The 249,597-nt window shown below is 47.1% G+C and overlaps 2 protein-coding genes across 4 annotated transcripts; one reads left to right on the top strand and one right to left on the bottom strand.

The window, feature by feature from the left end:
• Positions 1 to 56,296: 56,296 nt before the first annotated feature.
• On the top strand, positions 56,297 to 186,149 carry Adarb1 (adenosine deaminase RNA specific B1). Of its 2 annotated transcripts, none has more exons than XM_038343519.2 (11): positions 56,297 to 56,442; positions 118,077 to 118,251; positions 144,559 to 144,633; positions 148,053 to 148,987; positions 153,759 to 153,873; positions 156,591 to 156,759; positions 157,366 to 157,514; positions 158,670 to 158,838; positions 172,328 to 172,509; positions 182,778 to 182,956; positions 183,836 to 186,149. In XM_038343519.2, exons 3-11 carry the CDS (start codon positions 144,606 to 144,608, stop codon positions 184,013 to 184,015), a joined length of 2,106 nt encoding a protein of 701 aa, XP_038199447.1. In that variant the 5' UTR covers positions 56,297 to 56,442; positions 118,077 to 118,251; positions 144,559 to 144,605; the 3' UTR covers positions 184,016 to 186,149. The 2 variants fall into 2 exon arrangements, with proteins under 2 accessions (XP_038199447.1, XP_038199448.1); XM_038343520.1 differs by having other exon boundaries at positions 157,366 to 157,544.
• Positions 186,150 to 205,538: 19,389 nt separating this feature from the next.
• Positions 205,539 to 214,455, bottom strand: Pofut2 (protein O-fucosyltransferase 2). Of its 2 annotated transcripts, none has more exons than XM_038344094.1 (9): positions 214,308 to 214,455; positions 213,542 to 213,792; positions 211,776 to 211,920; positions 210,973 to 211,083; positions 210,341 to 210,407; positions 209,365 to 209,490; positions 208,294 to 208,474; positions 208,074 to 208,197; positions 205,539 to 206,545 (listed from the first exon to the last, which is right to left on the bottom strand). In XM_038344094.1, exons 1-9 carry the CDS (start codon positions 214,436 to 214,438, stop codon positions 206,392 to 206,394), a joined length of 1,290 nt encoding a protein of 429 aa, XP_038200022.1. In that variant the 5' UTR covers positions 214,439 to 214,455; the 3' UTR covers positions 205,539 to 206,391. The 2 variants fall into 2 exon arrangements, 1 of the variants encoding a protein (XP_038200022.1); XR_005286999.1 differs by having other exon boundaries at positions 206,409 to 206,545; positions 208,074 to 208,192.
• Positions 214,456 to 249,597: the final 35,142 nt, after the last annotated feature.

Here is a 249,597-nt window from a genome sequence, read left to right as displayed (position 1 = left end):
CCTACATCCTGTACATTCCAGCTCACCTTGTGGTCAGGAGATCCAAGGAAGGGATAGCTTGTGGGGACCACAGCCCCAAGCCTCATCAGAAGCTGTCCCCACCCACTGTCCTTGAACTATGTGACCACAAGCCCCAGTCTCTGGTCTGATTAGCCCTAGTGGGGAAGCTGGCCCCTGGCAAGATGTGTTTTAGGTCTGCTCAGTTCACAGTCTGGCTGGGCAAAGGGGCAGGAAGTGTCCAGCAGGAACAGTGACTGTCACTGGGAAATCCTAGGGGGCATGGGGAAAATGCCTGTCTATCTGTGGAACTATTTCCCCTCATGGCTCACACTGAAGGGCAGACATCCAAAGGCAAGCTGCACTTGGCCAGGCCAAGGGTCACATGGCAGACATACCAGCTCCAAGGCAGCACAAGCAATATCCAAAGGACCAGGGGATGCATAGGGAGCTGGTCTAACCCTTCTGAGCCTTGAAACCTGGTGCTGTTGGGCTTTTGGCCCTGGGATGAGGGTACCTTAGCAGTTCCAGAGCAGACTCCCCCATGAGGTACCTGCTAGTCTGGAGGAACAAGTGGCTCATCATGGGGACTCAATGATAGCCTCCTAGACACAAGGGGTGCAATTTGTCAAAGCTGATCCAGGCCTGACATCTGCCCAGGTAGGGAGTCTCTGTCTTCTTGTGTTGTCTCCATTCTCAGGTTCGCAGAGACTGCCAGGCAGCTCCGAGGCTTCCATATACCTACTGTGGAAAAAAGAGGAAGACAGGTTGAGCTCTCCTGTTTGGGGGTTCTGGAGCTCAGGACTGGCCTGGGGGGTCCTGACCAGGGCACAACTAGCTAGGATTGCTGGATTGGGGTAAGCTGAGCTGGAGGAGAGGCAGGAGCACTAAGGGCCAATTCAAGCCACCCCACCATGGGCTCCCTGAGACACCAGTGTCTCTTCCATCTGCCAAGTTCAGGCTGCAGAGGCCATGAGGCCCCCTGAGTTGGGCATAGAGAAGATGGTTCCATTCGTCCCAGCCTCCAACAAGGACTCTGCTGCTCACGCCCTGCTTCTCAGCCAGAGACCACTGCGCTTACTCTGTCTCCAGGGCTCCCAGAGGTGAGGATGCCATCTTAGGGCTGCAGGAGGAGGCATTTGTAGGAGGGGCCCTGGAAGCCCCAATCCCTTGGGTTGATCATCACTTCTGGTCAGTATTGGTCACTGTGGGCCCTGGTGTGGCTCCAGGGCCCAAAAGTCCACCTCTGTAGTGCAGAGACATGAAAATCAGCATCCAGTCTAGGCCCATCGCTCAGTTCTCTGGCCCAGGGATACCAGCCCCAGTTGTCCTCACCAGGCTGTAGTGGCAGCAAAGAACCCAGTGAGCAGTACCTTCAGGGCTCCTGCTGGGATGTCCCAGACTGGTCGGACCTGCCCACGGTGAGGATCCCAGGCATAGTCTCACCAGGGATGACTGTCCAGATTGAGCCATTAATTCAGGGACTAAGGATGGTGTGACTAGCAGCTGGGTGATTTGGGTTGGGAGCCCTCTGCACGCAGCCCTGAGGCCTGCAGCTCAGCTCTGAGAAAGGGCAGTGTCTACCCAGGCCTGTCGCCTGAGTGTAGTGAGGAGCAGCGAGCAGGCCTGCTTTTTGTCCTGCCCGGCTCCTGGCCGCCTGGCTAGCTTATGCCCCAAAACAACAACACACAAACCGTATTCATTTAAACACTGTTTGGCCCATTAGCTTCAGCCTCTTACTGGCTAACTCTCATATTTTGATTAACCCATATTTAGTAATGTGTGTAGCACCACGAGGGGTGGCTTACCGGGAAGATTCTAGCCTATGTCCATCTTGGGTTGGAGCTTCATTACATCTGGCTCACTTCCCTTCTTCCCAGCATTCTGTTCTGTCTACTCCACCCACCTATCAGGCCAAGCAGTTTTCTTTATTAATTAACCAATGAAATCAACAGATTGATAGAAGATCCTCCTCCATCACCTGAGGAGTCAGGTAGGAGTGGGTATGCAAAGGGGCTGTCTGGGCCTAGGCCTCTCAGCAATGTTCAGATGCCTTCCCCCACCCCAATTCTCAACCTGACTCCAGGCCTCTTCCAACGCCAGGTGTTCCCATGCATTGCTGAGGTATTTCCCTGTGAGGGCCTGTGACTACAGGGACACTATCTAGCTTCCTTATCCTCCTGAAGTCCTCTAAGGCTACCTCATCCAGGAGCCTTTCCTGCTGCCTGGTGATATGCTGCACATCCTTTTCTGGCTATGTGGGTCCCTTGTGCTCCCCCTCAAGAGTGTCCCTGGACCCCTGAGGACAGAGACACCTTTCAAGACCAGTGTCTCTACCTCCATGTCCTGCATTTCTGTGGGACAAGGGCTCTCTGTGGCGAAATGTCTTTTTATAGTAAACTTGGCTCAAAGCCCTTAGGCTGTGACCATCTGGGCATGAGGTATAGGCAGATCACCTGGGAGGCATATGCTGGCAGTGGACAGTGGACAGACGGATGGAACAGAGTCACCAGGATGTCCAAGAAGGTATCGTGTCTGTCTAATCCGTCTGAGTCACTGTTCATTGCTATGGCTCCTGCTAATGGTGTCACTGTGTCTAGAGCTGGCTAAGGGAAAACAGCCAGCCTGTATTCTTCATGGAGTCCAAGCCAGGACACTGCTGGCTGTTCACATGAAGGTCGTGAGTACTGAGGTTTCTTGAGCCAGGGCCAGGCTTGCTTGACTGTCTTGCCACTTTTCCCTTCAGACATTCCTGCCTCATCAGCATGTTGGACCTTAACCCAAAGTGAAGTCTCGAGGCTTTCTGGAATCCTCAGGGCAATAACCTGTCAAATGGTAGCCACCTAAATGGAAGTGTGTATATATTCATGTGTGCGTATGTGCATGTGTGTGTATGTGCATGTGTGCATAAGTGCATGTGTGCGTGTGTGTGTGTGTGTGTGTGTGTGTGTGTGTGTGCAGTACACCGTCCTCAGGACAGAGCCTTGTGGTGTGTTGCAGCACGTGTGGTGCCTGTCCACGGGAATCATATGTGTGTTCTTAGGGCAAATCCGCACATTCTCCCAGGTACCGTGCAGGCGTTTTCTCTTAAACCGTCCTCCATCAGAAGTGCGATGGAACCTGTTCTTCCTAATTGCAGAGCGTTTTATCACACAGCGATGTGGACTTTCACTGAATTCTGCTCTGGGGCCTGTTGAGAAAATCATGTGTTCTGTTATTATTTTTCCTGTTGGCAGGGTGAGTGGGTTATTAATTTTCCCCTTGCTGTGGGGCTTTGTGCTTCCAGATCCTCCAGCTGAGCATGGGGAATTCCCTTCCACCTGCATCTTTTGCTGGCACTCCACTGGATCTTCCCCACTCATGTGTGACCTGACCTGCATCTTCTTGTTCCTGTTGGACATTTCTGGGGTGCAGAGACTCCTCTGGGGTTTGTGCTTGGTCGTGGCTGAGCAGAGAGGCTATATATATGAACTCATTCCTTCTTGCCAACAGAAAAAGCATTGGCTTTGTACTATAATCCAGCCTCAGACTGGGAGTCCCCTAAGGCTGGACCCTACCTTTGCCAGGTGCCACCAGGTCCTGAGAGGAGCCGTGAAGAACTGTCTTTTCACCCCAGAAACTGCAAACCATGTCCAACTGATCACATCCTGTTCATACCCAGTCCCACTCTGAACCACCTGCTTCACCACCGGACCCTGGGTTCTACAGAGCCCAGCTCCTTATTCATGCATAAGCCACACTAGCCTAATAGAACCACACCAGCCAGACCCGCACATCTTATGCTGGGCCACCATGCTGGATCAACCATACCAAGCCACCATTCTGGTCCTGACTTAACAGAAGTCTGATGAACTGTTTCTCAGTCATGTTACTTTATTGTGCTTTCAAAAATTATTCTTTATGTTAGTGTTTTTCTTGCTTCTATGTAATATTTTTAAATGTTTTGTTTGAGTTCTTTCAGCTCCTGTTCTCTTCCTCACATCCCTTTCCCTTCTCCAGATGAGCCACAACTGCTTCTTGTGGGGCCAGCTATTCTAAGCTCCTGCAGTCTTGCTATGGCCCATCTGCTGGAAAGGTGAGCCAGAGCAAGCCCATCCTCCCTTAAGTTGGTTTGTCAGGGCATTTTATTATAACAACAGGAATAGAAACACATGAGCACCACGCTGTTTTTATTACTATGGAGCTGTTGTACAGTTTAAGATCCGCTATTGCAATACCTTCAGCATTGCTTTCTGCTAAGGTTTGCTAAGCCTATGTAGAGCCTCTTCTGCTTCCATATGAAACGTACGGTTGTTTTTCTAGTGCTGGGATGCTCGTCATTGAGATTCTCAGAGGGAGTGTGTTGAGTGTGTCTCCACTTCATTTATTTCTGCCTAGAAATCGTTATTGTTTTTTTACTGTCCACAGCTTTTGGCTTCGAACTGGTCTTGTTTTCCTAGGGCCTTGAAATACATCATTGGGTTATTTATTTGAGATCATTCTGGTTAAAAAAAAAAAACTTTTTAAAGTCACTCATAGCTGCACACTTCCTCTTAGAACCTCCACACTGCATCCCAGATGCTCTGGGAAATTGGGCTTTTGTTTTCATTTGGTCCTAAGAACTTTTAACTTTTCCCGTTTTCTTCAATGATCCATTGTTTGCTCACTGGTGTCTTGTTCAGTCTCCCTGTGTTTGTGTTGTTTCTGTTGCTTTTCTTGCTGTTGAGTTCTATTTTTGTTGCACTGTGAGCTGATAAAACACAAGTGATTGTTTAAATTCACTTGTGTTTGGTAAGAATCAATCTGTGACCTGGAATGTGGTTGACTTTGGTTTTATGGTTGGCTGACAAGAATGTGTATTGTTTCTGTTGGGTAGGGCCTTCTGTGGACATCTGCTAAGTCCATTTCTTGTATTGTAGTTTAACTCCCAGAGTCCTTTGCTGATTTTCAGTTTGGATTAGCTATGTAAAAGACCAGTCTGATCTTTTAAGTCCACTAGTATGTGTTTTTATGATATAGGGAGCTCCATCGTTATTGCATATATATTTATAATTGTTATATCTTAGATAAATTGCTTTCTTTGTTAATATGTGGTGGCCTTTATCTCATCTTAATAATTTTGGTTTGAAATCTGCTTTATCAGCTATCAGGATGGACTCATCTCAGATGACTCTGACTCTAGCATGTATCAAGCTGACCTAAAACCAGCACATCTACATGGGTGTCCCTTCCCTTGGCTATGTGCCCAGAAGTGGTGTGTCAGGAGGCCTGTGCATGTGTGAGTGCAGGTGCTCGTGGGCTCCAGGAGAGAGCATCAGATCCCTGGAGCTGGAGTTACAGGCAGTTGCCAGTTGCTCAGTGTGGGTGCTGGGAACCGAATGCGTCCTCTGCAAGAGCAGTATGTGCTCTTACCCACTGAGCCGTCTCTCCAGCTTCTGTAGATAGCCTTTATTAGGTTGAAGAGTCCCGTTTCTAGTCTTCCTGCAGAGCTCTTATCGTGAAAGGATGCTGGGCCAACTTTCTGTTGTCTCCAAGAAACAAAAAAACATCCACTGGGTGGGAGTCAAAGATGGAGAACAGTCTACCATGTGAGCAGACACTGGAGGCAAGCTGGCTTGGTGATAGGCTGTGATATGTGGAACTGTGAGCCAAAGGAAAACCTTTCCTCAAGCTGCTTTTGGTCATGGTTTATCATGGCAGCAGAGAGACAGCTAAGTCACAATAGCCACAATAGTCAAGAAAATGAGGAATACAGATTGGACATGCTCAGTCACTAAAGTGCTTGTCACACAAGGACCTGAGTTTGATCCCCTATAAAATTGGTGTGCAGGGGGAGGAAGGATCTTAAGAGCCAGAGGGATCAAGGACACCACAAGAAAACCCACAGAATCAACCAACCTGGGCTCACGGGGGCTCGTGGAGACTGAACCGCCGACCAGGGCGCCTGTGTGGACTGACCTAGGAGCTCTGGATATATGTGACAGTTGTATGGCTTGGTCTTCTTGTGGGACTCCTAACAGTGGGAGCAGGGGAGCAGGGGCTGTCTCTGACTCTTTTGCCAGCTTTTTGGGACCCTATTCCTCATGCTTGGTTGCCTCATCCAGCCTTAATATGAGGGGGAGTGCCTGGTCTTACTGCTGCTTGATATGCCCTGTTTGGTTGCTGTCCATGGGGGCTTGCCCTTTTCTGAAAAGAAACAGAGGAGAATTGGTTTGGGGACAGGAATTGGGAAGAGACAAGGGAGGGGAAATTGTGGTTCAGATGTAATATATGAGAGAAGAATAAATTAAAACAAAACAAAACCCTGGGTGTGCATTTGTTATCTCCATGCTGGGGAGGCAGAGATGAGCAGATCTCTGGGATTCACTGGCCACATGACCTAGCTTAGTGGTGAGCCTCAGGTCTCAGTGAAAGACACTATCTCATAAGATAAGATACATAGTTCCTGAGGAACAAACCTGAGGCCAGCAATAGCTGTAGGGTGGTCACTGGTGCCAGCTGTTAGCAGAGTGCACGGGGGCGGGGGTATGACAGTCACATCAAGTGTGAGTACAACGATTTGAGCTGTCGTCATAACGGAGTACCGTGTAGTAGCATGCACCCAGTATAATGTGCCAGTTTTAGCTGTCTGAGTACCCCACACTCACTGACCAAGTCTCCCTGAAGACTCTGCTGGCCCTCCCACCTTTCTCCTGAAGTTCTCTGCTTTCTCTGAGCCGTGTGACATTTTGGTGTTTTTGCCGTAACCATGAGTGCTTCTCTCAAGGCGGCATGGGGATGCTAGCTTGGGAAACCAGCTTCAAGTTGTTTGTGGATCTGCGTCTGTCAGCACCTGTCAGTCACTGGCCCTGTGAGCTCAGCTCCCACACACAGATGGCTGCTTGCTTCTCACCTCTTTCTAGGCTGAGTTCCTGGGAGGGTGACAGTTCTGTGGAACACTGCCATTGCTGTCCCCAGAGCAGCTTCTCCTGGCCTAGAGATTTCCTATGCATCCCAGAACCTAAGGGCCTGAGGGACTGAGTTGGTTCATTGAGACCTATGGAGGAAAGTCACTACTGCCGGTGCTCAGGGAGGCTGGCACTGGGGCTGTGCCGGGGAGATTCACGAGTGCCTGCCTCTTGCTCTAGCTCCAAGAGGGGACCAGAGCCATCAAGCATTCAGAGGCCAGGGCACCCATGGGCCCTACTGTAACCCTGGACATACAGATACCCTAAGTGTGATGGACCTAACTTGGGTTTTTCCATACTCAGCCAATGCCAGGGAGAAGCAGAGCTTGAAGGACCTGGACATTGTTAGGGTGACCTGTTGTTGAGGGGATTCTGTCTTCTGAATGCCAACTGAACAGGTTATCCCTGGAGCCCCAGGGGACAGGGCAGGAAGCTGGCAGGGGCTGGGAGCACAGGGAAAGCTGTTTAGATAGACTCAAACAAGTACCGCCATAGATCACAGCGGCTGTAAAACAAACTTAGCCTTGTGTTAATATTTTGGTTTTGTTTCCACTATACACACCTAGAAAAATGTGTGCGTCATCTTGGCTCACGAGGGCACTGTGCCTCAGGGTCCTGTGCCAGCGCTGACTGTGCCTCCAGCTGAACGGAATGAAATCGCAGTGGGCTGTGCACATGACAGCAGGACACACCGAGAAGTCGCTGCATGCACAAGGCCAGCACCCTTGCTGGTGGCCGGGCTGACCTCATGCTCTTCATCTTTCCCTGGTACCACTGCCGGATACCCATGTTGCCTGCTTTGAAAAATGGGGAAACGGAGGCACAAAACGTCACTCTTTCTACCTGCCCAGAGCCATGATGTCGCATGTGCATAGTTGGCATGGAGCTGGCTACCCTCCTTCTGCCCCTGTACAGCACTGCCCACCCTGTCCCAGCTGGAGGCCAAGGCTCTTGTCACAAGTTCCCCCTCAGGGAGTAGCTCTGTCATGAAGATCCAGGTGTTTTTCTCTATCCCTCCTTCCTAAGGGCCAAGGGAGTGGTCCAGGGAAAGGACACGGTGTTTCCTTGGCCCCAATCTTGAGGGTCACAGTCTCTGGCCAAGGATCATGTCTCTGAGTAGCTGATCAAGAAGGTTGAGGCTTCCTTCCTTGGTCTACTGGAACAAGACCTTAGGACCCCAGCAATGGCCAAAGCTGGGTGTAGCTGACCTGCAAGCTAGCTCTTCGTCCTACTGGCATCTGCCTCCATGTTAACACTTAAGCGAGGTCCCCGTTTGGCCAAATGTGTCTGTGACCAATGGCAGGCACAAGCAATTGCCACTCCCAAGATGAGGTTGTAAAACTCCGGGCTGGAGTCTAGGGCAGCACTGGGGGTAGATGGTGGGGTGAGGCCTTCCTGCCAGCCTTGGGAGGGAGCCATCCTGCATGCAGTCTTCCAGCCCATTGGGCCTTCAGTTGTTACCATCCGGGTGTCTGACAAGCCAGGCTCTGATGGGGAGTAGGGGAACCCACTCTAGAAAAGGTTCTGTGGTCTCCTCCCTGGCTCACCCTACTGGGAGCATGCTGGTAGACCCCAGAGGAGGGCAATAGCTCAGAAGAAACACAAAAGGGTTCTTAGGATTTCCTGCAGAAAAGTGGATTTCCTTGTGAACTTCAGCCTGGCTGCAGAGAGGTGGGGAAACCACTGTGCACAGCATTCTTGAGTTTGATTTTTCCTTCTGCTTTGCCCATGACCAGCTGACTCAAACAAGATTCTTGTGGTTCCTGGTCTATGTCCCCCGAGGCTTGCAGCCCCTGGCAGATAAGGGATGGGGAACAGGAGTTGACAGGATCCAGTCCTGCTCTGTGGAAGTGTGTCCCCATGGAGAGGCCGAGTGAAGGGTCCAAACGCTGCCCTGTGGATGCAAGTCCTCATTTTGAGGCTGAGTAAGAGTCCTGGGCGAGGTTCTGCAGAAGGTGAGGTTGGCTTTAGATGGTGCCCCCAGCTTCGTGTCCCTGAGGGCCATCCTGACTGGACAGCTGCCGTGATGGAAGGTGGGAGCAATGCTGGCCCAGACCTCAGCTGACCTGAGCTACCCTGAACCCACAACCCCTGTTGTGGGCCTCCTGATCTTTTGCCATGTCACACACTCCAGGGAGCCATGAATTTGTGGAGACCCTAATATGACCAAAGGGTGGGGACAGAAAGAGCCCCTTTGAGGTTTAGCATGCTCAGAGGACACTTAGGACCAATGTCCCCTCCTTCTACTTCCTCCTTCACCTGCTTGCCTCTTTCACTGGACAAGGATATCCATGGAGACATGGAGAAGATCCCTCAGCGGCTCTGGGTTGAGATAGAAAAACAAACAAACAAACAAACAAACAAACAAAACTCTGGGAGGAGCCCCTTGCTGCACGCACTGACCCCATTCCAGCAGCACCGGACATGAAGCAGGAGTGTGGTATGTCGAACCTGCAGCCTCTGGCCACTAAACAGGGTTTCCTGCAGTCTCTGCTAGCCTGTGAGATCCGACATCCAGGGCCAGTTGGCTCTGCAGATCTAGCCTTTGCGGTCCAGGAGGGGTGAGGGGGTGTCGTTGCACGCCTGACTCTGTCGCCTCTAGGAGAAACATCTGTTATTTTTAGTCTGCATTGTCAGCTTTGTTGCTGCACGGAGGGTGAGGTGCTGCTGCAGTTCCATTTTTAACACACCTTGGAGGAGGCTGCGAGCGGCCCTGGTGCCTCTTGCATTCCTGAATATGCATCGCTCCTTTCCAATACAATGTAAGAACCCCGGCTGGCCTTGGGGGCCCTGGGGCCATAGGTATCTGGATTTGCCTTCCCTAAGGCTGCTGAGCTCCCATTCCACAGGGCAGGTAGAATGGACTAGGAGTGCCCTGGAGTGTGAGTTACAGTGAGCCAAACCACTGTGGAAAAGATGCTCCCGTGATGCTATCCCTGCCAGCAGGTAGGGCGGGTTGGAGGCTGTCACGAGATTCAGTGGGGCCCAAGAGCTCCTGGGAGGCAGAAGGGGCACTAGGTTTAGAATCACTGAAGCACTACTACTGCTGGGTAGAACAGGATGCCAGGCTGGGTCCAGGCCCAGCCAGGAGCATGCATCAACCTGTGAAGCCTCATCCCCATCCAGGAGCACTCGTGTTCAATGTTCAGGGACTAATGGGGTGGGATCATTCAGACCAGTAAAGGATGCTTACATAAAGCCCCAGAAAGATCAAGCTGAGGTGGTTTAGATGGCCACAGAATGCTCCATCTGGGCCTTCCTTGTTGCCGCCTCCGCCCATGTGTCCTTCATTCACCCTGTGTAGAGCAAGCTCAGATTCTGTCACCACACGTCCCAGAGGAGGGTTGCATATAGGTCTTGCTTGAGTCAGAACTTCCTCCACCCATTCCAGAGAAGTCTCAGAGCTGTAGTGTGTGACTTCAGCCTGCACCATAGAACCTAGGAGCTCAGCTCCGCGGGCCACACAGCTGAGTCTTTGTCAGTTGGGCCCCTCCCCAACCATGCTCCTTGTGGGTACTCAGGGGCCTCCGCCTACCCTGAATTTGCAGAGGAGGGGCTGAGCCCAGTGAGGCCCTGAAAGTGGGCAGATGAGCCCCAATGCCTGTGGAAGCAGAATCTGGCCAGGTAGCAGGGAGGCTGTGGGTGGGGGTGTCCCCATGCTGAAGGGCATCAGGAGAGAAGTGCAGTGTATGTCACTAGGCAGTCACAGCCCTTTCCTTTGAAGTCCCCAGGCCTGTGAGACCCAGCATCACCCTGCTCAGTTAGCCTATGGTTACCTTGTTGTACTCCTGGTGGATGCTTAGTGGGAACTGACTCCATGTTTGCACATAGGAAAACTTGCCTTGGACTAGTCTGGACTGCTTACCCTGATCATTAATTCTGGGGAAAAACAGAAAAAGAAAAACAACCTAAAGCAAGTTCTGAAGGCAGTATAGAAACCTACCCAAAGCTGTTAGCTCACATCAGTCCACAGCATCATTCAGAACCAGCCCCAGAGGCCCGTGGCCCCATCACCAATGACTGTTTGCTAAAGGAGCTCCCATCTCCCACCTGGATGCCAAGAGGTTGGCTGGGAACATGTGAGGACTGGCACAGAGCAGAATGACCTCACTGCCTAGCCTCCAAAGTCAACTGTGTGCTACAGAGCCGAGCAATCCACCCAGGAGAAAGAGAGACTTTCCGTCTACATGCAAGGTCTCCTTATATAGCATCTGTTCCTTTTGTCTTGGTATGTAGCCCAGGCTGGTCTTGCTCTCATGATCCTCCTGCACCAGCATCCCATGTGCTGGGACTGGAGCCTTTCTGAGTGGAAGAAGCCAGACTTCCCAGGCTACATAAACATAATTCTATTGATGTAATGCAATGGAAAATACATCAGTCCACAGATAGAAGGTGGACATGAATCGATTCTGTTGGTTTCTGCTGTATCTCAGCTTAAGCTTTTGTGTGAACTGAAATCCCGTGTCACACAGTTTTTCTGTGACTCCAACGTGGGTCCCAGACATAGTGGAACTGGTCTGTCAGTGGCCGGGATAGAGAGGCCACCCCTTCAGGTCATTCCATCTTACTATCAACCACAACCCGGCTGGTCCACTGCCTGAGCATTCTAAAAAGCTGAGGACGACGTGAGACTCTGGGGCCCCATCCCCATGCCCAGTCTTCATCTCCTGGATGGATGGTGGCCCTGGGTGTTTCATGTAGAGAGGTGAGAGGCCAGGGAGTAGTCTCACTGTGGGGAGAAACTCCTGAGGAAATACAGGCCCTGTCATCTGGTGGAGAGCAAGGTGGAGGAGAGGCTTAGCATTGGTGACTTAGCTGAGCCCCACCTGGATGGTGCTGCCCCATGTGGCCTCTGCATAGATGAGAATAGGCATGGCAGCAGGAGCCAGGGCGTGGGAGATGGCAAGCTCCAAGATCACCCTATTTAATAGCCGCATGGGAAGCCCATTTGCCAGGAAAAGCTGGTTCTGGGCTAGCCTAGGATAGCATTCTGGGTCCCCTGGATTCTAACAGTGCTGTCCCAGGCCACTTCAAGGGTCTGACTAGACACCAATGGGCAGTGTATTGACCCATCTCCTGAGTGTGGGGTTCCAGAGATGATGGGTAGCCTATAGGGTGTCTCCACAGCCATATGCCCAGACTTTCAGTAGTCAGTGACAGCAGGTACCAAGTAAGGGTCAGGCCAGCTACTGCTCTATACAAAACTTTGGTCTTTGGTCCCAAGCATGGCAGGACAGCCACCATGTGTGCTGAGGGGACACAGCTCGCTGAGGCTGCAGGCCCCCATTACAGCTGTTGAATCAGCCCCATCATGCAGGAGAAGGGCTGGGTGACTGGGTGCTTCTCTAGTCCCCAGCTCTCCCCACATCCTTCTCGAGTCTGATGTCTGCTCATTAAATCCCTGCAGGCCGCCCCAGAGGGTGAATCCATCTCACTACACCATAAACACTGTCCAGAATCGATGGCAGCTGGGGTAGATGGGGCCTTGGAGGGCTCAGGAGCTGCTGGGAGCCAGCCAGAGTCTGTGTTGTCCTGGCAAGATGCCGGGCCACTTGGCTCAAGTGTATCCCTGGGATGTGCCGGGCCAGATGTCTCTGGCTGTGGTGGACAGCACCGTGTTTGGGGCCCCTTCCTCCTGGGGTGCATGGCCAACTGCTTCTAACACTGGCACCACCGCCCTCCCCTGGGCTATGGAACGCAGAGGTGTGGACGGCCGGTGTGGGTGTGTCCCGTTGTTTAGTTTCCATTCTTTTAATTTTGTCTGCTACAGAGTTTGAAGAGGAACCGTTCATGTCTGTGGACTCTGGCTGTTATAGGCAGAGCAGCGATATGGACAGCTGATGTCACACTGTGTGGTGTGGCCATCTGTGTAATTCCAGAATTCTCATCACTTCAAATGGAAGCTCCAGGACCCCCTAGCTGCCCCTGGAACATTCCCTTTCTTCCTTCTCCCATCCTGAGCAACCACAAGGCCAGTCAGCCTCTCGGTGCCATGACGATACCTGGCACAGGCAGCCCGAGGGAGAGGACTTGCTCTGCCTGCTGCTTCAGAGGGTGCAGCGCATCATGGTGGGGAGGGCGAGGCAGAGCAGAGCGGCTCATACCGTGGAGACCAGCAGACAGAGACAGAGAATGTCGGCCTCCCACACTTTTCTTCTGTTTGTCTTTTGTCTGATCCATGCCCACCCCAGCCAGCATGGGACAGTGCCACTCACAAAGGTCACTTGTCCTTCAGGTGGCTCTCTTTGGAGATGCCCTCACAGCACACCAAACAATTGAGACTTAGCGCTGCACCCACTAACCCACTTTCTGTCTCTGGATTTGCTTCTTCTAGATGATGCATATGTCCACTCTTGTGACAAAATACTGGGGACAGTCTACGCACTAAGAGAAAATGTTTACTTGGGCTCATGGTTTCAAATGTCGCCATTCCTGTAGCTTGGCCGTGTTGCTTTGGGCCTATGGTTCAGCACATCACCGTAAAAGCTGCCTGGCAGTGGGAAGTCTCGCTTAATTCATGGCGGATGGGAAGCAAAGAGAGAGGTCAGAGCGGCCAGGGTACCAAAATCCTCAGTGACATCTTCCCAGTGACTTCACTTCCTCCCAGGAGCCCACGCCCACCGCCTCCTGATAGCAATGACACTGTCAATCAAACCTTTAATATGGGGCCTTTCCAGGGATGCTTTTGCTTTTTTGAGGTAGCTTCACTCTGTAGCCCAGGCTAGCCTTGAACTTGGACTGATTCAACCTTAGCTTTTCGTTTGAAAAATACTTGTGTGTTGGATGGGGGTATGCATGTGTGGAGATCAGTAAACAACTTTAAAGAGTAAATGCTCAGCCTCCACCTTGAACCAGGGTCCCTCTTGTTTCTGCTGTGCTCTCCAGGCTAGGAGCCCAAAACTTGGGGTGATTCTGCCATCTCAGCTTCCCGCCTTGCTCTGGGAGTGCTGGATGGCAGATATGAACTACCACATTCAGCTTGCTGCGGGACTTGGAGGTGGGTGGAGCGCAGGCTATTAGGCTTGGCATAGCGAGTGCCTTTGCCAACCATGTCACCGGGCCCTCTCCCAGGCCCCTGCCTCAGCCTTCTGAGTGCTGGGATTGCCGACATGAGCCTCACCCCCAGCCCTGGAGCATGTTTCAAATCCATATCACCGCTGGAAAGGACCAGCGGGTCTCTGCCATCAAACAGCTCTTTGCAATCGCAGCGTCCCTGGTTCAGCCAGGCCTGCAGCCCACCCCACTCCAGCTCCTCCCACCAGGACTTCTGGAAGCCAGCAGCTGTCCTGGTGCCGTGGCCAGCTGCAGAGATACCACTGGTGGCACCTGGGACATATGTTGATGGCACTGGAGGGCACGTGAGGGCAGACAGTACCAATAACAAAGAAAGGGGATGGAGAAAGGAGAGAGAGGGGAGTCACTCAGTGGAGGGTGAGGAACAGAAGGGGGATGATTTCTTGCCCCATAGCACAGATCTCCCCAAGATTCGGATCATGTGAATGTCTCAACCTCACTGAAGGCACCTCAGGCCTGTTCAATGTGTCACAGCCCAGTCTGCCATGACCAAGTAAGGCTGACCTGGATTAGGAGACCCTGCCAAGCTGAGAGGGGATCCCATGGTAATGATTGAGAGGAAGAGCCAGGGGAAGTCACGTGGTAGAGGAGCTTCTCCACGGGGCACCTATGGAAATGAGCTGGGGTGATGTCAAAGGGTGGGACAGGTTTGTGGTTATTGTCCCGTGACTGCATACTGTATGAAGCTGGTCTGGGTGGGTGTCCCCAGCATGGCTCTGTCTAAAACAGCACCAAGGGGACTCTTGATCCCAAAGCTCCCTTTTCCTCTGTCATTCCCAGTTACATTCCAATGGTCACTAGGTCAGCTATGCAGGGACCCCCCCGCCTAAACCCCAGGAAGGCCCAGGCCTGGTACTCTGCAGGGATAGCCCCTTTCCCAGGTGCCCTGTTCAGGAGGAAACTGAGTGGCCTGGTGTAGGGGGCTGGCAGCCCTGGTGCCAGCACATGCTCTCTGTTAAATTAAATAGTCCTTCCCATTTGCTTGCTGGGCATTAGGCTGGAGGAAATCAGACTTAAATGCAAGTGCCAAGCCTGTCCGGGAGTGAATTATTCATCAGGAAACATCTCAGGAGATCCATATGGCTTTGGAGCTTTGATTTTTCCCATGAATCACTAGATGCCAGCAGGTGACCTGGTAGCTTTCAGCTACAGCATGCCAGCCAGGTTTGGGGATGACTGTATCCCTTAGGTGGTAGACCCTAGGTGAGTGGGACAGATGTCACATTTCACTGTGGGGCTATCTTCTCTCTTTCCCCCATATGCCCTCCTTCCATTTTCCCTTCCTCTTCTTTCCCCCTCTTGCTGTCTGTCACCCTCTCAGTGGAGAGTGAATCCAGAGTCCCACATCTGCTAGGCAAGAACTTCTATTGAGCCACATCCCCAGCCTAGTGGAGCTATCCTATCAGAGGGGACATAGGGCCCTGCTAGACACCTTGGCAGCTGAGGGGGACCTGAGTGTGAATCTAGAATCACTTGGGAGCTAAGCCTCTGGGCATATCTGTGGGGGAATGTCATTATTACGATAATTGATGTGTGAAAACCAACCTTAACTGTGTATGTGGTGGGGAGAGGGAAGGGGAGGAGGAGGACAGGACACATTTTTTGGTAGGAGAGCCTGGAACAGACAGAGAATGTGAGCTGGGCAGTAGCATGTGTTTTTTCATTACTGTCTGTTGCTCATTATGGATGTGTGGTAGTTTGTACATAATTGGCCTCCATAAGCTCATAGGGAGTAGCACTATTAGGAGGTGTGGCTTTGTTGGAGTATGTGTGGCCTTCTTGGAGGAAGTGTGTCACTGTGGGGGTGGACTTTAAGGTTCCTATGCTCAAGCTACCACCTAGTGGCTCAGTCTACTTCCCATTGCCTACAAGGTGTAGTACTCTCAGTTCTAGCACCAAGTCTGCCTGCACACCCCCATGTCCCACCATGATGATAATGGACTAAACCTCTTAAACTGTAAGCTCCATGAAATGTTTTTCTTTGTAAGAGTTGCTGCCGTTACAGTGTCTCTTCACAGCAATAGAAACCCTAAGACAGGGTATCACATGACCAGTTGATGACCAGTAACCTGGAATTTTGAGTTAAACCCTACTCCCCTTAAACTGCCTTTGCCAGCTTGGGAAACTGTAATATTAAAAAGAGCACAGCAGAAGCCTGGATCAGGAGGTTTCAGCGTTGGTCAAGGACTCGATCAGGAACTGAGCAAGGGGTCATTTCTGCGATATGTGGGCCAAGAATCTGGCTTCATTCTGCCTGTGTCTGGAGAACCCAAGTGCAGTTGAATTTAAAAATAATGGATTGATTTCTTTAGCAGAGGAAATTTCAGGATAGCAGAACATTCCGGCTGGTGCCAAGGAAGCAGCTGTGATTGTTCAAGATCAGCACGATCACAGAGACTTCTCCTGTGCTGTGCTGGCACCATAGGGAACCTCACCCAACACAGGCTCCATCCTATTTAGCTCCAAATTTATTTAAAGGGAAAAAACTAAGCTGAAAGATTCCCTGTCCCTCAAAAGAAACAGCCAGGAAAATGTTTCCTTAGGGTCAGCATACACAAATTGATAGAACTTGGGGGAGGGGGCAGGGCAACCTCCATCTCGAGATGGTGACAGAGTCTGCAGCATCATCTATGCTGTATTGGTTTTGAAGGCATGGAAGATGAAATATTAAGGTCATGGGAAGCAGCTTAGACCAGTGTGTATCAGGGTTGGAGTCTTGCAAAGAGGCCCAGAGAGGCCGTTGCATGAATCTGTAAAGGTAAAGCCTAGGTTGCAATGGGGCCCTAGGATTTTGAAAATGCCAGGATCATGGGACATGCACTAAGGAGAGCTACAAGAACAGGATAGAGCTGGCCCGAAGAACCAGTGTGTGCTGAGTACGGCAGAGCTGGAGGGGTGAGGGTTGGGTCTGTCTACACCTTTTATATCCCAGGAGTCCAGCTGATTCTATTAAAATGCACAGATACCAGACAGGGAGCTGCAGAATTTGACGTTTGCTCTGCTGTAGTTTTGTCTTGTTTAGTCTATTTGTTCTCCTATTCTCTCTCTTTCTCTTTGGGATTTTACTATGTGGTCCTGGCTGGCCTTGAACTTGCTCTGTAGAGCAGGCTAGCCTTGAACTCAGAGGTCCACCTGCCTCTCCTCTCCAGTGATGAAATTAGAGGGTTTAATTGTTCTTGCTGTGTTTCCATTCTTCCCTTTGGGAATGGTACTGTTTACTCTGTGCTATATAGTGAGAGCAGGGGACTTGATTTTATTTTTGTAGGAACTCACAGGAGAATTTGGATATTTAGAGTATTAAAACTGTTAAGACTCTGGGGACCATTGAAGTTGGACTGAACACATTATAACTTATGAGCTTATAAGGAGTAGAAGGTTAGTTATAGCTTAAAAGTAATGTGTTTGCATGTTGTCTTAGGGTTTCTGTTGTTGTGAAGAGACACTATGGCCATGGCAACTTTTTTTTGTTTGTTTCACTGTTTAGCTCTGGCTGTCCTGGAACTTGCTTTGTAGACCAGACTGGCCTTGAACTCACAGAGATCCACCTGCCTCTACCTCCTGAGTGCTGGGATTAAATGCATGCGCCACTATCACCCAGCTGCCGTAACTCTTATAAAGAAAAGCATTTAATTGGGGTGACAGCTTACAGTTTCAGAGCTTTAATACGTTGTCATTATGGTGGGGAGCATGGTGGGTGGGAGTATGGTGGCATACAGGCAGATGTGGGGCTGGAGAATTCTACATTTTGATCTAAAGGCCACAGGAAGTGAACTGAGACACTGGGTGGTATCTTGAGCATGTATGAGACCTCAAAGCACGCCTCCATAGTGACATGCTTCCTCCAATGAGACCACACCTACTCCAACAAAGACACACCTCCCAACAGTGCCACTCACTTTGGGGACTATTTTCTTCCAAACTACCACAGGTGTCAAGTTGACAAGAGGGGAGTTTTGATGGTTAGTTTCAGTTGCCAACAGGTAAGAACCAAGAGGTCATATCAGAAAGGCTGGGATGAAGAGAGCCATGCTGTGAGTGAGGTCACAGAGACCAGTGTGGTAGAGGAGAGAAAAATCAAAGAATCCAAGAACAGTGATTCCTAGTACTTGGGGGAAGTGAAAGCAGCCTGAGCGTGCGTGGCTGCCTCTCTGAGGTAGCGTATCATGCGGTAAGCCTGTGGAGAGCCTCCTGTCTCCAGGCCCAAGGCCAGGGGCTCAGCACCTTTCTAATCAAGGCTGTGTAAGTCCTAGGAGCGTTTCAGAGGAAACAAGAGAACCAAAGAGTAAAACTACTCAAGTGGGTGGCATGCTCATCTCTCCGAGCAAGGCATTCTCAGGCTGGACATGGGGTCTCTGGGCTCCCTGGTATCCTATTTTACAGTCAACCCCAATACTTGGATGCTGATTCATAGTCCCAGGAGTTTCATCTGCCAGTCATAACCTCTGTATTCCAGCCTGAAGAGAGGACATATCATCTCCATAGTGGTCAGGTAGACTAGAGTGCCAGCCTGCTTTCAGATGGCTATGAGACTAGAACAGAAATGGTGAGTGAGCCATCAGTTGCTGAGACGTGGGCTGAGACATCCCAGGCTGGTGTCTGTGGTTGGAGGGCCTCTCTCCTCACCAGGAGCCGGACCATGCTACTACTCTCCAGCCTCATACTCCAGTGTCTTTGGAGGGGCGTGAAGGGGAAACATCACTGGTTCTCCCTGGATTTCAGAGCCCTGGGACAGTCTTGGGGGGCTCTGGCTAGATCACTGACCACTGTGTAACTGGATTTATCCCGATGGGACTGAGATGATGGAGCAGCGCTTGCTTCATGGTCCTCGTTCTGTCAGGCAGATTTTCAGCAAGCGCGCAGGATGCAGTGCGTGTGTTTTATGTCCTTTTTTCAACTTAGCTATTTTTAGCTTGAGGACTCAGGGAAGCCTGACCCCATAGCTCAAAGCCTGGGCATAAAAATCAGCCAGCCCCTGCATGACTGGATGACTACTTTATCTAGCAGATAGAACCTTCCAGAGCATGCATGATTTGTAAGGAGGGACAGCACCAGCTCACAGGGCTCAGCTCTCTGTGGCATGAGGGTGGCTTTGTCTTGAGAGTAGCCAGCCATGCTGCTGGACATTGAGAACCCAGGCCCTGTGCTGCAAGGAGCAGGGGTACAGATTGCCAAAGCGTTCATTTCCACAGAGGAATCCTCTACTCAACTGGGCAGAGCTGCGAAGAGGCCTGGCAGGCATCTCTTTGAGCTTACTGGAGAAGATGGGCGAGCCTGAGGCTTGGAATGGCTTGGATGGTGTCGTCTGTAGGTTGGGAGGATGGATATCAACATCCCTAGAAACTCCTCAGTTACAGTATGGGAACCAGAGATTGAGTATGTCCACTTTTCCCCTATTAAGAGAGCAGGGTCCTTCTAGAAGGGACCACAGGTACTGGCACCCTCTTTAGCTAGGCTCAGCGGGAAAGTTAATTGGGGTGTTCAGAGAAGAGCCAAAGCCCTGAGCCCCCTACCCCCCAAAGCCAGACATATAAACTCTTGAATAGGTGGAGTATGGGCCACAGTCTGATTAGAAAGAGAGCTGATGTGATACCCTGCTTCCGACACACACACCGAGTGCTGCTCCTGCAACACTGCTGAGTGTGGGAAGTGTCTACTCACGCTGACACGGACCTCAGTGTTCAAAGAGGTTACAAGATTCCAGGGTAGGATGTCTCAGGATTACAGGGTTGGTGGACCACACATAGATGTTTTGAGCTCCTTTGGTTACCGTCTCAAAGATGGTCCATGGGGGCATAAAAATGAGAAGCCTGACCAGGTGGTAGTGGTGCACGCCTTTAATCCCAGCACTCAGGAGACAGAGGCAGGCAGATCTCTGAGTTCGAGGCCAGCCTGGTCTACAGAGCAAGCTCCAGGACAGCCAGGGCTACACAGAGAAACCCTGTCTTGAAAAACAAAACAAAACAAAAGATGAGGAGCCTATTAGAGAAGAGGACCCATTCTAGAAACATGCATGAGTTTTCCACTAAGAAACATATCCCATAGAGCTGTGCACAGCTCAGTTGGTAAAGTGCATGCCACTCAAGCCTAAGGACCTGAGTTCAGATCCCCAGCACCCATGTACAAAGTCAGGCACCTCGGTCCATGCCTGTAATCCCAGCCCTGGGGAGGTGAGAGGAGACGGGTCCTTGGACATTGCTAGCCTGCAAGTCTAGTTCATCAGTGAGCTTTGGGCTCAGTGACATCCTGTCCAAGCCTAAGGTGGGCAGCAATGGAGGGTGACACAGGTGCAGACCTCTGGCCTTCACATGAGCTTCTACATGTGTGTGTGTGTCCTCCATAAGAAAAAGGAGTCATGCCACCCCCCCTCACCTGTGCCAAGCAAAGCTCATGAGAGCCTGTAGCTCTGGCCCTAGCTCTGAGGCTTCACCCTGGCCTTCTTATACACCCGGGAGCACCTCCTTTCTGTGGCTGTCCCACAGCAGGGCCCATCTCACTTGTTGACACTGGATGCTCCAAGCTCAGGGTGAACACTCCTGGGGCAGTTGGAGGTGCACATGAGTATCCTGTGACTGTGACAGATGTGTTCCACAGGCCCCAAGGCCAGCTGCCCTCAGCAGTGGCAATCCCAGTTCCTGTCTGACCTGGCCTTCCTTCTGTCCTTTACTTCCTTAGGGAACCTGTCCCTGGATTTACGGTATCCTGGTCCCGAGACTCTGACCTCAATTTCAACTGTGAACAACTAATGACTTGACAATAAACTCCAGGGTGGGAATGTGGGACCATCTCTTGGGGACATCAGGCCATGTCCTGCAGAGGGAGCTCAGGAGGGGTGTGTGTATCTGTGTGTGTGTGTGTGTGTGCATGTGTGCACACGTGTGCATGCATACATACATGGAGGGTGGTGGCCAGATGACGGGTGCTTCTATGATCCTTGGAGGCCTGGCTGGGTCCTCTTCAGAGTACATCTCCAATCATGCTCCTCTTTGAAAGAGCCTGGTCTGGCTCCTCCCCTCCAGGGAGCTTTGTGTGGGGCTAATGAAGCACTTGACAGTTCAAGAGCTGGAACTAATACGACAAAGGGTGCTGAGGACAAAAGACAAAGGGGTCTTTAGTGATGTCGTCCCCATAATGGCCCTTGCTGGGTCTCAACCTTGGGTCAGCTTCCCAGAGACGAACCCCACATCTCCCAGACCTGAGCAAATTGTGGGCTTTGCTCGGCCCCCAGTCTTTGCACGTAGCCCTGCGTTAGCTCACCACAAGACCCTGTTTGGACAGCCATAGGCTGGCGAGCTCAGTTCACTCTCTGGCCTGCGATCCCCTGGCCCCACCAGCCTTTCTCCCTTGGCATTGCCAACTTGGCAAGGCTGCTCTGTGGTCTTGTCTTCCCTCCAAACTGGGCACTGTCAGACCCTGAGGACTCCATTGAAAACAGCTCTACTGAACCCAAAGCCATCTAAACAGATGATGTCATGATCAGGACACAAATGTCACAGTCTAGTAGTTCCTAGGAAGGCTGAATGCAGGCGCTCCTTCACAGTTGCAGAACGTGTTCCATATCACATGAGTCTCTTCCGCGCCCGTGTTCCTTTCCTTGTCCTTCCATGGCTATCTTCTGAGAGTTGACCTGTGGTCTGCTTGCAGGTCACTGAGTCGGGTCAAATTGTGGTCCTATCATGATACCATCTGAGGTAATCCCTGACACTGGTTCTCCTAACCTGTGGTGAGGAGGCTTGTGTAAAGATGGAGAAGCCCTGGGTTAAGACAACTGCTGCCACCAGAGACCAGATGGACAGCCTCAGCAGGCACCAGCCAACCCCACAGGGACCCCAAGCAGGGCCAGCAGTGGACAGGAAGCTGCCTCTCATGCAGCCCTGGTACATAGCCTCTTGACAGAAGCTTCCCAGACTTCAAGAAATTTGGTTACAAGTGGTGCTCCTGCCTCCTAAAACCCTGAAAGCATAGAGTGGTCACCTCAGAGGTCAGAGAGCAGATGTCAGGGCTTCTGTTAAACCTGAAGAAACAAAGAGAGACTATTCCTAGTCTGCAGGGCCCCTGGAACCAGCCCACCTCAGCCAATGGGGGTGGGGCATCCACCCTAGCAGTCCTCCAATAAGGTTAGAGCAACTTTGAGGGGGACATTTGTCTCCCTCCTGCCCATCCAACCTGCCTTTGTTAAGTGTGACTGCCTTGAAAAGTAGGCCGCTCTGGGTTGGTCGGGGAGGGCTTGGACCCCACGCCATGGAGCTGCTGGGCAGACTGGCTGCCTGGCTGGAGGCATTTGATTTTCTGACTCAGAAGTGTATTTATAGCAGACAGCCGCTCCAAGGACGTACTCTCCTCTGTGGCGGGAGCTCTGCGGGAGCATCAGACTGTCCTTTCCCTGCTGTGCTGAGAAGATGTCTGTCCAAGGGGACAGACGGAGGGCTTGAAATGGGGCCGCTTGGGCCACAGTAGACAGCCCAGGCTCAGTGACTGTCTGCGTTGTCCCATGTCTCTGAACATCTGCCCGCCGTTCTCTGCCTGCGAGCCAGCCCTTCCCCACATGGGCCCCGTCCAGCCTGGGAGCAGTGAGTGTCTGAAGACCCTGTTGCCCTGTGTAGACAAGGCCGGTCCCTCCCTGTGTGTTCCCCATTAGTCAGATGGGGAAAGATGTCCGGGACAGTATTGATGTCGCTTACTCTGCATTTGTTCCCCTGCTCCTCCTGATGGGTGATGGATGGAAATGGGCAAGGTCACCGAAGTGCTCGTCTGGGTTCAGTTCCTCAGCTTTGGGGTAACCTCACGCAGCGTCCTTCCTCTGTGCCCCCCCCCTAATTGTTCCCCTGTGGCTACATAGGCAGAGGAGGCAGCTGGATGAAGGTGGGCCCCTAGGTGACAGACATGGGCAGGACAAGGCAGTAGACCCAGTGTCTTGGAGCCTGAGTGCTGGGGCAAGAAGCTCATTCCTTCCAGCTCCAGATTCCAACCAGCTGTGTTCAGGAAAAACACCTTACCCCTTCCATTGATCCCCCGCCCCCAACCCAAGAGGGCATGCCTAAACTCCCAATTCTGTTCTCACACCTTGCCCTAGCTCGGGACCAGGGCACATCACTGTGGACTGAGCCACATCTCAGGATCTGGGTTGGCTTCTTAGGGTCTCGGGTCTTTGACTTTGCCAGAGGAACGGAAGCCACTGTTCTGTTTTCAGGGAGGTTTGCGAGTTCTTTCACCCAGACAGGTCGGACTTCTCAAGGCATGGGGTGTACTGGATGCCTTGGGACAAGCCCAAGCCAGTGCTGCCTGTGTCTGGGGAGTGCCACTGTTCTGTGGAGATGCTAGGACGCGGACAAAGCAGACTGCAAGAGCTTTGCAGCCACAGCCTTTCCCACGTAGCTGTCTGACAGCCCCTTCACACAGGGACTTGCAGCCCCAGAGTTCTTGGCCACGACCTTCGTGTCTTAGGAAATGTCGGGTTTTGTGGTTATTTTTAGCTTCAGGAATGTGACGTTTGATAGTATTTGGGTTTTTAAGAGGGGCCAACTTTAAGATAGAGTTGTGTCCCTTGACCCTATGCCAGCCCCGGAGCAGTCATGACCAAAAGCAAGAGTGGCAGTCCCCCCACTGGAAAATGCAAGCAGTCCCCATCCAGTCTTGCAAAAGAAGCTGTGTGGGATCCCCACGTCCCTGGCCAGGAGAAGCCGGGTTCTGCTGAGTCCAAACAAGCGTGCTCTGGGCTGTTTCTGTGAGTTGCACACTGGAGGGTCCTGTCTCCCCACCCTGGGGAGCTGCTGCAGAATGCCTACAGTCTGGCGACTTCCAGTGGTGCCCTGGGAGGCAGCATAAAGACAGGCAGCCAGGGACATCTTTAGATGTTTAAGGAAGAGAAAATAGAATCTGTAACCGTGTGGCAGAAAGGACTTCTTCGGGGGTTTGCAGGCCAGCTGGCACATCTGAGAGCTTCCCCTGGGCGCTGAAAGTCCAGTTGCCTTATAGCTCCCCCTTTGAGGACCCTCATCCCTTTACTCTGGCATCTTTTATTTGTGGCACCTGGGTGCTGCACCCTAACCCTTACACTGCCCATCTGTCTACCACACTGGTTGACAGCTTGCCCCAGGCTTTCCGTTTTATAAGCTCAGCATTTCGTGACCTGGCACCCATTACAGAAACAGGTTCCCAAGAGCTGAACCAAGAATAAGTTAGTAATGAACTAAAAAAAATTAAATGGCTAGTGATCAAATAATGCAACCAATAAATGGTCAAATGAAGTGAACAAACCATGCTTAAGAGAAGAAATATCAAGAGCTAATAAATACACTGAAAGGCATTTCATCCTTGGCCACCAGGGAAGCACAAATCAAAACCACTCAACAAGCCACCCTCACCCATCAAAATGGCTGCCGTTCAGAAGCGTAAGGACATTATTACAGGTTAGAGGTGAGAGAAAAAGAGCCCTGCACACTGCTTCGGTACACGTAAAAGATGCAGCCACTACAGAAATCTGCAGGGAAGTTTTCCAAAAACAGAACTACCATGGAGGAATGACCAGGAAAATACATGTTCACACAGTGGGGTATTAGTCAGTCATAAAGAATGAAGCCCTAGCGCCTGCAGGGAAATGGATGGACCCAGAAGTCATCGTGCTAAGTGAAATAAGCCAGTCCCATGAAGGCAAACCTCTCACCTCTTCTGCCCCACATGGAACCTAGGCTGAAAATAAAAATATGGAAGTGGAAGGGGCTATTCAAGAAGAAGGGGGCCACTGGGAGAAAGAAGGGAGCCACTGGGAGAAGGGGCCACCAGGATAAGGGAGCCACCCGGAGAAGGGGCCACGGGGAGAAGGGGTCAAGAGAGGGGCGAGATTGTGCAGAGTGGGTGACATGTATGTGTGCAGATGTCACAACAAAACCCATTATTTTCTATAATTAATATATCTAATAAAATGTCCCCAAATTAACTAATATAGTCCCTGCTGCTATGGCTTGAATAACACATTATCACTGTGTTAAGACGTGGAGCATCCCCAACAGGTAGACACATCTACAGTACAACCTAAGGCTCAGGAAACATTGCGGAAGAGGGGGAAGAAAGATTTAGGAGCCAGAGGATCAGAGTTTGCTGTGAGATTGCGTTTTCTAGTAGTCTTGGAAGTTACACCCATAAAGTCTCACCAATATGACTGTCTAAACATGAGCTGAACAAGGACAACAACATGCCAAAGGAGACGGGGGAAAGACCATGTGTCCTCAACCCTATACAAAAGCTACAGGCAACCAAGGAATGGTGAGAGAAGAAATTGTCTTCCTGGTGAAGAGCACACCAATTGCTTATCTCATACCAAACAGTCAGCCCTGAAAACATACATATGAGGAACATTAGTCAGACTGAGCAGGTGCTAGTTAGGAATATATCTGTATGTATATATACATGTATGCAAGCAATCACAATTAATGAAAAAGAAGCCACGACTTTGAAAGAAAACAAGGAGGAATATGTGAGAGGGTTTAGAGGGAGGAAAGACGGGGGAAATGATGTAATTATATGGTAATATCAGCAAATAAATAATAAAAAGATGTGGATCAAGCATTGCACACCCGAGCTGTAAATGCATAGACATGTGAGGTGAGCATGGGGAAGGCTCCCCTGAGGTGAGCATGGGGAAGGCTCCCCTGAGGTGACAGAATTCACTCGCTAAGGATGCATAGCCTATCTCAGGAGGCTTTACAGAGTCTAATAAAACATAAAAGGATCCTCCTCCAGGTCTGAAGCCTGACGTGAGAAGTCTCTAGGTCGCTGGTTCTCAACCTATGGGTTGAGACCCCCACAGGGTTCCCGTGTCAGACATTTACATTATTATTCATAACAGTAGCAAAACCACAGTGATGAAGTACCAATAAAAATAGTTTTATGCTTGGGAGGGGTCACTGTATTAAAGGGTCACAGCGTTAGGAAGGGTGAGAACCACTGCTCTAGATAAGTCTCTGGCTCAGGGATTGGGAGGGGAAGGGAGAGTTTTAGTATGTGCTAAAACTCTGTGAAAGGAGCCTGGGCATGGCTTCTCCTCCTCATTTGGTTGCAAATCCATTTTCTGTGCTGATTGGAAAAGCTGGAGGTTAGATAACACTTCGGCCTGTGAGCAAAACAAAACCTCTGGGAGAGGTGTGGGCTCGGTGCAGACTCAGCAAGATCACACCAAGTGTGAACTGAGCTCTGCCCCTGACATTCATTCAGCAGGGGTGGGTCTCAGACATGTCAGTCAATGTGTCTGTGGTCTGTCTCAACCTGTGGACAGAACCTCACGTCAGAAGTGATTGCACTGAGTGTCTAGGTCTTGACCTCACTCCGACTGCAAACGCCAGCAGCCTGCGCACTATGGAGGCTGCATTTCATCTCCTCCTGGCCACAGCTCTTGGCACACTATGTTTGGGCCTCCAGTACTACCCACAGCCCAGACCTGAAGCCAGCCGGCCTGTGGTCTGTTCTGCTTGAGAAGGAAGAGAATGTAAACAGCTTGATCCTTAAAATGCAATAGTAATGCCACAGCTCAGGGGCTCTTGGAGGACAGGGGATCGGACAGCAGGAGAGGGAGAAGAGGTGGGTGAGAGAAGAGCAGGAGAGGGGAGGGTAAGTCACCCTCACTCAGGGCCCTGGGGGTGGGCAGGATGAGAGAGCAGAGCCATCTGGATTTAGGGAGACTAGGGTCTGGAGTTCAGGGGGGCTCGGGGAGGCTAGGAGATAGGAAGGCAAAACCATCCTCACGGAGGACTCTGGGACTGGGTCCCTGTGTGCCTGACTGGCCAGGGCACAACCCCTTTCTTGTTCCCCCCGCCCCCTGCAAAGGGTTCAGAAGCAGCAAAGGGGAAGCTGATGTGTAGACTTTACTGTCTGGAAACGGAGGCAGTGACTTGTCTGATGGCAAACAAGGACTCTAGAGCAGGGACAAGGGGAAAGCCACCGGAAATGAGTTCACGGAGCGACTGGGGGCAGGTGCATAAAAGAGCATCTAGACGGTGTCACTAACCGCCAGGATCCCAGCATTGTGGCCAATGGAGAGCCAGGCACACGGCAGAGCAGAAAGCCCAGGAGGGGATGCGGGGCACACAGGGTATGGTGGGCCTTTAGAGACCCCTCACACCTGATACAAGTGGGAGCATCTGGGAAGCTGCACAGAACAGGACACGGAACCATCGTGCCGTCGCACACAGCAGCAAGCCACGGCGACATCACGCGCAGCAGAGTGATTCTAGCTGCTCAAATACTTCATGGCTAAAAATGGAATCTCAAAAGCATTTTCTAAAACCCAGAGCATTCTTTGAAACTTCAGAATGTAACAAGGCCTTTGATTGATGCCATAAACCCCAGAAGCTCTTGAGTGGCTAATAAATTTGACCATGGTGGAAGGCAGGGTACCAATTTCTGCCCAGTCTGCTATGGTCATTAGTCAGTAGGTAGACTGGGCTATGCCCTCATCTCACGGGCCAAGTCCTATGGTATGCAGAACTTCAAATCAAGGAGAGAGAGAGAGAGAAGGAGGGAGGGAGGGAGGGAGTGAGGAAGGGAGGGAGGGAGGGAGAGAGAGAGGGAAGGAGGGAGGGAGGGGGAGAGAGAGAAAAAGAGAGAGAGAGAGAGAGGGAGAGGGAGAGAGAGAGAGAGAGAGAGAGAGAGAGAGAGAGAGAGAGAGAGAGAGAGAGAGAGAGAATTGAGCCAAGATGTCTCAGGGACATGCCTGTTGTGCAGCATGCAGATCTGTGGTTGAACTTAAGGAAAGTAGGCACGGCAATGTGTGCCTATAGCCCCAGTGATGGTGAAGGCAGGGACACGAGAATCCCTCAGGCTGACTGACCATCCAGCCTCAACGACAAGCCCTGGGTCAGTGAGAGAACCCGTCTAAACCTGAGGAAGCTACGGATGTCAACACCTGGCCTCCTCCTCCCTCACGCCACAAAGAGTACATTGCTGCATAGCACACACGAACTGAGCCTGATGATACAGGCCTATTATGGGAGGTCGAGGCAGGAGCATCATAGGTTCAAGGCCTGCCTGGGCTATAGATTGAGTTCAATGCCTTCCCACTCAACTTAGTGAGACCTTGTCTCCAAAATGAAAATGGAAAGAGGCCTGGAGAAGTAGTTCAGTGGTGGAGCCTTGGGTTCGGTCACCAGTCACCAGAGAGGCTGGGGAGTGGAGATGGGAGGAGAACCAACCACTGAGACCTAGGAAGAGGTAAGCTCAGGCCTCTCTGACTGATTTTTGTGGGTTCTCACTTCCCAGGCCAGCCCTTCTGACATCAAGATACCTAGGGCAGAGCCTAGCTTTCATGGTGAGAAAAGGCACTCTTCGGGTCTGAGAGATTTCTATCTTGCTCTTATCCCAGCTGTCTGGGTCACTGGCCAGGGACAGTTCCAGCATGGTCACTGGTTAGTCGTGGCAGCCTGTGGACCTGGCAGCATCTGGACCATCCGGGGCCACTGTCTCCAGGAGTCTTAGTTTATGTAATGGGGATAAAGCTGCCTCTGCAGCTAAACACAGATGGGAAGTAGCAGATGGCATGGAGCAGGACACCACTGGCCTGGCAGCATAGGGCAGGTGGGCACTGGCTCTGGGGGTACCTGAGCCTCGAGGGCTCAGAGCTGTCAGGATGCTAGGGGAGATTAGGTGTAGCCAGAGCTTCTGCAGAGTCCCCTGACCTTGGCTTCCGTGTGTGCTCTCTTGACCCAGGCAGCACGGAGCCCCTGTTTTGTGAGATGCGTGTGGCGGTTGGGTGGAGACTGGGTTTGGGCTCTGCAGATGTTTGTTTCCTGCCTGGAGAAGGATTCGCATTTTGCAGTTTAACTTAGTTACTCTTGTGTTTGAATTCATGTGCGGCGACAAATTCCCTGCTTGCCACCTTAACAGCATCCCTCGGGCTTTGCTACTGTGCCCACAAATCAAAGCCAGCTTAGGCTTAAAGTCGGAGGTTTTCTTTGTTTTGTTTTGTTTCTCATTTGTCTGCTCTTCTGGACCATTTTGGGAAGAAAACGGAAAAATAACAAAATCAGAAGTGATGGGGCAATCTCTGGTCACACTTAGTTAGGAATCTCAGAAATGTTGGGAGCTCCGTGCCTGACCTACCCGGTGACAAGGCCACCTTCCTTCTGGAAACACTGTGGCTTTCGGGTGAGAAACTACTGTTTGCTCATACCCCTTCCCCAAATACACACTTTAAGGAAAAGTAAGCTGAGAACAGCGCAGGCTCTGGGCTTCCAGGATTCTGAACTCAGTTAGCTGCTGCTGCCTGGTTCCCACAGCCCCAAGAGTCCTCACACCACCACGTCACCCAGAAATAGCACAGGGTGCTACCACAGCTGAGGTGGGCGTCTGCTGTGGGGCCCTGACACGGAGCAGGGTGGCGTGTGTGACGAAGGGCAGGCTGTTCTGTAGGCGGGGCTTGCATCACTGAGTGACATGTGGGAAGGCGTGAGTCTTGCTTGCTGCATGACTCTTTGGAGAAGTTGTAAAGACACATCTGCTCACCCAGACAGAGAGGACCAAAGACAGGGCTCCATTTGAGTCCAGCTTGGGAAGCCAGTGGATTTATTGGGGTTATTTACAGGAGCAGGGAGACTCAGGCTAGTTCCACTAGGGGTATGGTCCCACCCCAGTCCATTGTCTACTCATATGGTGACTGAAATGGGGGGGGGGGGGGGGGATGGGCCCTGTGACGATCTGCTGAAGGATGTGAGCCCCAGGGGTGAGCCTCCCTCTTCCTTCCACAAGGGAATATGAATACAAGCCATCTCATGGGGTCACACGCCCGTGATCCTAGCTGCTCTGCTCCGAGAAAGCGATGGTCATAGCCACATGGAGGAGACAGTCACACTACTCTGCTTAAACTCTTAGATCCCAAGGACTGGCACTGCGGGGGCTGCTGCCCAGGAAGTGGACCTGCAATGGGAGCTTCCCATATAGCCCATACTTACTTACAATGCTGCCATGTTCAGGCAGAAATCTGGAATATCGACGGTGGAGCCAGGGCCCTGGGGCCAGCAGAAGTGCTGAGGTGAAGCGGTCAGGAGAGTGGGAAACAGCATGGCAGCTTCATTCTGTCCCAGTGAGGCAGACTGCCCAAAAAGGTGGGCTGTGGGTCACCATCAGATGCCCCCTTAAGCTCCAGAGACTACCCAACACACTGGGAGTGTATGCCGTGACTTTCTCAGGGGCAGAGGTCAAGCTCTGCCATGTCTGTTTATTAGGTCTTGGTGGCTCCTCCCAGGTCCCCCTTGTACAGCCACCAGCTGTTGTCTGCATTTGGACGGGTTGGCTGGGCCTAGGAGGAGACCGTGACTCTGGATTGGTCCTGCTCACACAGCGAGAGCAGCCGAATCTGGATGCTGCTATCTGGCCATTGTCACTCCTTCGTGTGATGCTGGACAGGATGGAGAAAGATCTAGAACACACAGTGCTCCCTGGAGCCATAAACATATCACAGGACCTAGCATACACCGGACTAGACTGGTGAGCAGGGGAAAGATGACAGCTGAAAGTCCCAGTCTTTAAGATTTAAGCTTAGGTTTAAGTTCAGAGAACCTTAAGAAAAAATATGAAGAAAACCAGCCAAAGTGCACCACAGTCGAAGCTTCAAAATGTGCATGGTTCCAGGAGCCAGCTCCTTGGGGCCCGGGCGATAATCCACCAAGAACGGGGCCCGAGGCCATAGGCTGGCATCCTGAAGACACTGAGAGAGAGGAAAGCCCTTTCTTCCCGTGACCCTCCTGACCTTCCGGAGCAGAGAGGAAGGAAGCTGCTGGCGGATTGGCGGCAGGACGTGTCCACAGTCACCCTGCATGGCAGGAATGTGGGAAAACCCCTAGGAGGAGGGACGGTCTCTTTCACAGGGGGAAAATGCAAGGGACACCAGCAGAAGCCACAGAAAGATGGTTTCCTTCTTCACCTTACACGTCAGGAGCCTCTGAAAATAGTCTTTCGCATTTTAATTTTTAAAAATAATTTATTTATTCTTATTATATGTATGTTGGTGTTTTGTCTGCATGTATGTCTGTGTGAGGATGTCAGATCTTGGAGTTACAGACAGTGGCTAGCTGCCATGTGGGTGCTGGGAACTGAACTTGGCACCTCTGGAAGAGTGGTCAGTGCTCACCTCAGGGTCTCAATATGTAACCCTAGTTGGCCTGGAACTTGCTGTGTAGACCAGGCTGGCCTCGAACTCACAAAGATTTTCCTGCCTTTGCCTTCCAGATGCTAGGATTAAAGGCATGTGCCACCATATCTAACTCGAAAATGAAAATTCTAGTAGTGCATTGTGGGGTTTTCCACACATGTAGGCATGATACATGTATATGGCTATAGTAGGAGGGGGATGATCACACGACCTGTGTCCCTGCAGGGGTCCTACATTGTCCGTGAACTCTGATGGCCTTGACCCCAGCTAGACTGTTTGAGCAAAGGATGTGTTGTGAAGCCTGGGGTCCCCCTGAACGCTGATGCAGGGGACACTGCTGTGGGCCGTCACAGAGTGCAGGCCCTGTGAATCCACAGGAAGGGAGTCGGACAGGAAACAGCACATGGGAAAAATTCAGGACAGTAGCTTCTCTCTGAGGCTGGAGGATATCTGCGAGTGGCACAAAGGATCTTGCCAGGAAGATGGTATCTTCTACACCAAGCCAAGTTTGTGGCTCACAGGGCTGTGTCTGTTAGTGACAGCTTGTGAGAAGAACAAAGTCGGGGGACCGACACTTCCTACCTTCGTGGCTTACTGTGACGCTGCAGTGATCAGGACAGTGTGTGTGGTGGTGTGGAGAGAACAGAAACATGGATCGGTGGGACAGAATAGCAAGCCCAGAAATAGATCCCCACAGTTAGAGCAAGCGGTTCTCTGAGGAAGGAGCAAAGGCAACACCCCGGGGAAGAACACATGGTACCAGAAGACCTGGACATGAGATGAGAGAGTGGAGACACCTGGGATGACCCTTCCCCATGTGCTCTGAGAGCACCACTGACTTAGATGTAAAAAGCAACACGACAGAGCTGGGCAGTGGTGGCACACGCCTTTACTTCCAGCACTCTGGAGATAGAGACTGGATCTCTGTGAGTTCGAGGCCAGGACAGGCTCCAAAAGCTACAGAGAAACCTTGTCTCAAAACAACAAACAAACAAACAAAGCAAAACTCCAAAACTCCAAAGCTACACAGGAGGAGTCTTGTGTGGACTGCTAGAAAGATCGGTGATGACCCGGGCAGTGCAGAGGTCAGCACCCAGCTCACTTCTCACTCCATCAGTACGCTCAATAAGACATTCTTCAGTAAAACACAAAAACAAACAGAAGTGTGGGGGAGGCAGGGACAAGGCAGCAGAATGAGAAGATGAGCCAAGACGGAGAGAAGGTATTTCTAAGAGAAACATCCCATCAAGGGTTGTAATCCAAAAGAGGGACAGGACCACAAAGGCTGGAGAATGTGTGGCTCGAGGAGAGACAGCTCTACGCGCATGCCATCAGGGAACTGAAAACCAAAGTAAACTCCTGTGTCCCTGCTCAGATGGGCTAAACAAGGAGCTCTGACAATGCCAAGTGCTGGCAGGTTGTGGCACAGCAGGGCTCTTCTTTAGGACTGGTGGGAATGGAAGTGGTCCCACCATGGAAGGCAGCTTGGGTTTGGTGTTTTTACAGAGCTAAATGTGTGCCCATCATACAACTCAGCACTCATGTTCCTTGGTAGCGATCCAGAGGAACTAAAATTTTGTGTCCACATAAGTGATACCCTATCAGTGTTTATAGCATTTATAATTGCCAGAATCTGGAAGTGACCCAGGTCTATGACACATGAATACAATGGGATGCTATTGAACACTAAAACTCAATGAGCTATCAAGCTACATGTAGGTTTGTGCTGCTATGACGTGATTCCACACATGGAGGGACTTGTAAGCAACAACATTTTATTTCCTACAGCACTAGAGGCTAGGAGTACAACACCAAAGAAGGAACCTGCAGGTTCTTTGTCTGGTGGGAGCTGTTTCCAGGGCAACCCTATGACTTGGGTATGTAGATTATACTGCCTCTCCACCTCTGGGACTTCACCTCTTGACACATCACCTCCCTAAACACTCATCACCTGACTCCCAACTCCAGCACTTTTTGGGTTTGGAGGGACACAATTAGCTCGTGAAAAGACATAGAGGAAATATAGGTACCTATGACGAAGTGAAGGAGACAGTCTGAAAAGACGGCACATTGTTTAATTACAAAACCTTAGAAAGGCTTTCCCAGGGCCTGAGGGAAGGATGGGTGCTCAGACAGTTCAGAGGACCTACTGTCTAGTGGAAATGTTGTGTGATGCTGTAGTGGGGGCACATTCCATTCAACCTCAGCCAAAGCTAACAGGGTACATAGAACCTAGGGGACTCCTAGCAGGCTGATGGACTGTACTGGGCCACTGGGGTGAAGGGTACCAGTAATGGGTAACCTGTGAGACAGGAAATACATGGAAAATTCTCAAATTCCCATTTAGTTTTATAGTGAACTTAAAACTCCTGTAAGGGAGGGTGTGAAGGTCAGTTTTATACCCAGCTAAGATGCCACAGCAGCAGAAGTCAATGTACAGACACTTCAGGCAAAAAAAAAAACTCCAGGGGCGTTATCATTACTGAGAACTGAAGGGCCCATCCAGCCAACTGAGAACTGACCTTTATGGCATCAGTAGCACCTACAGGAAACTTTGAGTTCATTTGGCTGTAGGACTAGGGCCAGAATAAAAGTGACTGAAACCAGCTTATAAAAATGTGATAAGTATATGACCATAGAGAAGTCACAACAGAACTAGCAGAGGTTTTGGGTGAAAGCAGATGGGGAAAGGGGTGACTTTAAAAATGGAAAGTAACTAAGCCATTTGAGTAGTCTTGTCCATGAGAGGCAAGAACCAAACAGCAGTGAGTGGTAACGGGGATGGAGTGGTCAGACCCCAAGTCTCTCACAGAACACCACTCAAGTAGATCCCGCTCAAAGATCAAACACAATGTTACACAAATTAATGAAAAATAATCACTGAAAATTTAAACTCAAGTCAGGCAGTGATGACCATGTGTGTATTTAATCCCAGCACTCGGGAGGCAGAAGCAAGAGGATCTCTGTGAGTTCAAGGCCAGCCTGGTCTATGGAGCTAGTTGCAGAACAGTCAAAGCAACAAAGAGAAACCCTGACTCACCCCTCAAAAAAAGAGAAAGAAATGAAAAAAAAAATTAAACTCAAACAAATATTTTGGAACTTGTTCTCAAAATAGATGTTTGGCACGTAAAATATGATGGGGTGGGAAATATTGCCAGTGCAATTACATCCCTTTTATTTATGATGTTTTTTAAAATTATATATCCCAAAGCTACAGTGGTTAAGACTGGTAGCCAGAAACTGTAGCAAAAAGCCACTTCCATTTTGTGATTTTGTGTAAAGCTTAATTCCATTCTCAGAGGAGCATAACAAACCAGAATTTGGGGGTTGTTTCTGTCTTCCTCGGAGATTACATTTCTCAGGCAGTTGTGAGGTTGGACGGCTAACGTTAGAAGCTCCTGCAGAATGCATTTCTGTGTTTTTCAGGTCCTCAGCCAGCGGATTTGGCCGTGAGCTACACCAAATCTGAGGCACGGCTGTCTCACATCCAGCTGCGGTCTTTGGGCAGTCATTATCCTTTCTTTGCTGTTCCTGTCTGACTTTTGAGACCGGGTCTTTCTCTGTAAGATCCAGGCTAGCTTGGATCTTGCGACCCTCCCACCTCCGTGTCCTAAAGGCTGGGATGACAGGGATTATCCACTCTAGGTATTCGCTAGCTGAAGAAAAGTAAACACCCGAAGTAGATGCCCATGTCTACGTTTGTGAGAAATCATTAGCAAGGAGAATTCCATATTCAGTAGCTGTAGTTTTGAAAATTTACTAGGGGACCTCCATTCAGAAAGTATGTTGGGTGGCAATAATCAGCTAATAAGTTGATGGTCAGGCTGCAAGCTGAATTTGTCAGTATGTATGTGTGTGGTATGTGTTTATGTGTGTACAGGTATACATACACACATATGTAGGCACGCTTGTGCATGTATGCATGTGCATGTGGAAGTCAGAGGACAAACTCAGGTATCAGTCCTCAGGTGTTGCACTGAGCTGGAACATGGCCAATAAGACTCAGAGTCTGTTTCTTTTTCTGTGTCTGGCTGTCCAGGGCTGGAATTACAACTCCTCACAGCCTAGATTTTCTACATAGGTCTGGGAGTCAGGCTCACTTGTTGGACAAGCTCTGTACCAATGCAACATCTCTCAGCCCCAAATTAATTTTTTTTAATGATCAGAATTTCCCACCGAATGTCCTCCAGGTTGATAGTCACTTTGAGTATCTTCTTCCTGTAAAAGTCTGTCCATTCCAGATATGGAGGGTGTGAGACCCATCCTTTTCACCCCTGGCATCCATTTTTAGGCCTTGGCATAACCAAGTGGGCAGGACGTGGGTGTGTTCTGCTGAGAGCAGAGGCGCCAGGCCATCTGGTGGACATTAGTCTATGGGCTTCTTGGTTGAGGTAACTTTCACGTCACTTTGGTACAAACAGAAAATACAGTATTTGATTACAAAAGAACTTAGGAAAACGAATGTGGTCAGAACAAAATTGCACAGAGATCAAAATGCTTAAAAATATAAAAAACACATTGGAAGAAAACAGGAAGTTTTCTTTTAAAAAAAAAAAAGCCATTGAAAGGTATATAATGTTTTTTATAGACTCTTCTTTGTAAAGTAAAAATATCCTTATGACATTTAAATTAACTGTGGCTGAGAAGGACATATGAATACGTTCAATGAGTGATTTTTAAAATCACAATGAAATATGCAGGGAGTCAGAGAAATGGCATGTTGCTGAGAAACGGGATTGCAAGATGGCACATCGGGTCAGGGCAGCGCTGGCAGTGCCGGCAGCAGAGTGCCTTTGTTTGCACATACGGCCATTAAGAGCACCTGTCGACTGTTTGATGTTCCTCCCGAGGAGGTGGCAGGTAGTGCGGTTCACTGGCCCCTCAGCTGAGTTTCTGGCCGGCCTGAGCATCCATGCCAGCCTTGTATGCAATTCTGCCCTGGTGGCCTGGCGCCTCCAGGAGGAGCTGGAGAACAGAGGGTTGGCGAAGGTTAGCTGGGAGTGGAGTAGGGTGGAACAGCTGGCTCTGCCTCTGCAGCTGTGGGAAGACTTTCCGGTGGTGCGCCGGCTTTGGGGGTCACCCATGACTCTGTTAGTAACCCCTTACCCACGTTTTGTAAGCTCCTGCACTGATTCGCATCTGCAAAGAGCATATTCCTCTGGGCTCCAGCCCTTGCACATTTTTGTGTCTGTTTGTTCTAACACCCGCCCCTAACACACCCAGGAAGTTGGGATTGCCTCTCACTCGCCTGTCCTAAAACAGCGCTGAGCGCCGCTCCTGTTCTGTGGCCAGAGCTGCTTGGGAAGTGTTATTCCCGGACGCTGGGCTTTGGCGTGTTTTCTGTTCCAAACACCATGTCATTACGGCTGCTTTCCCAGCAGCCGTGGATGTGTGCAGCTCTCTGGTCAAGCACTGCTCAGATGTGCCATGTTTTTATCCATCCTGGGATCAGGAGAGGGGCGCCTGTGCCAGAGCTCCCATTCTGACCTGCCGCAGTGGTTACAGAACGTTCTCTCCCGGGATGTCTGAGCGCATGGGCAAGTGCTCAGAGAGGTTGAGTGAGCAGCTCAGGCTCGAATCGGATGTGCTCAGAGCCCAGAATGGACAGCTGACTCCTCCATAGCTCCCTCCCTCACTGCAGCAGAGCCGTGAGTGGCAATGGGACAAGACTCTGCAGGGTCCAGCTGTCCTAATGGTTGAGCTAAGATGTGGGATGGAATTCTGTTCCTACTGTAACAAAAAAATTATCCTTTTGACATGTGCTTTACATATTTATTATGGGAAAAAACAAAATTAGCATGAAAAAAAGAAGAGAAAGTGACTCTACCCTGACTCTGACTCATAAGTTCATGAGGAGCTCCAAGCAGGCATCCTGGGCTGTGTGTGCGCACTCAGTGGATGGCACCTCGCCCTGCACATGGATGGCTTTGCGTAGTCTTTTTGCTGTTGGCAGTTTCCGAGTCAGCAAGTGTCAGTCTCCCGAATCTTCCGCTTAGCTGCACAGTATGCCCTGGTTTGAACACTTGACTCTTCTTAAGTAATATTTTGTTGTTGACTGCTTAGGTCTTCAGACTTTGGCTGTTATAAAATGCCGTGAAAACAGCGCTACCGGTGTATTTTGGGGGTATGTCTCAGCTTACAGTCTCCGTAAATTCTAAATCGTAGGTACTATAAGGCTTTTCACAGACCCTCGGAGAGAACAAGTGACAAGATCTCCAATGTCCTCAGCTCCCCCCTGGGAATGGTAGTCTTTTTAGTCTTGGTTTCTCTATTTTTCTTTCTTAACATATTTATTTGTAGTATTGGTGACTTTATCGCTCTCAGAATTAGCCAAGACACCAAGCCCTTGTTTCCCACACTTGTTGCAAATATCCCCTGCACCCTGCTTGTTACTCCATAGTGCTGATTTGTTTGCGTCCTTCCATTGTGATTTGCGACTTTGTCCTCCATGCTTACTTACGGTCAGGGTGCAGCTTCCCCGCATGTTCACACCTTTGCATTTGCTTTCCTGGGCTGAAAACCCATCTCTGTGCATGGTGGGAGAGGAGCCCCACAGCAGGTGTTGGGGTGCATGTAAATGACTTTCAGAAGTCAGGCTTCAAGGAGGACAGCCATGCTTTGATGTGGGGAGAATTGCTGTGGTTTGCGTGAGTCTACTGGTATCCTGGATGTGAGGCTGGCCCTGGCCCAGCTGTCCGTGGCTCCATGACTACTCTTCAGCTGCCGCTCCCTTCTGAGGGCAGTTTTGAGAGTCGAATGAGTGGAACCACGTGAGGTTCTTACCGCAGCCTCTGGCAGAGTGAACGTGAATCAGGTGTCATTATGTGGGATGCAAACTGATCTTAAGAAGCTATGTGGTTGATTAATTGCATATAACCAGGAGTTAGAATCTTATAAGTCCTCCAAGTCATTGGATCCACTTACACTCCGCCAGACACCACCGGGCAATGCACATGTCGTTTACCCTTTGATAGCCACTGCTCTTCTGTGATCCAGGCTTTGAGCAGCAGCCCAAGCTGTGGGTGAGCAATGCCTTGGGCTGGTCCTTCTGATGGGAAAATGGACAAGGCACTGTTCTGAGAAAGGGGAAGCCTAGAAGGAAACCAAAGGCCTCCAGAGACTACTAACTGCATAAATGTCCTTCAGATGCCAACTTGGCTCTGAAGCCTGGGGCAGTAATGGAGCAGGGCTTTAAGCAACTGCACCATACCCACACAACTTCCAGGCACAATCGCTTCCAGGGGCCTTGAAGCAAGCACGTCCCCTTGGCTGAGGCAGACAGGTTTTTAAAAACTTTCAAGAGGGGCTGGAAAGAGAGGGGTCTGTTATCCCAGAGACCTAAGTTCAGTTCCTAGCCCCCATATCAGAAAGCTCACAACTGCCTGGAACTCCAGCTCCAGGACATCTGATGCCACCTTCTGGTCTCTGTAGGCACTAGGGCATGAGTGCACATACTACCTCCATCCCACCCTGCCCTGTGACATCTATGGGTATGGAGGCTGAAGCAAAAGGATCTCCGCCTCAAGACCAGCTTGGGCTATGCGACAAACTCCCTCCCATCCCCATATCTGCCAGGTGGTTCACTTTTGCTGGGTTTGTCAACTTGAAGAAGAGAGGGCACACCTTCCCTTTGAGAGTGGCCCATAGAAATCAGGCCTCAGTTGATTGGGCAGGCCCGTGACCTTGAAGGACAGTCACTTCACTGAGTCTGGTGACTACTGAAATATCCCAGATGATGTCTAAGCAGCGACCTGGATGGCAGGATTGACAACAGAAACTAACCGCCAGGACAGCTCACGGCCCACAGACCTGCCATCTGGCTGGCTTCTGGGCCCTCAAAAGGTACAAGTTCAAGGCAAATGGCTGCTTCTCCTTCCCTCCCAGGCCCCTCTCCCTGCCCTGTCCCTTGCTAGCCCCCTGTATGCCTTGTCAACTCTACTGGGAAGCGTACTTGGGAGTCCAGCCTCATTCCGTCTGCCCCACAGCACTGTGGCCATCGTTAGGCTCCCTGCCCAAGGTGCAGTACGGATTGAGGCTGCAGCAACACCCCGCTTGAGACGGCACTTCCTAGGGTTGGAGAAGGAGTCCACCTTCATTTTCCAGTCACGTGTGCTTCCACATGTTCTACAGGGACAAGGACATGGTTCATTCCCCGGATGCACTGTATGACCATGAGCCATCTTGGAGGTGGGGGCCACCATCTCGGGCCAGCCACATTGGTGCTCATTTTTTTTTTTTGTGCGAGTGTCTTATGAGTTGTAAAGGCAAGGCGAAGAAGTGTGTGTAATTATTGTTGCTTTTGGAGAGAGAGGGGACTTGCTTACGGTTAGGCATTTGCTTCTGAACCCTCCAGGGACTTCGAATGGAGAGACCCTTGCCACCGTTTCATCTATGTTGACCAATGTTTGATCTAACAATAACATATTCAGAAAATTAAACTCTTTGTAACTGAACAAACAACAAAAAGGATGACCTCCCCATCCCCACCAAAATGTCCCGAGTCCTGACTGGCGGTCTGGGAGCCTGAAAGATGGGAGGGGAGCCGAGGCGGACCCCTGGTGAAGTCCAGCCTGGTGACCAGCTGCTCCTCACACAGCTTCACGGGGGATTCAGACGATGGCCTGGCTACATACAAACTTACTGCTGAGGTCTTTCTCCCTTGGTCCTCTGGGGCCAGATGCAGACCATGTGGTCAGCTGAGTTCATCTTCAGGCTGATGCTTAAGGGGATCAGCTGACAGCAGTGGGGATGAGGTCATCTCTGGTCAGCCTGTCTCAGGTGATGACATTCTACCTGCCCCTCACTGAAAATGGCCAAGGCAGCAGCCCTACAGTGTAGGTTAGTTGGGGGAGGGGAGGCAAGGTGTGCCTGGGCTGGTCTCTGACAGGGACAGGGAGCCAAGTAAGGATGGGCACTAGGTAAGAATGCCAAGCAGGGGTGAGGAGTGGGCACTAGTGCAGAGCCCTGCAAAACTCTGTTTTGTTTAGTGTCCCAGCTTTGAATTCCACAGCAAGGAAACTGAAATTGTATAGGAACAAGCCCAGGTTTGGGACCCGGATAGTTCATTCATTCATTCATTCATTCACCTGACAAACGTTCACATGCCCTGTGCATTGGAAAGAGTGCTCATCTCTTTCTTTTATCTTCAGGGATGTTTTGATAGGAGGTTGGGCTGGGCTGTAAGATATCACCTCAGTGGAAGCTAAGACATCAGGGTATGAAGTGCCTGCTGAGGGTCAGTGCAGAACCAGGCAAGCAGAGTCTAGGAGTCGTTGAACCTGTGACGAGCACGTCAAGGTCACGCTTTGCGTTAGGTCAGAGAAGGACAGTTTCTCACCCACAGAGGAAACAAGTCAACCTGTGTCCTCTGTCTTCAGAGACTTTGGGGCCATGGAGATTGCTCTGTGATAGAGAAGATGGAAGATAGAAATGAGCTGATCTAATGTCACTGACAACCCAATAGCAAGGATCATCCTTAACCCTTTTGAAATGACCAAAAAGAACCAAAAGACAAAATACACAATGATGGCTTCTGAGACCCGGAATCAGATAGTGGAAGCCAGCCATTGCTGAGAGTGGGGGATGGGCAAATGACTCCTGAAGGTGTCACAGTCTGCAACGCAGGGAAGGAATGCAAATGTAGGCCAACCTTAGATGCTTCCTCGAACACAGGGGCTCCATACCACTGTGAGGGATGCAGGTGTGACCTCAGGATTCTGAGCCCAGTCACGTGACCTTTGAGGATAAAATAAGATAATTTCTGCATCAAGCCACTCAGACCCATGCTGTCCACATGCACCCACTATCGACACCCTCAGATACCAGAGCTGGTGTAGGGCAACAGAGTGGAATCTGATCCTGGGACCTCGGGATGTCAGCATCTGAGAACCAAGGCTAGTCTGAGGACTCAGGTGAAGTGACTGCTGCAGGGACGAGGGGAAAGACACCTTGTTAACTCTCACCTGCTGCCCCTGAACTGGGCTCTCTCCTGGAGGCAAAGGTCACACTGGCAGGGAGGCCACAGGCCATGCGGCTCTATAGACCCTGAACATCATACCCAGTGGCTTCTCTTGGGCCTAGTGCAGGTCTCGAATCAGAATGGAGAGTTATGCAGACATTTTGTTCTGGATCCCATCCATGTGCAACCTGCCAGCCTGAGGTGGGCATCATGGGGACCAGATCTGTGATGATCACCAGCTTAGTGTCTGTGAAGGTTGAACAGGGGAATTTCTTCTCTGATCCTGGCACCCTCAGGCTCACTCTTAGGACTCCCCACGAAAATGACTTCCCCAAATGCAGAAGGTGATTACACAGCAGTGTCCAGAGTCCTTATAGACCAGGGAGGGAGAGCACAGGCTAGAAATCTGTCTGTCTGCAGGGTGCATAGGTCCCAAAGGACTGAAAAGCTCCTCTGACAAACGTGCCAGGAACATAAGTGGGTTGTCTGGTTGCAGGTGACAAGCTGCAGGGACAGACCTAGACAACGTTCTCGCTCAGCAGCGAGTCCAGAGGCTGTGCAGCCAGGTGTAGCGGCCACTGCACCCAGCTGCTCAAAGAGCCCTGGGCTCCCTCCAGCAGGCGAAGGCAAGCCGTGGCTTCTGTCCGTTCTGGTGAGCAGGAGCTTTTGTGATGGGCAAGCACAGTATTTTTAGACCGAGCTCTTTGCCACGTGGTCTGGTGTCTGAACGGCAGCTCCCGGCGTGAGGAGCAAGTTGTGAACAGTCATGCTGGTCCACGCTCCCACAAACTGAGAGGTCTTTTAAGGAAATCCCTCCCCATTGTGGGGCTGAGTCATTTGGCTTCCATCTCTGGCTCCTTAAATAACCGGAATCTCAAATTAGCCATGAGGAAAAAAAATCATGAAAACCTTTATTATAAAAAGGAAGACAAAACCCAAGAGCTGACACGCAGGGCAGAGTCTCCTCCGTTTGTCAGCACTAATCTCGCTTCCTGCCCTTTCCGGTTTCCTCTCTTCCTGGAAGGTGACTTAGAGCTGGAGACGCGGGAAGGCGCTCTCAGCGATGGTGCTGTCCCTTCCCCAGGAATCCTCAAGCAAAAGAGTCTCTTAAACGCTGGCTGGCAGGAGATGCAAATAGGAGGTATTTTTAGGGCATATTAAGGCACACGGGGCTGTAATTTGCAGACTCAAGCCTGCCCCTCCCCTCCGCACTGAAAGCCCTAGGAGAGGTGGCTCCTGCTTTTAAAAACCCCTGCTCTGGAAGAGACTTGGCTGTTCCCTACAGGAGGAAAGTATGCTCATTGTGCAGGCAAACAATACGGCAAGCGACAAGACAAAGGAGTAAGGAGGCAAAAACACTCCTGGATTGCCTAGGAATGTTACCCATTCACAAGGGTGAGCTGGGTGTGGTCCAGCACCAACTCCCAGAGAAACTACCAAAGAAAAAGCAACTGAGGGAAGCTAACAGGCCACTGAAGATCACATACATGAATCTTTGCCACGACTCATGAGAATTACTCAGTGAAATTCTCAGAGAAAGCTAGAAAACCATGACAAAGTCTGCAGAGGGTGGCAGCTCCAGCAGTTCTTTCAGAGATGACCTTGGCCTTGGGGTACAGGAGGGGCAGATGGAGCTGGGATGGAGAAGAAATGCAAAAACAGGCCAAGGGCACTGGATTCTGCCTAGGATGAAGGGGGTGTTGAGCATCTCTGGGGCAAATCTGCTCTTTGAGTTCTTGGGGTGTGCTCTGGGCATCGTTGAGGAGGAGATGAGAATGACCCCTTCCCTCTCACCTGTGAGTTAGCCTCCTGTGGGCAGAGAACCTAATGTGAGCCGCAAACTCATATCAGTGCTGGGAGAAGGTGGCTGCTTTACCTGGAGGCTGGGAACACTGTGCTCACTGTGACTCAGAGATAAGAACGGGTCACAAATAGGAGGGCAAAGCCTTTTGAACAGTTAAGAAAACCGTGAGTAGCCAGGCCTTTAATACCAGCACGGGGAGAAGGGAGGTGGGGGTGTCAGAGGCAGGTGGATCTCTGTGAGAGTTCAAGGCTAGCCTGGTCTACACAGTGGGTTCCAAGACAGCCAGGGCTATATAGAGAAAGCCTGTCTAAAATACACAAATACACACACACACACACGTAAAAATAAATAAAACTGTAAGTAACAACCAGGGGAAAATATTTATGACATGTATGACAAATGAGGAACTCAGACAAAGAGCAAAAGGGAAATGTTAAGAAAAGGCAAAACCAGAAAGAGACAAAAGAGATACTGAGACGAGCCTTTAACAGGAAGATGTCCTCTCACATTAAGATTCAGAGAATGAGGCCGGGCGGTGGTGGCGCACGCCTTTAATCCCAGCACTCGGGAGGCAGAGGCAGGTGGATCTCTGTGAGTTCGAGGCCAGCCTGGTCTACAAGAGCTAGTTCCAGTACAGGCTCTAGAAACTACAGGGAAACCCTATCTCAAAAAAGAAAAAAAAAAAAAAAGATTCAGAGAATGAGACAGAATATCAGCATCTAGCTGATGCTCACCGCTCTGGAACAGAAAACACTTTGCCAGTGGGCTGTGGGAAGCAGGCCCCTCCGCCAGTGCCAGTTCTGGGCCCAGGTCTTGAACTGCCATGTCTTGCATGACTTCCTGGGATGTCTGAGCCTATCGTCTTGTGTCACTCTCCCATAAACCCCATCGTCCACTCCGTGACCCTATAGCACAGGTCCTAGTGAGGGCAATCAGGCAAGAGAACAGACAATCATACTGGTGCTGGAGAAGAAGCGAGTCTATCTCAACTCATGGACAGTATGACTAGATGCTAATGCAGAAAAATCCTTAAAAAATTACCCAAAATGTACTCCAATTTCTCCAGGACCACAAAAGTGAGTGAGCACAGCAAAGCTGGAGAACAGAAGGTTAAGTTGGGTGTGGTGGCACAGGTTTGTCATCCCAGTACTCAGGGGATGGAGGCTGGGAAGTCAGGGGTTCAAGATCATCCACTTCTACACAGAGAATTTGAGAGCAGCATGGACTTTATGAGATTGACTTGAAAACCAGTAAAAGAAAAAAAAAAGTATAAGCTTCATCTGCAAATTCAATTCCTTTTCTATCCACAAGCAAGGAGCAATTAGAAATGAATTGTAAGGCTATCATTTACAATACCAACAAAGGCATAAGATCCTTAGGCTAAATTTCACTAAAAGATGCACAGACGTGCAGAGGTTGGTGACCTCTGCAGCCTCTGTCATGCCTTCCTAGCTATCTTGAGACTCTCACAAGAGTAACTGCCATGAATCATGGCCAAGATTCATGTGTGTCATGCTCACTGGCCTTTTGGCTCTTCTCCTATGAAACTGAAGAGAAACTGTCAAGCTGTTCCTCTGTGTCATACTGGTAGTTGGTACTGGACTACCTCCCGAAAACTTCGAAATGCAGCCAAGAAAAATTGAAGGCAACCTAAGTCATTGGGGAGTACAGTGGTATTTATGTCCATGTTCCTCCAGCATTCATATGTGGCAATCTTAATCCCCAAGGTGGTAGAATTAGGAGACCGGCATCTGGGAAGGAGATTTGCACTTGAAAATGGAGCTCTCATGATTGGGGTTAGTGGCTCTATAGAAGAGACCACGGACTAATGCATAAGGGCACAGCAGGAAGCCTGTCTGTGTATCAGAAAATGGGCAGTCACTAGACACCAGGTCTGTAGCCACATTCTTAGACCTTCAGGCTCCTGAACGGAGAGGTGCTCACGTCTATCTGTAAGTCACTCCTTCCCTGCTTCTCCCACTTGTGCCTCTCCGCAGTAGCCCATGAAGCCACACTCTGGGTGGGTGGGTAGCCAAACAGAGGAAGATCCTGACTGTAATTCTGGGCCACCTTCGGGGCTTGTTCCTGAAATACAAGGTTGGTTTAACATTTGAACTTCAGTTGACTTGATTCAGTATTTTAACAGGACAAAGCAGAAACATTCTGACATCATTCTGAAGGCAGAAGAAAACAAGCTATGGAATTCAGTAAGTGTGAGGAGAAAAAATCTCTTAGGAAAATAAGGCTAGGAAGATCCTTCCTTTATCTCACAGGGGACATCTTCATCACCCCCTTCCCCCATACACACACATTACAATAACCATGAACAGAGCCAGGAATATACCAGGATCATTGACTGGAGGACTCAGCAGTAGCAGGGTCAAGTTCAGTCTTCTTGAAAAGGCTACAGGTTCAATTGTCCTCATCAAAATCCCAGCAGGGCCCTTTGTAGATACTGCCCGTTGGAATAAGAGCTAATGAAATAGAAATGCCTCGGGACATCCCTGGCAGGCCTAAAGATTTAGCAGACACACTCAAGGCAGTGTAGTGTTGCCATGAAGAGAAACAGATCAATGGGACAGAATGGGGAGTCCAGGAATAGACCCATGGCTGTGAGAAATCCGAAGGCAGGCTTCCCTTGGCTGGAGGCCTGACTCTGATGGAGTTTTCTGGGGTAACAGCTGCTGTAGCTCCAGACTGGGGTTCTGGTTCCAGTTTCTATTTGTCAGACATTACCCACCTGACTTTAGACCATATGTAAATTGTATGTTAATGAAACGAGTTAGTGATTGGTGAGAAGAGGGTGTGGCAATGGGGTGGGCAGGGCTGGGTATCCCTGGGAAACACTGCATGAAGGAGCTGGCTTTTCTGGTAACCAAACTGTGAGGAGGGAGAGCAGCTATAGCTCCGAGCTCTGCTACTCTCTAGGAACAGGTCTCCTCGTTGAGCTCAAGCCCTCATCCCCTGGCACATGAGATTGCCACGCTGTTCGGCATTTCCTTTTAGCAGCATGGCAGGAATCTGAGCCACCTATTCCTGGCTCTCCCTCATCTCCAGTCCTAAGGAGATGGTGGCTGAACTGGGACACCCCTACCTCCCACACTCTTGAATCTTGCTGAAGTTCTGATTATTAGCTTCATTATAAGAACCCCCCTCCCTGCCAGTATCTGCCTCATATCCTGCAGTTCATACAAGGGGGTACCCCTCCCCCTCTCACCCCTTCCTTCTTCTCCTTTTTTCCCCTAACACCTACCTACCCACCCAGCAAGTGGTAGGTTCTGGGGCTGGAGGTCTGGGTCCTCACGGAGGGGCTGCCTTAGTGGAGTAGTGGGTATACCTGATACCCTTATTCAAGTTTACCTAGGGGATACTGGCAAGTAGGGCTTGAGGAACGCCATCTGTGTGGTGTACTCAGGCAGCTGCCACTTGGGAGATGGGGAGGGATTCACAGATCTCCCTGTCAGCACAGACCAAATGCAAACGCAGATATTACCAGACAGTCAAGGAAGGAAATCTGCTTTTCCATTTTGGGAAATAGTCAAAGATTTTATATTCCACCAAAAATAGAAGTGGAATTCTTGAAAGCAAAAAATAGGTGGGCTGATGTATGTATGTATGGGACTCAAACAGATACGCACAGACTGTAAATGCTCTCATCCCTCTGGAATGTGGCCCTGGAACAGCGAGGCAGAGGGAAACTGGTCCTGGGCCTGAACACTCTGGGCTGTAGCTCTCCAAATCCTCTCCCAGGAAGGCCTGGCTGTCCTCTCCTTGCCTTGGGGATTTCTGGGGGCTCTCCTTCACTCCTACTTGTGGTGTGACAGGAAATCAAGTGGGACCCTCCCCTGCACAGTCTTGTTGAAGTTCTCACTAGTAACTCTATTGCATACTCCTGTGGTGCTTGGCCTTGGACAGGTGGAGACTTTTCCCCCTTTAGATCTTGGTCTTTTAAACACTGACTGACACGTCCCACCACAGGTAAGAAGGGCCTGGTCGGGTACCCAGTTGAGGTTGAAAGAATGACTTTCATTTAGAAGTCTGTTTTTGATGTTTAGATATTATTTTTATCTACTTTAAAATAGATGACTTCCCTTTGAGACAATTGTACCTTCTCTGATGAGGAATCTGAAACCCGAGGAAGGACTCATGTCCAGTGAGTGACCTATTTTCACCACATCCAGAGCTACCTGCAATGGCTTCATAGAAAACGGGACTTAACAGCCCTCTCCTAGGCTGAGCCACAGCATCACCAGGATACAGCAAATGGGTGGCGGGGGGGTGGGGCAGGCAGTGCTGGGCAGCCAGGCCATAGTGAGTCCAGCTGTAGTGCCAAGGATTCTCCATCACTCTTGTGCCTCCACAGTAGCCCACGAAGCAAGACTCTGGGTAGATAGCCAAGCAGAGAGATTCCTGACTGAAATTCTTGGTTATCTGCAAGGCTAGTCCCAAGTTGGCTTATTCCTGAATGCAAGGCTGGCTTTATATTTGAACTTCAGCTGGCTGGACCTAAGCAGACTCAAGGCACTTTTGAAAATGAATCACTATCTTGTTTTTCTTTTCTTTTTTCTTTCTTTCTTTCTTCCTTCCTTCCTTCCTTCCTTCCTTCCTTTCTTCCTTCCTTCCTTTCTTTCTTTCTTTCTTTCTTTCTTTCTTTCTTTCTTTCTTTCTTTCTTTCTTTCTTTCTTTTTGTTGAGACAGGGTTTCTCTGTGTAGCTCTAGCTGTCCTGGAACTCACATGGTAGATCAGGCATCAAACTCAGAGATCTGCCTGCCTCTGCTCCCTGGTGCTAGGTCAAAAGGTGTGCACCACCACTGCCTAGGAGATCATTATCTTTTATTTCTTACATATGTAAAATATCTCCACAGAAATTCGTGAGAGCAGCTGAAGAGTATTTAAGTAAGTGTAGAGATAAACACAAGCTGGGTGGGGGTGGGACATGCCTTTAATCCCAGCACTTGGAAGGCAGAGGCGGGCAGATCTCTGTGAGTTTGAAGCTAACCTGGTCTATAGAGCAGGTTCCAGGACAGCCAGGACTACACAGAGAAACCCTGCCTCAAAAAGATAAAAGGAAAGGAAAGAGATAAGCACAAATTGCCACCTTTAAAAGTCTGAGAATATTCATTCTTGAAAAATTGACATATAACTAAAAAGTGATTTTTTTTTTTTTGGCAGCATTAGTGGTTGAGCCTAGGTCCTGTGTCAGAGCTTTTGGGACTGTAATTACAGAGGGTTATGATCCAACATGTGGGTGTTGGTGTTGGAACCTGGGTGGGTCCTCTGGAAGAGTAGTCAGTGTTCTTCAGTGCTGAGCCATCACTCTAGCCTCCTAATATTTAATTAAAAATCATTTTTAAAAGATTCATTTATGTGTATGAGTGTTTTACCTGTATGTATATCTGTGTGCCAGATGCATGCTTGGCACACTGTAGGTGAAAAGAGGGTGTCAGATCCCTTGAGATGGGATATGATGGTTGTGAGCCTCCATGTGGGTGCTGGGGATTGAATTTGGGTCCTCAGGAAGAGCAGCTGGTGCTCTTAACCACTGAGCCACCTCTTCTGGACCCTACTTTTAAATTTTTGATACAGGTCTAGGTTACCCATTCTGGCCTTAAACTATCCTAGGCAAGCCTTGATTGCAATCCTCCTGCCTTAGCCTCCTACACATCTGGAATTACAGGCTTGTCCATCAGGCCTGATGATGTCAGTGTAATTCCAGCAAAAATTCTAGTAGGCCTTTTGATGAACCTGAAAGATCATTAAAACAAAACAAAAAAACCCCAAAACCAATCAACCAACCAAACAAACAAAACAACAACCCTGCGGAACTGGGCATAGCGTTGGGAATGTGATCCCAGTCCCGGGATGAGGGGGACAGACTGGCACAAGTTCAAAGTCAGCCCCGTCTAAAGCAACTTCCAGGCCAACCAGAGATACATAGTGAGGCTCCATCTCAAAACAAGCTGTCCTCAGAAAATATAAAATACCAACAGCAGCCAAGAAAATGTTTTAAAAAATAACAGAACTAGATGGTGATGCTGTAGTCAAAACATTTACTATAAGCCTCAGTGTTTAAGGAAGCAAGTATTGGTACAGAGACAGTCAGGTAACCACCTCCAAGAAAAGTAACATTGTTGTGGAGGGATGTGCCTACAACCACCACCACACCCCCGGCCCCTGATTCACTGTGAAGGTACCAACGCACTGAATGATGGGCTAACTGGACACTCAATAGAAACAGGCTGAATCTGAACTTCTATCTCACACAGGGCAGAGAAAAAGTTGCAGGTGGACGATTGCCGTAAAGTGGAAGATGGTAAGGACACGTCAAGAAGCTAATGGCAGCGTATCTTTATGACTACACAAGTAGCTGAGATTTCCTAGCCAAGACACAACAGACACTAACCACAAGGAAAAAGACAAATTGGCTCACACTGAAATTAAGAACTCCTATTTATCAGAGGCCATTAAGATTATGAAAAAGCAAGCCAGAGAGTGAGAGAAGATATTTATAACTCACAACTGGAGAGAGTCTGTGTCCAGATAAAGAATGGGGTAAGAGAAAAAGCAACCTCGTAGCCCTTCTCCAAAGGGTGTGCCCATGTGGAGAGTCAGTTCATCAATACGCTCAGTCCTATGGCTGTTGGAGAAGGAAGTACGATAGACCATGGGCAGGTCACGATGCAACAGTGGCTAGAAAACATATGGGAAACTGGCACTGTCTGTGAGAGCAGAGAGGGTTCGGGCCTCTTGTATTTTAAAGCTGGAGCCCAAGAATGTATGTCTGGAGGCATGGGCAGAGACCGTTCAGAGAAGGGTTAGACATAGCAGAAAAATCAGGCAGCCGGTGTAAAAAGCCAAATTTTACATCTACTGCAGCAACAGCATCATCATTCCTTGCTTTAAACCACTACTCTATTCACCCTACCAAGAAATCTGTGGTTAGTTTGCTTATAGTCGCTGTTGGGCGATGCAGGTTCCTTGCAAGCGACAGCCCTTTAGTTGCCAAAGCAGTGTGTCTTACTCCAGCAGGAATGTAACGAAAACTATAACAAAAAGTCAACAGTTTAATAAAAATGAACGAAATATAAAAACAGATACTTCAGAAAAGTACGTAAAGATGTCCAACCACACCAGTAATAGAGAAATGCAAGATTCGACCTCACCTGGAACCGATTCTTCCGCATAGTAGGAAGTTTGTTTCTAATTCCATTTCCCCTCAAGTGGACATATGTCCTAGCAGCACTTGCTGGTCATCTTTTTCACCACTGGTCTCTAACACCTTGTCATATACCAACATATGTGTGTGCCTGTTTTCATTGGTCCCTATGCCCACTTCCGCACAAGTCTTTCCTGTAACTGAGCAGTACACCGTGCTAGTGGAAATGCAAATCCTTGGCTTTAGTTTCTTTTTAGAAGCACCTTGGCCTTTCTAGATTGCCAGCCTCCCATTACGTACCTTAGGACCGGCCAAGCTGCATGGGACTCATGGTGGGATACTTAACAGGATCCTAGTGACTGATAGTGACTTCTGCTTAGCCACTAACACAATGTGTGGCTATACATGTAGTTGCTCTTTCATTGATTTTTTTTAAAAATGCTTTTTCTTCTCAAAGATCATAAACTGTTTAGGTTTATTCTTAAAATTCATACTTTTGTAGTTTCTATAAAGTGTTTTTTAATTGTATTTTTGACATTTTTTAAGATTTATTTATTTATTATGTGTACAGCATTCTCAGTATTCTGTCTGCATGTATGCCTACAGGCCAGAAGAGGGCACCAGATCTCATTACAGATGGCTGTGAGCCACCATGTGGTTGCTGGGAATTGAACTCAGGACCTTTGGAAGAGCAGGCAGTGCTCTTAACTGCTGAGCCATCTCTCCAGCCCTAAAGTGATGTTTTTTCTAAATCTCTATTTGCTGGGGGTTGAACTGGAAAGATGGTTCAATATATAAAAGCAATTGCTGCTCTTGCAGAGGACTGGAGTTAAGTTCCTACCATACCTCTGGTTCACTCACAACCTCCTTGTTCAGGGGCTGCACTCACGTGTGCAGATCCACACAGAGACAGACACAGAAGTATATTCAACTTTAAAAATTAGACTTACTAATTTTTTTGTTTGTTTTTTGAGATAGGGTTTCTCTGTGTAGCCCTGGCTGTCCTGAAACTCGCTCTGTAGATCAGGCTGGAACTCAGAGATGCACCTGCCTCTGTCTCCTGAGTGCTGCAGTTAAAGGTATGTGCCGCCAATGTTCAGCCAGACTTCCTAATTTCGTTTCATGTGTGTTTTGCCTGCATATATGTATGTTCACCACGTGTATGTGAAGGTCAGAAGAGAGCATTGGATTACATGCAACTGGAGTTACAGATGTGGGTGCTGGGACGCAAACCCAGGTTCTCTGCAAGAGCAACAGGCACTCTTATCCACTGAGCCATCTCTCCAGCCCCTTAAAATTAAATCTTAAATGACACGCTGTTGATTCACAGAAAGTCATTTTTGAGTCGTGCATGCCAACTCTGAACTCTGCAATCCTGTCTTTTTAAAACTTGTCATACGTGGCTATATCCACTTCTCCCTTTACATATTTCATTCCATGCCTGTCTTGCTGGGTTGACTAGACACTGGCAGTTGCAGTTTGGAGAAGAGTAATATTCCTATCTTGCGTCTAAATTAGAGAATACTCTTGGCATTTTAAGTTTGTTTCAGGTGTTTTCATAGACCGCTTTTGCGATGGTTCATCTCGGTTGTCAGTTTGGATCAGAACCAACTGCGAGATGAGTCTCTGAGTGGGAGTGCAAGGGCATTTCTTAGAAGGATTTGAGCGGGGAAGATCTTTCTCAGGTGTGGGCACCTTCCAGTGGCAGCCTGGATATAAGGAGATCAGAGGGAAGATCTATTGCTTTTGACTACCTTTGCTCCTGAGATATTGCTGTTGCTATCATTCGCTGTAATCAGAGCCTAGCTGCTTCTGCCTTCCAATGTGGACTTGTGACCAGTGGCTGTCCAGGAGTCCTTCAGACCTTCAGTGACAAAGCGGGACCTCTGAGGCATATAGCCTCATGGATTAAGCATCTAGCAGGTTCTCAGATTCTCTGGTCATTGTTGGACGACCCAGTGTGTAGTGTGTTAAGTCAGCCTAATAAATTGCCTTTGTAATTGTCTTGGTTTGTCTTTTGTTCATCTAAACATAACCTAGGATTAATTGAAAAGAGGGAATCTCGATAGAAGAACTGTCACAACCAGACTGGCCTGTGATCATGTCTGTGGGGGCATTACCCCGACTGCTAATTGATAAAGGAAGACCCAGCCCACTGCCAGAGGTGCCATCCCTAGGCAGGGGGTCCTGGGCTGTATAAAAATGGTAGCCGTACAGAAACATGGTGCAAGCCAGTAAGCAGCATTTTACTATGGTTCCTGCTTCAGTTCCTGCCCTGGTTTCCCTTAGTGATAGACTATATATCTGGAAGTCTAAGCTGAAATAAACCCTTTCTCCTCCTAAGTTGATTTTGGTCATGGTGGTTTTTTTTTTTATAACAACAGAAAGCAAGCCTGGACAGTAATATATATTTATTCTATCAGTTTGTTCCTTTAGAGCAGTGGTTCTCAGCCTTTCTAATGCTGCAGCCCTTTAATACAGTTCCTCATGTTGTGGTGACCCCCAATTATAAAATTATTTTCACTGCTACTCCATAACTGTAATTTTGCTACTGTCATGAATTGTAATGTAAATTTGTTTCCTGATGATCTTAGGTGATTCCTGTAAAAGAGTCATTTGGGGTTGGGGTTGTGACCCACAGGTTGAGAACTGCTGCTTTAGAGAATCCTAATACAGGCTTCCTCAGACTGAGGAAGTTCTCTTTTGCTCTTACTTTTCAGAGTAGTTCTCCAAATAAAAACAATGCTGGCTTTTATTAGAAGCCTTTTATCCCCCCCCCCTTTTTTTCTTCCTTTTTGAGATAGGGTTTCATTCTGGAGTCCGAGCTATCCTCCTGCCTCAGTCTGCTTAGTGCTAGGATTACAAGGCCTGGTCCACCAAAATTGGCTTCTCAAAACCCCTTTCTGCAGCTCCTAAGATTATTACACAGTGATGCCCCAGGTTTGATGCGATTAGTAAATGTCAAAGTGTTAACACAAAGTCATGTTCTTCGAAAAAATGTAACTTGGAACATGATATTGTTACTTTATTTGTGACTGAGTTTGGTGTGCCGAGTTCTGTAATCATTTTGGATTTTATTAGTGAGGTTAGTCTCTACTTTGTCGTGCTTAGGTTTTGAGGTCAGAGTGTGAGTCAGTGGTAGAATGCTCCATGGCTCCCAGGATTTGATCTCCAGCACCACAAAAATAAAACTTAAGAAAATGGGCCATGAGATTTGAAGTTTTTTCTTTGTAGTTAACAGTGTCCCCGATACACTGCTGAATCTTCAAGGTCACTATAACCTCCTGTTTTCAAGTCCGACGGGTTTTTATCTTTTTTTCTACTGGCTCCTGTCTCTGGGGTCCTCCTTTGTACCAGCTCCTCTTTGCTCCTCTCTCCACTCTCTGTAGGTGGTTGGTGACCTTTCCCACTCTCAGGTCTTAAATGAACGGCCTCATTCCGATTCTGCTCTTCTGTGTGTTGATGGTGTTATTTGAGCATCTGACAGACTTGCACACTCAACAGAGCCCAGAAGGACCTTGGATTTTGTCTTCTCCCGGCTGCAGCACATACCGCCATCTCCTCCAGCACCGGCTGGTCCTCCCTCTCAGGCTGTGGCATCAATCTAGCCTCCTTAGTCTCACTGAGATCTAGTTCACAAAACAACTCTTTCTAGTTCCACCTGACCTATGCTCTCTGCATCTAACCTGGGACCCTATGGGCACTAAAACTGGTGTCTATCAGCCAGCTGCTGCCTTTACTTGTTTTCTTCCCTAGAAGCCTACATACTTTGACAGCATGATGGAGGCCGACCTAATACCCAACTATAAAGGTAGATCCTACTTGGCGCTCTCTCTCTCTCCCTCCCTCCCTCCTCCCCCTCTCTCTTTCTTTAATGTAAAGGATGGATTTACAATCTAGATGGATTTTAAGCGTTGCAAACCACATAAGCCTGTTTTATTTTCACTCCCATTAAATGTTAATTATAAAATGATTTCTTAGGTTGTGAAGTGTATAAAAACAGGCCACAGAGCTGTTTATCCCCTGCAGCTTAGTCACTCAATAGATTTCACCTCCTGATAGTTGAGGGAGGGTGTAAGATGGAAGGGGGCCAATCAGGGCGACTCCACGGGAATACTGGCAGCAGTTCTCCTAATTCCTGGGGTGACAAATACTCTTTCCTCCACCTTGGGCACCCTCATCACCATCTTCACTCCTGCTAAAGGAGCAGCTCAAATGCCACTGGCCTCCTGCTTCTTCCACTAGACTGGATTTCCGGGGTCCTATAACTCACATTTGTATCCATGACGGTTCCTAACACTGCACCATCAAGTCTTTCTGGTCATCAGTGATGGACCAAGCTATCAGGTGGATACACATCTCTCCCACCGACGGAAGGTGAACGATCCGTCCAGTGTCACGGCTATGTGGCATAGTGGGTTTGCACGGTTTAAGCACAACACACATGCTCCTTACACGGGACTGTTCCACAGTTATGCTCCTATCAGGCATCCTGACACGATCGACTTCTAGACTATGAAGGTGAAGATGTCTTTCTAATCAGTGGACTCGCCCATGCACATGATACCACCAGACACCCGAGAGGCCATCAGAATGTCATTTTCTTGTTTCTGTTTATGTGTCCTGTTCTCTTCACTTCAAGGTAGTTTTTTGGCAGTGTACACAGCAGATAAATCGACTATCCTAGCTACTCCTGGATGAGGCTGGCGTAGTTATGGTTTTGCTATCACAGTCCACAACGAACCAAAGGTCTGTCCAAGTGACGGCCTCTGACTGAAGACGCTTCCTTCATCCACATCTGTCTCTCATATTTACTTGTGTCAGGCCAGGAACTTCAATTTAGTCAGTCACAGGAAAGCAGGTGATGTGTGCAGTGGCTGCCAAGGCCCCGTGTGCTGGAACTTGTTTTCCTGTGGGTAGACCACAGCCTTTACAAGAAGCAACATGAGCCAGCTTAGTAACATGGCCTCTGGGGGTGAGATCACCCATGAAGCAGAGATGAATCAAACTAGCTGAACACAGCATAAGCTGCTGTTTGCCAGCTTCACCAACTGTGACTGTTTAAGTTAGTAAGTTCTGGGACAGTGTGGTACCCAGAAACAGACATGCTGTCCTTACGTGCAAATTCATAGGTTAGGGTTGAAGTCCTAGTAGGCAGTCCAAGAATGATGGTTTCTACTTACTTGCCAACAAGTAAGTACCCCTGTAGAGACTGCCTGGTACCCAGGTTTTAGGAAATGCCGAAGAACTCACTGGAGGGTTGGGCTGAGGGGCAGGTTCTTCTCTTATACCAAGTCATGGGTCAAGATAACTTTGACCTGCTGTGGCACGACTCCTGTGACAGTTTATGCTTCAAATTCTGGACCTCTTTAGATCCCATTCTGGCATAGCACCCAAAGGTGAGCTCGTCAGCTGAGAGGCCATACAGAATGCTGGCCGCATCCCAGTAGACCTTACCTGCACTCATCTTTTACTAATCCTTTTCTTTTTCTTCTTTTCTTTAGTATTTAAAGAAATGAGGACACAAGCAGCGCGAGTAAATGAGATGTCTGCTATGCCTACGGAATGGCAGAGCCTGAACTTGACCCTGGGGTCTAAGCTAAAAACCTACTACCGTTTCTAGTTCCTGGACTCTCCCCGTGACCAAGACCAGACACACTGCTTCACAAAACCATGACCCTGGTCCTCTGCCTACTTATTTTCAACGTCTACGGAGGTGGGTGTGACTAGGGCCATCTCTTAAAAGCAGAGGAAGACCCAGGGATGATTCCTGCGGGATTCCGCGGTACTACGCATAAGATGCAGTGAGTCTTCGAGCGGGGCAGCCACAGTCGCGCTTCCACGCGAGGCTCCCAGCCCAGTTCCCAGCTTCTACAGAATGTCTAGGGTCCTTGGTCCCACCTGTCCCCTCAGCTCCCTTCCATCTGAGGCTCCCGCTCTCTCGGGTCTCCTCAGAGCAAGTTCGAGAATCCCGGCCCCGTCGATCTTCTCAGTGCGTGACCGACCGAGGCTCCCTCCCCTTCGAGTCTCCCTGGAGACACAAGATGTGTTTTGGTTCTAACCGTTAACCCTCGCGATTCCCGCCTTAGGCGAGCTGGGACACCAGTTCGGGGCCCGAAGGCGCGGGCGCGCGCACGCCGGCGTCGGGCGCTGGCTCCACCCCTGCACGATCGCGCGCGCGCGCGCGGTTGCGGCGGCTGGGGCGGGGCGAGCCGAGGGGGCGGAGCCGCCGGCGCTGAGGTTGAGGCAGAGGCTGAGGCAGCGGCTGAGGCTGAGGTGGCTGAGGCTGAGGCGGCGGCGAGGGGCTCCTGGCCGGGGCCGCGGGGCCAGCCGAGCCCGCCGCAGCGCCCAGAGCCAGACGTCGGCAGCCCGCGGGCGCAGCGTGACCCGAGGTAAGGCGACGGGATCGCGGGCGGCCGCGTTTATGTAAGCGCGGGGCAGGTGGCTGAGGCCGCGCAGCGCCGGCGGCTGCGGACCTGACCACCGACCCCAGACCCTATAGACCCCGGCCCCGGGCCCGCGGCGGGCTGCGGGGTGGCTGGCGCATTCTCGGGTGGCGCGGGGAGGGCGGGCCGCGTCCTCTCGGATGCGCTGCGCTGCGCTGCGGGAGGAGGCTGCGCCCAAGACGGCTTGTCCGCTCCTGGAGGCGCCGCGTCCGCGTGGGATGCGCTGCGCCGCGGTGAGCCGAGAGTGCGCCCCTCGGACAGGAGGCTGTACCCGCGGAGGGGACCCTCTACTCCAGGGAGGGGACCTGTGCCCATCGGAGTGGAGGTTGCGCCGGATAAGTGAACCGTGTGCCGGGCGGAGGGGACCTGTGCTCCAGGGAGGGGACTCTGAGGGGACCTTTGCCCAGCAGAGGGGAGACTGCACCCCGGAAGGGGGACCCTGTGCCCTGCAGGGGGAAAGCTGCGCCCGGGGATGGAGACCTTGTATCCTAGAGAGGGGACCTGTTCCCAGCAGAAGGGAGGCTGCTCCCGGGGAGGAGATACCTTGTGTCACTCTGAAGCTGCGTCCGGGGATGGGGACCCTGTGTCCTGCAGAAGGGACCATGTGCTTGGCATAGGGGAGGCTGCGCCCAGAGAGTGAATCCTGTGTCCTACAGAGGGGACCTGTGCCGAGAGCAGAAGGGAGGCTGAGCCGGGGGTGGGGGGGCGGTGTGGGAACCCTGTTCTCGGAGAAGGGGAAGACGTACCAGAGGTTGGGGACTTTGTGCCCTGCAGAAGGGACCATGTGCTTGGCAGAGGGGAGACTGCACCCAGAGGAGGGGGGGCGAGTGCCCCGTAGAGGTGAAGATGCGTCACAGGGAGGGGGAACCCTGTAACCTGCAGATGGTACTCTGTTCTCAGAGGAGGGAGATCCTAACCCTATACTCCACATAGGGGAGGCTGTGCCCCGTGGTGAGCGCCTTGTGTCCTGCAAAGGAGACACTGCGCTGCCAGGGAGTGGGCACCGTGACCCGGGGAAGGGAGGCTGCTTTTTGGTGGTCCATGTCCCTCCCGAGGGCTCAGAGTCGGCATGGGGCGCCCTGCGCCTGGGTGACGAAGTTCCCAGTGCCCCGATGGTCGTGGGAGCCATCTGGGACAGTAGGGACTGGAGGTGAATTTTGAGGCGCTTGCATAGGTAGTCGGAAAATCACTGTGTGGTGACTGTGTGCCAGAGAAGGTGTCAGATGGGGCTGTGGACGCTAGACTGTAGTGGCACAGGAGTTGCCTGTCGGTTCGGGATTTATGAGGGGAGTATCCGCACCGTTGTGTCTGGTTGAAAGTTAATGTTTTCAGTTAGCAGGTTTGGGTTGTTATTTCTGGGGAGGGCATCTTTTTCCGTCTTTTGAAAACCATTATTGCGTTCCATTCTGAAAGGATAATGAAGTGGCCTGATAGCAAACTTGCTTTCTTACTGTTAGGTGCCGTAATTAAGATGACCAAACCGTAATTTTTACCGAGAATAGAAATAATGTATTACTCTCTGTACCTTTGAAAAGAAGCTGCATTTTCTAAAACTGTTTTTGACTCAAGAGCAGTGTCGAAGCTGTTTGAAGAAGCCTGCTGTTTCTTCCTTTCTCGGCAATGAAACTTCTTTACCCTGTTTGCTTGAGAGGGTTCCCTGGAGAGGGAGAGAAGAAAAAGGAGGCAGAAGGTTGGTTGGTACAGTTCCTTTGGAATGAGGATTAATGGTCCCTTGGTAGAGGCTCCTGGAAGGAGCAGATTCACAGCACGGGCACCCCACAACAGGGCTTGATAAATATTGGATGAGACACCCTGGGCTGGGTGCTGTGATCCCACAGTGATGGAGAGGTGGAATTCACAGGCTTGGGAAGGAATGCATTCTCCATGCCTGGTAGATGTCAAGGGGTTTCAGAAACCGGGCACATTCAGTTACTTCTGCGTCAGCTGCGAAGCTCCACTTGGAAGGATCGAAGGAGCCCTTTCTGCAAGGACAATGGTGGAGAGAGAAATTAATGACATATCTTCCATGATGTGTTCAGTCAGTCATTGCTGCTAGGCCAAGGCAGGAAGATTAGATACTGAGAAACACATCTTGGCTCATAGGCAAATTCACTTCTTTGTGATGTTGTAAAGCATCTAAACTGCTTCAGAATATTTTGGAATTTAAAAAAATCATTTAAAGCCATCTTGTCCTGCGAATGAACAGTTTGCAACTGGTTATGTGCTGGACCTCCTCTCTGGAGTTACAGTGCTGGCCTCCACAGGCACAGTACAAAACCCACAGACAGTTTGCCTACTAATCACTTTAATAGCATTAACAGTTTGAGATAAAATTACAATATTTGCAAAAGTATAAAACTTTAGCTTTTAGCTTTAAAACCTTAAGTTGCATATAATACATTCAGGAAGGCAAGCAATTCATGTGTACATAATACATCCAAAAGGCACACAGAATAGGCTCAACTTCATCCCATTCTGTACCCCACCACTCAGTTATATAATATATAATTATATATATAATTTTTTAATATAATTTTTTTCTGGTACTGGGGAGTAAGTGAACCAAGACCTTGGCACATATTAGGCAAGTGGTTTACTACTGAGGTATATCTCAGCCTTGAGAAATGGTCTCACTACGTTGCCCAGGTTGGCCTTGAACTCATTGTCTACATAGCCCACGTGGGCCTCAGACTATCAGTCCACTTGTGTTAGGCTCCCAGTATCTGGAAGGTAGCTATGCTCACCACTATACCACCAGTGCAATGTACCAGTATCTGGAATTATGGATCTGTGTCAGTTTTTAAAATAGTAGTGTTTTAAAATTTCCATTAACAGTGTAACAGTAGGATTTTTATTTATACATGGGCACAAGAAAGATCTGCTCATAATCTTTAATCCCAAATTTCTGTATCAGTAAGTTGTGTTTAAGAACTGGATTTTATTGCCTTGAGTGCTGTGATTAGCCATGTAAATACACAGGACGAGAGAATATTGTTTAAATAGCTCAGAGGTTATCTAGAAGCAGCTTTTGGAGATTGTCGTCAGTGAAGTTATACAGACGTTAAGGAAATGATCAAAGTTAGTATGAACGCTTGGAGAGGTTCAGTTCTACTGGAAAACTTGATGGTTTTCAGTGTCTTTCTAACGTGAAAGTTTCCAAAGTCCACAGTTTGGTGTGAGGGAAATGGTTAGACTTAAAACCCTTTATTTAAGTAGAAAACAGTAAGATCTCCTGAGTAAATCAGGAGCTTGGGGATCATGGGAGAAGGTAGAAGGAGATGGGAGAGGAAGGGAGGGGAGCAAAGAAAAATATATAGCTCAGTAAAAAAATAAGTAAGATGAACCAACAAATAAATCAATAAAACCCTTTATTTAATGTGTTCATAGTATATGAAATAGAATAAATAACTAGCAACAATTTTACTTAAAAACTGTCCACTAAACCAGTGGTTCTCAGCCTTCCCAATGCTGCAAGCTTCATGTTGTAGTGACTCCCAACCATAAAATTATTTTTGTTGCTACATCATTACTGTAATTTTGCTACTGTTATTAATTGTAATGAAAATATATGATATGCAGGATGTCTAAAATGTGACCCCCTGTGAAAGTGTTGACCCCCCCCCCCCAAGGGGCTCAAGTTGAGAATCACTGCACTAGATTAATTAAGATTTCTTCTTTACTGCTTGTGACTGTTTTTCTTGAGGAGTGGATGAAGAAGGTTCCGTAACCAGGCCAGCAGAGATCTTTACCTTGCCTTCCACGGCAGTTAGGATCATTGATATTAATAATCAAGTTGTTGTTGCTTTCTTTTAAACAGTTTGATAATACTGCCTGTTGTTCTTCCCAGTGTTTATACTCATGTGGTACTCTAGGAATATGTATGCCAATGACTTTGGCTTCAGGCATGATGGGTTGAGTCCAGATGAAGCAGGAGGGGAATGAAAGTAGCTTAAAGGTGCCTGGTATTTATGTTGAAGAAGGAGTGGAAGCTGTTGGCTCTAGATCAATGATTTTAAAACCGGATGCTGTTTCTTTCTCATCGTGGGTACCTGTGCTCCCGGTTGTTGTTCTAGTGAGCCTGATGAGGCTAGTTCTGCTTACCTGGGGTTCTCATTATGGGAACAGTGGAATCCTGAGCAAGACTAGACTCTAATGTCTGTGTACCCTGAGGGGCAAAGGAAGAAGAGGTAGGTGGAAGGAAACAGAATAGGTGTCCAAGGAGTGTGGGGATGTGTTTGGTTACGGCCTAATGCAGCCTTCCAGGCAGAGGGGACTCTGGGGTAAAGGCCTTGACATGTGTTGTTAATGTCAGGGAGCCATTGTGGTCAGAAAGGGAGGGAGAGTGGCAGGAAATGCGGCTGGAGAGGTGGGGAGGGCTGCTTCTTGCTGGACTATAGAGGCTGTGGTTAGGGATTTAAATTTTAATCCCAGAGTGATGGGAGGCCTTAGGAGGGCTGGCCTGCCTGCTCTTCCCTCTCCCCCCTTTCCGTTTTAGAGAGTTTTGAACATGATAGGGAAGGATGTGATCTGGTTTATCTTTCAAAAGAATCATTCTGGCTTGTGGATTTTTAGGAGCTTGTCATGTGCCAGGCTGTATCAGATACTTCATAGCTGTAGACTCAACCAACTGGCAGCCCAAAAGGTGAACATTATTACTGTTCAAGGTTTTTATTCATTTATTTTATTTTCATGTATATATGTGTGAGTGTAGACAACGTGGAAGTCAGAGGACAACTTCTCAGATTGTCAGTCCTGCTGAACGGGCTTTCCAGCCTCTAACTGTTAGTCGTTTGTTATACATGGTGCTGTCAAGGCAGGGAACTGTGAGGAGCTTGTTCCAGGTCACACAGTCAGTGGCACCGAGAGATCCTCTATAGCATGCTACACTCATCCCCCTCACTTCATTGCTGCAGGCAGGAGTAGCCGTGGAGACCAGCGAGGAAGCCCAGGTTGGGGCCCAGCACGAGGGAGAGGTGGGTTCACCACCGTGTAAGATGCTTTGTCTGTGAGGTGCGCCATTGTTTCTTTTTATATTCCTGAGAGAGGAAGATGGGCCAATTAGAGGATGGCAACACTTTCTTACCACTTAGCATTCGTTTACACTCATGGAAAGGACTGACTTTGAGCATAGACTATTACGGTGCTTTTGTGCGTTCATGAAAAAGGATACTGGAGTAATATAATTGCTTAGAATTGAGTCTTCTGACTTTTAGCTTGAGGTAGTGCTGCGTTGGTGGAGTTGGAAGCCTGGGAAGGTTGTAGTTTAGGGTAGGGATTAGGACTTGAGATTTGGAAAATGAAGCCTGAGACCTTACTCAGTAATCATACCATACACTAACCAGGGGGTCATAGTGCCATCCTTCCACCTAGCTATTTAACTTTTCTGTGCTTCAGCTTTTTAATCCTTAGTTCAAGGAGAATAGAATTTGTGTCTTGACCAGGCATGGTGGTGCATACCTTTAATCCCAATATGAAAGAGGCAGTTGGGGTCAGACAGGACTACATAGTGAGATCCTGTCTCAACAACAACAACAACAACAAAAGGAAGGAAGGAAGGAAGGAAGGAAGGAAGGAAGGAAGGAAGGAAGGAAGGGAGGAAGGAAGAAAGGAAGGACAAACAGATGGAAGGAAGGAAGGAAAGACCAACGAACGGATGGAAGGAAGGAAGGAAAGAAGAAAGCAACCGTCTTAAATGGTTGTCAAGTCAATATGCTGAGCTAATGGAGAATAGTCTAGAATAGTACCTGACTTGCAGTATTTAAGAGAGTTTGCTTAGCTTATTGTTTTTATGATTAGTCATCTGAATGAGAGATTTGGATAGAAATGGAAATTCAAGGACAGGCTCAGGAAAAGGTTGGGCCATATATGTAAATGTAGGTGTCTTTTTGAGTATAATTGCTGTTTCATATCATAGGCTGGACAGTGAATATGGATGCAGAAGAGCGGAGGTAGGTACTGTGATACTGAAGTGGTGGCTCCTGAAGAAAAAGGCAAGCAGGAAGGTCCAGTAGCCAGAAATCCAGTGATCAGGTACTTTTCAGTCTTAGGGGTCTGGAAAATATTTCCTTGGATTTGATGAGAGGCAGGCCATCAGTGACTTTGGTGGGGATTTGTAGCAGTGGGGAGAAGGGATGTTTGGGGCATTAAATGTGAATGACTCTCTAAGGAAGTTTTGTTTAAAGGAGAGCAGACTGCTAGAACTCAAAATGGGGGCAATGGTCTAGGCTCCTGTGTATCTTGTTTTAGATAGTGATGGTAGCATGTTCTTGACCTGATTGAAATGAACATTGCAGGAAGCAAGTCCTTGAAAAGGTTCCAGGGGCTAAAGGAGAGAGGACGTTCAGCCCCAGCACAGAGGCAGCTACTGCATCTCGGACCTTCAGTTCATTCCAAAGTATTTGGAAGACGTGCTAGCCTGGATTAGGGAGAATGGCATAGGACCTGGAATACCGTTCTCACAAGCAAACATGCCCTGTGGTCTTTTTATGGAGAGGTTTATATGAAGTAGAATTTTTCTTTATTAAAACGTTTCCTTGTCTTTAAATTGTCCTCAGTGGAAGGAGAGCTAACATCCTTAGTTATCAGATGTAGCCCTGGTGAGAGGACCTGGCATCTGAAAGCTGTAGAAGGAATGACCGGCTTGCATTTGGAATGTCCCCAACCCCAGAGGAAGGTGACATCGAGGGTGCCAACATTTACACTGATGTTCATCCTGTTTAACAAAACTCCCATTAAGAGTTTGCTGACATGCCTTGCTTGCATGAGCTTGACTTGTATTCTTTGTGGTTGTTTGGCTACTTAGGATTAGAAACATCCTTGTTTTCAGTGTGATACTCAGAAGCTTTCCCCATACAGGGCAGAACTCACTGCTGTTACTCGAGAAACAGGGAGCTCCGATGCTTCTTCACACAGGCTTTGCTGGGAACCTGCTTCATGTGTATGGTTGTGGAAGATGCCAGGGAGAGGGGGAAGGAGAGCTTACATCAGGGAAGGAGAGTAAGTTATTTTATCTGTGACTTGCTAGAAAGAGGTGTGGCTGAGGTCCATATGTAGTGTGAGTTTTGTCATTATTTGGAAAGCTGGAGGGCAGTGGGGCCATGTGTCAGCAGAGGGCAAGAGGACCTTTCCTGTGAAGATGTGGTGAAAAGACATTTGGGGAACACCTACTTGGTGGAGCTGTAGAGAGAGCTATGTCGTCTAGTCTATGGAACTGTGGAAGGGACCGTGTCATTGTCTAGTTGGAGATTTGAAGGTGGGGCTGGAGGGACATGTAGGGACAGGTGGTATAGGCAGTGCAGGTTTTTAAAGTGGGGTTAACGCTTTCGTGTAATGCAGGCTCAGAGTTGTAGAGGTGAGGAAGGAGAGAGGACAGGAATCTTTCCTTGGTGGTGGGTGTGGGATTGGGCTCGGGAAGAGGAGAGATGAAGCAGAAAACACTAATGCAGACTCAGTTTTTCCTACTATCCCCTCATGACATCATCCTCAGAGGGTGGCAAGATTTCACTGTGCAGGCAGTCGGCTTTACCAGACATCAGCAGTGTCCTCTGCTCCTGTCCGGTTGGATACTGTCTGCCTGGAGCATGATAGATCTCTAGGCTCAGGGCTCTGTCTTTAAGATGACCTCCACTTCAGGCCCAGTGGTTTGTCTGGACCTCTGGAACTTCTGACTGACAAGTCAGGGTTCTCACAGCCCCTCCTCAGAGTGGCTCCCAGAAGGGAACCAATTTATTCACATTTACATTTTATTATAAAGGGTATTTTGAAGGACACAGACACAGAACCTATGAAGAAGTCCCAGGTGTCTTCTTGAAGGGCACTGCATGCAGCAGCTTTGACCCTAGGGCACTTTGTAGCTTGTGGGTGGTTCTTGTTCAGCTTTCCATGAGCTGCCACACGCTGAATAGTCCAGAAGCTCCAACCATGTTTTGTAGCCACGATTTCTTTCCTCTGATACTTGTTCATGGCATAGGTCACTCCAATAGCCTGTGTGGGAGCCCAGCTGGGTGTGTCTGGTCAGTCTTCTTGGTCCTCCACCTTTTAAAAATATTTTTAATTATATTTTTTGAGATTTTATGTATTTTATTGTTTCTTTGCTTTGTGATACAGGGTGTTATTATGTAGTTTAGGCTAGCCTTGAACTCACAGAGATAAACCTGCCTCAACCTCTTGAGTACTGGGATTAAAGGCATGTACCACATGCTAGTTAGGGTTAGGTTACTATTGCTATGATAAAACACCATGACCAAAAGTAACTTGGGGAGGAAAGGGTTTATTTGGCTTACACTTCCATATCACCATTCATCATGAAGGAAGTCAGGACAGGAGCTCAAATAGGGCAGGAACCTGGAGGCAGGAGCTGATGCAGAGGTTATGGAGGGTGCTGCTTATTGGCTTGTTCCCCATAGCTTGCTCAGCCTGCTTTCTCATAGAACACAGTACTATCAGCCCAGGGATAGCATCACCAACAATGGGCTGGGCTCACTCCCATCTATCATTAATTAAGAAAATGCCCTATTGGCTTGCCTACAACCTGATCTTCTGGAGGCATTTCTCAGTTGAGGTTCTTTCCTCTCTGATGATTCTAGTTTGTGTCAAGTTGGCATAAGAGCCACCAACACAACCACCATTCCTGTCTCATATGTATTTTTTCTAGCTTCTCCCAAATACCCCCACCTCCCTATCCCCAACCCTACCCACTTTAAGTAATCTACTGAGTTCAATTTGTGCTGATCATATGTTGGTAGGTATGGAATCATTCACTGGAGTGTGGTTGACTTACCCTTAAAAAAATTTCTTCTCCTGCCCTAGAAGCCATTAACTATTAATGGCTTCTCAGTTAGGAGAGACTCATTCCCTCTCTGTTTTAATGTTATTTATTTTATTTTATGTGTGTGTGTGTGTGTGTGCACATGTGCACGGCCTCTGAATGCTACACATATCATTAGAGATGAGGATGACTTTGGGAGCTGGTTCTCTCATTTCACCATGGGTTCTCTGGATTGAATTCAGGTCATCAAAGTTGTGTAGCAAGTGCTTTCCCCCCAGAGCACTCTCACTAGGCTCTTGTTGACTTCTTTGTGCAGCATTCTCTCTTCTATTCTGAAGTAGGTCTTATTTGTTGTTGGACATGGTAGGTCAGGGAACTGTTAGGGAAGCTCTTGTCACTCTTGGGTGGTGATACTAAGAACAGACATTTTGTATCAGATTACTCACTAGTATACAATGTGTAGCATTTGTTTGTGCTTACATAGTCTTTGAAATACATCACATGTTGTCTATAAGTCACAAGCTTTCTAAGTTTTAAGTTGATAGAACTGCTATGCTCAGGAGATCCTTGCTCTTGGGTCAGTTCTCGTATAGGAGATCCCAGGGCTGATGTTTTACAGATCAATCATGAAACTCATGTAAAGAGGTTCATTGACTTCTTGGGAGAGCTGGCTATTATTTAGCGAACAGTTCCTAAGCTCTTACTGTGTGTCATGCATGGTTAGTCTTGTTAGGTTCTCATGCTGATTTTGGGAGGACACTGTTCTGTGGGATGGCCACCACCCCTTTTCATCGTTGAGAAGTTGCTCTCAGGGTTTACCTGAGTGGCTGCCTGCCCAATCTCCCTTTTCCCACTATGTGTCCTTTCAGTTTGTTCTTGGATAGCAGCCAAGTAGTCGCTTAATACCAGGTACATCACATCACTCTCCTGCTTGAAACCCCGCACCTGTTCCATCTCAGGTGCTCCCAGCCAGTCCCTTCTGTCTCCTACCCCAAATCTGCCCTTGGTCTCTAGCCAGCTCTCACATATTTCTGCACACACATTCATATGCATGTGTTCTGTCACTCTGGTTGTTTTTATCGTTTGTCTATACCTTACTCCCTCCTTTCATCCAAATACAACTACCTGGCGGAAATGGAAGCTCCTGGAAAGCAGGACTGGTGCACTATATGTCCTGAGGCCCAGAACAGTGGCTGGCAGATGGCAGGTACTTTTAAATCCTTGCTGAATGGGGGAGTAACTTTTTATTATTCCTTCTGTAGGTGGTAAGTGATAGAGCCTGAATTGAAGTAGTTGTCTGCCTCTGCAAACGTATGCTTTTCTGCCTTACATGCTGCCCCCCACATCCTACTGTACTTACTGAATCAGTCATGTATTTATGCCCATATGTCTGTGTTATCTCCAGACTTCCTTGCTTTTCTTTGTAGAATAGAAACATTTACAAAACATTCAAAATTGTTATAAAATCATAAAGTACATTATAGTAAATTAATCTGTTGAAAACAGGGTGCTCACATCCCGGGGAAAAAAAGTTGTGCCTCAACAACATCATCTTACACTCTTGGGCGGCGTGTGGTTGAAATGCATTCCCTGAAGTGATAACAGCATTTGAAAGTCGGATGCTCTGGGAGGTTTCAGAAAAAAGCAGCCAGACAGAATGAAAAATCTATGTGATTCAACTGTGGAGGCTTACAGGAATTAAAACTGGAGAAAGTGTAGCTTATCAGCTGCTTGGTTGAGAACCAAGCAGGAGAGTGCTCCAGAATTTAGGGACTTGTGGGGAATAATCCCAGCTTGGTTCTGAATCTGCCCCAGCTCCTTTGAATGTGAAATGAAGATGCTAAAGTGGTGGCTTCTAAGGTTCTTTGGTTGTCCAGCAAATACTGATTGTAGACTTCCTGTGCAGGCGTAGTTAATAGCACATGCCATGCCCCCGTGTTCCGGCTGTTAAGGTCCATACAGGGCTAGCACTTGGCACACAGTTGTCCCTTTGGGTCAATGACTGTTGAGAGGGTGCAGTATTGGAGGACGGTTCTGAAGAGTTGAACAGGTTTGGGGCAGGATTGAAGAAAGTGAAATAAGGGACTCTGGTCTTGTGAAGAAATACAAGACTTCAGAGGGCCAGAGTTGGTAAACCCTTTTGTACTTCATTTGGTACAGAAGAACTAGGTTGTCTATTGTCTCGAACTTAGCAGTTATGTGAGTTTGCGGCTTATCATGACTGATAAAGATAATCAATTAAGATTTAATTGCCCCTTTTCCCAACATTTTAAAGTTGTTAACACATCTACCATTTGGGCTAGAAAACAAGTCTGAAAGTCAACAGGTTTCCTGTGCCTTTACTTATGGGCAATCCACATAAACACAGGCTTTGTTATTGCTGTTAAAAAGTACAACCCAAACACACTAACCACATGATGGCTAGCCTACTCTGGGTGAGTTGAGTCTATTGAGAAAGGGAATTTATTTGAGGTTCTTAGTGTAACCTCAGAGCCCTTCCAATCTGACATCTCTTAAGCTTTGTGTCTCTTTTTGTGCACCAGGCACCTACTTCTTCAGCTTTTTCTCTTTTGAGGTAGAACCTTGTGGGGGTGTTGGATTGGCAGAGCTTATCACCTGTATGTATCCTGGCTGCATGAGAGCAGATGGGGTTTTGTGCTGCCTCAGAGAGGGTGCACTCATTACCTGGGTGGCTCCACCCCCAACACACACACCTCACACAAGAATGGGAGGAAGCCCTTAGTGTTAATTTACACATGTTCTAGGCCTGAGTACAAAAGGCCCGAGACCCATCTGTTTGAAGGTAAAAGCCCCAAGAGACTCATGTACTTGGGCCACAGTTCAAGGTGCAATGACTTAATTGTTCATGTTCACACTATTCTAGATAGGAGGAAAATTACTTACATCAGATACATGTTTATTAGTCTCCATGAATACAGATTGATTTCTTTCTGGGGAAATATCCACCCAAAATAACAATACAGCCAAATTGTTATTCTGGAACTGAACTTATCATTTTGTATTTGGGTTTATTATTATTTTTTCCCATGTAACATCATGTTCTTTTGTGGAATACCCCAGGGGATTATTTTTCCTTTCATAATACATTGACAATTTATTTTCATTAAAATGCTATCTAAACTTTTACAGAGCCTCATGCAATAATTTTTTTGTTGTTGTTGTTTAAATTTCCAGTTCCAAGAAGGTAGTGGCGTAATCAGTGAATGGTAAGTAACTGCTCCAGTTAGGAGCCGGTTTGGGAATGAAGCTGCAGAGTCTTTGTTTCATAAGATGTGGAGTTCAGAGGAGGGAATCATAAGGATTTCAGAGCTACACTTGGGATCACAGAGTTCAACCTAGATTTCACCATTGCTGGAACTCTGTGAAAGAAATTGGCTTGCATAACATTTCAGTCGGCTTTTGGAAGTGCTCCGAGGAAAACCTCTGTCTGGATTCTGCTAACCAGCTGTCCGTTGGCACTTACGCCATAGAGCTACCAGGAACAGAGACATTGACTTACACTCTTGGGATTTTTCCCCTGTGTATTTCTTGGTGCCTCATAGTAGATGATTATTGCCCACATGCAGATGACTGAGTGACATATTTGATCATTTCACACAAACGCTTTCTGTTCTTTAATTTTATCCCCCTAGTGAAACTGTATAAGGACAGTGATTATATTTCCACAAAAATACAGGCTGGTGCTGTGTAACCTGCAGGACACTGCCAAATGTCCTTGTGCATCTCTTGTGCATGCTTAGCATGTAGTTCCCACTCTGCTCGCCTAGAGTTTTCGCTGTGTTGATCAGCCGTAGGTACACATCGGATGGGCATAAAGGGCAGACTTTTAGTGGGTTTAGGATTGTTTATTTCTGAAGACCCTGGCTGGAGCAAAGGGAGGTTTTTCTTTTTCTCAGCAGCAGTTGTGAGCACTGGGATTCACTGGGCTATGTTAGCTGTGCCTTGTCACAGTCTATCCAAGAATTGACCCAGGAATTTTCTTGATCTTACTGACTGCAGAAGGAAGCAATACATAATGCAAATAGGATCCAATTACGTCTAAAGGTTCATTTTTTAGAGTGCTCTGGGAAGACGAGGAAGAAAATAAAATTGCTTGTTTTAGTTTAAGAATTTTCTTTCAGGTCTGGGTTGTGACAGTATCACCATAGTCCGGTTTTGGAGCTTTCCCATTGCGCTGAGTGCCCTCCATGTCTGTTTTCAGTTGTTTTCATTGTAACCTGCAGTGGCTGCTTTTGTGTCAACTTTAACAAGCTATAGTCATTAGAGAGGAAGGAGCCTCAGTTGATGGAATGCCTCCATAAGATCCAGCTGTAAGGTATTTTCTCCATTAGTGATCAGTTGGGGAGGGTTCAGTCAGTTGTGGGCCATGCTGTCCTTGGGCTCGTGATCCTGGGTTCTCTAAGAAAGTAGGCTGAGCAAGCCAGGGGAAGCAAGCCAGTAAGAAACTCCCTTCAATGACCCCTACATCAGCTCCTGTCTCCAGGTTCCTGCCCTGCTTGAGTTCCTTCCTGATTTCTTTTAGTGATGAACAGTGCTGTGGAAATGTAAGCTTATGTTTCATCACAGCAACAGAAACTTTTAACTAAGACCCAGCCCCTGCTGGTCATCTGCATGCAATCTCTAGATTCCCTTTTGCCAACCCTTCATCTTATTGAAATCAGGTCCTAGGCAGACTTCTCTGCAGGGTGTAGCTCACTTACGTGCATCTAAGGCTCACCCACCCTGCAGGTTTACAGTAGTAGTCTGCTCTTTTGTTATGTGTATGTATCACATCCTGGTCATCTCTTACCAGAAATGATGTTAGATTAGGCTGTTTCCACTTTGTAACAATTACAAATTATGCTACTCCAAACATTAGTAAAATGTCTTTGCCAATTTCTTTCATTGAGATTGGTTTTCCATTGCCTTCCTCTGGGCTGGAGAGATGGCTCAGCTGTTAAAGGCTAGGTTCACAACCATTGCCTTCTACTGAGGAGTTCTCCACACCATGTGCCTTGGTTGTTTCCAGGATGAATTATCTGAATTATCTTGGCATAATGTTGAGCAGAAACTATGTGGGTTTCTCAAGATCCTCAGTAGTATTTGTGTGTGTGTGTTTTACTCCTTCATCAGAAGAGAAAATCAACTGTAATGTTTGAGCCATGGAACCCCCTAAATTAAACCTACATTCAGCCTATAAAAACACATATCCAATAATATGAAAATATGTGTAGCATGACCTAGATACTCATATTCATGAGAGGACTGAAGAGCAGGATCATCTCTGTGGGCTGCCTTACAACAATTTCCAGGACGTACTGAGTGCGAATGTTTAGTGAGCTTCCTTCATGTTGAAAAGCATGCTGGCTAGATGCTTGTACAAGAAGAAGTGGGAATGGAGGAGTGTGGTCACAGCAGGATGTAGAAGTGATAAAAAAGAAAAGATGTGTCACTGCACTGTAACAGTACACCTTATACTGTATATCAGTATACAGTAAACTGATACAGGCTAGCCTTTGGAGATATAGATGCTTCATATACCAGTGAAGTAGATAATTAGGATATATGGTGACTCTATATGGGATGCAAGTAGAAACCCAAGTAGAGCAAGTGAGAGAAAAAAGTATATTGACTGGATTCTTTAAGGGCAAAGCTAGAAGAACCAAATGAAATGTTGTTCTTGATAGATTTGTTTCTCGAGGGTCAGGAGCTAAATGTGTGAGGCTGTACTGTGTGTTTATGGTTTCAAACATGGGTTGATCATAACAGAAACCAGGATTCCCCTTGCTCCAGGAGGTTTCAGATAAGGGCAGGAGGGGCTGGAATGTGGTGTTGCATTGGAGTTGGGTGGTACAGGGCAACACAGATGCATGTGATCTCACACAGGTACTCTGGGAAGGCCCAGAAGCAATGCCTCTCAGTATCAGTGAGCGCACCTATATACCCTGTGCGGTGGCTCACAGAAGACATCTCTGGGATGTCTGTTGGAGCCAGGAAGAGAGGAAAGGCTCAGGGCCAACCTGAAGGAGCCCTTCATGAACAAAGAAAGGGAATCGTGATTAATTAGGTCATAGAATAAAGTACAGGTCACTCTCCACTAATACAGCCAGCTGACCAGATAAGCATGTAAATATGAAAGAATGGACAGCTCTTCCTTGTGGAAGAGTGCCAGTCAGTGCAGAAAGAACAAGGAAGGGCCTAGTCTAGCCAGGGTAGGCAAACACTGTGGTCACAGTGCTGGGATCCCAAGGTGGGTGGTTCCAGAGATCGGTGCTAAAATTAGTGGGGAAAAGTTGAGGAGAAAAGGGATTTTTGCCTTGAAACAGAACATCTTTACCCCAAGTTCTTTATTTATTAAAAAGGGAAAAAGTAACTTTAGAGTGGAGAAAGGCAACAGATAGTGCCTCACCAGGGGTGACCTGGCCTGCAATGAGCTTGCCTACCTCATGTGGTCCTCTAGTGTCCCTACACAACCAGGCTCATTATCTAATGAGGAAAGAACTCGGACTGCTCCATTAGGGATCACCATCAGTGCTTGGGCTGTGCTTTTACAGAGGAGAAAAGGAAGGCTGGGGATGCTCACTTTGCTTAGAGGACATAGAGAAGCCACAGCAATGAGATACAAGGTGGGGTGCCCAATGGGATCCTGGGGAGAAAAGGTTAGTGGGAAGCTGCCACCTGTGAGTAAAGTCTATGATGTAGTTAACGGTCCCACATAGAGTTCATTTCTCGGTTTGACAATCTCCTACCCAGTCTTTCCTAGGGCTCACAGCTCGGATCCCTGTGCTTATGCTTTCAGGAGAGATGAAGTAAATGGTGTATGGAAACCCTTTCTATGTGTTTTTCAATCTCTGTGTAAATCTAAAATCTCAAAATAAAAAGATTTAGAAAGAATGTATAAGAGAGAACGCACCCGGAGCAACGCCTCTGCCTCTGGAGTGCTGGGATTAAAGGCGTACGCAACCGCCGTCCAGCTTGTGTTCTTCTGTTGCTGAGAGGGCTCAGGTCACTTCATCCACCTGGACATCTTGGTTGCCTCTCTAGCTGCAGTGTGCAGCACTTTGCAGATGTCCCTTCACATATGGGTGGGCATGGACCCTCAGGAGCAGGAGTGCTTCTCTCCATCCTCAGGAAAAAGTGAGCCCTCAGGTGACCCAAATCTAGAGGTGCATTTGAGTGTTTGATTCCTGATATGGAATGAATATTTCCTACATTAGCTTCCTGCCTTCCTTGATCTTTGGCTTTGGTTTCCTTCATTTTTCCTTCCTTACGCAAAAAGAAGATTTTTTTTCACATAGTTAAATGTGGTGGTCTTTTCCTTTATGTCTTTGGGATATTGTATCTCATCTAAGAACATTTCTCTATATTATTATTCATTTTATTGTAGTGGTTGTTTTGCCTTTCACATTGAGCTGTTTCATATCAATTTTTTTTGTAGCTTGAGGTTGGCCTAATACGTTAGCCTGCATTTTTGAGTGGTCTACCCCACGTCCCAGGCCAAGCATCCTCACAGTAGAAAGTCTCATCAGTTATCCTCCAAGACTTGTTAATGTGGAAATTTTGTATGTGATTATAGCCACTGCTTGCAATTATATTTCATGGTGTTTACATAAAGAATCCTATTCTGAGCACATGGTCTACTTATGGTATTATAATATCTAATGCCCAGTTGTGGCATTAATTGTCTAGAGTTTTGGATACCCTGTGGTTTGTGCTGCATGGATGGTGGTGATAATGAGCAGGCTGCTTCTTTGACCCTTATCTCTCACTCAAGTCCCCTCATGCTGCCATTAACTGGGGGGGGGATCATTGTAGTCGTCCTGTATGTGTTATCTGATGTAGTGTGAAGCGGTGGGGCTGTGTCCCGCCACCCGGCCGCCGGCTAGCTTTACACCCGAAATAATTACACGGAAACTGTATTCTTTTAAACACTGCCTGGCCCATAGTTTCAGCCTCTTATTGGTTAATTTTCACATCTTGCTTTAACCCATATTTAGTAATCTGGGTAGCACCACGAGTTGTGGCTTACCAGGAGAGATCTTAACCTGCGTCCATCTCGGAGAGCAGCAGCATGGAGCCTCACCACGCGACTCCCTGAAGCGTCTCCCCAACTCTACTTCCTTGTTCCCACAATTCTGTTCTGTCTACTCCACCTACCTAATTTTCTGTTCTTAAAGGGCCAAGGCAGTTTTCTTTATTAATTAACCAATGAAAGAAACATAGACAGATAACTCTCCTCCATCATTTCCCCTTTTTCTGTTTAAACAAAAAAGAAAGGCTTTAACTTTAACATAGCAAAATTACATATAACAAAACAGTTAACAAGCAAGTATTACAGTTACAATATTTAAATCTATTTTATCTTTTATCATAACTAAGGAAAGCTATAACTATCTATTTATTTTTTAACTCCATCAAAGACTCCAGAAGGATATAATGCTACCTAAGTAAACAAGAAATAAGTAACTTATAAAACTCTAGAAATGACAGAGACAACTCGCTGCCTGGACAGTCACCCAAAGTTCCTCTGTACCGTTGGGGCATCCATCTTTGGGCTTCAGGCCCACAGTATCCAGCAGACATTTTCATGAAGCAGAAAAATTTCAAAGACAGTTTAGTCACTTTTTGCTGTGTCCTGCAGAACGTCTCGCAGACTCTTTTACGAATCAGGAACCCTGAGAGACCATCTCACCTTTAGGCAAGTTTAGCAGTCCTCTTTCTGTGGGTTTCTTGTGTCCAGTTTATGCAACAGTCCAGGCAAGAGCAGTTTCTTGCCCAAATGGCTAACAAACTCCATAAGTAGCCTCTTTGATGCCCATCTTTCTCTCGAAGTAGATTGGTGCTGCCAGGAGCAGACGTGTCTCATTGTCATGAAAAACCCTAAGTTATTAAAACATTAAATGCCATATTTTGCAGTCTTTGAAAGATATGAAGAATGTTTATCTAACTGAAATATATCTCTACATATCTAGAAAATCTAATAACTTGACTACAAGCTTAACTATTATCAATGATTATCCATTAACAACCTATATTTCCTAATTATACATTACAGTTTTTAAAATGAACTACAATCACAATAGCTTAATCAAGATCAGAAATACATATACATATAACAAAATTGACCTTAAAATCTATACCAATGCAAATTCATATCTATATCATCTCCCCCTTTAAATGTAAAAGAACATTTATAAGCAATATTTGGGAAAATGGGCGCAGTTTTTTCTCTCCAAACTGCTTTCTGCTGAATGGGGGCGCTGTTATTTAGGTCTTTTATGGTGTAACCTGTGTGCTAGGTTCCTCTCAGTTGGCAGTTGAGTGAAGTAATTTTTTGAAGATGTTCATAGCAACCTTTTAGGAGGGCGTGGTCTATCATACCATATTGGGATAGAAGCAATCCACAGAGTCTCGTCCTCTGTGAAAACAAAAGAAGAAACTCTTTTCCAAAGCATCATGTTCTTAGATCCAAATCCTGAAGTCATACCGTTAAGATGTCCATTTTGGTCTAGCCTGGCAGCCCATATAATGAAATGTCTCTCTGTACTTAGCTCCTTTACAGTCAAAAATTTTAAAGAAAACACAATAAAATACATAATCCAGACTCTCTGTGAATTTTCCATTTTTACGTGGCTTATTTTTATTCTATCACTTTACTTTTTTTAATCTATAACTATCTGTACTCTGTCTCTTTAAAGACTTTAACCTTTTTTTTTTTTAAGGCATTAACTTTATTCTCTATATTTTCTTTTTCTCTCTTTTAAGCCTACGTGAGCCATTTAAAGGCCTTCTATGTCTGAATCTTTTCTATTGTGAATCTGTAATTTTTTACTATCCAGGAGCATTTCTTAAAAGGTTAACCACTTCTTAAAATCTTAAGTTGCGCCAGGTAGAGGTAATACCGTACCGCCTGTTTACAGCCAAGTCCAAACCTTAACTGCGCTGTTATCATGGTAATTACGATAGTTCCTGCCTGAGGTCAGCACAGTTCAGCATGGCGGAGCAGAGCCAGAGCCGCTCCTGCCTCAGTCATTTGGTGCCCCTGAGCAGCACACAGTTTCAGGCACACAGCAGTCCACATTGGAGCCACACTCAGAAGTTTAATTCTGAGACTGAGCGTGCAGCACAGAAACTCTTTTCATCCAAGTTACAGCCAAATCTGACGCGCAGAGCACCCGCGCGGTCTGAAAACACCTCTCTCTCTAGGGCGGCAGGAATCCGCAAATGCTGTCCCACCTAAGCCTGATTCCGCCATCTGCCCAGGTGCAGGAAGGGAGCAGTGAGTCATTGGCATGGTCTCAGAGTACTTTCTTTCCGATCCCAAGCGGGCAAGGTTTTTAAGTGGATTTAGCACCACGTTGGAGCGCCAATCTGTAGTGTGAAGCGGTGGGGCTGTGTCCCGCCACCCGGCCGCCGGCTAGCTTTACACCCGAAATAATTACACGGAAACTGTATTCTTTTAAACACTGCCTGGCCCATAGTTTCAGCCTCTTATTGGTTAATTTTCACATCTTGCTTTAACCCATATTTAGTAATCTGGGTAGCACCACGAGTTGTGGCTTACCAGGAGAGATCTTAACCTGCGTCCATCTCGGAGAGCAGCAGCATGGAGCCTCACCACGCGACTCCCTGAAGCGTCTCCCCAACTCTACTTCCTTGTTCCCACAATTCTGTTCTGTCTACTCCACCTACCTAATTTTCTGTTCTTAAAGGGCCAAGGCAGTTTTCTTTATTAATTAACCAATGAAAGAAACATAGACAGATAACTCTCCTCCATCAATCTGAGGCAAGGGACTGCCTCTCTCCAGTTTGCTGAGGACTCTTAAGAGTTATCTTTGTCACAAGCAGCATTGGAACTTACTGTCTGCATCCACTGCATCTGCCGAGATGGTCATGGTTTCCCTCCACCATCTCTAAATACAGAAAAGTCAGGATGGGCTTCCTGACATCCTGCATTCTGAGGGAAACCTGCTCTTAACACACTGCAAACCTACAGTTTCTGTTTAATATTGTCTTCAAGAGGAAACTCTTCCCACTTCCAGCCCTCGAACTTTTCCTATTTTTTGAGACGTGGGTTACAGACTGCACAGTATCCCTAGTCATGTAAATATTTAGCACCTTGCTTTCCAGGTATGGGACAAAGCCTGATTTGGAGCATTTGCCAATTTTGTTAGTTTATATTTTAGTTCAGCTTGCCAGTGTGCTGTCACCTGGTTGGCGGAACTGCTGAAAGTGTGGCATTGTTGGGAAGCAGGTGATAGCTCTCCTCTTAGTGTTTTCATGTGACCATCCCCTGAAATAGCCCTGTGCTATCTGGTCCATGCTTCTACCTCTTCAGGTGACTGCTGCTGACCTGTGCTGCCATGGCGTCCTTACTCATGGCTTGAATACCTGCCATGTTTATCTTTAAGTAGTTGCAGTGTCCTGAGCCTGTAGGCCATGGCTGCTCTGGGTACTAGTTTTGTTGACTGCACAACATGGGTTGTGATAACAGCTCTGTTAAATGTGGTGGTGCCATTGGTTTAAATTCGTGCATCTTTTCATCCTTAGCATAAACTAGGCTTTTGCTCCATTCATTTGCCTATCTAGTCATTAAACAGATTTTTTTGAATTCCTACTGTGTGCCTGTTATGGCACATCTTGGAGTTGGAAGTGTGGTAGTACATACAAAGATCAGCCAGTCTTGTCCTCATGAAGCATCTCTCATTTGCTGACACATCAATAGACTGTCCCTGACAATTTTCTCCTTACACAGACTTCCACTTAATTTTGCTCCTGGCATTATTTTAAGTCAACCTGATTTCTTCCACTGCTTGGGTTGTGAAATTTCCTGCTTTGATGTTAGTTGACATTCAGCCTCGCTAAGTGTATGACTGTTTCTGCTTTTACTAACTTCTTTTTTTTAAAGATTTATTTATTTATTATGTATACAACATTCGGCCTCCATGTATGCCCGTACACCAGAAGAAGGCACCAGATCTCATTACAGGTGGTTGTGAGCCACCATGTGGTTGCTGGGAATTGAACTCAGGACCTCTGGAAGAACAGCCAGTGCTCTTAACCACTGAGCCATCTCTCCAGTCCCTTTACTAACTTCTTACAATTAAAAGGCAAAGAAGTTGAATTATGATTTTACATTAGAAAAGGTTAATGCTTAAAGGGCTATAACAGTATAGTAATTGGAAATTTGGTGAAATTGTACTTTTTATGGCATTAACTGTCACCACTGAGTGAATGGTAGTGGGCCTGGTTTAGTGAGTCACTCCTAGAGAGGGCAGGAGATGGTGTGGGCCTCTGGCTTTAGTTTCCTATGGTGAATGTGTCTTTGGGCAGCTTGGTGGCTCTGAGGATTGGGAGCCTGGCCATCTACCCATTCACAGTATGTTTAGTGTGCTGGGTATGGCAATGAGCTGTGGGTGAGAAGGTGGATACTCTGAGTGGTGAGCTTCGTGAGGAGGAGGCATTGGTGAACCCAGATGGTGCCTGGATAGTGATGGGCTGGGCATTTGGATGTAAGCCAGGAGCCCCCGGAGCCCCATCTGCTCATCATTCTGCATGCTGGGTTGGGTTTCTGCTGTTCTAATCCTTTGCAAATTAATTCGTCTTTACTTTAAACATCATTATTTTATTTTAATAAGAAAATGGCTCTACTTTATTTATTTGGAACAATTCACAAGACTCTAGAGATCAGCTTCCTTCTCAGGTTTCTTGGAGGAGGTTTCAGAGGAGCAGAGAGTGTGATAGGGAAGGCCTAGAGTTACTGTGGCCAAAGGAGGGAGGCCTGGAATGTGGCAGGCCTATGCTGAGACCCATAGTCTTAATTCTCTTCCCTTGATCCCTGGTGCTCTGCTAGAGTGGACAGTTCCCTCCTCCTTTCCTTTATGTGGTGACCTTTCTCATCCTTCCTACAGTGTCATAACTGGTTGGTTTGATTGATTCAAAACATGAACATAGCAGAAAATGTTTTGGGAGTATACATGGTTTCTATTTTTAGTACTGTTATACCTTGGAATTTAGTTCTTCAAGGTAACAATTATGAGAGCAAGTCTTAGTCTGGAAGTTGATCACTGTTATTTCATCTTGTCTCCCCTCCTCCGCCTTTTCCTTTCTCCTTCTTTCCCTCCCTTTCCTTCTCTTTTCCCCTTTCTTCTCTCCCCGCTTCCTTTCCCTGTTTTTCCCCTCCCCTTCCCATAGTTCACCTTCCTCCTCTCTTCTTTCTTTTGAGGTAGTGCCTTGTTTTGTAGCCCAGCTGGCCTTGATCTTTCTGCTTTAGCCTTGTAAATGCTGTATTGCTGTGTATACCGCATACCTGGTCTGAATGTTACTTTTAAAAAATCACAGCTTAGGAGTCCTTGTCTAAAGTCAAATTTCCTCCATTGCTGTGTTCTGTTAGATTATTAAAGAGGGACATGTATTTACCCCCATAAGTCACCTGGTCATGACTGATACCAGTAGCACAGGACACAGGAAAAACACAGCTTCCTATAAATATTGAAACAGTGCCTAAAACTAGGGACTGTTCCAAATCCCAGTTGACTCGAAGGACATAGTCAGTGTAGCTGTTTCTAGCATCATACTTGAATCTAACCCTTTACCTGAATAATCATTTAAGAAATTATTTTAATAGCCTCCATTTCTGTAAAAATAAGAGCTGTGCAACCTATACTTTTTAAAATTCTTTTTTTTGTATGTGTGCACATATGTGTGAATGTATAAAGACCAGAGGTCATTGTTGGATGTCTTCTTCAATCACGTTCCACCTTTTTGTTTTGTTGTTTTTTTATTTGTTTGTTTTTGTTTCTTCGAGACAGGGTTTCTCTGTGTAACAGCCCTACCTAGCTGTCCTGGAACTCAGTTCTGTAGATCAGGCTGGCCTTGAACTCACAAAGATCTGCCTACCTCTGCCTCCCAAGTGCTTAAAAGTGTGCGCCACCACCACCTGGCTTTCCATCTATTTTAAAATTTTTATTTATTATTATTTCTGTCTCTGACTCCCCCCGCCCTGTGCATATGTGTATGAGTTCATGCAAGCACATGGTCACTTATGCAGGCATGTAGAGGCCAGAGCACAACTTTTTGGAGTTCTGGGGATTCAACTCAGACAAAATTTCTGCAGGGCAAGTTCCTTTACCTGCTGAGCCATCTTACTGGCCTTCCACCGTATTTTCTGAACAGGGTATCTTTCTGAATTTGGAACTTTCTGATTCTACCGGGCTTGTTGGAAGACCGGTTTCCACACCCACCCTGCACTGGGCTTACAGGTAACCCCACCCCCATCCCCCCAGTCCCCTTGTGGTTGATGGGGATTAAATTCAGGTTCTCCTACTTGCATGACAAGCACTTTGCCGACTGAGCCATCTCCCTGGGCTCTCCTACTTATTTTCTTGAATTTAGAGCCTAGGTCCTAAAGATGTCCAAATTGCCATTATTCCTTGTGTTTTGAAGTTAAAGAAAGCACAATCTCACTTCTGCAGCTGATAGGGGACTCTGTTAGTTGCCAGTGGATCAGAATAGTTTTGGTGTCTCAGATCACACCCCATAGCTGACACAATTGGAACAATGAAAACCAGGAAACCAAAGGCTCTAAAATCAGCTCCCAAGCAGGCAGTCTCTAAGGAAGGAAGCAGCCCCACCACTGCCCGTGCTGCCTGGGGCTTCACTTAGTCACTTGTCCTCGGCTGGGAGCCAGACCCTGGCTGGTGTGTACCAGGGTGTTAGACAGTTTGCCTGTTGTTCTGGGCTTTTCTCTATATTTTCAGTCAACTCTCAAGGTTAGGAGAACCTTTGAAGACCCAGGTGAGGTAGCAGGCCTCCTCTACTGGTGTCAGGTATGGCCACCCAAGTCTGCTTATGGCTCACCCTGCAGGCTTCCTGTAGATAACACAAGATACAGGCACTGGTGAGTGCTGAGTCTTCTCTCTGGTCATGTCGTTGCTCCTTGCTGTTGCAGTGGTGTTTCGCTTCTGCCTCAGTGATTCTGGAAGTACGATTGTCCTGTTTTGGTAAAGATTCAGGTATTAGAAATTTCTGGAACTTCTGAAATCTCTTGTTGCACATGCACAGGCATTCCTGTTACCTGTCTCTGCCTTTTGGCCAGGCCTCTCTGCAGAAGAGGCCCCTCCACTGCTAACCTGGAGGAGCTGCAACATCTGGTCTCAGGGCTCCTTACCAGAGGATTGGGGGCTTGGTGCGGTGCAGTCTGGAATCCTGGAAGTCCCTGCTGTCCAGGCTCCTTGTACATATCCTATCCCTGGTCCCCTAGACAGTGAACGTCCTGGTGGGCTTGAAGTTCACCTGGTTCTCCCCTCCAGCCCTCTTTCACAGCCAGCTCCTCCAGCATGCCTCTGGCAGATTTTGTAGCGAAGGAATGAAGCATGGTCCTTGCTGGTGTGTGAGTATCTCGTTACGTAGATGTATCTCGGTCAATTCCACAAATGGTGAAAGATAGCCACTATGAAGAAGGAGAAAAATGAAGACCTTGGAACGGGACAAGGGTCATCCAAGAGGCTTCCTGCCCTGCACTGAGGCAAGCTTCTATTCCCACATGCTGGTGGTAAGCAGCTCTCCTGGCTTACTTATGATGTCCGCCTCCCTGGCTCAGGTTTTGATCTCCCACCTAACTCCAAAGTGGCTCTTCTAATCCTTAACAACCTAACATTTGTCAAGGTTACCAGCCGATGGTTGTGTCAAAGTGTCTCAGTAGGACTTGAAAAGGTCCTGCTTCTGGTCTGCGCCTGCCTAGTGGCTTCTTGGCTAGTCTTCTGTGTGCTCCAGACTCCTCTCTACTTTTCTCTCTTGGATGCCTTTGCTCACATCCTGAATCCTTCTCTGCCTCCTAGTCTGCCCCTGACTGCTGCTGTCAGCCTCCTTCTTTTTCACCCTTCACTCATGCCTCAAGGATGTATTTTGGCTATCTTCCAAATCTCTTTTCTTGGCCCCTGGGTTTCATTACTGACAGGAGAGCATCCTGGAGCTGGGACAGCAGGCTATTCTGCCTCCTTTACTCTGCTGCACCAAAGTGTGGTTTCTCATCTCCAGCTTGGGTCCTTGGATCTGGTAATGGCTTTCTTTCAATAGCATGATTGGGAAGCAGACCAGAGAGAAGCAGGGAAGAGCATTTTCTTCATCAGGAAAGCAAAAACATCTTGGGAACCAAAGGGGAGGAAAGGCATCTGGAGTTGCTTTGCTTTTATCTTCAGCCTCCTTAGGAGTGATGGCACCAAAGGAAAACCCAGAAGGGCTAAGAGAAGGGATGGGGGCCCTCTGGAGACTTGGGAGGAGTCTTGTCCTCCTTTCATTTGCTTTTCTATGCAGGGTGTTCCGCTGCAAGCTAGAGCTGAGGGAAGGTTCCTATACTTAACAGCATTGCCCTCTAGGCAAGAGCTGAGAGACTGGTCTCAGTGCTCTAAAGAGAAGGGGCCACTGTGCTGCTCTCAGTTAATGGGAACAAAGGCAAACAGAGAAACCAGCTCTCCTGCAGGTGAGAGGGACCAGACTCATAAGAGGACTGCATCTTCACAGCCTGAGAACTAGTCAGGGATACCCACGATTCTGGTGACATGGTATGAGGTGACTTGGGTCTTTTTTAAAAGGGAAAGAAATCTCCCTTCCTTGGAGCAGAATAAAGTCAAAGCTGGTTTGGAAAGGTCACTGTGGAGTTTCTATGATAGGAGGGTTAGTGCTAGTGGGGACTTGAGATATGCCCATGAGGTTGTGTTTCACTTGGACCTGCCTTGATTAGACACAGCTCAGAGGGCCATGACTTCAGCTTTAGCCGCTGAGAGGTGTGTCATTAGATTCAGGGCCATGCTGGTCACTAGTCCCTCCCTTCTCAAGCTCCATGTTGGCTCCTGGTGGCCTGTTGGGAGCTCTTCTCACCTGCTTTTCCAGGTGCATGACATCTGCACCTGGTGCTGCTTCTTTCAGTCTTCCTCTTTAGAGCACTTGCCACCACCACCCACTTGGTTGCTAGAGAGCTGGTGCGTGTCCCAGAATCTCTGCTTCCTTTTATCATTCAGGTCCCTTGCATCAATGTGCCCACTGTCCCTGCAGCCTCCCTTCCAAGATGTCCACTTCTCTAGGACTCTCTACGGCTTAGTAGATGGCAGGCTAACACACATCTCTCTTTTGCTCCACAGTTCTTCCATGCTATTGGTACCCTGCTCACAGTTGTTAGAGGTCACTGTCCTAGCCCTGTGCCTATAGTCCTCAGAGACATCCTGGCACCACTGGAATAAAAATGTCATTAGCTCCAAAGTGTGTTGGACCTGGTTTCATCTGCCAGCAGTCCCTCAGACTACCTTCTCCATGTCTACTGCGACCGTGGCCTCCTCATACAGCTCTCCGCATCTACTTGGGTCCTGCTCTCAGCCATGGGAAGGGGTCATCATCTGGGTCCTGGAATCTGACTGCTTGGTAGAATTCTTGCTTTACTATGTGATTGTTAACCTGCTGGGCCTCAGTTTATCAATGTGCAAAGCAAGATGTTAGTCCCTCCTTCCTGTGGTGATTAAATTATTGAACAGTGTGTTTGAGGCAAGGTGAACAGGATATGCCAAGGAGTCAGAAGCTACCATTAAGGTGGTATTTGTTGATGTCCCATCTGTCAGTGTACTTGAGTGCCTTTCCAGTCTTCTGTCCCAAGCTTAGTTCAAGTTTCTCTCTAGGGTAGAGGTTTTACCAGTATAGGCTGGGTGTTGGCCTAGCTTTTCTCTGACTCTCACTGCCTCCATCTTAGAATTAGTGCTTGAGGTTTTTAGACCAACTACGTGTTCCCTGTAGAGTAGAAATATCCTTGCTATAGGTGCTCATTTCCCCCAAGAAGATAATATCTCAGTAGCTGTTTTACCAGCCTCATGGGGTGGGAAGGAACACTAACTGATAGGTGATGGATCCTCAGGATTGTGGGTGGTGACCTGACAGGCATGTTCACTCCTGCCTTCCTGCCATGGTTGTAGGTTTAGCAGTGCTCCTCACAGCAGTGTAGGACTGGTAACTGAAAAATGCGATTTCTAATAGGACAGCAGTCTTATTTTATTGTATCTAATCAGTTACAATTAGTTGTGTTTTTTAATGTTTAGTGTGAGTCTGTTAAAATCATTTTAAAACATGTTTTATTTATGTTTGTATATGTTTGGGGGCATGGAAATGTATGTTTAGAAATGAGAGAACAACTTAAGGGGATGGTCACTAAGGGTCCTGGGAATTGAACTCAGGTGTCAGACTTGATGGCAAGCAACATTACCTACTGAGCTGTCTCCCTGGCCCTCAGTGTTTTAGGTTTTTTTCTTTTATTTGCATTGGATTTTGCCTATATGTGTGAGGGTGTCAGAGATCTTGGGGTTACAGATAGTTGTGAGCTGCCATGTAGGGCTGAGAATTAAACCCAGGTCCTCTGAAAGAGCAGTCAGTGCTCTTAACCACTGAGCCATCTCTCCAGTCCTAATGTTTAGTTTTTATTTTATTTTTTTTTTAAAGTTTAGGCACATTGGGGTCCTTTTAAAAACACCGTGCCATTTCTGTTGGATGCAGATGAAGGTACCTAAATCTGAGAGAGAGAGAGAGAGAGAGAGAGAGAGAGAGAGAGAGAGAGAGAGAGAGAGAGAGAGAGAGAGAGAGAGAGAGAGAGAGAGAGACAGACAGAGAGAGAGTTAACCATCATTCCTGGTATTGTCTCGTGACCTGCCTGCCTTGAGCTGTGATGGTCATAGTACCCAGGTCCTCAAGTATCTGTACGATGTGAACCTGATGCTACCAGAAGGCTGTTGCATCAGCTTATGCTCCATAATCTGAGGTGTAGTCTCTTGCCCTGTCTAGAGATACTGACTTATACACAAAGTAGTCTAAATGTGAATTTTCAAAGATAAAAGCATCCATAAAACAATATAGCATTTTTATAAACATAATGCAAGTAAGCTTCTAGTCTTTTTTAAAGAGTAAAAAAGTGTGTGTGGGGGTATATATTTGTGAGTCCAGGTATCCATAGAGTCTGAAAGAAGGCATTGTAACTGCTGAAGTTGGAGTTACAGGCTGTTATGTGCTGTCTGATATGGGTGCTGGGAACTGAACTTAGGTCCTCTGTAAGAGAAGCTGGGTGCTTTTATCCACTGATATTTCTCTATTTCTCTAGCCTGAATTTCCTATTTAAATACTTGATTTTCCTTTTTAGTTTTTCTTATTAAAGATTTTAAAAGCTGTATTTAAAAGTTTACCTTTAACTTGTCAAAGCTATTTGACCTACGCAGATGCCAAAGGTAGCACCTGAAGGTCATTTGGGAGCAGGTTGGAATGGTAGCTTCAGGCTTGTGTTGAGTGCTGAAGCACACATGAAAAACCTGCTGACTAATGTAGTGTGGAGCTGATCTAGCTGTCCTTGAGCCAGTTGGTTGGTCAACTTTTGTCCCCAAGTCAAGTTCCCAAAACTCTTTGGTTCTTGAGAGAACTCTGCAACGGTGGCTACAAGGGTGACCTAGGAGAATGCCAACTGCCCATATTCTCCCAAGACACTGAGGTTCCATTCGCAACCCATTGTTTTGTGACTTCGTAAGTTTAAAGAGTGAAAGATAAAAGGAAAGGGCACACTTGAATCCCAGGGTAGAGTTACAGTGTTCTAGCTCAGCAGGAGACTGCCTTTCCTCTTCTCTCTTAGTGTTGGTCCTAGGATCTGGAGAATCCAACCCGTCTAGTGAGATCCTCTTTTCTGATCATTTCTGTAGGCTTTTGTATTGATTGTCAGCTGCTTGCATGCGATCTGTAAGCTGGGCACATCCAGGCTATCGGCCCTAGTTAACCATGAGCCTGCGCCAGCACAGCAAGCAGTTTGAGAAAGCTAGGTACAGGGAGGAAGCTGCTGTAGGTATGGAGCCCAATGCTGGATAGTGATTTCACAGCTAATCAGGGGCCACTAGGGGTCAGGATGGGGGTAGGCATGGTGGCCTCAGGCTCAGAGCAGGTATTTTCCAGCAGCAGTAATGCCAAGTCAAGCTCGGCCACCATGGTTATGTTGCTTCACACATTGCTTTGTGTGTAGGTGCTGTTTGGAGATTCTAGTCAAGGAATTTGGAGTCTACTCTGGGTCCTGTTCAGTGAGGATTTGCCGCTGTACTGTTTATGGTCAGCCCCAGACAGGACATGCAGGGTCTATGTGATGGAAGAGAACCTACCTTACTCCATCTCCTTGCCCACTGGACCTCATAAGTGGTCTTGCCCTGTCTGCATACTGCCTCCATTGCTGCTCTATGACCTTGTAACTGCCTAATTATGGTCCCTGTCTAGTTCTCTCTTTTATAGCCCCATGGTCTTCAAAGGAATGCTCCGACGATGCCCAGGACCTAGTCTTTGCAGACCAGGATGCACTGTTGAAATTTTCCCCTTGGAGCGGGTGAAGTTTTGTATTAAAAGCCTTAACTTGGTGCAGACTTCCGTAGTATCCCCATGATGTAACTAAAACACTTTCCTAATGCTTTTGAAATGATATGATACTTATTTCCTGTCAGAATTTGGAGACTACCTGTTTCCTGCCATTAGCCATTCTTTTGCTTTTGGAAAGTAGTGCATATTTCCATTTTCTCTTCAAGCACAGCGTGTGACTTTCCAGGTAGCATTCTGTTATCAGAATCACAGGCATTTGGATTGCTGGCAGACCTTTTTATTTGTTTGTTTGTTTGTTTATTGCTAACTGTTTTCTGGGAATAAATGCAAGTATAGTGGTGAGCATGTTTTTTTCCCAATATAGGTGAGCTATTTGGACCTTTTTTTTAGATTGCCAATCAGAATTTTAAGTATTATCTTCCTTACTTTGCTTAATATCTACTTGTTATCAATACAGAATTTAAGATTTTTTTAAAATTACCGGAATATTTATACATGGTTTAAATTTCCTCCTCTGTCCACTCCATGCAGCCAGCTCTTCTTATAGGCTTCTGTAGACACATCCAGTGAAAAGCCATTTCTCAGCATATTTGAAGGCTGTTATCAGAAGACATAATGTACCCTAAGGTGGCAGAACAACTGCATGCTCCATAAAAAATGCAAATAAGATGTAAGGAACAAGAACTTCTTGGAAATTGCAGGGGCCTGGACTAGACAGGAGATGCTCATGGTGAACCTTTGACACCTGTTGGTGGCAGAAAGTGAGGAAACAGAGACAGCAACCCCACATTGATGGGAAGATTAGGGCAACCTGGGAGTACTTGGAGGCCATGCCAGTGACCCTGCTGGATCAGTATCAGTAACAAAACTAATATTGATTGATAGTACAAAGTATGAAGTAGATATTTATGAGTCTACATAAACATATATCAGTGATTGGTAAATAAACAAAGAGGAATAGCTCCTATTTTACCAGAACCTACAGCCTCTGCTGTGATTGTGTCCTGAAAAAGGAAGGGGAATGCAGAGGTTCATGACTGCCTCTGGGCATGGTGGGGCAAAGCTGCATTCTTCTTAAAGGCACAAGGTTAAAGGGAACAAAGTCTGCACAGAGAGAACCTTGGAAAATATACATCTACCTGGTGGTCCAGGGCAGTACCACAGTGATGGGTTGGGCTGACCGTGCGTAGTTGGATGATGTCATGAAGATAGCACTTGGTCTGTGTGGTCTTCCTTTTGACGACCCAGGCCCCTTCTACTTCCGAGGAAATATAGGGCACATTGGGGGGTCAAAAACCAAAAAAATGCTTTTGATTCCTTAGTCAGAGAAACTCACAGTCAGGAGGAACCTGAAGAGACAGAAGGACAAATGTCAAGTCTTTGGATGGGAGTGTTTAAGGAAATCTGACTAAAGTATGGATTTCAGCTAATATTAATTAATATTAATTTATTTGTAAGAAATGTACTAATATTAGATTTGTTATAGAAGAACCTACCTTGGTGTGAGCTGTGTGAATTTAAAATGGTTCTAAATATGAAGTATTTCAGACATAAAACATGTTTAAGAAAATATTAATAATTCCTTAGATTCTCCTCTTGTGTCTATACCTTCTGCCTCAAATGAAGATCATCTCATCCTGACTTTTATTGTCGATTTTTCTTTGTAGGTTTGTGATGTAGGAGGTCCTTCTGTATTTGTGTTGCTTTCATTGGTTATTAAAAAACCTGCCTTGACCTTCTGATAGGGCAGAACTTAGACAGACAGGGAAAAGAAAGCTGAATGCTGGGAGAAAGAAGGCAGGCAGAGAGAGCTGCCATGGAGCTGCCAGGTCAGACATGCTGAATCTTTCCCTGTAAGCCACGACCTCATGGTGACATAGAGATTATTAAAATTGGGTTGAATCAAGATATGAGAGTTAGCCAATAAGAGGCTAGAGCTTATGGGCCAAGCAGTAATTTAATTAATACAATTTCTGTGTGGTTATTTTGGGTGTAAGCTAGCCAGGCAGCTGGGACAAACAAGGGGCCCCGCTCCTCCTCCTACAAGTTTGTTACCCTAAACAGTGTATCTTTAGATCTTGAATACTGAATGGCAGTGATAAGCACACTTACAAGGAATACATGAATACATGTAATGAACTAGAAAATACGGTTTAATACATGAAGCCCCAAAGGCTTTGTTTTCAGGGTTCTCCCGGGAGTGTTTTCTAGCTTGTACAATTTTATACATTTTCCAAAAGTGAGAACAATTCCTTCATGTGGGACCATTACTGTTGTCTTTCATGTGAGCTTCCCTTCTCTTTTCTTTTTGTGCCTTCTGACTGTGGGTGGCTTTGGACAATCCTCAATAATCTTGGGTGGAATTGAGTGGTCTTGCTGTTTTCATTGGTCTTAGGTATCTTTGGATGTGTAGATTATGAGTCTTAGGTATCATGAATAGCTTTGGAAAGTCTTGGGTATCTATATATATGGCCTTGGGAAGTCTTGGCTATCCTTGGATGGCCTTCGGTGACCTTGGGTATCTTAGATGGTATTGGGCAGTCATGGGTCTCCTTAGATGGCATTGGGTCATCATAGGTATCATAGGGTGGCCTTGGATGACCTTGGGTAGCCTTGAGAAGCTCTGAATATCTATGGATGTCTTTGAGAGGTTGTTATAGTTTGAATAGGAAATGTCCCCTGCAGACTTAATAGTGGTCCACGCTGGTGGTGTTATTTTCGGAAATTCTGGAGGCTTCAAGAAGTAGAGTCTAAATGGTAGAAGTTGGTTACTGGTGGTGGGCCTTTGAAGGTTATTTTTAGCCCCTGTCCTGCTCTGCTGTGGTGTGAGCAGCCTTTCCCTCATGTTTTCACCACAAAGAACTGAATGGCTTTGTCATGTCTCCCTGAAATCTGAAACTGAACCAAACCAAATCTTTCCTTCCACTTAGTCTAGCATTACATGGGTAGATGCCAGGCTGTAGACACTTTCTATTGGTCTACGGAGCTTACCTCTAACCTGTCCAGGGGCCTCACACAAGGTGCTGTCTCCACATGCTCCTGCAGGTCTTTTGGGAGGTCTGCTATCTGCCAAGGGATCTAAACTTTAGTGGTAAGAATAGAAAGTCTATTTTCCCAAATCAAGTCCTCACATTCTGAGTCCAGCATTGGAGATTGAGTTGAAGAAGCTTCTTGCAGCAGGGCTAGTGTGGAGGCTGGTGAAGCTTGCTGGATTTTTTGGCTTTCCTTCCTAAGTGGCCTTCCTGTTAGTCTTCGATGCATCATTCATTGATCCTTTGCATTTTAATGTTTGGCTATTTGGCCTATGTCTTAGAGGAACTTGAGTTTCATTTTGGCCTTTTGAGAATGATGAGAAATATGAAAGACCTGGTGTCTCTGTTTTTCTCAGCTGCTCCTGATTGGCTCCATCTCCTCTGCTCAGTCATGGAGGTTCTCAGATCACAATTAATTAATTGCATTTAAATGAGGCAATCCATAAGAGCCAGTCCCAAATATTGAGTTATTTTGATCACTGCAAAGATAAAAGCATTCTACAATTGTATCTTTATACTCTCTCTTAAATTTGTTTCATATAAGTATAGACTGTGTCCCGCTTACCCACCGGGAATGTGTTCTGAGATCCCTTGGGTGCCTAAAACTGTGAATACTACCAAACCTTATAGGTACTGTTTCTTCTAACCGTACACACCTGTGATAATGTTTAACTAATAAATCAGGCCCAGTACAAAATTAGCAGCATTCCATTGAACAATTATATTGTAACATCAAAGCTACCATGCTGTCTCTTAGGACATCTTATTGCACAGCACCTTCTCTCATTGTGGTGGTCTGAGATGATACAGAGCCTGCTCAGTGCAAAGAAGTAAGGTGGGTGATGTGGGCAGTGCTAGAATATTGGGCTGGTTGGTGTCACTTGAACAGTCTGTCTGATAACCAAGATGGCTACTGAGTGATTAACAGGAAGGTGGTGTCTACTCTGTGTGTGTGTGTACTAGACATGGGGATGATTCACCTCCTAGGTGGGGTAAAGCCACACAACGAGAGATTTCTTTGTGTTACTCAGAAATGCTTACAGTTAACTGGCATTTTTGAATATGGTGGTACTGTGGTTAACATTGGGTAACTGTAACCAATGCAAATTGCAAATAAGGAAGGAGTGAGGTTTGAGTATATTTCTCTGTATGTACCTTTTATTGTGAACTGGCTTTCTTTAAGAAAATGGATTGGGGCTTGTGGGCAGACCGTGGACTGGAAATGTGATTCACCTATCTGCAGAAGTGCCAGGAAACCCTTGAGCGTACGATGTGAGTTTCTTTTCACAGTATGCCTGTGCCTAGGGATTTTGGCTGAAATCAGCTTTTTTTCCTTTCCGTTTGTTTTGCTAGTGATACTGTCGTCTTGTTCTGTGATGTGACTGTAGAGGCCTATCAGCAATCTGGTGGAGAAATTCTTCTGTGGGGTGTCATTTCATGGGTCAGGACTGTTTGTTTCTTGCTCATTGGTGTTATCAATAGAATTTAAACTTTTCAAAGCTGTTTTCTTTTCCATAGCAGTATTAATTCCTTTCTTTCTCTTTATTGCAATTGTATCTTGGAACAGGCTTATTAAATTCCATGAGGGGTTTTATAGGTTCCTTTCTCTGCTTGCCTGTGTTGCCTGCTGAGCTTTAAAGCCTTTTTATGATCCCTAACAAAGCTCTCTGTGTTCCATGTGGGTTGAGGTTGTATTCAACACTGCAACCTAAACTGGTGTGTGAGTGTGAGTGCAGTCTGCCACTGACACCAGTTCTAAGTGTCCATCAGGGATTATTGTCCTAGAGGCAGGTGGGAGGAAGTACACAGACCCAATGCTGCCATACTTACACAGATTGCTTGTTACCTGCAAACCCAAAGGCTCCGGGAGTTGTAGACCTATGTGTGTTTGCTTCCCTCTCTAACTGTCCTAATGATGAATGGCTTAGAGACTAATCAGCAAATTATTAAAAACAATTTCCCAGCCACTATGAACAAACTTGACCTACTTTACAACGATAAAGCCTTGTGCCATGTGTGACAGACATTGGTCCGTCTGGAGGCATACACAACTGAAAGGAATCATATGTTAATGAAGATAATACATAGGACCAATGGTAAAATAGGCCTGTGAGCATCAGGATCCTGAAGTAATGATGGGGTAAAATGTATTTTCTTTCTTTATTTTAAATTCTAATAAAGATACTTAGAAGTGTAAATATCTGTCTTTTTCAGGACTCGCAAACACCACTGTAATTTAACATGTATCAGATGGAAGCGTTTTTTTGTTTTGTTTGTCTCCTCAGCCCCACCCTGAGACTGAGTTTCTCTGTTGTTGTAGCCCTGGCCATCCTGGAACTCCTATAGACCAGGCTGGCCTTGAACTCAAGAGATCTGCCTGCCTGAGTGCTGACATTAAAGGTGTGCACTACCACTGTCCAGTTCAGACGGGAGCTTTGAGATTTTTGTTTGTTTTCTGTGAAGCAGTTTGTCACTAGAGGCGCTTGAATGTACTTGAGAAGCAGAAAGGTAAAGGATTATGAGATGGAAGGTAAAATAAGCTGTGCGCTGGTAATTCGTTTCTTCTTTTTCCTTGCTCTTCACCACCCCCACTTCCCCAAGAGTAGAGAGGTGGGCAGCACGGAAGAACCTGAGCCAGGAAGAAGCAGCACCAAGCACACAGGTACAGATTCGTTAGTGATGACAAAGAGGTCCTGGTGTGCCAGCCATCCAGGCAAGATGAGTCAAGGTCAAGCGAAAACAAAGATGTCAATGATGAAGAGAGGAAGGCAATGTGTCTTTGTTGGTAGACTGTCCAAAAACCCTACAGCAGACCTTTCTACTGGAACCCTTCCCCCTGCCCAAGCCTGGCTGGTGGCTGCTGTATCAGATGGCTCTAGGGAACCACGATAAAAATAACTCAGCTGATAAAAGGATTTCCCAAGACAGGAGTACAAAATTAATATTCAAACACCAGTAATATTTTCATGCCAAAAGGAGCCAGCTGTGAGACGTTGTATAAGAGATAACTACATCAACAAAGCCAGTAATAAAAGCAAAGCTCTTAGAACAAAAACTGTTCAAAATCTAAGGTGCAAGGGATGATGTAGAGGTTGTCCTGTTCCTAGTTTAGGTGTTTCAGCATCATCAGAATGTCAGTTCTGAGTCAATATTGCCTAATTAATTTGGTGTTTTAAAAATAACTACTTTTGCCTGGTGGTGGTGGCGCACACTTTTAATCCTAGCACTCAGGAGGCAGAGGCAGGCAAAGCTCTGAGTTCGAGGCCAACCTGGTTTGCAGAGTGAGTTCCAGGATAGCCAGAGCTACACAGAGAAACCCTGTATGAAAAAACAAAACAATAATAATAATTAAAAATTACTTTTTAATATCAAGAGCCTGCAAATAAAAAACATCATGTAGGGAAATTAACCAAAGCTTGTCCATCTCCGTGAGAGTGCTTGTTTTTTCTTGATAATGTTTCACACTGTGTGACCAAGGATGACCTTGAACTCCTGAGCTTGCTTCTGCCTCCAAGGTGCTGGGATTATAGGCATTCTCCACCATGCTAGACTTCTGTAATGCTAGGGCTTCAGTTATGCTAGGTAAGCACTTTACTGAGTTACCTCCCTAGGCTCTAAGTCAGTTTCTAAACTTAATGTAGCGCCAGCACAAATATGAAAAGAACAAGAGTCAGGTTTTTTTTAGGCGAGGGGAGAGGTGAGTCATACAGTTGATTCTAAAATTGAATAGAAAGCTAAACAGACATGAATACCCAGAGAAAAGGAGCTCAGAATAGATGATAGTCCTACTGGTGTCACCACACACCACCATCTTCTGCAGAGAAGATACCCATACATGACATGCCAAAATCATCTCAACATTGGGTAGCATAACTAGCAGTGGTTCTCTAGAGTAGGTGGCCTACTGATACCATAGTCATCCTGTATTGTGTTAGTAAATCCTTAATGTATGTTCCGTGGTAAAAACTCTAACAATGCATTTATCAAGCGGTATCTCTATTAAGAGAAATGGACAGGGGAATTAAATAAGTTCATTTTAAGCTCCAAACCATTCGGAAATCTAGTGCATAATAAAGTAATACCTCAACTTGCTGGGCCCAGGGTGGCCTTTTAATTATGCTCTTGACACAACCACCCACTATAGAATTATTCCTTATATTGCATACCAGAAAAAGCTTCAGAAAAAACCATTCTAATGGTTCAGAGAATAAAGAATTAAAAAAAAGAGAAAAGATAAAGAAAGTTGGCAGTGTTAAATGAAAATGTGGGCAAATAGGAAAGAAAACCTTTTCAAAAATATAACTTAATTTAGGTTCAGCAAAATGAAAGATGGATAAATTTGAGTACATTAAGGATATTGCATAAAAAGCTTTTACCTTTTTTTAATTCAATGGGAGAAGATTAGAAACCTATAGGAAAATAGACAAAAGACATGACAAGACAGCACACATGTAAGCATGCTGTTATGGTCAGTCTTCATTGCCAACTGGACTGGATTTGGAATCACCGGAGAGTTATACCTTTGGGAGTGTCTGGTAGTGTGTTCCTAGAGAAAGTTAACAAACGAGAGAAGACCTACACACCAAGTGTGTTTGGCACCATCCCGTGGGCTGGGATCTCATATTAGAATGGGAGAAAGAAAGGGACTAGAGAGATGACTCAGTGGGTAAGAGCACTGACTGCTCTTCCAGAGGACAAGAACCAGGGTTCAAAATCCCAGCACACACATGGCAACTCACAAGTGTCTGTAATTTCAGTTCCAGGAAATCAACAACATCACAGAGACATATGTGCAGGCAAAACACCAGTACACATAAAATAAAATAATTTAAAAAAAGAAAGAAAGATACTTAAAAGAAAAAAAAAAGAATGGGCAAAAGAAAGCCAGATAAGAGCCAGTATTAATCTCTGAGTGCTTTCTGACTACAGACAGTGTGACCAACCACCTCACATTCCTGCTGCCACAGTTAGAGCTGTTCTTGCTACTAGGCCTTCTTTGCCTTCGTGAATTACGAGCCAAAATAAATGCTTCCTTCCTTAAGTTGCTTTTATCAGAGCAAAGAGAAAAGTAACTAATGCACACACATGTGGAAATGACTCGGGAACTAGGATGCCATCCCTCACATGTCTGGGTGACAAGTGTTCTGAATCAGAGATTGTGCTAATTCACCATTAAGGGCATCATCAAATGATGTATGTACTTTACCGAAGTGATTTGTGAATAAAGGGGAAGGGGCAGGTACTTTTCTGGTTGGAAGAAAGTGTGGATGCTCATGACGTTTACTTTTGAGTTTTCTGTAAGCTTATTTTGGAAGGGACTCTAACCAGAGCAACGACAACTGTATCCCTGAATGATTTAGCATTTAGGTACCAATCGTGTGATTAGTGGACATTTGGGAACCAAATTCTCACCTAGCAGCAGCACATAGAAGCTGCTAGATGCTTCCTCATCTTCCTTGCTTACTATTCACTCTGCCTAGGGTAACTCTGAGTTGTTTCTCCTTTGCCCCGACTTTTTTTTTTATTGATTTTTATTGAGCTCTACATTTTTCTCTGTTCCCCTCCCTGCCTCTCCCTTCCCCTTTAACCCTCCCCCAAGGTCTCCATGCTCCCAATTTACTCAGGAGATCTTGCCTTTTCCTACTTCCCATATAGATTAAATCTATGTATGTCTCTCTTAGCGTCCTCATTGTTGTCTAGATTCTCTGGGATTGTGGTTTGTAGGCTGGTTTTCTTTGCTTTATGTTTAAAAACCACTTATGAGTGAGGACATGTGATAATTGTCTTTCTGTGTCTGGGTTACCTCACTCAAAATAATGTTTTCTAGCTCCATCCATTTTCCTGCAAAATTCAAGATGATGTTATTTTTTTTCTACTGTGTAGTACTCCATTTTATAAATGTACCACATTTTCCTTATCCATTCTTCGGTTGAGGTTGCCCTGACTTCTATGCCTCGTTCCTAAATTTGGAATTAGGATTCAAAGTTTCTACTCTGTTACTTTTTCTTTAGGGTAGTTCTGTCATTATAGGCTTTGTAATGTTCATAGCTTAGGTGTAGAATCAGTTTAAAGGGTACTGTTGCATCTGGAAAGGCTGGGTGGTTGTGGTCCTTGTCAAGCCACCAGAAGTTGAGCGGCCTGTACATGTCCTGTGAACATGGCAGGGACGTAGGCATTGCTCAGGTTCTGCTCCTGTTTGAACAAGAGGAAAGGCCGAGTCACTTGCCGAAGCTCCTGCTGTGACAGAACTGGGGCTAAATCATGTGCCTGAGGGCTGGAGTGCATGCATGAACCTCTTGTCTACATGGCTGTGTCTTGGTGTGACTATGTCCGTGTATGCTCATATCTCCTGATCATTGCTGACTTGTCATGAATTCTTTCATTTATGTGTCATAAACGATTTCCTGCTTTACAGAGTACATTTTTTTTCTGCCTTATCCCTCTGTTCTTCCCTGCTTTAGCTTTCTAATCCTGCTAGTCCCCTTTTCCTTTTATGGCATGTGCATTCTGTTCCCCTTGCCCCCCTTCCTTAAAACTCTTTACTGTCTCATAGTCCCCTTTCTAGTTTTATAGCCTATACCCACACTCACACCTTCACGTACATATGAAGCTAGGATTTACATATGAGAGAACACATGTGGTGCTTTCTTAGTGTATGAGTGGTTCTGCATGAATGTTATGTGCACCACATGTGTGCCTGGTGCCCATGGAGGTCAGAAGAGTGTGTTGGAACCCCTTGAACTGGAGCTATGGATGGTTGTGAGCCACTATGTCAGTCCTGGGACTTGAACCTGGATCCTCTGCAAGGACAGTAAGTGCTCTTAGCCTCTGAGCTATTGCTTCAGCCCCAACACACATATTTGCCTTTCTAAGTTTGGTTACCTAATAATACCAAGTCCATTCATTTTTCTGAAAGCTTTATTTTTCTTTATAGCTAAAATTCCATCGTGTATATATACATTTTAAAAATTTCTCTGTTGATGTTGATGGACATTTAGGTTGATTAAATGATTCAGCTGTTATGAATAGTATTTCAGTAAAAGCTAAAGTACAAGTATTTCTTGAATGTTTTGATTAGAGGCCTTTGGGTAAATACCCAGAAGTGGTATATCTGGGTCGTATGATAGTTATATTTTTAGATTTTTTTCTTTTTTGAGAAATCTCCATAATGATTTCCATACTGAATAATTTATATTCCCAATAGCAGTAAGTAGGGGTTTCTTTTATCCCACATCCTGAACATATGTTGTTATTTGTGAAAACTGGTTTGTTTTTTTTTTTTTTTTTTTGGTTCCTGGATTTTAGCATTAATATTGTGATTTTCACCTTTCTCCCTTCTTTTTTGAGACAGATTCTCACTCTATAGCTCAGGATGACGTGGAACTCACTGTCGTTCAGGCGCCTCAGACTTCCAGTGATCCTCCCTCCTCTGCCTTCCAGGTGCCGAGGTTACAGGCGTGTGTCACCACACCTGTTTGTAGCACTCTTCGTTATGTGTCCCCAGAAGCTGGTCTGTGGCTTGCACACCTAGCACACTGTGGCTCCTCTAGATGGAGACTTACTAGGGTGTGGACTACCCTCATGGCAAGAAGGCAAATACAATTTTTGAGCTGTTAATATGCTTTGGTCTTCCCAGGTTTGGGATTAAAACCAGTGTTCCACGTGCTTCTTTGTTGATTAGGTTGTAGTTAATAGAAAAGCTACCTCAAACTGGGTTTAAGCAACAATTTGCTCCTGAAATTTTCCTTAGTAATTCATCATAGATAGTTCTATTGATGTGTTTAGCTCACTGTGAGGAGTTGCTTCCCTCCTTCCCTGTCTTCATAGACATTCCACAGAAAGCTCTATTTCAGTCAGAAGTCACTGTAAGCATGTGTCTACAGCCCCTGCCCTCTTCCAGAAAGCTTGGACTTCTTTTATTAGCCTGACTTTCTGATTTGTGAGCTGATGTGGAAAGAAAAGCTCAAATTAGTTTGTTTTACGTGTGTTTTCACTTCCAAACTTTGAAAAGAAAATGTAAGATTTCTTCCTGTGCACTGTTGGCTTCCTGGCTGTGCAGTCTGCACTGAGAAGCTGGAGTCAGCGAAATGGCAGCTTGACTGGCCAGTGGCCCCAGGAAACAAGCCTGAAGTCGTTACTACTTATCCTGTGATGGAATTCTGGTTTCCTTGTTTCCAGCTAGTTGGAAAGCAGCACACACCAAGGCAAAGAACTTGGTGTTTTCCAGGCCTCAGGCAGGTTCCAGAGAGGGCTGGGTGCGGTGCCTGTAAGGACCTGCTGGTGGCAACCTTGGCAGGATTTGCTCACTTTCTCTCTTGTTTGTTCACTTATTCCTCCTGGCAGTTGAACCAAATAACTGCTTCTGACAGAACATTTTAATTCTTGGGGGATTATATTCTTCATGATGGCAGTTTGAAGGAAGAATCCTAACTTCTTTAAGCACAAACCAATCCCTTTGGAGGCTCCAGTATTTAAGAGCTGTTGGTATTTAGTGTTTTTGGTTGCTGTCACTGTCAAGATTAATTTTGTCTTGAGTAGATCATTGTTGTTGTTTCTCCTTGTTTAAGAGAATAATAGTAAATCAAACCTCATGGACAGTGTTGTGGAAAGAAAGATTCCCATGCTGCTTCCTCAAATCACTCAGACTGCCTCTCCTAGTCTCTGTTCTTACAGGTCCATGAGCATCTGCCCTCTCCCTCTCATATACACCCCCCTCTGTGTTTGTCCCTTGAGCGTACGTGCTCTGTGAGTTTGTGTGTTCTATGAATGTGTGCTTAAGTCATCAGGATGCTTGTGTCTCATATTCTTTCCTAGACAATGACCCTGTGTCTGGGGCTCTGTCTGTTCTTGCTTTCCCATCTTTAAGTTTCCCATCAGCAGTGATTTGAAACAATTACTGTCTTACCAGAGAAGCATCACATACACAGGAAAGTACATGGGCCTTAGCTTGCAATTTAGTGAAGTGCTGCAAAGCAAACTTATTTACCTCCACCCAGGCCAAGTCCAGACCCCTCCCTCCCAATAAAAAACCTCCAAAAGACTGTTGCTGGCCCTGCCAGGGCACATCAGACTCTTTACCTGTATAGGTTTTGTTTTGGTGTGCGTTACACCTCTGTGTGTGTGTGTGTGTGTCTACTTGCACAGAGACAGACATTAGCTGCCTTCCTTAATCACTTCTACCTTATTTTTTGAGGCAGGGTGTCTTCCTGTATGTGAAATTTGCTTATTCAACTAAAGTGGACCCAGGGATTCTTCTGTCTTCTCTTCAGTGCACAGATTGCAAGTAGCATTGTGCCTGGTTCTTTATGTGTGTTCTTGGTGTCCAAACTCACATTGTCATGCTTGTACGGCAAGCATTTTAGCATACGAACCATCTTTGTAGTCCTGTCCCTGTCTGTTTTTAACTTTTCTACAAAGCTTTTTTTTAGAGTAGTTTTATTTTCACTAAAAAAAAAAATTAAACAGAATGTACAGAGAATCCGTCTTCATGTCTTTTCCTGTTGCTGTGACCAAATCCCTGACAAGAACCAACTTAAAGAGGGAAAGGTTTATTTTGGTTTATAGTTCAAGAGGATACAGTCCATCATGATCAATAGGGAGGTGACTGTTACACTGTATCCCCAACAGGAAGAAGAGAAATAACAGAGTGGGGCTGGACTACAAAACCTGCTCCTGGTGACTCACTTCTTCCAGTAAGACTCCATTTTCTAAAGGTACCACAGTCTTCCACACAGCACTCCCAGCTCTAACCAAGTGTTCAAACTTGTTAGCCTATAGAAGACATTTCACATTCAAAATATAACAGTCTCTATGTACCCCTGTACCCAACATGTGGAGTCTCCTCCACTGTCTACATTCTATTAGAAGGTACATAGATGTCATATTACATATATTATATCATATATAATAGTCATATGTATCATGTTATTGTAGTCAGTATCTCTCTATATATACCCCCCATACACACATACACACTTCCCAGTTCATTCACTACTCCCTCCTTATTTGCAGGCCATAGAAACTAGTTTTCCTTCCCTAGGGTGAGTTATCATACTCATCTTCCCTGGCCATAGAAAATACATTCTGGTGTGCTTTTGTCCTCTGCAGGTCATGAGGCAGGGGAATCCTAACCTATTCCCTGAAGTAAATTCATGTCTGTGCTAGGAAGGCTCCAGTAAACCTCAAGGATAGAGTTGGAAATATATGAAGGATTCTAGAGGTGGTTTCTGGAGATGGTGGGGGAACTCTAGCGCATTCCTTATTGACTGCATCTCTTCATGTAGACCCTTACAAGCCAGCCATGTAATTAAGTCTTTCCTGTGTTCTGTGGGCCTTCCAAGCAGTTGATGAACTACACTGATACATCATCACCACCTACATTTACAGCAGAGTCTTCTCTTGGTAGTAGACAATCTGTAGGCTAGACAATGCTTGACAACACGTAACCATCTTTATTGTGTCATGGGGAATAGTTCTACTGCCCTAAAAATCTCTGTGTTTGTTTCTTCTGCTCAGTACTGAGGGGGGAGGCACATCTGTGTTCCTGCTTTTCCAGCAGCTCATTCATGCTGCTGTGTGATTCTTTCTGTTTGACTACAGATAACCTTTATTCACTCATCCTGTTGAGTATGGATACTTAGTTTCTGCTCTGGGCAAGTAGGCCTCACAGAGTAAGTGACCACGAGATACGAGATACGTTGCTTAAACATGTTTGATAGTGAAAGAGCCTACAATTAATAATTATGCCAGTATGACGTGTGTGATTCAAGAGTTGACCCAGGAGTCCTAGTCAAGTTAGGTCATGATCCCAAAGATCAAGAGTGTCCTCTAGGGGGCAGAGAATGCACTGTGAGTTGTGGACCATGTGTGGGTAATGCAACCAGGGGTGTACGTGTAACCCTGTGACTGTGGGAGGAGGAGGCCTGTATGTTTCATTCTGCTTTGGAATCAATGATCTTTTCTTGGATGTCTCTCTAGGGTTATTTGAGGAAGAAATATGTTAGTAAATTTAAAATACTTTGTAAAATGCTAATTTTTACCTTTATCTGTAACTTTGCTTTTGAAAAGGTGCTGAAGAAGTGTCTGGGAGCTTTTTGTTAGGAATGACTAGCAAGTTGCCTGGCAGCTGAGCCTAATGGAGGCTCTAGACTTGAGTGGGCCATGCTACTACCCTGTGCCCCTGGGGTTCCCCAGTATGGGTCCCCATTTGAGGAGCTCTTATGCAGAGTTAGCCCAGCTTTAGCCTTCTGATCCTTTCCCCAGCAAGTGGAAAGGTCAATTACATCTTGGCTACTGCCTACATTTCTCAGATTTCAGCTTAGAAGTTGGCTTCTGCTGTGTAAGTAATCTCCTGTCATGAATGCCACATAGAAAGCTAACACTCAGCTGATTTAAAGTATTCTTAGTACTTGCTAAAACTGTTCCTTCCTTCAAGGAACACTGTGTGATCAGGCATGTCTGTGGCCTAAAGTCTGTGCAATAGCACATGGGCACTGGGGCAGTGGGGCAACAGTCTGTCTCCCAGGCAGGTTTCATGTTTGCAAATATGCACAGGAGTTGAGGCTTGAGCTCAGTGTGGTTTTGTTTTGTTTTTTCTTATGTATATGGTCATTTTGTCTGTATTCAAGTCTGTGTACCACTTGTGTGCCCAGGGAGCCCAGAAGAGGGTATCAGATGTCTTGGGACTGGAGTTACAGATGGTTTTGAGTTACCATGTGGGTGCTGGGAACTGAACCTGGGGCACATATTGAGGCCCCTGGGAGAACAGCTAGAGCTCTTAACTTCTGAGCCATCTCTCTCTTAGAGTTCTAGTATGATTTTTAAGGCTTGGCTGTACTAAAGCAAATGGTAAAACTATTCAGCTTCAACTAACTGGTCGATCAGGAATATATCTACGCTTTGTGCTTGGCAGTCTGTTGTTGTTAGTAGTGTTGAAGTTGTCCTGTCCCCAGGGATAGCTGGCATTTATTGAGCTTTTGCTCTGAATAGGGGTTATACACACCTCCACATGAGTCATCTACCCACATTATGTAGCTCTTGTGGTAGGCACCACTGCTACTCTCTCCCGCAAGAGGAAGGCTCCAGGAACTTTGGATTAAAATATGGGCCCAAGGCCAGCAAGCTGTGGAGCTGAGTTCTCAAACAGGACAGCTTCCAGTTCTGGGCATGAGGGTCATTCTGCCCTGTGTGGAGACCAGTGTGCTAGCTGTAGGGAGAGTGAGTCAGTGTGATTTTACTCAGATCAACAGAGGCAAAAAAAAAAAAAAAAAAAAAATCCAGTGCTGTTCTGGGGGCACATTTCCAAAGCTCACTTATCTCCTCACAAGCTGGCCGTGTGAGCCCCTTGCCTTATAAAGGCCCAGGAAATCTTAGGATGACCAAATGTCTAATGAAAAGCTGTGCTGTGTGACTTTTCCTGGGGAGACGTGAACAAACGTCTACTCACTACAGATAAGGCACTGATGACACACCAAAAGAAAAAAAAAGATTTCAACCAAATCTAGCCTGGTAAACGAGTGTGTTTATCGAGGTTACTCACAGGAGTGTGGGTGAGGGACTTGCAGGAGTCCAGATGACTCAAAGGCAGCTGTATCACCACAAAGCCCACCTGAGATCCAGTGTTCCTAGGGCTCTGTGGGTAACTTGTAGACAACTCTAATGGAAATCTTCTTTCCCTGGCTGTAGTTTGCTCTCTGCATAGCCTTGGGGACAGGGCCTGTGACACTTAAAACTCTCCGAGCTTCCTAAATCTCCTTGGGTTCCTAACTTATTAAGCCCCATGTCCACCCAGGCAATGTTTTGTTTAGAAATAGCTACACAACAGTGTTTGAATAGTCTACTCCTTCATCTCAGAGGTGTACAGACAGGGAGTTTGAGGTATTTGCCCTCATCTCTTGGGATTACTTCAGCCCTAGTGAAGGTCCAAGGGCCTGTCCTATATTTAGGTTTCCCGCCACATGGGGACAGCAGAGTCCTGAACTTTGGTGGATTCCTCTTGGCACTGGATGGTCACAGTAACTGGCAGTATTGTTGCCTCTAGTTGACTGAGTCCACCAAACTCATCCCCTCCAGACAACCTGGAGTAAGAAGCCCAGTTAGAACTCACCATCTGGTTATAGATAATAATGTCTTGTGCCTTATGTTGTGAGCAAACCAGAGTCAAGCCCCTGACTTCCTTTGATATACATTCCCCACTCCCCACTTTGCACTTTGGCTTTTGAATTTTACATGTCTGCTATGCAAATTTTGTAATCTAGATGTCTTTTAAATTTTTTATTAATTATGTACCAGTAATTTTCAGTTATTTTTAGAAGTTGTTTGCATTTTACTTTCATCTGCAACGTATGGAGCCTTCACCTGCTGTAAAATCCAGTAGAGTGGTCCTGCATCTCTGTTCCATACTGTGTGATTGTGTAGTTGTGAGCCTAATTGCCTCTGCAAGGTTAAATATTAGAGACACCTACTTACCATTCAAAAGGGGGTTGTTATTTCTTCTTTCAAGGCTAGAAGCTAGAGATATTCATTTGTATATTAATGTGTTTCTTTGTCATCCTCTTTACCTAAGGAACTGTTGAAGAGTGTTATCCTTGAGCAGAACAGCTGTCATCGTCCATCAGATCAGCTGTGCCAGCTCTGCTTGCAAGAGGTCATCTCCATTGGGCTTGTGATTGTGGGTGTTCCTTCAGAGATGGAGGGGGAGGGGAGAGCCATTAGACCTTCACCAAAAAGTCCTGATGATCCTTGTAACTGTTTCTATGCAGTTCTGCCCTAATTGTACATAGCCTCAGGGGCTTAAGAAGTGGTAGAATATTTACTCATTGATTCCCCGGGTTGAAATTTGCTGGGATTGTTCTTTATTGGTCACTGGGACCTTAAAAGGGGAGTAAACATTGTTAACATCTTCCCAGGGAAGGGATTCTTGCAATAGAACTAAATACTGCATTTTTAATAGGTGGAAGCAAAGTTCTTGTATGAGGTTGGGTCATGCAGGACTAAGAATATAAGTGCTTTGGGGGATGCCAATTATAATGCCATCAACGACTGGGGTGTGCTTTGGGAGGTATGACACTTGCCTAGCAGAAATGGGGCTCTATTTTATTCCATCTCATGAAAGGAGGTAGTGGGGGAAGATATCCACTGCATCTGTCACTATACCCAGGAGAAAAGTTGTCAGGATCCTGTCAGGATGACAGGATCATCTATTTGAGCTTTTGTGTTATCCTATTGAGGCCTCTTTTAGCTCAGTTGTGCTTGGCCCAGGGTCCTGAGGTGTGAGACACTGAATGGTTATCAAAGATCAACCTGAAACAGTGGGTCCAAGTTCATTGTCTCTTATTAATAAAGATTAAGACAGCTGTTCTGTGCATATGCAGAACAGGAGCAAACTTTATTAAAATTTATAGAAAAGTGAGAAACTGAGGAAAATTAGTAATTTAAAGAAAAACAAGAAAAACTGAGAGTAGGAGATACTTTTAAGAGAGGAAAAAATGCTTAACTTGTCTATGGTGTTTATGGGACTATAGTAGAAACCGGACATAGGCTCAGGTGACTACTGTGACATCATTTCTCTCTGGGCTATCATGGACCAAGCCAGTGGGAGATGATTCTGCTGTTCACATGCTGTCTACCCAGTCAGGAATGGTTGACAACCCCTGTCATCCTCTGACATGTGTTTTTGTTAGTTAGTTGCTCATCTTGACTCCTAGCTGTTAGTCAGTGGGTCAGTGTTAACCATCCTCTTACCCTGCAGGGTCTCAAGTGCTGTTAATTGCACTAAGCTTTCTTAGTTCTCACATGTATGTGAACAGCTTACAACTCTGTCACGGCAGAAAACTTATTCAGTCCTAACCACCAAGCTCTAGCTACAGTCTTTCTTGATTCATATTTAGCTTTTTATCTGAAGGTGAGGTGGTCTGGGGTGGTCTCCTAGGTGGAAGCTTCATGATGGAAGACATCCTTGCTTCTAGGTCCATCTGCTACAGTTAGCTACATTAGAACCAAGGCTGTAAGAAGGAATAGTATAGTAATGCCTTACAGCTGTTCTTTTGCCATCAACGGCTCTGAGCCATTGTCTAATCTCCCTAGTTTGGTTATTTTATACCCAGCTATAAGCCCCCTTATTCTTCCTGTTTCATCCTCTGCTGTTTTAACCCTCAATCTTCCTTTGAACTCCAGCCTCTGCTGTCACTGCAGCTAGCTTATGTAAACAACTTAGTTGTTACCATAGGCCCTTTCCCTTTACAGCCCAGAGTGCTCTCTTCTGCCTCACTGTCAATCAGGATTGTTCCTGAGATTGACTTTGCCCCAGGCCTTTGATCTCTGGCCAGCCTGAGAAGGGCCTGCTAGGACTGCTCAGAGTGGCTTTGAGTTCCCCATCCTCTACATCTCTGTTTGCCTCCACTACTGAGGAAAAAAAATTCCTGTATTTCTGAGTTTAAGATATTTTCCCTATCTCATCCATTTGCTTTGTATATCATGATGTGTTCTGTAGAAAGGTCCCCCTTCTTCATAGGGCGTCATATTTTACCTTTTTCTTTTACAGTGAAAAATCCCCTTTGAAAAGTTCTGATTTCAAATGTAGTCACACACAACAACCTCTCAGTCAGTGGCTGACATATATGTATGACTGAGAATCTAAGATTACATGAGAGCTGGAGAATCTCCACTGCCTGCTTAACGTGGTAGTTGTAGTAATGCTGTAATGTACTTGTTACTGAAGTGTGTGGTGGTGTGAGTGTATACAGATCTCTTCTGTATTCTGCATTGCCTAAAAGTACAGCACGTATGGTTGGGCATCATTGACTGTGGTTTTAGTTTGTATATTTGTTTAACTATATTTCATTGTTATTTCAGAGTATATTCCATCATCCATACGAAAATTTACTAGGAAATAGTATACCATCTTGTGTCAGCAGCAGCCTCATTCTACTGCATTTGATTACATCATTTCTTCTTATGCTTGATGGAGCCTCATTTTGTTCACCACAGCTCTCAGAGCTCCCGCCACACACACACACACACACACACACACACACACACACACACACACACACACACACCATGCAGCTTCAGTACGTGGTGATCTGTGCTGTCTAGACATCATGATGATGCTATCCAACCATTCGTTGCTCACATTATGTCCCATCCCTTATGGAGGAGAGCACATTATTCTGTGCTGTGTTGTACAGAGTGCTAAGTGTCAGGTCCAAAGGAAACTCCACTCTCCAAATTCTGGAACCCCTTACCCTCTAACAAAGCAGTCAATACCCTTATCACTGGCAGAAGGGATAAATGGCTACCTGTGGTGCCTATTACTATACCAAAACACATGCTAGCCTCCAGGCTCCCTCAGTATGATAGTACCTAGCTCTTCTCAACTCCTTTCCACTGTATACATCTCCAGCTCATGGGCTTCCCTTCACACAACTTCTTACAGTTCTTATAACCCTGATGTTTCTGCTATGCTCTCTCTTTTGCCCTTCTCTCTTGGGCCTCTTCTCTTTTTGTCTTCTTTTTCTCCCTGCCCCCTCTCCTGGCCAGGCCCAATCTACTGGCCATATTCAGTCTGCAACTTTCTCTCTGTTTTGAACTCTTCCAGATGTCTCTGGCTGTTCTCTCCCTAATATCAAAAACCCTCTACTTAACCATACCTTGCAGCAGTCATGTCCTCAGTTAATACACTAAACTATTTAACAAGTTCTCTCTATTAATGAGTCTCTATATAGTGATTTAAAAACCCAAAGTGTTACCAGGAAGTACTAAAGAACACATTTGTTGTATGATTTTTTTGGGGGGGGGGGGAGAGTCTGTTTCTGTTTACCCCAAATAAGCCAATGATAGACCAAAGAAACTACTCAAGTCTAGCCTGGTGTGTCAGTTAGCTTATTGGAGTTGCTTATAGAAACATGGATGACTAGAGCAACAGCATCACCAAAAAAGCCCACCTCAGCATGGGTGATGACTCATGAAAGCTACCTCATTGTAGTTTCTAGACAACCACACCACTGGAGTTTGCTCCATACAAGCAAGTAACTTATTCGTATAACCCTGGAGGGGAACATGGGAATCTTGCAAGTTTCTTATGTGTTTCATGAACCTCCTGAACCCTCTCTTGCTTCTAGGAAAGACTGGGTTAATCCTGAGGAAACAGCTACCCGACAGCATTCAAGTAACAAATAGTTATAAATTATGTTTAAGAAGATTTGGTGGCACTGGAGAGAGTGATTTAGATTACTTGTTTTTGCAGAGGACCTTGGTTCATTTCCCAGTACCAACATGGCAGCTTAAAACTGTCTGTAACTGCAGTTCCAGGGATCTGATACTCTCTTCTGACCTCTGTAGGTACCAGGCATGCACATGGTGCACATACATACATGCAGACAAGACTCATACACATAAAATAAATCTAAAACATTTTTAACAGAAGGTTTGATCCCCAGAAACCATGTTTTTAAATGGCAGTTTGAAGCAAGGTGGCAGTGGTGTGCACCTTTAAATCCCAGCACTCTGGAGGCAAAGACAGGTGGATCTCTGAGTTCAAGGCTAACCTGGACTACAGATCAAGTTCCAGGACAGCCAGAGCGACACAGAGAGATTGTCTCAAAACAAACAAACAAAAACCAAAAAACCAAAACAAAAAGCCAGTGTGATAGAGATATAGGCAGATACCCTGGGGCTCCCTGGCCAGACAGCCTAGCCTAATCAATGAGTTCCAGGTCAATGAGAGACCCTGTCTCAAAAAACCAAGGTTGATGGTGTCTGAGGAATAACACCCAAGGTTGATCCCTGGCCTCTTTATGCAAGTTCCCCAACATACATTTATGCACACAGAAAATATCGTTCTGTCCTCCCCATGCACAGCGGTACACAGTGTGGTTTGTATTCTCTTTTAAGTCTTGCTCATGGTCACTGTGGTTATTTTCTCTGTGGTTAGATCCTGTGGGCAGTTGTCAGTCTCCCAGCTCTCCACTTTTTTGAGCTATGGTTTTAGATTTATATTGGCAAAGTCTGAAACACTTGTAATCTGTTTGTCATTTATATTTAGGGTATCTGTGCTTTTTCTACAGAATTTTTAATCTAAAAATTTTACTGTAAAAAAAGCAACATTTACAACATTATTACAACATAAATATATTTGCTTTAGAACCAAATAGAATGAAGTGTAATTCTGAAGCACAGAACCCTTGCCAATCAAAGAAGGTTCACATGGAAACTCTGTCTTGTACGTTTTCGTGCTGCTTCTGGCAGCTTCCGTTGCCATGGCTTCTCTATCTTATGATGTCTGTTTCTTGGGTTCTATTTTTGTTTTGCTAGAGCCCCTCCTTAATCAGCTGCTTTGTGGAATCATGACTGACAGGCTTCTTGAGTTCTTACCCAGTGTTCAAACATGTAATTATTATGTTCTAACAGTTGATTGATCCTCTGACTGGGTCTGGAATTCAGGGTTTGTATCACTTTCCCTCTGAACTGAACTTAGTACTCTCTAAGTTATTTCCAGTGTCTGATGTTGCAGAGGAGAAATTGGATATCAGGCTTGTTCTATTGCAGAGGAATCTCTTCCCATCCTTGCTCGTTGACATTTTGATTTCTTTTCACCCCCACCACCCAATCGACTTATTATTTTTTTTTAAGATACTGGTATCAATAGTTAAATCTGCCTTGGGAATCCTTACACTCTCTAATTCTTAGGTTTCTGCACCTACCTCACATCTGACTACTTGAGAAGATTCCTTTCCCTCGGTGGTTTCGTGCTGCAGTTTGCTCTGTCAGGTCACCTGCCTCTGTCTGCTCGTGCTTTCGGGACTTTGGCAAGTTTTCTTGTTTGTCATTAAGTTCGTTTTGTAATTGTCAGTTCTACTGTGGCTCACATAATGGCATAAAGGACCTTTCTGACATTGTGACCCTCCAGTGGGCTGAATGGGAAGGAGACAGAAACTTCATCACCACTTGAATCAGAAGTCATTAAATCACTTCTGGAGAATGCAGGGTTCCATACCTCAGCCCCTTCTACAGAGGACAGTCTTGGTTTCCAATGGAAACATAGCTCAGCATTGTCGAGGGATTGGGAAGAAACTAGATGAAGCCAGTTCCAGGGAGCTCATCAGTAGCTTGTGTGTAAGAGATTGTGTGTCTTTACGTGTCATTTCCCATTGCATAAGTATACTCCATAAACTGAAAATAGCTGGGTGGTTTTGTTGTCTGGATCATCACAAGTAGAATTCCCTGTTATCTTAGTCAGCACAATTCCCAGCAGATAAGATGTCACAACCTTAACAAGTTGGAGAAATTATAAACATCTGTTTTATAGGGAAAAAATAGAATTGGCCTTCCAGATGAAGTTCTTGAATAATTATGGTTCAGAAGCACTGTAAAACAACTTGTGCAAATCTAATATGGAGACATTTATACAAAGGCAAGTCTGTGGTTATAAAAGCTAGGTATGCTGGGTGACAGTGGCACATGCCTTTAATCAAAGCACTTGGGATTGGCAGAGGCAGGTGGATCTCTGTGAGTTCGAGACCAGTCTGGTCTACAAAGTGAGTTCCAGGTCAGCCATCACTGTTACACAGAGAAAAAACAAAACAAAACAAAAACTAGGTATAGTAGTGGATGTCTAGATAAATCAAATGTGGCTTTGATAAGCAGACATCCTTTGCATGAGCGTCACAGCTTTGCACGAGAGCCATACTTCTTGTAATGAATTAGACGTGTAAAGTCACGTTATAGGTTACCCTTGGCAAACTTCAATTGTGTTAAGAGAGAGGGTATGAAGTTTCACTGTGTGCACTACAGGGGACTGGGTTTGAGGTGTGTTTGGTGCCCTTGGGCTCACTTTGTGCCATACTGTATGTCAGTGTGTTGAGCTTTGTGGTATGGAACTTTTTAGTTCATTTCTTTCTTTTTTTATATAGACTGGAGGTGTATGATCCTCAGGGCCTTGTGAATGCTGGAGCTGTCACTGAGTGCTCTGTCACTGAGCTGCATTCCTACCATTTAAGCCAGGTTCAATTTTACTAGATAAGCATACCTGGGCACACAGTGCAGCACTCTGTGACTACAGTTTTCTCAGCTTCCGGAAGCTCCATGGTGAACTACCTTTTAACCAAGAATACCTGCTCCTGCTAGATGAGAATAACAGAGCAATCTTGAGGTCTCCCAGGAACCAAAGTCAGATGTCTCACTCCTGCCTCCCCTCAGCTTGGTTAGTAATGACTTAACGTCTCCTAGGACTGCCCCCAGGTGCTCTGCTGTGCCTTTCAATTTTGTTGCCTCCTCCAGAGGAGGGATATGAGGAGGTTGTGTATACTTAGTCTTCATTTTTATTAACAAAAGCATTGTCTTCATTCTATCAGCTTTGTTATTTATTTTCTGTTCTTTTCTCCTTCCTTCTTCCTCCCTCTTTCTCTTTCTTCCTTGTGAATGTTGGAAAGTTATGTCAACACCAATTTGAAATTTTAAGGACTCTTAAAGAATACTTGAGTAGAAATGTCATGCTAACATACCTCCTCAATTTATTTCTGAATGTTAAAGCTAACTGTATGTTCCTGGTGGGCATGCATCCAGCTGGCTTTATGTTCTGTCTCTTATGTATTACTAGATTTAATTTTCTGGGGACTCTTGTGTTTACATTTATAAGAGACACTGACTACTGATTCGTGGTGTCTGCAGCAGGGTTACACTGGCCTCATGAAGACTGGGACATGGTCCCTCTTGCTGGAACAGCTTATGTGAGACTTTTTTCCCCACTTGTTGATGTCTCCACACATGGCTTCTTCTTTTTCAGTCTTCTATACTATGTCTTCTTACTAGGACCATATTACTTCTGAAATGTCTCCCCTAAGACTTTCTTTGGTGGCAAATTGTCCCAGCAGCAGTTTGTCTGAAACATCTTTATTTGTCCTCATTGTGAAAAGATTGTTCGGGCTACACATGTTTAGAATCTCATGCCCCACCCCCACCTCCATGCGTCTTTGTGACTTTTACTGCTTTTTCTCATCTCTCTGTTCCTGGTTAAGGTTTGTAGTTATTTGTGTTTTCTCTGCCTTCTAGAATTTGAATTGAGAGTCCCCGTCCCCCCACCTCAAGGGATCCTGTGTTGGAGTTTTGATCCCCAAGAAAGTACTGTCAGAAGGTGGCAGCATCTTTAGGAAGTGGGGCCTGACAGCCATGTCTTAGGTCACAGGGGAGGGGATTATAGAAGGCACATTCTTTCCTTGCTCTCTGTTATCATCCTTACTGTGAGGTGAGTGGTGTTTCTCTGCCATGTACTCTCTGGTGATAATGCTGCCTCATCAAGGATGCTGTTGCTTCATGCCAGTCAGTCAGGAACAAGAACCTCCAAAGCAGAGCCTCAGATGTTGTTATAGTAACGAAAAGCTAAGATAGTAGGCACATATTCTGTTACACTTAGGCCCCAGTGTCTTGTGTTTCCTGTATACTTCCACACTGCACTCTAGATCATACCTCCTGTTCTTCCTCTGTTTCCTTTCTTTCTTTAGGTCTGTTATGCTGATAACCTATCTATTAATTTTTTAATTATAGTCACTGCATTTTTTTATTTCTGGAATTTTTCCCCTCCCTCAAGTCCATTTGGTCATCCTGTTTTCCTATTTTCACCTGTTTCTATGAACTGTTCCTTGAATGTCTTGCTGCTGCTGTTCTCCCTCATACCTTGTTTTCCTAGTACAGGCCATTCTCTTTTGACAATGTCTTGTGCGAATCATGATGGCTTCAGATGATGATGAGGTTTTCCAGAGAGGCTGTGCTTTTTCTTCTGCCAAGTGTCAGTGTACCCTTGAAGTTTAGCACTGTAGGTGCAACAGAATGCTTCTTAGGCACCTAGTCACAAGTAGCTTCTGATCTTTGGGGTTATAGTGATTATTGTATACTAGGGACGCCTGCTTTGCTTTCATCAGGGTTGCTTGTTGAACGTCCCAGCATAACTGAACCTGGCTGAACCTGACCTCTGTCTCTGATATACTTACTCAACCAGGTTGTGACAGGTGCTGTAGGTAGACACAGCTGCAGTATCCTATTTGCCCTTCCGTATCACAGCAACCCTGGAGGAGTGCTGCTGTTACTGTTTTATAGAGGGATCTTAGGTGCTTGGCTGGAGTTGGACTCTGTAGCTGGGTTGGTGGGAGAGTGGTTTCAGTGCTTGGTTTGCCTCATGGAAGCACAGTCCTCACCATGAGTCTTTCTGTAAGCTTTTCTCTGACCCTCTCTGCCCTATCTTGTCTGTGGTTAAAGACTTTAGTGCATCCTGAAGGAGCAAGATGCAGATCTGAGAATTCATTTCAGTAGTAATGTAATGATAGGGCTTTCCTGAATAGGCAGCTGCCCTTCATGTTTAGATGTTAGATACAGTGTTGCGCATGTAAAATGACATTTGTTAATTGATCTACCAAATACTTCAAAAGTATAACATTACTTATATAAACAGATTACATTTTCTATGATTTTAATTAAGAAAATTGGTTGGTAGGCCTGAGTCTTGTTAGAGAAGTTGGTAGAACATCAAGGTATTTGGAGGTCAAGTTGTGAGAATATAGGCAGGAAGTTGCAGTTTCTGGAGGTGAAGTTGTGGTGTGTGGAGATGAAGTTGTATGTGGAGGTGAGGTTGTGGTGTGTGGAGGTGAAGTTGTGGTTTGTAGAAGTGAAGTTGTGGTGTGTAGAGGTGAAGTTGTGGTGTGTGGAGGTGAAGTTGTGGTGTGTGGAGGTGAAGCTGTGGTGTATGGAGGTGAAGTTGTGTGTGGAGGTGAAGTTGTGGTGTGTAGAGGTGAAGCTGTGGTGTGTAGAGGTGAAGCTGTGGTTTGAGGATATGAAGTTGTATTTGGAGATGAAGCTGGTATGCAGATGAAGTGATGTTTTGGGTATGAGGAGGTGAAGTTGGTGGGAAGGTAAAGTTGGTGTGTGTGTGGAGGTGGTTATATGTAGGTGAAGTTGTAGGTGTGTAGAAGTAAAGCTGGTAGTTGTTCTTATTTTATTACACTCCTTAAGTTCAGAGAGCAAATTTATTGGACCTTAAATTTATTGCTTGTTTTCATGTCCACCTGTCCAAGACTGGTTTATTGGCCTTCCTGACCACCATCAGGATTTCTGACCACCTTTCTTCCTGTTCTACTTGACTTAGACCAGGTCTCAGATTTTGTTTTATTCCTTCTGTTATAGAAAACTCCTTAACTTTGCAATTCTACTTGTTTAATTCTTTTTCACTCCCCCTCTCGTGTATGTTTCTTCATTGGAGTTCTTAGTTGTGGTATCATCGTCGTCATCATCGTCATCATGTGTGATGGGAAGTGCATGTGTGTGCTGTGACATGCATGTGGCAGTCAGAGGACAACTTTGTAGAGTCCTTTCTCTCCAACCACTTTTATGTGGGCTCCAGGGGTCAAACTCAGGTCTCCATCTCTCTGGACCTTATTTGTTCTTTTAAACAATCTACTCCAAGTTTCCTCAGGGAAAGAGTGAATTGACAGGTCCTTTCAACAGTTGTGTCTGCTGGTGTGTCACACACTGTTGTCTGGAGAAATAGTGGGGTGTATCCTTGCTTCTGTTTTTAATTTCTTCATCTTTCTGTGTCATGTAAGAGAAAGTGAACAAGCTAAAGAGAAAGATTGATGGTTGTAATCAGGGAGGCTGGAATTCCTAGGCCTGTCCCTGTGCGCTGAATCCCTGAGAAAGTCAGGGTGTAATTCAGTTTGAGTTGGGAAGACTGAGATCAGGGAGCATCAGTGTGAGTCCTAGCGCTAGGCCCAGAGATGTCGTAGGTCAACCAGGGAGGGAGGTAGAAGGCGACAGAGTCCTCTTGCCTCTGTTTTGGTTCTGCCCAGACCTTCAGTGAGTCAGGTTATGCTTAGCACATAGAAGACGGTCTACTGAGGTCCAAATACAACATCTGTGAAAACCTTCGCAGATACATCCAGTAGCAGTGTGTCATCTGGGGACCTGGGGTCACTCATGCTAAGAAGAAAAGTTCATTTGACTGGACACTGCCTCAAGAGGGTATGTGAGGTACTGTTGTTGCAGCAGGAGTCTCTGTTACTCCTTGTCTGCATGTGCTCTGCCCTGGCTTCAGTCCTCTTGCCTTTGTTAGTCTGTCAGCTATAACTGGGTAAAAGTACCTTCACTTTCAAGTTATAAAAAATAATTCCCTAAAAGCAAGAAAAAGCCATAGTGAAAATGATGTGGCTGATCATTCTGTTTAGTGACAAAGAAAATCTCAGCCCCTGCAGCCCTTCATTAATTATGTAGAAAATCCTCAAGGCCCACCCAACAAAATGATATTTGTTCCTTCCCAGTGCCCAAACAAACCAAGTCTGCCAGGATGTGAGCACCTGACCATGGCAGAGGCCCTCCTCCGGGAGCCTGAGTGCCCCCTCCCCCCACACCTGTCGTGTGCCCAGGGGTGGACAGTTCTCCCAGGAGGGTGGACCTGAGGAGGAAGGTGCCAGCCAGCATCTCTCTCGCTCACCACCTCCACTCTGTTCTCAGCATGAGGCCAGCACCCACGCTGGCTTGCTGGCTTGCTACTTGCTTCTTGGGCTCTGTCTCTGTGTTTTTCTGTATATCTCTTTCCATGTCTGTCTTTCCTCTGGTATCTAGCTCTAGAAGTACAGAGCTCATTCATGGTATTAGGATTATTAGATTCCTCTCAAACTGATCATAAGCAGTCAGATGTTGGAAACTCCATTTGTTTAATGAGTTCTTTTAATATTTGCAACAGGCTTTAACTTCACATGGAGCATTAGATCACTGAAAGCTTGAAATAGCATTTTCTCTAAAGTCATAAAAGTATTTCCAAAAATGTTCACTAATTCGCTTAAAAATTGCAAGATGAGGACAGGGCCTGTAGTTCAGTTGTTCAAGTGCTTGCCCAACATGCATGAAGATCTGTGATTGACTCCCAGTATCACATAAACCGGGCTCAGTTCACACACTTCTAATCTCAGTTCTCAAAATATGGGGCCAAACAAATCAGAAATTTAAAGTCACTTGTGGCTGCCTACTAAGTTTGAGGCCCGTGTGGGTTGTATGAGATTCAGTGTGTGTGTGGAAGGGGGGGAGTTGTTAAAAAAATTCCATGGAGGCAGAATTGACCAAAAAAAAAAAAAAAAAACTGTGAACATATTTAAAAGTGAACAGTATTATCACAGTTGAGTTCCTGAGAAGATGGTGATACTTCCATGTCTGCCCTAGCCTTTGCTGACCCTTGCTTGTCCCTGCCAGGCAGCCAGACTGTGTGAGCCATGTAGTGCCCCTGCATTTCCCAGGAGGCTTGTGTAGGTGGAGTTTTGTATGTGCTGTGAGCTCTTAAATTTCCATAGTCTGTTCTTAGGATGTTATAAGGAAAATAGGTCATTACTTGCTAAGAACATAACATTTGTTTAATGGAATCAGTAAATCAAATGACAAAATTCTCTTCCTTTGGTGTGTTCAGTAAAATAAAAAGAATCAAGGAAAAACCAGCTGATGTTTGGAGTCTGAATGGCCATGCCAGTGTCATTAGAAGGATGCTGGCTTAATTGGGTTTTCAGAACTGAGATAAACCAGATTTCTTGACTGTGGTACAAACTTATACTCCAACTAAAATTTAGTCTGTATCAGAGGAAAAAAGGGTTAAATTAAAACCCAAACTGGCATGAACTGTTAGAATACATTTTGGTCCTGTTTCAGAACATCCTTTGGTGGAATAGTGAGCTCAGCTGCTAGTGCCTCTCTATGAAGGATTGTTATTCTTAAGTTTTACTGTATGCAGGGCCTTTGTGCTGAGTCTGTCTGCTGGTGTGGAGGTGCTGTCCTTATTGAGATGTACATGGTCATGGACTGTAGTTCACTGACCTACTTTAAAGCAGTCCATGGAGCTTCTAAGATTTCTCTTCCCTTTTGATTTTATCACATTGCTTATTGAAAAATCTCACCTATTCGTTTTGGAACCACAGTCCCAGGAGTGGTTGCCGACTTCGGGCTTGCTTTTCTGCTGGATGCTGGTCACTGAGTTCTCTGAGAGACTCTCCTGTTGCCAGTTTGTACTTCCAGCTTCCACCTCACACCCTTCAGGCACATTTCTTGCTGCTAACTGGGCTGGGGCCTTCTACCTTACCCCTTCTCTTACAGTGCCTGGACAGTCCCATGTCAGCTGAGGTAGTATCTCTGTGTCCCTTCTGTCTCCCTTGGTGACAACCCCTCTTCTCTGGGTCTGTGGACCCTCAGTCCTCCTCTTATAACTGCCAGTTCTCAGGACCATGTTAGCATTCCACATGAAGCTGTTCTCATGGTAGGGAGGTTGCTCATGGTTGCTTCTTGGTCCCGGTGTCCTTCCAGGCCCTGGTGATTTTATCTTTATTGCTTCTCAGATGAGCTTGTTGTGCCTAGACCTGGGATAACAGCCTTTGGAAACACTGTGGCTCTGCCAGTGAGCTTACTTTTAACCCCATGCTTGTGTAATGGTGTTGGTTTCATAGCTTTACAAGGTAAAAAATGAGAGTATTTAGTGTTTGGCACAGCAAAGTCCTTACTCCCATAGTCTGATTAAATTATAATGATAAATATCACTTTAAGAGGAAATGCAATTGTTTCATTTAATCAATACAATTATTATGGGCACAGCAAATCTATCAAGTGCTGAGTGATAAATTCATGCTAATACAATTTGTACTGTACTGCTGTTGGTATTAGCCTTCCCTGTATGAGTGTGTAAGCTGTTAAAGACGCCTTCCAGCTTGATGAGCCTGGAGACACTTGTCAGCTTCTGAGACTTGGAACAGCCACCAAGAGGAGCTCCAGTAGTGGAGGGGATACTAGCTCCTGGGAGTGTCAGTCAGTGCAGCTCTCTCTTCCTCCACCCTGAGGGTTGCCTGTTCTTTCAGTCACAAGAGTCACAACTCTGCCTAGTGTGTGTGTATGTGTGTGTCTGCCTGCCATACTTAGTTCCAGTTTCCCTTCCTCCTCAGTGTCTCTTCTCCTTTCTGAGGAATATAGATAGAGTCCAGCTGCCTTCATGCTGGCTCACAGCCCTCATGCCTGACTGGTGCATGAGGTCCTCTATTCTTTTCTGTGCTACAGGCGGTCATCTGGAGGTAATGTCCAACAAGTGGCCATTAGCTAGCCCTATAGCAGCTGCAGGTCATGCTCTGTAAACCAGTCATTATTGGAGACATTTTTATAATACATTTTTTCTTATATGTTTTCTATACAGAAGAAACTAATATAAAAGAATAATTTTAACTGCATGACCATGTACCCATCACCAGCTTAAACTAGATGGACTTTGGTACCCAGTGAGCTCCATGCTGCTCTTTGATGGCACCTTCCCTCACACACTGGTGGATACCTTTTACACTGCACTTTTAAATCCTGTCTTACTTCTATCCTTGGTTTTCCATTTAAGCATGCACCTGTGAGCGTGTGGTTGGACTTGCTGGAGGAAACTTCAGGCAGTGGCCACATCATGCTGCTCCTGTGTGGTTAACTTGGCAGATCACTGAAACTGGCTTTTGCACTCTCTCACATGTGTGCAGCCACAGCTTAACCCACCTTGTTGGGTTGGATTTGTTTACCTTATATTTGAGGTTGGACCTCTGTTTGCATGGGACTGGCCGGTCTTTTCCCTTTTCATTATCTTGACAGATATGTTAAACTTCCTAGAGTAGCCATCTAGGTATGGAGAGTTTGTTGTAGGCTAAATTTTGTTTTCTGATGCTTTCACACATATAGTCTAGTCAGGTATTCTGTTTCTTCTGAAGTCTTTGTAAGTCTGTAATTTTCTTGGCATTTGTTAATTTTATTTAACTTTTAAGTTTTGGAGGTGAAATTCATGCTCTATGTTTAGTGTTGGCATAGTCTGAAGTAATAGTTTTATTTGACGGCACTGGGTGTCTGACAGTGCATCTCAGAGCAGTGTGACAGTGCACATAAAACAGCACCGAGTTTATGATCACCAGGACTGGGATCTTGTGCCCTAGCCTGGTGCGGTGATGAAGTAGCTGTTCTGGGCACACGGCCCAGATGCCTTTGTGCTGGGTCGGATGGCTCTGTGATCCACAGTCCTGGGTCAGTAAAGCAACTGTGAGGATGCTGTTGACTTTGGAGGTGTGAGTGTAGGCCTGTGTTCCTCCCCCTGCCCCAGGGGACCTACAGCAGTGCCCTGGTGGCTGGCAGCTCTTGTGAGTTAGGAACTGAGCTGTACAACACACTCTTCATTTTTGCTCCTAGCAAGGATCTACTTAGAAGCCTTGTTGCCTCCAAACATAACTCCCCAGATATCCAGGATGAGCCTATAGGCCCATCTCTGTAGGGGAAGAGTCCTGAGTCTATTATGTGGCGAAGTACTAGTTGAAAACACATTAAGGAGAACTGGGCTATAGATACCGTTTTGCAGTTAGCCTCTAGGAGCCTCCGGGTGGCCAGCAAGGCAGAGGTGAGGGCTGGGCATTTGTGTTCCTGTATCTGTACATACATGTATTTGCATGCATAATGAATGTGCACACCGTATTTTAAAGAGAACAGATTTTACCTGAGGCCTCCTTCCTCTCTAACCCTGGTGTTCTGTTAGGGTATTCTGTTGGGCCAGCAAGATTTAAGTGTGGGTGTAGCATGTGCACCGACTTGTGGGCAAATGACTGGTTACTGTGGATCCCCTTTAAAAATTCATAAGACCAGCTGGGTAGTGGTGGCACATGCCTCTAATCCCAGCACTTAGGAGGCAGAGGCAGGCGGATCTCTGTGAGTTCGAGGCCAGCCTGGTCTACAAGAGCTAGTTCCAGGATAGGCTTCAAAACTACAGAGAAACCCTGTCTCGAAAAACCAAAAAAAAAAAAAAAGCCGGGCGGTGGTGGCGCACGCCTTTAATCCCAGCACTTGGGAGGCAGAGGCAGGTGGATCTCTGTGAGTTCGAGACCAGCCTGGTCTACAAGAGCTAGTTCCAGGATAGGCTTCAAAACTACAGAGAAACCCTGTCTCGAAAAACCAAAAAATAAATAATAAATAAATAAATAAAAAATAAAAATTCATAAGACCAGCTGGGGTAGTGGTTGGCACATGCCTCTAATCCCAGCACTTAGGAGGCAGAGGCAGGCGGATCTCTGTGAGTTCGAGGCCAGCCTGGTCTACAAGAGCTAGTTACAGGACAGGCTCAAAAGCTCAGAGAAACCCGTGTCTCGAAAAACTTTTAAAAAAAAATTCATAAGACCATGTGTAAAATGGAATAATCACAGAAAGAAGACTTTTAGAATTCAGAGTATTGAATCAATGGCACATGCCTGTAAGTAATCTCAGCTGTGGGGAGGTGGATGCAAGATATCAAGTTCAAGGCCAGCCTACAAAAAAGAAATATTGTTAGAGTTCATTTCTTAAATTTGTGAAAAGCCTTTAACCTTGAGTTAAAGTACTGGTAATTGAATCTTTTATTACAGATCGAGGTTTTGTCAAACTGGACATGGAGAACTCGAGGTGTGGCTAGAGGAAGACATCAGCCCCAGAGCATCCACACTTGCTATTTTCAGTGCTGAGCTGTGATCTCACTTCGCTTGTCCTGAAGGAGTTTTGCCTCAGGATTTGAACCAAAATAAAAACTAAACAAATTTCAAGGTAAGTAAAAGCCTTTTAAAATCTCATAAAGTCTGACAGAAGATGACTTTTGTGCCAGCTGTGGTGGCAGAGGCCTGAATTCCAAGTCCTCAAGAGGCTGAGGCAGGAAGATTAAGAGTTCAGGGTCAGCCTGGGATACCTAGCAAAGCCCCGCCTTTAAGAAAAGAAAATGAAAGCTTTAATTAAGTCCCCTGGCTTGCTTTTGAAATGCATTTCACCGAATAATTCCCGGCACAGATTGTTACTCTGGGTTCACTCTGGTCTTTCTGTGGCCATAGTCATCCTTAGACCTCACATCCCACCAGCCGTCCTTGGGGCTGACTCTGATTTCGTCACTGTTGATAAAGTCAGTGCTTTGTGCCTGGTACTAAGCAAGGTCTTATGAAGGCCTTTTACCATTTCTTACTGTTTTCTTGAATTTTTTTTTTTTTTAGTGTTTCATTTTTATGACTGTCAGTTAAGTTAGCATCTGTTTCTGTTGGGGTGCTGAAGCCCCCAAGATGCTAGTATGGAGAGTAACTCAGTTATGGTCACATTCAAAGAGGTGAGAGTTAGACATTTTTTCTTGGTGTGGAGGTAAGGAAAGATGGGAGGACTGTGTTGGCAGAGGGTGCTCTGTGCCTGTAGCCCCAGCATGTTCGTGGCTTCACTGCTTCCTCATCTATAGACTCTGCACCTGTGCAGCAGCTCCAGCATGAGCCATCCATTGACCAGGCCTGCATGGCTGACTGAAGAGCCTTGGGCAGCAGTTAGGGTCAAGGGAGTAGGTGAGTTACAGAGGGTGTCCATGTGAGCAGAACAGTTTGCAGCCCCTGGAGATCACCATGTTTAGGGAACAGCAGTGAACGCTCTGCCACTGGGTTTTGAATTTGTGCCAAAAAAGTCTCATCCATTATTTCTGTGCCCACAAATGTTCTAGAACTGAGAACTTTAAAGGAGATTCTACTTTATTTACATCTGATGTTGATCTTTGGCGGAGGGTGAGGGGTGGGCAGTCAGGAAGTGGGAAGAACAAAATCACAGTTACCTTCATTGATGTGCCTGGGAGTAGAGTTTTATTTTTGCTGATGACCCATCTTTTAGCTCCATTAGCAATGTGAAGTCAGTTTCTCTGTAACCAAAGTTTCCTGAGAGACACTGAGCATCCCGGAGCTGAAGTGAGTCTGAAGAGACCTAAAGGTTCATGCCGCCTCTCTGAGCTTGAGTAATGACTACCTATTTTTAACATGCCATAGAAGTGAAGCATTGCCTTAAGTCTGTCATGTATGTGAAACAGCAAGATTCCTATGTAATGTAAGCATGCTCTAGAGGAATGAGTTATTTATATCCATTTCACAAATAAATTGTTTTTAAAGAGATACAAGAAAATCAGGTCACAAGGCGCTAGGTAAAACATGTGTTGAGCAAGCAAAGCTAAAGACTGGAATAATAAAGTATCGGCATCGTGGAGTGTGTCTCCTCCTACTGGCTCTTTGTGTATAAATGCTAGCCGCAGCGTAGAAGTTGTGTATTGCTTTTAATTTGGGTGATGTGAGCTAATTTTGGCAGCAGTTTGGTGTTTTTGTTTTTTTCTTCATGTTTGAAGAAAATCACATGTAAGCTTTTGGCTGAAAGAGTCTTTCTCTCTTGCCCACACATCTACTTCATAACAGGTACTCTCCTCAGACAGGCATGGCACTGTGCTGGGGGTTTTACATCTAGTGCTGGCAAGCTGGCTGTGCTATCTTGGTGAGAAGTGGAGTATAGCTTGAGGATTGCTGCTGGCAGAGGTACTGGGGTTCCCTGTCAAGGTGGTGCAATCGTGTGTTCTTTCCATAGGGGTTACATTGCTGAAAAAAAACCATATAATAAAGATATACAAACATCATTATGCTTGTGTGTAAATCACAAGTAGGTCTTCACATAGCTCACTTTAGAAAACTTTTGGTGTGTGTCTTAGTCAGGCTTCTTCAGAGGAACAGACTGATAGAATAAACCCTCTTATACCAAATGGAATTTCTTAGAGTGGTTTATAGGCTGTAGTCTTGCTTGTCAGACAATTGCTGTCTCCTGACAGAAAGACCAAGAATCTGGTAGGTGATCAGTTCATGAGGCTGGATGTTCAGCAGCCTTCATCTGGTACTGGAGTTCCAGAGGATTCCTAAAGAGCTTGGCACTGGTCTTCAGTCTTTCCTGAGGAATCCTGAAGTGGGCTCTAATACCAGCAAATGAATGCCTCAGCAACAGGATAGATGAACAGTGAGGGTGAGGACAAGCAGGCAAAAAGCAAAAGTGCCTTCCTTCCATGTCCTTTTTACGTGAGCTGCCATCAGAAGTGTAGCCAGAATGAGAGTGGGTCTTCCCACCTCAAATGATCCAATCAAGAAAGTCCCTCACAGGCATACTTGGTGTTTAGATGATTTCAGTGTAGTCAAGTTAACAAACAATATTGGCTATTATACTACAGTATATAATTCTGTTTTGGGAGGGTCCTTCTCATTTCCTGAAATCTAGAAAGACCTGCATTACTAATGACCAAACCCCTGTACCTCCATCTGCTGTCCTACTGAGTTCCACTCCTGTTTCCTGCTCTCACAGTCCCAACTGTCTGTCTACCTGAGTGGTACATGGTCCATAGTTCTTTTAAGGATCTGACCCATGCCAAGATCAGGAACATCTCCAGGGACTGGTGCTTCAGAGGACTCCAGGAACCAGTACAGGGGCTGCCAGGGCAGTAATCTGGAAGGTGAATGGAAACTCATCCATGAGCTGGGAGGAGTATATTCCAGAGTCCTAAGGTACAAATTGCACAAAACCCTTCCAGATCTTGCCCTAGAAATCTGTTTATAGACTTCTTGATTATTTCCTTCAAAATATTCTTAATAGAGAATTGGAGGGCTGATAATGTGGCTCAGTAGGTAAAGATGTTTGCTGCCAAGCCTGAAAATCACTGGGAACCCTCTGACGTACATACACATGCATAAGCATGCACAAGCTCACATATATACGCACACATGTATACAAATAAGTAATTGTAGCTTGTTTTAAAGGAGCTGGGAGCTGGAGAGATGGCTCAGTGGTAGATAGCTCTGGCTGATCTACAGAGAATCTGAGTTCAGTTCCTAGCACCCACGTGGTGAACTCAGATTCTCAGATCAAGATGCCCTAGAACTGGAGCCATGCTGTTAGGTGGTACTTGGTGATAGGGTTACAATGAAGCTGAATACCATCCTAAGAATCTAGTCACCCACAACTGCTCTCCAAACCCCATTATAGCCTGGAACCAAGGCGGTTGCTGACCCATGGCAAGTCCCACGGAGGCCCTTGTGTATGGGGCTGGAGCCAGGAGGGGTGCAGTCTACCCACCCCCATGTTGAAAAGGAGCTGAGCTACCCTCCTTGTCCTGCTTACAGATGGACTGGTGAACAGCCTTGTCACCTTTTCTATGGAAATGCTGTTGTGGTCCCAGTGGCCAGGTCCTGCTGTCTGTCACGCTATAACCCCGGTGATACATAGACAGGCTCAGTAGTCTATGACTGTGATCTCTAAAATGGGCAGCCACCCTCTGTTTGAAATGTGTGTTTCCTTAGAGGGCCTAAGCTGAGAAAATGGCCCACTCCTTGAATGCAGGGAAGAAATACAGAGTTGCTACTTTTGAGTACACTGTTGGCTTTTGGTAGTTATCCTTGTATGAGTCACAGTGCTAGTAAGATCCTTTCTATACTTTGTATTCGTTCATTTATTTACCAAGTGTGCCTGCCCTGTGGATGGGCCTAACTGCAGGGAGAGGTAGGGAGGGCCATGGGACCTGCCTGGGCTACCACAGTCCGCCTGCTGTGCAGAGGGCCGAGAGCATGGTGTGGCCTCTGATTGGGTTCCAGTGCTGCCTAGGAGGAGGCATGTAGAGAACAGGTCACCCTGTATTCTGTCCTTGGATCCTTCTGACAGGTAGCTGCTGTGATGTTTTACTCTTTACTCTTTTGGCTTTTGTGGGGGCTGCCACCCAGTTCCCAAATAAATCAAACCCGGAGGCTTATTCTGTATATCTTATTTTCACTCTTACTCCGTGAGTGGCAGAGTGACTGGCCCCTGATGTCCTCCACCCCCCCCCCCCCGCCTCTCTCATCTCACTCATCTCCTATTTATTCTCTCTCCCTGCCAGCCCTGCCTTTCTCCTGCCTCACTAATGGCCATTCAGCTCTTTATTAGGACCATCAGGTGTTTTAGTCAGGCACAGTAACACAGCTTCACAGAGTAAAACAAATGCAGCGTAAACAAAAGTCACACACCTTAACATGATATTCCCCAACAGGTTGCAAGGCTACTCTGTGCTGAAGAGGAAGGGGGTGCAGCCTTTGGCCCTATCTGTAGCTGTAGTTTTGGAATGATTGAGTCAGTGATCTGGGACTGTTTTCATTTTTAAAGTTTTTCAGTTGTCTGAGTAAAACTTGTTTTAAAGAACACTAAATTTTTAAGTGGTTGGATTCCTAGTCTGTCTGTTAGGGCTCTTAAGTTTTCAGAATTGTCCATGAAAGTATAGTAAGGATGTCAAGATCCATCTTCTGGTGTAGCCGGGCAGTAGCTGGGCAGTAGTTGGCTCTTGGAAGCTGGCTGTTGTTTTCTCTTCACTAAATAGCTGTAGAATCCTCGGGGCTGGAAGTAAAAGGGTCTGCAGATGAGGAGAGTCTGAACGTACTGATTGGCTCCAGCAGGGTCCCACAGACCCGGGCCTGTGGAGATCCATCAGTGTACCTTTACCACATTGCTGTATGACACTGAAAAACTTTCTCCCAAGAAACATCTGGCAAAACCTGGAATACTGAAGGCCCTGGATACCTCCTTCACCCACAACAGCCGTGGCGAGGAGCTGCCCACCATGGCGAGGGAGCTGTACCCCCTTCCTTGGTGTCTAGCCTGAAGCAAACATTATGTGTCTTTCTGTGACTCCCTAGAGTTCTCATGCCTTTGTGACTAGTGATGGTCAAGGTCCATTGACTACACAGAGAGAGTAACTGTAAAAAGGACAAGGTCAGGGCCAGGTGCCTCTCTGCTCTCAAGTATGTGTGCCCCCTGGTGGTCTTAAGCAGAGATGTGAGCCAGCAACATGAAGTGAACCCAGTGCAGGAGTTGAATAGGTATTTAACCATCAGGTTGCAGGAGGTGGGCACCCTAGGTAGGAGCAGGGTGAGACAGAAAGGGCACCAGACAACGCAGAAGCCAGACAGCGTGGGGCTGGGTAAGGAACAAGTCTAAGGAGAGATTTGGAAAGATTTTTGACCTATTCAAAAAAAAAAAAAGTTCAGTTTCTCTCAAACTACCACCAAGGGAGAGACACCTTCCTCTTGTCCTCTAAAGTCAACCTCCACGTCCCAGACAGTATCCTGGTTCATCCCGGCCTTAGCACACCCTCTGAAGGAAATGTTCATAATATCCAGCTCTCAGATCAAGTACCAAGTGTCATCTGGCCCATCTCAGAGCTACGCTAGCGTGTGGTCTCTTCTGGACAGCAGGTGGTGCTGTAGGATCACTGCAAAGAGCAGTGCGCCAGCAAAGCTGTGTCGATGCCAGGGGCTTAGCAAGTAGACTAAGTTACACTCCCTCCATTTTAACATGAAAAGTGTAAGCTTGCTACCCCAAAGAAGGGAGCGTGTGTTGTTGCTGCTTATTGTTTCAGCATTTGTGCTTTATTAAAGAGTAAACTAGAGCAAATGTGCTTTTGCTGTAGTATCATGGAGCCTGAGTTTCAAGGTTGGCATGCTGCTTGTGACTGCACCTCAGCCAGTGCAGGGCCTCAGTAGCTGCTGGGCTTACATCTGCCAGGCCCCTCAGAGCAGCATCAGCCCTGACAGCTTGAGAACCTCTGAAGCTAAGACATACACTCTCAGGTTAGCCCAGGGTTTGTCCCAGGGCCGCTTTCAATGGTTGAAGATGAAGATTCAGTGAAGTAGATAAGTGAGCACTCGTGTATAAGCCTGGCTCATTGGAGGTGAAGCAGCCTCTGGTTGGGGTACTAGCTCTAGCTTGTGCTATAACCATGGCGATGCATGTACCTGTGTAGACTGTAGACTGCACAACTCCTTAAACAAACATGGCATGAATGGCTGTAAAGCAGTTGATGGGTGTCTGGTTCTCCTTATACAGTCATTCTAAAGCCTCCTTACTGAGATTTGGTGAGAGTTAAGTGAGCATCTATAGGGTACATGTATAGGTACTTGTAGTATGGATGGGTGCTATTGAGGCACTCACAGTAGCATTTTCTCTGAGGAACTCCCTGCTCTACCCCTACCTCGCCTAGCACCCCCGCCCCATCTAGACTCCTGCAGTGCTTCTTCAGGCTCTGCCCGGCCCTTGGTCATCTAAGCCAGTCTGCTGATAATCTAGTGTACCGCTGTAGGAGAGTTCCAACCTCTTGTCTACAATATTGGCTTTCCTCTTGATTTCCAGTCTCAGACCCTGCTAGCTGTGTGTTCCTATGGATCTGCAAATACCCAGATCCTGCTCCTTTGCCCTGTGGTCTCCCTCTCTGTTCTCCTTTGCACTTTTCTTGGATTCCACACTCGTATCCAGGAAGCTGTTGGCTGTGCTTCTGAGAATCATGGGATGCTTGCTTCCTGCATCTTAAACTGTTGTCCCTGAGTCGTGACTTGTGTTCCTGCATTAAGCCTCACCCCTAACTGCTCCCTCCCAGCCTCCAGCATTCTTAAAACAAGGTCAGAACCAGGTGGAAACTTAGTAACAGTCCCATGGTAGTCCCCTCTATTGAGTGACTGCCACTTTGCCTAGGAAGTACCACATGCTGAGCCCATAGACCCCTTCTTTCATCTCTGGTTGGCATTTAGGTGGCCAGTACCTAGCTGCCCCTGGGCACTGCCTACGGAATATGAATGCTTGATGTTCATGGCCAGCTCCCTCACCAGCCTGAAGTCCATTTTCCTACTGTCTTATCAGCATGGAGAAACCTTACCCCATGCTGACCACTCTAGGCATCTCTCCACTCCCTGCAGGGCATGCTGTGTCATTTCGCTGTCTGATGCTCCCTGTGCATCCTTCTTGTCCTTGTGTGAACATAGGTTTCAGGAAGGCAGCCATGCATTTTTGTCTCCTGATGTTTTTTGAGCATTGAGGACATCCTGTGCTCCAATAAATATGAGTTAGATAAGGGGATATTTTTCTGGTTTTCTTATTAAATACTTCTGAGGCATTTTAATATTATATTGAAGAGGCGCTAGAGAGATGACTTAGTGGTTACAGAGGACCCAGTGCTGTCCCCAGCACTTATATGGTGGCTCACAACTATCCAGATCCAGGGTATTTGATATCTTCCTCTGACCTCCAAGGGCGCCAAGCATACACACACACACACACACACACACACTCACTCACATGCACCTTAACATTTTTTCAAATATTATATTGAGGAATGTTACATTTTCTCAAATTTTGGGTTTATGTAAATAACCGACTCAAGGTTTATAATTCAGTACCCCCCACTCTGTTTCTTTGAGACAGGTTTTTCACTGTATAGCTCTGGCTGTCCTGGATCTCATTCTGTAGACCAGGCTGGCCTCGAACTCAGAGATCCACCTGCCTCTGCCTCCTGAATGCTGGGATTAAAGGCGTGTATCAGCACACCTGGCTTGAAGTGTTTTTTAAATTACACCCGGTCTGTGCGATTGTCAGGGGAGCCACTTCTGGCTCACTAGATTACTGCATTCTGCAGCAGTTTTTTATTTTCATGAATCAGACTTTTGTTTTGATGTTTCTCTTAACTAATCCTAAAGATAGAAGAAATTGGAAGGAAAAAAAGAAGAAAATGGTATACACAGAGTTAGGACATGTATTCTTCACTGGAGACTATGGGATGACTCAATGTTAATCGGCGTGTTAACCACACCAGTGCCACCAGAGTTCTTCTTGGCCATATACCCCAGTTTCCAAGAGATCTCATGCCATGTTCCTTGTTAAACTGCTGCAATCAAAAATCACACTGACTGTCAAGAAGGCCAAGTCAACCATGGACCTGGGACATTGGCTGTGCCCTGATTTGTGCTGTCTGATGAGTCCAGATGGCAGCTGTGGGAAGACGAGTGCACACAGCACCAGCTTTGCTCACTGTTGTTAAATACAGCAAGGGACTCCGTATAATTGAGTGGGGCCAAGCCTTTCCAGTTCCTTATTTCAATATCTGAGGGTCACTTACTTTCCTTTTAAGCGATTACCTTCTCTGTGGCTCTGTAGCTTGGTGCTCGTCCCTGTAGCTGCTTTTGACTCTGTGGTGTACCGTACACCTGATCTTGACTGTGGCTTTGGATGTCCAGTGGCTATTCAAGCACAGGCAAGTGGAAACTATAGAGCCTGCCTCCTAGATTGGAGATGGTGTGACCAGATGTTTTTCAAAACAGGTCGTCTTCTCCCAAGACTAAGCACAGTAAAAACACAGCAAGGCAGAAGAGGAGTCCCCAACCCCAGCTCAGGAACCTCTGAGCTGTGACCAGCAGTCTTCACAGCATGGTTCCCACAGGCTTGTTCTTAGAGGTGTGGGATAGGTCTAGATCACCTGGGGCTGGTGTCGAAACCTATGAGGCCACCTGGCCCTCTGTAGTGCCTCTAGGCATTTCTACTGCCTTATTCTTGGCAGCCCACTCATGCTGACTGCTTGGCAGGAGGCCTAGTGAGGTGGCAGGCCTGACACACAGCCCTCTTAGACTAACACTGGAGACATGTCAGTGTTGCTTCCAAAACTAGCCACTAATCTCTGTGAAAGGGTTTCTTTGTTTCCCATACATGGGACAGTCTTAAAGGTGCTTCCCCTATACCCAGTCTTTCTTAGATGTACTATTGGTACCCAAAGGAGGATTGTCCTCTGTTCCCAAGTGTCCAGGTCTCCAACAGCCCCGGGAGTGTAAACACAGTATAAAAGGCATTAAAGCTGAATAATTGCTTATAAGTATTGGACTTGGCTCTGACTGCTCTTGCCTACTAATAACCCCTCTTTTATATCTGTGGAGTATCTATCTGCCTCCAGTCATGGATTGAAAATGTTTGGGAAAATTGCTTCTGGGATGAGCATGTATAGACTTTTCCTTGCCATTTCTAATTAATATAGTGTGACAAGTATTCATATAGCATTTGTGTTGTACTGGGTATGAAAAGTACTTGTACGGTGACAAAGTCTGTGGTTAGATGAGTGTACAGGTCATGCAGATTCTGTGCCAGTTATGTCGGGGACCTGAACTTCTACACATCTCGTATGGGGGCAGGTATCTTGGATCCATTCCTTGATGATACTGAGATCCAATAGCCCTCGAGTGATGGGTAGGAGTCCTGAGAGCTGACAGTTTCATGGGTGGGAAGAGGCTGTGCTGAAGCCAGAGCCCAGGTGAGTGGGTTCCAGGCTGGGTTCCCCTGTCAGTGACACTAAACCATGTGCTAAGGTGGTTTGTGCAGGATCTAATCAGGAAGGGAAGGTATGACAAGGAGGGCTCTGTCATCCTAACTGGGCTTAGGAGAATCAACTCTCTGGTAACCCCTGTTGGTCTGGTCCCCAACAGTCCAGGGAGTAGGAACAGGGCCGGCATCTGCCTGCCTCAGCTGATTACTACAGCGCCCTCTCGGGAGCTGAGCTCTGTGTCCTCTGGTGTCTGATCTTCCCCTAGAAGCATGCTTCTCTCCTCTGCTGCCCACCTCGAGCCCGCAGCCTTTCTTCTCTGCCAGCCTTCCATCATTCCTTTTCTCTGCTTTACAGCCATGACTGCACCAGCCCCATCTCTTCACATCCTACCCTCCTACCAATCCACTGTAGGATATAAATGTGAATTCTGTATGTCTCTCAGGACAAGTTCTAAAGTATTGCTTAAGCTGGAAGAGCCCTTTCAAATCAGGCCCTGCTTGCCACCCATGACACTAACTCACCATTGTGCCACCACAGGGCACTGCAGATTCAGCCTCATCTTCCCAAGGGCTCTTGGTTCTTGCCTTTCTTAGCAGATACTTCCAGACACCCCCCCCCCCCCACCCCACATCCATCTTATAGGTGTCTCCTGAGGCATTCCTGTCTGCTATGGTGAGAGCGTGGATCATGTATAAAGTTAAGACTTCACCATGCATATACATGAGCCATTGTCATCTGTCAGCATCAGGGCATCTCCAGGACAGCTGCTGCCTCCCTGGGCCTATTGTCTGCAGCACTCATCCCTGCTCTGATCCTGATGTAGCAGGGTGAAGGCTTGAGATAAGAGTACAGTGAGACCAACATATCTTGCCTAGATTTAAAAAAAAAATCAATGTATTAATGAAACAGTGTTTTTGTTCTCTGACAAATATGCCTTCAGAATGGAAAGAACATGTGGAAAGATGGGTTTTTATGACTGAAAGTTGGCAAAATATCAGAGACGCCTGAATGATGTTGTAACTACATGTGTCTGGGCATTCTGTGGTAAGCTCATTCATGTTGGAACGAATAGCAAATCAAGATATGATGTTTTGTTGATAATAGTAACCTAAAGAAGTGTTGGCAGCTAGGCTATAACCTATTTCTATACATTTTAAGATAAAAATAAGTGCAGCAGAGACATATAGCCGTGAAGTCTTTCTGTCTGGTCCTTTACAGAAGAAGCATGTGGAGTCTTGATCTAAAGGATTAAAAAATTAAAATATATAATTGAAAGTATAGACAATTTGCACATATTTCTTTCTGGGCAGAGTACTGTCCTAGGCTAGGCTGGCTCTGTGTGTTAGTCCTCTAGGCATGATGAAAAACATAGAGGTTAGTGTCTTCCCCAATCCGTCAGCACTGATCATCAGTGCCATGCCCTACACTCTTGAAGGAACCAGGTCAGCACTGGTCTCAAACACATGAATGAAGAGAGGAGGGGATACCTGAGAGACCGTGAGTGAAGGTAGTCTTGTCCCAGGGACTCTCTTGGGCCAGCCTCACCATTCACTGGCATGTTTATGACTTTTCTCATCCCCCATCTTCACCCTGTCTGCATTGTGGTTTGTAGCAGCCTATTTTTAGTTTTCTTTTTTCTCCTGCTCTTTTATTTTACAAACTACTCCCTTACTGATATTCATTTTATTTTATTTATTTCACTTATATTATTTTATTTATTTTATTCATAATTTAGGAAGTTTTGTTGAAACAGGACTTTGATGTTTGTTGTAAGAGACTTTTCCCAGAAATGTTTGCAGCCACTACACTTCTTTCTACCCAGTGTTTTGTGCTGGAATTGTAGGGTTAATTGTCACATGTCACTTTCTGGGGGATGTGCAAGGAAATCATTGTGCATTTGGGTCCCATTCAGCCCAGTTCTGCCTAGTTCTGAGGCTTAATGAATGAGCCTGAGACAGAGGAGCAGTCAGTCACTCATATCCTGCCGGCAGGGGTGCTGTCGCCTCCATCTCTGCTTTGCACACTGAGGCGACTCTCCGTGTTATTGCTGAGCGACCGAGGAACGCAGAATGAGCTTGGGACTAGCAGGGGCTGGCAGCCACTCATCAGTCCATATGGCATCGCTGGGCTTGGGGACTTTGACCACGGGCACCTTCCTCAGCATCGTGGGGCGTCGGTATAAAAGGAGGCGCAAGAAGCGCTCTGAGAGGAAAGGTAATTACTCGGACACATAGGTGGAGTTTGCATGCCACACGAAAGTGTCTTCTGGGGTGGACTGCCTTATGGCTCAACCTTGCTGGTGCCAGCTGCTTCTCTGCTTCACTGTTAATTTTCGTGCCTCTTTTCAGCTGATACTTTATGGAATTATTAGGGCATGCTGACAAAGGAAGCTCTGATAACATGTTTGTAGTAAGTATGAGCAGAGGTTCTTTTAGCTTCTGTCTACAGGGTGCTTTTGGAAGGATGTTTGTGAGGCTGCGGAAGTTTAAAGCTTTAACATTACAAGACTTTTCTGTAGAGAGGATTTATTCATAACGACTGCCTTTTGCTGCCACTCTTCATTAGTGCCTTTTTGCCCTAAATTTGCTTATTATTCTGAGAGGGTAAGACCATAGCTGTGGGAATATTTTCCTTCTGCAGAAGCAGAGAGGATAAATCCCCACAATCAGCACCCGGCTTATTTCAGTACTTAGTTCCACTCAGTGTTTTAAGACTTTGAAATCCATAGTTTTTGTTTTTGTTTTGTTTTGTTTTGTTTTGTTTTCAAAAAAAAAAACCAGGATTCAAAAGTTGTCTATTACTATAAAATTTCAAACCATTGGCTTTTGGGTGAAAAATATTTCACAAATGCTGCTCACAGTTACTGTCTTCATATAATTGGAAATATTAGAAAATGTCCCAAGGAAAAAATGCTTCTAGCCTGGAACAGCTGCCCGTGTTGTGAGACTCACTGCCCCTGCCTGTTTTCCTAGACATTGCCTAGAGCTACCACCCCACAGGATTAGGGCATGGCCTGTTACCATGGCAGGCTCCGAAGCCAGCAGTGATAATTCCTCAGGAAATAAAATGAGCTATTGTTTTTATAGGATGAAGTAGAAATTAATTTCAGAGCCAGCAGTCTTTATAGCTTGCTCAGTGTAATGAAGACTGGCATACTTAATAGAATGGTGAGGCTTAGAGGATATCACGGTCCCTACATCCTCGTGGGCACTGTATCTGTGCCCTTGCGGTTGCTACTATATGTGTAGAACAAAGAGAGGCTCAAAAAAGCCCATTTAATCACCCACTTGCTCTCATCTTGAACGAATCTAGTCCTGCTGGCCTTTGTATCTTCAGTTAAGTTTTAAAAGGTTGGAAGTCATAGTGCCAGTCAGGCTCACAAAAGCAAAAACTATGGGAAGCTTTGACCCAATAGCCCAGTTTAGAAATGCCAGTTGTTCTGTAGACCCTCAGCACAAACCACCTAGCTGGGAGAATGTTGGGGCATCCAGGCCTAATTCTGACCTCATTCTTTGGCCTCATTGCGGTCCTAGCTCTGGGCACCCTCCTTAAGTCCCCTAGAGCTGTCTGCTGCAGGAAAAGTTCTGCTGTGAGGCTGCCTTCTTTAGGCTAGCATCTTAAAGAGCAGAGTAACACATGATAGCAACTAGACCTGGACAGTACGGGGACTTTGCTCCTGGTCATGCTTCTAAATAAGCTCATTGTCAGTTACTGAGCAGCGTGACTGTGTGTGGTGGCAATTGCTCCTGGTGGCTTATAATATGTCTTTGAAACTAATAGAAACACCTCTAAAACAATGGAGGCTGTTAAGATAGTACATCCAATTAGACCAAAGTTATTTAAGATGGAAAGTGTGAGCTTTTGAAATACTTTAAGGGGCTACAGAGCATGTGTAATGAATTGTGCTTTTTCTAAGACTGGGATAATGCATGCCTTTTGAAATTTAGTTTTGTGTTGAAACTGCAGTATCAAGCTGCATGTTGAACTGTGACAACACTACAATTCAGTGATTTTTCCCTCTCTCTTGCCTTTCCTAAGTGGCTGCTCTTCCCCCGCCCCGCCTGGACAAGCATTGGTCAGCTATGTGCAGCTTAGAAGGAGCCACCAACACAGCAGAAAGTCCCATGGGAAGGAAAGCTGTTTAGTCTTAGTGCTGACCAGGCAAATGCTGCTGGTCAAGGCCTGAGAGGAGCCTTTGGCATGGTCAGACTGTGGGCCACATTAGAGCCTATTCAGGGATCAGTCCCAAGCCACCATGTAGGTAGGTGACTGGTGGGGTGAGCTGAAATTCAAAGGTGCTCCTTCACCGTATTCCCCATCCCCACCCCTGAATTGTGTGAGTAAGATCCCATGTCTGTTCCCAGTCCTTCTGTTTTCCCATTGAGTCTTTTGATTGCCCCAAGTGTGAGAGCATCTTTAGTCTGTTCCCAGTTCTGCACATATATGAAGGCTGTTGTCAGGTGTTTTGACCTGAGGCCAGCCTCTTCTGCCTTGTTTCCAGGGTTGAGATGCTAATGGGGTTGGGCTGTTGCAGCAGTGAGGCTCTAGCTCAGGAGAGACACACACACTCTGAGTACTGTTGGAAAATAGCCCTGAGACTCAGAGCAACCTTCCCTGCTCAGTGTCACGGGTGATCCCGAGCTTGTGCCATGGATTAGTCTCAGCTTTAGTCTGTGCAGAGAGGTCACTTTGAGAGATGAAGATGAAAGCAAGTGCTGGGATGTAGGATGGAGTGGCCCTGGCCCATTTGCACACTTACCCACTCGTCCAACAAGTTCTCATAAGGAACTTCTGCATACTGGCATCAAAGATTTGAACATTCACAGCACAGACCTAGAACCAGGATTTCAGTAGTAAGAGTGCTGGCCCTGACTCTCAGGCATGAGGTTTGCTCTGGGATGGACCATATGAACTTGTTGTGTGACTAGGGAAGTGGTTTTTGTGACTCGTGCCTGTTATGCTGTTTGTACAGGTAGGAAGGACATTCACTAGGCCCTGGTGGCAGTAGAAGACACTTAAATCTGTGATGTCAGCTATGAGAGGGCCTCACGTGTAGAAAGTTGCTGCTGATTCCCTCCGAACAGCACCACTTGTGGGTAGATAGCTCAGATATTCTAGACTTGCTATGGCAGATATGGAGTGTGTCCCATTGCCTTTGTGCTGATGGCTTCATGGCACAAGTGAGGACCTTGATGCCAGGGCAAGGGCTCCTCTCAGAGAGGATGCATTCCGTGCAGCATCCTATTCTGGTCTAGCAGCTGAAGTCCTGAATCACACTTGGAATGTGAATTCACACTTGGACTGTTACAGAAATTGGATCCAAAATAAATCCCAGCAATTCCAATTCCCAGTGTAAATGTTAATATTGAAAATACAGTTTTAGAAACATTTTTAGTGGCTTTGCTCCATTTAGTTGTCCCAATGGGAAGGAAAACTAATTAAATATAAAGCTGAATATTCTAGATTTTATATATCCAATATAAATTGCTAAAAATTTTCTGGATATAGCTTTAACTTATTATGTAGTTTAAAATTACATGCTAAGTATTTTATACTCTGTTTCATCATTTGTTTATAGTAAATATTCTTCCTAGAGAGAATGGTCTGGATTTGATTTTCTTAGTTAATTCATAGATGGAAGCCTGGTTTATTACCCCATTTTGGGTCATTATGTTTTTAAATATAAGCTCCATGTTACATGTGTGTCTGAAAGCCAAAAACAAGTTGAGCTGTGACTTGAATGTATTTATTTAGGAACTGTTTTAGTTTTCCTGAGATAAACAGCCAGACTGTAGGGATCTTCAGGTCACCTGGCAGGCATTACCAGGCTGTGTCTGCTGACCACAGTTAACTCTGTCCAGGATTCTATCACTGTCAGTTTCCTGACTCGCCAAGAGCAGTCACTGACCAAGGACATGAAGGTAGGCTCTGTGTTGGCCTGGCTTCTTGCTGGAATGTGTTTCGAATTGACAGGAGTACTCACTGTATGCAGGCCATACTGGCGCTCAGTCACAAGGGCCCACTCAATGTGGCCTTCACTGGCCCCACAAGGAAGGTGTGTCACTGCTCAAGCGTGGTCAGAGTACCTGCAGGCCTTAACAAGACTCAGCCCAGCTGTTCTCCAGCATCCCCACCAACAGCCATCCTGTATAACTCAGGCTGTTATTGGTATCTGGTAGAGAGGGACCTGAGCAGAGAATTTATGTCCCTCAGTAAAGGAGAGTAAAAGTATCTGGAACATACTGCTTAATTGTGTCAAACAACTGCCTTTTCCGTTGATCCTTTCACCTTATAAACTCTTCCAGATAAAGGACCTCACTTTGCAACCATACACTGTCAAGGATAGACTCAGTGCAAAGGAAGCAGACGTGGCTGATGTGGTCCCCTAAGGCACCTTGGTTCTGTGAGCATAGATGTGATCAAGAATGGGGGCACCCTGGTTAGGTACCCACCTTTGTGTACCCTGGAAAATACTTTGCTGTGTGCCACAAACATAGTGATCAAAAGCTTTGTGGGGTTTATAGGCTGTTGTCAGGGCAGGTTGCTGCAGATGAGGCCAGCTATGTGTGAGAATCTGGGTCACCCAGAGGAAATGTTGACTCTGGGCTTTTGAGACCATCACTACCTACATTTCCATCTTGACAACAAGCCTATGTGGCACTTCCTGGGGAGGGAAGTCATGCATACAGATGACATGCTGAATAAAGAGGACATTGGGGCTCTAGTCCTCACCATGATTATCCCGTACTTGCGTCAGTATGGGGCCATTTACCCTGCTGCTACCTGACATTCTTGGTAAACTCAGCTGGCATTAGCCACACAGCCCCAGTTGTGTGTGTCGTTTACTCAGTCACAGTGGCTAGTCCACAACTGTACAAATTGCTGTCTAGTTGGCACATTTCAGCAAAAATTTCAAGATAGAAATAATTGGTAAAAGTACATGTTTCCTCTTTTGGTAAAGAATGGTGTGTGGCCATGTTAATGACTAGCCAATATTAGAAACAGCTAGCACCCAGGAGTTCCTTGGCCCTCCTGGCACCCTATGGGTTACTCTGAAGAAATAACTGTGGCAGTCATATGACAATGTAAAGCGTTGGGGGTCATGATTGTGGTGGTGCAGACTAGAATGTACCTCTCTATCTAGCACAGCTACTGCCAGGAGGTGGATAGAGTTGTGAAGGGCGGAGCTCAGCCCTCCCCCCCGTGCCATCTTCACTGACCTATGCGTCATATGGGCTGATAGGAATGGATGGGTACTGGAAGAGAGTTAAGGAGATGAAGTTGTTTCACCCATGTGGGCTTCAGCTGTGGAAGGGAGACAGTCTACAAGTGATAGACCCACCATGCCTAGAATGGGAGTAGCACCTGGATGGGTTGAAATTGAAGTCTCTCTGAGCAGGTGTTTGACCTGCGCTTGTTTGGAAAGGAGGCAAGAACCCTGCAGTAATCCGGAGGAGAGCACTGCAGATCTATGATTGGGAGAAACCACATCTAGTCTTCTAAGGGAAGCCAGTGTTTCTGAAAATCCACTATAAAAAATAAACATTAAGCCGGGCAGTGGTGGCGCACGCCTTTAATCCCAGCACTTGGGAGGCAGAGGCAGGCGGATCTCTGTGAGTTCGAGACCAGCCTGGTCTACAAGAGCTAGTTCCAGGACAGGCTCCAAAGCCACAGAGAAACTCTGTCTCGAAAAACCAAAAAAAAAAAAAAAAAAAATTAGGTCTTGGTGGGAAGTGCTTAAAGAGCAAAGAAAGGTGGACAGATCTAGAATGTCAGATGATGTAATTTAGTAGAGACTGGCAGGTGGAAGCATGGTCAGGGGAGCAGGAAGAATGGTGTATTCCCACATCTTGGGGCAGAAAGAGGGTGCTTATTGAGTATTCATCAAAATGGCTCCTATCCTTGTTGGGATGAACCTGGTTTGTATCCAGCTAAACCGTAAGATGCCAGCACATTCCTGGTACTGATTGTGAGTAGGGAATGATACAGCAAAATAGGTCAGGGTTGCTCAGAGGCTTCATGGCAATTGTGAGGCAAGATGAATGCATTATGTCAAGCTGAGGGCCTCTAGCCTGGGACAAGAGCACAGTTAACAGAGCCCAGGAGGAGATGCTCATGTGGGCCATGGTAGAGCTTGCAGAGTGTGGGCCTGGGAGCCTGTGCTTCTTTCTAGTTTACAAAGAGACCACCCTGGCTACTGTGAGGACAGAAGCAGGTGCCTGAAAAATCTGAGCTCAACTTGGAGATAACTGGTTGTGCAAGATATGGCGTAAGAAGGAAACCCTGAGTGGACTTACAGATGTTCTGCCATAAGCATGCGCTACATGTAATGCACTAACTTGCCTATGTATGTATGTTAGTGTTGGTACAATTTCTACTTAAGTGAGCACTTTATTCAAGGTCCCTTGGAAAGCCCAGCCCTTGCCAGGTCACTCCTTTCTCCATGTTCTCTCCTGGACTTGCCTCTGCCAGGCTTTGTCCACTAGTAGCTGAGCACTGTACATGCAATTGACATGTGACAGACCCCCCACCCCCATGACTCTCCTGCTGTCTCTGTGTGAGTTTTGGATGATACTTTGTTTTTAATGAAGTAGAGGGAACTAGACCCACACCCTACAGTGTTGCTGCTTCCTATGATTTCTATTATCTTGTTTGTCTCTATCTTTGCTAGGTGTCAGTAACCTAAACTGGGTCCTCCTGAGTTGATACCTCTAGTAGTGCTCTCTGCTGCTGTCCTTGGGCTCTTTCTTTCCTGCTCCATGAGCTACTCTTATTAGCCCTCTACCTAGCATGATGAATGCTATGCCTGGCTATCCCGATTGTAATTTCCCCACTTGCATTATACTGTAAAAGACATACTTGCTTAAATGATGTGTCCAATTCCTTCTTTGCTGACACAACCTGCCTCCTCCCCCTTAATATGTACAAACTCTGCAGGAGTTAAACAAGCACCAGGATACATGGGTGGTTTTCTAGAAAGAAAAATACTTCCTTGAAAACAGTGTCAATTGAATATTTTTGGAAACCTTAGTGGTGTTATTTTGCTAGGTGATATCCAAAGCAAAATACCAGTCATGGCGTGCTTTGCATTTTCTGACACACTTGATTAACTTAGTGAGTTTCAGTTTGTTTCTTTTAGGTGGTATGAGACAATTGTATTTCAGGAACCATTTTAAATAATCAACTCTTCATTAGATGTTTTTGTTTTGTTGCAGTGGCTATAAACTTTTCCTAGTATTGAGCCTATGTAATGACTCAACACAAATAACAAAACTCTTATTTTAAATGTTTGGTTCATAGATATTTAAAATAAAACTGGGACTGGAGAGATGGCTCAGAGGTTAAGAGCACTGGCTGCTCTTCCAGAGGTTCTGAGTTCAATTTCCAGCAACCACATGGTGGCTCACAACCATCTGTAATGAGGTCTGGTACCCTCTTCTGGCCTGCAGACATACACACAGGCAGAATATTGTATACAAAATAAATTTTAAAAAATTTAAAAAACCAATAATAGTCATAAAGAACATGTAAAAGTACTCTTAAAATATGTGTTTTCTTACCAGGCAGTGGTGACACAAGCCTTTAATCCCAGCACTCGAGAGGCAGAGGTAGGCAGATTTCTATGAATTCGAGGCCAGCCTGGTCTACAAGAACTAGTTACAGGACAGTCTCCAAAGCTACAGAGAAGCCCTGTCTCAAAAAAAAAAAAATCTATATTTTCTTGAGGGAAAATGGAAATTGATTAAATTCATAATAATTATTAGTGAGCTTATTTATGTTTTCCACTTACCTTTTTTATGTGGCACATGCAGAGGCAAGATCAATGGTGAGTGCCTTCCTCCTCTGTTACTCTCCACTGCATTTTTTTGTAAGGTCACTCACTGAACCTGAAACTCATCAATTTGGCTAGGCTAGCTTGGCAGCAAGCTCCACTCTTTCAGCACTGAAGCCAGGACACTGTCTGCTGCACCCAGCTTTTTTTGAGACAGGGTTTCTCTGTAGCTTTTTGGAGCCAGTCCTGGAACTAGCTCTTGTAGACCAGGCTGGCTTCAAACTCACAGAGATCCTCCTGCCTCTGCCTCTCTAGTGCTGGGATTAAAGGCATGAGCCACCACCGCCTGGCCTTGCACCCAGCTTTTTATGTGACTGCTGGGGAACCAAACTTGGGACCTGACGTTTGTCCAGCAGAGTGTGATCTTTACCAACAGAAGTGTTCCCTAGACCTCCTGTTTGCTAGTTATTTTTATCTATAAATTTTTTAGTATACTTAGAAATAACATTTTCACTAGCTCAGTAGAAAAGATTGAGGTTCTGGTTCATTTTTGATATAAGCAAGTCATGTAGTCATGTTCTTTCTCTTGTAGTCTAGAATATCTCTGTTAAAGGGAGAGAGTGGGAAGGTCTGCAGCCTCACCACCATGGGGAGATGAGGGCTGCCTGGAAGGTTGATGTTAATGTAAGCCTTTGCTCTTTTGTTTTACAACAGAAGAGTCTAAAAAGATACATAACAAGAATCACTTATTCCCATCTAATTTAAAAATAAAATATTGCCAATTTAATCACAGTATTGTTTGGTAAATGAGAAAGGATAGATGAATGGCCCATTTGTCAAGAGAAAGCTCATGTGGACGTCCCTGGCTAAAGCAGTATCTTTGCCAAGCATTGTTTCTGAATGTGTTATGTTCTAATGCTTGGCTTTTCATTCCATCACTCAGTCTCTAAGCTGAGGCCCTTCAGGTATTATGGGAGCTCTTGTGTCCAGCCTGGAATGCTCCCCACAGGTTGCTGCTTTAGTTTGAGTTGCATGGTTATTCTAAACTTCTCTTTTTCTACACTGCTGTTAGAATCACTTTGACTAGTGGTGCTAAAGAAGCAAAGTCAGAATGGTTGAATTCGGGTCTCTGCTCTTCTGATGGATGTGCAGTCAGAAGGTCTTCACACTTGCTGTGCCTCACAGCATTAGCTTACCCTTCCTGCCCTTGGAGGCATCCTGAAGCATGAAGTAGTTATTTTGAATGTTGCTATCAAATAAGGCCCATCCCTGGAATTTTCTTCCTTTAGGATTTTTGATGGGGTTTTAGTTCTTGTTCATAGTTCAGGCCACAAGGGCTTCTTTTCAGGCTATAAGAAACAGTCACTTGAAATGCTGTAAAGCTCTTGGCGTCTCACTCTGCTTTGTTTTATAACCTTTGGTGCGAGGGTTGGCATTTGTAGGTGCTGGCTTCTGCTCTGCAGGGATTTCTAGCTCTTGTTCTTACCACACAGGTCCCCCACCCGCCACCAAGCATAGCACAATTATTTTCTACTGTGAGACATTTCCATGTCCTTTACAGAATTTCAGTGAGAGCAGGACAATCAGGCAGACTGGGCAAGCCAGGTGGTCCTCACCAGGCTGTGTTCTCCTGTGCCTTAGCATCCAGCACTGCAGCAGACATTTAAGTAAAGCCAACTCCACCCACATTGACTATTGGTTAATTATATAAAAAGTGAAATTAGACTAATTATGTGACTTTTGCCCATCTTTGAATTAAACTCTCCTGTGAGATAATGTAGAGCCCTGTGCAGTATGAGAACTGGTGTTTATGAGGATGAAGGCCTTTGTTTCTCTGGGATAAAGGCCCCACAGCAATGGCTGGGTCGTGTGGCAGTTTCATGTTTAGTTATTGTTCTCTGGCTCCTTTATATTTCTTTCCATCTTGTGCCTTTTCCATGCCTGCTCCTGCCAGCAGGCTCAGGTGTAGTTGCTCTAGTCCTCTTGGCACCTGAGTTGAGGTTTTCGTTTGAGATGTTCTCTTCATTGTGTAGCAGTGTTTAGTTCTCTTAAGCTGCTTTTTCCTCATAGTCAGGCATGGTGGACATGTTTCTCTGTACTTGATTCCCACCTGTGTGCCCTTTGTGGCAAATGGTTTCTTTCTGACTTTTCCCAGTTTTCTTATTGGATATTTGTTTTTACTGTTGATCTTCTTGTCTACCCTCCTTGCTGGATATGTGGTTTTCAGTTGGTTCCTCCTAATGTGTACTTAAGCATGGCCTGTAAGAACAGGGTTATTTCTAAAGTCTGGTTTATCAACTTTCCCTTTCCTGGCTTGCACTTACACTGTCAGGTCTGACAATTCTGCCAGGCCCTGGATTCCAAGCAATTTCTCTTTAGGTTTTCCTGCAAGTTTCATGGTTCTCTTTTGTATTTAAGTCCCTGACCCATTTTGAGATCATGTTTGTATGCAGTATGAGGCTGTGCCAAGGTTCTGCTAAGCCTCCACCTCTCCTGGCTCCCCTCTGTGTTGAAGGCTGTCCTTCTTCCGCTGGCCACTCTTGCACCTTTGTCCAGGCTGCTAGGCTCATCTGTGAGGATCTGTTCTGAGCTCTGCTCTGTCCTGTGCTCTGCTGTCTGTCCCTTGCTGACTCTGACCTAGCTATCTGGCTGTGCCTCTACCCAGAGGGCTGAAATTGCAATGCCTTCCTCCTTTTCCTTTTTTCCTAGGGGTGAAGTCTGTGTTAATTTCTTTTCCTGACCACTCCACCTGTCTGTCATCTCTACGTTGGCATCTGTGGACTGTTCTCACTGTTGGTGCCATCCGGATTCTCTGACTTCAGTTCTTTTTTTTTTTTTTTTCCTTTTCTTTTTAAAGTGCACTGGTGTTTGACCTGCCAGATTCCCTGGAATTAGAGTTACAGACAGCTGTGAGCTGCTATGTAGGTGCTGGGAACTGAACCCAGGTCCTCTGGAAGAGCAGCCAGTGCTCTTAGCCACTGAGCTATCTCTCCAGCCCCCCTCCTGATTCTCTGAGTGATAGGTGTTTTGTATTGTTTTGTGTTTTAATTGCAGTCTGTTCATGTGATGTCATGAGACTCAGGGTCTTCCAGTTCACTTAAGCCTACTCTTCCACACTCTGTAAGTGGAAGGGGAACAGTGCCTTACTGCAAGTGGTAGGGTGGAAAGGGCAAGTCCAGAACTCTGTTGGGACTCACTGCTGCTTCCCACCTAAGAAAGTCTCTTAGTAACAATAGGGTTACTATTGTGATAAAACACTATGACCTAAAGCAACATGGGAGGAAAGGATTTACTTCACTCCCAGTTCCTGTAACAGTTCATTGTCAAAAGCAGAGAGGGCAGGACCTCAAACAGGGCAGGAACTTGGAGGCAGGAGCTGATGCACATGCCATGAGGGGTTCCAGCAATAGGTGGCCTTTTCCTGCCAGGTGGCTAGCAGAGTTGTCTCAGCCCAGTGGATGTGAACCCTCTTGGGCTTGTCTCATTCCACCCCTGCCTAGAACTTCAGGCTCTTACTTAGAGCCCTTCATGGATGGAGTCAGGCTGGGCTCTTTTGTGAGCTTTGCTGTAGTAGTGTTGTTGGTGAGTTTTCCCTCTCACCAGAAACAGTTGCTTTTGTCAGGGTTTGTTTTCTTGGTTGATTGGTTGGTTTTGATCTGTGCCCTTTGGTTTTGGCAGTTTCCACTTTCTTTCTCTCCAAGTCAGGTTAATGAGGTTTAAGGAAATTTCAGAGCTTCTGGGTACCACCTTGACTTCTAGGACACAGCATGACTACCCTGATCTGGTTGTCTTATTTCTTTTATTCTAAAATCTGGGGTTCTCAGCTGTATATCACTGAACAGGAAGAAAAGATAAAGTATATTTTCTCCATCTTCTACACACTGAATTTTTAGCATATTTCAATTATCCTTTCTTGTCCCCTCCTAGTCCCACTGATGCCCAACCTCTTCCTAACTAGCTCTGTTTCTACTACTTTTTTTTGGTGTGTTTGACTCGAAGAGTTTCATTTGGATTGTTTCCAGGACCATAGATGAGTTTGTTTACAGGACATGAATCCCTTACCAGTGGCTATACCACTAAAGAAAATGTCTCTCTTTTCACCACTAGCTATTAACTGACTGTAAATCCTTCCGGGGGGGGGGGCTCATGAGACCCTCCCTGACCTGTCTTGAGCAGGTATTCACAACTGCTGTGAGTTCAGGAGTATAATAACCACATCATGGCCGACGCCAGCTTTCCACTCCATTCCATACCTGACTCCAACTCTTTTTTCTCCCATGGTTTATTTTTTATATTTAAAAATTTCCATCTCCTCCCCCTTCCCTCCCCTTCTCCTCCCCCTTCCCTCCCCTGCCCTCCACCCATACCTCCCCTCCCTCCCTCTCCAGGCCAAGGAGCCATCAGGGTTCCCTACTCTATGTTAAGACCAAGGTCCTCCCAACTCCCCCCAGGTCCAGGAAGGTGATCGACCAAGCTGAGAAGGCTCCCACAGAGCCCGTCCATGCAGAAGAATCAGAGCCCAGCGCCATTGTCCTTTGCTTCTCAGTCAGCCCCCACTGTTGGCCACATTCAGAGAGACGGGTTTGGTCGCATGATCCATCAGTCCCATTCCAACTGGAGTTGGTGATCTCCCATTAGTTCTGTCCCACTGTCTCCATGCTGACTCCAACTCTTACCCCCTTTCAGTGATGTTCCCTGAGCCTAAGCACGTGTATGTGCATGCGCATGCATTCGTGTGTGTGTGTGTGTGTGTGTGTGTGTGTGTGTGTAGGGAGGGAGTGATGTAGATATCCCACCCATGACTAAGCAGTCCACAGTTATTTATTCTTGGTACAGAATACTTTGAACAGTCATTGATCTCTGCAGTTACTCATCATTGCAGAAAGAAGCCTCTGTGCCCTCTGCCTGTCTTACGCCTCCTCTGAGCGAACAAGAACTTTCTGTTAAGTTTCCTTTTTACCACATAGTCTGGGTTTCTCAGAGGAGTCTGTTCTCTGTCCTGTTTAACTTACCTCCACTTATTTTCTGTCTCTGCAGTATTACGGTCTAACCTCTGGCCAAAATTTGTCTGAATGAACAACTACATCCCTGTTTCCTGAGCTTACCCCTTCCTTACTAAAGGTGCCTGCCCTGCTACAGTGTTTCCACACTTGATACATCACCAAACCCCCACTTTCTCCTAAAACTTTCCACTGTGATTTGGGCTGGCGAGATGGTTCAGTAGGTAAAGGTGCTTGCTGTACAAGCCTGATGACCTCAGTTCATTTCTGGAATCCACATAAAGGTGTAAGGAGAGAACCAACTTTACAAAGTTACTCTCTGACTTCCACACACACGCACTCAAAAATAAAATTTTGCATAGTGAGGATACTGAGTCATAGAATGCAGAATTGTATAAAATATACACCATTGCAGAGTGGTCCTGCATGCCCGTCCCCTGCATGCCCGTCCCCTGCATGCTTGTCCCCTTCATGTCCATCCCCTGCAGAGTCACCAGCCCAGTACTATTTCTCTCTCTGTTTCTTTACAAACTGCACCGAACTATTTTGAAATAAGTCCTAGACATCATCATTTCATCTGTAAATACTTCAGTATGTGCCTCTAACAGATAACAACTGTTTCCATACCCATAACTATTAGCAAAATTCCTTAACATAACCAGCTGTCTGTACAGTACCAACGTTTGGATTCCTCAATTGCAAAATCTATGATTGATTTTCGTTTCCTATGGTACCCAGCATTGTAGGGGCGTGGTCGATTGATAAATAACTAGATTAGCTCAATATAAAAGATTTAGTTTTTAATAAAAGGGAAAATTTATACGACCAAAGATCCCGCGAACACCAGGAGCGCAGGGAACCAAAAGAGGAAAAACAAGTGCATACAGATGGTTTTATAGGCTATTTGGGGCCTGGGAGGGAGGGATATCTTATATAGCATGCGATTGGCTGAAGTCCCCCATCACAGCATTGCTTTAAACATAATAGATACTCTAACTATATCTTAAAACAATGAATTAATATAAAGTGATAATGCTTTTATAGCACCCTAAAAAGCTTTCTTTTTAAGATTTATTTTATTTCTATTTTATATGTGTGGGTGTTTTGCCTGAATGTATGTGTGTCTGCGCACCATGTGCATGTAGTACCTGTGGAGACCACTGAGTACCGGTATCATATCTCCTGGGACTGGAGTTACAGTCAGTTGTGAGCTTCCATGTGGGTGCAGGGAATCAAACCTGGGTCCCGTGAAGATCATCCAGTGCTTGTAACTCTTGAGCCATCTCGAAAACCCCTTGAAAACCTTGACTAAAGGATTCTGTGTAGAAACTCCATCATGCAGTGCTATGTGAGATATATGTTCTACCTAGCATATTTAATTACCATTTCCCTAAAATCAAGGAATTTACTTTATTGATATTAATAAAACAAATTCTGTTTACAAAGGAATATTGGTTTCAAAATTTGCAAATCCTTTTTCTCTTTAATTGTAATTTATCAGAAATATTTGGGAAGATGAAAACCTTGAATTTGTCAGTGATTTGGCAGTTGTAATTTTTCTTTAGATCCTTTCTTGGTATCTCCTGCTAATGAAATAATTGTGTGTGGCAAAGAAATTGTGTTAGACTAAATTGCATTAGATTTAAGTTACTATATACATTTTTGCTCTCCTGTGACATGCTGTTGGGGTGAATGGAAGTGTAGGTAAACTACTTGAAATGTCGTATGTGACATCACTATTACCATTCATAGACCTACTAGGGCAGAGGTGACAAACATCTGGAGCTTGTTGTGAGTCTGCGATCAGCTATGACATAGCTGTTGACAGCAGGCCCTTATGGGTAGACTTACCCCCTTGTCCCTGGTCTAGAATCCTTAGTGGCCTATTACTCCCTGGAGTAGAGCATAAGGTTCCTTTGTGGCAACCCCTTTCTTACCTCCACTGTCCTTCCACATAAGGCAGCTAAGTCAGGTATCCTGGAGCATGAAGAGAGGAGATGAAAGAGACTGAGAATATATTCCTTCCAGAAGGAAAAGCCCAATACTTTTTATGATCTATGTTTTTTTTTTTTTAATTGTAGTGATGTGGTGATCAGTACACACAGAGGCCATACTTCATTTTGCCAGGATCACATACTAAACATTTTTTTCTTGCTGTCTTTCAGACAGAAGTGGTCTCCGCCAGTCAAGAAACCCTCAAAAGCATTTTACCATGGATATAGAAGATGAAGAGAATATGAGTAAGATCTAGGCCTATTACATAGTGCCCAAGTAGTTCATGTCCCATTAAAATATTAGTGCGTTTGTAAATTTGATCAATACTACTAGTTTGGTGGTTCCCAAGATGTGGGTTGTTGGCAGTGGTGGGTTTTTATATCATAGGCATCAATATTTACTGTGGACATTTTTCTTACAGCCAACTATGTAGTGTTTTCATTCCTCATTATCACCATGGGACCATCATTTTTATTCCCGAAATATGCCTCTAGGTGCCTGTCTCATAATGTTGTGTGGCTTCTTGTGAAGTTGTGGTTCTTAAAATAAAGCTCTGAACTTTCACCAGTATAAACTCAAGAAAACCTTTTTGATTGACTCAGATTCCTGGTCACTGGATAACAGTTCAAAAAGCTCCCTTCAGACACAGTCGCTGCTCCTGCATTGGAGGGAAGGGTGTCCACATGATCTTAGTCTCTGAAGACTGGAACGCGATTGGTGCTAGTGTGAACCAAACCCTCACTGGGGCTCTTTTCTGCTCTCCACACCGACTTCCACAGGGCTGCGGGGATGGGGCCTCAGGCACACCGACGTTTCCTCCCTTGGCGTTGTTCTCTGTGAGTCGCCAGTCACTTCTGCCCACCCTCAGTCCCAGAGAGGAGCAGGTCTAAAGGGGAAGTTGCCTGGAAGAAGGCACTTTTCCAGCTAAGGTGCTCTGTCTGTCTGAAGGAAGAACACGCAGCTTTTCCTGGGGGTGGTATACTGCTGAGAACCAGGCTCAGCACACTCTCTGTGACTCAGCCCAGTGGCAGGGACTGTTGCTCTGCAATTCTTGGACTCCCAGAGCCTCACAGCACTGCGTGAGACAGGCGAGTCTGTACTGCTGTGCTGGGTCTGGGGTGGGCTGTGCAGCAGACACCCTCTACCCTGAGAATCACCACTGCTGGATGAAGCAGCTGCCCAGTGCCATTTCGAATAGTGTAGTTGGCATGCTTCTGCCTCCGCTGACGTGGACACTGCTTACAGCTCACTGGTTGTTTCTCCTCAGGTCTACTCTTGAGATGTTTTAAGCTGTGGTTTTGCTGGCAGATTTACCCATCACTCTCAGTGTTGCCAGGTCTAAAACTACATTTCAGACAGTATTGCCAGTGCTGTGCCAGTCCAGTAACCCTCCCCTGGGAAATATGTGAAGGTGTCCCCAGAGCTACCTGCTGGCTGGGGACTGTGGGTTGTGTCTCCAGCTGTGACCATAACCTTTGATCCTTGGGTAATTTAACTAAGGAAGGGTCCTCCCAAATAATATTCCTGTAAAAATAAACTCTTGGGTCTAGTGCAAACTTGAAATGTCAGTCATATATCTCTTGTGGTTTTAAAAGCAGTTAAAGTTCTACTGTGATTCACTTCACATTCTAAATGCAACAGTGTGGTATGCGGAGAGAGTGCCTGCTTCAGCAGAGAGTGGGCTCTGTCTCTAATTGGAGTATTTTATTTTTGTTTGTTCAGGAGCATTTTTTGATAACATGTGATGGGTACCTTTTCTTCTGAAGTGAGTAAGAGTTGAGAATGATTTCAGCTGTCACAGAAAGTGTATTTTTTTCTCATAATCTATACTGTTACCTTAGTTCTGAGGGCATTTGGCTGTTTGTCACCATTAATGTTTGGCTAAATGCTTGCCGGAGTGCCTTGCTGTTTGTTTCTATGCTGGTCCTACTGTTTACTGATGGACTCGAGCTGTGAGCAGATGTAGTATGTGATGTTCTCCCCGTTTATTAACCTCTGTCCGTCTCTGCTCTGCCTTTTCACCTTTTGTTCCCTGAGTACCGAAAGGAGTAACCTACCGGTCTTTTGCTGGAGGATGTTATAAATGAAAATTTAGTGCCCATTCCATTAGCTTTGTCAGCTGGGAGAAGTGGTGTGTGTGTCAGGAGTTTTCTGGGGAAGAGGTGTCTATTGAGAGACCCCTTCTCCCACCTCACACATGAGATTTTCCATGGACTGAGTTTATCTTGGTCATCTTTGCTGTCTCAGCTGAATGATGATGGCCTGAGGCATCTGTGATCATTAACTCCAGAGACTGACGGCAACAGCCAGGACATTCCTCACATTAACCCTGCCCACAGGCTCACTGAAGAACATTTTTCAGTGTTTTCAGATTGTTTGACATAAAGAAAGTCTGTTGGTGTATTGCATAGTGGAAACAGACCCTGGAGCCACCATGTTTAGGAATATGTTCATCCATTAAGATTTACTTTGGATTTTTGGAGCTAGTGGTTGGAGATCTCAGTAAACACTCCACAGCCCTATTGCACAGGCACACTGCAGAAGACTGCAAAACCAAGTGATAAAAGAGAAATTATTGTTACTTTTTAAAGAAAGCTTAATAAACTTAAAGGGAGGACTGAACACTCCCCACTCCCCACTTTGAAAAAATAGTTTCTCTTTTTGCTTGGTGGGAGTATGAGACAAGGTCATGGCTGTGTGCAGCCAGTTTTTCCCCTGACTTTCAACTCCCCTCTGAGTCGTAGAATAACAGGTATGCACGATCATGCTTGACATTTATTTCCCGTTTAAATATCAAAATAATCTTTTATTTTGCCACATAAAGTACATTTGAAACGTAAGATCACCAAGTTATTCTGGAAACCTACCAACTGTCTTTAGAAAGGCAGGGTTGTGGCATGTTGTGAAATTAGGAGCACAGCTTGCCTGCTGCTCCAGTTCTGTATCTCATTCTTATATAGTTTCCTAGATAAAATTTATTAAAGATTCTGAAGCACATAGCACTGATATATAATGAAAAAAATCTTAAATGTATACATTATTTTTCAAAAAATAATCTATAAAGTCATAATACTTTTATTATATATGATTGATTCATAAACTAAACCGAATAATCAGATGTTGGTTAGGTATTTGGAGTTGTGAAGACACATTTCTAAGTGGCACCTCCTCTGCTGAGGAGTGCTGCGATTTAAACATTGCTGTCAGTTAAGGTCAGTATTCTTGCAAAGGAAGACAATGCTGAGATAAATGCCTGTGACTGATGGATTCAGAGGCCACTTCATTAGCCTCAGTGTGAATCTTTGTGGATTAACTTAACATCTAACATCTTGGTAAGTTAGAAAGATTTAGGATATCTTTGGTAGAGAAAATAATTTAAAAATTTTGTCTTCTAATGCAGAAGAAACTGATAAACTAACTAGAAGAGAGAATAGGTGTTAGTTTAAAAAACAAACAAAAAAAACCCCAAAACCTCAAAGTGCATTTCAGCCCCAAACAGTTATGTCTTTGGTCAATGTGTAGTTCTTCACAATTGCACTGAGGAAGGAAATATGCACACACACATCACTTACCCAGCTACAAAGAGATAAAGGAATCTATAAATTTTGCATTTACAAGATCCTGCAACGAAGGCGTTGTAAGTTACTCTTTCTGGGCACCACAGGTTCCAGCAGCACTGATGTTAAGGAAAACCGCAATCTGGACAACATGCCCCCCAAGGACAGCAGCACACCTGGGCCTGGCGAGGCTATTCCGCTCTCCAACGGGGGTGGTGGTAGCACCAGCAGGAAGCGGCCCCTAGAGGAGGGCAGCAATGGCCACTCCAAGTACCGCCTGAAGAAGCGAAGGAAAACACCAGGGCCAGTTCTGCCCAAGAATGCCCTGATGCAGCTGAACGAGATCAAACCTGGCTTACAGTACATGCTGCTATCCCAGACAGGACCTGTGCATGCACCTCTGTTTGTCATGTCTGTGGAAGTGAACGGGCAGGTCTTTGAGGGCTCTGGCCCTACAAAGAAAAAGGCAAAACTCCATGCCGCTGAGAAGGCCCTGAGGTCTTTTGTCCAGTTTCCCAATGCCTCTGAGGCCCACCTGGCCATGGGAAGGACCCTCTCTGTGAACACAGACTTCACATCTGACCAGGCCGACTTCCCTGACACACTCTTTAATGGCTTCGAGACTCCAGACAAGTCAGAGCCACCCTTCTATGTAGGCTCCAATGGGGATGACTCCTTCAGCTCAAGTGGAGATGCTAGCCTGTCAGCCTCCCCAGTGCCTGCCAGCCTTACCCAGCCTCCTCTGCCCATCCCACCACCATTCCCACCCCCAAGTGGGAAGAATCCTGTGATGATCTTGAATGAGCTGCGTCCAGGGCTGAAGTATGACTTCCTCTCTGAGAGCGGGGAGAGCCATGCCAAGAGCTTTGTCATGTCCGTGGTGGTAGATGGCCAGTTCTTTGAGGGCTCAGGGAGAAACAAGAAGCTTGCCAAGGCCCGGGCTGCACAGTCTGCTTTGGCTACTGTCTTCAATTTGCACTTGGACCAAACACCATCTCGCCAGCCTGTTCTCAGCGAAGGTCTTCAATTGCATTTGCCACAGGTGAGGAAAAATGAGTGTTTGCAAAAGTGGCTGTTTCCCTTGATGACATTTTAAGCAGCCTTTAGTCTTCACTATTACTTTGACTCCAATGTTACTAAGCACTTAGCAGGAACAGTTGTTGGTAAGTCTCACTATGGAGTGACTTTGCCTCAGTTCACATGGTCGCTTGGTCACTGAGAATCTGATTTAATCTCCTCTGATTTATGCTCACTAGGGTCATGACAGTGCAGAGCAGGGATACCTCAGGAATCGCACCAGGACAGCCACAATTGCCTTTCCATTTAATTCTGCCCTAAAGGGACCCTCACCCCTTAGTAATCCTTTATTGGGAATGGAGCTGGGAGCCCAGACTGAATTTTGTCCTTTGTTCAGTGGGGCATCCCTTGAGACATTTCACAGAGAAATCGTGCCCAGAATAAGGGCTGCTGGCCAGTCTGCGGCTGAAGGCCCCTATTGAGGTCAGGGTGATGGGACATTAGCCCCAGAGCAGTAGAGAACATATTGGCAGGGCAGGGGGTGTGGCAAGGAGCCCTTTCATAAACACTCTAGAAAGTGCCAGTTGCTAGGACTTTCTATGTGCCAAATTTCCTCTGTGGCATCTGTGTGGGCTTCTCCCTGCTCCAGTTGGACATGGACAGCTACTCAAGTTTGTGCCCCTCACAGAAAACTCACCATGAGGAAAGGAAATGTTGGAGTAGCTCAGGGTGGGTCTCTGAAGGAGGAAGAAGGGAAAGGGAGCTTCAGTCCTCATCAAATCCCAGATCATTGACTGTGTCTGGGTTCTTGGAATCCCAGATTTCACTGATCTGTTTTTCAGTGTTCTATCTTAATTCTTTTTTGTCAAAGTGCTCTTTAGTGTGGAAGCAATTGACCAGAATTAGTGAATTAACAAGTTACCAAATGCGGTGAATTAAGAAGGTTTGCATTCTCCTGGGTGCAGGTGTGGCCATTTCTCTCTGGCCTGTGATACAGCTAGAGTTGAGGTGACCATAGTTTTTGCTGGTTTTTGTTTTTGTTTTGTTTTTTTAAAACATTATATAGCCCTGTCTGGTCTGGAACTTGCTATGTAGATCAGGCTAGCCTTGAACTCACCAAGATCCATCTGCATCTGTCTCCCAAGTTCTGGGGTTAAACCCAAATATTGGTTTTAAAAAAAGACTTGTTCTGCTTTGCCTAAAGCAACCAAGTACAGCTAGTCTAGAGTTTGGTGTTTTACTGACTTTCTGTGGTGTGTACTTATTTCCAAATTGGTCCCTTACTAACATACCTCCAAGAATAAAATAACCAAGTAGTCTATTGGTTATTTTACAAACTAATGGTACTAGATCCCAAGTGACTTTTATTTCCAGACTTAGATTTATTAAAATCTGTTGGCCTGAGTTTAACATTCCATCTGATGTAGCTTGTCTTCCTTTAATGTTGACAGTGGTAGCCAAACCACTGAAACTCTTTCAGATGCCATGGATCACACAGAGGGATAGCACATAAATGGTCTGAGGACGGTGGACTCAGCTCTGCTTTCTGTTGTTGTCGTTTGTTTGTTTGTTTGTTTGTTTTGAAACAGGTCTCTCTATGTTACCCTGGTGGTCTTGGACTCTCTATGTAGAGCAGGCTGACCTCACACTTACAGAGATCTGCCTGTCTTTGGGAGTACTGAGATTAAAGGCATGTACTCCACCACACCCTGCTAGCCCTGTCTTCTTGAGTGGCTGCCTCAGTGGCTTTGTATGGAAAGGACTGAGCTCCTGACCTGGGGAGGCAAATGGCATTTTTCAGGATCTAGTCATGTTGAGGTAGGCTGGTCCCCTCCTTGCCTCTTAATGCTGCTTCCCTCTGGGTCCTAAGATGTCAAACACCAATTTCTAGACCTCTAATTTGGAGCCACTTAAAGTCTGGGAACAACAGAGTTGTATTGTCACATCTTTGCTCAGTGGTACAACCAGCACTGCCCCTTTTAAAGCCCCAGGGTAGCTCAGAAATTTATTAACCACAGAGGATGAAGACAGTAAAGTCTTTTCAGAGTGGACTTCCAGGGCCAATCTCAGTGGTTATATGCAGGGGTCCAGGGTGGGGAGACTCAGGACCTGCATTCCATGATAGATGTAAATTCTTGCTTTTTCCCTAAAATATCTCTTAAAGGGCTTGAACCAAACATCCCCGGCATGAGGGCTATCTGCCTTTCTGATATTCCAGGCTGGGGTGGGGATATAAAGTCAGACAGTGTTGGCCATACCACAACTGTGGCACTCTGCTATAGCAGGCTTGCCAGTGTGGTGTTGTCAAGAATCAACTGTAAAGCAGGTCCTCACCCTTGTGTGTGTTATTGAAGGTGAGTAGTTGGGGTATAGGATCTTTTCTTTGTTTTTTTTTTCCTGTTTTGTTGTTTTTGTTTTGTTTGTTTGTTTTTTGAGGCAGGGTCTCCCTGTGCAGCTCTGGCTGTCCTGGAACTCACTATAGAGACCAAGCTATCCTGAACTTGCAAGAGATCAACTTGCCTTTGCCTCCCAAGTAGTGGATTAAAGGAGTAGACCGCTATGCCCAGCTACATTTAGGATCTTTACACTTTTGTTGAGTACAGCCCCAGTCACAAAGGGTAAAGTCCATAAGGCCTTTTCAGAGAGTCAGAGATACTTGTGTTCTTCAGTTGCCCATGTCTCACAGTATACATTCCATAGGCTCCTGGCTCAAGTGTCAGGGGCTCACACTTCTGCAGAAAAGTCACTTGGAGCTGTGCCTGCCCTTATATGAAATTAAAACTTCAAAAATGTTGGAGGAGGCCGCTAGTTAGTTCCCGGCCTCTTAACCCTGAAATAATCACACAGAAACTATATTATTTAAATCACTGCTTGTCCCATTAGCTCTAACTTCTTATTGGCTAACTTTTACATCTTAATTTAACCCATCTCCATTAATCTGTACATTTGAAAAATTCATTCTTTCACAATGTCATACCTATTTCTCTGATCATTTCCTCCCTCCCAGTATCATCTCTTATCCTTCCCCACCCCCACTGAACTCCTTCCCAACAAGCTCCCTTCATTAGGATTTCTATTGCTGAGAAGACACTATGACCACAGCAACTCTTATAAAGGAAAACGTTTAATTGAGGTGGTGGCTTACAATTCATGGTGGGGAGCATGGCGATGTGCAGGCAGACATGATGCTGGGTACATCTTGATATGCACGCAAGAGAAAGTGGTCTGTCTCACTGAGTGCAGCTTGAGCAAAGGAGAACTCAAAACCCAACCTCATAGTGACACACTTCCTCCAGCAAGACCACACCTACTCCAACAAGGCCACACCTCCTATTAGTGCCAACTCCCTTTGGGGCCATTTTCTTTCAAACCACCACACCCTCTTCCTACTTTCATATCATTTTCTTTTTGTGTGTGGCCCACTGTGTCTAATTAGGATTGCTTGCACGAATATGGGTAAGGGGTTATTTACTTGAGCAAGAGCAATTTACCAGTAGCTACACCACCGAGGAAAATAATTTCCTCTCCCCCAGCCACCATTAACTTCCTATAGTTCTTTAGGGATAGCTGGAGCCTCAGAGCCACTCTCTCCCTCAATATTATGGTTATAATCTAGAACCACCTGGGAAGGCAGTCTTCATGAAGGATTATCTATATTAGGATGGCCTGGGGCACTGGAGGTAGGGAGTATCTTGGTTATATTAATTAATGGGGGGAGAAGACCCACCCAATGTGGGTAGCATCTTCCCCCAGCAGGGATACCTAGATTGTCTAAGAATAGAAAAAGCAAACTGAGCACTAGAATTATGGATCAGTTCATTGCCCTCTGCTCTTGACTGTGGATATAAGGTGACAAGTTCTCTGAAGCTCCTGCTGTTGTGACTTCCCTGCCATGATGGACTGTAACCTGGGAGCCAGATAAGCCCTTTCTCCTCTAAACTGCATTTGCTAGGGTATTTTAGCACAGCAACAAGAAAAGAAGCTAAAACACCCATCTATCCGTAGTAGAATGTTGACAGAACCCAGCCTTTTTCAGGCATTGTGTGGGTAATCACTAATGCTCTTCCGAAGGCAGAGAGTGGTTACAGAAGCTGTGTCATGTCTAGAAGACAGTGTTTCTCAGTGCTTTTTCACATCCTCCACCTCCTACTTTTTTTCCTATCCCCTTCCCACAGTGTTCTCTTAGCCTTACAGGAGATAATATAAATGTTCTGTTGAGGGCTAAGCATTCAACAGTTACTGGTTCCTACCACTTTTGCCTGTTATCAGTCTCTACACTCACCGCTGCAGGCTGTACAAAGACATGTTTCTCTAAGACTAAGAGCAGCACTGGTCTTTGAGTATAAACATAAATATTTACAAGGCAGTTTGACAGCATGTCCTTTTAGCAAAACATCTCTAAGGCCGTGAGCTCCCCAGCCATGGGCTTTGGGACAGGTTTACAGTGTCAGGCATGAATCTCCTTGTGTAGAGTGGGCCTCCACTTCAACTGTAAAGTAACAATAACAGTCTTGCCACAATTGCACTAGTGCACCCATGTTGCCAGGCCATTAGTAGTATAGCACACAGGATCCATGCTAGGTAAAACTTCTACACTGACGACTTCTCCCTGCCCCTATTCCCTCCCCCATTCACACACACCTTTGTTTGCTGGGTGTGCCTGTGTGGGTTTTCTAGAGGAGAAGTGAGACCGTAAGATCTTCTTTGCAGTAGACAGCAGTTTGCTGACACTGAGAAAGAGTGGTTCCGCCACAGGGATCCCCTGGCCCTAAACTTGGTCTCTGCTCTTCACCCAGGTATTAGCAGATGCTGTCTCACGCCTGGTCCTGGGTAAGTTCAGCGACCTGACAGACAACTTTTCCTCCCCCCACGCACGAAGGAAAGTGCTTTCTGGAGTAGTGATGACCACAGGTAAGCATCTGGCTCGCTGTCCAGCCTGTCTGCTTTCTGGTTTGAAAAGCATAAATGCTCTCTTGTGACACCAACAGAAAATTGCATTTTATTCTTTCTGTCTTTATGTATCAGAAGCCTTTTCCTCCTTAGACTGAGAACATAGCTTGGTGGGTGGGACACATGTTTAGCAGTCAGGCTTCCTGAGTTCAATCCCTAGCAACTGCCTCCCACCAAAAAAAAAAAAAAGCCAACTTAGGTAAAAACAAACTTTTCATCCAAAATAGTCAACTTTTTTGGCTTTCAAGACAGGGTTTTTCTGTGTAACAGCTCTGACTCTCATGGAACCCACTTTGTAGACCAGGCTGCCTCTCCAACTCAAAATATTCAACTTTTAAAAGGTTGAGTGTGCGTGTGTGTACACGTGTGTATGTTGCTCTTATGTATATAAGTCTACCACATACAGTGCTCTCAGAGGCCTGAAGAGGGCTTCTGATTTTCTTGGAACTGTAATTACAGATGTTTTAGTTGCCATGTGGGTGCTGAGAACTAAACCTGGATCCTTAGTAAGAGCAGCAAGTGCTCTTACTTACTGAGCCATCTCTTTAGTCTCCAAAATGTTCAACTTTTTAACCTGTCTTTTCCTTTGGAGAGAGCACGCTATATCACCTTATGACATCATTATGACCCGATATGCTCTAGAAACAGCGTAGTACTGTCTGGCTTCTGTTAAAGCAAGGATCCTTTGTGCCTTATTGGTGTCACTACTGCCACATCAGAGTGACGTGAAATCTGAAAATTCTTGGAAGCTGGTAAAGCACACCTCAGAGGTGTGTCTCTGCGGGCATTCCAAAGAGGAACAAGGATGGAAGACCTGCCCAGAAGTGTCTGGCAGCATCCCATAGGCTAATGGTTCAAAAAGAGTTTAAAAATGGCAATAGGGGAAGCCCGTTAATCTAAGCGTATCATTTCCACCCTGTCTTTCTGTTTGTATCTCTTTCTCTCTCCTCTCTCTCTTCTCCACATTTACACCCCCAAACACATACTCACGCTCAAAACCACATCCCTTTCCTGGTCACCATCATATATGAACTGCTCTGCTACACGCTGTTCTGTTCCACTTTGCCTTGTTGGACTAAAGCCTATAGTTCTGAGTCAAAATTAATATTTCCCTTTTAAATTGTTCTCTCAAGAATTCTGTTACAGAAAACAGAAAAGACTAATAATGCCAATCGCCTGAAGGACTAGCCTTTTGTATCTTTTTGGTTTCTGTGTAGCCCTGGCTGAACTGGAACTTGCTCTGTAGACCAGGCTAATCTCAAACTCACAAAGATCTACCTACTGTGCCTCCCAAGTGCTGGGGTTAAAGGTGTGGGTCACCACCACCTGGCAGTCTTCTGTATCTTTTTATGGTCATTTTTTTTTGCTCATATGTATATGAGAAACTAGTGAAATGGAATTGGACACATAGGCTTTATGTTCTCACTGGTTGAATGGCCTCAGGTAGGTTATTAATCCCTGTGAACTGCAGTTCTTTTCTTCAAAATGGAAAACAAAGCTCCTTGGAGGACAGCATGAGGACAAGCTGTGAGGATGATCCGCTAACACTCCTGGCACAGTGCCTCCCGCATAGCCTGTGTCTTAGTTCCCTTTCCTGGTGCTATGATCACATATCCTGATAAAAACACCTTAGGTGGAGTTATTTCAGCTCATAGCTGAAGAAGTTCATCATGGTGGGGAAGTCACTTGGCAGGAGCTGCAGGCAGCTGATCACATTGCATCTGCAGTCAAGGGAAATAGAGAAGATGAATGTTTTGCTCAGCTTCCTTTTCTCCTTTTATGCAGTCTGGGACCCCAGCTCAGGGATTGGTGCTGTACACAGTGGGTGGGTCTTCCCATCTCAGTCTAATCAAGAAAGATCTGCCATAGGTATGCCCAAAGGCCAACCTGATCTAGATAAGCCCTTACACATGTGCCCAGAGACCTACATCCTAGGTGATTTCTAGAGTCTGTCAAGTTGACAGTTAACAATCAGCCCTCGCAGCACATAGAACACACCTATTTTAGTCGCCGAGTCTGCTTGAAGGTCATACTAAGGATTGGTTTGTTGATGCTGTTGGATTTTTTTGTTTGTTTGTTTTCTGTTGTTATTCTAGGGATGTATTCCAGGGCCTTACCCATGTCAGGTATATGTTTTACCACTGAGACACATCCCCTTTCATATCCAGGTCTTTGTAGCATGTCTGGGTCAGTGATCTATTTCATAGGATTTAATCATGATTTTCCCTCTCTGGAAGGTTACATTGTGTATTTCACTCTTGGCATGGTTAAGTGTGAAAGATTACTAATAAAAATGTGGGCCTTGGTACTCTTGGGCCTTTAAGCTGTTCCTCCTAGTCTCTTTAATATTTTACTTTAGAGGCTAATTCCAGGCAATTTGTGTAGTGCTTCTTACCTATAGTCAAGGGTGAATGTTCAAACACCCCTGCATGCCAGTGGAAGTGACCACATGAAGTTTAGGGTATAGACTACAGGGTGAGGAAGGTAGCCTCCTGGAAGTGGTACAGAACAAAGTCTGAACCTACTTAAGGTTCAGATTTCTTGGGCAGGAATCAGGAGACACTGAGACATATGAAAACAAGGTTAAGTGTTCAGCTGACCCTAAGTAGTTCAGTTGCCGAGAGCATGTGTCAAACAGGCCAGTGTCATTAGTTGCCAGTCACTCTCCTGTCTTTCAGGTACAGACGTCAAAGATGCCAAGGTGATAAGTGTTTCAACAGGGACGAAATGTATCAACGGTGAATACATGAGTGACCGTGGTCTTGCACTAAATGACTGCCATGCAGAGATAATCTCCCGAAGGTCCCTGCTCAGGTTTCTTTATGCACAACTTGAGCTTTATTTAAAGTAAGTTTAGGAATAAACAAGTGAAGGAAGCTATTTTAAAAATACTTTCTTTCAGAAAGCATTGTATAGACTTGACTTGTTTGTATAAGCACAGAGGAACTCTCAGGACCAAAACTGTGTAAGAAATACTAATGCCAACCCTTACTCTCTTGTGATGCTGTCTGAGCAGGTCCCACTCTCCCATGATGCTCAGTTATGAACTAGAGTGAACTAACTCACAAACACACACACACACACACAAGCATACTTACATAAGATTCATACTGAGAATCATAACATATCCGTCAATTTCAAGTCCCTATTTGAGATGGTGGTTTTTGTCTCATGCATTGTGAATCATGCATTGTGTATATAAACATGTCTTCCTAAACTGCCTGGTAAAGAAGGTCATCTTCCGTTTATCCCTGGGCATGGTCAGAGCTGACCTTGCACCTGACTGCTCCTCTTGACAATGCCGTTTCTCCCATGTGGTCTTTCCACCTTGCAGTCTCACCTGTGAAGAAATAGTCACTCACAATTGATGACATATTACTCACTGAAGGGACCATAGACCCCTGTTGGCTGCACACACCTTTAATTGTTACTCTCATGACTTTTCCCTTGCAGTAACAAAGAAGACCAGAAAAAGTCCATCTTTCAAAAGTCAGAACGGGGTGGGTTCCGGCTGAAAGACACTGTACAGTTCCACTTGTACATCAGCACCTCTCCCTGTGGAGATGCCAGAATATTCTCTCCGCACGAGCCAGTGCTAGAGGGTATGACGCCAGACTCTCACCAGCTGACAGGTTTTTAAGAAACATAATATAATGTAGTGTTAGAACACATCCACATCAATGTTTTTTTTTCTTTTTTTTAATTTCAGCCTTAGGTATGGATTTGATAAGAGTACAGATTCTTTCTTCCAAATTAATCTAAAATTTAATAAATGAAAAATGCTAATTCTAAAAAAAAGGTGCTAATTTTGGTTAAGTAATTAGAGTAGAACGAAGGCATTTCCAGCCTTAAGCAACCTCTAAGTGACCCCTGTATTTCCAGTAAGTGCTGACTGAGGCGTGTGTGACTGAGCATTGAGGCTATGTCACAGGGGAGGTGGACAAAGGCCATCAAGGCCCCTAGTGTCTGTCCCATCCTTGGGAGGCCAGCCATGGACTGTGGTTTTATAACAGTTTGTATGTACATTCCCACTCTCAGGCCGAAGCACCATGAATTGCAGATGGATTTCCTTGGCTATAAAAACTGCAATACTCACTGTAAATAATTACTACTCTTGGGGGCTGGAGAGATGGCTCAGTGGTTAAGAGCATTGCCTGCTCTTCCAAAGGTCCTGAGTTCAACTCCCAGCAACCACATGGTGGCTCACAACCATCTGTAATGAGGTCTGGTGCCCTCTTCTGGCCTTCAGGTATACACAGAGACAGAATATTGTATACCTAATAAATAAATATAAAAAAAAATAATTACTACTCTTTAAAAAAATTAAAAAGATTAAAGTCATTCATAGTCCTATAACTCACTGCTAATCACTGGAAATACCTTCACATACTCCCATGGATTTCTGTGTTTGTATTTATTTTTGAAATGATAAAAATACAAAAGTTAGTGTATAACAAGCACCTGAGTATCTGTCACTCAGAAAATCTTAGTCTTTTCTCCATTTGTTTCCACTCGTTAATTATAGAAATCATCTCAACGAAAATGTAAACCACGTTTTTCCATGTTCATAATTTAGTCTGTATTGTGTCTTTTCAGTTCAATTTACATATTTACTGGAATGTATATTTTTTTTGGCTTGAATAAATGTTTGCATAAATGTCCATAAATTACACTTTAAATTTTAGTACAGTAGATGTGCTTTTCAGTAAGTTAGCTGTTTTATTACTTGTGGGTTTTGAACCCTCTCTTCCATTTAGAACCAGCTGATAGACATCCGAATCGCAAAGCAAGGGGACAGCTACGGACAAAGATCGAATCTGGTGAAGGGACAATCCCTGTGAGATCAAATGCTAGCATCCAGACCTGGGATGGGGTGCTGCAGGGGGAACGGCTGCTCACCATGTCCTGCAGTGACAAGATAGCACGGTAAGCCTGCCCCTCACCATACACGTGGGATTCTTATTCGCCTTTCCTAACTCCCCAATTTCAAAATCATTTGGATTTTAACCCGGTTCCCTGCTCAGGTGCTCCAAGAGTTCTCTAAAGACCAAGGTTCTATACAGGTGCTTCTAGGACTGCCTGGAGGGGACAAGGGAGACCATGGCGCAGGGCACCCCAGTTTCCCCACACCATTTGTTTCAGAACATTCATGTTCTCTTTTACTAAGTCTTCTTTGACATAGATGTCAGGGTTAAGCTGGTTATGTTGGGCATTCTACAGGCTATAAAATTTGACACAGTTTGCTCCCAGAGGAAAACATGCAAGCATTTCCTTGTCAGCAAAGAACATGGTTGCTGTGCCCATCAGTTAACATTATGGCAATTGATCTTTACCAGTTAGAATATTGTTAGCCATCCCAGGCCAAGGCTAGTGCTCCATGAACAAGCTGCTGTAGTTAACCTGCCACGTGCCTGGGGAACAGCTTCTCTTGCGAGTTTAGATCCTGGTCAGATTTTAGAAATCGTTTCTTCAGATGCCAGTACAAGTTCCGGTGGCTATTCTGTTTTTATGTTTCAGTGAATGATCTCTTTGGTCAGGTGATGGAAAGGGAGCCATTCAAAAGTACAGATGCATATAAAATTAAACCTCTCTCTACAGAACACGCCCCTGTGACACTAGGGTAAGCAGTTCTGGACTGGCCACCCAGAAGGTTTGGACCTAGACATAGTGCATGTGTGTCTTTTTTCCCCTTTACTTCAGATGGGTCATACACCCAACCATATGTCCTTACGATGCTTAGGGAGGCTTAGGGAGGCACATCTCACAATGTGGCATAAAACCTAGTCATCACTTATGAACCACTCGTTTTTTCACCTTCTTTGAGCTCTCTGTATTGATTTTCTCTAAAGTGGATGTCATAGGGGAGCTGTAAGACTCAGAACTGGATTAATCATACATATGCCTTGAACCATTCTCCCCGAGCACTGACACAGGCTGAGTAATGCTTAGCCAAAAGAAGGAAAGCGAAGAAAAGAAACAATCCAGAGGACCACGAGTGTTTGCGAAGAAAAGAAACAATGCAGAGGACCACGAGTGTTTGAGATTTTGAAGGTTTTGAGTTTTGAAATATTTCTGTAGACTCTACCGATTGAGAACACCTAACTGAAAACTCCAAAACCATATGCTCTAAACTCTGCAAGGCTTTAGTGGTATGCTACCTGTGCCTTCTGTAGCATGTTTACTCTTTATGTATCTTCCCAGTATGCCCTTCAGGTGCTCCCCCCATCCCTGTGTGTGTATGTGTGTATGTCTGTGTGTCTATGTGTGCACACACGTATCTGTCCTTTGAGACCTACTCAGTGCTGCGTGTGTCAGCATTTAAGTCTGTGTTTGTGTGTTGTTAACTATTGAGATGGGGTAATACTCTCAAGTCCCATTTTGTTTCTCATTTCATTCAACTATATGACTTTCTTTATGTAAATCATTATTTCTGAATTTTACAAGTATTCTGACATAGTCATGAGATACTCCCATCATGATGAACACTGGGATTTACTTTGGCTACCTTCTTCCTGCACCCCTAACTCCTGGAAGCTCACAACAAAACCTGTGCTAGAGCCTCTAGGAGTTCAGACTAGGAGTCTAAACATCACAAAGGGTGTCAGGTTGCTGTCACATCAACTGACACCATGTAGACACATATTTGCTTCCACCACATTTCATAAGCAGACATCTTGGGACTTAGTTTGCATCCCTCCTCTTACTAGTGGGGACATGGAGCATTTCTTCATTAGCTGTGAACCACTAACTCATTTTTATCATCCTTGAATTGCATATTTATATAAGTTGCTTTCATTTGAAGCCTTTTCAAATTCTTCTTTTAAAGATTATTTTATTTTATTTGTATGCATGTATGTCTGCATGCATGTATGTGAACCAAGTGCATACTTTGTGCCTACATAGGCTGAAAGAGGATGTTAGAGTTACAGGTGGTTGTGAGCCATCATGTGAGTGCTGGGACCTAAACCTCGGTCCACTGCTGAGCCGTCTCTCCAGTCCTGCCCTTTTCTTCTTGATTTGGAGAGATTCTTTCATGGTTGTTATTCATGTTATCCTTAAACCTTGGAGGTAATTCAGGATCTTCTTTGGATCCTTGCCATTGAGTGGCCTTGTCATCTTCTAGAGATCATGACTAAGTACATGAAGGCTTATCTGTGGACTGTCCCTTCTGTTCTGTTGCACTGTATGTTTGTCTGCCAGTATCACAGTGTTTTGTTTACTATCACTTTTATACCATTTTTAAATCAGAAAATAGGACCCTTCAACCTTATTCTTTTTTTTCCCCTACATTGTTTTGGCTTTCCAGGCTTCCTGGAGATGTCATAGGAATTTGCTGTATCCCATTGTTTTTGTATGTTTCATTTTTATTTTCATGCATTAAGTCCCTTTGTAACTTTGGTTTGTTGATGACTGCAGACTATGACATTTGGTTTCTGTATATTAAATTTTTAAATTTTCATATTTTACATTGATTTATAGTTTTACTCTTTTGTGAGTGGAAAGTTACTTGTATGATTTAATTTTCTTGAATTTTATAAGATTCGTTTTGAGACTGATGCATGGTCTGCCTTGGAGAATATTCCAGATGCACTTGGGAAGCATGTATAGCATGCAGCTCTTACAGTGGAGTGTTCTATGTTTCTGATGGATCCAGGGGTCTACAGTGTTCTACGTCTGTTGTTTCCATCTTGCTCTTGTCTGATGATCCCTACTCATTTGGCCATCTTTTACATGAAACACCTCCTGTCGTCTCTTCACTTCAGCATACGTGTCCTCAGGGCTGAAGTCAGTTTCCTAATATGTAATCTTCCCTATTATGTGATTAATCCATTTGTCAACCTTGTCCTTCGGCTGGGAGATTAGCCCACTAACATTTAAAACATTCTTGGTAGAGAAGGCTTACCTTATTATTTCTGTGTGGCATATAGTTTTATTTCTCCCTGATTTACTCTCTTACCACCTTTCTTTTAAAATATCCTCATAGGAGTCATTTCTTTTTGTATATTTTCTAAAGAACTTCCTTTGTGACTATGATTCATTTTTTTAGATTTTTTTTTAAAGAAATTATTTCCATGTGTTTGGTGGGGGGCTGTGCAGGTGTATGTAACAGTCAGATATTGAATACCACTGGAGCTGGAGGTACGGGCAGTCATGAGTCCGCTGATGTCTGGATGCTCAGGTTTTCTGGAAGAACCTCCTTTTAAATGCTGAGTCATCTCTCTATCCCTGTAGTTACAATTCTGATTGCATAACACATCCTAAAATTATAGCATTCTATTTTAAACTGATATAATTTCAAATTCATATGAAAACTCTTCTTTCTAGCTCCACACTTGTCAATATCACGCACAGATTGTCTTTGTATGTTTTATGCCCACTTACATAGATTCGTAGTCATAATTTATTTAAATTTAGTTAATCAAAATTACAAGCCAGGTATGGTAGTTCATATCCAGTCTCAGCACTCAGAAGGCTGGAGCAGGAGAATCCTGCTGCTGTACAATGAGACTCTGTCTTTAAAATAAAAAGCTATAATAGTTAACTTTTTAAGATTTATTTTTATTTATGAGTATGTATGTGTGTGTCTATATGAGTGAATGCCATAAATGTGAGGGCAGAAGCTGGAGAAAGGGCATTGGCTCTCTTGGAGCTGGAGTTGCAGGAGGTTTTGGGCCACCTGACGTGAGTGCTAGTAACCCCCCTGGTCCTCTGAGCAAGTGCTCTTAACTGCTGAGCTATCTCTTCAGCCACTAACGTTACTATATTTGCCCATGTGACTACCTCTGCAGGAGAGTCACATTTTTATCCAGCCTTTTATTGCTGTCTACTGTTGTGATGCTTCAGTTTGAAGGATTCCTGTCTGTGCTTCTGTTTCTTCTAAGGTCTAGAAATGATGAACTCTACCCACTGGTAATCCCCGAGCAAGTCATGATTCATCTTCATTTATGAAGGACACTTGAAGATACATCTTCCCACTCCTTTCTATTTCATAATGTTTTTATTGAAAAACTGATAAACTCCCTTTATATGAGCACTGACTTTCCCCCACTGTTTCTTAAGATTGTCTTGACTTAGTTTGACTGAAATATACTCACTGTCATTTTCCTTGTATTTATGCTCATTTCAGTTCTTTGCCTTTGAATCTGTGTAGTCTTTTTCTTTCCTTGTTTCAAGCAGTATTTCTTCAAATAAACTCTCATTGCCTCTCCCTTTCTCTATTGGAATTCCCAGGACTTACATGTTGTTCTGCTCGCTGGTATTCATAAGTCCCGCAGTCTTTCTTCATTTATATTCTTTGTATTTTTTTCTTCTCTTCTCTACTGATGATTTTGATGGCCTGTCCTTAAGTTTACTGGCTCTTTCTCCCATTGATCCCACAGCCAAGTTTTTCAGTTCAGTTGCTTTCTTCATGTTCAGAATGTCTCATGTATTGATGTAGTTCCCTCTGTGTTGATAATCTCATTTTGTTCATGCAGTCTTTTCATAGTGTTGAGTGCCTGTGTTCTCTTTTAGCTCAGTAGACATTCATATGTCAGTTACTTTAAATTATTTACCAGGGCATTCATAGATCTGTATTTCTTTAAGATTGTGTTCTAGAAATTTATTGTTAGTCTTTGGTCCGTGCTTCTCTTTTTATTTTTGCTAGCTTTTATTTATTTGCTTTGTTGGGCTTGAGTATTTAGAAAAAGAAACACCTCTTCCAGCCTTTGTATTTTGGCTTTGTACAAGAAAGTTCTTCCTAATAAGTTCTGCTTTTTCTGAATTCTTGGTCCTTTGGTGTCTGCCAATAGAATTGGATCCTCACCTGGTGCTTGTCTGTTTCAATAGCTTTTAAACTCTAGTTCTACCCCATCACTGCCTGTCTTAGTTAGGGTTTCTATTATGAAAGGACACCATGGCCACGACAACTCTTTTAAGAAAAATGTTTAATTGGGGTGACTGACATTTTCAGAGGTTTAGTCCATTATCATCATGGTGGGAAATAGCAGCATGCAGGCAGACATGGTTCTGAAGAGGGAGCTGAAAATCCTACATCTTGATCCACAGGCAACAGGAAGTGAACTGAGTGCCACACTGTGTGTAGCATGAGACCTCAGTGTCTACCTACACAGTGACACACTTACTCCAACAAGGCCATACCTCCTAATAGTGCCACTCCCTTTGTTTTTCTTTTCCCCAAACCACCACATTCGAGTTCCTGGCCCCCAAAGCTTGTAGTCATATATTGCAAAAAATGCATTCAATCCAACTTCCAAAGTTCCCATAGTCTATAATAGTCTCAAACTTATTTTAAAGTCTAAAGTTCAAAGTTTCTTCTGAGATCATACAATCTCTTAATTGTAATCCCCTGTAAAATCAAAATCAATAAGCAGTTCACAGATTCCCAACATATAATGGCACAGGATATACATTACTATTCCAAAATGTAGGGAAGGTAGCATAGTGAGGAAATACTGGACCAAATCAAGGCTGAAAACCAGCTGGGCAACTTCCAAATTCTGTATCTCCATGTCTGATATCAAAACACTCTTCAGCTCTCCAACTCCTTTCAGCATTGTTGGCTAAAATACACTTCTTTCTCTTGGGCTCTTTCCACTCCCTGTTAGCAGCTTTTCTTGACAGCTTTCCTTGGCTTTGGCATCTCCAACATCTTGGAGTCTCCAAGAAAATCTAGGCTTTAACTTCGTAGCTTCACATAATGACCTCTCTAGACTTCATTCAGGGATACCCTAACACATGCCTGGCCTCTGTGGCTTTACTTAGTAGTGGAGGAATATTTCATAACCCTTTTCTTCTATCCTTGAAGCCAAAACCAAAACCAAAGCTGCCAATTCTGCTGCTTTCTGTGACTGGAACAAGCCCACCCCCTTTCAATTACATCTTCACCAGCTTTCTTTTTTTCAATGATTTTCCTCACTATCTAAGCTTGGCTGTTTTAGAACTTGCTCTGTAGACCAGGCTGGCCTTAGACTCAGAGATCCGCCTACTTCTGCCTCTGGAGTACTAGGTTTAAAGGCATGCACTACCACACCAGGCTCTAAGCTTTTCTTTAGTTCCTTTTTTCACAAATTGAATACTTAGCTAGGTGGGATCTTGTCCTGGGGTCACTACTCCTTTTATTCTATTTCTTAATCTGTTTATCTTCTTGAACACAGGATTTAGCTCTGTTCCATTTCCTAATGTTCCTTTTCTCTTCAAATTGTACATTTAGTATTTTTCCTTGCTCAGCTTTCTCCTTTTTATTACGTATCTTCATTAGAGTTAGCACTCATAACCACATGGCAGAGTCTATACTAGGCTGTTTTGAGATTTCCTCTGCCAACAGAAATAATCCACATCTCTTTACTTCAACCTCAGGCAGACTTCTTTGGACAAGGGCAAAAAGAAGCCACATTCTTAACTAACATATCACAAGAATGATCTCTAAGCAGTATGCTAAAATTCTCCTCTGAAACCTCTTGAGCCAGGTTCCTACTGTTGACAGATGTTTCTGTCCTGCCTGGTCCTGCAGCTGTTTTGTGCCAAAGAAACACACAAAGGTCTACATTATTGGCCTATTAGTTCAGGATTCTTATTAATTCTTACATCCTATATTAACCCATAATTCTTGTCTGTATCAGCTATGTGGCTTGGTACTTTTATCAGCGAGGCATTCTCATCTTGTTTCCTCTGTGTCTGGGTTATGACTGCAGACTGTGTCTTTCCTCTTCCCAGAATTCTCCTGTTCTCCTCACCCTGCCTCTACTTCCTGCCTGGCTACTGGCTAATCAGCATTTTATTAAAGCAATAGAAGCAACAAATCTTTACAGGGTAGAAGACCATTGTCCCACAGCACCCCACAATTCACATCTTTCATGTTCCTGCTAGTATGGCCCATTAAGCAGTTCTTTTTTTTTAAAGATTTATTTATTTATTATGTACACAGTGTTCAGCCTCCATGTATGCCAGCAGGCCAGAAGAGGGCACCAGATCTCATTACAGATGGTTGTGAGCCACCATGTGGGTTGCTGGGAATTGAACTCAGGACCTTTGGGAGAACAGGCAATGCTCTTAATCTCTGAGTCATCTCTCCAGCCCCATTAAGCAGTTCTTAAAGTATTCCACTGCTTTTCTAACCCAAAGTACCAAAGTCCAAATTCCTCCAAACAAAAGCATAGTCAGGCCTTTCACATAAATACCCCACTCCTGGTACCAACTTTTATCTTAGTTAGGGTTTCTATTGCCATGAAGAGACACCAGACCACAGCAACTCTTATAAAGGAAAACATTTAGTTGGGGGGGAGGCTTACATTTTTAGAGGTTTAGTTCATTGTCACCATGGTGGGTCATGGTGGCATGAAGGCAGACAGGGTGCTGAAGAAGGAGCTGAGAGTTCTGTATCTTGACCCACAGACAACATCTGACACTGGGCATGGCTTGAGCATTGGAGACCTCAAAGCCCACCCCCATAGTGACACACTTACTTCAATAAGGCCACACCTCCTAATAGTGTCGCTCCCTTTGGGGGTTTTTTTTTTTTTGCTTAATCAGCCAAGACAGACAAGGCAAGATGTTGTTTTGTGAGGCCCTGTTTCTATCCAAGGTATGAGTGCTTTCCCAGCACGCTACACTTTCTGTGTAGGCAGAGGCCACAAACAGGCATGCCAGACTCCACTGACTTTCCCGTCCCCTCACTGCTGTCTCCACTCAGTTTCACAGTGGCCCTAATTATGTAGGTTCTCAGTTAAATACTATTTCTAACTTTCCCACGCCAGCAAAAATGAAAGCCATATGGTAAGAAGAGGGTTCTGACCATCAGTCAACATCAAGTTAGAGTCTAGATTAGGAGCAACCTTGAGGCTTTGCAGAACAAAGGCATTGGTTTGAAGGGTTTGCTGAGTGAAGGGAATCTGCCTTTGGGTGATGGGGAGGTCACACAAACAATTGCCAAAGTCAGAATTCTTAAGACTCTGTGCCTTTTATTTCATATTTAAAAAAAATATTGCTTTGTAGAAAAGCACAGGCAAATTGACAGAAATAGGAACATACATTTCCAGAAAAGACAAAGAGCTAAGAAATGACTGCTCAGGAAAATCGTGGCCCAGAAATAGCATAGGGGCCCAAATGATGCCAGTGGGATACAGGGCCTCTAAAGAAACCACTGTGGAGATCTAGATAGATAAGGTGCTGGGCAGAGGCCACTAGCACTACAGCATTCCAGAAGAGGTGGAGAACTGAGATCTGGCATTGGCTGAGGATGTGGAGGGAGGCACTAGCAGTCACCATGGTATCCAGCTAGCCCAACAGTAAGGGCAGCCCCAGAGGGGTTGCAAGTCTCTGAAGAAGCCTGAGAATCTTCCTGGGACTGCTACGTCTGTGGCCTCTGCTGCCCAAGTATGCAAGAAAAGATAGATCCAAGTACACAGAGAAGGCTTTTTTGGCTCGTTCCTTTGCTCAAAACAGGTGGTAGGTAAGCAAGGGCTGCTTTATGGACAGGGAAAGGGCCTTCTACAGAAGCATCAGAAGCTCCTGGAAGAGCCACAGTGCAGGCAGGGTTATTTCGAAGGGCAGAGGTGGCTTTCTCTGAAGGTTAATTGTGACATGGAAGCAGAGAAGGGGACCCACTGAGCAAACTGCTGTCCTGAAAAGGCTGCTTGTCTGAGCAAGGGCTGTGGAATCATGGTTGGGTCAATGTAGTACTCTTGTATATCTTCTGGTCACTGTTTTTGGTATGTTCAGGACCAGGTCAGGCTCTACAGTAGATTCAGGAGGGAGAGATCTGATGATAGCACTGTTTAGCCGATCCTCAAAGAATAACCTGAAGAAAACAAAAACAAAAAAGCCTCAGACCAGTCCTGATCCCAGCAGGACAGGCCTAGGGCCAGAGGCAGGGGTACCCATCATCTTCTGGTGACAAATGGGTTTCATTTCTGGGGCCTGAGTGGAAAGTTTCTCATCTAGTGCCCTGCCCTAGGTGGGCATGGAAACTGGGCAGGCGTCTCTAGGTGTATGGATGCAGTGTGTGTGACAGTTACTTGACTTTGCTTCATCGAATTTTGCTGTATCTGTGATGTCCTTGCATGGTGGTCTGTGGTCCAGGAAAGTGGGCATGGCTATTCTCTGTAAGGCTGATTGACAGGAGCTTGTCTTTGAGTAGAGCTGGCTAAGAGCTGTCTGTTTTCTACCCAGTGCCTTGGAGCTCTAAAAGCTCCTGGGATCTCCTAGGAAGTGTGCACAGAACTAATGAGTCCTAACAGATGCTGGCTTCTGCAAGATCACAGCATCACTGCCCAGGGGACTGAGTTCTGCTTAAGTCGTCTAAATCAGCAGGCTTCTCATCTGCATCAGAAAGGAGCCCTTGGGCTTCCAGAACTGATTCATTTCAGATGTTCTCTAAGGATGGGAAGACTGTTTTAATTTCCTTCTTAGAGGGTAGAAAGAATGCATCCTAGGAATTACAGGTTGTCCATTCAGCATGTTGACCTTCTTTGTGGGGGCCGAGAGAGGTCACAGAGACTAGAAGTATATGTTACATGAAGTGCTGGTGAGGGAGCTCAGTGGGTGGTACACATGTGCCCAGTCCTCTACACTGCAGCAGGGAAGCCAGGAGCCTCGGGGGCTCCAGGGGAGCTGGTAAGAGAGACCTGGCCTGTTGGACAAGTGCTAATTTCTGGGGGTCTGTTAAGGGGTTCCTGGAGGGAGTGGACTAGATCAGTCTTCCTAGGACTGTGCCAGCTGCTGCAGGGAGAGAGAAGCAGACCTCTTGTTTCCTTCAGGAGAGGGCACAAAGGCAAGGCAAGAGTGGCATCATTTGACCCTGGTCTAGCTATGGTGTTAGCCAGAAGTCAGAGCCTAGATCTATTCTTTTTATTTTTAATTCATTTTTTATTTATTCTTTGTATCTTTCACATCATGCTTCATGATCCCACCCATCTTCCTCCCTACCCCAAAATAAAATTTAGGAAAAAAAGAGAGAGAGAAAGGAAGAAAGGAAAAATCTTGTCATGGAAGTTACAGTGTGACACAGTGAGTCACACAGTAAACCCTTTTATCCATATGTTTTTACATGCAAGCATTTATTAAAAAGAATTGTTGGTCTAGTTCAAGGCCCCTGGTCTCTGCTACACCATTGATGTTGGGCTCTCACTGGGACTCTTCCTGGACATCCCATTGTCTTGTGTTGTGGAGATCCTGCAGCCTAGGATTCACAGGACTGCCGCCGCCCCATGCTCCAGCAGATGGTGTGGATGTTGGTGTGGATCAACACATAACCCTGGTTCTGGGCCTGGGTAGTTGCAGGGTTGGTCAGTCCTCCAATTCTCCTCTGTCTTGCTACCAGAGTGGATTCTTCAGCATTGCCCTGGCTAGTTCACTCCTTGCAGCAGTGAGTAAAGGGTGGGACCCGATTTCTGGCTTTTGCATCCTCAGGGTCAGTTCTTCCATACCTATACCTTCAGGGCCAGCTATACTGTGTTGCCCAGGGGAGGAATAGGGGCCACTCTCCAGCTGCAGCCGATGAGGGTCGGGGCAGCCCTCCTACTCTTAGGACTTCAGGGCCAGCTCTCGCACCTACTTCAGGCGTTGACAGAGTTGGGGCTGGGGAATCCCCCTCATGCTGCTGTAAGGCAAATGTGTAAAGGGGACAGCTCTCATGTTCACAGCACTGGGCTGGTTCACCCACACCTCTGCCAACAGGGTCAGCTCCACTGTGCTGCCCATGCAAGGTGCAGGGTTGAAAGCCTAGACCCATTCTTAAAGCTGCAACAGAAAGGGAGAGATAAAGGTAATGCTAGATTCGGCCTTGAATGAAAAAAAGAAACAAAAGGAGGCCCTGACTTCTCATAGGTTTGGTGGAGGAGGTTTATAGTAGACATATCATAGACATGAGGGAGAGCACAGTCAAAGGCATCTGGAAGGGACCAGACTGAACATGATGGGCCAACTGAATGGAGGAGGAGGTGAGGGGAGAGGAGAGAGGAGAAGGGGACCAGGAAAAGCAACCAAAAGGGCAAGATGCCAAAGAAGGCCAAAAATGGACCATGTAGCCAAAATGGCTGTGTTATATAAGGAAGAGCAGCTGGGGGATGGGCAACCCAGCCCAGTCCTTGGGCTAGAGAAGGTTTAAGGTAGTGGGCAAGGTATGCTAGCCAAGGGGACAAGTAGGGGTAAGTAGGGACTGAGGGATGCTAGTGCCTGCTTTGATATGTTAATAGGCATCTCAGTTAGCCCTGAGTCCCAGGTTTGAGACCTAACAGCCCTGAGCAGCTGGAGGCTGGTGGCTAAAGCTTGACACACATGCAGGTCCCCAAGTGAGTAGTTGCTTACTGACTGTGACCCAGAAAGCACCCATCTGCCTTTTTACTTACTACCATGCAGGTCGGAGGCTGAAGTGCAGCAGGTGTCCCCTGGGTGTACAGTGCCCATCCAGTGACAGTAGGTCTAGGGTAAGGGTGGGCCTTAGCCCTCCTGCAGTCAAGAGTTCTCCTCTTCCCACAACTGCTGAGGTTTGTTGCATCAGGCCCATTTCCAGTCTCACTGCCACTTACTTGGACTCCTTCTTCTGACACATGTGCCTCGGGCCCTCTTTCCGTGAGTCCCTTCCCTGTACTGATGACTTACTTTCTAAATGCAGTGCTAGGCAGTCTCCCTCTAGACACCTGTGTCAATGGGATTAAGTTATTTCCATGCCTCAAGTCTCACTCTTTCCCTTAGTGGCTCCTGGCCACTCGGATCAACCCCACCCTGTGGCCTGGCCTGCCCCTTTTCTCAGAGACTGGAGTATGCCATCCTTCTGCATCCCCCCTCTTTGGGACTCAGCTTCAGGATCAGCTCCAGGAGCCCTGAGTTGGTACCTCCTCTTATGTGGGTAGCCTCTCTTACTCCTTTTCTCAGAGAAGCCTGTACTTTGCCTCATGTCGGTTGTACCTCAGTTCATGAGTCTTGTTTGCCTTCTGCTTCTGTATTGTTCAGCACCTCGTCTGTGTCTTCTCTTGTCCTCTCCCATCTGCTTAGTGCTACCCACACATGACATACTCGCAAGTTGCTTGGTATGCAGTGGTTTCCAGGTTCTCAGCTTTCTTGTCTGTGGGATGAAGAGAGAGGACACATAGTCAGCCGGTGGTGTGTCCGAGTGTTGCCACTGCAGATGTCAGTGGGTGGTGTGGTGACTGCCAGGTCATTGTCACCATCTCTGTTTCCAGGGCATACACCTTAGTTGTCACACCTCCACTCCCACCCAAGGCACCATCCTCTGAGGAGCTGGCTCTGGAGATCTCCACATGGGACTGCAGCCCTGGATCAGAACACCTTGTTCCCTAATTGAGCAACCATTTTATTAGAAGAATGAAATATATATATTTGCCCTTAAGAAATTTCTCTCAGGTTTTTCACAAGAAACATTTGACTTCTTAATATCTTTTAAGAAATAACCTTCAGAAAGTGTGTTGTCATGGGAAAACATAATAGCTATGCTAGTTAGTTTTTATCAACTTGATACAAACCTACACATAGCTGGAAAGAGGGAATCTTATTTGAGGAAATACCACCGTAAGATTGACCTGTAGGCAAGTCATAGAGAATTGTTTTGATTAATGATTGATGTAGGGGGTTCCAGTCCAAAGGGGGTGGTGTCACTTCTGGGCAGGTGGTCCTAGATGGTGTAAAAAAGCAGGCTGAGGGGCTGGAGAGATGGCTCAGCAGTTAAGAGCATTGCCAGCTCTTCCAAAGGTCCTGAGTTCAATTCCCAGCAACCACATGGTGGCTCACAACCATCTGTAATGAGGTCTGGTGCCCTCTTCTGGCCTTCAAGCATACACACAGAATATTGTATACATAATAAATAAATAAATAGATAGATAGATATCTTTTTAAAAAAAGGCAGGCTGAGCAGAGCGTGGTGTTGCACGTCTTTAATCCCAGCACTCAGGAAGCACAGGTAGGCGATCTCTGTGAGTTCGAGGACAGCCAGGTCTACAAAGCAAGTTCCAGGAGAGCCAGGGCTGTTACATAGAGAAACTGTGTCTCAAAAAACAAAAAAGAAAGCAGACTGAGCAAACTATTAGAAGCAAGCTAGTAAGCAGCATTTCTCCATAACTAATGCTTCAGTTTCTGCCTCCAGGTCCTCCTTGAGTCCTTGTCCTGAATTACCTCAGTAATGGAATGTGACTGACTGAGAGTTATAAGATGAAATAAACCCTTTCCTCCACAAGTTGCTTTTAGTTATAGCATTTTATCACAGCAACAGAAACTCTAAGACCACGGTCCAAAGTTATTTCACTGTGTAAGAATTTCTAATTGAGCTGCTAAGTCAGCAGTTTTCACTGCCATGGTCTTCACCTTTTACAGTCCCTCCAGCATTAGCCGTGTATCTCCGAGCTTTGTCTGTATGTGATGCCATACCTGTGTCTACTGAGATGTGCTTTTTTTCTCCCTGCAGCTGGAACGTGGTGGGCATCCAGGGGTCCCTGCTCAGCATTTTCGTAGAGCCCATCTACTTCTCCAGCATCATCTTGGGCAGCCTGTACCATGGAGACCACCTCTCCAGGGCTATGTACCAGCGGATCTCCAACATAGAGGACCTGCCACCACTCTACACCCTCAACAAACCCCTGCTCAGCGGCAAGTACCCTTGCGTCACCTCCCACCTCAGTGCCCTGAGCTCACAGTAGCTAGGTCCTACACATCACCCCACCTGGAGCCAGCATATGGCTGCCAGGCAGCAGCAAAGCCATTAAAAGGGGAACAAGACCTTGTCTCTTGCCTCTTGACCTGGTCTCCAGGGCCTTTTAAGGCAATCTTTCTACAAGATAAATGCCTTTCCACAGTTGTGAACCTCAGTATTCACTAGAGAAGTTGCAGGAGCCTGACACCTCTGTGCTTTTTCGTGTACTTTGTATTCATTCCTGCCCCAGTGGCAAAGACTTAGGCAGTCTTCCCAAGACCAACCAGGCTGGGTCTTTCCCAACCATCCATCCTCACCCAGACGCTGCTGACACCAGCCTACCTGCTTCCTCTGAACTGTGGTAGGTGGGGCAGCTACGCTGACCACACATGCCTGTCTTTCACTGGTGCCTTCTCCTGCCCTTTACACCTTTATTACTGGTTTCTTTTCTTTTTTAGAGTGTCAGTGGCTAACAGTAGAGTGAACAGGAGCTTTTGAATTCAAAGGTCCTAACTTCTAAGCCACCCTTATTTAAAAGGACACAGTTAAGGTATTTTTACTCTTTTAAAAAATAACATTTTACTTACTTCTATAAGCTCAAAACTAAAACCATATCCTAAACTAAAAAAAAATGCTTCTTTTGGGGTGCATGTGTTCTCTGCCTCAATGCCTGGCTACTAGCATGTCTTTAACTGCAAGAAAGCAGTGTGGACTTTTATTTGATAGCATGTCTGTTAGAGCATATGAAGTAATTAGGGAATGGAAAAGATGAAAGTTATCTGAAATCAAATATTGCAGCTCCCTAGCTATTTTTCCTTAATTTTTTAACTCATAAAACCTGATGGTTAAGTTGAACTTGGAATATTGTTTTGAGTATTGTTATTGCATGAATTTCTCATGAGTCAGGAAATTTTCAGTGATACATTTGGAGGAAGATTACCTTCTTAGCTGTTGCTGTAGCAAGTGTTAGAGCATAGCTAGTTTATAGAAATGCTCGTTTAGCTCAGTTTCAGAGACTGAAAGTCCAAGATCAGGGGGCCTCATTTGTTTAGTGTCTAGCTTGTGTGGCAAAGGAAGACATCACCAGAGAGAGAGAGGGAGAGTAATGTGTGTAGAGCCCATGGTGGGGCTGGAGAGATGGCTCAGCAGTTAAGAGCACCCAGGTCAGTTCCCAGCACCCACATGGTGGCTCACTATGTCCTATAACTTCAGCTCCAGTAGGCCCAATGCTTCTTCTGGCCTCCACAGGCACACAACACAATCAGGGTGCAACCTTTCCTCCCCTCCCTCACCCCTCCCCACAAATTTGAGAGAGGGACAGAGAACAAAGAAACAAACCCATGACAAGAAAGCAAAGTAAGGACCAGGATCCCTGTTTATAAACCTTGCTCTCCAGGAACTGGCCAGGTCCTTCCTGTGAGAACATTAGTTCCTCATGAGGGTGTATGCCCAATGACCTCACCCCCTTGGCCTCAGCACACTAAGTACAAGCTTCTGTACAAGTATAAGAAAACACAGTCCAGCCAGATCCAAAGCATGGTGAGTGCTCAGCTCTCGTTGTCACCGTCTTACATTCATTCATGGAATGTGAATGTGAGAGACAGGCCACACAGATGCCCCAAGAGAGCTGAGTAGATGGATGGACCTCATTCATAAAAATCAGATGTGTTTTATGTATAGGAAATTCAGGTGAATGTATATACGTATATATACACATATATACATATATATGTGGCAAATAGCTATTAGATAGAATATAAAGTTACTAATGTATTCCATATTTTTTTGAGAGTACAAAGTATGTAAAGGAAAATGTTGTTCACCTTCTCCTCTCTGTATTCACCGATACTCCCCAAGGCCTCTCAGAAACCTTCATTTTTGCCATCCCTGGTTTTGGTCTACCTACCTTCTCAAAGACCACACCTGCAGTTCAGCTGAGCAAGGCTGACTGCAGATGGCAAAGAGAGTCTAGGTCACAACCCTCTATCGACTCTGCCTTGTTGATAACCTGTGTGCCTTGGTTTCTTTTTTCGTCCAGCGATTGGGATGGACCAGGTACCTTTTCTGGTCCTTCTGGATGAGAAGTACAGGGGTACTGTCCAGTCTCGGGAAGTGGAGCGTGACTCACGGCTGAGCCACTGGACAGCACCAGAGTTCTTGCAAGGTGCAAGCTTTTGGAGATGTTTTACTTTTGAAATAGCAGTGTGCTGCTGCTGCTGCTGCTGCTTTGTAAGGACACCTTCAGATTGGGATGCCTGAAGTCAGGTGATCCAGGGACTGATAGAGGGCAGGTAAATACTCCTGTTCCCACGGTTCATAGCAAAGTCAGATACCTGAAGAGTTAAAGATGGAAACAGATACCATAGTGGGTGGCACCGGAAACAAAAGCAGAGAACTTGATATCATCTTTAATTTGTGAGGTCACACTCTTGAAATACCTATCATAGCAGAGCCTTCTCAATTCTCTACGATGTTATCTCACATCTAACAAGTGACTTAAACAAAGGGAGATTTGGGACATCAGCTGATTTCTGTCAGCCCCTTTCCGAGCTGAGCAGATGTGGTGTAAAGTACCTTTCTTTGTTATAATTGGTGTTGTGTTTGGAGACCTTGCCTCCTCCAGTTTTCTCTGTGAGAATGAAGGCCATTGTACCGTGTGAATTGTCATGTCTTTAGGGAGGAACAGAAATCAACACACACACAACACAAGATGATTAAACTCACCAAGACAAGGTGACCTAAAAATGCACAAATCAAGGTAAAAAGTCTGGCACCAAGCTACTGCTTCTTTTTCTTCTTTTTGTTTTGTTTTGCTCATTTTTAATGCTGCCACATTTGAAATAAGAATTTTTATTTCTCCATGAAAGTATATCATTGAGAATTTGCTGGTGTATTAGCTTTGACATGAAGCCGCACATACTACGAGTGATGGTTTGTATTGCAGGCATGTGCAGCCACACTTACCTTTTTATATGAGTGCTAAGAATCTGAACTCAGGTCCTTATCCTGTTTGTGGGACAAGCACTTTACCTCCTGAGCCATCTCCCTGGCCTCACTCCACAGTGATGGAGGCAGAAGCCTCTCTAGCCTTCTCGGCGGCTCTTCCTGGTTAGCTGCATATCCAGCATTGCATATTTCAGGGCAGCTGGGTGTCAGCTCTCGTCCAATAGGTTAGTTGATCTTCTACTAACCAAGACCATTATCCGAGGCTCATGAGATACAAAAGGGAAGTCCAGTGGCAATAATTGTGCCTACATGAGTGCTCTAGGGCCTGGGTGACAGACAGACTGCTGTGATGGTATGGGGTGGACTGGGCTCCCTTAATGCTAGTTTTAAGAGCAATAAGTCACAAGAATGAACAAACAAGGGGTCATGGGCAGATGAGTTCTAGGAGTGTAGCCTGTGTGTGAGGGAGCTCTGGGGAGACAGTAGTACTGCCAAGCCTTGGGGAGCTGTACTCCTCCTTGCAGGAGAGCAGTGGCTGCTCATCCTAGGGCGTTCACAAGCAGCAACCAAGTCACTTTCTGTAAAGTAAGAGTAGCAGTCCACAGCTACACGACTTCCAGCTTAAGTAATTGGTTGTCAGTGGACACAGCTTCAGAGGCTCCTCCCTCCAATGGCTCTCTGGGCCATCATGGGCAGGCACATCTACGTAGCATCACTCTTAAAACTCATGCCTTGGGCTAAAGAAGTAGCTCAGTTATAGAGCACTTGTCTTCCATGTAAAGTCCTTTGCTTCAGTTCCCCCAGAGGGAAGGGATTGGGTGTTCAATTTCTTATTTGCAGAATAAAGACTAGGGCTGCCTTAAAGTTAGGGCTCCCATTGCTGTGAAAAGACACCATGACCATGGCAACTCTTATAAAGGGAAAATACTTAATTGAGTGATTACAGTTTTGGAGGTTTAGTCCATTATCATCATGGTACCACATGTTGGTATACAGGTAGAAAGAGCCAAGTGTCCTACATATTGACTTATAGGCAGCAGGAAGTGGTTTGAGACATATAGGAGGCCTCAAAGCCCACCTCCACCTGACACACTTTCTCCAACAAGATTACACCCACTTCAACAAAGCCACATTTCCTAATAGTGCCACTCCCTTTGGGAGCCATTTCCTTTCAAACCAAACACAAGTGCATTTCCCTTAATCTACTAATAAGGACTAATAATAATTTCTAAAACATGAACTGATAGAAATCATAAGTATCTGTATTGATAATTATATGTAAAATTCATTTCTTATTACCCTATCATGTGAGGGACCTATTAGAATTTGCCTTTGATTTGATAATAAGAAAAACTCAGTGCCAGCTCTCCTGATTCTTTTGTTGAGTCCGTTATTAGGCCAATTAACAGTTTCTCTGCAGTTTTGTGTTAAAAGTTCTTATTTAGCACACTTAATTTACAACAACTGGGGACTCTCATTACCAGCCAAGTCATTCCTGTGTTTATTGGTTTCTGCACGGTGGCCTATGATCAACTCATTACCCTAGTTCTCACTTTGCAGCCCCAGAGAGGAGAGGTAAGTTGCTCATGGGTGTCCGTCCTCATGATGTGTCAGCCCTGGAGACTTGAAATGTACTCGTGTGACCATTTCGAGCCTTCTGCTCAGATAAAGCATGTAGTTAGATTGGAACCTTGGGCTAGCTATTTTCTTTTTGCCTTATTTGCTCTGCTTTTGTTAAAGATGGCAATTTACTTAGCTTAAAATATAAGAGGGTGTTTGCACTTTTAGAGTTTTACTTTAGTTAATTGGCTATTTAGTGTCAATGTAGAATGTTGCAGAGCTAATGCCTAGAATTCACTCAGCAATGGGCCTTCATTCTGGTTCTGTCACACAAAAGTAATGCGGTTGAAAAGGAAGATGACACAATCCAAATAGCCATTTGTATAGAAACATCCAGTTTCATTATGGTCACAGAGTCCCACAAATCGCAGCTAAGTGGACATTTGTTCCTCCTCCCTTCAGAAAAGGAACTGTCTTGGTATTTTCCATTCAGCAGTTGGCTAGCTCAGCAGCAAAGCCAGGAGGAAGCAGTTGCGGATCCTAAGGTGAATCAGAAGCAAGGATCCCCGTGAGAAACTGAGAAGGGCATTGTTCTCGGAGGAAGTGATAGGACTCAGGAAGTAGTCCAAGATCCTGAGTTGTCTGTCACTGCTGCAGCCTTGAGCATGTTCCTTCACAGGTGTCAGGGGCTGTCTTAGTTGTTAAAATGCTGGGCGGGCTCAACACACATACTTCTCTGCAAGAACCCTGCTCGCACCTTGTTTACATGCAGCAGTGCTGACAGCTGCTGGTAACACTGAACCAGTTGTACCTGGTAACATCTGTGGTACTTTCCTTCTGAGCAGCGCCCATTCTTGTGATGTCTAACATTTGCCTTTTTGTGGGTAGCCATGTATGTGACCAAACTCCATGTTTTGAAAAGTTCTAGACAGCGGTAAGGTCAACTCTCCTTTGCTTTTCTTACACCCTTACTTTCTTACTATGTCTTACTGTGTTAAGCTCAGCCTGACCAAGAAATCTTGATCCTCCTGCCTCAGCCTCCTGAGTGCTGGGATTACATTACAACATTGGGGTACATTACCACATTGAGCTGCAAGACTGCAGTAGTTCTCTTCTTTTCTTTATTTTGAGACAGGATTTCTCTGTAACAGCTCTGACTGTCGTAGAACTTGCTCAGTAGACCAGGCTGGCATCAACCTCACAGAGATCCATCTGCCTCTGCCTCCCTAGTGCTGGGATTAAAGGTGTGCGCCACCAACACCCAGCCATAGTTTTCTTTCAATATCTTTCTCAGTCATAAAATGAGTTGAGATACAGTTCTCTCCAAATTCCTTTCACATTTGTTTAGGGTTCATATTAATGTTTCCTTAAATGTTTGGTTGAATTCATAGTAAAGCCTTTTTATGGAGGTTTCTTTATAAGGAAATTACAAATTATTTTATGTGCATTGATGTTTTGCCTGCATGTATGTCTGTATGAGGGTGTTGGATCCCCTGGACTGAAGTTACAGACAGTTATGAGCTGCCATAGGTATTTTTGAAGAGTAGCCAGTAGTCCCAACCACACTGAACTGAGCCATTTCTCCAGTCACAGGATATTACAAATTGTCTATTTTTCACTCATTGTCTTTGAGTAAGCTTGGTGGTTTGTGTCTTTAAGAAATTTGTGCATTTTATCTGATTGTGAAATGTGAGTGTAAATGTTTCCCTGCTATTCTTACCACTTGAATCTCTGTGGCATCTCTAGTGGCATTGTGTCCTATCATGTCGGTGATTGTACTGACTACTAGTTTTATGTCAACTTGACACAAGTTAGAGTCCTCAGGGAGTAGGAAGCCTCATTTAAGAAAATACCTCCATAAAATACGCTGTAGGCAAGCCTGTAGGGCATTTTCTGAATTAGTGATTAATGGGTAAGGGTCAGCCCATTGTGGGTGAGCTATCCCTGGGCAGGTGGTCCTGGGTTCTATAAGAAAGCAGGCTGAGTAAGCCAGGGGAGTAAGTCAGTAAGCAGCACTCTTCCATGGCCTCTGCATCAGTTCCTGCTCTACTTGAGTTCCTGCCCTGACTTCCTTCCCAACAGTGATGTGGAAGTGTAAGCCAGATAAACTCTTGCCTCCCCAAACTGCTGTGGTCATGGTGTTCCGTCACAGCAGTAGAAACCGAGACAGTGTTTTGTGATGTCTTTTTCCAGTCAGCCTAACTAGCTGACTAGTAGCAATTCTTTTTTTTTTTTTTTTTTTTTTTTTGGTTTTTTGAGACAGGGTTTCTCTGTGGCTTTGGAGCCTGTCCTGGAACTAGCTCTTGTAGACCAGGCTGGTCTCGAACTCACAGAGATCCACCTGCCTCTGCCTCCCGAGTGCTGGGATTAAAGGCGTGCGCCACCACCGCCCGGCTCTAGTAGCAATTCTTTAGATCATCTCAAAAAAAATAATCTCTGCTTTCATTGATTTTTCTCCTAATATTTTCTGGTTTGTATTTTAATTACTTCTGTTTCTTCATTATTTTCATCTTTTTGTGCACACAGTGTGTTGCTTGCTCTTTCTCTAGTTCTTCAAGATGCTATCAGAAATCATTGTCTTTTACAGATCGTAAAGCATTTATAAATATCATTATGTTGTGTTTTCACTTATTTCAGAACTCCTTGTCTATAGGTTATTTGCAAGTGTGCTGTTTACTTTCAGAATACTAGAGGGGTGTGTAAAAATGTCTGTTACAGTTTCAAATGAACTTTCATTTTATAATCTAGGTCCTTTTAAATTTATTAAGACTTCTTTTCCATTGCAGTAATCTTCTGTATTGGGCTGGTGAGATTGCTCAGTGGTTATAGACAATTCCTGTCCAGCTCAATAACATGTGTTGGATCCCCTGAGTACACATGGTAGAAGGAAAGGATCCATTTGCCACAGGCTATCCTCTGGCCGCCACCTGTCTGTTCTGTTCTGTACATGTGTAAATAAAATAAATATATACATACTGTTTTGTTTTGTTTTGTTTCCAGACAGGGTTTCTGTGTGTAGCCCTTGGCTATCCTGGAACTTTGCTCTGTAGACCTGGCTGGCCTCAAGCTCAGAGATCAGATTGCCTCTGCTTCCTGAGTGCTGGGATTAAAGGTGTGCAGCACCACCACCCTGCATAAATATATTTTTAAAATCTATCTGTGAGAACCAGAAAAAAGTACGTATTGGTTGTTTTTAGGTAGAATGATCTATAAAGGTCAGCTCGACCAAGCTGAGTGACTGTCATCTTTCTTGTCCTAGCTGATCTACTCGACCTGCCAGTCCCTGAGAGGGTGCTAGTCCCTGAGAGGGACTAGATTATAGATTGTCTCTTTCTCCTAATTTAAGTGTGTACTTCATGTATTTTTTCAGCTCTGTAATAAATACATAGAAGTTTAGGATTTTTGACTTCTCTTTATCAGTTAATCTCCTTTATCATTGTAAGATGACTTTTATCTCTGGAAATGTCCTTTGTTCTGCAATCTGCTTTGTGACCTCAGCCTTCCTCTGATTAGTGATAGCATATATATATATCTTTTAAATATCTTTTTATTCTAAACATGATAATCTCTTTTTTTTTCACTGGGGTGTTTAAACCGTTTATTTTTATTATGATAATTATTAACTTTGTCAGTTTTGCTCCTTATTTTCTATTTGATCCAAATCTTCTTTGTTGCCCCTTTCTATTTTTTTTCTCACCATGGTATTAATTGTGTTTGATTATATTTTAGCTCCCTTTTACATTTTTAGCTGTTATTTTTTTCTAGATTTAAAAATTTTAAAGGGTTTATAATATATATCCTTAATGTACCACAGTCTGCCTTCAAGTGATACTACCCCACTTCACATCCCCCTGACTCTTATAGTAGAAGCTCCCATTTCTCTTCCCCCAGCCTTTGTGGTATTATCACATTTTAATTTTTTGTGTGCTAAAAATTCCACATTATTACTTTCACTTCAAAATTCTATTATCTTTTGAAGGTATTTAAATGATAAAGGAGTCTCCCCCTCCCCTCTTCCCCCTCCCTGTTTTCCTTTGTGTGGGTCTGGATTCCTACTTGGCTATCATCTTCCCCTTTGACTGAAGGACTTTCTTACCTTCCTTTTAAGAGTCTCCTGAAGATGAATTAACTATTCAGCGTCAGTATGTCTGAAAGTGCATTTTGCTTTCATCTTTAAAAATAGATTTTGCTGAGCTCGTGTGTCTTTCTGGGATGGTAGGGGCTTTATGCTTCTTTAGAACTCAAAGGCCATTGCCCTGTCTTCTTATCTGCATCGCCCAGCCCATCTTGGCTCCTCTGTCGTCCCTGACTGTGCTTAAGATTTCTTACTCTCTGCTGATGTTGAGCAGTTTACTGTGATATGCTTTGATGTCGTTTCTTCATACTCCTTATGGTTGGGGGTTGCTGAATGTCTTAGTTCTGTAGTTTGTTGGTTCCGTAGAATGTGGAAAGATTTTATTCTTGTTTCTTCACATATTTTTGTGTGTGTGTGTCCCATCTCTTTCAGGAATTCTAGTTAGACATAGATTTGGTTCTTTCATGTTATCTATCTCCTCCCCCACCCGTGTGTGTGTGTGTTTTATTCTGAGTAGCTTCTCTCATCATGCCCAGTGGTTCACTGGTATTTTTTTCTGCACTCTGAATTCTGTGATTAAAGTCCATCATAGATACTTTTTTTTCTCAGACACTGATTCCTTTTTAGAAGTTTTGTCCAGGGCTTTGTCCCTGTCTTGTATGTACTTGCCAGGTACCTTTCCCTTCATTCCTCTCAGAAGCCTTTAGTCTTGAATAACAAGCATGCTGTGGTGAGTCTTCCTGCTCAGGGATCCTCTCTGCAGAATTTCTGTCCCTGTGCTGTTCTCTCCTAGGAACTCTGGCTGTAAGAGGGCCATAGCATCCACATGTCCTATATCTTAAGGCACAGCATAAAACTTAAATGTGTGTGTTCAGTTTCCTTAGCCAGATACCTCTCTTTCCTTTCTTTCTTTTTTCTTTTCTTTTCATTTTTTTTCCAAGGTAGTTTTTCTCCATGTAGCCCTGGCTGTCCTGGAACTCACTCTGTAGACCATGCTAGCCATGTACTCACAGAGAGCCTTCTGCCTCTGTCTCCCAAGTGCTGGGAATAAAAGCATGTGCCACCACCACCCGGCCAGATATCTTTCTAAAACCTTTCACTCTTCAAAGCAAGCCTTGGTTGGTTACAGTGACATAACTTAAGTACGAGAATGCCCCTGTGCTTACTTGCTAAGTACTAGGTCTCCACACACACCTGGAGTGCGTGCTGTGGGACTGAGTGGCCTGGTGCATGGCATTTCAATGGCAAGACTATAGGCTGTCTTTGAGCAGTCCCACTGACGCCACTCTGTAGAACTTGAGGCAGCTTGCCCAGCTGTCCTTTGCTAGGTTTCTAGCTCTCTTGGTCCCCAGGGAGAACTAAAACTTGGTAGGAAATCCTGTGGATTCAGGAATCTGTCAGACTGTAGTCCTGTCCTTCACAGACGAGTATATAGTTATGTATCAGTTCTGACTTCTTAGCCCTTTCTTTCTTGGGCCACCAAGAAACAGCTGCACACTGGGAGGCTTAGCCTTCTCCTCGTGGCAGTCACGTGCTTTGTCCTGGTATGATATACATCCTGAGCTTTAACTGTGTGCTGGCCACCTCCTCCTTCCTGGTAGGAAACAAGGGCTTCATGTCACTTCTGTGTCTGCTCTCTTCCAGGCATCAGCAATGCAGAGGCACGACAGCCGGGGAAGGCACCCAACTTCAGTGTCAACTGGACAGTGGGCGACTCTGCCATAGAGATCATCAATGCCACAACAGGGAAGGACGAGTTAGGCCGCCCATCCCGCCTGTGTAAGCACGCGTTGTACTGTCGCTGGATGCGTGTACACGGCAAGGTACTGAGGCGCCCTCACTGGGTGTCGGCCTACCTCCCCCAGCGTGTCCGTCTCCATTCCTTCCATTCCTCCTCCTGCTTCTCATCATCATGTCGTCATTGCAACTTCCTAACAAGATCATTTGAAAACTATTTCTTCAGATTGTTGTTAGCTTAAAAGTATGGCCCTGGTTCCACAAGCCTGAGAGCTGCCTCAGAGGCAGATTCCTCCCTTACTTCTACAGCTGCTGTCCTGGCACTGAGGGAGGAGACTGCTGGCGCCACTGTGCTGGGAATCACGGAAAGGAAGGGAAAGCACTGAGCACTGCCATGCTGGCTTCTTTTCCCTTCATCAAGGGTCAGAAACTTAATTTAGCTTCAGAGCCCTTTTCCCCAAGTAAAACTTAAGCTAATAAGTCAGGATAACATTTGTTCTTGTTTAAGTCAGGGATGTGGTGTTTTCTTACAATGAGGCCAGCTTAGAGCAGTGGTGTAGGGCTCAGACAGGCTCTCCCATCCTCATGGGGAAAGACAAATGCTGTCATGGTAACCCAAGGGCTCTGCAGGACACCTCCTGTCTCTGCCATGTGGCAAGGCCTGCATCACCTAAATGTTCTTTTTAATAGTTACAGGAGACAGGTGGAACTTGTGCCCTGGGATTTTCCAGAAGCACAGGTTCTGCAGCCATCTGTCTGACCTGCAAGCCACTGCTTAGAGATGGAACTGAGCGTTAGGCTGGCCTCTTGAGGGTACTCTTCTGTTCTAGGAGAGCACCTTCTTCTGTTTGCTTTTTCACGAGCCAACACAGTCCTGAGCATCATTTTTTGACATTACCCTGGGTTTCTCTCTCTTCTGTTGCTGTTCCAGTGGTTGCTTTACATGTGCATGTATCCTTCTACAGGTTCCCCCCCACCTGCTGCGCACCAAGATCACTAAGCCCACTACATACCACGAGTCCAAGCTGGCAGCGAAGGAGTACCAGGCTGCCAAGGCACGTCTGTTCACTGCCTTCATCAAGGCGGGGCTGGGCGCCTGGGTGGAGAAGCCCACAGAGCAGGACCAGTTCTCTCTCACTCCCTGAGCCAGGCGGGTGTCAAGCACAGAGTGCGAGGCTGCAGTGCCGAGTCGTCCCCCAGAGCCTTGCATCCGAACCGGGACAGGTGTGCACTTTAGGGAGGGCATGGGGAGTCTGGGGGAACCACTGGACATCAAGCACCGTCCCCAGCAGCTCTCACCCCACAGGGCAGCATGGGGATGTCGGGTGCCGGGCACCTCACATGTGAATGGGGATCAGGTGCACAGTGGAGGTGCATGGGGGGGCATAGGGGCCCATCACCACCCCTTACCACACATTTCCCCTCCTGAGCTACCCAGTGACCGCTTTATATCTCAGTTTACATTAGACATTGAGTTCTACTGAGTAGGGCTTCCTAAGTATAGGAAAATAGAAATTACTTTGTGTGAGATTCTTGAATAAATAATTTATTCAGAGCTAGGAATGAGATTTATAAAATAAGAAGTAATTATGTCAGGTCACTTTTATGCCACATTATTTTAATCGCAACAAAAAGTGTTTCTATGTGGAAGAGCACGAGAATATAGAGGTAGGGAGAGAACCACCATGCACACATCTATGCGTGGCCGCTCCTCTCCGTAGGTCCTTCACAGTTAGGTCCTCACAGTAGGTTTTAACAGCTCTCTTGGGGTGACCCAGCATGATATGGTGTGACCCTGGCACATACTGGCCCTGCAGCAGGGATCCTGTGTCCTGCAGAGTCATGACCTAGGATTGGCTGCCTCTAGAAACTACCATGCCCCTGGTTAGGCTCAAATCATGGAGAACTCGATTTGCTTCTAAATAACTGATGATCAAATATGTCCATAGCCTGTATTGGCTGGTCATCATCTGGGAGTTTAAACCATGTAGGTTTTGGGACCTAGAAGCACTCAGTAGGGCTGCTATGCACACAGAGCACACAGCCTGCCTTCTGCTCCTTCCTTGGGATCTGGTGGGTTGGAACCACTGACTACTCAGAAAGCTTCACAGGATGGAAAGAGTTTTTTAAGCATGTACCATTCTTGGAGCATGCCAGGTAGGGCATAGTATTGTTATTCCTTCTAGCTTTATCAGACACGTGTTTATAAAACATTCAGGTTGAAGCTGGTGAAACAGTGTGAGGCCAGAATGCTGCAGACCAGACATTGGTGTCACGACAGGCAGGCCTGGGTGCTATTGGCATCTTGTGGCTATGCCCCAAAATGCTTCTCAGCACCCTTTAGGCACAGGGTGGCCCCCAGGGCCCTGGAATGGACCGCCTGGACCTCCTGTGCTCAGACTTGCCCCAGGTGCCTTGTTGCTTCCACTCAGGATTAGGGAGGAGTAGAGAGAGGAGGGGCTGTGGCTGTCAGCTCAATGTGCCAGCCTGGTCCAGCAGGTTGCTCTGAAGAGCCTCAGGGCATGAGCAGAGAAAATGCAGACTCATCCCACAGCACACATCCACTGCAGCTGCATCCAGAACACTGACAGCTGTATGGCTCTGCGCTGTTCACCCAGGTGTTTGTGTCCTTGACACACTGCGAAAAACCAGAACAAAAGCATAGCCACTGTTGGTTCCACCAGTTTCCCAGCAGACCTCAAGAGAATGTGTGTTGTTGCTTACACGGGACCTACTTGTGTCCCCATGTCAGGAGCCCTGTCTGTGTCCTTGTGGGTATCTCACATGGTTCTCATCCTATGGGACTTGATCCTCATGGCATGAATGTCCTACCAGAACTCTCTAGTGACATGTGTTATCACAGACATCTCCAGCTCACCACCTGCCCTCCTGATGAGGATGAGCTCTTCCAGTCAGGATCACAGAGCCCTATGTGCCATGGCAGGGCCTTGTTTGGGTAAAATGCACTGGGGTTCCTTAGGGAAAGGGTCTCATATTGTCAGAGTATCAGCACCTTCCCCACAGGCTCCTGCACTTTCCAGAAAGAAAAACACCATGTTGGTGTGCTCTTACTCTTGTTTTAAATTGTATTTTTTCTAGTAGAGGTGGGGAGAGGGACTTAATTGGGTTTTTCTGTTTGTTTTTAAGTACATTTCGGTTTTAAAGTGCAGCAAAAGTATATCCCATATACACTAAAAACCTTGCATTACATCTGGCTTTCCATGTCACGTAACAAGGGTGCCCAACCAGGAAGCAGATGTTACAGCACACAGAACACCTGAAACCTGAAACCACAGGGGCCTGTCCTGCAGCATAGACCTGACCTAGACCCAGGAAGGAGGGAGGAAGGCAGCCTGGAGGGCACCCTGTGGTGAGAAGGAGGCAGCATGGAGCATGCATCGCCTGCTCCTGCTCCTAGGTTAAGGCAGCTCAAACAGCCCGCCTGTGACAGAGAGAAAGGAAACAGAAGTGCTAATTTAAGATACTTAGCTCTTTGATCCCTTTCCTGAAGGTCACCGTGGGTGACATCATGATGGTAGTCCATGTCCAGAACCAAGACATCACACACTCAGCAGAAAGCTTGACACACCAAGAACATGATGCAATTTTTTTTGGATACTTCAGCAGGTAAAGGTCAGGAGGTTCTCTGTTCTGTGTACTTTGCTAAACCTGAAGTATTAATTCCATAAAGCAGTATCCCTCAGGACTATTCAGGCCCAGCTTTGACAGGGCTGTAGCTACGCACTAGGAGGTCATTATCACGAGGGAGTCTCAGGTAGGCTAGCATGTTTGCATAGGGCCAGGGCTCTCCACTTGGATCTAGGCAGGGTGGCTGTGGTGTCCATACCATTAACCCTGACCCATAAATCATATCAGGAGGAAGCACCTCTCCCAGCGAGGGACACCAAAGAACTACAGCTTTGAATCTGAGTCTTTGACCATTCTTCCTATATTGAAGGGTTTTTTAAATAATTAAAAATAAGTTTAAGTGTGCAAGCCATCATCTCATAAGGCATTGTTCTCTATTTTATTCCCAGCTCATCTTACCCAGGCTGTAGTTACTTGTTTTTTAAACTCATGTCTCCCCTTTAGTTTCAGATGGGTGCACCAAGGGTGGGCAGCCCCCAGAGGGTCAGGAATGTCGGGTAAGCTGCATATTACCCCATGCTAAGAGTAAATACACACAATACAGGAGCAACTTGTCTCTTCCAAAATATTTTACTCTGGAAATGTCAGCTCTGTCCAGTTGTAACTTTGATCCAGAAAGAGAAAGAAAATGAGCTGAAATTCGCATTTGTAAGTTCTCAAAATTAGGGAACCTCTCCGAAGATTCCTTCATATTGTCAACCCCAGACTACATCATGAGAAGGGCAGAGTGTATATGTTCAGTGTGTACAGCTTGTATGCGTCCTTGTCTCTTGGCATATCTAGCCTGTGACAGTCTCCCCAAGGCTGAAGAGGTGGTGACACCAGATCTGCAGCTGTGAACTGCTCCACACTGGGGCTGCTGAGTTCATGTGACATTAGGGAATGAGCAGATTAGTCACATAGGTCTGATCAATCGTGACTGGCCCCTCAGTGCACTTTTCCTTCTGTTCCTGGGGAAATTTTCACGTCTCTGTGGTAGTGCCTGTACTTTGTGTTTGCTGTTTGTATGACAAGTGCCCAGCCTCAGAAGCACTTAATTGTAGCCACAGCAGAAGCTGATGGTACATAAGGAACTGATGGGCCATTCTTCTGAATGGAACACAGTAGGTTAAAAGCACAGTTTGTGGAATGTTAATGGGATAAGCCCCTGAAAGCTGTTTGCTTTTCCAGGCTTTGAGTTATATACTTTTAATTTGATTTTAGAATCTGGACACTTTACATGAATGTAATTCAGCCAAGAAACATGTTGCTAAGATACAATCCTCAGTGTTCTCTGTATGTATATTTATGTATATACCACATGTTACAGCCTGCATGAGCTTCCTCTCACACCGAGCCCAGCCGGAACTGAGCATGAGATGTTGTCACATGTAGACAAAGGACTGAGATGTTCTCAATAAAGACTAAGACATTTCACTATGACTCCTTGTGGAGATTGTCCTTTTTACTTTTGTTCTTGCCTCCATTGGTGGTCTAGAGTCAAAACCTCTTGATCATAATTTGAAAGGTATGGATAGCTGCCACCTGAGAGCTGTGGGTCTCGAGTGTGTCTGGTCATGTTATTTTCTGCACATTGCACCAAGTGCTCAGTGTGTGTATCCACCTTGAGACTCTCTCAGATCCTTGCTCCTGGCTGCTCTGTCTTCCTGGGGACAGTTTGGCTCTGCTCCAGTATACAGGGTGCTGTGGAAAGGAAGAACATTTATGATTCAGGGAGAGTTGGCTACAAGACTGTAGAAAGCGTAATCTTGAGAGAATGTGCATGTATTGTGTAAAGGAGCATGTGGATAAGTCTACAAGGAAGGCACTGTGGCTATGGTGGAGTTTGGAATGGCTTTTATTTTAGTTTCCTGTTGAGAACACCTATTTGGTTGGTATTTCTACAATTAAATATAAAATAAATGTAAAGGTGTTTTAAAGAGTCATATGTACCATATATCTTCCCTCCCTCCCTCCCTCCCTCCCTCCCTTCCTCCCTCCCTTCCTCCCTCCCTTCCTCCCTCCTTCCGTCCTTTTGGTTTTTTCGAGACAGAGTTTCTCTGTAGCTCTGGAGCCTGTCCTGGAATTCGTTCTGTAGACCAGGCTGGCCTCAAACGCCCAGAGATCCACTTGCCTCTGCCTCCTGAATGCTGGGATTAAAGGCGTGCACCACCACTGCCCAGTGCCCATCTATCTTTTAAAAGCAGCACAATTAGAAACATGCGTGACCTGCTTCTCTGTTTTGGAACTGGCCAGGTAGTAAAACCAATTCAGCTAAGAGTTTGACTTACTCAGTTAAACACCTTTGCTTTTGATTGTTTATCTCAGGCTAAAAACAGGGAAGCCAAAAATAGGGGCAAACAACTGTTAACCTGTGTGACCTAGGAAATGCCAGCTGCCTCTACTCCTTTCATGCCCTCCTCTCCAGGGTCAGAGGCCACTTGGCTAGGTCTCAGGCAATTTGCCTCTCTGCTTGTGTCTTTTATTTTCTGTGAGTGAACTAAATGTTCTTTAAAGTATTGCAGATGTACATTCTGGTGTGACAGCTACCTGACTTAGCTTTTTAGCAATCTGTTTACTGTTCTAACTGGCAGTTGAACCTGGGAGAATGGATCCTGAAAATGAGGTGAGGTGGCCTAAAGTCTCATGCAGTAGCCAACTTTATTCAGAGCATGAGATTATCCTTTGGGGTTAAGAATGGTCACATAAGCAAAGTTCTCAGGAGATCAAGCTGTAGACAACCACAAGGACAAACTGCACGTGGCGTTTAAACAATAACAATAGCCAGTTGTAGTGAATAATCTGAAGTAAACTCACTTCTATCTGCTACACCTGGGAGGAGCATGAAAACGCATTTCAAGAACAAGTCCATATTTTTAAAGAAAAAGGTCACAAGACTGTCTTGTTTTCTTGGAATTTTCTTACAGGCTTTCAGAATTCTGACAGCAACTCCTACATTTTGGTTTTGTAAGTTTGAAGGAGCATTTGATGATGATGCTAACAGATAAGAGAAAGGCTGTGATACGGTTAGTCCGAGCACGTGCCGCACATGGGACAGGCCCTGAGTTCCATCCCCAGTGCCACAGAAACTGAGGGAAGAGAGAGCATGTCTGTGCAAGCAAACAAACTAGGAGCCATAAGCGTGAGGACACGAGTCTTCTCACCTCAGTGCATAACCTGAACATTCACCTGCATGTTTCATGGTTGTTACAAATTAAGACTCGTTTTCTTTCAATACAAAACGAGTCAAGTAACTATATTAGAGCCACGTGTTTAAAATCCTGACTTCATTGTCTCCAGAAATTTCTCTTCCAGGCTGTCTACCGTAACTCATTTCTCATGGTTTTCTTTTTCAATCTCCCTGGAAAAGCTTGCTAACACTTTTGTTTCTATTGGAAAAGTAGGTCAGTTTTTTTTTTTTTCTGACAGAAGATAGGTCTGACTTGGTTCACTGGTGTGACAAGAAGGATTAGGTTACATGGAGGGCGTTTGCCATAAATAGACCGCACTAGCTCTGCAACTGCACCATTGCAACAGAATGTAAAATGTTGGCATAGGGAAAGCATTTTATCAATATTAAATTGGGGAGAGGGGGACACTGAAACTTGCATCTCAATGTCCCAGACCTGTCTGAATCTATTAGGTTTAATAAGGTGACAAAGAATCACAGATAAATGGCAGCCCCTTGATAAGTTGTGTCATAAACACCGTGACTCGGGATGACAGGTTGACAGGTTCTCCTGCAAGCCGAGTGGTTTCTAATCCTTTGCTTTAAAACACTTGAATAAAAACCTCATTGACTTGACAGCTGACGAAGCATTAAAATCATTCTCACAACTTTTAAATTTTTAAACCACTGGATTTGGGGGTTATTACTTAGAAATTCAGAATACAGTCAAGATTGTTGGTGTGATTATTCTTTTTTAGTTCATTCAGTTTTCTAACATACCCACAATGACAAAATTAGAATGTAACTGAGGCTAAACCTTGCCACATGGAACCAGGGCCTCTTGATCCTTGCTTGGAGGTTGGAAAAGCCCTTCATCAACCCATTAGGAGGTACTGGGTCAATGACATTAAGTTACCACCTGACATGTGTTTTTGAAAAATTGTGATGTGTGAAAATAATATAATTCCAGGGTATCATTAACAAAGCCTTTGGCTAGAGTAAATTTAAGCTTTCATTCATAAGAAGTTGTTTGTAGCAGAGAAATTAGTATGATCACCACTTTGAGAAGCAAAAGAACATTACATAGGGTCAAATTTACCGAGATGGGAAATCATCAAGAAAGCTTGTTCTGCCAAGTGGAGGGTGGAGTGGGTGGGGTGGCATGCCTGCTAAATCTGATCTCAGCAGACCTCAGTCACCCAGCCCTCACAGACTAAGAGCCAGATACAGGGAGAGACAGAGAGAGCAGAAAGCTAGAAACCTGGGGTGAGGTATCAGGAAGTGGGAGGGATGCGAGGAGAGAGTGCGTGTGCTGGAGCAGGGCTGCACGGGAGGGAAAGCTGGGACCACGTCGAGAATCTACAGCTGAAGACATTTAAAAGTAAGGGATAATGAACAAGACCAAAGTCCCTGCCTGTGAGCCCCTCCTGAGCCTGCCCAGGACCTCCCCAGTGTGGGTGGGGGGAGACAGGATCTGTAGCCAGGTTGTTTGCAAAGTGGTCACCCCGCAGGTAGATTGCCAGGAACCCCGCTGCTCCAAAGACCTCAAAGCGCGCCCTGAATTGGCAGGCCATTGCCGACTCTCAGCTGAGCTGCAGCCCCAGCATCTTCTAAGGCCAGAGACCCTCTGCTGTGAGTACATCCTGTCCCCCCCAGCTCCATCTGCATCTTCTCCTTAAAGTGCAGAAACTTGAGTTTCTCCTCGGCAGAAGCAAAACGGAGAAGTAGGGCAAGAGAGTGTGGATGTGGAGGCTTGTGTGGAGATGGGATGTTTTTAGCAAAGTCAGACGAGGGCAGCCTTCAAACTTGTTTTGTGTTTGTTGTTTGTTTTCACCCTGCACTAATCAGCTTAACGTGGATGCCTGGGTGTCGCGATGAGATGGGGAATCCATTCCGGACATGGATTTGCCTTTGGCAAGAGGGAAAACATTTCTTACAGTGCACTGTTACACATTCTAGAACTTTCCCTATAAAAACCACTTCAAACTAAATAATCCTGGGCAGTAATTTTTTTTTTCAGAAAGCCATTAATAGGATATAGTTGAAAGCTGTCTTTTCCTGGCATGTGTCAGATTTCCTAGTATTTAGCTGTTACAGAGCAAAAATGCTGTCAGCTGAATTTTGTCACCTGCCAGGCAGGGTCCCATCAGCCCTGTCACCTCACCCTTCATCTTTGTCTGAGTCGATGTGCAGTCTGTGTGAGGCTATGCTGCACACGCCTTACAGCTCCCGTCACCTGCCTCCTGTGAACAGAAGGGAAGGGAATGTCTTTGGAACTACCTGTCTGTCTGTGCTTCCACCGACGCTGTGGACATAGCTGATGTCTAGTGACAAGGTGGGTGGCTGAGCTACTGATGATGATCAGAGCCCCATATTAGAATTTTGCTGTTTTCATTTTTTGTTGTTTTCAGCTTTGCTCTTACTGCCTTTGGTAGCAGCCGTGAGTGACCACTGCATAGCAGGCTCTCTCACCTGGCCATCCAGGTAGCCTGGGAGTCCTGTCAGGCCTTTTTCCCAGGAATGGACAGGGTGCCTTGCATCACAGGAAGATTGTGATGCTCTTGAAGCCACAGAACTTCAGCACATTGCTGAAACAGTTTGGTGAAGAAGGACTCTGTACCGTGTCTGACTCTAAGAGGGAAGATGGACAGTGGAAGGGCCTTGGTCAAAAAATCAAGGGAATTAAACTGAGATCTTTGCTCCACAATCTTAGTCAACTCTCCATAAGACAGGATAAAGACCAGGAAGCTGTTACTTAGTCGTCTGGGGTCAGGGTGGAACTTGTTTTCATGGGTGAGTGGGATCTGGACTGGAAAGATGTTGATAGCACACAGTGACACCTTGTGACATGGACACTCTAGAAATGAGACCAGGCTACATATTGAACAAGACAGGCATTATTAAAAATAGTGGGGTAGAGTGGAGTTTCAGAGTAAGAGCAGAGGCCATGATCTAAGACATGACCAGGCCATCCCATTCAACAGAGGGAACAGCTCGCAGTTACTTGAGCATCTGGAGTGGACTAGGGCGTTCGGCAGTTGTCCGTGGGCATGGTTTCAAATGATGTTTTTCTTGTTGTATGCAGCCATTTTGACTTAGGCACTGTTGAGCTATGGCTGGCTTTATCGTCTTCAGAACTGTTCTGGCTTCGTGTTTTTGTCTGGGTCTTAGGATAATGGTGAGGGACCGTGGGTGCAAAGTACACGGCAGGACAGAAGACACATTCACTTTCACTGGCAGCAGGCCAAGCTCATTGTGTGTTAGGCTTCAGAAACACACTCAAGTGCAAAGTTTACATGCAAAACTGAGAAGAGACTGGCCTGAATGGAAACAGCAGAGGGTACAGACACAATGTGCCTTTTCTTCTATCTTAGTCACCCATCGGATAGTATAGCCTTAAATACTTGTGTGTGCGCTAGTTGTTGTTGTTGTTGTTGTTATTTTTGCAAAAGTACCTGTTACCCTAACCCATGTTATGTGCTGGTGGGAAGCACATAACACATGGTTCAGCCGTGTGACCTCCAAAATCTTAGCTCAGCTATGAGCAGATGAAGCCGGAGGGCTTAATTGCTTTTTTTTTCTATAGTAACAACTCTGTTGACTTTGCCATTTGTGTGGTCATCTTGAACCCCACTGATTATAGGTAGGGTTAGTCCTAAGGGACTGGTCTGCAAACATTCTGGCCTTGGAGCCTGATCTGGTGTTTGATGACAAAGCTTGTCCCATATATGCTTTGGGCTGGATAACAGATTAAAGGGCCAGCGTTCACCTGTGGTGGTCCCTTCCTGTCTCAGTGAAAGAAACAACAGCAGTCAGAAAGATGGACAGCCAGCATCTAAAAAGCAGAGAAACATGCTGAGTGACTGCCTGTCCAGAGGAACAGGCTGTGTGTGCCTTCACTGCCAGGTGCTTACACCCCAGGCCCCTCCACGCTGAGTGGAAACCTGAGAATCCGAGGGGGTGGGTCTCCAAGGAAGACCACGGCACAGGAGGTGAGCTGGAATGACCTGTTAAAGCAAGTAAGCAGGTGTGCCATTGGGATGTATGTGAAGAAAAAGTTAGTGGAAGGGAAAAGAGCCCTATTGATAGCTGATAATCGTCAGCTGATCCCTGACAAAGGAGCAAAGATGGTCTCTTTGACGTGGAAAACCGAATCTAGACATACCGTAAACCCATCACAAAAGTTATTAAGTATAAAATGTGAAACTATCAAACTCCCAGGAGAAAACCTAGACCCTGATTTGGGGGTGACTTCAGACCCGAGTTTGATCTCTGTAATCCCTGTGGTGGAAGGAGAGACCTGAGCACTGCCCCTCAGATGGAGGCTTGAGAGAGAAAGTCCGTTTTCCTGTGTGCTCTCACCAGCCTTTCTCTCATTAGTTACTGTCTCCCTGGCTTTGGGTAGCGGTATAAATGGTAGATCCTGCTAACAATAGCAGCTTTATTTATAATTGCCCCGAACCGAAGGGGCCCACAAGCCCTTCAGTAGACAAATGGGCGACTAAACCAGCTCATTCAGGCGAAAGGACATGAATTGGTGTTGAAAAGACAAGCTTTTAAGTCCCAAGAAGGCAAGGAAGCGTCGTGACAGGCTGATCTCAAAAGACAGCACACTGCATGACTATGATATTTCGGGAGAGGCAGAGCTATGGAAACAGCAAAACAATCTGTGGAAGCCCAGAACCAGAGAGAGAGAGAGGGAGGGAGGGAGGGAGGGAGGGCTGACTTGGCGAAGCACACAATGTTTTTAGGGCATGAAAATGTTACTTTAGCTGCTGGCCAGGGTATGGTTGTGCTGGCCAGAGGGAGACAAAGCAGCATTTTATACCTATGGGAAGGTGAATTTTTAGTTTTGCAAAACTCGGGGATAGAATTCCCAGTTTGTTTCTGCCTTGTTCACAGCAGTGTTAGAACTTCAGAAAAAAAAAAAAATGAAACAAACACTATAACGCAGGCACATGAGTAGTCAGCCATGAAGATCACCAAACGTGGAGACAGTCTCTATAGGGTCAGGACTGCCATCTTCATTCTCCGGGTGCAGTCTCCTGTTGAGCACTCCTTGTCCAGTGCTCCGGGACACTGTCTTCTGCTTGTCCATCACCTGATTGATATGTGGGATCCAAGAGCATGCATTTAAAAAAGGAACCACATTCCTGGGCCTACCAAGACTTGCAGAACACAAAAGGGGATCAAGGCAGCAAGGTGAGCAACAGCTCCACCTAGTGGAGAGACAGTAACATGCCCAAGAACCTCCATGATCCTGGGGCTCTAATTTTTTATTTTGGTAGGGTATTCAGATCTTACACTTTTTCCCCGACAGCATTACTGAGTACTTTACTCTGTGGCTAGGGGTTGATATAACCTGTACTGATCTGATGCCACATAGGAAGAAAGGCAGTGTCAAAAAATAATCTCTCTGCCATATTTGAGCAACAAAAAGAAGTGTGGAGAGGCTAGAGAGCTGTCTCAGCAATGGGAAACACTTGCTGCTCCTGCAGAGGACACAGGCCCAGTTCCCAGCACCCACATGGTGGCTCACAATCATCTGTAACTCCAGTTCCAGGGGATCAGACACAAGCTTCTGGTCTATGTAGTTAGCAGGCTTATTTGTGGTGCACATATACACATACAGCCAAAACACTCACACATTTATATGAAGAAAAGACCTGTGCATTAAAATTTGATCTTAGAAAATCCTGTAACTTTTGTGTTATAACCAGCTTAAAACATAAATGTCTATGACTTATATGCAGGTGTTGGTTTAGAACATTTATAACTTGTTTATATCTTTAGTTATAACAAAAGAATAATCCTTAGACTGATAAAAAATGATAGCGTAGGAATCATAAGGTATGCTATTAGCACTTTAAAAAAATCAATTGTTACTTTTTTTTTTTTTACTTATTTAAGGCCTGGAATAAAGGAAAGGAAAGTCAAGTTAGATTTTTTTAAATTTCAAGATTCTAATAATGTCTCAATACTTAATTATAAACTCTTTGGAATGTGACATGTGTGTGCACTTGGCACAGAGTATTGTTTGTCAGTCTTTAAATAGATATCAACTCTGTATACCAGATAGAATGGACACCATGCCAGCTGACAGACACCACCATCAGACACTAAAAACATCTCTGGAGTATGAAGAACCTAAGCTCTTGGTCTCTAAATCATGTAAAGTTTTTCTACAAAGTCATTCTTCTGATTTTCAAATTGTATTATTCGTGTGTGTGTGTGTGTGTGTGTGTGTTATCTGGACACATATGACACAGCATGCACATGTCGGGGTCAAAAGACAACTTCGTGGGGTTGTGTGTCCCCCCCCCCCACACTTTTATGTTGGTATGGTGGATCAAGCCCAGGTCGTTATAGCTCAATAAATATTTTACCTTTTTGATAGTTTATATAAGTGAACCTCGTTCCTAGGGCCTCATTACAAAGCTGTTTGTATGATACTGAGAGCAGTTTTTCCTGTAGTGTGAAGCCATTATCATCCCTTCTGAGAAGACCTTAGATGATAGCAGTTTTAGCAGGACTGTCTTCATCTACCCCTCTGCCTATTCTCTCTGGACAGGCCTCAAGGAGGAATGTCTCTCTGAAGAGTTTGGGAGAGAGGGAGACAGGAGGGAGCCTGGACCCCTCACATTGGTCACGTTTGCCTCTTGGGGAATCAGCCGCCCCAGTTGTAGCCCTGGCTCTTCATCAGCACTCTGGGCCAGACATTCAGGAGAGGCGCCTGACCTCCCAGGCCAAGTGGCTGGTGGGCCACATCACAGCCAAGCTAGGGAGGTGTGCAAGATTTGTGCAGATGTGGTGGAAGGTGCCCAGTGCTCAGAGAGTGCTGTGGCCTCTGCTGCTCTGTGGGGGTAGCAGCATTGTTACATACCTGGATGACAGGGTGTTAGGTTGAGATGAGTGTGAACTGTCCTGCCCACATCAATCTCTGTCCCAAACCCCAGCCCGTCACATCCTAGGACAAGCCATCTGATACAGGGGTGCAGATCTTTAGTGCCAGGGGGAGGACTGAGTTCCTGGGTGGGGCCTTGGGGCCCATGCTTCAGTCTGTGTTGGATGGCAAATGCATCCTAGGGGCAGCGGGCCCAGGTCTGTCTCCAAGCCAGTGTCACCAACCTTTCACTTAACCTCAGACTCTTCCCCACATGGGTCAATGCCCAGGTCATGCCTCAGCCTCCACAAGAGGTTCCCAAATACCTCTCACATGTCTTTGTATTCCCCCCTCTCTGTTGTGAAAATTCATGTAGGTCTTTCAAGGTCCTGCAGGAAGGGCCTCCTTAGTGCATGGCTGTCGCTGATTCTGTAAGGAGTGGGAGCACTGAGCTTGGGGGTGGGGGAGGACAGACTGTGATTAGCACATTGTATTCTTTCAGAATGCCCCTTGCTCTGAGAAGTCCCTGACAAGGGCTTGTCTCATCCAGTGTTAAATTGGGCTGTGGCATCCGTTTGTCCCCTTCCCTGACACCAGGAAGCTCTGTCCTGTGGGGCAAGGTGACCTCCTGATGTGACCGTAAGTGTGGAGGCAGACCCTGAAGCTTCTCAAACCACTGACTTATCCCCAGCCGACCCTTGAGTCTTGGCCCTTCTGGGAACAGGCATGTTGAGGCTGGCTGGTCAGGAGGCAGGAATTCAGAGCCCATGTGAAGAGCAAGTGACTACAGGGGCTGCGAACCCTCCACGGGTTCATGGCCGGGAAGTTGCTGAGAAGAGACACGTTATTTACCAAAGCCTGAATGTGCAGCCAAGCCCCACTTCCCCTCACTAATGGCCAATGAGGTTAATGGGGTGGACGAGCCATCCTACGGCAGATGTGCTGCCTCTTCCCTGAGGTGCTTTAAGGGATGATGCTGCTGGCAGCAATTCACCTTTCTGCTCTGCTTAAAGGAAATGTAGCCCCTCACCTGTCCTGATCCCTCTTCTGTTCTCTTGTGGACGGAGGGTCAAACCTCTGTGCACATTGGTGCATGGTGATCTTGTAAATGACCCTGTGGGGTCTGTGTCCTCTGACTGCATGATCTGGAATGGGGACCAGTCCAGGGATGGGCTTGCTCAGTTATGTGCATCTCGGCACACCCTGGTCAGTGGCAACCCCAGTACATTCAGCAAGGTTCTTAAAATGAGCCAGAAATGCTAAAGGCAAGCTTGAGCATCCGCATCTCCCATCTGGACCTCTGCAGATCTCTTGCTGCTGTTGTTTTGGCTTGGGGTTTATTGAGATAGGGCCTCTCATGGCCTTGAAGTTGCTGTGTAGTCTAGGATAACCTGGAACTCTGGATCCTCCTGTCTCCATGTACTGTGGTTACAGGCAAAATGCTAACATTGTTATCTTTCTACTTACCTTATATTGATCATAGTTCTATGATTCCCCTTCAAGCCAAATACCTTTCCATAATCCTCAAGATAATGGCCAAGGAAGGTCACTGCCTGGCACATATGGAAACCAGTGCCTGGACCCCAGGTTTTGGTTGAGCAAAGGGTTTTATTGTAGATTGGTCAACAAGGAAACAGCAGATAACTCAAAGCTATCTTCCAGTGAGGTGAGAGTGAAGGCTTTTGAAGCTTCAGGGCACTGAGAAATAGAGTGCTGGTTGGTTGTGGCTCCACGCAATGTCTGTCCCACACAGGGGACCAGGAAGACACTGTGAACCCTTTGGAAATAATGACGAGTTTCTGTTCTCTTTTTTCCAGTCTATACTGCCACTGTCAATTTATACCCCTTGCTTCAACTGTTCAAAGTGTTCTGAGACACTGTCCTATCTTTTCAGGGTCTTCTCCTCCATTGAAGACTTTTTAGTTCCACTCAGACCCCAAGGTCATTTGAGTTTGAGTTATCAACAAGGACCCTGGTGGCTGCAATAGTCTTAAAAATAGGACAATAGGGCTGGAGATGCTCTTGCAGAAGACCCCAGTCCCAGTTCCTACATCATGAATCACCTGTAATTCTATCTCCAGGGCTTGCTCTTTCTCTCTCTCTCTCTCTCTCTCTCTCTCTCTCTCTCTCTCTCTCTCTCCCTCTCCCTCTCTCTCTCTCTCTCTCTCTTCTCACATACACACACACACACAATTAATATTATAACCCAAGCTCAGTCTTTGTATTATGCTTTCCAATACTGTTTATTGTCTTATTATGGAGTAATGGAGCTAGATGCGAAGTTGTACACCTGGAACTCCAGCACTTGGGAGGCTAGCGCAGGAGGATCGCCACAAATTCAAGGTTAACGTGGAGTATATAAAATGAGTCTCTCTGGGAAAAAAGCAAACAAGTAGGGTAATTTGCCAAAACATCTTTCCATAACTGCACCTGCAGTCAGTTTTTAAATATAACACTTTAGTAAGCATCTGCGTGGTGATTTCCTTCCAGTTGTGACTTTTTAAATGATATTTTATTTATTCCTTGAGAATTTCATATATTCATAAAATGGATTCTGATCCTATCCATCCACCATTACCTCCCTCCCAGCTCTTCCTCCTAGTGCCCTTAATGTCATCCTCCCAACTCCATGCCCCCATTTTGTTATTGTTAATAACTCTGAGTCCAATTGGTCCTGTCTATACATGGGTGTGAGTGCAGCTGCTGAGGTATGGGAACCTCCCAGCAGCCACATTCCCAAAGGAGAGCCCCTCTCCCTCCCTCCCTCTACAACCAGCAACTGCCAACAGCCCCTCTGCCTAGGGTGGGGCCTGAGGCTCCTCCCCCATTTGTGTTGTATTTCAACTGGCTGATCTTGTGCAGGGCAGTTCTTGTGCACGTAGCCATGCATGGCTTGCTGTGAGCTGATGTGTGCAGCAGCCACACCATGTGGAGACGTCGTTCTTTCACTTGCCCTCCATCCGTCAGCACTTCTGCTCGGCCCACTCCTCTGCTGCTCTCTCAGCCTTTGCCAGGCTGATTTAATACAGGTGAGCACTCATAGTTACTCACACTTGGCACTCTAGCCAGATGGAAGTTTCTGCGTCAGCTTCTACTTCTTTTTAGAAGCCTTTCTGACCAAGTTGAAAACCACACAAATCTGTGGGCATAGGCATAAATATTCAGAAGACAGCTTGACTGTTAACATAGCAATAATAGTTATTAACATAGCAATATCAGGTTTCCCTCCAGAGTGTGATCTCTCTGGTCATGGGCTTTTAACCACGTACAGAACCAGGTATGAAATCTGTCCTGCGGAGCAGACCTCATAGCCAATCAGTAGAGGTTGATCTCTCTATGCCCTGCATCCAGGATGAGTGGTGTCTTCAGCAATAAGGTCTTGCTGTCTAGTTGGGTAATTAAGAACAACGGAAATACTCTGTATAGCTTTTTAGTTAGTGTACAAGCCACATTCTATTTCTTTTTAAAAATAATTTATTTAACTTTATGTGCATTGATGTAAAGGTGTCAGATCCCCTGGAACTGGAGTCACAGACAGTTGTGAGCTGCCATGTGGGTGCTGGGAACTGAACCTGGGTCCTCTGGAAGAGCAGCCAATGCTCTTAACCACTGAACCATCTCTCCAGCCCCCAGATTCCATTCCTTGAGCTGAAGTCCCAGAGACAGGATCGCTGGGTTACAGTACATGTACATCTTCATGATCTTTACTATCCTTTTTTTAAAAACTAGTCATCTCTAAAGCAACCCTCAAGGAAGGGGTTGTGCTGTAGGTAGTTCAAAAGCAATCAAGACTTTCAGACCATCAACAGTTCATAAACTAGCCAGGCATGTTGACAAACATCTTTAACCCCTGAACTTGGGAGGCAGAGAGAGGTGGATTTCTGTGAGTCTCAGGCCAACTTGCCTGGTCTGCATAGGGAGTTTCAAGGTTTCCAGACCAGCCTTGTATCCAAAATGGTTTCCAAATGACCTTACTGGAGGTTCCCAGGCATGGAGGTCCTCGATGGGGAGCCCCAGGTTGCTTCCCATCTCCACAGTTCAGTCACTGAAACTTCCTTTGAAGTTCCTACTCAGTGTCCAAGACACAGGACATGTGGCCTGGCTCTTTCTTTTTAGCTGTCTGCATCTATACCTGTGTGCCCCTGGGGACTTGCTATGAGCCTAGACTGGACCTTCCATAGCGCTGGACCTGGTGACAGAAGCATCAGCTACTCCTCAGCCCCGGCCCCAGCCTGTGCCTCCACCAGACCTGTGTCTCTCTCAGCCTCACTGCCCTTCACTCAGGCACTAAAGTCACCTAGGTGTGCTTGTTCATCCTTGTCATTCCCTGAGGCAATGGAGAGTCAGAGAGGGTGGCACATCCCCCTCCTACCCCATCCTGGACGTGCCACTCCTACAGGATGGATGTGGATGTCTTTTTCTGAAGGTCCATGGCCTTGCCTTGTTTTGGCTTCCTCCACAAACCTGCTTGCCTTTCTTAAGAGCAGGCAGGTCCCCATGGCCCCAGGCTGCTGGAAGCCACCAAAGTGTCACCCTGGACCTGCAGCTCGGGGCAGGCAGGCACTACTATGACAAACAATACGTGATGGAGAGGTACGAAAGATAGAAACACAGAGTGGTGTGTTGTGCTAGGGAGAGAGGCTGAACTGGGGGCAGTGACAGGTCAGAGAGAGGGCTGCGGCTCAGTCTGCTGCCCAGGTCATGATGAAGCCTGTGAGCCATGGGGACATAGTGCAGTCTGCGCTGCTGCCCAGTGCCTGGATGATGTCCTCAGGTTCTGCTTTCTTGGGGAGCCATGCTGATGTGACGTGTAACTACCTGAGACCATGTTGAGGCTCACAGTCCATGCAGCCACTGAGAGCCATGATTGGGTCAGTGGTTCTGATACAGCCAAGGGCCTTGTCAGTGTCTGCGGCCCCTGTTACCACTAAAACCCATGCAGATGCCTGTGGTCGGGACTGCCACCCGAAGCCAAGTTAATAATGTCCGTGGGTTTGGGAGAGCTGGCTCCACCCCTCACAGGAGAGCTGGCTCCACCCCTCACTGGGCCACAGCACTGCAGTATGTGGTATGGGTTCAGGTAAACTAGCCCCGTCCAGCTCTGTCCACCAAACGGCTTTCCTCAGCTGATGGCTTCTGGTGTGGATGCAAGCAGAGAAAGACTCATTCTCCCTTGTGGGGCTAGCCACTGGAATTTGACCATGCTTCAGCTAATATATGGACAACACAAAATGGACTTGCTTTCTCTGGAGGGGGGCTCTCAGGGGAAGGGAGTGGACATGGCATGATTAGGAGGTGATGGGGCATGCGATGTAAAATTCTCAAATAATAAAACCATAAAAAAGAGCAGCAGGTACATGTTCTAGAAATGACAGATTGCAGGTGCTGCCGCCCTTGGATCCCAAGGGCTGGCAAGGCTTCTGTGGAGGCGGGGAGAGCTGATAGTGCCATGCGTTCTGCAGGCCTGCCCTGTGTAGCATGAGGACGGCCATCTACAAGATAAGTGAGCCCTTCTTTGTCCTGAGAAGGCCTTTCCTTCGAGCCAAGGGTTGAATTTGTCACAGGCCATTTATTGCAGCCTCCATTAGTTAGCTGATGTGGCAGCAAAGGAGTAATGGCTGCACAGCAGAGACAGATGGCACTGGAACCGACCAAGGTGTGATCCAGTACAGTCCCCAAATGTGCTCCCTGCCCATCTTGTGCCCCCCTCCACTTCTCCCTGAAGCCTGCAATCTAGTCATTGATGGCCTTGGCTTACTTCTGAAGAGAAGCAGGCTCCGGTCCAGGCAGGATCATGCCAATTCAGCTTTCCCCACAGACTCCTGCCCCTTCCCCCGCCCAGTGGATCCCACAGAGGGTAGATGAGGAGTGAGAACAGTGGCCCTAGATGTCCAGCCAGGCCCTGGGCAGCAGGTCTCAGAAACATCTCTTTGTTCCTCTTTGGTACACGTCCTGTCATGGACTTGCCATACATGACCTGACTGAGCTACACCAGCGGCTCTCCCTACCATGCAGGCTCCAAGCTCAGTGGATTGGCTACTCTGTCGTCTAGGACAAGCTGGCTCTGAGTAGGCTATCTGGGCTCAGCCCTGACTTCTGGAGTCAGGAGTGACGTATAAGCAATGCAAGGGACGAGGGCACAGTGGCTTCTCAAACTCTACTGCTGAACTCAACCCTTACCCCCAGTACATCTGAACATGGTCCTGTTTGGAAATGGTGCTGTTACAGAGGTGACTGAGGTAAACTGAGGCCAAATCCAACACAAACAGGTCCTCTTGAAGGAGACTGGGCATAGGGATGGCTCTGTGGGGACAGGGAGGAGATGTCACCTACAAGGCAGGACTGCATGGAGGGGACAGTACTGCATTTCGTGATCTTGGAGCTCCAGATGTGAAGCTCTTGTCTGTCATCTATCACATGCGTTTGTCCCTCTGGAGTCCCTGCTGGTTTCCTGTTGTTCTGGGGCCTGTCTTGGTTCTGTGCCCCTTCCCTCCCAAGTCTTACTTTAAAAGCTGGCAACAAGGATACCTACATAAGCCCCTGACGGGATAGATAGAAGACGGACACAACCCCCGCAGTCTTGAAGTCTCTGCTTCTGGGATCATGAGGGCAGTGGTTCTGTAGATGGCTCAGCTTGCTGTCTGGTGTGGATCTGAGGACAGTGTTGAGTTTCGCTCTTGCTCTGGCTGGGCATGCAGTCACTCGCAGTGCCCTTTGCTGTGCAGTTGGCAGTGCCATGGGAAGTAGAGTATTTAGTTAGATCCAGCTGGGAGGTCCTCCGGTCTCAGTGCTGTTCGCTGAATGGTTCTGGAAAGCCTCTGTCACCTTGAGAGAGGGTCCTGAGGGCCAAAGTTCAGTTCCTCCCAGCTCCCCAGCATCTGCGTGGTGATATGATCCTCCTACTTACTTTGGCGTGGCAACTAGCTCCCATGAGCTATCACAGCCAAGGTGGGGCTTCATGGAGCTAGCACCGTGACATTTCCAAAGCTGTGAGCTAAATAAACCTCTTCCCAAAATGGATGAGCACAACTCCTCAGGGGCTGTGATGCCTTAGTCCCAGATGCTCCGGGCAGTGTGTGTGTCTGATTTATAGTCTTAGGTGTCCCAATTAGCTGCTGCCTCGGAACAAACTGCCCTGTGGTTTCAGCAAGGATGACTGGCCACTTGTTGTCGGCATGGTCCCTGCACAGAGACCCCGAGTGGGCTGGTCTGTGCTGTGATGCCTGCCTGGATGGTACTGCTGGAACTGGTACATTGTGGGTCCCTCCATTTGTCTGCAATGTCCTGTTGTTCTGGGAGACCCCAAGCATGACTACAGGTGGCACCAAAGGCCATATAGCCCTGCTGTTCTTTCTGACCACTGGCCTTTCTCTCCGCCTTGAGATTTATAAGAACTCAGTTTCCCCGGTCCAACCTATCCTCAGCATTGTCCTGCTTATCTGGGCAGGAAGCCTCGTCTCCCTGCTGCATGTGGGCTATGGCGTACTAGGATCCCTATCTTCTCTCCTGGCAATGGGCTTCGTGATGGCAGGTCCTGGATCAAGTGCTGGCTGTCTGGTCAGTGCCTGGAGACTGCCGGCATATGACAAGACAGCTTAGGACTAAGGCTTCCAGACGCAGTACAGATTCAGAAGCCAGAGTTCACAAAGGACCCCCACCCTGACTGCTAGAGGTAACAGCTCAGGCCGGTATGGCTGTTGGCTTCATCTTACTACATCTGAGAGCAGGGAAGAGTGGGTGAGGGGCCAGCTGTAACCTGTCACAGCTGGCTCACTGAAAATACACAGACTAGTGCCCAGTAGGACGTGTCTGTGTCCAACCCACATGACGGTGATGACACCAGCTATGCCATCTGCACCAGTGAGACCTGGAAGTCAGACTCCACTGTCCACTGTTAAAAAGTCCCATGACGGCTGGGGCGGAAGGGGCTGGGGTATGTACCTTAGCACATCCATCTGAGTTGCAATTGTCAGTGTCCCCAGCCCCTATAAAACCGACCCAAATGACCGCATCCGTTCTCAGCTGTGGACTTCCAGCCCCTGGGTTTTCTTGGACGTAACTGGCTCCTGGGTCTTCTGTTGAACTTGCTTTAGAGCTATATCCCTGTTCTGGGTGAACTGCAACCTAACTTTGTATGGAACTGAGCTGCAGGATAACTGATCTTCCTGTGGCCAAAAAACAAAAAAAACAAAAAAAAGTCTATCACAGCAACCAGTCAAGCTACCTGTAGCCTGGTACAAGACCTTACAAGGCTGCCCAACTTTGCCCAGAGATGCTGCTGCCCACAGCACCAGGCACTGCTCAGAATGGTGTGTCTTCTGGCTCAGAGACCACTTCTTTGCTTAAATCAACTGATACACTTATGTTTCATGCAGGCCAGGAGCCTCTTAGTTGCTCTCCGTTGGAGCAACATGGCTTAGATCTTTGCTACATGGTACCACCATCCTGAGATGACCTGGCCCAGCACATCACTCCATTGCCCCATCTTGTGCCCCTAAGTTCTTGTCACTGGCTGTCACTGTAGAGCGGGAGGCTATGTCCTGGCACCAGGTCTTCCTTGCTGCAGCTGCCACTGCTGCCATCAGATGAACCAGCCACTCCTTTAGAGGGCATGAAGGCCATACTGCCACACCTTGCAGTCCAGATGGGATCTCCAGATTGTCTATAGTTGGAGAACGCTTTCCCCCACAGTCTACCAGACACTCCAACGAGAACCAGTGGACAGTGACAGATATTGCTGGTCCCCAGGGCCAGAAATAAATGCCAGGCTCCAGGACACGCTGCTCTGTCCTGCACACCTGGCAAGTTTGTCTTCTGCAGATCCAAAAAGGGTCTGTGCTGAACACCGCAAGGAGGCACGGGCCCTCGTTCTCCCAAAAGGGCACAGTTGCAGTCTACATGGCTCAGTTCCTGACCTAAGAAAGCAAAATATCTAAAAGGCACCCTTTCTATGATTACGGCTTTCTTGAAAAATTTCTATGATCACAGCTTTCTTGAAAAAGTAGTTTATTAATACACTTGGATGTACAAATGGGAAACAATAAATACATGATTCTACTGGTCAGCCGAGTGAACCACAGGACCTTGTCTGTGCTCAGGGTCTACCTCGGTGCTTGGGACGGAGGCCTGGGCAGGAGCTGAGTGGGGGCTGCTCAGTGCACAGCACTGGGGAAGGAGGTGTACGGATGAGCACCAGGTCAAGGACCTGGGGTGCCCGGGCCAAGGCTGTGCTGACTCTGCTCCTGTGGTGCAGCATGAGACCTAGGAAAGGGTTTCAGAAAGCAGTGGTGTGTCTCAGACGGGCCTTTTGAAGGTCATTTGTCACCTCAGTTCTACTTCTCAGCAGGGTGCAAAGAGCCTGGGGACCCATGTGAGGTGAGGGAGTCACTGGCAACTCGTGGGCTGTCCTGAAAACGGTACCTGAGCCCGTCCGCTTCAGGAGGAAATTAGCTGGGGCAGCACACAGGTGGAGGGTGAGGCGAACACTTGGCATCTGCTCACACAGGACACGTGTGAGACCATCTCAGTAGACAGAGTCACACCCACATCTCAGGAGCCAGCATCCACACCTGAGGGTGTTGCCACTCGCAGGCCACCCTTAACTTGCTTAGGAAAGTGGTTGAAAGGCCTGTCAGGGCTGGTAAATATTCCTCACATTTCTGGACTAGCACACATGTGACATCCGTGATGAGGACATGGTTCTCAAGTCCTGATAGAAGACACGTTTGTGAGTTCTGAAGGTGGCAGGGTCTAGACAGGCAGATGTTGGCCCATGAACACAAAGGAACGTAGGCTCTGGGACCTTGTGACCGAGTGACTGGCAGGTGGTGGGTAGGGGGCCCTCAGTATGCAATCTTCCAGTGTGTGGGCTGCTCACACGCTTTCTCCTCGTCTCCACAGAACCGGTTGTATGTCGTCTTGGGGTCCAACCCCAAGATCTCTCTCTCTTCATGAATCCGAAAAGAAAACGTGGAAACCGAGGTGCCAATAAAAAACCTATGGAGTAACGAGAGGTTACCTGGGACCAGCAATGGATTTATTGCGCGCGCGCGCGCACACACACACACACACACACACACACACACACACCACACACACCAATAGATTAGACACACATGCACATACATGCGCACACACAGGCTGAGGTGCCAATAAAAAAACCTGCAGAGTAACGAGAGGTTACCTGGGACCAGCAATAAACTTAATACACATACACAAATGCGCACACACATACACACCAAACAATGCTTTTATTAGACACACACATACCCAGAGGCTGACACCTCTGCACTGGCACCTGCATCGGTCATCCCATGCTTCGGCACCCACTCACTCTGCTTTGCAGACACCCCTTCTCTCCACTACAACGCCAGACCTCCATCTGACTAAACACCACCACCAAGGACTCTGCATCCATCTTGACACACTGGCAGTGGCAGGGACTATCTCCTAAGCTGCTATCTTTTCCAGGAGGCCCCTTTTCCAGGGTCCTTCAGACTCCTGGGGTGACAGAGAGATGCAGCCAGTCCTGACCCCTGGCCTTCTGACACCTAGTGACCAACTGATCCAAGAGAAGCTCTGGAATGCTACAGTACATGACTGTCCTGGAACTCTGGAACCTTAGGTACGCACCACCCATGGAGACAGTATGGGGTGGGCTGTGCTGATGACAGAGGCAGCTACAGTCAGCTGTGTGAAGTCCCCTCTGACCTGGGAATTGCAGTCAGTTCCCGAGACACCGCTTGTGTCTAGTGGATCCTGGGCAGAACCCCAGGCAGAGAGAAGAAAAGCGCAAGCTCAGAGTCTCCTCAGAGAGCACTAACAGGGGAAGATACAGGATGGCTCGGCTCGCTCCATCACGCACACCGCACAGGCCATGCCTGCAATGCACAGCAGTGAGACCCACACAGACCCTCACCTGCCTATCCCTGGTGCCGGGATGGTGGCAGCAGGAATCACAGAGGCCAGAACACAGCAGAAAAACAACATTCACGGAGAGCAAAGCAGTGGGGCAAGGTGGGCGCACACTAGCCTTCGAGACCTCTGCATCCGGAGCCACAAGGAAAGGCACACATTCTGCCTTGCTTCCTGTTCTACTCGGGACACTCTAACCTGAGCCCACCCCGAGTGCCCACCGCTGACGCACAGAAGAGAGCTGCAAGACCAGCAGCCGTCAAGGGCTCCCAGAGCATCGCTACAGAGGCCTTTGGTCTCAGGCAGACCTGTGTTGCTTCAGTGGCACAAACAAACCAAGGAGGCCAAGCGGCCTGGGCAGGGTATGTCTCTGGGGCAGACAGGAGCAGAAGAGGTCTGGGTGTACGCCATGGAGAATGTACGCATGACAGACCTGAAGGGTTCAGACCCACTGTTCCCAGCAGCCCAAGGAGACACTGGGCAGGGTGCTACCGTTCAGAGAACAATGGAGCCAAACAGGGCCGGAGAAGGTGGACGGCCACAGCCACCTGCTCAGCTGCAGAGAACTGGGGCAAGTGAGAGCCCCCTCTGCAACACGGTGGACAGGCACCTGGCATGAGCGCAGATCCACTGATCGATGATGGCCACACCTCCATCCTTGTACAGCTCCAGCTCCTCCCACGTGGGCTCAAACCTCACCATTTCTGGTAGCAGCTTCCTCAGTTCTTCCTGCTCTGCGAGGTGAAAGAGAGGCTGCTGACCCTCCAGGAGGGGCGCAGCGAACACCTGCACCTGCCCAGCACCCAACCAGGGGAAGAAGATCTGCCTACCCTTCCTGATAGCGTCTGTGGCCACGAACACCTTGTCCAGCTGGTGAGCCTTCATGAGGCTGCGGATCTTCTTCACGGCACCCTCCAGGCTGGGCACGTCCTCCCTGTGGCCCCAGATGAAGTCCTTTCTCCTCAGGTGGACTCCGAGGTAGGGGCCGCCGAGCGCTGAGCCTAGTTTGACCTACAGAAGACAGGGATGTGGGGAAAAGATTCCTGGGAACCAGAGGGACAAACATGTCCTCAAAAGTATCCCTCTGGCCTAAGTCTCACAAAGATTCCCCTGGGGGAAATAAATGTCTTGACAAGAAGACTGTGAAGGAATCAATCATCACAAATACTTTATCTGAGTGATATAAAAATCATTGATGAACCACTAGAAAAAATGAAACAAGAAAAGCTATTTAATACTTTCTTCTAGGCAAGGCCATCCAAGCATAGACCACCCAGAGACCATCAGGTACAGTGGGGTCCTAACAGCCAGTGACGCAGAGGAGGTCCCAACAATGCCAATCGAAGGGAAAGACGACACCGGAACCCCAGCTTTTGGGCGGAAGTACACATACAGCAAGGCAAGGACAACGCATGACCCAAGGGCTGAAGCAGCTCTGGGGCAGAGGCCGCAAGAAATGCTGATGATTTTTCAATCTTTCAATGCCAACTTCTGCTTAAGGACAGACACCCCAGCCCCACCCACCCACTTCCTTCTTTTCCTTATTTTAAAAATATTTTTATTTTTGAAACAGTTTCTCCATAGAGCCAGACTGGCCTGGATCTCACAGCCTTCCTGCTTCCACCTCTGAAGACTGGGGTCATAGGCATGCGCCACCATGCTGGGCACAATCTGCAGACTTCCAAAAAAAAAAAAAAAAAAAATCCAATTTTATGTTAACAAAAATGTCCCCACTTCAATACAGAGACGTCTGTATGAGTCATGTCCCTAACTCAAGGACTCAGAGGAGCTTGGCCCCCAGCGTGCTGCTCCTGTCTGGAATGAAATCGCCACAGGACAGACATGGTAGCTTAAGAGCTGAGCCATCCCTAGTTCCTCTCAGCCAGGGGCAGCCCAGCTACCTTCATTCGCGTCCAGTCTTCCTCTGGGGTCATCTTGTCAGCGGCATCTGTGGAGTTGAGGTGCTGGCTCCGGAACTCGTCCCCCACGGCTCGCAAGTGCTTTGCAAACACCATGCTGCGCCGGGTCTGCACGAACAGGGCCGAGTGTCACCAGGCCTTCGGATGAATGAGCAGTCACGGCTTCACTATCGACCCCCAGCCCCCTCCTTTCCACAGGCGGCCACTGACAAACCTCCTCAGCCCTCCCAGCTGGGTCATTTTGTGCTTCTTGCTGCCTGCACCACTGCCACCTAGCACTGGGGCAGCAGTGGTGTCACCCAGAGATGGGGACAGGCCCATGTGGGGCCACTTTAGGGAGCGCCCTACCCCCAGCCAACCCCAGAGCCAGGCCTGCTTAGGCTGCAAGGCTGGCCTGCACCATCTGCCCTTGGCCAGCAAGGGCTCCGTGTCCGCCCAGCTCCTAGCTTTACCCTTTGCCTGATCCAGGCTTCATTTTTGCTAAACTGAACCGAACTGGATGACTGTGTCTCTGCTGCAAACCAAATGCTTCAGAGGAGCAGGGGTGCTCCCGGCCTGACACCTGCTCAGGCCGCCAGTGTCCTCAAAATACCCGGGCCATACCACTCCCCTCCAAGCAGAAATGGCTCATGGTGTTAGGACTCGCTGCACACAATATCCCCTTTCCCAACCAAAGGAGAAGTGGCGCAAGTGTACCCACCCGCAGTGTGGAGAGGACACGTCAGGGGCTGCAACCGCTATGTCTACGGCACAGAGCACTGCTCAACAGAGCACTCACGGCTGGCTCTGCCCGCGAGTCACTCCGCACCACAGCAGGCCCTGCACTGAAAGCAGAGCTCTCTCCCAGAGAAAGCCCACTGGGCACAGCCCATGGTTTCAGCCAGCAAGATTGAAAGTTGCTGCTGACGGTTAGGTTTTCAGAACCGAACACACGCAGAGGCCGCTGGGAGGTACTCACGTCCCAGTACTCTCTGCCTCCATAGTGGTCATGAAGCAGGTTTTCGGCTCGGTCCAACATCACAGACCTGCATTTAAATAAGGAGGAAAAAATGAAGATCTCAATGATTCTGAGAGTTCAAATGTTTATACTGCACTTTCCAAGAACACCACATGGGAAAGCCTTGGGCCCCAACAGTGCAAGTTTGTTGGGGACCCTACCTGGGAGCATCTAGCCACGCCCCTGAGCTGTGCACCTCCAATGGACACACCGTCACCTCTTCACAGCCTCACATACACACTCTCAGCCAGCCTATTATCCTCGTGGCACCCCCAAAGACAAATGCAAAAGGAAGCCACGAGTGTGTCCTGCCTCCAGCGGCCACAGCGGCCTCTCGGGGCACAGGAGGTGGATGGCAGTGTAAGGATAAAGTGGCTTTACTGAGCAAGGTGTTTGGGATAGTGCAGACCCTGCTCTCAACCTACAGCGCCAGAGCACAGCAGACAACCCAGGCTGGGGTCTCTCTAAGAGTCTCCTCCCGCGCCCCACCCCACCCCCAGCCTAGTCCCCCTGCTGTGGAAGTGGGCACCCCACAGACTGCTGGGGCGCAGGGAGGGGCCTGGTGAGACGTCAGGCTGGTGATGGACACTTACCGTGCAGACGTGTTCTTTAAAAGAACAGGTGCAACAATGGACGCGGAGCCCTGGACAGACAGGCACGAGACGTTGAGGCCCCGCGTTTCCTCATAGCCCCAAAACCAGCCTCTGGAAGACAGAGCCCAGCCCGCCTGTCAGCCCAGGAACAGACTTGGGGGGGGGGGAGCGCATGCCGGACTGCAGTCCCACTGATGCTGCCCCCTCGCTCTGAGGCTTACAGGCGAGCACTATGGACAACAGGGTTCTCGTAAAAACTCAACATTTCCCAGTCACTGACAGGAGATGGGCAGGGGAGGAGGAGGTGACAGCAGTCATGGTTCAGCCAGACAGCCATGTTCTCCAAATAACTCTTCTTCCAAGAGGACTCCTGTACGTCACACACGGAGGGTGCTAAGTGACAGGCAGGACGTTGGGGCTAAGACCACTATTCCCATGCCATGCTCAAGTGGACATAAAAGGTGAGGGGAGCTGGGCATGGTGCATGACTATACGTTCAGTACTTGGAGGCTAGGACAGGAAGAGCGGAAGTCAGAGACCTCCACCAGACACACCATCACCTGTCTCTGAACACAGAATGGGGGAGACGTAGCTCAAGTGGTTGAGGGCCTGCTTAGCAAGCACAGGACCCTGGGTTCAACCCCAGTACCTCAAAAAGAAAAAGTAGAAAAGGTGAGGGTATCTCAGAGAGGCGCTCTAAGGACTAACAGTATGAGGTGAGCTACACCAGGATGTACCAGGGCTCAGGGGTGGCTCTTCGGGACAGCCTGTGAACCTTATGGGGCCTGTAGCCACAGTGCTACCTGTAATACTCATGCTTGTCTTGTGAGTAGAGCAGAGGGTCGATGCAGGGCCGCTCGTCGACCTTCTCCTCCCAGGTGCCCTCCTTCCAGCCCTCAGCATAACCTTGCAGGACGTACACCTGATCGATGAAGGGACCACCAGACTCTGAAAGAGACCCCAGAGAGCGTGCCACACAACAGGAACCCCAGAGAGCGTGCCACACAACAGGGACGTGTATGGATGACTTTTGTGATTTATGGAAGGCTTCCTTAGTCCTCAAAGGCTTGAGAAAACTTCCAAAGCAGACAGCGGGGTCAATGGCATGAGCACGTGGACGAGGAGGACAGAAGGGAACTCACTGAGGTCTCCTTGGCCTCTCTCAGTCCCCATTGGAGCAGGCCAACCTTCACCCCTCCCCGTTGTTGCTGTGCACTGGGTCCCCAGCATATGCTGATCCGACCGGCATGACCCCCTCCGAAGCTTGTTCGCACGCCTCAAGGCCCCCAGTATGTCCTATCATCACATCTGCTTCATCATTAGCCCCCAGTGAGCAGAGTCCCAGCAAGGCTTGTGTTCCCCTTACCCCATCACCACCATCATTTTACCAGAACCACCTGCCAGATCCAAAGCACCAATGAGAGTTTGTCTGGAAGACGAGCCCAGTTATGGCAAGTCACGAAAAGGCAGTTTCTAGGCCTCACATTCACCCTACATGAGGCTTGCCTATGGTGGACGGACCCGAGGCCCAAGCTAAAGCGGCTCCCCAACACTGATCGTGCAACAAACGCTGGGCTGGCCCCAGCACAGCTTTGTCCTGGCAGTCCCACGCCCACGGCACAGGCACAGGCACCAGCTTCCCTGTGGGCTTCCCCAGACCTACTCAAGCTGGAGGGCGGGAGGGTCAGTGGCAGCAAGGAGAATCAGCCCTATGCCTCCAGGTGCCATACGAAACAGAAGGGGCCCTGACTATACCTTTTCCACAGTGAGCAATCCACTGGCCTTGCCCCCACAGAGAGGCACAGACAGCCTCTCCAGGCTCCAGGCTGAGACTGAGGCTCAGGCAAAGGTCAGGCTATCTTAGCTGAGTCTGACACCCTAAAATCCCAAGCCCAGCTCTTGTTTTCCTGGACCCACAAGCAAGTTTGGGAGCTGGGCTAGGAAAAGACATTGTCTAAGCATGCATTTACTGACTCTGCATCTTCAGCCTGCAAGAAAAAGTAAGAAAAAAAAAATATGGCTTGTGTTCCTGTGTTCCCGGGACTGACTATCATCAGAACATGTTTGAGAGTAATGAGATGTGGGGAGAGAACCACGTCCTGGAAAGATATCCTCCTGAGGCAGCAGTTCTGAGCAGGGGGCAGAGGTCACGAGGGAGTAAGGATTTGATTGATGTACACCACTGGTACCAGCCGGGCTCTAAATGAACCCCTTCCTTGTGCAGCAGAAGAAAGGATTTGTCTTCCAACCAAAGCCACAGTCAACTCTAAACACCTCTCTACCCAGGAAAGTTCGACACCTCTCCAAAGATGGAAGCAGGGTGAAGTCAAGCAGGAGGCCTCTTCACAGACCCCTCCCCTCTGTGGGGTGACCTGTGAGGTCAGAGCACACAGGTGGACATGCTCAGTTAAGATGGCCTTCCTGCTGTTTCTTCATCAGCACTTTGACCACATGGGCCATGGCGGTTCCCACTGAGGAAGCGCTATGGCCTGGCTAAGTGGGAACAGACTGAGCCAGGACGCCCTGACATCCGCATTAGAAAAGCCCCCCAGTCTGATGCCCGCCTCACCTGCAATGAACTGCTCATACTCAATGACAGGGATGTTTTTATTGAGACTCGGAAGATCGAAAAACTCGGACCAGGGAATCCGGACCTGATGGATGTCGGGGCTTTGCCAGTGATACAGACGGCCCCACGGGGGCAGGACAAGTACCCACTCCTCGGTCTTCAGCAGTGTCTTCAGCAGCGATGCAACTCGGATATAGACATCCCTGCGGAGATTGAAGCCTTCTGGGGGGTTGACATCATACAGAAGGTACCTGAGCAGGGAGCAAGACACAGGCCTTGAGTTGGGAGGCCGATGAAAAAACTCCACAGTACACAAGGATACTTGAGAAAGTCAAATAGCGATGTAGATTCTAAAACTTTAGGCTCTAAACAAACCAACCCGGGCAGGCTTCACTTACATCGTCACTGGCTTTGCCTGCACCGGACCTCTGGTTTGCTCTCCAGTCCGGGGAATACCAGCCGCGGAGGAAGCACACAGTAACTAACTTCTGTCCTACCGCAAGCGGCTCAAGATGGGCCTCGGGACAGGGCGCCTGAGCCGACACTGGGCCAGCCAGCGTGGCCAGAGCCGGGCTCCACCTTCGCTCCTGGACCTTCTAGTAGAGATCTCTCGGTAGCAGCTATGATCCTTACCAAGGCCAGGACGACCTTCGCCGCACAAGCTTCACCCGTCCAGTCCGCGCGCGCAGCCCCGGCTCCACTGCCCTCCGCTCCACTGCTGACCCCGTCCCAGATGCCCCGCCCGGCATGGCGTGGACACACTTACCGTCTGCGGGACGCCACCCCCGACAGGATGTCCGCCGCCGACTGGCCAGGCCAGAACTCCTCTCCTGAAGCCGAGACCGGCCGCCAGAATGCCACCGCCAGCAGCAGGCAGACGACGCTGAGCGCCGCCATGGCCCCGGCGGCCACGCACTTCCGGCTACCGTGCTCCCTCCCACCCACATCCCTACACCCCCACTCCGGAAGCGCGCAAGTCTGCCCTGCGGAGCGCGTCTCTAGTAGCTACGGCAACGCGGCGAGGCCCACAACGCACGCGCCTCACGTCGTCCGGGGGAGGGTGTGGCCTGGGGCGGGGCTTCCCGTTGGCTGCGGTCTTCCCGCGCTCCGGAGCTGCTGTGCGGCGGCTGGGCCTGGCGGAGTGGCAGGGTTAGTATTGCTCGGTGCACAGGATGGCCCGAGAGCAGGGGGAGCTCGCTTGGGCCTCACCCGGTACCTACTGAACTGCACGATGCCAGGTATTCCATCCCGGTCCCCGGGTATTGTACGGTCCCGTTATACCGGGTGTGGGCGGAGCTGGCCGTAAGCACTGGTTTGGCAGGACGCTAGGTGAGCCTCCCTTCGAGGCAAGGAGAACCGAGTAACTGGCCTCCAGGAGAGGGGATGGACTCCCTCCCGACCTGAGAGCACGCTCCGTACTGCGGAGCAGCTTTGGGGTCGGAGGACGTGAGGGACGTAGTGAGGTGACAGCTCTGAACTTTTCTGGAAATGCCTGTTCGTCCGTAGAGTGACTCTGTGGCTTTGCTGTTTAAGCTGCATCCCCGTAGAAGTATCCAGAACCAAGTGTGATAAGTTGAGCTTCATCGAAAAGTAAAACCTAAACTTTGAAAGGCAGGGGGTAGGAAAATGAAAACACAGAGACTGTGAAAAAGCATTCAGAATACAATAATTACCTAATAGAGGGTTTGTGTCCAGTCATAGAAAGATCTTTAAAGTTCCGGTATCTCAAAAAAGATGTAGATGACCCAATGCAAAAAGAGAAAGAGAGAGAGTATACACACGTGGACACACGGAAGGCTGGTTCAAGTCCTTAGATCTTGGAGAAGTGGACCTTAAAATGTTGGAATGACAGCATCGTGAGCTGGGGAGACACCATGAGGTGTGGTTGAGGGACAACAGACTCCCACAAACTTGATAGGAGTGGAAAGTGGCATATACCAGCCTGGAATCAGTTTGACAATTTCTGTTCTGTCCTGGCTGACCCTAGCTGGAGTTGTCCCCAGAGCTGCAGTAGGGGAGGTAGTTGGTGGGGGGGGGGGGCGGATATCCCGGGATCATCCCAAGAGGGAGTGCCGAGTGTTGATGAAGCTGAGCATCACCGGGGTCATCCGTTCAAGAACCTGCAGCGTGCTCCCAAGGCAGAGAGGGTGGAGTATAGGATGGTCTTCCTGGTGTTTGGGGGCTGGGGGAAGGGAGGGGGGCGACTGTGGACTTCGTGTGGATCAGAGCAAGTTTCTTTCAGTGCTTTGGGCTGTAACTTGAGTCCAAGCTGGCAGAGAAAGCTGCAGCCGGCCCATCCAGAGTGGTCAAGGGTCAGGACACTGGCTTCTGGGTCAGGACACTGAGGAGGTGCTGGAGTCCTAAATTTGTAGACTACACCAGCAGTCTGTCCATCCATCCGTCCTTGCATTTACCCAGAAAAATTGGACATACGTACATTTGCAAAAGGGGCAGCTTCCCCAGATGCCACAAGCTTCTTGGCTTAGACAGTGTTGAAAAGCAGTTGTAGACCTGACAGGAACTCTTGGCACCCCAGGACTCTCCTGCATGGCCCTTTACACTGCTGGATTGCTGGAGGTTAATTGTAGGGCTACAGGCTGAACCTCCTCTGTGGCTGAGGTACCTCTTGTTCAACCCTTTAAGAATTAGCGTTTCTCTCCCAGACAGAATGCCAGACCTTTGTGTAGCGGGTTGGGGGAGAGGACCTAAACGCACCCAAAGACAGGGGAGGATGTTTGCCTTAGACTCGTTCACGTAGCTTCTAAAGTGGTTCTGAGGCGGGCAAGCATAGGAAATAGTTTAGTAACATGGACCAGGTAGTGCTTGGTGTTTTGTTGGGGTTATGCACAGCCCATTTCTTGTAATAATTTCTTGCTTGGCCGTCCACCTGTTCATGTACATTGGTCTCTGAACGACACGCCTATCAACTGCAGAACTCCACAGGCATCTAGCGACACATACATCCCATGCTGAACCATAGGATAAGTTTCTGTCAACGACCAACCTCCAACTCTGCAGCCAGCAGTTTCTAACCGCGGTGGTTTGAATGAGAATGGACCCCATAGGCTCGCATATTTTAATACTAGGTCCACAGTTGGTGGAACTGTGAGGAATTAGGAGGTGTGGCTTTGTTGAAGAAGGTGTGTCAGGGGGCTTTGAAGTTTCAAAAGCCTGTGCCATTCAATTGGCTCTAGCTTTCAACTACTGCTTCTGCACCATGCCTTCCTGCCTGCTGCCATGCTCCCCTGCCATGGAAGTCATGGGATCAAACCATCAGCCCCAAATGAACTCTTTCTTTCATGTGTTTCCTTGTTCATATTGTCTTAGCACAGCAAAAGAAAAGTAATTGAGACACAGTGTATTTCCAGGACACCAGTCTGGCCTGAACTGTATTTAAACGCATGGACTTCATTTTGCTTTAAATGCTTTTCTTGTTAATTTTGTAAACTGATGTGGGCTTTTATTTTAGTTCCTTGCCTAAGAGGCCAGAACCTGGAAATACCCAAACCCTAGCTACCAGTAATAGCTCCACTCCAAGGTTCTCCTTCCTGGGCTTGCTCGCTACAGAGGGGCAGTCAGTCTGAGGACAAACACTGCTCTAAAGATCTGAGTTAAAGCTCTGGGATACACTGTCCTGCAGCCTGGACTAGTGTGTGGGGAATGACTCACACTGGGGCTGTGGGATACACTTTCCTGCAGCCTGGCACTGGTGTGTTGGGAATGACCCACACGGAAGGCAATCTTTTTTGAGAGCCACAAAAGTGTCCCCAAACCAAGGTGTGGAGCCAGCCTGACCACAATATGTAAGCAGGACAGAGTGGCAATAACTCTGCCTCTAACCCTGGGGATCCTGGATCACTGGTTTCACCCAAGGGCCATTCTCATTCACAGTGGAATCTTCAACCCTTGCAGTGGGTGGCTCTTGGGATCTCTTGTGAAAAATAGCCCTGTACCTACAGTCTGGAGACCACGGGCCTCGCATCACCACCAACAGGCCTGAGTCTATTCATGTTCCTTTGCCTGTGTCTTCCCAGACAGAGGAGGTGTGTAGAGGCTCTCTGTGTTGGGGTGTGCCTCCATCTTCTCTCTCTATGCTCCCAGTCTCCTTTGCCTTGAGGAGTTGATTATTGTGCCCCCTGGATTAATATGCCCTTGAGAAATTTGAGTTTTCATTAAGACAAAAAGCCCAGCTGTTGCAAGGGAAACTGAGATCCTCTTTTGAATTTTCTTTTGAATTTTTAGTCTCACAGATACATGGTTTAAAATGAACCTGGAAGGAGCTTGAGAATGATTTTATTGGGGTTTGAGAGGAAAATAACAGGGTAGGTAAGCTGAACATCTTGGCAGCTGCCTGAGGAGGGGGAGGGGAAGAGGAGGAGAGAAAGCTGTGCTTTCTGGAAGGTTGGCAAGCCTCTGAGTTCTGGGAAGGGGGTTAGGGCTAGAGAGAGAGAGATGAGGGGGTTACAGGGTTTTAGGGCAAGCATGCTTAGGCTTTTGGCTGGCGTTTGGAAAAGAGGTAAGGAAAAGCAAAAGCAGGTTTAGTCTGCTTAGTCTCAGGTCATGAGTCTGAACTCAGAGGTCAGCCCATTCCAAACTCTTATTGCCCAAGGCAAAGGATTGCACTAGGGACACATGGTTAGAAACAGAAATTAAAAAAAAAAAAACTTACTAAGAAAAGAGAAGACACTCCTGATACTGGCTAGTGAGCCGAGGAAGGACTTCAAAAAGCCTTGGGCCATAGGCCTGTGCTGGCTCGTGAAGCATTTTATTATTTAGTGGTTGATGGGGGTGGGCCTGGCCCATTGTGGGTGGTGCCATCCCTGGGCTGGTGGTCCTAGGTTCTATAAGAAAGCAGGCAGAGCAAGCCATGAGGACCAAGCCAGTAAGCAGCTCCCTCCATGGCCTCTGTCTCCCTCCAGGTTCCTACTGTGTTCTAGTTCCTGTCCTCACTTTCATCCATGATGAACGGTGATATGGAAGTGTGAGCCACATAAACCCTCTCCTCCCCAGTTACAAACCCTTAGGACACTTAAATAGCGCCCGTCAGTCTGTCGGTCTCGTTCGTGTCTCTCCCTTTTCTGCATTTTTCTCACACATGCTTCCAGCCTTGGATGAAGGTCAAGTGAGGAAGGGAGTCCCCGTTCATGCTGCAGACTAGATATTTCATGTGTGAACCTTGATGGTTTCATATCTAGTCCTTACCCCCATTGTGGGGGAGGGGGGCTAGAGATCATCTTAACTGAACAAATACCCTTGAGGTCTGGGTTCCATCCCAGGACTTGCAGCAGATCCCTGGTGTGGTGGAGCATGTATGTAACCCTGGCACTTTGGAGGTTGAGGCAGTAGGATCAGAATTTCAAGGTCACCCTTAGCTGTTCAATGAGTTACAGGCCAGCCTGGGATACATGAGACCCTGTTTCAAACAAAACAGAACCCACCTAAACCCTACACACCCTAAAAAAAAAGAAAGGAAGAGAGAGAGAGAGAGAGAGAGAGAGAGAGAGAGAGAGAGAGAGAGAGAGAGGAGAGGGAGAGAGAGAGAGAGAGAGAGAGAGAGAGAGAGAGAGAGAGAGAGAGAGAGAGAGAGTGTCCCGGGAAGGAATAACTAGAAGAGGTTTCCTTTTATCCCTATCTGCAGTAACCGCTGGTGGGGAGCGGAGAGCTCATTGCCTCACCTCAGCTCTGCGACCACAAGAGGGCAAGAGAGCCCTTCTCTGGAAGCTTCCACTGCTATTCAAGCGGAGTAGGGAAATACTTGTGGGCCTTACAGGCACCATGGGAAAAGTGGGTGGTCAGACCAGGGCTGAGTCCAGAACTCAACTCTGTAAAAGGGGTCCAGGCCACTCAAGTCTTGTCCCTAGAGAACCCCAAGAGCAGGCCTTGGCCCTCCATGCAACTGGTGCCTGACCTCTCAGGTTTCCCATAAAGACAGAACTAAGAGAGGTAGGGGGATGCCCCACTCTCTCAGCCTAGGCAAGTGCATCTTATAGGTCGGTCACAGGACCACACTTAGAAATGCCCAAAGTTTCGCACGCCCCTTGGGACTCCAGGCTTCATCTGTCTCCTACAGACATCAGAAGTGTCAAGGCAAGCACCCTGTGCCCCCACCCCTGAGAGAACTGAGCCCCCAGGTGGGGAACACATAGGAACAGGTCCTACAGCCACCCCCTTCTGGACAAAAAGGTCCTCTTCTGGAACAGTCTGACCCCTGTGAAAGCTGGGGCTCCATAGTACAGGGATAGGGGTGGAGGTAGGGACGTGGGACTCCAGTCAGGACAAATGGGAAATGACACAAAAAAGAGGCTGACTGCCTGCCGTGCTCAGAGATAGACATGTGGTCATGTAACCATGTTGAAGTCATGTGCACAGGCCCCCAGGAGGGACTATATGAATGGGTTGAGAGGTATACAGTAGGGGCCAAATTGGTAGCCACCCAAGACCAACCACAAGGAGGTAAGGGCAGAGGGGTGGGGGAGGCATATTAGAAACTTCCTCGTAACACTTTTAGAGACCACAGCACAGGTTATGAAGCAGGTAAGGGTTGAGCTGTTGCCCGTGAGAGACAGGGAAACTTCCCCAGGCTGATGCAGGGAGCAATGGACTGGCCATGGACCAGGAGTCCAGATGTTGGGAACTGGTGTCTGGGGGCATAGACACGCACGTACCAGCCCCGCTTTTCTGTTTATCGAGTCGGTTACCAGGATCCACGGGTTGAAGTTTGGGGCCTTCGTGTGGAATTCCACCCCCTCACTCATCATAACTCCATGGCAATAAAACCCTGGCTTTGTCCCTGGAAATGAGCTGGGAGGTGACCGCTTTGTGAGTCACCAGCAGGGCAGGGAGTTCCGGTTTTTGTATCTATGGCTACAGGCCATGCTCAGAAGGGTGTCTCAAAGGAGCTTGGGACTGCCTGCCAAGGGAGCCCTCAGAGATGGCCCAGCCTGCTCCGCAGCTGAGGAGGTGCCCATGGAACCAGGGCATCAGACGCCCAAGATGTCACCGTGCATGGGGTTCCTTTGGAGTAGGCGGGAGTGTCCAAGATAGTGTGGAATGTGGGTCTTGTGCTGCAAGTTAGGTCCTGGAGGGCTGCACTATTATTAGCAGTTATACCCATGGACCCAGGGGTTCCCCTGCACTCGGGGCTCCCCCTTATCCTGAGGGCCTCTGCCTCAGCACAGCTGGAGCAAGCTATGAGAGAGTGTTCCCCCACAGAGGAAATCTAGACTTCCCGTGGCTACTCTCCAGGAGCTAGTGTGTGGAGAACATTTTCCTAGGGAAGGTTAGAGTGGCTCAGGGCTGTGAGAATCTACCCCACAGGCCTATCTGGGATCCAAACATAGGCAAATGTCACAAAGTGCGTAAATTGCTTTATTTAAACAAGCTGCTGGCTGTGTTTGGAGGACTGGGCTTAAGGACTGTCTTCTCCCTCTCGATGGCAATGTAGAGAGATACAGACAGGTAGGGTGGGTGGAGGCAGGGCTTCCCCAGAACGAGGCATAGCAGAGCTTTTCTGATTCATAAGGGACCTATAGTTCCACTGTAGGATCACAGATGCACGCAGCGCAACCCCGGGGGCTCCATAGCTGCAGGCTGCAGGTCTAGCAAAGACTGCAGAGCCTGGAGCAGCAGGCTAAGTTCCTCTCTCTGAAAGGTCAGGGAGTGGAGAAGGGATGGACTTCTAGCCTGAAGATGATCGCAGGGTAACACAGACATAGGAAGACATCCATCTCCCACTGTGCCCAGATATTTCCATAGCCAACACTCAAGCTTACACTGGCTGTAGCCAACTTTAATGCCTGCCTGGCTGGGGACCCTGAAGGGCTGGGCTTTGTGTTTGTCCAGCGTATCACTGGGATCGCAACATCATGTCAGCATCAACTTCCCAACATTACAGAGCTGACCATGAAACAGACTGGATGGAGGGATGCTGTGTTTGTCTGTGGTCTGGGCAGGTGCTGTGGAGCCCTCTGCAGGAGCCATGGAACTAACACAGCAGGTGCTGGCCGTGGCAGGGCGGGGCTCCAAGAACTCGTGTCCAGAAGTGAGCTGTCCACCTGGTTTTGAAACCTGAAGCTTGTCTGTAGCCTCACCCACGGCAGGAGTCTGCTCAGAGACCATTCTGTGCCAGGTGGACCTGACGTGATGTCATCTACTGATGCTGGACCAGTACAAGTCTAAGCCGATGGAAAGGATGGTCACGCCCCTGTTGTCCCTGGAGCTCATAAACATGGCCAGCTTCTAGCCTCGGCAGCATCTTCCCACCCAGAATGTAAACCTGTTCATGGTGTGTGTGTGTGTGTGTGTGTGTGTGTGTGTTAGATTCCCATGGGCCAGAAAATGCCCTTCATTTACTCTCAGGGCTGTGTGAGGTGGATTTTAATGTTTTTCTAAGTACAGCCAATGTCACAACATTTGTTGGGAAACTGTTTTTTGTTTGTTTCAGATAGTGTCTTGTGTATCCCAAGCTGACCTCCAACTTCTTCTATAGCTGAGGATGACTTCAAATTTGTCATCCTCCTACCTCTATCTCTGAAGTGCTGGGACTTCAGGGGTATGCCACCACACCCGGTTTATGTGGTACTGGAGATTGAACCTAGGGCCTTGTGCATGCTAGGCAGACGCTCTACCAACTGAATATCTTTGCCCCGTCCCCAAGTACCTTTGAAGTGTAACAGTGGGGCTAGGGTTCGTTCTCATGAACAAAGAATTGAAAAGACAAGAACAAGCCACAGAGAAGGAGAGAGTATCTGCTTCCTATGTTAGGGTTGGGAGATGCCTATGGCTGGATGTCTTTTATAGGACACCTGGGCCCTCCCCTTTGCCCTGCTTTCCTGTTTAGATACCCACCCCCATGCCTTCCTGATGATGCTTTTCCTCCATATGTGTTCTGGGAACAAGAAGCAGTCGTCTCAGGAAGCCCACGACCACTTTCCTAGTCTACCCTTGTCCCTCTAGCTCCTCTTTTTTTTTTTTTTTTTTAAATTTCTTTATTATGTATACAGTATTCTCAGTGCTCTGCCTGCAGGCCAGAAGAGGGTACCAGATCTCATTACAGATGGTTGTGAGCCACCATGTGGTTGCTGGGAATTGAACTCAGGACCTTTGGAAGAGCAGGCGGTGCTCTTAACCACTGAGCCATCTCTCCAGCCCCTCTAGCTCCTCTTAACAGTGCCACCACACGCCATCTTCAGTGCACAGTGGAGCTGCAGTGCACTTGGTGCTGCTGTGCACTTGGTGTTGCTGTGCTCTTGGTGCTGCACCTGACCTCAGTCCTTACCCACAGGCCTCTGTGGACTCCTGCATGATGACATAGGACAGCAATTGCACAGCCAGTCCTACCTGCTCTTTAAATGTTCTCTGCAAACCTCCCACCTTCCCCTCCCATCTAGATCAGTTATGGAGTTTCAAAACCTGTCCATCCACGAGTTGTTATTACTGTGTTGGCCCTTGGGGATGACTGGGACGTAGACTTTGAGATGCTAGGGTCTTCAGAAGTGGTTCCATCTTGCTCCTTACTTAGGTCTTTGGCATGATTCTTACTTTCATGTTGGTCACGTTGTCTCCATAATAGAGACATTCCCAGGAGTTAGATACATTGCACGTAAAACCTTGCGACCTGGCATCCTTCTAAGGGTAGAGCTCTGATGGTTTTCTCCATCCCCACAACATTAGACAGACAGCTTTCCTATTTCTGATTGGTTGGTTGGTTGGTTGGTTTTTTTGAAACAGGGTTTCACTGTTTAGCTCTGACTGCCCTGGGACTCGCTCTGTAGACCAGGCTGGTCCCGAACTCACAGAGATCAGAGTGCTGGGGTTAAAAAGCTGTGCATGACCACTGCCTGGCCTATCTGTCTTGTTAAATTTCTTTACTCAGCTTTCCCTGATACATGAAACTACAAACAAGTTTATTCTTCCCCCGAGTGCTAGACTGAGCCAGCAGCTCTGGTCCCTGGCGTTCAGGAGGATGTCGTCCCTCTAGGGCTGAGCTAGTGATGTAGCTGCATAGAGGCCTCTGTAAAGGAGTCCTCAGCAGTGAGCACTAGATGGGTCCAACATCCCCCTGAGGTTCATGGGAAAGGAGCAGCCTTTGCTGCCATTGGTGGTTAGCCATAGTGCTTTTAGGACTCAACCTGGATGGATGTTGCCAAATCTTCCAGGGATCATAGTAGAGCTGAGGCTAACTGTGGGCTTTGGCCGTGCTCATGGGTCCCACATCCATAGCTAGTATATTAGATACACACATACATATATGCACGTGCATGTATGTGTGTGTCTTGCCTTCACACATGCATATACATACACCTGCACACAGTATGAGAATACATACATCACCTACCTTATACACAATAAAAATAGTTTTAAAAGAAAATGTAAAGTTAAGTATATTTAAAGGATTTTTGTGTGTATGTATGTGTGTGTGTGTGTGTGTGTGTATTTCCGACCTCAAAGCGACCTTAGCATGAGATTGTCTCATATGGGCAATAATTTCTAAGTGTTTAGAACCAAATCTCCAAGGCAAGAACACAGAATACCAGCTCACAACACAGTGGACTATATGTTAAATGTGGACTACTGACACACCGAGATTACAGCAGCGTGTTGAGGGCCCAGGCAGAGCGGACAGTCCTGTAGGGTGGCCATGTCTGTGCCTCGCGGGCAACAGAAAGTAGTGAATGCAAGGGCCTGTGCTAGAATGTTCTGAAGTTTAGAGGCAAACAGCCAGAGAGGGGAGAGAAATGCAGTCTGGGGCCTCCAATGCTGCTCTGCCCCTCCGTGCCTCTTTCTTCATTTCCAGTCCCTGTCTGTCTCCCTCAGCGCATGGGCAAGCACTGGTCAGGAGGGTGGCTCCAGACGATACCACATGCCCACGTGCCCAGAAGGGCCTGCTGGGAGTTTGGGCCATAGGGCAGTGTGGTCCCCATCCCCTCTCTCTGCACTACAGACCAGGGCTGAGAGAGATTTCCCACAGCTGGGGTTCCGGGAGCCACACACAGTTCCCAGGGATGGAGTGTCAATTAATCACTGAGCCGACAAGGCCCACAGGCTGCAGCTTTCCGTCTTGGACTCCAGAAACCAGGAGCCCTGGGCAAGAGAGAAACTTGGAGCTTAGCAAACACCAGGCTAGTGGCCGAGGCTGGCCAGTGCTTAGAGCTGCCCTGCTCCAACACCTCCACTGCTCTCCCACTCCCGGTATCTCATCCACCTGGGTCAGGACAGCCCTTTGAATTATACCCCTTTGCCTTTTGCCAGTCTGTTTGCCTCCTATGCCTCTCCCTGGTCCTTCTCTGCCAGCACAGAGGCAGTACCTTGAGCCACCCCTCCTTCAGAAGGAGCATGCCAGCTCTTCACAGAAAACTGTCACCTCATCAGCCTCAGGGACGGCCTCTAATCTGAGAGTGGTCCCCACTGGCCAGCCTGGAGGGAAAACAGCTATGGCTCTAAGCAGAGGAAGTGGGTGTGTGGAGAAGGTTCAGCTGAGCCCAGAGCTCTTAAGAGCCATGACTCTTCTTTCTGTTCTTGTAAGCCTGGACCATTCCCCAGATGTCTCTCATCCTGGGGCCTGGCCAGAGGTGGATCAGCTGTTGTCCTACTCAGCACCTGGCACAGGTTCAGCCCCCGGCATCCTGCCTCATGTGGTACAGGAGGTGTCCCTGCCCAGCCTGCTGTGCATCACCAGGGACAGACAGAGGGAAAGGCTTAGAGGTCGTAGGTGCCATCACTGCCTATGGCAGTGTCATTTGGTCTCTGCATAGTTGTATTGGACAGTTCCAACTCCACAGTACTTTGTGTTTCTTCCTACTTCAGGAGACAACCCCACCTCCACCCTGGAGGTGTTCAGGGCCTATTGAGGTCCAGACCTGGGGTCAATCTGGTTTTCACTAATCCTGGGGTCCCCAAGCTCCTGGAAAAGTGAGGTTGCTCAGCTTCAGAGAAGTGGAGGCAGCCAATGCCTGAGGAAAGGGAGGCTGAGAGAGGCGGTCTCTCTGTAAGTAAGGATGTTCAAGCAGCGGCAGGTGTGTGCAAGGTGACCACCATACCTGTGACACAGGGCAGGAGACAGCTCTGATGGTCACTGCCCCTTGATGTATTCATCCACAGGATCAGCTGCAGGGTTCTCCTGGGGGCTCAAAGTGTGGAGTGTCCACATTGTCCAGATAAGGCCGGCTTAGCAGGTTTGTGGGACCCAAGAGCTGTGTGGGTGCAGCCGTTTCCATGTTGAGATCATGAAGCCCTGGGGCCTAGGGAGGGGTCCTACATAAGCCCCACTGGGGCAATGCTTAGGGGAGCGATGGGCAGACCTCACCCCCACTCAGAGATCCCAGATCTAAAGATCCATCAGTGTGCAATGCCAGCCTGTGAGTGTCTTGGACACAGAACACCAACCTGTAAGGGCTACGGCTTACACTGCCTCAGCCAGCCACGGCGTCCAGTCAGACTGCAGGTCTAGGAGTCTTCAGTATGTGGCAGTCTTCGGGTCCCATGGAGTTGGGTCCACTGGGTTCAGGCTTACTTGGGACCTACAACTCCTTTCTTACCTGTTCTTTCCTTTGGGGAGAGGACTGTCTATCCCAAGCCTGTCTCACTACAATTTATCAGACAAGGATAGTATCTCTGATGTCACAGCTAGAGGGATCTGCTGCAGGGTGTTGGTACCTTGAGCCTCATCCATTTCTGGTAATAAGATTTCTTCCATGATACCTGGCTGACTGACTTATTTAATTAATTCATTCATTCATTTCATATTTACTTATGTATTTATTATTTATTTGTGGTTTTTTGAGACAGGGTCTCTCTGTGTAACCCTGACGGTCCTGGAATTTGCTGGGTAGACCAGGCTGGCCTCGAACTCAGAGATCCACCTGCCTCTTCCTCCTGAGTGCTTGGATTAAAGGCGTGTGCCCAGCTGACCTGGCTGATTTTAAAGCTGATGCAGGACCAGCCTTGGGAACTCACTGCAGCTGCCCTCCTCTGCCAGCCTCACCTCTAGCCCCAACTCCCAAAGGTTTGCTGACTTGCTATTGTTTGGGTGTGCAATGTCCCCCCACAGGTTTATGTTCTGAATGCTCGTTCCGCAGCGGATGATGTTATCTGGGATCATGGGGCCTTTAGAAAGTGGAGCCGAGCTGTGGAAGTGGCTCCCTGCATGGGGTCTTCAGGGCTCTAGCCTTGGCTCTCTTTGGGTTTAGCCTTCTGCTTCCAAACCCACTGAAATGTGAGGAACGATCCATGTCGCAAGCTCCTGCCCCCGAGGAGGTAGGGGCCACCACCATGCCGTTTCTGCTCTGATGGACTGAAGCAAAATAAACCTTTCTTCCCTTAAAGTGTGCCTTAGCCTGTATTTGTCACCTTAGCATGGAAAAAGGTAACCAACACATGCTCATAGCTCCAGTGCACCTATCTCAGGCTCTTGGGTTTCACCCTGGATACAGCATCCCTGCAGGCCACACTTTTTTTTTTCCAATTTCTGTTTGCCTTACCCACTGGACTCCCTGATTATGTGGGATGATGGGGGGATTCCCTAAAACAAAGGCAAAGTCTCTCTCATGGAGAGGGGACACATTAGGAAGGAGGGGTGAGGGGCAATATTGCTGGGTGACAGAGCCAGGTTGAAGGAGCCTCCTACTTCCCAGAGTCTCAGGGCACCTGCAGGGAAAGGCTTTTCTGGACCAAGTAGGACTCAGGCCACCATCAGAGGCCACGGAGGCTTAGGACCCTGCTTCTCTGCAGTGGCTTTTGCTTCTGTCCCTCTCCGGCCTGGGGCTCAGCTCAGCCAGTACTGGCCCCTGTGACCCACTTTTGATTGTTCCAGTGGCTCTGAGCAGTCATTGCAAATTATTCTATTTAAGAATATGTTGGCCTGAAACTGCTCTATTAGGAGAGTAGCCTCCACTGCAGGCCATGTCCCCTGCCCCCAACAGTCCAAGACAAAGTGCAGGGGATTGGCAGGATATGTCTTGGGCATGGAGGGAGCAAGGGGGAAAGCCCTGTCCTTCGGGGCAGCCAGGCAGCCAGACAGCCCATTTGTGTTCCTTGGGCTGCAGCTACAGATGCCCATGTATACAAAGGGCCATTGTGCTCACCCATCACGTGCCCTCAAGCCTGGTCTCGGCCATGAGGAAATGTGGGAACCATGTCCCTCAGGCTGCTTTTGACATTTGACATTCACTGCAGGGGAAGCGTCTGGACTGCAGAGGCCTCGCCAGACTAGCCGCTGAGTTGGGTTTAGGAACAGGCAGCCCTCACATGCCAGTAGCCTAAGACTGGCCCTTGTGCCAGGACACACAGCCTTGGCCTTCACTGACTTCCACTAGGGACAGGCAGGGCTGGCCTTAGGAGGTTGGTGGGTGAAGGAGACAAAAGAAATATGGGCAGAGTTCACGAGCACACACACACACACACACACACACGCACAGTGTATATATAACACAAATGAATGTACCAAGACACATACTCCAGTAACACACAAATGCATGCCCAAAATTTCCAGGCACATATGTGAGCACACACGAACACTTTAGAAAGACACGGAAATGCTGTGTATAGAATTCTGGGATTGCAAACCCATCTCTGAGAATATTTGCAAACATGCACATGGATGGACAGCCCCTGAGAGCTGCCATATCAGGGAGAACCGAGATTTGACATGAATGTGACTTGGGGAGCTGCCTGCCCCTCTTCATAGCCACCCTTTGGCCAACCAGCTCCTTCTCCCTAAGGAGACGTCTGTAACGCTTTAGAGGACCAATAAGAGGGCCGCCCGAGAACAGCGAAGCGGGGGCTGCACATGGGTCACCGGCATCATGGACCTTGTGGCTCCGGGAGAGCGTTGTTGGAACTGTACTCCAAAACCACAATTACGCAGCTGAGAGCCGGGTCCCGAGTGTTTACAGTGTGCCGAGGCAATGGAAACAGACCACTGTAAACACTGGAGAATTGTGAAATCACGCTTCTAAGTGTCTGCAATATGAGGTGGACCTGTGTTCTCAGGGATGGCATTCTGCAGACCGATGCTCAGAAGGCAGAGCCTACGATACCTGCTGGCCCATGGCTCACTATGGTTGGGAGGTCTGAAGGAATCTAGGCTCCCAGTGAGCAGTGGGTGGCTGGTCTCTATTCCCGTGTCTCTGATGTCTGTGGGTACTGGCTCTAGCCAAGGTTCCTCACAGACCTCAGCAGCCCTCTCTAGCTCTCTGTGCTTGCCTGTGAGGAGAGGAGAACATTTCAGTGCTCAGCTGTGTGGCCGGAAAGGCCGGGTCCCTTCGTACCTGTATGCATTCTCAAAGATCCACTATGGGATCCTTCTTAAAGAGGGGACTTTGTAGATGTGATCGGTGAGGCTCTGGGGATGGATCGTTGGTTCTGTTCAAGCAGTGCCTACATTGACACCACTGTGTTCTTGTAAAGGAGACTGGAAGAAATCGCACCAAGATTTCGCATGACCTAAAAGGCAGAACTTAAAGTGGTGTGAACCCAATATTGAACTCCAGGACCTGGGCCTTGGAAAGGGCAGGTAGACATAGCTGTGACAGCAGGACTCGGGCCTGGCATGTAGACCAAGAACCTTGGAGGCCTCCCTCCACAGTGTGACACTTTTTCGTGACAGCCCCAGGACACCAGAACCAACCCTTTCTCTTCCTCAAGGCCACTCTGAGTAGTCAGTTAAGACACTCCCAGTGTGCTGGGCCTGTAAGGAGTGACAGGGATGGGAGGAGCTGGCCTTGGATGAGGACAGGACCAGATGCCCATGAGGCACAGGCCTGGGTGATGGCAATTCTCTAGGAACATGTGTGTGCACATACATACATCTGCACCCATGCAGTCAGCCCCCATGTAAGCATACCTACAGCCTTGTGTCCATTGACATGCTCACACAGTTCTCATGTGTGCCCACTGGCAGGCGCTCTCTACATGTCTTCAGGTGAAGGAGAGGAGGGGACATTACAGGCTGAAATGATTTGTGTAAACTCTCAACTTGACAGAATCTAGAACCACCTAGAGACAGGCCTCTGGTCATGCTGATAGGGGAATTACGTTCATTGAACTGGGAAGGCCTGCCAATTGTGGGTAGCACTACTCCCTGGCTGGGATCCTGGACTGCACACACGGATAAAGGGAGCTGAGCACCAGCCACCATCACACTCTGCTTCCTGACTGTGGATGTGATCAACTGCTCTAGCTCGCGATGCTATGACTTCTGCCATGATGGTTTGCACCCTTGAAGGGTGGGCAACTTCATCGCTCCTGTCATGGTATTTTATCACCACGGCAGGGGGGATAAAAGCCAACTAGGTCATAAGCCAAGTGACAATATGAGCATAAGTTTACTGGGGGCATCCAGCAGGTTGGAGATGGCCAGGTAAGGGAGGGCCATGTTTAGCCATGTCAGCGTGCAGATGACAGAGGTCATCTGGACATCTGAGCTCTGGGTCCTTCCCAAAGTAAAGGAGAAAGAAGGCATGTCTTCAGAGCTCAGTGGGTGGCTCTGGGGACAGAGGCTTCCTTCTCACAGCCCACTGACCCCAATTCATAGTTGGGCATCCTGGCCTTTCCCAGAGCCAGCAGCGGGATGGGAGACTAAACAACTTTGTCCACTTCTCATTTCCCGAAAAAACCCTTTTGGCCAAAATAAATAGATGTCCATCAGCTGCTGGTCTGCAGTAGACACAGGGTCTTGCTCAGGGCAGGAAGCTCCAATTTCTGGAGGGTGGAGCAAGCTGAAACTTCAGGGAGGCTAATGGCTAGACCCCTGGGAAACCCATGCAGCCGGAATGGTTTGCTCCTGAGCCCGGTCACTCTAAGGACGTTCTGCCCATGAGGCTTGAACCCTGAAGAAGGCAAGAAGCTAAACAAAGGTGTTTACACAGTAATCCATTACAGCCTTCATCCCAAGGCTCATTATCTATGTCAACTGGTTACCTTTCAAGATAGGTAAGCTGGTAGGGTGGAGTTGAGACCCTACAATCTGGTGTCCAGGGGCAGTCAGGAGCTGCCCCTCACCCTGAAGTATAGAGGAGCAGTGTACAGGTCTCTGTTGCAGGGACTCTGCCCCCAGCCAGCCTACAACTGAGAACCCTGCTATGTTCACTCTGAACCCCAGCCCTACCTCTTCCCTGTGTGACAGTGTTGCGTGAGACCCTCTCTTTGTTCTGTTGGGGGAAGAGCACAGGACTTGTGTCAGAGTTTAGAGGTGAACCACACTCAGAACTTCAGGGTTTGAGCCTCATGGGCAGAACGTCCTGAGAGTGATCTTCCTCAGGCAGATCTACACATGAAGGATGACTCTCATCCAGTCCTTGGGGATTAGTGGTTACTTACAGGAGGGCGAACCAGAGTGGTGAAGATGGCTGAGGATGTGTCCACTGTGGCCAGAGAGTAGGCAGCTAGGTCAGGATACCCAGTCAGAGCAAGGGCCAGGGGATGGCGTTATGTGTCCATTTGGCAGGCCCCTGGGTCTCAGGGAACTGGTTGGACATTGATTTCAGCCACGTGTTGGATGTTACTGTTCTGGGGCTGGAGATATGGTCATTGCAGAGGACCTGGGTGTGGTTCCCAACATCGATGTGATGGATGTGCGGTTTATTGTTTTGTCAACTTAACACAAGCTAGAGTCATCTCAAAAGAGGGATTCTCGACTGAGAAAATGCCTCCTTCAGACTGACCCGTAGGAAAGTCAATGGGGCATTTTCTTGGTTCATGGCAGATTTGGAAGGGCCCAGATCACTGTGGTCCCCAGCAGGTGGTCCTGAGGTGTATAAAATACAGGCTGAGCTGGGTGATGGTGGTGCATGTTTTTAGTCCCAGCACTCATGAGGCAGTGGCAGGCAGATCTCAAGGTCAGCCTGGTCGACAAGAGCTAGTTCCAGGACAGGCTCCCTATCTTGGAAAAAAAAAAAAAACAGACTGAGCAAGCCATGGGAAGCAAGCCAGTAAGCAGCGTTCCTCACGCCTCACGGCCTCTACTTCAGTTCCTGCCTCCTGGTTCCTGCCCTGAGCTCTCTAATGATGAAATGTTACCTGAAAATTTCAGATAAAATAAAACCTTTCCTCCTCAGGTCGCTTCTGCTTAGTTTTTTTTTTTTAATATTTATTTATTTATTACGTATACAATATTCTGTCTGTGTGTATGCCTGCAGGCCAGAAGAGGGCACCAGACGCCATTACAGATGGTTGTGAGCTACCATGTGGTTGCTGGGAATTGAACTCAGGACCTTTGCTAAGGCAATGCTCTTAACCTCTGAGCCATCTTTCCAGCCCCTTCGGCTTAGTATTTTATTATAGCCACAGAGCAAGCTAGAGCGGTTGTTCTTAACCACTTGTGACTCCAGCTCTGGAGGTCTAGCGTCCTCTTCTGGCCTTCAAGAGCACCCCCACACACACATGTATACCCAGGCACAGCCACATGCACACATGTATAAACAGCTCAGCCACATACATACATTTATAAATAAAAATAAAAGTAAATCTAAACAAAACAAAGCTTCTATTCCATGGAAGATGTTGGTGAGAGAATAAGTAGCCAAGAAGGCTTGGAGAAAAATCTCTGCAAATGACACATGATACCCCAAGCAAGCCAAGAACTGTTAAGACCCAACAATAAGAAATAAATAACATGACTTTAAAAGGTTCCAAACACTTCCTCCTCAGTCGTGTGGAAGCTTAAAATGAGTAGGTGGAAAGAGGCCCCGTTTCCGGTAGCACCAGGGAAATGCAAACAAGTCAACGAGATATGAGTTTCCATAATTAGGGGTGCCGGGCTGGAGAGATGGCTCAGAGGTTAAGAGCACTGACTGCTCTTTTGGAGGTCCCGAGTTCAATTCCCAGCAACCACATGATGGCTCGCAGCTATCTATAATGAGATCTGGTGCCCAGAATACTGTATACATAATAAACAAACAAACACATAAATAAGCAAATAAATCTTAAAAAAAAGATTTCCTATAGCAATTTCCAAGTTCCCTACACCAATGTCACCAAAATCTGGGCAGCCCAGGGAGTAGAAGAGCTCTCCCTCATCACTGGCAAGGAAGCAGAATGGCATAGCAGTCATGAAAGAGAGCCGGGCAGGTTCTTCCCCGACACTCTAGCAATGTGCCCCAGGTACTTGTGCACAGGACCTGAGGAGTTATTCTGATGCAATCTCTGCATAGCTGTGCACAGCAGCTGCATTCCCAACTGCCAAGCTGGGAAGCAACAGAGCTGCCCTGCAATTAGTGAGTGGCTGCATAAATGGACACAGCCAGGGAACAGACCAGCGCTCATTCAGCGCTGGAAGGAAATGTGCCACCAAGCACAACCCTCAAGAAGTCAGGGGAGCCGGGCGGCGGTGGCGCACGCCTTTATTCCCAGCACTCGGGAGGCAGAGGCAGGCGGATCTCTGTGAGTTCGAGACCAGCCTGGTCTACAAGAGCTAGTTCCAGGACAGGCTCCAAAGCTACAGAGAAACCCTGTCTCGAAAAACCAAAAAAAAAAAAAAAAAAAAAAAAAAAAGAAGTCAGGGGAGCCTTGCATGCATGCTGTCAAGTGAGCCAGTCTGGAAGGCTTCAGGCTGTAGGAGTCCTACAGTGTGACACTCTGCAATGGCAAGACTTTGGGGACAGGGGGAAGATTTGGGGCTGCTGGGGTTCTGTATGGATTGTATGGGATTGCACACATGGAGGTCTAGGGTCAGGGAGCTGGTATATGACATAGTAATGGCAGATATATGTCACTAAACATCTGTCCCGACTCAGAGAATGTATACCAGCAAGCGTGAACCTGCTGCCCTCCAGTGACAGTACTGTTAGGCTCTCCCTGCAGTGTGGGTGGGGCTGTATAGCAGGCTCTGTGCTTACGCCACCTCTGCTGGTTGCCAGCCACAGCCTCATCTCCCATGCCCTGGAGAGCTGAACTGGTCCCCACCCACCTCTCAGTGTTCTCAGAATGTAACAATCCTGCCCACACAAACCTAGGATGCCCTGGAAAGGCCGCATGCTGTGTGAGAAAGATCCAGATCCTGACTGCAGTGTGCCTGACTGTGTCTGAAGGAACCTCCACAGTCCTCAGGATGGCTCCTGTCCAAGCACAGCCACTGATCTCCAGGTCTAGACTGGTGCCCAAGACCTCTTTCCTGCCCAGAGCCCTAGATACCTGTGCTGCTCTGCGGTCCTCCCTTAGCGGCTGTTTAATACCTTAGCACTGTACCAAAGTGAGGCTGTACAAATGGTGCCCAGCACGCCTATGAGGGTGGTAGATCCGGATCTACACTCACTTTACCTGTCTCTCACTCAGCTGTAAGGATGTGATGTTTAAGTCCAAGGGAGAGAGAAACAGGCTCATGATGTGTCTCCACCCTGGCGTAGTTTGGAGAGGTGTGTGGTCCCCATTCCCACATGGTCTTAACATCAATTGTGTGGACTTCTAAATGAGCCCTGGGACAGTCTCCCTACACTCTAACTCAGTGTAGAGTCCTCCGTCCTCCGTGTCTGTGTAGTCCTTTGTGTCCCTGAGTCAGGTCATTCACCTGTGACATTGTTGGTGCCTCAGATGCAGGAGAAATGGAAGAAGTGCGCAGAATGTGAATGTCCCCAGTACCAGTGATGCTGATGTCCCCAGTACCAGTGATGCTGATGTCCCCAGTACCAGTGATGCTGATGTTCCCAGTACCAGTGATGCTGATGTCCTCAGTACTAGTGATGATGTCCCCAGTACCAGTGATGCTGATGTCCCCAGTACCAGTGATGCTGATGACCCCAGTACTAGTGATGATGATGTCCCCAGTACCAGTGATGTTGCTGTCCCCAGTACCAGTGATGCCGATGTCCTCAGTACTAGTGATGCTGATGACCCCAGTACCAGTGACGCTGATGACCCCAGTACCAGTGATGCCGATGTCCTCAGTATCAGTGATGCTGAGGCCACCAAACACAGTCTTTTCAGTTCAGGATCACAGGTTCTAGGCTGAGTCACCTGTTGTAGAAAATTATTTTAAGATATGTTACATTTGTTTATGCTGTGGAGTATTTGTTTAATGATGCAAAGATGTTTTGTATTCTTTTATGTTGCATTTATTCACTCTGTGAAACTGTGTTACTTTGCCTGTCTAAAACACCTGAATTGTCCAATAAAGAACTAAATAGCCAATAGCCAGGCAGAAGAAAGGATAGGCAGAGCTGGCAGGCAGACAGAATAAATAGGAGCAATCTGGGAAGAGAGATTGAGGAGCGAGGAGAGGAGAGTGTGGTGCCTCCACCACCTGGAACCGCGATCTGGCAAGGGTCTGGGGATTAAGAAACACACAGAGACATGCGTCACTCTTGAAACAAAAATGCCAATTTTATTATGTTCCAAGGCAATGATATAGGGCCCTCCTTGACTAATGGCCACGCCCTAGCCTTGGGATGTCTCAGCTGTAAGCCCACCAGAAACCACTTCCTTGTTATCAGGAACTCATGAGGGTTTCGTGCTGAGAGCAGCTGCAAGCATAGGAAACAAATTGTTTACTCTGGCAGGCAAGAGATCATAGAAAGTTCAGGGTCTGGGCAGCCCCTAACAGGAGAGGAGGAGAATGCCAGGGCCAGCCACCCATCCACTCAGCCACCCAGCCAGACATGGAATACAAAGGAGAGAAAATATACAGAAATAGAGAAAGGTAAAAGCCCAGAGGCAAAGGGTAGGCGGGATAATTTAACTTAAGAAAGTTGACCAGAAATAAACCAACCTAAGGCTGGGCATTTATAAGTAACAATAAGACTCCATGTATGATTATCTGGGAGCTGGGTGGTAGGCCCCCAAAAGAGCCAAAGAGCAAACAACAACTAACAGCCCTACCTCCCTAAAGGTCCAACTAGAGGAGGCCCATCTCCACTGGGAACAATGCCCTGGAGAAGAGGTCTGCGGCTCTCCACAGCCTTTAAGGGGACCCACCCTGCCCTTTGATGCTAGAGTCACATACCTGGGGTCAGGGAACTTGAAAACACCCGAGAGCAATAGCCGTGGCCCCAGTGCTCATTCCCCTCATAAAACTCCAAGCCCATGTCCCTGTCCCCTGCCTCTGCTCCCCTCGGCCTTCTTTACAAGAAGAAACCGTCTCTGCTCAGTACTCCAGCGGCAAGGGGCCTGCACCAGACACTATACTGTTCCCTGAGCCACCTTCCCGTCTCTAGTTTATACCTAGCGTGGGGAATAATCTCACGGTGGTGGGACTGGGATTGACTCCGGTGCCTAAGCCCTAGGGGGCCAACGTGAGAACCCCATCTCCTCACCCTGGACTCCCACCCATCAAGGACGGCGGCTGACCCAGGCCCTGCCTTAGAACAACATGGTCCTGGTGTGTAGGAAGAGAGGCTTGGCCCTGCAGCTAATCCCCCCACCCCCCTCTGGCTTTCAACCTTGCACATCTTGCCTGTCCTCTCCTCTGCTTCCTGCTCTGGGATCCAGCAGGCCACACGTATGCCCTGGCTTCCTTCCACCCTGAACAACGGAATCCCATTTAGAGGTGGCTGCCCACTGCCTCCCAGGGTCCTTTGGATGGGAAGCGGCCTGAAGTCTCAGGGATTCCAGACAGCAGGGCTTTAATGACTCATTTCTGAGTCAGGTCAAGGTCAAAGGGCACAGCCAGACTTATCCTCTGGGGGCACAAGGCAGACAAGAAGGAACTGGGTGTGGGGGAGGGGCCACCTGTGTCAAGAGGGGAGAGGGAGCGAGTGCGAGCTTCAGAGCTGGAACAAGGGTGATTGTGTGTACTGAAGTTGCTCAGCGTGGCATCTGGCATGGCATCTGTGGCCAGCAGTTGCCCTGCTGTGTACCCCAGTCCCCAGCCTCAGGATGCCACGGCCATAGCGGGCAGTCAGCAGGAAGGAAACCCAGCATCAAGGGCCTGACCAGCCCGTCTGGTTGCCCTGGCGCCCTCTTTTGGGACCCTGGCGCCGGCCCGTCCGAAGGTCAGCTGAGTCTATTCTTGGTACTGTTGCTTGGTCCCGACCAGGAGCTCCTTATAGGGCTTTGTCCAGCCTCGAGGTGCCCTCTGAGTGCCAGGGCCAACTTGCCCTCTGCCAGTTGAGGACATGATCGGCTACTCCTACCAAGGTCACGCCCACTCCTGCTTCTTAGGAATGTCCCTTGGATTTCTGTAAAGGCGAGGACACTTTGGCCTGGGAAGTGTGGGGAGGAGGGACAGAGCTCAAAGCCTTGTGACCTCGTTGTAGAGGCTCAAGTCCTTGCCATACTGGGAGCCCGTGGTGAGGGCTTATTTTTAGACGTTCCTAACCCAATACCTGGAGTGTGCCCAAAGAATACACAAGTTTTGGTAGCTCAAAAAATCAAACTTTGGGGTGAGTCACTCAGTAGAGAGAATGCACCCCAGGTGTGTATCAGCTTGTACTTCTGGAGACTGATGGGGGTGTTTCCTCCTGGTCTGCTGTGGTACCGGTTCATCTGACTCACCCCGATGTGTGGTGGCCGGTCATTCCCGTCCTCTTCAGAGGGTCGCCGGGTCACAGGCACGTGCTAGCAATGGGAGCCATGATCTGGCTAGCTGTGCCTTCTCTGTACCGTCACTGACCAGCAGATGCACGGACACAGCCCAATATTAAACAGGGCCTTAGACAGAGTGGGAGGTGCCTGGGGCTCCCCAGCCCTGCTGGCTGCTGGACAGCACCATGGTGACATGTGACATGAAGGTGGGGAGGCAGGCTGGGTTCTGCCACAGCAGGCTTCTGTCTATCAGGGCCTTCTCTGAAAAGGTGTCTTACAGAGGTGTGAGGAGAGCACCCAGCTCCACCCCCACTAGCTTTGCCAAGGTCTAAGTAAAGACCTTATCCAGGAGGACCCTAGGACACAGTGATGGTAGCTAGGAACGGCTGGTTCCCCACCTGATACAGTGCCGTTCCTCAGCGCCCTCCAGCTGTGGTCCTTGAGCCTGGATGAAGGGCTTACAGAAGGATGCATTCGATGCCTTAGGTGTGGCCAGGACCCCTACATTGTGTGAGGACCTTAAAGTCTTCCCGGGGTCCATAACAAGGCTGACACCTGGAGTGAGGACTCATTCACAGCTGCAGACCCCCTACCTGCCACGTTAAACAGCCGTTTGTTGGACAGCCTGGAGCAGTGGCTCTCAGCCTTTCTAACGCTGCGACCCTTAATACAGCTCCTCATGCTGTGGTCCTCCATAGCTGTGATTTTGCTACTGTTGTGAATCATAATGTAAATATCTGATACGCAAGACGTCTGACATGCGACTCCTCAAAGGAGTCACGGCGCGGCTTGAGAACTGCTGGTGTAGAGGGGACCACGCCCTTTCACTTCCGCCCTCTCAGACACACCTCCTCTGGGTGTGGAGGGCTGAACTTCTGAAGGCGCGGTTCTGGTGGATCTGGACGGTACCCAGCCAGAGACCCACAGCTGTCCCAGGCATCCAAAGGCAGACTGGCGTGGGCTGTCCCAGGATGATGGTCTCCTGGCTGGCCATCCTGGCTGTGCTCCTCTCCCACCTGGGTTAGCTTGAATTTACTGTTTATCCCCGAACCAGCTGCTTCCTCTGTTTATTTTTTCCTCCTTTTCCACTTAAATCTGCCTCGCACGGCATCTTGGGTGCCTTGGGCTGCTTGCTGAGCAATGGCTATGTCTTTAAACACCCTCCCAGCTAGTCTGCCTGCCTCCTTCACATTGTCACCGTCTGAGTCCTCCCTGTTCTCCCTCCTCCACGTGTGGTATTCCCCTGGGAGGCCCAAGCCTGAAGCCCTTCCCTTAGATTGTTTCCTTAGTGTTCCTGAGACACGGCCGTCCAGCGTCCTTGTCGCAGCACCTCACCCTCCTTCAGCACCTCACCCATGTGAACTTCCCTGGGGTCCCGCTCTCCGTCACTCCATGACGCACGCATTCTGACTGCTCTCTGCTCAGCACAGCCACCCCCCTTCAGCACCTCACCTCCAACCTCCTGCTCACCCAGCCACACCCCATCCTGACCCCATGATGCCACCCCAGTTTGTCTTTCTTCTTCAGCGTGAGTCACAGGCACATGTTGTCCTAGTGTTCCTATCGCGCTGACGGAACACCATGACCAAAGCAAGTTGGGGAGGCAAGGGTTTAGCTGGCTTACTCTTCTATACCGCTGTTCATCATTGAAGGAAGTCAGGACAGAAGCTCAAATGGAGCTCCTGGAGGCAGGAGCTGATGCAGAGGCCAAGGAGGAGTGCTGCTTGCTGGCTTGCTCCTCATGGCTTGCTCAGCCTGCTTTCTTACAGAACCCAGGACCACCAGCCCAGGGATGGCACCACCCACAATGGGCTGAATCCTCCCCTATCAATCACTAATTAAGAAAATGCCCTGCCAGGCAGTGGTGGCACACACCTTTAATCCCAGTACTCGGGGCGGCAGAGGCCCGTGGATCTCTGTGAGCTCAAGGCCAACCTGATCTACAAGAGCTAGTTTCAGGACAGCTAGGGCTGTTACACAGAGAAACCCTGTCTTGAAACCCCCCCCTTCCCCGAAAAGAAAGAAAATGCCCTTTAGCCTGTCTTGCAGAGGCATTTTCTCCATCATTTCAGATAACTCTGGCTTGTGTCTAGTTGGCATTCAAACTAGCCGGCACACATGGTGAACTTTGCCTCTTTATCTTGACAACCACACTGTTTGGTCCTCTGTGGAAACACAGATCCCAGGAAGAGTGAGATCTCAGTCTTCATCTGCTCTGCTCACTGATGGAGCTGAACTGTCACAGTGGTGCATGGCATGCAATAGGCACTCAATGAATCTCTCTGCAATGAGCAAGGTGTGTATGCCACAGTGAGGGGAGTCAGCCTGCCTCCAAACGCAGCTGCCAGGGATGGGCTCAGTTTCTCGCTCACCCTGACTCCACAGGCAACCATTGACAAGCTGGGCTTTGGACACAGCAGCTCCCTGTCCCCATAGACCCTGATGACCCTGATGGCAATCATGGTAGTGACAACTGTGCTTTGCCACCCAAGCCATCTTAGATTAAGAATGTTCCTGAAGGTCCCGGCCATACCCTGTTCATTGTTGCAATGTGCCTCTATGCTATGACACCATGCAGCCCCGCAGCCTTGGGAAGCCAGGCCCACCAGGTGCCGTGAATCTGCGGGCCTGGAAACAGATATATTAGCAAGATGAAGGCTTTCCGTGAGAAGCTGGTCATACTGGAGACCCAGGGCAAACATGCCTCCTGGGGTCACTAGGGAGGATGCAACATAGTCTGCACGGGGGAGGCCACCTACAGAAATTCTGTGGGACACTCTCACTCTGTGTTTTCCGGGGGGGTCCCTGAGGGGCTCTCAGGGACGCAGCCACCTGCTTGCCTAGCAGACGCACCTGTGGTCTTTCCTGGTTGCCCAAACCCTAGTCCCTGGAGGCTGTTGTTCTGGGTGTGACTGGGGTCTCTGGATCTTCATATGATCTCTGCCAGAGAACTCTATGCATTCCTTCCCAGGACCTGGGTAGGAATGAGCCGAAGGGGCAAGCCATGCTGGCCTTGCTTTTCTACCTTGTCCCTGCTGGAGCTGTGGACGCTACATCTGCATCATCTTTCCCTGAGGCACCTAATGACTCACCCCAGATAGCACCCCAAACCTGCACTGCCTTACCCCATTAGCGTAGTCCCTGGACACCTCCTTCTAGATTAGGGACACACTAGGTACTGAGGGTCTCATGTAGGAGCCTTGTCTGAGAGCCAGGAAGTTGGACATGCCCGTAACTTGACCTCCCCAGAGAGTCTAGTGTGAGGGGAAGCTGCCCCCGCCCCAGGTGAGCATCTCTTCTCTACACCAGTGTCCTCCATGGTTGCCTTCTCTGAGTTTTGCTGCAGAACATGACTTTCCAGAACAACCCTGACCTCCCCTGTGCCACAATGTAGTGCCTTTTCTCCAGCAGCAATCTGCCAGCTCAGCTATGATGCTGCTGGTTTGGGAACGGAGGGGAAGAGCCAGGGAGAGGTGGGAGACAGGCCCTGCTGTGGTTTACCCACACAGAGGGCACCTTCCTGGGTCCCTACAACTTTCACAGAGGGTGCGTCTAGGTGGACATCTGCCTGCTCTGCCAACCTGCTCCTACTGTCTTAGATAGGAGATGCCCAAGCGACCAGAGCTTGGAGCATATGGCTGAGTGCCTTTCTGCCATATTCCAGGATCAAGGGGGACAATGGCACCTCAGATTCTCAGCTGACTCCCCTACCTGCTGAACACTGCATTTCCATAGGCTGGCGGTTCCTGTGGGCCGTGGTCTGGTGGGTTATGATCCTTGTGGGGTTTTGTCTCTGTGGGTTGTGATGCCATGCTGTCATCCTCCATTCATTGTGGTCTCCATGGTCTATGGTCCCTATAGTTATGCGGTGCCCCGTCTGTTGCCAGGCCTCTCTCCCACTGTCCTTTTGGCTTTGAGTTCATTGGTGTCTCAACCTTGGCTTTGGCTCAGCTTACCTGCTCGCTGCCTGCAGCTGGCCACGACTGGTACATTTGGAGGTGTCACAGCCTTTGTCTCCACCCCCGCATCTCTGACCAGCTCATTCCCGGGCTCCAGGCCCACTTTCTGGAGTCAGAGTTGCGATTAGGTGAAGCCAGCTGAAGTTGTGCCCTGTGACTCCTAGCAGCCAGGGCCACCTTGCTGATGGCTCTGAATCACCCGCTTACGTCAGCCACATCAGGGCTGTCCCTCTACCCCAAGGCCAAGGCGGCCTTGACTTGGTGGGAGTTGGCTGGCATTGAAAGGGGCTCTGTCCTCCACAAGGGCTTCACCCTGGACAGACACACAGGGCCTTTGTTCTCTCCCAGAGCCCTGGAAAGCCATCCGCAGCTGTGACTCTCAGAGATGTCTGGCTTTCTGTCTTTGCAGGGCTTGTCTCTCCAGGCCACAGGACTGACTGACTATGCTGTGCCCAGCCCCTTCCGGACTCCCTTCTCTTGTCTTGTGTGCTGAGTAGTTTGATGTCAACTTGTCACAAACTAGAGTCACCTGGGAAGAGGGACTCTCAACTGAGAAAATGCCTCCGTCAGATTGCCTTGTAGGGACATCTGTAGGGCATTTTCTTGATGGGTGGTTGGTGTGGGATGCCCAGCTAACTGTGAGTGTTACTGCCTCTGGACAGGTGGTCCTGGAGTATATGCAAAAAGCAGTCTCAGCAAGCCATGAGGAGCAGGCCGGTAATTAGCGCTCCTCCATGGGCTCCGCTTCAGTTCTTGCCCCTAGGTTCCTGACATGAGAGTTCCTGTTCTCACTTCTATAAGTGGTGGACTATAAGCTGTAATTTCAAATGAACTCTTTCCTCCCCATCTTTTGGCCATGGTGTTTATCACAGCAATAGTAAGCAAGCTAGGATTCTTTCTCCTCTGGCCACGGTCCTGGACCTGCCCAGCAGGCTTATCTGACACAGCATTCAGAGACAGCATCTTCTGCTCGGATGAGGCACACAGGCTCATGGCACCACATGGGAGATGCTGCTGCAGAAGCGCCCTGGCTGCCAGCCAGTCAGCCATCCAGACAGCCAGCCCTACCTGGGTTCTGGTTGACTTTAATGTCTACCATCAGTACCCACTGATTTGCTTCAGGACTCTTGGGCTTTGTAATAAATGTCATACTTAACATTGACACTCATTGACTGCTCATCCCACCTCAGTCGCTGGGTCCCAGCCTGGACCTGGAACTCAGTGCTTGCGGCTCAGTTCCCCTCATCTCTCTGTTTAGCCTTAGATACCAATTGGAGGAATGTTCTATTCCAGGCCAGGACCATCTGGTCCCCGACTTTAAGCTCTACCTTCTACACCACAGGTGTTAATGAGACACTTTCCACAAAAGGGGTGTCTCTCAGCATCTCTGGAGACTCACATGCACACCCTGGGTATTGCTGGCTCTTTTTGCTGCATCTGGACCCCCTCTTGTTTTCCAGTGATAGGTGACAATGATGACAAGCCTCTGCTGGCCGCTCCACTGCCTCTGGGCTTGGTTCTCCCATTTGACTGACCTTCAAAGTCTGTCCCCTGGTCACTTCTTCCAGAAGGCAGCACTCCTACCCCTTTGCTAGGGACAGCACTCCTATGGACCTCAGTGCAGTGGGAGACGATAGGCTCATGAGTCACATGCCACCCTGTCCAGTGTTCTGGAAGTGTTTGAGGTGCCCACCATATGCGTGGAGCTTGGTTTGCTGCAGAGAATAGATGAGAAGAAAAACGCAGGCCGGTGCTACCCCAAGACACACGCAGATAGAGGTCACATGTTAGCCAACCTAGCGTGTCTGACGGTGATGGACCTGAAGGTGCTGTCTACAGCAGACAGGCATGATGGGGTTGGTGGGGTGGGGAAAGGCTCACGTCTGAGCACAGAGGCAGAGACAGAAATTTCAAGTGTCCTTGTCAGAAGAGAGGCGCTGTGGGAGAGAGAGCTTCTGAGGTAGAAAGAGAGTGCCAGGAAGTTGGGGATGACACCAAGACACCAGCCTTCAGAAGGATGGGGTCAGGAGGTGCCTAGAGGCACCTGCGTATGACCAGAGGCAGGCCGGGACAGGGTCCAGGTATAGGCTGTTGTCAACACCCAGATGATGTGGGATTCCCCTCTGTATGCTGTGAATGTGTTTTGTTAATGAATAAAGAAGCTACTTGGGCCAATCACAGGGCAGAACAGAATAAGGTGGGAATTCCAAGCAAAGATAGAGGAGAAAGGAGGCAAATTCAGTGGGACCAAGTAGCTGCCACAGGAGACAGACATGCCGGAACATTGATGGCAAACCACGAGCCTCTTGGTAAAATATAAAATAATGGAAATAGCTTAATTTAAGATATAAGAGCTAGCTAGAAATACGCTTAAGCTATTGGCCAAACAATATTGCAATTAATATAGTTTCATTGTGTTTATTTGGGTCTGAGCGGCCGGGAAGCAAACGAGCGGCTTTAGTCAACACCCAGGTGTGTGGGCTGGGGCCGGTGGTGGCAGACACGTACACAGGAGGCTGAGCTTAAGGGCTGCAGATGGACATGAGGGTGTCTAGATGCATTCCAGGGCCTGAGGGGGTATAGGACATTAGGAAAGAGGTCCATCGGGCAGTGGTGGCACACGCTTTTAATCCTAGCGCTCGGGAGGCAGAGGCAGGTAGATTTCTGTGAGTTTGAGGCCAGCCTGGTCTACAGAGGGAATTCCAGGACAGCTAGGGCTGTTACACAGAGAAACCCTGTCTTGAAGAAGAAGAAGAAGAAGAAGGAGGAGGAGGAGGAGGAGGAGGAGGAGGAAGAGGAGGAGGAAGAGGAGGAGTAGGAGGAGGAGGAGGAAAAGGAGGAAGAAGAGGAGGAGGAGGAGAAAAGAGGTCCTAAAAGAGATAGGCAGACCCCTGGGATTGGAAGTCAAGTGGAAGTCAGTCCTAGGGTGTGGCAAAACTCCCTCTTCTCCTAGCCTTTCAGAAAGCCTTCTTGCCACCTATGAAAAAAGACAGTTATACTGGATTTTTTGGGCATGGAGGAGGGGGTAGAGGAGGAGGGGGTGAGAGATGAAGGAGGAGCAGGGGGAGTTGGAAGGGAAGAAGAGGCAGTGTTTCTATGTGTCTCACAGGGCTTGCAGTGGCAGGGAATCCACACTCACCCTGGGCACACCCTCCCTGGTGCCCCGGAGGCCTTGAAGCTGCAACGGTCCTGGTGAGGCTCCCAGCTCATCGGCAGACTGGTAGGCAATCAGCCAGTGGGCACTCATGCCAAGTGGCCACTGGGATAGCACATAGCACAGATGGCCTAAGAGTGGTTACCTTGAGGAGAGCCATTTTTGGAGAGCTTTTGGGTCTTAGAGAAACGGAAATGCAGAATCTGTAGCTGGAGGAGAGCCACTTTTAGAGAGCTAATGGGTTTAGAGAAACGGAAATGCAGAATCCATATCTTGGCTAAAGACAAAGACCTTTTAGTATCCAGAGCCTGCAGCGTGATGTGAAGGACCTAGAAGAGGCACTCACACCTGGGAGGAAGGACATTCCTGATATCGGAGGTGGGGGCTGCTTTCAGGACCTGCCTGCTTGCTGGCTGAGGAATAATTGCTTCATTGTGAAACTCCAGCACGGAGTAAGGACTTTCAGGTTCAGCTGGTAATTATGGCTCGCAGCTCTTTACATTACAAAACCCATGCGGATCTGTTTTCAGCTGCCTCTGTCCATGGGTCCACAGACCTCCCCTTACCAGGCCACGAAATCAGAGACGCTCTCCCTCAACCATGCTGTCTGAGAGATAATTTTCAATTAAGGAACAAGCTGAAAAGACCACAGCGTGTCCTTCCAGCCCTGATGGCGGGCATCCTGAATAACCACAGAACATTTGTCAAAACCAGAAAATTACAGCTGAGAGGTCTGCACTCGGCAAACCACAGGCTGTTGGATTAACAGCCCGGCGTCCCTGGCATTTCAGCATGGGCCTCTCCGGCTCTTTCCACGGATGGCGGTTTCTGTTTGTCTAGAATCCTGCCACCTTTGAGCAGCTTTCTGGGAGACTCATCCCCCTCAATGTAGGCAATGTAGCTGGTTTAACACAGGTAACCTCAATCAATGTCTGTGTGAAAGTGAGCAAGAGGGCAAGGTGCCTCCAGTCACCTCATGCTGGGCACTGAGCTCCCTATTAACGCAGGTGACCTGGACTGTCATTGCCTTCCTCTGCTTTGCTCTCTGGGAGTAAGGCAGAGTCCCATGACTCAGGGTCACAGTGAACCTCATCCAAAGGACCTCAAGGCCACAGAAGAACCAGGTGTGTCTTGGAGGTCGCTCTGTGATTCCTTCTCTAGCTGGCATTTTTTTCCCCTCACACATACTGCTGGGGTGTCGGGATGCACGTGGGTATACTCCCAAGTCCTTCCACTGAGGAAGAGGTGCTTGGTGCTCCAGGCTCAGCACACATTTCGTCTTGTTGGGAGGTGTTCATGAGTATCTCCTTTCTTCTTTGAGGGCTTGCCCATTAGTCTGTCAGACATTTGGAAACCAGTGAGTTTTTGAGAAATGGAAATGCAGAGCCCATATCCGGCGGAAAGACAAAGACAGGCCCTGTAACACCCAGAAGCCATGGTGTGATGAGCACGATCCAGTCCCTTTTCTCGTGGGACAGAGCTATTTGAACACATGGCATATTTGTGCCACCACAGCCAGGATCCAGGACGACCCTTCGTCCAAACAGACGTCCCCCCCATGTCACCTTTTCTTCTTCCCCGTCCCCTCCCCATCGGCCTCCAGCATCCACGAGCCTGTCATCATTGTGTGTCTTTTCTAAGTGCCCTTTCACTCCGCCCCTGGCTTCTGAGCCAGCGGGCTGGGAGTCCTTTGCTGCTGCCGAGTCACGCCTGCCGACAGATGGAGCACAGCTTGCCTGTTGGTTTGTGCTCGTGTGCTGTCTAATGCCGGGATGAACACCATGGCCAGCCAAAAGCAACCGGGGGAGGAAGTGGTTGATTCGTCTTCCAGGTTCTAGTCCATCCATCATAGGAGGAAGCTAAGGCAGGAACTCAAGCAGATGCCATGGAGGAACATGGATTCCTGGCTTGCTCAAAATTATATATATATATATATATATATATATATATATAGTTTGTTTGTTTGTTTGAAGACAATATGTAGCTCACTATATAGCTCTGGTTGTCCTGGAATCCACTATGTAGACCAGGCTGTCCTCGATCTCACAGAGGTCTACCTGCCTCTGCCTCCAAAGTGTTAGGATTAAAGTGCCACTATGCCTGGCTTCAGCCTGCTTTCTTGTACAACCAAGGACCACCTACCTACTCTAATTTAATTTAGCCCTCCCACCTAAATCTTGTACACTGTAAAGATTTGTCACTGTACTGGTTTATTAAAATGCTGATTGCCCAGTAGCCAGGCGGGGAAGTACAGGCAGGGTGACCAGATTAGGAGAATTCTGGGAAGAGGAAAGGCAGAGTCACAGTCATCAGCCAGACGCAGAAGAAGCAAGATGAGAATGCCTCACTGAGAAAAGGTACCAAGTCACGCAGCTAAACATAGATAAGAATTATGGGTAGATTTAAGTCATAAGAGCTAGTTAATAATAAGCCTGAGCAATAGGCCAAACAGTGTTGTAATTAATACAGTTTCTGTGTGATTATTCATGTTTGGGTGTCTGGGAAACAAAAATATAGTCTCTGTCTACAATTAACCAAGGAAATGCCCCACAGATTTGCATTTTCTCACTTGAGAGTCAAATGACTCAAGCTTATATAGGGTTGCCTAAAACAAAAGAAAACAACAAACAAAAACCCCACAGTCTAATATCTAAAGACTGATCCTTTCATTTATCACCATGACGAAGCTGCAGTGAGGTCTCCACGAAGACTCTGGGTATAGACACAGGCAAATGCACACTGATGTCTACATCTCTTTGGGGGCAAACACTGTATGGATTGTGGGGCACATGGGTCTACATAGGGCTACATGTCTTCATCTGCTGGTCACCTAACAGAGGCCACTTTGGGAGGAACAATTTCCTGTCCTTACAAGAGACCACCCAACTGGACTTCTGGGAGCTGGCATGACAGATACCAGATTGTGGTATACTCAGTGGTCACTTGATCTCTTACTTTGGAGTCTGGAGTCTAAGATGGTGTCCCAGGGTAGGTCCTTCTGGGCGCTTCTCTCCTTGGCTTGTAGATGACATCTTCTTGTGTCCTCAGGTAACTGTCCCCTGTGCATCTGCGTCCTGGTCTCTTTGTGTAAGGACAGAGTCATGTTGGATAAGGGTCCATGCTGATCCCTTCATTTTGCCTCAATGATCTCTTTCAGCACCCCATTTCTGAATGCAGTGTCATCTTGGGGTCCCGAGAGTGAGAATGTTGACATTGGGTTTTTGGGAGAAAGCACACAGCCACGACAGTGCTCTTCCCTCTGCCCATGTCCATCTTTACCATAGGAGTTCTTGGAGCTTGGCTTCAGCTGAGCTTGCGGTATCTGGTTGCCATGTATGCCCTGCTCTCTTCAGTGTCCCGCCAATGTTCCCAGCTGTCTCTAGACATGTCCATTCCTGGCTGTGTCCCTGACACAGTCACGGTTCTGCAGCTTGGCCTAGGGGAACCTCCTCTGATGGGAACCTGCACTAAATGGTGCCTATGCCTATCCTTCCTCATTGTCTCAAGGGGCCTAGGTAAGGTCTGGGTTCCCCTTCAGTACTGCAGGACTCATTGGGGAAAGCTTCTGGGATTCTCCTCCTCTTCCTAGAACCTCTCTGGGTATAGTGGTTTGAAAGAAAATAGCCCTCAGAGGGAGTGGCATTGTTGGGGAAGTGTATCACTGTGGGGGCTGGCTTTGAGGTCTCCTATGCTCAAGATGTTGACCAGTGTCACAGACCACTTCCTGTTGCCTGCAAGATGTAGGTTAAGCTCAACAACCCAACTGTGGATGTGATATGACCACAGCTACCCTACCTCCTATTGCTGTGACTTCCCACTATGATGGACTACAGTCTCAAACTGTAAGCCAACCCCAGCCCTCCCTCCGTTAAGGTGCATTTATGAGCCCCATGAGCTGTGATAGTGAGGGAGATGGTTTCGAGCTTCAGATTTTAAACCAAGAGGACTTTTCCTCCTTGTTGTAGTCTTACAAGTTCAAATATTATAGTCTTACACGTACAAAGGCCTTAGAGAACGTGATAAATAAAAATAAAAACACAAAGGGATTTTCAAGTTAGTAGCATTAGGGATACCCACTTTTAAAAGCCCAGGTTATAGCAAGCAGTTTTCAAATGAAGTGTAATAGAAAGGATCTTTAAAGCCACTGTCATGGCCAACCCAAGGGAAGGAGGTCATTTAGAGGTCATCCTGTATGGATGCTCGGTAACAACCAGAAACACAGTGGTCACCCAGAGAACTCCTGAGACACCAGCCCTCCCAAGCCCACATGCAGAAATCTTCAGATTTGACATTTTAGGTAACGGGTGTTGTTCTTAGGAGAAACCTGTAAGATTTATTGAAGAGGGGGGCTGTGGTTGGAAAACTTAACGTTTTCTCAAGTTGGTACAGGCTTTCTTTATTTTCTTTTTTTTTTTTAAATTGATGATGAAGCTTTTTTTTAAAATGTGCATCCATTGGTGTTTTGCCTGTGTGAGTGTCTGTGTGAGGGTGTTGGAACCCCCAGAACTGGAGTTACAGACAGTTGTGAGCTGCCATGTGGGTGCTGGGAATGGAACCTGGGTCCTTTGAAAGAGCAGTCAATGCTCTTAACCGCTGAGCCATCTCTCCGGTCCAATAGGTTTTCTTTTCTTTTCTTTTTTTATATTTATTTATTTATTTATTTTATATACAATATTCTGTCTGTGTGTATGCATGCAGGCCAGAAGAGGGCACCAGACCCCATTACAGATGGTTGTGAGCCACCATGTGGTTGCTGGGAATTGAACTCAGGACCTTTGGAAGAGCAAGCAATGCTCTTAACCTCTGAGCCATCTCTCCAGCCCCCAGTATGTTTTCTTTTAAAGGGCAGTTTCAGGTTTGTAGAAACCCATGCCATCCCAGTGGCTCTCCTTGTACTCGTCCTGCCCATTCATAGAAGGCACAATGCTGAACAGATACGTGTCTGCTCTTAGTAACGATTTTGTGGATCGCCCTCAGATCCGCCCTCTCTCTCCGGCACTCTGTGGGGCTGGACAAATGTATAATAACATGTGACCAGTAGTTTGGCTCTGTTTAGCAGGTTAATGATCAAACAGGGCCTTGTCAAGATTTAAAACGTAACAGTCATAACCTTTGTTATATTTTTTTCCTTCTGAAAATATTAGCCTTGGAAGGAAGCACGCTCACAGGCAGCCACTGTTCACTCTCCAGGCATTCATCCGCAGCACAGTTTGTCTATCCCTATCTTATCTGAGCTTGCAGACAAGTCGTCCAGAACTTCCTCCTACGGGTGCAAGCTGATATCCAAATGGAATCTTTGACTCAGAGTTCCATTAGCTCCAGAGGAGCATGCCTGCGCTATGGGCTGGAATTCACCAAGAAAGCGAGGGTGCCTGTCAGCGCTTTTCCTTTACACACGTCCGCGTGTTTGCTCGTTTCTGCCAAGATGCCGTCATCTTTCCGACCGAGGTGTCAGCCTTGCCGCCTCCCTTTGGGAAGTAAGGCAAGCTCTG

Source organism: Arvicola amphibius, chromosome 9 (genome assembly GCF_903992535.2).
Source record: "Arvicola amphibius chromosome 9, mArvAmp1.2, whole genome shotgun sequence".
Classification (NCBI taxonomy): Eukaryota; Metazoa; Chordata; class Mammalia; order Rodentia; family Cricetidae; genus Arvicola; species Arvicola amphibius.
This window is presented reverse-complemented; position numbering and strand designations above follow the sequence as displayed.

Coding starts and splice junctions, on each gene's coding strand:
- Adarb1 (XM_038343520.1), top strand. CDS start 144,606: ATGGATATAGAAGATGAAGAGAATATGA. Junction 156,760..157,365: donor CAACTTGAGCTTTATTTAAA/GTAAGTTTAGGA, acceptor TTTCCCTTGCAG/TAACAAAGAAGACCAGAAAA. Junction 172,510..182,777: donor CAACAAACCCCTGCTCAGCG/GCAAGTACCCTT, acceptor GCTCTCTTCCAG/GCATCAGCAATGCAGAGGCA.
- Pofut2 (XM_038344094.1), bottom strand. CDS start 214,438: ATGGCGGCGCTCAGCGTCGTCTGCCTGCTGCTGGCGGTGGCATTCTGG. Junction 213,793..214,307: donor GGGGTGGCGTCCCGCAGACG/GTAAGTGTGTCC, acceptor CTCCCTGCTCAG/GTACCTTCTGTATGATGTCA. Junction 210,408..210,972: donor TTAAAGAACACGTCTGCACG/GTAAGTGTCCAT, acceptor ATTTAAATGCAG/GTCTGTGATGTTGGACCGAG.